Below are 261,833 nucleotides of genomic sequence, written 5' to 3'. Positions count from 1 at the left end.
CAGACTTTGATTTCATGTGAGACAGTCATGGCTTCCCTCAAAGAATCCTGGGAAGTGTAGTTTGTGAAGGGTGCTAAGAGACTCCTATTCCCCTGAGAGAATGGTTTAACAGCCACTCTGATTGAAGGTCTGTGGGGGGAACAGGGCGTCTCCTAGCAACTCTCAGCACCCTTCACTAACTACACTTCCCAGGATTCTTTGACAGAGGCCATGACTGTCCAAAGTGAAATAAAGGCGTGGTGTGGATGTGGCCAGGGAAAGCTTTGGTTTAAATTTGGGTGGGAGTCTGCATGTGTCTGCTGTAGAATAAAAAGGTGGGGGAAAGCTTGAAAAAGAATGATTCTGTTTACAATGTTTTCCTTTTGGAAAGGAAAGGGGCTTCCCTTCTGCCCACGCACCCAATCTCCTCCACTCCCACTCCCTGCCCCTTCCCTGGGTCAGTGTTGGACTACGACCTGGGAGACCAGGGTTCGAATCCCCACACAGCCATGAAGCTGACTGGGTGACCTTGGGCCAGTCACTGCCTCTTAGCCTCAGAGGAAGGCAATGATGACATCACCTCTGAATACCGTTTACCATGAAAACCCTATTCAAAGGGTCGCAATAGGTGGGGATTGACTTGAAGGCAGTCCATTTTCATTTTCAAACATGATTTCATAGAAATAAATCCTACTGAACTCAAAAAATATGCAAATGATCAAACCCACCCTCCCTTCTCTTTCCTCCTATCCCTTCCTCTTGCCCCTTCCCTTCCCCTTCCTTTGTCACTCACTCCCCATCCCCTTCCAATCCCCTCTTTCCCCTTCCCCCTCCTCCCCTTCCTCCTCCCCATGGTCAGTTTTACCTATCTTAAACATGATTGCACGGAAGTAAATACCATTGAACTCTACAAGCATGCAAATGATCAAACCTGCTCTCCCCTCCACCTTCCTTTGCCCCCCTCCAATACGCTCCTTCCCACTCCCCCTCCTCCTCCCCCATGGTCAGTGTTTCCTATCCTAACCAAGATTGCATAGGAGTAAATCCCATTGAAAATAAGCATGCAAATGATCAGACTTGCTTTTCCCCTCTCCTCTCCCTTCCTCCTCCCCTGCCCACTCCAGCCCTCCCTCCCTCCCTCCCCCGGTCAGTTTTACCTATCCTAAGCATGATTGCACGGGAGTAAATCGCACTGAATTTAATAAACATGCAAATGATCAAACCTGTCCTCCTCCTCCCCTCCCCATCCTGCCTGCTCCCCTCCCAGTCCTCCCCTCTGCATTTCCTCCCCTCCCTCCTCCTCCCCTCCCCATCCTCTGTGGTCAGTTTCACCTATCCTAAGCATGATTGCAGGGGAGTAAATCCCATTGAACTCAATAAGCATGCAAATGATCCATCCATTCTCAGCAAACTTGGACAGGATCCCATTTCTTACGTTCCGGATTAAAAAGCAGGGAAATTCATTAATAGGCAAAAAAACCTTGCGGTTTAAGAATGTACCTATAGCCCACAGATATTTCTACCAAACTTTAAAAAGCAGGGAAATTGGGCAGCTATAGTGAATGCACCAAGGGAGCAGGAGACCTGAACTCCTCTCTGAGATATTGTACTGCCCTACAAAGTTGTCAAAATGCAAACACAATTTGGGTTGGTCTTTCACAGTCCAATCCACTTGCTGTGTAGCTTGAAAGAATTTGGTAACGTGCCTCTGAGCATATGGTGAGTGGTGGCAACACCTGCAATCAGCCCAAATAATAGAAAGAAGACATGTGCTGTGCTGATCTTGTTTTAGCAGGGAGGAAGCAACATTATTAAGACAGTTGATATAGTTCAGATGGTCACTTTGAATCTGTCTGATTTACTTTGCAATTTTAGTGAAGTTTCCTATAGGAAATCATTTTCTTCTGTTTCTATTTCTGTGAATATGTGAAGTACAGCAACTCTTTGCAAAATTTATACTAAAAAAACTCCAAACATAATTGTGGAATAATGGCACTGACATCTGCAGAATAGTCTCCAGTGGACCTCAGGAGTGTCTCAATTTGCACAAGATAAAACAGTGGGAGGTGAAATATATTCTAGCAAAATGCTAGGTGTGCTCTATGTTTTTAATTGACTGTGCCCACCTTGCCTTAAATGAAGTGGTTTAAACATAGCAGGCTGAAAATATGCATCCTCTTTTTTCCAACAGCTAGAGTCATTGCTGAAGTAGCAACATATTGGAATCAGTCTGATTTTTCATCAAACTGCAGGTCCAAATTCCACTGTTAATGCACCCAAAATAGAAATAGAACATAACCTCCAATTTGAAGCACAAAAGGCTGTCTTCACCATCATATGACACTGACCAATAAAAAGGCTTTGAAATTAATAAAAATAAATTTGACACAGATTTCTGGGATGAATAATGAGGGAAATAAAATTTTCTAGTGTAGATTCTCTGTAGAAACATTAATAACACAGGAAAGAAGCAAAGTAAGAAGAACACCAGCAAACATACAAAAATATAATTATCTTTGGAGATGGCAAGTGTTGCCACCACTCACCATATGCTCAGAGGCACATGTTACCAAATTCTTCCAAGCTACACAGCAAGTGGATTGGACTGTGAAAGACCAACCGAAATGGTGTTTGCATTTTGACCAATTTGTAGGGCAGTACAATATCTCAGAGAGGAGGTCAGGTCTCCTGCTCCCCTGGTGCATTCACTACAGCTGCCCAATTTCCCTGCTTTTTAAAGTTTTATAGAATAGCTGTGGGCTATAGGTATGTTCTTAAACCGCAAGGTTTTTTGCCTATTAGTGAATAAAGTCATATAGAAGTGCTGCTAAATTGCATGCCTGCTTTGTTTTGTTCTTTAGTTGAAGAGAAGATTAAAAAGTTATCAATACAAATCAATTTATCAAAGATTTCTAAATATAAAATTGTCTGTCTACAAAACTGTATGATTGGTTTCAGGTAAAAATAAAACAATACTTGACTGCAGTGTCATTGATCATGAATAAATATGATGCATTTTGATACACAAAATCATGCTTTGTAGATCCCACAAATATTCATCAATAAATGCCCAAATCCTTGCTTCTGGTTCTGTTAGTCACCCTGATCTATCTGAGCAGATTCATGTGTATCCATATATCACCAGCTCGATTGGGTGTCTTAAACTGCACCACCACCACATTCTCACACAGGTGCAGTAAAATCCTATATCCAGATGCAAGCTCCGTTGGGTTTACTGTGGTTTACTACCAGGTAAGTGAGGGTGGGAATCTGTTAATCACATTGTTTACACAAGCATGCAAGCTATTAAGATAAATTATTCTCCAGGTTTGAATTCCTACTTTTGGATGTATTATATTAAACTTCATCTTACTGCCTTGAAATTTTAATTATGTTCAAATTTATAGAAGTGTTCAGACATTTGCCTGAGTGAGCAAATCCTCAAAAGTGTGGACGGAAACGGATGTGCAATTAATGTCTGCATATCATGCACATGCACACACCTCTCCATCCCCACCCATCCCTGTGTTGAACAGGAAAGAAATTCAGGGGCCTTTTACTGATGTTCACTTGAACGTAAGTAGAACACCTGCACAGTCGAGGACCTGGCTTTTGTCAGGCTCCCTGCAGGCCTTTTCTACTCAACATGGAAATAGCCAGGGATTGGCCATGTGGATCTTGAGGTGGGGCTTGTGTACATTCCTATTCGTCCCAGACCATGGATACAAAGTACACAATTTCAGGCAAATACCCATATGAATCTTATGGCGCATGGTTGAAGAAAATGTAAATGAAATTTTGCACATAAAAAATTGGATCAGGTCTATATCAGAATTATTAATCAGGTTTTACATTCCTTTCTAGCAATTATTTTAATGACATTTGAAATCACAACAGTGGTTGCCATTTTTCTATGGGATTTGTTTACTCCTTCCAAATTAAGCATTGCTTTTTAAAATATTTTTAAAATACTATATGGCTATTTAACTAGAAACAAACAGCCACACATTCTGCTTCTCAAGATAAAATACATTAGCAGGACAAGCTGTCTTGCATGAAAAGGTTGCTGTGTGTTTATTCAACACCTGTAATTTCAGCCACTGCTACTAGCTAATGGTGTTGTATGAGCAACATTTGACCATCTGCCCTCCCGTGCTCCCCCTCTACGATGCACACCTTAACAGGGGGTTTCAGAGTGTCAAAGAAGCTGAGAGCAATACCGTCAGGAGTCTAGACCAAGAGGCTAGACTAAGATGCATCCAGACTCAGAGGAAGGCAATGGTAAACCACCTCTGAATACCTTTTGCCATGAAAACCCTATGAATAGACTATCCAAAATGCAACACAAGATAGTGCTGGAAAATGAGAACCACCATCCCCCAGGTCAGATGGCACTCAGCGAGCTACTAGGGAAGAACAACGGACGAGTACGAATAGCTCTGGCTAATGATGCAACTGGGTCAAAGCTGAATGGAAGTCCAGAGATCAATGCGCACAGATGCGAAAGGAGAGTCTGGAGTTGTACGACATACACAATAGGAACATGGAATGTGAGAAGCGTGAACCAGAGAAAGTCAGAAATCAAGCAAGAAGTGGAATGTATCAACATTACAGTACTTGGCATGAGTGAATTAAAATGGATGGGAATGGGACATTTTCAATCAAGCAACTACAAAATATTTTATGCAGGAAATGAGAAATTAAGAAACAGGGTTGGTTTAATAGTGAAAAGGGATGTAGCAAAAGCAATTAGGAACTATAACGCAAGGTCTGAGTGAGTGATATCAATGAGATTTAATGGGAAACCTGTTAACATAACCAGCATCCAAGTATATGTTCCAATGGCAAACACAGAAGAAGTGGAATTGGAAAGATTTTATGCAGAAGTATAGGAAGAAATTGATCACACACCAAAACAAGATGTTCTGATAACCACAGGGGACTGGAATGCAAAAGTAGGGAACAGAGAAGAACTAGGAGTTGTGGGGAAATGGGGCTTAGGAGATAGAAATGGAGCAGGAGAAAGATTTATTGAATTCTGTGAAGCCAATTATTTGTTTCTTGCAAACACATTTTTTGAGCAACCAAAAAGACGACTGTACACGTGAACATCACCAAATGGTCAATACAGGAATCAAATTGATTATATAATTGGTAGCAGAAGATGGAGAAGCTCCATGCTATCTGCAAAAACAAGACCAGGATCAGACTGTGGTGCAGGTCATGAACAGGTAATATTGAACATCAGAGTAAAGCTAAAGAACAATAAAGCAATCATAATGCCAAAATACAATTTAAATAACATCCCAGAAGAATATAAAGATCAAATAAGGAACACATTTGAGGCTTTAAACTTAGTTGACAGAGAACCAGAAGAACTATGGAATGAAGTCAGACATCAGGGAAGAATGCAAAAAGACAATACCTCTTGTTAAAAAGAGAGAAAGACCTCAATGGATGACTGAAGAAACTCTTCAAATGGTTAAACAGAGAAGGAAACCAAAAGCACGAGAAGATAGAAACACAGAACCCTAAATGCAACAATACAGCGACTAGTACGTAGGGACAAAGAGAACTATTACAATAGTTATTGTATAGAAACAGAAGAGGACAACAAAAAGGTAGAACAAGAGCCCTATTCCAAAAGAATAGATAAATTAAAGGGAAATTTAAACCAAGAGTAGGGATGCTGAAAATCAACAGGGAAGCACATTGAATGACCGAGATAAAATAAAAGGAAGATGGAAGCAATACACTGAAGAACTCTATAAAAGAGATGCAAGGGTAAAAATTCATTCGTGGAGGAACTATGATGAAGAACCACAAATTTTAGAATGTGAGGTAGAAGCTGCTTACTTGGAAGAAATAAATCACCAGGAACAGATGGCATACCAGTAGAGCTGCTACAAGCTACTGAGACTGAATCTGTCCAAATTTTGAGGAAAATGTGTCAACAAATATGGAAAACTAAACAATGCCCCACAGACTGGAAGCATTCAATGTACATCCCAATTCCAAAGAAAGGGAATCAATAATTATTGCCTTAATATCCCATGCAAGTAAAGTAATGCTCAAGATTCTACAACAAAGGCTCTTGCCATATATGGAGCGAGAAATGCCTAATGTCCAAGCTGGATTTAGAAAGGGAAGAGGTACCAGATATCATATCGCAAGCATGCATTGAATAATGGAGCGGACCAAGGAATTTGAGAAGGAAATCACCCTGTATTTTATAGATTACAGCAAAACCTTGGATTGTGTAGATCATGAAAAACTATAAACTTTAAAAGAAAAGGGGGTGCCACAGCATCTGATTGTCCTGATGCGCACCCTGTACAGTAGCACCAAGAGGCTACTGTAAGGACAGAATATGGAGAAATTGATTGGTTCCTAATTGGAAAGGGTGTGAGACGGGGCTGTCTTCTATCACCCTATTTATTTAATCTATATGCAGAACATACCATACAGAAAGTGGGATTGGACCAAGATGAAGGAGGTGTGGAAACTGGAGAGAGAAATATCAATAAAGATATGCAGACAATACCATACTACTAGCAGAAACCAGTAATGATTTGAAAGAAACGCTATTGAAAGTTAAAGAGAAAAACACAAGAGCAGGACTATAGCTGAATGTCAAGAAGACTAAAATAATGACAACAGAAGAGTTATGTAACTTTAAAGTTGACAACGAAGACATTGAACTTGTCAAGGATTATCAATACCTTGGCACAGTCATTAACCAAAATGGAGACAACAGTCAAGAAATCAGAAGAAGGCTAGGACTGGGGAGGGAAGCTATGCAGGAAATAGGAAAGGTCCTCATAGGCAAAGATTTATCACTGAACACTAAAGTCAGGATCATTCAGACCATGGTATTCCCGATCTCTATGTATGGATGTGAAAGTTGGACAGTGAAAAAGGCAGATAAGAGAAAAATCAACTCATTTGAAATGTGGTGCTGGAGGACAGCTTTGCGCATACCATGGACTGCGAAAAAGACAAATAATTGGGTGTTAGAACAAATTAAAGCAGAACTATCACTAGAAGCTAAAATGATGGAGCTGAGGTTATCATACTTTGGACACATAATGAGAAGACATGATTCCCTAGAAAAGACAATAATGCTGGGGAAAACAGAAGGGAGGAGAAAAAGAGGAAGAGCAAACAAGAGATGGATTAATTCCATAAAGGAAGCCACAGACCTGAACTTATAAGATCTGAACATGGTGGTTTGGAACAGATGCTATTGGAGGTCGCTGATTCATAGGGTCGCCATAAGTCGTAATCGACTTGGAAGGCACATATCAAGAACAACCTCCCATGCTGGCACTTAACATTGTCTACAAAAGTTTGAGTTCAGAAAATATATTTCCAGGATCATTGCATGTCTTCTGGCAAACACAAGACGTAATCCACATCATCTTCCACTTAAAGGAGCCTTCCTTGGGACAGTCAAACTGCACTGTAATCATTATAGATTTGTTGGGTATGCAACATCTCTTGTCCAGGCAGATTCCACAAAAGGTAGGTTTGTATTTTTGTCTACTTGTGCATCCAGAAAATACTAGTTTCTCTGCTTTGGCAAGCTGGAATGTAGGCTGACATGTTCTTCCTTTAGGGATCTTGAAATATAAACAAAGTCTTGATGTTATGTTCGAAGTGAAGTTTATTATATACCTATTTAAATAGCAGTGGTTAAGCCACGTTTATTAGATACAGGTTCAGTATTGTATGCTTTTCTGTCCTGCTGGTAACATAAGTCTACATATTTTAAGCCCTGCAGATTCACTATCCTGCCACTTTCAAGACACCTGTGACACCGTCTGAGTGGGAAATTTGATCAGTGGCCTCAGATTTATTCCAGCACTTTACCTATGTCACCTGACTTTCTTGACACCTAGTTTAGGCATATATAAGGATGTGGCAGCTGGGGAATACAGTTAGTGGGCACCACATCTAATAGGCACCAACTAAAATAATGTCTCCCTTGACTGTTGGTAGTGCGAAGATTCCTGTCTCCCAGGAATGCTATTTCCACACTCAGAGTAAAATAATCTACTCTCGCTTCCACAACTGAATGGTAAGACTACGACTTCTCTTCCCCCACTGCCATGCACATAATAGTTCTTTTTAACTCATAGATATGTAAGCTAATATTTTCTGCCTAAATAGGAAATTGCATTCTGAATTACAATTTACCTTTACGGACTTTGGAAATGTTGCTTGGCATGGTTGAATGTAGCACAGTCTCTTTTCCTTTCTTATTTCACATTTATTGTTTTCATTGGTCACTCTATCAGATATGCCCATGTCACAGGTTCGGGAACAAGGTGTCCAAGGAGTTGCCTGAACCAGGCATTTCTTCTTCAAAACAAGCGGTACACTTCTGAAAACTAGAAGACAGAAATATGTTACATCTTCTGGTAAATTTTAAAATGCAATTTAATTCAAAACAGGGCTCCACTAAGCCAATTAAAATAACACAAGAATTAAGTGTGTCAGGTTCTTCTTTTGGATTTCACTTAAATTCCAAAAATTAGGTTTAGATTTCAATAACTGGTTAATGAATTTGTATTGTCTCAAGTTTGATTATCTGTGATAGGAATTTGGCACCTCATTCTCCAGAGATTTAGCACATTTTATATCTTGCTTATGGTACTTGCTACTTGTTGGGGGGTTTTATGTCATGACTCCTAATGTTGCCCTAGAAAGCAAGACGTTTTCTTGAAAGAGTTCTTACAAAAATAGCCTGGCTATGTAAGGTATCTGTATTAAAGTGGATTAGGGTCATTGAGGCTTGCCCTTATCAAAATATATATGCTGAACATTCTGTATAAAATTGGTTTTCTTTTAAAGGATTGGGGTTGAGGGCTTTCCCCCCACATTCCACTTCCAAAGATTCCGAGCATTAATAGCTATGTATATTAAACCTTCCTTTTATAATATCCATGAAGGAAATCCTGATAGAGTTCTAGAGGATGACTGACCAGGTTTGAAATGTGCGCAGTTTAAGAGGACAGAGCAGAAATACGAGGGTACCTGGGAAGTAAGCAGCAGCTTAAAAATCTCAGTGCAGGAAGCAAGTTTAAAAGACTGGCACAGATCTGAAATAAATAAAGCACGGTTACAAAGCTGTGGATTTTTATGTATATTTATTGTACATAAAATAATTTCATTGCTTTTACAATAGGGATTTGTTAACTAGGACAGTGCATGAGGAAAGAAGGAAAGATAGTAAAATATTAAAATTAAGCTTGTTTGGCAAGATATTAAAAACCCTTAGTTTTCATAATTAATTACAACACTTCATGCAAACCATGCATTAACAGTGTATAAATCATAAGCTGCTTGGATTATTCTAGAGGTTCTCAGCATTTTCATAAAAGCAAGACTACTTTACAACTGTTTGTTTCATCTAATCCATCTTTTTCCATTTTCACTAGTTCAGGTGTGAGGATCCTTTGCTCCTCCAGATGTTGCTGAACTGTAATTCCTATCATCTTTGGCAATGGCTGTGCTTGCTGGGGTTGATGAAAGTAGTTTTTCAGCAACATCTGAAGAGCCAAGGATTCCCCACACCTGTGCTAGTTGTTGCCTATTCGTGTTCAGAATGTATAAAGGTGCCTTGCAATCTAACATCAAAACTCATGTTATATGTCAAAAAGTTTTACTACTTTGTGAAAAATTTGTTTTGGACCCCTAGGATGGTTGGTGGTCTTCTGACTAAATAGACAATATAGCAGAAAAAATCTGGAAGGCCCATAATAATTTAAAACCAGGGAAAATTCCATCCTCCTAACGCAAGGATGGGGAATCTTCAGCCTGAGCGTTGCATATGGTCCTCACTATTATTTCATGCGTATGGGGAGACTGGTGGGAGGGGGAAGAACAGGGAAAGCCAAAACAGATGGATCAATGGCAGGAAGAATGGGGAGAAGTCCTCTGCAAACAATCACTCAGAGTGAGCTGTCCCTTTCTGGCAGTCCACTGGGCAGGGGAGGGGAAGTGTCAGGAAGAGAGAAGGGAGTGGCAGAAAGAAAGGTGTGGCCCTGACCACATTTGGTTCTGACATGCAGCCCTGAACAAGTTACCCCCAAGGAAACTTGGTTCTTGACACAAATAAGGTTCTCCACTCTTGTCTTAGAGCCAAACCATGGCTTATAAGAACAGATAAGCACTCATTCGGCTACCAATGATATATTTATCAATTCTCTCTTAAAGGTCTGGATGATAATATACCTGCAAAAATATCACTTTGCAATACAGAAACATGCATTTCAACAAATGGTGAACTGATGGGGGTGTAAATGCAAATATGTTAGAGAGACATTGTTCATTCAACAGTTACCTATTCGTAATAGGTAAAGGAGGAAAATCTTCAATCTGAAAACAGGAAAGAGATTCCAAACCCTCTGTGTACTTGGCATTGTGTGAAATAGATATACGCTTTATGAACTGCTTGTCCATAGGGTGTATTTCTGGTCAGATAAGCATATAGTTGTCTCACATTAAGGATACCCCAAAGATACATTCAGTGTACATGCTAATTTCTGTGTCTGAAACAACTCCACATACAATATATCTACATGTGCTGAAATTGGCAAGTGAATAGAGTTGGTTGTCTTGAAGTTAAAATCTGTCCAAGTTAAATTAAGCTGCCCCACAAGCACCAGAAATGTCTGTTACTTATTGATAAAAAGAAAATGCCAATTACTCTCTTCCCCTCAAATAATAAGGAAGTGCTTCTTTAAAAAAAATCAGTCATGAAGAAGATACATTATCAGTCTAGCCTTGCATACCTGACATTAATCTGTAACCTGTCGATTGCAGCTCCTTCTGCTGTCCTGAAGCACATTTGGGTTGTTCAGATTCCTTTCTACTGTTCAGTGTGGCACATTCAGTAAGTGCTGACTTTGAGATGAATACAGGTGTACATCCAATTGCGCCATTCACACACAAACATTTATAAAGAGGAGTGGGCTGGAAGGCTTGGCCATTGATATAGTGCTCACCATTGAGCTCACAACCTACTGCTATCATATCTGGGAATAGTGAAGGAAAAAAGAGTAAAACTGTGCAGCTCCCTCTAAGAGGCCTGTTCCTAGAGAACTATAAAGTAAGATATTTCACAGGTAATAATAACAGTAGTGTCTAGCTCTTATGGTGCTTTAGAGTATTCTAAAGTATTCTGGGCTCCTGCTGGGAGGAAGAGCGGGATATAAATAAAATAAATAAATAAATAAAATATTCTTTGTAGATGGAAAGATCTGTCAATTTCAGTTCTCTCAGTTTCTAATTTTCCCAATCAGTTCTCCACATTTCTGCACTAATTCACGATTTTTTAAAAAAAAATCCTCATGAAAATTCTTCAACATTTTAATGTGAAATTTCTCCTAATAAACGAATGTTTGTAGGCAGTGTTGACTAATATACACATTTTTACAATTCCTTGTCATATAATGCATTATTATATTTATTTTCATTCACACAAGCATTTTTGTAAACATGGGTAGGTGGTGAATTGCATTGCAGAATTCAAATAAGTGTGAATTTCAAAGGATGGTTGTGTTTCAGTTCTCATTGTATCGGAAAGTGTGAATTTGATAGAGCCAGCTTGAAATACAAACTGAATTGAATTTCTTGCCCACCCCATGTATGTATGTATGTATATGTATGTATGTATATGCACACACTCAGTTTTTTAAGCTTTCTGGCAATTCTGTTATAGAACACGCTGTATCAAACATTAGATAGTACTTGTTTTTCTCTAACATATAAATTTTGTGATTATTAAAAATTCACAATCAAGACTGCTTAGGTTTTTGCACCTACTTCTTTAATATAACCGTTGAATATAACAGCAGGATACAATGTCCCAGTTATTAAAGTAATTACCTTATTTGCTCTTTCCCACAAAACGTTTATAAAAGGCCAACATCACAAGATTCCTTTCCTTATATTTATATTTAAACAAAATTAAATCAGGAAAGGCACCAGGACCAGATGGGTTATCTGCAATGTACTATAAATGTTTGGAGGAAGAACTCTTACTACCTTTACAGTATACAATGAATTCTATTTTGCAAGAGGGAAAGATACCGGATAGTTGGAAAAATGCTAACATAACATTAATACCTAAAGAGGAGCAAGATTTAACTAAAACAAAAAATTATCGGCCGATATCTCTATTGAATAATGACTATAAAATTTTTACAATGATCTTGGCAGAAAGAATGAAAATAATATTGCAACAATTTATCCAGGAAGATCAATCGGGGTTTTTACCTAAAAGACAATTACGTGACAACGTCAGGAATGTCTTGAATGTGTTGGAATATTTAGAACAACGAAATGATAAACAAGCAGCTTTGATTTTCTTAGATGCTGAGAAAGCATTTGATAATTTGAATTGGAAATTTATGTTTCAGGTTTTGGAGCAAATGGATTTTGGAGACAATTTTATAAAATGGATTAGATCGATTTATACATCTCAGAAGGCTCAGATAATTGTTAATGGAGATTTAACGGATTCATGTGAAATACAAAAGGGTACAAGACAGGGATGTCCATTATCTCCCCTTCTATTTATTCTGGTCTTAGAAGTGCTGCTTAGAGATATAAGGCAAGATAAAAGGATTTCGGGAGTAAAGATAAAAAGAGAAGAATATAAACTGAGAGCATTTGCTGATGATTTGATAATTGTATTAGAAAACCCTTTGGAAGGAATTAATGTATTGATGGACAAATTAAAAGAATTTGGACCATTAGCAGGATTTAAGATCAACAATCAAAAAACAAAGATGTTGGTGAAAAATTTAACTTTAAGGGAACAGAAAGAGTTAATGGACAAGACAGATTTTACAATAGAGAAAAAGTTGAAATACTTAGGTATCATTATGACAAATAAAAATTCAAAGTTGTTTCATAATAATTATGAAAAATTATGGACAGAGATTAAGAAAGATCTGCTAAAATGGGATAAACTACAATTGTCATTAATGGGTAGAATATCTGTGATAAAAATGAATGTATTGCCGAGAATGATGTTTTTGTTTCAAACAATACCGGTAATATCCTCTGATTTACCTTTTAAACAATGGCAAAAAGATATCTCTAAATTTGTATGGCAAGGAAAAAAACCAAGAGTTAAATTTAAATTACTACAAGACGCCAAAGAAAGAGGAGGACTGGGATTACCAAATCTGAGACTTTATTTTGCTGCCTGCTGTTTAGTCTGGATAAAGGAATGGATTTTATTGAGGAATAAAAGACTATTGGATTTGGAGGGCCATAATCTGAAGTGGGGATGGCATGGATATCTATGGTATGACAAAGTAAAAGTAAATGTAGACTTTAATAATCATTTTATAAGACGTCCTCTGTTGAAAATATGGAATAGATATAAACCAAGGTTCTATTCGAAAATACCATTATGTGTCTCAAGTCAAGAAGCGTTTTACAGAAGAGAAATGGCTGGAAAAGAGAAATGGTTAACTTATCAAGAACTATTAGAAAATGTACATGGAGAATATATAATGAAAGAGAGAGAACAACTGATAAAGGAAGGATATAGTTCTCAATGGTTTGCCTATTTACAATTGTTAGAAAGATATAAAATGGACAAGAAAATGTATGGGTTTGAAATAAGTAAATCTGATTTTGAAATATGTTTGTGTACAAATGATGAAAATACAATTGCGAAAATGTATAAACTCTTACTGAAAATGGATATGGAAGAAGAACAAGTAAAAGAGTGTATGGTAAAGTGGGCAAAAAATTTTGGTTATAACATACAAATGGATCAATGGGAAAATATGTGGAAAAAAGGCTTGAGATTTACATTATGCTATAATCTTAAAGAAAATTTCTATAAAATGATGTACCGTTGGTACATGACTCCAGAAAAGTTGTCAAAAATGTATAGTAATGTTTCTAATGTTTGTTGGAAATGTAAACAACAAGAAGGATCATTTTATCATATGTGGTGGCTGTGTAAAAAGGCAAAATCATTTTGGGCACAGATAGGTAGGATGATGCAAAAAATTCTAAAGATAAATATTCAGTCAAAACCAGAATTTTTTTTATTGGGTTTTATGGATAAACAAATAGAAAAGAAATATGGAAGAATAATATTATATATGATTACGGCAGCAAGATTATTATATGCACAAAAGTGGAAAATGGAATCAACACCAACAACGGAAGAATGGCTATTGAAATTAATGGACTTAGTAGAGATGGATAAATTGACATGTCTACTTAGAGAAAAATCGACAGACACATTTCTTAAGGAATGGAAGCCTCTCTTAGACTTTTTGTTGAAAGATCAAAATAAAATGATGATATTGGGATTTGACAATTAACTAAGATAGCCTATGGAGAAAAGTGATCCTGTATGTATATATTAAGGGACAGGTTTGATGTATATTATATACTTATAGCTGATCTGCGACAAATCGGAAGTCAACCATTTTATTTTTATTTTTTTTGTTGTATTGTTATGTTTTTTGACTTTGTTTTGTTTGTCTTTTGAAAAATTTGAATAAAAATTATTAAAAAAAAAAAAAAACAAGATTCCTTTCCAAACCTCTCTGTGAATGCTGGAGTTCCTAACAGTTAGTGGCTTCCAATTTAGAAATATACTTTAATCTCCAAAGAAACAAAAGCAAGAATAATTTTCAAAATAATTTTAAGTCCCACCAATATCAGGAAAATATGTCACTCTTCTATTTCAGATAGAGATCCAAATTATTATTTGGGGTTGTTTTACCTTGCTTCTAGTTTGGAAGAAAATGAGTGTGAAACTCAAGAAAATAATGCAACTCATAGTGTTTACATAAGTTAGATCCTTCTTTCCCTCTGCCTACATGACAAGTTTGATAGAAAATACAAAGAAGTAAAGACTTACATGCACACAGTCCTCTTTCATACCTAGGGTTATCTGCAGAGTAGTCGCAATATAGCCCCTTGTGAGGGTCACAGACCTCTGCTTCATTACAGATTTCCCCTGACTGCTTGGCACACATCTTGCAGCATCCACAGCCGTCCTTCACCAGGCTCACCCCAGGGCTGCAGGTTGGCACATGTGGGCATCTGCAGGGCCAATGGCATAACTCTTTGCATTGATGAGTCTCACTGCTTTCTGCAGATTTTTCTCCAGAATTTCCTTGCTTCTGCCTGTTGGTTTGCACCCTGGAAGAAAGCTTTCATATAGGTGGACTAATCTGAGAGCTGGAAAACTTCCAACAAAAATGGCAAAGGTGTTGTTTATTCCATTTACATCCCACCCTTCCTCCCAGGCTGGCAAACACTTCTGTGATAAAAAAATACAATTAAAAATAAAACAAAAATATATTTAAAATATTTAAAAACTATTACAAGCATCTAAAAACAATAAAAATACCTAAAACAAATTTTAGATAGATAGATAGATAGATAGATAGATAGATAGATAGATAGATAGATAGATAGATAGATAGATAGATAGATAGATAGATAGATAGATAGATAGATAGATAGATAGATAGATAGATAGATAGATAGATAGAACATGCATCACATAACCTTGCTCTGGATCCATTTTGGTTAATCACTAACCAAAACTAATATATACTATCCTGTGATTAATAAAACAGATTTTCTTTTCTTTCAGTTTCTGCCTTTGTCGGCTGCTCCAATAAAAATGAAAGGATGCTTTTGCCAAGGTGGCAGTTATAGAGCTTTGAGAATGAAATGTTCATTTGTTGAAGCTATGTGATGTTGGTACTATCCTCCAGGTTGAGGCCATGTGGTGATAACGTATCCAATGTGTACATTCAGAAGTTAACCTTGTAGGACCAGTTGGCATTTCTACTGGAGCTATTGGTAAGTCTGATAGGCTTTGGTTCTCAGAACTGAAATTTTTAGCCACTGGTTGCTCCACTTTTTTTGGTCAATAAGTGTAGTAGAGACGCCAACTGATGCTACAAGGTTAGCAAAGAGGGAGAACTTCTGGATGTACACACTGGATTCGTGAATAGCCAGCTTCCTTCTTCAACTGCTGAGGGTAGTTTAGGTCCAACTAAACATGACATCATTCACACAATTAGCAATTTTGAATCACATCTTAAAAGTAAATGACAAACATGGGAGGCCCCTTTCGATCAGGACCCTGGCATGGGGGTAGTGGACTTTCTCTCTTTGTTTCCACCCATTCACACTGTAGTTCTGATCCACACCACAGGCCCTGTGCCTGCTATTTGCATTACAGAAGGAGGGACTGGAAATGGCATTGTTTAGACCCTTTCAAACATTCATAGGTGCAGCATCATGCCACTGACTTAACTGATACTGGCTGTGTACTTTACATTACTCAGGAGGTTGAACAGCTTACTCGGGAGATGCTAATCTAGAGGCACAAGGGAGTATCTATGGAGTATCTTGCAGTTCAATGCAAGAACTTAGTGCATACCACACACAAGCCAAATATTTGAGAACTGGGCAGTCAGCCCATAGCTGGAAGAGCCTCAATAATATCCAATGAGAGGAAAGAAGATTAAGGCCTGGAAGCAAAGGATTTCTTTTAAAACAGCATTTGCATTTTCAGCAGATTGGCATTCCTATAAAACAATCTGTACAGAAACATGTTATTTTCACTGGAATATTAGTTTTTCTAACTCTAATCTCCAAATGCAAACTTCTGTTCTCTTGAGAAAGAGGAAACTGATTCTGTTCTCTCTAAGCTATACATTAACTGTGCTAGAAAAGAGCCCACAGTGGCTAATATTTAACATTCTGCTGTCCACATTTCATTGATTGTTTATTGCCTTCTTTTCCTTCCCAAGGGAAGGCCAAAGCAACTAACAAAACATACAAGCAATGAATACAAAATATAACTGATAAAACAGTACATCAAAATACAAAGCAAGTAAAAAAAAACAAATTCCTATCAAAACAGTCTCAACACTACAATAAATCTGTTAAAATATATTGGAATTAATTCACTACCTGGGAAGAATCAGGATTGCACCTGATAACCTGTCTCTGACCTCCATATCTTCAAGATCCTGTTTGAGTATGGGCTTTCTAAATACCCCCAAATGTGCATTGGCATGAACATAGGTATGGATCATATGTAAGAAGCCTACATATGTTCATGCATAAAGACACGGAACACTGGTAGGGCCAGTGGATACACACACCCTTCACATGTTCATTTGTTCGCTAAGATTTCAACCCTATACATGAAATAATGAAGCAAGGCCTATTACACTCAATGGAGGGCATTCCTCTCCTCCTGTATTACCCCATGTGCCCCAAAATCACAAAGGGATTTTGTCTCTGTTACTCCTCAGGATCAGAAGGATTTAATGGCTACTAGTCACAATGGCTATGTTATACCTCCACTCACAGTTGGGGAGAGCGCTTGTCCTACTTGTGGGTTTTCCATAGGCATTTGGTTGGTCCCTGCAAGAACCAAATGCAGGACTAGATGGGCCTTTGGCCTTATCCAGAAGATCTTCTTATATTCTTATTCCAGTTTTCTGTACATTTTGGAGCCATTTTACCCTTCCCCTTGGACCCATGCACAGATCTGCATAACTGACAAACTGGTCTGTGCAGGAGTCTGTACTGTACTTATGAGGCACTCCAAGAGCTGCCTCTTTCTTTAACATTTTACAGCTGCTTAAAGTTCTTAATATGTCCTCCAAGGCCATGTGGTAAAAAAAATCTGGCTTATTATACAAGTAGGGCTAAGTCCCTCATTCCATTAGTGCAAGGATTTACACTTGTGCAACATTCCCCCCTCTTCTCCCCCCATGCACCCCCTAAATTTGTTCTAGGGGTCCCCCCAACCCTCCAGAGCAGATTTACAGAGAGAACAGAGGGCAAGAATTTCCATTGCGCAAGCATCAATCCTTGCACTAACAGAGTGAGGCACTGGATACCACCCACTGTTATAAAATACTCCCAGAAAGTGACTGTAGTGTGCAGTCCCTTTCTGGGGAATTGTACCTATGGGGGCAGCCATCTTTTTCTCTGTCTAATTCCCCAAGAAAGGAGTGCACACTTTGGTATACATCTAGTAGTGAATCTATTTGTGATTTGATTTGTAACCATTATTCCCCAAAAGGCCAGACTTTTTACAATAAGGAAAGTGATGGGGAAATGCATTATGAAGTGTGGAATAACACTTGCCTTGATGCAACATCCCCTAGTATCCCCACAAACAAATCAGAGTGGATGCTCATTAAATAGCTAACCATCTAATCTCCCTACAAACAAAGCAGGATGAATGCTCAATAAACATCATCTGGAAGCTCCTAAGCATTTCTTAATAATTAAGGCATAAATAACTGGTATTAAGTGATTCCAGGTATACATTGTTGCTGAAGAACGTAAAGGATACTTTGCTGAATCAGATCACTGCTGAATCAGATCAGTGTCCATCTAATCCACTATTCCTTGCAAGAATTCCACTAACAGGAGTTATGTGGTGCATGGCAGCTTTGTAGTGTATTTTTTGCCCATCCTGCTTGTATACTATAGATTGAATCTAGGCTAGTTTAGTTGCACTTTACTCCCACTGAAATCAATGTGGAAAGTGAGTAATGACTTATGTACCGTGATTTCAATGGGACCTAAGTTCAGCTTAATTAACCCACATCCACCCATTATGACTCAAATCATATACTGTATTTATTAAAGTTACCCATATTATCATATGGTATACAATATATACTAACTCAGTTATACCAAGGACTTTGAACAGGTAATATCAATATACAAACAACATTTAAAAAACAACTACAACATGAAGCCGGACAGAGAATTGGGTTCTGAAGATTATAGCAAGAAGCAAACTATATGAAAGTATCCCTTAATAACATAAATATGCAACCAGTTTGCCTTGGAACATGACACTGGCATATCTAAAGATTTAGTCAAGACACAACAAAAATTGATCAAATCTGTTCAGTTTCTATTGTACCAGAATTTTTAAACTGTATATTAAAAACAGGATCTATAATTTTTTAAAATGTTCAGGTCCACCATTTCATGAATGGAAATATTAAATGTTACAATTACAACCTAAATATGTCATGGTTTTCTTCTTCCCTGTTTTTTTTAACTCTGTCGACATTGCACAGACCTTCCACACTTTTTTTTTTACTCCAGTGTGCAGAATTAAAAACAGAAAATAGTATAGCAATCTCTTGGGTAAAAGGCAATGTTAAACAAAATCAATAGTAACATATTATTTTTACTGGGATGCAAATGGTCAATTCATCCTGAAAAAGCTTTATGGACAGGAAGGAAGATAAAACTATGGAAATGAACTTGATACTGAACAATGGGGTGGGGCAGGGAGAACTGCTTGTGTTTTCTATAAATCCTATTTCCATGTCATTGGAATTATTTTTATTGGCCAGTGAAAGTTGGGTAGGCTTATGCAAAATTAAAGCAATTTGCTAACAGCTAATTTCTTTGTAACACACGTAGACTGCACTATGAAACAGAAGAGGGACCTAAAGACGGTGAAGATGTTTATGTTATACATAGTAGCAGAAAATAATTTATAAAGATTCCCAAGACTCCTATTCCAAAAAATGGTCTCTTAAGACTTTTATAAAAGCCTACATTTCATAACAGCTGAATCAAGAGGATTATGTCAGAATGTGGGGGGGGGGGGAACCACCTCACAAGTAGGAACAACTCAATATTATTCATGAACTATTTATTCCCTTACATTAATTTCACTTGCTTATGGAGCAAAACAAAAACGTCAGCCTTTGTTCTGCAAGGATTTTTTTTCCCCTAGAAAACTTACCTGTTGAGCATAAGGGATTATAAGGATGGCGGCAATGAGGAGCCGCTGCATGTTCCTGTGGAGCCAGAAGTGAAAAATGAAGAGTGAGTGAACAGGCTGAGCTGTGTCAGAGCCAACACAGTGCACAAAGTCTCCTCTGTCTATCTGCAAACCTACTCTCCTCGGCACACTCACAAAGACACCCGTATTCACATTTGGAATCCTTCACAGAGAGGCAGCTTCATTCTGAGTCTTTCAAGCAACTTTTTCTCTTGAGGCTTATTCTCCGGGGTCAGATTGTTGTGTCTGCTCATTACTTCTTGCAATATCTTCTATTGTAATGTCTTCCTCCTTCTTTCAGAGCATTTTTCGAAAAACAAAAACACTGGAATGTCCCTTACTTTTATTTATTTATTTTCAAATTTCAATCTAGCAACCTGTGAGGCACTACTCAGGGGCAGGCGGTGCCTCTGGGGCACAACTGGCTCCATCTGAAAAAGGAAGATATGTGGGAGCATCATTACTGGTGTATGGCAGCTCCAAGTTAGGCCATCTCTTCAGGACTAAAGTTAGGGTAGAAGCAGACTAGCGGGAAGGAGATTGCCTAAAAACCAGCAGAGATAACAATGCTCTAAGAAACCCTAGAACACAGCAGTTTGAGAGACTTTGTTCCTACTTCGCCCCAAGCTTGTCTTATCTAATGTGCTGCAACCAAGACTCCATCCCAGTGAGTTATAGTTACAGTATTATGGAGTAACCTCTCTCCAGGACTGGTTCAAGACATTTTGCTGCGTTGAGCATTTTGCATGAGGTGAAAAACAAGATGGCACACACCCCATGTCACATATATAACCTAACCAAACTGACAGTTGAATCTTATTTCAGCACTGTCATTGGGACAACATCTTCCACCATACCTGAGGGCGGTTCCGGTTCCAGCAGTGGTCCAGCTGGGGCACTGGCCGAGGGCCCAGGCGTGCAGAGGGGTCCCTCAGTGGCCACTGTTGCTTGTCACCTACTCTATGCTATTCCAAAGGACAGGAAGTAGTTTTTTCCTGCTAGCTTCTCTTTTTATTTGATTCATGAGGGAAATTGAGGGGTTAATACTATAGAGATGAAAAGCTGAGCCCAAAGGGTCTCCTCCTCAACTTGGCCACTGTCTCACTTAATGCCTGTGTTGAGAAGATTGTCTAAGCTCTAGGCTTTTCTGTTGTTATGGGCCTTCGAGTCGATTACGACTTATGGCGACCCTATGAATCAGTGACCTTCAATAGCATGTGTCATGAACCACCCTGTTCAGATCATAAGTTCAGGTCTGTGGCTTCCTTTATGGAATCAATCCATCTCTTGTTTGGCCTTCCTCTTTTTCTACTCCCGTTTTTCCCAGCATTATGGTCTTTTCTAGTGAATCATGTCTTCTCATTATGTGTCCAAAGTATGATAACCTCAGTTTCATCATTTTAGATTCTAGTGATAGTTCTGATTTAATTTGTTCTAACACCCAATTATTTGTCTTTTTCACAGTCCATGGTATGTGCAAAGCTCTCCTCCTATACCACATTTCAAATGAGTTGATTTTTCTCTTATCTGCCTTTTTCACTGTCCAACTTTCACATCCATACAGAGAGATTGGGAATACCATGGTCTGAATGATCCTGACTTTAGTGTTCAGTGAACATATTTGCATTTGAGGACCTTTTCTAGTTCTTTCATAGCTACCCTCCCCAGTCCTAGCTTTCTTCTGATTTCTTGACTATTGTCTCCATTTTGGTTAATGACTGTGCCAAGGTATTAATAATCCTTGACAAGTTCAATGTCCTCATTGTCAGCTTTAAAGTTACATAAATCTTCTGTTGTCATTACTTTAGTTTTCTTGACGTTCAGCTGTAGTCCTGCTTTTGTGCTTTCCTCTTTAACTTTCATCAGCATTCATTTCAAATGATTACTGGTTTCTGCTAGTAGTATGGTATCATCTGCATATCTTAAAATATTGATCCCTCAGATTTTCACACCTCCTTCATCTTATCTAGGCCAGTTGCTTCCTAATCTCTGTGGTATTAACCCCTTAAATGTCAAAGGGCCGAAGGAAAGTGCAATGGCAGCAGTTTCGAGCCAGGCTGGATCATGAAGAAGCAAAGGAGGAAAAGGAGGCTTCCTTGCATGGCATGCTCTGCTGCAGGGCAAGCAGCAGGGGCTTGGTGGCAGCAAGTGGGGGCTCCAGAGCCATAACAGGAATGCCCCCAATGCATTTACAGTCAAAGGTTTGGAATTCCTTCTCTCTCTGTCTCTCCTGTATGAGTCCTCTGTCACCCCAGTCTTTCTGTTCAGGTTTTGTTTTGCTTTAAAAGGGTGAGGCCAAGAGAGAGGAGGAGTGTGGTTTGAGGAGGAAAGGAAGAGGGCAAGGGACCCCCTGATTGCCTTTGCCCATGGGCCCCCAGAAATCTGGAGCTGGCCCTGCCTGAAGGTAACAGGCTAGCTTAGAAGATGCAGAGCAGTCTATCTTAGGGGACTCGGGGTGGGGGGACTGCTGTGGGACTGATATCACCCCCTGGCATCCAGCTCCTGACACAGATTCCTCATTATGCCTAACGGTAGAGCCAACCCTGCTTTTGCTTAGGATAATCATGATGTTATATATACCATGCCAGATTTAGCAAACTAGATGCAACTTGTTCACTCCCTCTGCAGTCCCACAGGTCTCTATTCCACTGAGGGACAATTCCCACACTACACTACTGTAACACTAACATGCTCCCCAAAGCCACACATTTTCTTAAAACAACAAAAACCACTACGCCAGGTTAGAAGAATTAATATGGACGCTGCTTGACTATCAGTATTTTCTAGGAATTATTTAATTGTATACCAAAGTTCTAGGCTTACACGTCAAAGTGGATTAAAGTACTCTGTTGCCTTGGAGCAATAAATCCACTTAAAAAAAAAGTCCTTTTTGCAATTTGGAAAGGGACCAGGAAATGCATTGAAAAGTGTGGGATGAACAAATTACTAATGAGAAGACATGTAAACCCCTCAAGCAAATCAGGATAAATGCATGACAAAGACTCATTGGCATATAACCGTCCCATAAACAAATTAGAATGAATGCTCAATAAAGACCAGGCATAGTCTAATCTTTGTCTAAGCTTTGCAGGAGCATAGCCAGATGACTGCTCAGTAAATAGGTCATCTGTTAACTTTCTCTGGAGAAAATAGATACTCCCAAATTGTTCCTCAATCCCTTGAAAAACCACAGCTTTCTCACGAAACGTAATATTACTGCCTCCTAAAAAGATGCAGGTTTGCAAAAATTCTAGCTTTAGGAATGTTGGTTCTAAGTGGAAAAGAATAAAATAGCACCAAATCATAAGGCAGCCCTTGGCTATGGTAGCTCCTCCTGACCCCTGTGTGAGAGAAGTTCCTGGTTCCAGGGAAAAGTAGGGTGGAGTTTGGATGAAGAGTGAGAAAGAGCTCAGAATATACTATATACTATAGCCCTACAGAGTTGGTCATAGGTCATCATATCGGAACAATTCTACCAATGTCCCCACATTTGCTTCTTTCCCAGAAAGTAGATATGAAGGAACTGAATACATGGGAAAACCATAGGACGGTGACAGAAGAATTATGGCCATCATGGAGCGCAGTTCTGTGAGACTCAGGATCTGGAGACATTGTCTCAGATCATGCTAAAAGAACATAAGGGACCATAAGTGAAAAGGCACACACCTCATTCTGGTTACTCCAAATGGAAAACTTAGGGATTTTTATTTCCATTTGGCACAAACACAGAGAAAAGAATGAGGGAATCCTTGACAGACAGACTATTAGGGGAAGATGAAAACCAGCAGCAGCAGGAGGAATTGCAGCCATTATGAAAACAAGAATCTCTTCCTTCACCCTACAGAGCAAAGAGTGGAAGAGGAATTCATCCATTGCACAAGATGGATTTGTAGGGTTTTATTGAAATTGTTCTCATTTATATGAAAATACTGAAGAAGAACTTTTGGGAAGAGAGAGATATAGGGGGGAGTTTATATTTTAGGGGGCAGGGGGATAGAGCTTGGAAAAAGATTGAGAAAGAGGCCAGACCATAAATAAAGAATTATTTGCCCTGATATGTTTTGATCAGGGACTCTGTGACTAAACTGAACAATTACTGAATTGTAAACGACAGAAGACCAGCTGCTTAAGAGAAGCTTGTGAAAGATGTTTCAGACAAACATATTTTAAAGGTGTCAGCACAGCAAAATGTTTGTCAACAAATGTCAGAAAAAGCAAAGCACTTTCATATATTCCCTCTCACTCCTCAATGTAACCCTCCAAGCAATTTCTGCCCTTCAAAACAGAGCTAAGAGTTTCCTCAGGCTAATCTCTTTCCCAAGAGCATCAAGCTGAAGTGTACCATAAAGTGCCCTGTGGGCTTCTACTTCCAGTGTTCTCAACTGCAGCAAAGTAGCCTTACGGCTGTAGCTGAAATAAGCTGCTGATGGTTACGTTTAAGATGTCAAAATTATCTTGAGCTGGCCTGATGATGGAGAAGTTCCACTTTAACAAAGAGTGGCAGTTGACTATTCGGGAGAGCAAAATTCTCTTCACAGCTATATTATTAAGGGCTCATCCATATGGGAACTTAATGTGTATTTGAAGCTGCTTGTGCCTCAATTTTTGGAGCATCAGCCACATGACCTCCTCATCTAACTGGCAGTGTACACTTTCTCCCCATTTAATTCAGATTTCCTCAATCTAGGGATAATCCAATAAGGGAAATAAATCCAATTTAAATTGCATGTTTCCTAATGGTGAATGCTCCAAAGTTCATTTTGTGGGCAGGCTTTTTACATGTGCAGTGATGTTTAGCTAGGTGCTGTCTATTGCTTCTACTCCCATTTTTTTTCCATTAGCAAAAAGGAAAAGATGTAGCATTCATAGTATTTTTTAAAAAATTAAAAGTTTTTTTTCCCAGAACTTGTCTAGCACAAAAGAGCTGTATTAAAAAATAAAAAGCAACTTTACTTTGTGCAGCCGAATGAGCAAGAGCAGCACAGGCCATCTTCTTGGTGATTATTTTACATTTTACAGGTATGTGACCAATGTTCAGTTACTCAGTCTGCAAGATTCCAAGACAAAGCAGTTTTTGCCCTTGCAAGGCTCTCCATCATTGGCTGCTGGTAGGGCCAGATTCCACGCACGCTATCTATCTATCTGAAATATCCTGCTCTTTTCCACAAATCTTGTAGATAAAAAAGAAACTTGTATTTCAACAAAATAAATTAAAAGGATGGTACTTGGCTTTAAGTTGAAAGGATGTCAGAGGCAAGTCAGCCTGTTCAGAATTTGATGGTGCTCTTCAGAGTGGTTTGCGCAGACTTGGGAGGATTGGCTGTTCTGAGGTTTGTGGGTAAAGGACAGAGCTTGGAAAAGTTACTTTTTTAAACTACAACTCCCATCAGCCCCAGCCAGCATGGCCACTGGATTGGGCTGATGGGAGTTGTAGTTCAAAAAGTAACTTTTCCAAGCTCTGGTAAAGGAAATGGCTGACCATATTCTGTGGGTTTGTTTGCAGTATATGGAAGAGAGAGAAGCCTTCCTTTATTGGTTTAGTGATTTGGGTCTTGCCCAAATTTGTCTTTGGGAGCTGCCCTTTGAGACAAGAATCTCTGGGGCTTGATATTCAAATCAAATCAAACCTTTATTTACGGTCAAAGACCCGTCCTGATACAGGCATACAATATAATACAAATAAGATAAAAGTGGGTAATAAAATATAAAATCACAAAACCAAAAATAAAATAAGAATTTTAAATGATGAGATATGAATTCACAGAGACCACACCTATTGATTCTAATTCAGTTATTACATTCATAAAATGAACAATTTAACTATATGAAATTCCAAATCGTAACAATTGCGCAGCATATATAAAACTCGCAACCCTCATCGTGATTGTTTTATTGGATCCTGTTATTAGATAACGCATCATGGAATCAGGAGCTAACTGTGTGATACTTTCCATTATGCCAGATAGAAATTTACAGCATATAGATTTATATATGGGGCAACTGAACATAACATGAATGAGTGTTTCAATGTTGCCCTCCCCACACGGACATACACGTTGTTCGTAGGGAATTCCTTGGTACCTTCCAGTCAATAACGCAGAATGAAGGGAGTTAAATCTAGCCTTAGTAAAAGCTAGACGAAGTTTTGGGATCGTAAGTATATCCAGATAGGCAGCATGGTTAGAGGGCATAAAGTTTAGTTTGAAATAAATAGGAGAGCATATTTTTGTGGCTCTAATAGTGTCGATTTGAAAATCTATATCCTTTAATCGAGTCCAGATATCAGATTTAGCCGAAGTAGAGGTTTGTACGGATAGATGTTCAAATGAAAAGCCTATAGAGGAGAATTTACTCCTAAATTTTTCATTCCAGCTGAATGTAGAGATATCATTCCAAAGGTATGTTAAATAGCCCGGGGGATGTTCATATGCAGGGGCTTCATATTGAAGATTTTATGGAGGTTTGTGAGAGATATAAGGCTTTATGAGTGAAGTGTGATAATACTGTTACCGGCAGGTGGCAGGAACAGGGCCTTTCCTTGGCCTTTGTTGTTATCTGCAAGTTGATTATGACTTATGGCGACCCTATGAATCAGCGACCTCCAATAGCATCTGTCGTGAACCACCCTTTTCAGATCTTGTAAGTTCAGGTCTGTGGCTTCCTTTATGGAATCAATCCATCTCTTGTTTTGCCATTAAACCCAAGGAGGAGATTATTAGCAGTTTGGGCCATTTCAAAACATGCTTGAAACATTGGCTTGGGTGGAAGTTTGTTTATGGTGGGTGGAAAAGTACTAACTGAGGAGAGGGGACAATGACACACTGCACAAATACTTCTAAGGAAATACCGCCCACTAATGTGGATGGGAAATAGATAGATTTCAGAGACATAAAACTGAAAGTGCTCATGTGTGGATGACAAACCACAAACACACACATGGAAAAATTGACTCAAGTGCGCAGTAACGTGGACACAGTCTAAGAAAGCTGAGACAGGTCTCACTTGTTTAAGAGCTTTGTTAGAATTAACCTACTGCCAAACAAAGCTGTCCCTTCCTGATGACATCATCTGGCTGGACAGAAGTTAATGTTTTCTACTACAGCAGTCAAAACACGGAGAAGATATTTGAACCACTTAACCCTTTCCTTTAGAAGGTGACAGGAGTTCTGTCTTTACTCCTATGAAAAGCATTGAAAACACAAAATCTTAACAGGAAAAGGAAAATAAATAGTTATACCATGTTCAGTAGCACACCTGTGACCAGGGTTGGAAGTATCTGTCAATTTCTGTTTTCTCTGTTTCTCATTTTTCCAATTTTAAATTCATTTCTCTACATTTTTGCAACAATTTGTAATTTAAAAAAATCCTCATGGAAATTCTTCAGCATTTCAGTGCAAATTTCTTTTATTATGTAGTTTTGGCTAATGTACACATTTTGCAAACTATTTCTCCTTATATGATGCACTGTTGTATGTTATTTTCACTAATATATTCATTTTATGCAGATGTTCCCCAATATATGCATTTTTGTAAATATTGGTTGGAGAATTGCATCACAATATTTGAAAAAGTGTGAATTTTGAAGGATGGCTGTGTCTCAGTTCTTATATTGGTTCAGAAAGTGCAAATTCAGTATTGAAAACTGGACTGAATTTCTTTCTCATCCCTACCTGTATGCATCACACTTAATAGAAAATGGAGCAAGTTCCACTCTCTCAAACAAAATAGGGAGCAGCAGCCTTGTGCTGGTCATTATAATCAGGGCTACATAAAATGATTCATAATTATTGTTTATTTGCAAAGATAAAATCTTTGCATTCCATAGTTGCAAACTCTAGGTCCATTTTTTAATGAAAGAGCACCTCATCAGTTGCTACACTGGGGTGCACACACACATATCCACTCCTTTTCAAATATCCACATCCTTCATTTTTGTCAAACTGGTATAAGGGTTTGAATACTACTGTTATATGAGGTGTGTGCTCTATTAAAGTCTACATAAAAGAGATATGATTCTTCTTTTGCTTCAGTTTTCCAAAGATGTACATCTGTTTACTACTATGATGGGAATACTATTCATTTGCACTCATGTGGGTGAATGGATAATCAAGTTCTCTGTTTCCATGGAATTGCCAGCTGGAAGCTGAGTATAAAAGCATTCCCTTAGTTTCAGCTGTTGAAAAGGGGGACAGGGGGGAGGTAGTCTTAAGGATTCATATTTGGCATAGGATTGCTGCCTGTGGGTTATCCTTTGAAAAAATCCATAGATGTAGAAAGCTGTTGAAGTTATTTAGACAAAATCCTAAATCTGCAGCAGCTATTGCCCAAGTTAAAATGGCTTACGAGATTATGAATGAATTTGAGGTATTTATTTATTTAGGGTATTTTTGCCCTGACTTTTGACTTTAAAAGCCGTCAAGGTGGTTTACAAAACAAACAAAACCTGGATCTGTGCTCTCTCTCCTTCAACTGACAGGAAGAGGAGAATGCAAATGTCGGTTGGTAACAAGCAGGTCAATGGAGGAGGCCTTACTCCCTTGCCTCTTCCTCTGATGCCAGTGTTGGGGACTGGCAGTTCTCCCTCTAATGAAGTCATGGCTGTACATGGACACTGTCATTGGAAGAGAGAAGCCAAACGGCCATTGTTCACAACCAACCAATGGAGGAGGTCCTGCTTTCTTAACTCTCCCTATGATCATTCCCTCTGAGATTCCAGTAAGGCTCCGTCTTGTACTTTCTTTCTGTTCAGTATGTTTTAGCAGCTACAAGTTTCTTCACATTCTTTATTTTATTTATTTATTTATTATTTTATTTATATCCCACCCTTCCTCCCAGCAGGAGCCCAGGGCAGCAAACAAAAGCACTAAAACACTTTAAAACATCATAAAAACAGACTTTAAAATACATTAGAACAAAACATCTTTTAAAACATTTTTAAAATGTTTTCAAGACATCATAAACAACAGGTTAAAAACATTGTTTTTTTAAAAAGATTTAAAAACATTATAAAGCAATTCCAACAGAGGCATTCTTCTAGCATCCATCTTCTTTGTGGGAAGATGCTCTACCTGGGAAGGGTCAATATAGCACTTATCTGTTCATAACTTAAAAGTAATAGTGTGGAATATTATATGACTTAATAGCTATGCCAGATATAAAAGAAGGGGTCCTTTTTGTTTGCTTCACAACAGGGGAAAAGACAGAGTTCTATGCATTATACAGACTGTATCACAACAGATTACAGCTGAGGTGTATTTTTAATTGCTCCTGCATGTAAAAAGCTTCTTCTACATGATAAATGAAGGGCAAACTACATGTTACATCAGTAGTATGTTTAAATACCTTACGATTGGCCAGGCCTCTTTCTTAACAAAAAGGGGACTGATCCAGATTGGGATTGTAGCACTTGCTTTTTCCCCCAGCAAAAATCCCTCTGCCCTAGAAGATGTTATTTACCTCCAAAGAATAAGATATATAAAGGTTCAGTATCACCCCTCCCTAATGTTTACTAAACACAGGGAACTGTTTAAGTTGGCACCATTACAAAATATGGCCTCCCAGTGGCACTCTGAAGTGATACACTCTTGAACAGTAACATCTCAGTATACGATCTGATTCTCAGTAATAAATAAAACAGCTCAGAGAACGGTACTGTGGCATTTTGTATTTACTGATGGGAATACTGTTAGAGCTATACCGTGTCCAATACATAGATTGCCAGTGGTATCACACATGCTGAGAAACTGCTACAACAGTAACTGCTAACTGACTACAACATCCCTAATGTGTGCACCACTAATGTAAATATAATATGGTTGGCACTTGATTATTTCAGGATATGCCTGACCAGTCATTTATTTTGTTTGTTGTTATGTATTTATTTAAAGTATTGACCACCTATTGGGACACAACCCTCACTAGGTGACATACACAATTGAATGAAAGGAGAAGCGGTAAAATACATTAAAAGGATTAAATTATATACTATTGTGAGGCACCTTCAAGTCTCAAGGACACAAAAACCACTGTTATGGAACAGCAGCCTGGAACAGGTTCTTTTTTAAGGCCTGTTTGAAAGCCTGCACTGTAAGGGCCATCCATAGCTCAGTAGAAAGAGAGCTCCAAAACCATGAGCCCACCACCCAGAAGACCTTACTTCTCATGCCCTCCAACTTTATTGAACTTACTAATGGACATACAAGCAGGGCCTCCTGATTATGTGACCAGAATATGAGTAAAGCTGATCATTTCAATAACATGGCCCCAAACCATTTAAGGCTTTAAAGGTCAACGCAAGCACTTTGAACTGGGCTGGGAAATATACTAGTGCAAAATATGTTTTCCCAATTCAGATTCATCATGAAACATGTCAAAAATCAAACAGAATCAATAAGATTATGCTTAAATAAAAACAAAAAAGAGGAACACAAACTGTGGGAATGCTGTGAGCCTGTGAATTTTAAAAAACCCAGTGTATGCATTCAGCATGTCACTGTCACTGTCATGCACCAAGGCAAGAACTGGCCTGTAAAAAGGAATAATATTCAAGGAAGTCATTCCATGTTAGTGCTACCCTGTTGGGGGCCTCAGCAAGAACACTATTTATTTTGGAAACACAGTAATTCAAGGGAGACAAACAACAAAAGGAGGAAAAGTTTGCAGGGAAAAAATGAAAAATATATGAAAATCTCAGGAAAATCAGAAACGCTGTAATCAAACACATTCTCTCTGAAGTTATAAAAGAGCTTTGAGATTACACAGATGATACAGATTTATACAGGAGCTCTGCAAAGACCGAAGCATTCATCAAGAACAGAGCAACATGTAAGTAGATAAAATGGCTGCAAAAAAAGATATAAAAATGCAGGGCGGGGGTCATGCAATTATTAGAAAGTCCTAAGCATGACTGATTCTTCCATGAAGCAACAGATCTGAGTTGCCATTAAATGGAAATAAATTATATATTTGTTTATATTTTAACTTACACTCAATAGCACATATTCGGTAGGTGGCTCATAAAAAATAAAATATTCAAAAACAAGAGCAAAACACTTTAATATAAAAAGAGGGGAAGCCGTTTATTAGCACAAGTAACAATAGATTGCATATCAGATATTAAGAATCCAGATGTGAAGATCACAAATTCTTCAAAAGGTCTGAGTGAATAAAAAGACCACAAAGACTGCTTCAAGTGAGCCTCTCTGTGGAGAATTTTCCACAATCAGGATGGTACATCCAATAATAGTCTCCCCCTTATAGTCACCTACCTCACTTCACTTGGCAATGGCACTTGGAGTAGGGCCTCCAAAGAGGATCTTAAGATTCAGGTAGGTAAACTTTCAAGTAACCTGATCCCAAGCCATTTGGGGCTTTGGAAGTTAAGTCTAGTACCTTGAATCAGTCCAGGAAACAGACTGGCAGCAAGTGCAGCTGACAAAGCATTGGCGTAATGCGATCAAAACAGCACATCCCAGTTCATAATCTTGTACCGCTTGGACAAACTATAATTTCTGGATTGTCTTCAAAGGCACCCCTGGGCACAATACATTGCAGTGGTCCAAACAGTAGGCTACAACAGCATGGGTAATTGTGACCAGCTATCTTATTTATTTTATTTATCTTCATACATGTATGGTCACAGCTGGGGTAAAAGGCGCTTCAAGTCACAGAGACCGCCTAAACCTCTAATGACAATGATGGATCAATAAGCATTCCCAGACTATGAATTTGATTCTTTTGGGATGAGTGCAACCCCTTCCAGAATGAGTTGAACACCACTCATCCAGGTGGATGGACCACCTACCAACAGTACCGCTGTCTTGTCTGGATGGAGTCTCAGTTTATTAACCTTGTCCATTCCATTACCAGGTCCATTCACAGCATCCATTATTTCATATATTAGGCTGCAAGGCTAACTCCACTTACGTGGGAATAAGTTCCAGTGAATTCATCAGGACTTGCTTCTGAGTAGACAGGTTAGGATTGTGCTCTTACACAGAGACAGACAGCACAAGGAAGAGGATTATTTGTATTTTCCACCTTGCATGCCAAAATGTCTTGGGACAGCCCTGCTACAAAGTCTAATCTGCTGCCTTACATTGTAGGAAGGCAGCAGCTTCTGTTCCAACCTGTCTTCATCACAATCACTGTTTCCATTCCACTGCAATTTGGTTGCCACCAAATGCTACATCGTCAGTTTACATCTTGTTTGAAGACTGAAAACAACAACAGCAAATACAAATATCATTAGTGTTCCCTGGACTGATTTCCATCCTGGACATTGACAGCTATCTGTTTCTGTTTCTGTCTGAATTCTCCACCATCCCTACCCACATGTCACAGTGGGCTTTAGCAAATATGGGTTTCGCACAGCCCCTCTGGCAGGCCTTGTCTTGGAGAGGAGACTAGCAGGCAACTGAGTTTGAAGAGGGTTTGGGGAATCTATAGGCATATGTTTTCCACTTATCGTACAAACCAACAGAAATTCTCCTGTTGGACTCTTTGATGGTCATAAATTGCACTCTGGAAAGACATTATTGATAATTACATACCAATCAAACACTTATACAGCTCTTTTTGTCTTTCTTACCTTTTGTCTCTACTTCAGTTTCTTAATGGTAAACAGGACTGCTATTTGGGGGGGAGGGGTTAAAATGTCACTGTTGTTATTTTCTATATTTTAAAAAACAAGAGAAAATACTAAACAAAAACATTTAAAAAGAAAAAGAATTCTAAGGTTCTGCAGAGTTGCGACTTTCATTAAATGAAGCTGTATAAGTATTGTCTGGAGGCTTTTGAAAGACATCTTGGTGTAAACTGGTGAGTAGCAGTTTCAAAGCCTTTCTGGCCATAAACTAAACTGCTGTTTTGGGGATGTGATAAAATTTGCATCATAATGTCAGAATGAAATTATGCAAAAGAAGAGTGGTGTGGCTGCCAAAAACATAATAATATATTATTAAGTGGGATGGGGATTTACAAAAGACAGTTAAGAGTGAAAAATAGCTGAAGTAATTCAAAAGTCATCATGCTTGGTCTTGGAGTTCATATAAAGATCCTCTTATCAACAGATAATCAAAAGGGCTAAGAGCAAAATGTTTCAATAGATATTTCTAGTTCAAAAAGGTCTCATTCCTAGCATATCAATTCCCATTTGTTTTGCAGCAAGGGAGGCTATATCCTGTGAATATAGACATGACATCATGAGTGTCTCCATGGTGACAAATCACTGGCAAAAACACTATGTTTTATGATTTCACAGTTGGATTACAGGGGGAAAGGGGGAAATTAGTGTAGAGCCCAAGGAAGGCTTTTACTTCAACACCGCTTTAGGGAATACAGAACATTGCAAAGAGAGAAAATTGCTTCCCATTTAAATGTTCTTTTCAGGTTTGCCCTAGTGTGAAAGACCATTTTTAAGATATATAATTTGGGTAATGATGCCTATCCATTTTGAATATGCAGAATAATAATGATGAAGCTAATCTATCTTTGGAACTTTTTTACAGCATTAATACTAGATGTTTACCAGCAAGAAGTGGTTTGTACAAAATAGGCAGGTTAATCCTTCCAGGTCCCTTCCAGCTCTGTGATTCTAATCTTACAATATTGCTGTGTTTGTGTAAGATGTGGGATGAGAGAGCCAGCCAGAAATGGAGTCCAGAGGCAGAGCAAGACCTGGAAGGAAAACCCAAGGCCTGGGGAAAGAGGCTGTGGTCCACAGGCCAGTGAGGAAGGTAAGAAAGTGTTGAAAGCTGAATATGAGTTTGAAGGCAGGTAGAGGCAGTGGATACAGCAGGAAAGGGAAAGAAAAGAGGAAGAATGTTTTAGAAGGAACATAGGAAGCTGACACTGGGGCTGTGAACACACCAGTCACCTACAGCAAAGCCTTTTCACTGGCCACACCTGGAGGGAAAATAGGTTGATCTGCCAATCAGTTACGAAACCTGTTTGAAGCTGAATTTTTTAAAAAATGCACTCGAGCTGATCCCACCACGTTTTACAGTAAAAAGGGGCAGGGTTTGACTAGCGCCTTGTGCCCCCGTTTTCAGAAAAGAGAGGTGGAGACACACTGGAACCGGCAGAACAGTGTATCTCTACCCTAAGTGGACAGAAGCTGTATACACTCACCATAGATTTAAAGTACATTTAAAGCACATCCCTGACCCCAAGTATCCTGGGAACTGTAGTTTATCCCTCATAGAGCTACAGTTCCCAGCATCCTTACCAAATGACAGTTCCCAAGATTCTTGGGTTTGGGGGATGCTTTAAGTGTGCTTTAAATTTATATTGTGTATGCAGCCTCAGTCTGCATCCTGACTGGGCAAAGCAGTATAGAGACAATGAAGAGACAGGTGGCAACAAATGGCAACATATCTCTGGGGAAGGTGCAACTTAAGAGCCTTGAAGGGCTGAAAGTGGGGCTGGGAAAGGGTGGACGGAGTTAAGCTGGCCAGTCTTACATATGTTTCTCTTTATCTGAAGAAACTTGTACATTGTTGTGTTACACCCATCTTCCTACATCCATTATTTGGGGACTTGGAGGATATGGAATCCTATGATGTCGAACTGCCTGCCCCTATCCCCCTGCAGACACTGTGACAGCTACATGAGGTCTAACACCAGTTGTTATTTTGTTGGGACCCTATATTTCCCAGTATCAAAGTCAAATGAGCAAGAATAGCAATAGAAACAAAAATGAATGCAAACACTTCTACAGACCCACTAAATGTAATATTCCTCACTGATTACCCCCCATATTAGACATGCACCGGGCGGGGGGGGCAACAGTCAATGTAATGCCACCATAACAGATATGCATGCAAGGCACCAGTCAACAAGCACCAACACTGCCATATCATCCTTGCATGGAAGACACAAATCAGCATGCAGTAACCCTGCACATTAATCATGCATGCAATGGCAGGAGTCTTGAGAGAACATCCTGGAACCATCTCAGATCCTCTACAGCAGAGATGGGGAATATGTGGCCTCTGTGGCATCTGTTGCTGAACTACAAGTCCCATCATCCCTGAGCAGTGGTCACACTGGCTGGGGCTGATGGGAGCTGGAGTCCAACAACATCGGAAGGGCCACAGGTTTCTCATCCCTGCTCCATAGCATTTCCCCTTAGGATAGGCTTCAGTAAATTAGAAGGCTTTTAATGACGAACATTTTAAGAAAAAGATATCCCCCTAGGGCTTCTCACCAAAAACAATAATCAAACAGTATTACTATATTGGTGTCTCTGACTGGAACAAGCATTTTGCAAGTGAGAGAAATTAGAGCTGGGAGGATCCTGTGGCAAAACAAATGGGCACAATAGCAACAAAGTCACAGAGGACAACACTACAATAAAAAACATATGTGTTCAAGTTCCACTCCTGGAATATGTGGATATCCTTTTGTTTATTGTATTGGTTGCTTTTTTCCCTTAGAAAAGTGGGGTTCAAGCAAACTTGCAAAAACAAACATTAAAAACAAGGATAAAACAATCCAAAATAAATAAGTAATATATAATATAAAATAACAGATCCAACTCAACCTTTCCTCACTAAAAGATAAACAGAAAATTAAGATTCAAAGGCCTGGGTGAATAAGAATGCTTTTCCTTGGTGCCTAAAAAGAGATAGTGATGGTACCAGGTGTGCTTCCCTGGGGAGAGCATTCTAAAAACAGGGAGCCACCACTGAGAAGGCCTATTCTCATGTCACCACCCTCCACACCTCCCTCAAAGGGGGCACATGGAGCAGGGCCTTAGGTGAATAATGTAGGGTTTGGGTTGGTTCATATGGAGAGAGGAGGCCCTTGAGGTATTGGGGTAAAGGGCGCTTGTTAAGCCAGCCCATTTTTTTCCCGGTCAGGGGAAGAAGGATGGGGCATACTTTGCAGCAATGGGTATTTGATTGCTCTACCTTACAGCAGGATTTTCTAATAGCCTAGCCTTTTTCCCCAGGGGCAAGTTTGCTATATAGATAACCAGACCATTTCCCAAGGAGTTGAATGAACATCCAGGAGTGTAAGCATCTTGCTGGAATTCTTCCCTAGCAGGTGGGTCAGGAAAGAGTACTAAAAAGCTTTATTCTGATTGGCTGTGGTGCTTTATAACACATATTCTCTAGGTGGCTCACAAGAAATATTCTCTTTCTGGTTTACTAGGGCAAGGGAGTACAAGCTGTAGTTGCTTTATCAACAAGAAGTAGCATAACCTTACATTTTTTCAACAGAGGAGAAGGCCTTCTACCATAGCCATTTACTGAAGGTGCATCATCAGAGGCAGCTCCAGAAGATGGCTGGCAAAGGTGGGGATTTTCCACATCCCAAAGACCAGCAAGGGGCCCACCTCACAAAGAGAATTCTCGGTCTGCGTGTCATGCCTTTTCCAGGCTGGGAGGGCCCAATGAAGGTGTCATGCCCAAGCCCCCAAAATCCTGGACTCCACACTGTGTTTCTTGGTTGAGTCCTGACTGTTTAACATTGTTACATAGTCTGTCTTGGCCCTTCAGTGGATTCTCTTGGATCACTAGGCTTTGGATTCTCTTGACTTTATTTTCAATTCCATGTGTAACACAAGGAAGGAAGAAATGGCTAAAGACATGCATCTTTGCTATGTCAGATCAAAGAGGAAAGAAGCTCCATGAGTTGCATATAAGATTACCATTGGCTGCCTTTCAAGATGACGGAGGCAGTAAAATCTTAAGAAAACTGTAAGGAAACAGCTAATTCTCAGGTCATAGCATGGGAATTTCTGGTGGATTCTATTCTAAACTCTTGTTCTTTTTGAGGGGCGCGTTGCTAGGTGTTTTTTGTTTCAGATTTTTTGTTTTGGTTTCTGTTAAATCCAGAATGCACAGTTAAGCCACTCTCAGGACCTTCAACGTCCCTATGAAACATCAAAATTCCCTATCATTTTAGAATGTCATAGCATATGCATGGCAAACTACACACTAGAGGTCACTATTATGATAAAATAAAAATCTAGATGTTCAAGGAAGCTGAAAGTCATTCATTGTCTCATAATGGTGACAGTAGAGTAAACAGAACACCTGGACAGAGATTAATTACAAATAAAATGATTTTTTATTCATCCACTTAATAAAATGTAGCAATGGCACCCTGGGTTATTGCATGTCTAACTTCTTTTCTAAATGTGCATTTTTAATTTGCAGAAACAAACCCACACAGTCCAAGGAAATTTCTTCTCTAGCATTTGCAAAATATGTCTCTGCTTTAGCATTCTGGGCTGCAACCTGATATTTTAAATGCTAGGGAGCTGTTCAAACAGTTAGCCTACAGAAAACAGAATTAGCCATAGCCATAGAAATGTTAAGTGACTCCATAGTCCTTTGTGTATCCACTGTATCACCTTATCTGTGGATCAGTGACATGCATATAAAAGCACCCATGGTCTGACTCGGTATAAGGCAGCTTGCTCTGTCTAAAATTGTTTGTTTTTAAAGTGCACTTCCATAATTCACAAAACTGAATTCCTGAGCAAGGACTTCTGTGGCCAATTGTTGGTTGGCTGGCCTTATATAAGGACCCCGTGACTTGTCAGTCTTTAATTGATGTTATTATTTATTGTATTTTAAAAGATGTATAAGTTGCCCACATTATAAAATATCAGAGCAGTGTACAAAAAAAACAAAAATAAATATAAAATATACCCTGAGAATAATACAGCTTAAATAAGTGTCCAACACCAAAAGATGATCAGCAGACAATAATTAAATATATTGGACAGAAAAAGCTTGGTAAATAAAAAGGAATTAAGCATGAGTCTGAAAAAATAGATTGTTGGAGCACACTTTATCTCAGATGGTAATAAATTCCATATTAAAGGGGCCACACAACTGAAAGCCCTACTACTGGCGGACACCGTGAATTGTAGGCGCTCTCAGTATCACCAGGAAATCCTCTGCCATAGAACTTAATAGCCAGACAGGGCTGTAATGTGAGAGACGATCTTTCAAGTAGTTGTTTAGGGCTTTGCAACAACACCTTGAACTTGGTTTGGTAACATATAGACAGCCAGTGCAGCTGCTTCAACAAAGGTGTCATATGTTGACATGATTAGCTCCAGACAGAAACCTCACAGTGGCATTTTGCACTAACTGCATCTTCCAGATGTGACATTTCGCACTAACTGTATCTTTCAGATGAGGTTCATCTGGAAGATGTAGTTAGTGCAAAATGCCACTGCGAGGTTGCTGTCTGGAGCTAACCATTGTCAAAATCAGCCCTCACATAGAGTGCATCAATTCTTAAGGTTACCAATAGATGGATCACTGTGGCCAGGTTATCCTGGTCCAGGAACAACCCTGTTGAGGACTGGCTTAATTTGCCAATGCCTTGATTAGAACTTTGTGTCTTATCACCACGATTTGACTCAATTCCTCAGACTCTCCTCCCAAGAAAATTAGTTCAGGCACAGGGATCTGACCTATATTCTTTATTATTTATTTATTAAACAATTTGATATGCTACCTTTCATTTCGAGAAGAAGTACTGGGTGGTTCACAAACAAAAGCCAACAACAAAATACAGCCAACTTAATACAACAAAGTAAAAAAAAAAAGCAATCAGAATAAAACAACACTGAAATACAAGTCACAGTAATAACCTGTGTAATAAGAATGGTGGGAAGCCGTATTAACGGTTGGGAAAATGCCTGGGGAAACAGGCACATTTTCAGCTGTTGGCAAAATCAACCTACAGTGCGTGCCTGACTGTTCTCTACAGGTAAATCAGTCCACAAGTAAGGCAACAACACAGAGAAGGGCTTCTTCCGCACCACTGTAAGATGCATGCCTGCAGGCTGTGGTACAGTTAATGGGACCTTCTCCACAGAGTGTAGTAATTAATGAGCCTCTTCCCCAGGCACACAGCCTTCTCACTCCTCCGCCTGCAGCATAAGCAAACCAGGAAGCCTCCAAATAATTATGGTTTCCCCGTTTCATCCAAACCACTGTGAAAATAGACACAGAGAATTCATTCAGCTTCTCTGCAATATCCTTTTCCTTCTTTAGCCCACCTTTGTTGTTCAAAGGTCCAATCACCTCCCTAGCTGGTCTACTGCTACTAATTTAAATTTAAAGATTTTTTTATTGGTAGTGTTTATCTTTTAAGCAATATATACATCAATAGTAATATCATATAATGCAGCAGACAAAAAGGATACCAACATTCATTTGATTTAAGAATGCCAGCATTCAGATGAAGACTGGATGACTGGCAACCTGGTCATTCAAAAATACATTCCTTATGGTGCCACAAACCTTGGCTTCTGATGAGCAACTACAGCAAGATTTCCTGGATGTGAATTTTCTAATATTCTCTATTCTCTAGCTCCAAACACCCAACTGATAGACAGGTAGAGAAACGTGCCTACTAATTCAGGACAACTGAGAGGGTAAGTGGTTAGTATATATAATGAGGATATATTGCTTTCTCCTTGTGATGTGACATTTATCTATAACAATCTACAGCAGAAAGAATCCCCCGGCTCCAATGCCACCACAAAAGTGAATTTGTGCATGTTTCACAGGCACAATAAGGCTTTTACACATGGTGGAGCATCAGTGAATAGATAAATCGTGGAGGGGAGTTGCCATTGGGAGCAGTTTTCAGTAGCATTCACATGACTGCTTGTTCTGACTATAAGAATAAACTTATATTGGGGCAACTGGAAAGAGAAAACGTCCTCTCTGCATGGATGGTGGTGGTGAAAATATGCAGCAAATGCTGACTGAGGGTAAGGGTTTCAGGGCAAGCAGGGCAGACCTCAGTTTGCATGTCAGCTAGTAAAAGTGAAAATTGAATTGATCCATAGGATCCAGGCCGTATACTAGTGTAAAGACTATGCATGGAAGTCTTTAGAATCCTTTGGGCCAAGGGCTCCCAGGACTACTCCTCTGTACTATAGAAAGCATCATAGTATATTCACAGAGTATATGAAAAGCCCTACCAATGCCACTCTGTTCCCACAGCTTTTCCTTCACTTGCTTACCTGAAGAAGAGTGGAAAGGCAAGAGTGTCAGCATGAATTTCCGATGGTCCATCTTAGGCAAGATTTTGTCACAATGATAATGTTCACATTTAACATTCCACCCTGAACAGATTGCTCCTTTCTTTCCCGATTCAGCAGTGTAACCTGTCTAGGGCCTGCTGTCTCGTTATCTGGGACATGCTTCCTGTTTTGTTTCCTCTAAAGCTTTGTGGTTCCTGACGTTTTTGCACATCTTCGTGTGGCACATCCTGCCCAAGGATTTCTTATCAGCTGTGTTGACAGTGTGTTTTGTCAGCTGTGCCTCTTCACTCTATCTCCAGCTAAGAACTGTTTTTTTGCATGGTTGTTAAGTGACATCACTTTATTCTCATCTGTGAAATAGACTTTGTCATTCGATTTGGTCTTTTACCATGTTAAGTGACAGAGTGAAGCTGGAGCTGGAAAGTGTGTGTCCCAACACGGACTGTAAGATAGCTACACAACAAGAGCATACATATCAGATTGGTAGGTTTCTTCCCCAAGGAAACAACCGTATTCCAAGAATGCTATGCTGGAATCATTGGTTCTTCTGAGCAGTCTGCCCTAAGAGCTAAGCTACACGTTACACCAGGGGTAGGTAACATGATGCCTTCCAGATGTTTTGGATTACTATTCCCATATTTCCTAACCATTGCCCATATTGGCTAGGTCTGATGAGAGTTGTAATCACAACATCTGGATAGCATCTCATTGGCTGCTCCTGCATTACCCTCATCAGGTCTGTGTTGGACAGGACATGCCTGTATTGTTTTTCCTGTTCATGCCATAACATCTAAGATAGGGATGGGAAACCTGCAACCCTCCAGATGTTATTGGACTACAACTTACATCATCCCTGACCACTGGCTATGATGGGAGTGGGAATCCAAGACAGTTCTGCTTCCCTGACCTAAGAGGACTCATTGTGTATCAGCATCATGATGTGAGTTTCTCTACTCTCACCAACTGTAGTAAATGGCATGGAGTAGGACTGAGGAAACTCATAACATGATGATACTGTGTCACATGATGAGTGCTCCTGGATATTATGGCATGGAAATGAGAATTCACAGTGAGAATGTTCTGTTCAATAAAAGCCCCATAACAGTCAAGCATATTATGTGTCCCAGCTTTTCATACATTATTTTTGTCCTTTCCATTTATTTTGTTGGTTTATTTATTAAGTCTACATTCTTCAGCTTACTTACCTGGGAACAAGTCCTGTTGAACTTAAAGGGGCTTACTTCTGAGTAGGCATGTACGGAATTGTCCTGTAAATGTAGAAGCCATTCCACAGCATAAGCTTTCTGAAGGGTTTACAATAAATGCCAAGAACATTTTAAAAAACAGAGCAGTGACAATGTGTAAAATTCCATAATTAAAATACCAGGGGTGGAGAGGGAAAGCAACATTTCTGTAACCTATGGTATACTCTCTTTAGTTAAAGGGCAGCTTCAGACATTTGTCTTGTATCCAAAGAACCAAGAATCAAGTGGCATTCACACAACAGGGTCAGGAGGCACTCTGAAATGCTGTATGATGTCCCTTGGAAGGGTTGCAGAGATCAGAGATTCCCCAGTTTTGCAAGCAGAAGGACCTTCTGTTCATGCAAAAACGTGTAAATGCCACATGTAGTTGAGTACTGGTAATGATGATAAAGGTCTCTCTTTGTGTTATTTGTGCAGTATGTGGATCAGACATTGATTTCTCTCCTATTGCCTTCTCTTTAGGAATTCTGTAATGTGTGAAGTATCTCTCAGCAACTGCACATCTGCTAGTGCAGAATATGATGACTTGTCAAGATGGGATGAAATGAGAGAGAACCATGAATGAATGGAGCTTGCTTGTACATTGAAGGAATGTTCCCAGCGGAAGCCCTGCCTTCAAGATGTTCTTATGGGTGTCTATCTACATGAATGTATATGTCAAACATGATGACCGTTTTTCCATGTGGTCTGTTCATATTTATTTTCCTGCTCTTAAAACCTATTAGTTTTAAGTGGAATACATATTCAGGAGAATGGGGACCCAGTTCTGAACTATTCCTGGCAATATGCCTCTTGACTGATGTTGAAGGTAATATCAGGAAACACACATTTTATATAGGTGATGCTAGCAGCGGTCAGTGGGGCACAAAGGCAGGGCGGCCTTCTGCACCTGGCTTTCAGACACTGAGCATTGCTGCCACTAACCAAGAGGGGGAGGGTGGGCCCCAGAAGCTCAGTGCAGTGGAAGTGGGACAACAGGAGCTTTGGTGCCGCCACCATACCCACACCATGCTGAGCTTGCAGCATCTCACTCCTCTTGGTTAAGCAGCAGCAATGCTCAGGATCCAGAAGCCAAGTGCATAACACTGCCCAGCTGTCACTGCCCCACTGCTGGATGATGCAGTGCAGTGGCATTGCATGTGAGCTGCATGCTGGAAATTGTCTGTTTCATATCTTAGCCATTAATTCACTAAGTGACTATCCGCCATCCACTTGTCTTTTTGCTTCATGTTACTATGCTGGCTATTTTTTTCAGGATGTCGTAAGTAATTATAGGGTGATCATGATCATGAAAAATCTTCCCTCAGACAGGGTGGCTCTTCCAAACGAGGCTTTTGTTGTGCACTTGTCCTGCCTTATTTACTGAATTTTTCAGAAGGTCCTGTTCTTAAATTGTTCCTGTTTTTAAAACAAGCTATCATTCTTTAAATGGAGGTTGTCATTGTCCGTCATGTCGCAAAATTAAAAAGAAGACGATTTCCCAAAAAGTCCGGGGGGGGGGGCAAAGCACAGCACAGCACTATACCCTACCCTGGCTACAGGCCTGCACCATTAAAAGAGAGAAAGGATGTGACACTTGCACAAGAAGCAACCCTAGATTAATCAACTGAAATGATACCACACATTAAATTATTTCTGGTGCTTATGTAAAAAAATCCAGAAGATGCAGTTTTAAAGCTGTCAGAATTCTTTAAGGCCAGTCAGTGGGGAAAGGTGTGAAACAGAAGAAGCAGAAATACTTTCAACACATCATCAAACCACATCCCCAATCACCACACGCCATAAATGCAGGAAATTGCACAATGTGCATTCCATACCACAACAATCTTGTGAAATCATTCCAGACCACTCACTAATGACAGATTTTTTGCAAAAGAATTAAAAACAGTGTGATGACTGAAACACTTCTGGAAGGGTGATATATAACAACATCGTGTGAAGCACAAAGAAAAAGCTGGGAGGAAACAGCAACTATAGCACTAAAAATAGTATGTCTGGAAAGGCCCTGTATTAAAATAAATAAATTCTTTACTATATTTTTGACCCACCCTTCCTCCAGGGAGTTTAAGGAGGCATACATGTTTCTCCTTTTCATTTTGTCCTCACAAAAACCTTCCACAGTCACTTTGGGATGAGAAATAATTATGTGCCCAAGGTCACACGTACTTCATGGCTGAGGGAGAATTTGAATATGGGATTCTGGTCCTAGTCTGACACTCTAACCACTGAACCACACTGACTGTCATTATCATATTTTCCATGTTTATATTTGGAAACTATTGATGCTGTGTTCCATTTATGTATTTGTTTGTTAGTTTGCTTGTTAATGACCAACAGCCCAGTGTTTTCCTATATGTTTGCTATGGATAGCCACATCTGCCAGACAAGCCAGTTAATGTGATATATACAGTAATAGTTTGTGATACTATTTATATCATCAGTCTCTTATGTTGGAAAAATGAGTTTAGACCAGCCTTCCCCAACCTAGTACCCTCCAAATATTTTGGACTACAATTCCAAAAACCTCTTGGCATGCTGCCTTGGGCTGATGGGAGTTGCAGTCTGAAACATCGCAAGGGAACCAGGTTGTAGAAAGCTCACATAGACCAATTTATCTAGGAAGTAAAGGGAGACAGTCTGATAAATTGATCGGACCTGTCAGAAAGTACAAGAAAGGAAGGATGCTTCAATCAAGACATCGCCATTCCTTGCGATCGTAGTCAAAAATCTGGAAGTGAAGCAAGGCAAGAAGATACAGTACATACTATATCTGTCAAACTAAAAGTTTCACCCCCTCTTAGGATCACTTTTTCCTTTAGGATGCCCCTCCCCCACCCTTAGGATTCCCCTCCGGATAGCTTTCTGTGCTGTATGATGCCCCTCCCCCACCCTTAGGATTCCCCTCCGGATAGCTTTCTGTGCTGTATGATGCCCCTCCCCCTTAGGATACCATATAGAATGGTGTGGTTATTTCCTGTGAATTGTCAGACATTTTGTGTGGTGCCTTAAAGATTGTTTTTGAGGTGTTGTGTAACCTCTGTACAACCCTATCTATCACCCAATCCTAAGGAAATTATTTTCAGTCCCCCTACCCTCTGTTTACCCTCTGGATGCTCAGTTGTCTTGTCAGGGGGCCTAAGAATCTAAGGGTTGTTTTAAGGTGTCATGTAACCTGTCTATGATCCTTTCCCATCACCTTCAGTCCTAAGGGAAAGGTTTTAAGTCCACCCTTCATGTGGCTTTGAAGGTCCAATTTTGGTGTGAGGGATCAAAGAATCTAATAAAATCAGGAAGAAAGAGCACTCTAATAAGGTGTGACTTCAATAACTTTTGATCTACAGTATCTCTGAAGTCCATCTCAGTCCAAATCCAAGAATCTGCACTAAAAACAATATTTAGGTGGTACTATATTTCAGTCCAGCTCACTTATATAAACCCCCGTTTTTCTCCACAGCTGACATTGTAAAGGAATTAAAGGCACATATTTCTGCCTTTTGTGAGAATGTCATATAGTGGCAGGATTTGGGGAAATGGTATTTCAAGAAATTAATTTAATCACTAGACTAATGAGGGGGCTGAAACTGGAAGCCACCAAAGAGACAGACTCAGCCACTGCACCTCCTGACTCCACCTGTCCTGAGCCACCTCCAGCACAGCCTCAGGGAGGGGAGCAGTCTGAGGCACGACTGGAGGAGGAGACTGGAGAAGAACTGGCTGAGCTGTCTCCACCTCCATTGCCATGGACACACAGGCATGAAGAGACTGAGCCTGTTAGCTTGCCCAGCCCTGATCCGGAAGACAGATCCCATGTTAGTAGAGAGCCTGCCGCAAGCCTACTTTAATTGTCTTAGGAGGCATGTCAGGTTTCTCCTACAACATTTTTACTTGAGTAGCCATGCCTAGCCATGCCTTGTAGAGTCATAGAGACCTTTGTTGTCTGTAAACTGATGTATGAAATATTCTGAGCTTAATTTTCACATTAAACATAATGAAGAAACATACCTATGAGTCTGAGTCTGGATCTAATGGGGTAGACCAGGACACCAGCAAAATGTGGTATCTGGAACACCTTACAATCTCTCTCTCTCTCTCTCTCTCTCTCCTTATAATGAAGTTTTTCCTACCTCTATATTTTGTTGTTATGTGCCTTCAGGTCGATTTCAACTTATGGTGACCCTATGAATCAGTGACCTCCAATAGCATCTGTTATAAACCATTCTGTTCAAATCATAAATTCAGGTCTCTGGCTTCCTTTATGGAATTAATCCATCTCTTGTTTGCTCTTCCTATTTTTCTGCTCCCTTCTGTTTTTCTCAGCATTACTGTCTTTTCTAGTGAATCATGTCTTCTCATTATGTGTCCAAAGTATGATAACCTCAGTTTCATCATTTTAGCTTCTAGTGACAGTTCTGCTTTAATTTGTTCTAACACCCAATTATTTGTCTTTTTTGCAGTCCATGGTATGCGCAAAGCTCTCCTCCAACACCACATTTCAAATGAGTTTATTTTTCTCTTACCCGCTTTTTTCACTGTCCAACTTTCACATCCATACAGAAATCGGGAATACCATGGACTGAATGATCCTGACTTTAGTGTTCAGTGATACCTCTTTGCATTTGAGGACCTTTTCTAGTTCTGTCATAGCTGCCCTCCCCAGTCCTAGCCTTCTTCTGATTTCTGGACTATTGTCTCCATTTTGGTTAATGACTGTGCTGAGGTTTTGATAATCCTTGACAAGTTCAATGTCCTCATTGTCAACTTAAAGTTACATAACTCTTCTGTTGTCATTACTTTAGTCTTCTTGATGTCCAGCTGTAGTCCTGCTTTTGTGCTTTCCTCTTTAACTTTCATCAGCATTTGTTTCAAATCATTACTGGTTTCTGCTAGTAGTATGATAACCTCAGTTTCATCATTTTAGCTTCTAAATATAGTTCTGGTTTAATTTGTTTTAACACCAAATTATTTGTCTTTTTCGTGGTCCATGGTATGTGTAAAGCTCTCCTCCAGTTATATATTAAAAAGAGGAATAGTAATATGCTTTTTGTTAATATATGTGCTTTCCTCAAACCATCTGTGGGTGCTTCTTTATTTAAGTTTGTATTATTTTGTATTTCTTATACATATAACATGTTTTTTAGGAATGTAGATTGACAAATTTATGGAAAACTAGATATTTATATGCTGGAGGACAAATAAGATAATGCCCTTTCTTTCCTTTCTTGTGTTATAACTTATGGTTTTTTTAAAAAATCTTTTTTCTTTAAAAAAATTTTAAACACTCTCACATAGATAGGGTAAATGCATGGATGGATGAAAGACATAGTCTGGATCTGCTTTGGGACCAAGATCTGGTTAACATGTTCATAAATTATCCAGTGTTTGGGTGACATGTGCAGTGAGATGGCCAAGTTTGTTCACAACAGCAATGTAGTCAGGGTGGTGAAAACAAAAGCAGACTATGAGAAGCTCAGAAAGATCTCTCCATCTGGTCAAAAGGAGCTACAGAATGACACATGTGGTAAGTTAAGTACATGCAAATGATGCACATTGTGGCAAAAAAAATAAAAATAAATCCTAGCTGCACTGAAGTACAACAGGAATATTTCTTTTTAAAAACTGTAAAAAAAAAAAAATCTCATGGAGGCATGCTTCTTCAGATAAGTTTTCCTCCACCCTCTCTTATGCTTTTCTCTTTATCGGATGTCCACAGGAGATAGCTGCAAAGAGAAACAGCTGGAGGGATATAAAAGCATCCAAAGAAAAACTCACCAGTGTTAGCTTCCCACAATGGTCATGCAAATACTGGCTAATAGGAAAAATCCCAAAGAGGACTCTGGGGATTAAAAAAAAATGCTTGGAGGATTTTTTAAAGTCCCTTTACATGAAGTCCCCATGAAGACTGAAGAACAATTTCTTCTAGCAGGTGTGGGGATGTTTCTGCTAGTTACCAACAAATTACACATAGTCAAGAGAGTCTGTTACAATGTATGAAGCCCCTCAAAAAAAAAAACCTTAAAGAAGTAATGTCAAATATTTTCCTGCTAAAAATATGTGGAATGAGGGGTGGTTTATTTTTCTTTTAAAAAGGTATGTGTGTGTGTGTATGTGATATTATTTCTTTTAATTGAAAAGTGCTGTTTCTTAACAAGTTTAATGTTTCTAGAGGAGTGTGTGTCTGTGTACACGCATGTGCATTCAGCCAAAAAGTTTCCAGCCATGTGGAATGTTTGCTATGCTTATAGAGATGCCTGTGTTTTAATTGAAAAATGTATGCAGTTTCTTAACAAGTGTAAAGGTTTACAGAAGGAAGGTGACCATATGTGCATGTATGCACAAATGTTATAGGGTTCCATCTATGTAGAATGTTTCCTACACTTATGGGATGAATGCCTTCTTTCTCCCCACATGCTACCTGTCAGAAAAGGGGGGAAATTACATTTGCATGAACATAGTGCCTATGTTCTGTAACATGTGCCTGGTAAAACTGTTCATGTTTCATTCCTTTTTGCCTCTTGAGGAGATTTCAGGATAAATTTTAGAACAGCTTCAGAGGAGCAGTGATGTCATCTGTCGTAGTGCTAACAATCTAAACTAGCAGTTTAAATGGCAACGCTTCTCAGCGAATTAAATGACTGTCATAGAAGATATGTTTATAGAATAAACTCAGCTTGTAAAATATACTGCATTTTAACACAAGTTGTTCACCCAACTGAAATACAGCATTTAGCTTTTAATTAGAAATGCAAACAATCTTGCAAGTTGCTCCATTTTATCCCCATACCAACCCTACACAGTAGGTTTGCTTCCAGACAATCTGTTTATTGATCATCCATCCTGATTTGTTTGCCCAAAATTTGCACAGAGGTTATATAGTGTCAGCTGTTTATTGAACATTCATTCTGATTTGTAATGTTGTACAACATCACATCAAACAACTGTTATCCCACACTTCTCAGTGCATTTCCCCATCACTTTCCATACAGCAAAAAGCCTTATTTGTTTGGAAGCAGGTTTGTGCAACCTGAATTTGCTGGTATGCAAACTGAATCCCATCTACAAAATAGTGACAGTCTGGATTGAAGGTGGGGAACCTGAGGCCCTGCGGTCGAATGCAGCCCCCCAGGCCTCTCCATCTGGCCCTTGGGATCCTTCCCAGGTTACACACCCTCTCCAACCACACCCTCTCTTCCCAGGCTGCCTTCCCCATTGGCCTTGTTTTATGTCCTCCTGGAGTGTTCTTGTCTGATTGGAATATGTCCCTGAATGCTAGTTTGCCTGGATGGAGGAGAGAGAGGGGTGTGTGAATATGGATAGAAACTAGCCTACTGTAAAAAAGTTGAAATGTATATCCACTGCCCCATCTGCTATTGCCTTGGCCCTGCCCACCATTGGCATGTGATCCCCTCTGAAAGATTACCCAGAAGGGAATACAGCCTTGATAAAGATAGTGACTGGTCCAAGGCTGTTAACACACTAGTCACCAGATCAAAGTGTTTCCCTTAGCCACACCTGGAGGGCAAGTGGGTTGATCCGCCAATCAGTTGCAAAATCTCTTTGAAGCTGATTTTTTTAAAAAACGCACTCAAGCTTTTCCCACCAGGTTTTACAGAAAAAAGGGGGCAGTGTTTGACTAGTGTTGTGTGTCCCCATTTTCAGAAGAGAGAGATAGAAATGCACTGGAACTAGCAAAACAGTGAGTGTGGTTCTACCCCAAGGTTACCCAGTGAGCTTCATGGAGGGGAGAAGATTTGAATGAAGATCTTCCCAGTCCAAGTCTGACACTTTATCCATTATGCCATGCCATGTCTCAAATACAATGTACATTGTCCTTTCATGGAATCTAGACAGTTCAGTTTTATCCTATTGTCTATTGAATTCTCTTCCTCGTTCATATTAATTCTTTGACAAAGACTTTTAATTTTATTTTCATTTGCCACTTTCTTTGTCTTTTAAAAATGTGTATTATAGAATCAGATTGTAATAGCTGCACTTTTGTTTTAAATTGATTATAACACGTTGAATCTCTAAAAAGCAAAACATAAAAAATAAAGTAACTAAAAATGACTAGCCAGAAGTTTTCATGGGTCCAGGAAAGCTACATTGTTGCCATTGTAGCTGTTGATCGCTAACAGTATCCATGGGAGCCAGTGAACTGTCCTGAGACGGCTACATTTTTTTAAAAAATACATTATTTAAAAGCTGAAGCATACAGGGAGAATAAATAAAAGATGAATGCAAGTTTCTTTACCCATACAGGCTATTTAAAATACATTTTAATGGAAAATAATTAATACAGTACATTATAATGTAAAGTCATAAATATGTGTGTGAATGAAATGTCTCCTTAATTCTGGATTATGTAGTGATGTAGCTTAATATTTTCAGCCATTGGGGCTGAAATCCTGTGTGAAAGTTGCTTTGCACCTCTATTGAACTCAACCTAACTGTACAAAATTGCTGCTTTATAGTCTCATTTCCAAAGTTAAGGATTATCATATGTCTTACTGAGCCTAGAATTAATCATGACCAATGTATGTCTTCCTAAGCATTATTAATAAACATTCTTCTTTACCTTATGGAATTTATTCATATCACTTTTTTAAAAAAATTGTGCTCTTGCAACATCCTTGTTCTCACAGCAAGGAGCAGGATATTTTGCAGGGCTACAAAAATATTTAATAATAAATATGTGCACTGATCTCTGCTGAATCAGGTCAAAGGTCCATCTAGTATACCAGCATCCTATTTCTAATAGGGCTTAGCCAGATACTTCCAGAAAGTTCACAAGCTGGGCATGGAGGCAATAATCCTCTCATATGGTTTACCCCTCAGCAATTGATATTCAGAGGCATAATGCTTCTGAACATGAAGGTACCACATAGCATGTGAAACCATTTTTGACAGGACTGCAGCAGGTGAGGAATAGGATAAAATTCACCCTCCTCATCATATGCCATGAAAATCAGGGCCTCCCATATCTGCCATTAGCGAGCGAGCGAGAGAGAGAGAGACTGCATTCAGACAGCACTTCATTCTGTTTTCCTGATGTTTATATTTATTTATTTATTTATTTATTATCATTATTTTTAACTCGCCCTTTTTCCAAAACTGGAACTCACGTGGCTTCCAGATAAAAGAACACATATAATTAAAAACATACAAAAGTCTAGATTAAAATATAATTAAACTATTTACAGTATTAAAACCATTCATACATACAGTTAAAATAATTCAGACTCAGTTTAAAATAATACAATTAGACAATAGCAATGCAGCACCCTTCAAGCCCTGTCCTTAACAGCCTTCAGTTCCAAAGGCTTGTTGGAATAAAAAAGTCTTTGCTTGCCCACAGAAGGACTGCAAGGAGGGGGCCATTCTTGCCTCCCTAGTAAGGGAATTCCAAAGCCTCGGGGCAGCCACGGAAAAGGCCCTATCTCGCGTCCCCAGTAGTCGTGCTTGTGAGGACGTGGGTATTGAGAGAAGGGCCTCTCCTGAGGATCTCAGGGGCTGGGCAGGCTCATACAGGGAGATACAGGCTGACAGATAGCCTGGACCTAAGCCGTATATGGCTTTATAGGTCAGCACCAGCACTTTGAATTGTGTCCAGAAACAGAGTGGCAACCAGTGGAGCTGTTGCAGCAGGGGAGTTGTATGGTCCCTGTAACCAGCCCCAGTTAACATTCTGGCTGCAGCACGTTGCACCAACTGAAGTTTCCAAACAGTCTTCAGAGGCAGCCCCACGTTACAGTAATCTAAACGGGATGTAACTAAGGCATGTGTCACGTTTCATTACCTGTTAATTTTGCATTTTATGTGATATTTCACATGACTTAAAAGCTACTTCTGAAAATCTAGCAGAATCAAGTAGAAGATTAGCACTCATTTTTGTGTTAAAAACAATCTGTTTGCAACCCAGTTAACCCAGAAAATCATGGGAGTTTGGCATTTTATTTTTCCTACAGTTTTCTTGGTATTTTGCAACTGCAACTCACATAACAAAATTTGGGGTGGTATTCCATCATATAGAAGCACATGCTCATAAAAGGGGGTGACATTTCTGATGATGTCCACTGTTGTGTCACACCACTCCCACTGGTGTGAATGAAATTTAGTATGACATGATGGTATATTGATGAAAAAACACAGTTCCATAATGCAACAGGTGCTGTATTCTAAAAGGAGCATTAGACATCATGACAGAAGTGTTAGGATTATAGTCAGGTAAACTAACACAATAAACCCCATATCTGAATGCAGCCAAAGAGAGAGAACAACAAGTGACTTGGGTGTGGGTATCTGTCCAAAATTGTCTGCAGTAAACATCTAGGCAAACAATTCATTTAGCTTGCATGCAGTCTTCCAGTCCTGATTCATGGAAAACCCTTTCTCTACTTTGTCCTCTAAAACAGAAGTGAGGAACCTTTGTCAGTCTGTGAGCCACATTCCCTTCTGGGCAACCTTCACGGGGGGGGGGGGCACATGCCACTGGCGGACAGGGCTGGAGGCAAAAGTGGGAAGAGTAATGAATGTAAAAGTTACTTTTGTACTGTAGGCTAGTTTCGACATGTGCCCCTCTGTATCCTCCATCCAGCCAAGCAACAGGAATTACAGTATCAGAATTCAAGGACGCATTCCAGCCAGGCAAAAACATTCAAGGAGGATGCAAAGCACAGTTAGTAAAGGGGGTGGACTGGGAGGGGGTGTAGCCTAAGAAGAGTCCCAAGGGCCACATAGACTTGAAGGACCACATTACACTCTCAAGCCTGAGATTCCCCAGTCCTTCTCTAGCAGTCCAACTGCTTCCCTAACTGGTTTCATTTTTCTAATCTTTTAAAAAATTGCCTTAGACTCATAAAAAAAATCCTTGCTTTCCTTATTGTTAACTTACATTTGCTCCAAATTGTTCTCATAATTTGGGCAAGATTACCACTTTCTGAAGGAAGTCTTCTTGCTCTTTGTAACTTCCTTGCTTCTCTTCATTAATCATGCTGGCATCCTCTTAGACTATTTTTTTCTGAGCTTCTAGTGTAGTCACTAAATCCTGTTGAGATTTTATTTTCCTGATACTTCTGATTTCAACTTCCTATCTTTTTGTTTTAATTCATCTTCTTTAAAATATGACCACGGTAGACTTTCTGGGCAGCCTTCACAATATATAGCATTTGATGACATTGTGGCATGGTCACTGTTCCCAAGTAGTTCCAATTGGATTATGTGATAGTCTAAGTTACAGATGGGGAACTTCTGGCTCTCCAGATGTTGTTGGATTCCAACATCTATCAGCCCCTGCCAGTATGGCCAATTGTCAGGGATGATAGGAGCTGAAGCCTAGAAACATCTGGAGGACCACAGGTTTTCTATCCCTGGTCTAAGCCCAATGCATGTGTTAGCTACCCATCTCTAATAATCTTGTTGGATCATAGACATATTCTTGGGCCCTTCTTCTGGAATCAAGCACTGAACAAAGCATGCAAGAACTGCTGAACTACAAGTCAGAAGACCACTAAACCTTCCTAAGCAAGAGCTGCCTTTCTCCTCCATATGTAGGTCAGTGTGACAGGTTGTTGCGCACTGCTTGCGTCCCATATGTATTGTACACTTGTGATGCTGAATGGAGCATTGGAAGGGCAAGTGCAGACAGTTGCAATTCCCTCTCTCTCCTCTAGTGCCAAGCTCATCCCTTCAATATTCTCCTTATTCCCTCAACCATCACCGTTTAGAAAATACTAACTTAAATCAAACAAAGACAGTCAAACAGACTTATATTCCTGATATGAAAGCAAAGAAAAATATTGTTTCTCTAATCAAACCTAACGTGTTTTATTATATAATAGTGTCTTAACTAGGGATGGAAGGATATGTCAGTTTCGGTTTCCTGTTTCTAATTTTTTCCAATCTTAAATTCAGTTCTCCACATTTTTGGCAATTTGCATTTTTTTAAAGTCATTCAGCATTTTAGTGTGAATTTCTCCTCCTAAACACATTTGTGTATGCTGTTTTGACTAATGTACACATTTTTTGCAAGCAATTTCTCCTGTTATTTTTCACTAATATCTTCATTTTTATGCACACTTTTACCTAATATATGGAATTTGTAAATACTGTTTATCTGGAGAACTACATTGCAAAATTCAAATCAGTGCGAATTTTGAAGGATGGCTGTGTTTCAATTCTCATCTTGTTTCAGAAAGTGCAAATTTGATAGATTCACCTTTAAATGTGAATTGAATTGAATTTCTCCCCCATCCTTGCTCTTAATTCATTGTTGTATTTGTTTAGAGATAAAGGAACTTTAGAGATTACTGGGAAAGGATGAAAGCCAATTTAACCACAACATCTTTCTCAAAGTTTTTCATTTTTAGAATGTATACTTGCTTCTAGAAGCTTGTTTTTCTCATCATGCAGATCAACAAGAAGGTAATGAGACAGCTTTCCCCACACACACAGCTAAGAGAAATAATGTTCAAAGAAATGTAAACCCTTTCACTGAGCAATCATGTATAACCTGTGGCTGCAATGAGAATATCTGTCATGTCCTATTTTTAGATTAACATCTTCCAAGAATCACTGCTGAAAATGTGATTTGTAAGACTTCTTCAGATGTTCACTTGTATTTGAAAGATGCATTTTGTTGTAACTGAAAACACATTACAAAGTGATGAACAAATTACAATTTTAAAAATGTTTTCATTTAAATTTCCAAATATATTTTACCAGTGGAACAGAAGAAATTACAATACTAAGAATCCTCCCCTTTCCTCCTCCCCTCCATATTCATGAGACTGAGATACAAGATTAAACCAAGTGCAGTGTGCCATAGCTGTCTGTGTGAAATTGACAGCTATAGACTGCGTGTATTAAGGTGATAAGTTCCTTATGTAACAGATCTTTCTATTATTACAAGTAGTTTTGAGTGTGTAATCATCCAGCTGTTTGCCAGATATCATTTACATTTTATTGCTTTACAAATTTTCCGAATAGGATAAGATCTGTCACGGGCTCACCCATTATTATTATTGTTGTTATTGTTATCCATCTTTCCTTCCAAAGGACAGAAAAGGGCCTGAGATGTTGACCTCAGGGTCCAGGTAAGTTTGTATGAGGAAAGGTGGTCCCTGTGGTATTGGGGTCCTCAGCCATGCAAGGCTTTATAAGTCAAAATCAGCACTTTGAACTCAGTTCAGAAGACAAATTGGCAGTCAGTGCAAGAGAGCCAGAATTTGAGTTATATGTTCAGACTGCTGAGTCCTCGTCAATAATATGGACACCACATTCAGCACTAACTACAGTTTCCAAACAATCTTCAGTGGCAACCCAACATACAATGTACTGCAGTAATCTATCTGACTTAAAGAGGCACTGAAGTCATTTAAATACAATTATATATAAGACTGAAGGCTCAGAACCCAGACTGAAGAGGACTATTGTCAAACAATACTCACATTCTTAATGTGATATGCTGTCAGGATGTAGACTGGAAAAATAGTCAAGAAATACAAATATTAAAATTATGATCTAAGTCTAGCTGGATAGTGAAGTGGGTAGAAAAATAGCAAATCTTGCAAGGGCACCATTTGCTACTTAAAGAGAAAAATGTTCTAAATTGCATTGGGCTTTGGATCTCAGCTAACTGGTTAGACTGCTAGGTTCCCATTACACACTTGTTTGTTTGTTTGTTTGTTTGTTTGTTTGGCCGAAGCTCTCTGGGCGGTTTACAACAATTAAGAACATTAAAAACAAATATACAAATTTAAACCATTAAAACCCATAAAAACTGATAAGCAAGTTAAAAACACATGTTATTCAAATGCTGTTAAAATGCCTGGGAGAAGAGGAAAGTTTTGACCTGGCACCAAAAAGATAACAGGGTTGGTTTAGTGCTTAGCTTAGTGCTGTATGATGAAGACCACAAACTCATGATTGTAACTGAAATGTATTACATTGTTTATTGATAGGCCAGGCTCAATACAAGAATATCAGAGAAACAGGAAAAATAATATGAACTCAAATGACTATATAATCAATGCACTACAATGTGACCAAAGGGATAATAATAATAATTGCATAAGGAAATTGACAACAAAACCTAGTAATTACAACTGCATAAGGAAATTGACAAAGCAATTAATTACAAAACAGTAATTTTGTTAGTATCGATATTGTCAAGCCTATGCTGCATCTCTCTGCTAAAACACCTTCCAGCCATTAGTTTCCTAGCCATTCTACACTGCTCTGTATAACATATACTTTAGCATCAGCTTCATACTTATTAGGTGCTAATCTAGTGCATTCGGTCAGCAAGTCTAAGGCTCCTTCCATCTTCGCTAGTGAAAAACAGAAGAACAGAGAAGGAGAAGGGAAATCAAACCAATGGGAGAGCTAGGAAGACGGACACTTATAAGGATCAAAAAGTAAAAGGGAAGGAAAGTAAATTGTCCAGAGACTATCTGAACATCCCTTGTTATATTAAATAGAGATGGAACCGGACCTTTTATGTCATTCCGAAGCTGGGCCCCGAGGGGGACATTAGGAATTTTTTACCCTTTATATTTGCCCAAAGAAAAGCATCTCCAGTACTTCTGCAATGCTTTGAATCACAAGCAGCTGCTCTGCCTTCCTCGAACTTCCAAGATTTCACAGAAGCTGGGTTTTCCCACTGATATCATCCATTTGGTCCATCATCGCTGCTCTAGAATTCACAGACTCCATTGGCTCCCTGGGTCTGGCAAGGCCAGATTAACAAGCCTAGTAAAGATGAAGTTAAAAAAGTAAAAGTAGCAAGAATGCTTCATAACCAGAGACAGAAATAACTTTCCCTCCCCTTCTCTGGAAGGATCCAAAGTTTAGCCAGAGGTGTCCCACCACTTTACCTTTTGTGACAGCCATCATATCTAATGTTTTAGAAGGCTACAGGAGACATGGTTTGGTTAAAAACTGAGGACATCAGAGGGTGGGACTGATGGTTTCAGGCCTCCTGCTTTTCCTCTCCTGTAATTCAAGCCATGCTTTAGCATCCAAATAAGCCCTACATTTGTGCAAGCTTCTACCATCTAAGAGTCACATTAAGAAATATGGTTTTTAAAAAGCCAAACATTCACAATAAAATGTAATAGCATACTTTTAAGCTGAGCTGCTAGGGAATGTTTTATGTTGTTGTTTTTATTGAGTTTTATTTAACTATTATATTTTAAAATTGTTGTTGTTGTTATGAACTGCCTAGAGAATTTCACTGATGGGTGGCCATATAAACTGAACAAACAAAACAGTAAAATATGTATGTTGGCACTTATGCGCCTGTACCCTCGATGAGAAGACATCCCTGGTCAAATTATTTTCCATTACATGATAGCGCCTCATTAGGGCACAGCATATATAAAAGAGAAGCAACAGGATGCTGCTTTTAACATTTAAACTTTTGTTCATTGTCATATGTTGATAAATCATTTCTGTGGCAAAACACTCCTACACACATCTAAATATGGGAAGGATTTTTCTCACTTAGAATCCTGTTGTGCTCCTCAGCATACCCATTTAGACTTACAATTAGAGACAGGCATAAGTTCTTTCCACATTATGTTTTTCAATTGAAGGATGTGGTTCTACAATCACTGTGAGATGAGACGCATCATGCATCATGTATGGCACTGGTCCAATCCAACATTCACCATTCTAGAGAGATCATGAAGGGGGCTTAGCAGATTTTCCTTCTGCATTGGGTCACCGATAGTTTCACACAACTAGGTATTTTGTTTTGTGCTCTCCTTCCCCACTCACTTGTTTATGTTGCTCAGCAAGTTTTCATTCTCGAAAATGAGAGGGGAAAATGAGGATGAGCTTACCCACTAGAAGGAAATCTGACCTTTAACATGGCAAGCATTACCAAGGTTTTGTTTTATGTAATCTGATGTGGCATTTCACTCATAAAAATTATCATAGTAATAATTTGCATTGTTATTTTTATGTAGGAGAAGAATGGATGACAAAGTCTGGAGGTTGTACTAGATTTCCATAGTTAGCTCTGAACTTTTACCTCCTTTCAAGATATTTATATTTTGAGTGAATATAAAATCCAATTGAATATAAATCTCCCACAGCAAAGTTCTGCAGGGCACAAATATAGTATTTTATAATCCCAGGTATTCTTGCTCCATTAGAAGTAAGAGTGTCTCCACTTCTTGAATTTTAAGACAGTTATGGATAGTTTTAAATAATATCCAAAGTCTTGAGATTCACTAGATTATGTGATGTAGTAGTTTAAGGCTGCAATCCTATGGTTTTTGCCCAGAGACTCTGGATTTTTGGGGACCTCTCCGGGTCTCTGGGTGAGTCACCGCAATCTCTGGACTCTCAGTTTTCATATAAAAAAATTACATTTCTAGGTGGTCTGGTTCAAGAGATATACACCAAAACATCAGCTCCCCCAACTTCTGTTAAATGAGCTTGCAGGTGGCTGCTCTAATCCCATACTTCCACATTTGTAGCCAATAAGTGAAGTCAGAGTTGTGATTGTCAAGGGATTTGTTCATCTTCAGGCAATAGCTAGAACCCATTGCAAGGCCAGAAAACGTTTGTCTTTTCCTCCTTGTCTAAAAATCTCATAAACTGAGTAAATTCATAGATTTCAGCAGTAGTTAAAGTTCCTTTCTCTGTGTGTTCAGGAGATATAGAACAAAAAATAGCAGCAGGATCTTGGTAGGCAATTGTTTACTATAAACAATTTCAGTTATTATTATAATAAAAGCGTACATGCAGGGCACACTTTTGGAAAAATAGTATATTATACAGTTTATGTTTCAAACAATTTTTGAACAGAAATTTAAAAGAAGAGTTCATGCAGCTTATGATGCCATTACAATGTGTTATAGTTTTCTAATTATGAGGAGTCACACAAGTTTAAATTTTCCTCAGCAGTTGAAGAGAGCAGTTTGTCTAATTCATAGCCTGTTTTGAAACCCTTCCCAATATACTCACTTTTCTGGGAGTAAAGCTGCAATACTAATCCCACATACCCAGAATAAAGCCCATTGAATTCAATAGGACTTATGTTTGAGTAGACATGGTTAGGATTGTACTGTAAATCAATCGGACTTTTGAGTAAACATAGCAAAGGATTGTGTTTTTGTTGTAAATCTTTCTCTCCCCCACCAATCCAATTTTTCAAGCAATTAGGCAGGGCTTATTGGTTTTATTTGGTAGGAAACTAATACTGATTTTTTAAAACAATGTTCTGCAGTGACCAACTGGTTTTGACAGTAAACTGTTATATGGGATGTAAGTATTTTTACATCTCCATTTACATTTTAAAAAATTAATTAAAATGATTTATATGAGGCAAAGTTTATGAAGCAGATGCACACAATACATTTAAAGCACGTGGAACTTGCATTTAAAGTACATGACTTCCACCAAAGAATCCTGGAAAGTGTAGTTTCCCCCTCACAGTTATAGTTCCCACCACCCTTAACAAACTACAGTTTCCATGATTCTGCAGTGGGATTCATGTGCTTCAAATGTGTGTTGGATGTGCTTTAAATGAATGGTGTGGATCTGCCCTAGACATGCTGTGCATTTATTAGTGAATTGAAAAGAACAATTTTAAAAGATACTTTTCCAAACAGGGGAAGGGCTGTGGCTCAGAAGTAGGGCACATGCTTTATATGCAAAGGTCCAAAATTCAATCTCTGAAAAAGACTATTGCCTGGAATCCTGGAGAGCCAGTGCTAGTCCATGTCATTAGTACTGAGCTAGATGGTATCAAATGGCCTGAGTCGGTATAAGGCAGATTCCTTTGTTCCTAAAAGTGGAAAGTGACCCAAGGGCCACAATGACTCTAAAATTTATTTATATATTTTATTTACAATATTTATATACTGCTTTCTGGTAAAAAAAACTCAAAAGAGTTTTATAGAAGGAATGAAAACAATAAAATTATGGGCAAAAACAGTTAAAGACATGTATTTAAAAACATTCAAAATAATAAAACAAACAATGAGTTAAAAACAGACAAAAAACATAATAGCTTCTACATGCCTGGGTAGCTTGCCTAAACAAAAATGTTTTTAGCAGGTGCCAAAAATACAATGAAGACGCCTGCCTAATGTCAATAAGCAGGGAGTTCCAAAGCATAGGTGCCACCATACTAAAGGATTAAAAGAGCAGAACAAGTGCTATGTGGCACTCATAACATGGAAAGCACACCTTGAACTTGGCCTGGTAGCAAACTGGCAACCAGTACAGATTTCAGAGAAGAGATGTTATGTGCTAATAGGGTCTCACTCATGTCAGCAATCGTGCCACAGCATTCTGCACTAACTACAGTCCCCGGGTTAGACTGTGCTACACGGGGATTTATGTGACCTTGGCTGACAGGATTTTTTTAGTTTTTGTTAGGAACCCTGACTGGTTGTGGTATGCTGACTTTTTTGCCTTACTCATTATAATCTTGTTGTGGTTGGTACGGTATTACATTTAGGAAATCATCACTATCTTTTCTTTTTCTCTTTGCATTTCATTTACTTGTGACCTCACTTCCTTACATCCATAAAAGCAACAACAGTGGTTCCATGTGCTCAACTCAACCCCCTTAAACCCACTGATGATGCACCTTGTTTGCATGATGGTTTGCTTCTTGCCCAATAATGGTAAAAGAGAGTTCACATACTGGGAAGTGTGGCTTCAACTGCTGTTGTTCCCATGCTACCTGTGAAGGTAGATCAAACCATGTTTTTTTTTCTCTGTGTCATTTATCACTGGAATTGGATTGGCTGTCAAAGTGAGTTTATAGCAGCCCACAGGGTAGGCAGGGAAGAGCAGAGAATCATCTTAACTCTTACTTATTTCTCAGATCTCTCTCTGCAGTGGTCAAGTCTGTAATGAAGTTTGGAGCAGCCATAATACAAGGTAGGGGCAGGGCAATGCAAGCAGGGGGTTCCCAACCCTGTTTTCACATCAATATCTTTTCAGAGGATCCCTAGTCAAGGCTTACCAACAGCACAATGCTAACCATATCTACTCAGAAGTAAATCCTATTGAGTTCTATGGAGCTTTAGGACCTTAGTAAATGTGTTTAGAATTGCAGTCTTCAAGGGCATTCATCTTTACTCCCGAGTGCCTGTCTAACATCTCCACAGCACTAGGCTCCCTTCTTCCTATAATGGCTTTCTGGTGACTGGCCTGGCCTGCGGGCACTTAAACCCTTCTTGCCAGAAGCAAATACGCTAGATTAAATGTTCCCTACCCAGTCTCCCTAAACAGGTGGGAAGGAATGATCCTTCCGCTTCAGCTGGACCTGGGAACACCCTCATTAAGCTAAGATTTCTATCTTAATTTCCCATCTGAGAATTTTTTTTGTTTGAGTGGCATGCTCCAAGCAACTGCGGTTGATGCTTAATGTATCATGCTTAATGGCATCACTAAAGCCAGCCCTGTGACATCACTAGAGCTGGCACCTGAAATCTCAGGGTTTTTCAATCAAATGCCTCTCTAGCATGTACAAGCCCTGACATTTAGATCAAGGCAAAAGTGGTTCACACCAAGATAGTGTGTGTGTGTGTGTGTGTGTGTGTGTGTGTGTGTGTGTGTGAATACAGCCTTGCACATATATCTACACAAGTTACTAGCTTAGCAAAATTCTTAGTAGCCTGCCCACCCACCCATAAATATATTAATTAAAAAGCAAATTAAAATTAAATACTGCTACTTACGATCTACTCCCTGCTGTAGCAGAATTCTTATGAAAAACCAACAAAGATTCAGAGAACCAAAGCTCACAGCTGCCCTGTAGCCAGCCTTCCTTGTTAGATGAGGCAGCCACATTTCTAGGTGGGCCATTTGGGAAGAAGAGGTGCATAGCACTGGCCTACCTCCCTACCCCCCACCCGATGGAGAGGTTGTGAGGCCCAGGCCAGAGGAAAGGAAAGGCAGTGACCTTCCCCCCCACTCCTCCTCCACTGAGAGAGTGTGTTCACTTACATGAATGATGTTTAATCTGATTTTCCTTCCTGTTGGGCAGTCAAGGGAAACCTTTTAACTGGCTGCTATATAAAGGACTAACTAAGCAACTAATTGTGGAAAGCAGTTGGAATTATTTACTGTTTGCTGGGATGATTTTTCTGTCCAGAAACCTTGAGAAGGCCTCATGCTGAGAAGCATATAGTGGGTAAATCAGAAATTAGGCCTGAGTTACAGCCTATGTGAACACAGCAATATTTCTATTCCTTTAGGACTGTTTTCGTCCTTTGCCATCAAGTACTCAAGAAAAAGAAGAAAAAATAGCCACTATGATTGTGAGTGTAATGAGTTTTTTAAAAGAGTAAAGGGTAGCCATTTTTTCAGACCACTTTAAGTTATCTCCTTATTTCACACTTTAGCAATAAGCACCCAATTCTGCTTTACTCATTATAATAACTGCAAAATAAACAAACTCTTACTTCTTACTACCAGCAAACAAACATGCTTCTTTATTATTGGCTGAGTAGACAGCACAACTGAAAATGAAAATAAAAAACAGAGCAAAGGAAAGTTCAAGGTGTGCAATCTAACTCTAGTCCATAATACAAAGAGCAGTCCCTGAAATGATGTGCTTTATTATGGCGAAGCACAATCCTATACATATCTACTTAAAATTAAATGGGCAAGTGTATAAGATTGCAGATTCATTTTTGCCTCTGACAGGAATGTGCTGTCAGACATAGAACTTAAGAAGCATATACTTTTCTGGACATGTTGAAACAATAGAGAGGGTCAGGGAGTTATGTCTTTATCTAATCTGACAGTCTTTAAGGTTCTTCTTTGCAGCAACACATAGAAATAATACTATGTTTTTAATTGTAGGAGAGGGTGGTTTACTTTTGAAATGTGCATTTTCTGTTTACATTTATGTTATAGATTTCTGACTCAGAATCAGAGCTTGGAAAAGTTACTTTTTTGAACTACAACTCCCATCAGACCTAGGCAACATGGCCACTGGATTAGGCTGATGGGAGCTGTAGTTCAAAAAAGTAACTTTTCCAAGCTCTGCTATACTCAGAAGGAAGCCTCAATGGGTTCAATGGGATTTACTCCCAAGTAAATGTGCATAGGATAGCAGATTAAGTTACCTCTAAATTATGCTGTTGACAAAAAAGTTTTAAAACTTATTTGTACAACTGCAGATATTACAAGGAAAGAGGATGGGGAGAAAACTATACATCTTTGGCCCTGCCTAGACAATCTCTTTGGCCTCCAAATAGCATCACCAGGTCCAGGGATCAGCAGCTACCACTGCTTTGGGAACCACTGTTTAGGGCCAAACAGTGGTACAGAAATGCTGTTATACATAAATTATCGTATTAAAAATCTAAGACGATGAGGATGTGGGAGAGAGAGAGTCTATGTGTGTGTTTATGAATATTTGTATATTCTTCCAAATACACACACGGACTGCAGTCAGCTTTATTTATTTATTTTAAAATATTTCTATCCCGCCCTTCTACCCTACAATAGGGTACTCAGGGCAGCTTACAATAAAATCATACACATACATAATAAAGTTATACACAATAAAAACACAAGACATTGCAGTAAATTAAAATACATAAAGTACAATTAAAAATACATAAAATACAATGTGTGTGTTTGTGTGTGTGTGTGTGTGTGTGTGTGTGTACACACACACACACATAGATAGAGTTAGGAGTAATTTTTTCCCCTTTGTAATACAAAAAAAGAATGAAGACAATTAAGGCCACACTAACTGCAAAAAAACTTGTGTTATCATCAGAGCACATGTATTATTGCAAAATTCATGGATGACTGATCTGAGGATTTCATAATTCTGTGGCCACTACAGAGTGCAACACTTTAATGAATTCTGATTTACTGAAGAATAGGAAACAGATGTTTTTACGCCAGGGAAGTTACAGCCAGGAGAAAGCATAATAAGGGCAAGCCCTGATTTTTTTAAAAAAAGTTATGTGATTACCACTGCCCACTTGCTGGTATTTTACAGTTCAGAAAGCCAACAATTCCACCCAATTAAAACAAGTAAGAAAGAAAAACCCAAATCCTAAAATAGGGGGAATGACTCTTGAAATACCACTGAGAAGAACTGAGGACAAAGCAAACTCGACTGAATGTTGCTGAATTAATAAGCCAGGACTAGAAATTCACAGCTAAGGAACTAGCTAGTTCATTCAAATCAATATGTACAATGTTCCTGCAAGGTGTGTGCAATGTTTGTTTTCTTGCCTGAGAACAACCTGGCGTACATGTGCATCAAGTGCAAGCTGTTGGTGCTGTTGGAAGAAAAAGCGAGAAGCCAGGAATGGCGTGGGGCCGCACTGAATAATATAGGAGAAGACAAAGAGGTCTTAGATAGAATGCTGGATTGACAACAACAAAGTAAGGGAGGTGGAAGAACAGCATGTTGAAGCAGAAGAGGAGACTGTTGTGGGGAGCAGCAATGAAGTGGAGGAAACGTCATGGAAAAGGTTGACAGGAGCAGAAGAGCTAGAAGACACCGGTGGAACTATGGAACTGTTTTCAGTCACTTGAGGATAAGACTGGAGGACAGCCTTCGGGGAAGAATTACAGGAGACCCCTACACAACAGCGAGTAAGAGGCTGAAGCTCAGTGAAGCAGAGGCAATGAAACCACGCCCAAGACAAGAAGAAAAGAGTAGTAGGAGTGGGAGACTCCCTACTGTGTAGGAATAAAACCCAAGTATGCCGAGAAGATCCATGGACTCACTAGATATGCTGCCTCCCTGGAGGATGGATTAGAGATGTGACGGAAGGGTTGCCATCATTCATAAAGCTTACTGACAGATATCCCTTTCTTCTCATCCATGTGGGAATGAATTATACTGCCAAGCAGAGCTATAAAGACTTTGAAGCTCTGGGAAGGAAACTCAAGGTCTTTGAGGTCCAGATAGTTTTCTCATCCATCTTGCTGGTACTTAGAAGAGGAGTAGAAAGGGAAAGAAAAATACTCTGGGTGAATGGCCACAGCATGGAAAAATTCATCCGGAGAGCTTTAAACTGAATCCTAAGGGGGAGGGAGACATAAACTTGGTGGTAATGACTAACAAAGGCTTGTGCACAGTAGGAGGAACTGAGAGAACGGCTCTAATGCGGCCCAGTAATAGTCTTCATAAAAATGTAGGAAGAAAGCCAGGCTACAAATCACATGGTATTCGATGTCTGTATACTAATGCCCAGAGTATGGGAAACAAACAGGATGAACTTGACCTCTTAATACAGGAGATTAAATACAACTTGATAGGTATAACTGAAACTTGGTGGGATGACTCCCATGACTGGAATACAGCAACTGAAGGATATAACTTGTTCAAAAAGAACAGAAGGAATAGAAAGGGAGGCGGAGTCAAGCTATATTTTAAATATATATATTCCTGCACAGAAATACAGGAGAACAAGCTCCACTGAGAGTATCTGGATTAAAATTAATGGGCCAAGGAATAAAGGGAACATGGTGGTTGGAATCTACTACCGACCACCCAATCGAGGAGAAGACGAAGATGAAACGTTTGTAAAGCAAATTGCCAATGTTTCGAGGAGGCATGATGCAGTAGTAATGTGGGACTTCAATTACCCCAAAATCTGTTGGGAGACAAATTCTGCCAAACACGGCCCCTCCAGTAAATTCCTGACTTGTGCTGGAGATAACTTTCTCCTACAGAAAGTAGAGGAAGTAACTAGATGATAGGCTATCCTTGACTTGATTCTAACTAATAGCGATGACTTGGTGGTTGAAGTGGCACTTACAGGAACTCTGGGGGAAAGTGACCATACTATACTTGAGTTCTTGATTTTAAAGGAAGCAAAAGCTGAGAGTAGCCATATGAGTACCCTGGACTTCAGGAAAGCCAATTTTAATAAACTCAGAACAATGGTAAGTAAAGTTCCATGGCAAGAAACCCCAATGAGAAAGGGAGTCCAAGATGGGTGGGAGTGTCCAAAAAAGGAAATTCTAAAGGCATCATGGCATACAATTCCACCAAGGAAAAAAGGGCGAGGACAGCAGAAGAAGCCAGTGTGGTACATCCATAGAAAAGAAATGGTGGTACAGGATGGCAGAATGATAACAGATGAGAAAGAAAAGGCATAAGTGCTCAATTCCTACTTTGGTTCAGTTTTCTCCCAAAAGAGGGTCTATGACCCTCCTGGGAAAAGTGAAGCTGAAGGGGCAGGGCTGCAGCTTAAAATTAATAAACAAATGGTCAAGGAATACCTAATCACTTTGAATGAGTTCAGATCTCCAGGGCCTGATGAACTGCATCCTAGAGTAGTGAAGGAACTGGCTGAAGAACTCTCAGAACCACTGTCTATTACCTTTGTGAACCATGGAGGATGAGTGAAGTGCCAGATGACTGGAGGAGGGTTAATGTTTTCCCTATCTTCAAAAAGGGCAAAAGGGAGGAAACTCGGAACTACAGACCAGCCAACCTGACATCAATTCCTGGGAAAATTCTGGAGCAGATTATAAGGTGGTCAGTCTGTAAGCATCTTGAAAACAATGCAATGATTACTAGAAGCCAACATGGATTTATGAAGAACAAATCCTGCCAGACTAATCTTACCTCATTTTTTGATCAGGTAACCTCCCTAGTAGACAGTGGGAATGATGTACACATAATATAGCTCGACTTCAGCAAACCTTTGACGAAGTGCCCAATGATATTCTGATTAGCATGCTAGCTAAATGTGGAGTGAATGGAACAACTATCAGGTGTATCCACAGTTGGCTACAGAATCATACTCATATAGTGCTTATCAATGGTTCCTTCTCAACCTGGAGGGAGGTAACAAGTGGGGTACTGCAGGGCTCGGTCTTGGGCCCAGTGCTCTTCAACATTTTTATTAATGACTTGAATGAGGAAGTGCAGGGAATGCTTATCAGATTTGCAGATGATACAAAATTAGGAGGGATAGTGAATACCCTGGAAGACAGCAACAAAATTCAAAGGGATCTTGATAGGCTGGTGCATTCCGGCACTGGTTAGGCCTCATCTTGAGTACCATGTCCAGTTCTGGACACTGCACATTAAGAAGGATGCAGACAAACAGGAACAGGTTCAGAGGAGGGCAACAAGGATGGTCAGGGGACTGGAAACAAACCCCTTTGAGAAGAAACGGAAAGAACTGGGCATATTTAGCCTTGAGAAGAGAAGACTGAGGGGAGATATGGTAGCACTCTTCAAATACTTGAAAGGTTGCTACATGGAGGAGGGCCAGGATCTTTTCTCAATTGTTCCAAAGTTCAGGACACGGAATGCTGGGCTCAAGCTGAAGGAAGCCAAATCTCGACTGAACATCAGGAAAAACTTCTTAACTGTTAGAGTGGTAAGACAATGGAACCAGGGCCGGCTCCAGGCATGTGGGGGCCCTTGGGCATCAGCTTGCCCTGGCCCCCCAGTGGGTGGGTGGGTGTGCGTGTGTGCACCTGCATCTGCGCACGCGGCTCCCCCATGCGCCCCCTACCTGTCTAGTCTTTACCATTGCCCTTAATGAAGATGGTGGCCGTGGTTTCCCTAAGGGGAATGAAGCCTCCGCTGCCATCTTTGTTGATGGCACACATGTGCGTGCTACGCGCGCACATCTCTGCCATCAACTAAGATGGCGGCAGCAGCTTCAGTACCTTAGGGAAGCTGCGGCCACCATCTTCATTAAGGGCAATGCTAAAAAGCCGGCTGACAGGTAAGTGGGGGGCATGGGGGGCGGATTGTGGAAGGGGAGCGGAGGGCCCCTCAGGGGGCCCTCATGGGCTCCTGTAGCTCTGGGGCCCTCAGGCCAGTGCCCAACCTGGCCGCCCTTTAGAACCGGCCCTGAATGGAACCAATGACCTAGAGAGGTGGTGGGTTCTCCAACACTGGAGGCATTCAAGAGGAAGTTGAACAGCTGCTTGTTGAGGATGCTTTAATTTGGATTCCTGCACTGAACAGGGGGTTGAACATGATGGCCTTATAGGTCCCTTCCAACTCTACAATGTTATGATTCTGTGATTCTAACTTCCAATGCAAGTGCAATGTACCCACAACCTACTCTACTCCTTGGTTCTTGCTGCCTTTATGGAGCTATAAAATCAACAATGCTACAGTAAATGCAGAAATTATAACTGATAATTTATAATTAATGTCTTAAAATTATTGGAGCTCTGTCCCAGTCTAATCTCTACACAGAGCTATGCTATGCCTATGGCCCTCTAGTTCTATGCTCTAAAGTTTCCCACCTTGTAAAGCTTCCTTGACTGTCCACCTCTTTTCTTCCTTTTGTTCAATAATGCATATAGCATGGTGTAGTGGTTAGAGCAGCGTTTCCCTACCTTTGGTTTCCCAGATGTTGCTGGACTACATTTCCCATCATTCCTGACCATTGGCCATGCTGGCTGGGGCTGATGGGAGTTGTAGTCTAATAACATCTGTGGACCCAAAGGTTGGGAAAGGCTGGGTTAGAGTGTCAGACTGGAACCTGGGAGACCAGAGTTCAAATCCCTGCTTGGCCATGAAGCTCACTGGGTGACCTTGGGACAGTCATTGTCACTTACCCTAACCTACCTCACAAGGTTGTGGTGAGTATAACATCATGTTTGTATGCCACCCTGTGCTCTTTTGAGGAAAGGTGGGATATAAATGTAATAAATAAATACATTATAACCCCTATGTAGGGTTTCACTCAGTCTTATTTCTCCTCTGCTTCTTCAGTTAATTCCATGTCAATAGAAACTGACCATTCTTTCCTCAGAGCCCTATTTTTCTGCTCATTGCCTATTTTGTCCCACTTCCTTTAGCTATTTGATCTGTCTCCAGGTAACATCCTAATGTCCCTGTCTCTTGCTCTCTCCCCCACCCCAACACATCCCATAGCCTACAGCACCTTCTAACCTTAAGCCTCTCTTAACTTTATGCACTATATCTGACAATTTTCCATTCCAACATAGAAACTAGACTGCAAACATTCTCTTCCCTAAGGAAATGGGAATGTTTACTTACAAATTAAGTTGCATTGAGTTTGATGGGACTTTCCTTCCTAGTAAGCAAGCTTAGGAGTGTAACCTAAAAAAAAAGGTAGTTGAGCATTCAGAGTGAAGTGAGCAAGACTCAAAACCACAAGTATTTTATATACTCAGTACCGTCAGATGTACACTTGATTTCCAAGGTAGAAAGTAGCCTTTCCATTTAAGAAGTGAGATGCTAAGGTTTGTGCAAAGGTGTTCCTCCCTCCCTTGAAAGGTCAAGAAACTTTGGCATGTCAGTTATCTTTTGGAGTGAAGAGCACTGGAGAGTGACAGTGTCTGTAAATTTATATGTGTTCATTTACAGCATGAAAAAGAATGAACAGAGGTGCAGGGCAGGTGGCACCAGACTTTGGTGACCACAAACTGAAATTTTGAATGACACATGGTAACTTCCTCTCTCTAGCATTTTGCCCACTTCAAACCCTGCCTACTAGGTCTGTGTCTAATTTCTGTAAACTACTACATCTCTCTGGCTGGGCAAACAATGTGAAACGCTCAAGCCCTTCTGATCAAACAAGCATCCGATCTCTAGCCGTGTTCACTTGGATTGCACAGCATAGATTAATTCACAGAGATGATGCCGCCGCGGAGGAGAGTCGGTTGGATTAGATGACACGTTGGTTTTTCCAACTCTGTGACTCACTCTCATTAACATTCTTACAAAGCAAAGCCGAGACATAAAAAGGAAGAATCTCCTCCTCTGTTACTGTTTCCTGGCTGGCTGGCTGGAAGCAAGAACCCTTTCCCAAGAAAGCGCTATGTCAGCTGGAAGAACACACCCCATCCCACAGAGTGACCCGTTGCTGTGGCTGATGCGATGTGCAAAACGAACCCGATTGCGCCCGCCTCCCCGTGTAGAGCGCGTGCCAATAAGGACCGGAGTCCCCCCATCCACCCCAGAGGCGCTTCGCCATAGGCCGGCGAGGACTGTCAGTCTTCAGCCGCACCCCCTCCTATTCCCCAGTTTTGTGAACTGACGCAGGGGTGAGGAGGCGAGGGACACCACGGCAAAGCAAAGCACAAGAGTCCAAGCTCCATCCGCGCGAGCCGGCCAGGAGGAGCGCCAAAGCAGCGATGCTGCGGTTGCGCCATCTGTCAGGAGCCTGGGTGGCGGCGGCGGGAGGAGGGGAGGAGACGGACTGAGGCGGCTTTTGCCTGAGTCGTGGGCACACACACACACACACACACACACACACACACACACACACACACACACACAAACAAGGGGGGGGAGGAAACGGAGCCGCGCAGCGCGAGCCCATCTTCTCCCGGACAAGCAGCCCACGCGCCAGACAAAGCTGCCGCCCCCTCCCTCGGCTATTTGACGCCCCTAAGCCGCCGAGGCAGGGACTTTGACGTCCACCTATTCCTCCCTGCCGTTGTTATTTCGGTTCTTGCGTGAATAACAACAAGCTCTGGGTTGGAAGCAGGCTGACGACGAGCGAGGGAGCGCAACAACCTGGAGAGGGGACTCCTTATTGGCACCAACGCCGCCCTCAGGACCCTGCAGAGAGAGCGAGGGGGAGGGGGAGTTGGCGTGAAGGTGGTTCTGAAGACCAAGTGCTGATGCGCTTTCTCAGGTAAGGACCAGACCGCACCTCCTCGACTTCCCACCGCAGCCCCTGCCTCATGGAAGGGGAATGAGGCATGCGCCGGCTTTTGTATGACCGTACTGGTCGTCCCCCCCTTTGTGTGCGTGCGTGTGCGCGCGCTTCGCCTTCTGAAGTGGCTGTGATGGCAATTGTCTTGCTGGATGGCCTTTCTCATTCAGAGCTTCCACTTCTCGCGTCCTGCGTGTGTCTAATAAATGCCAGACCCAAAGAGGAGATGGGACCTAGAAAGGGTATGATGGTAGAAGAAACATGGGTGCCTTTACGATTGGAGAGGCGAGGGGGGGAGAGGCGGGGCCCAAATAACATTTGGAAACAGGGAGAGCACAAGCCATTTTCACCAACAAAATGTTGCTCTCATTCTCAGTGCAATAACGGTGACGTTGAACATGTTAGGGAGGTGGAAATGGGAAGCCAGAATAATGTCAGCGCCAAGGAATGATATCTCTTAAATGCAAATATGTCCAAAATATTTATTAGCTATCTAAAGACATCTAGTAGCCCGCTGTTTCCATATGCCATTTGTGTATAGGTGTGGGTTGAATAGAACTCTTGTTGGCTAAGGGTGGCCTGTATTTAGCCTCTGAGGATATCACTTTGGAATTAGAAGTTTTTCATTTCTTAGATTTATAGGATGTTGTGTGTGCCATAACATGCCTTTGCAGAAATGCCATCAAAGCAGAGAACTGATGATTGCTGTCTGCTCTGTGGATTGGCCCTTGTTGTGACCCTGCTAGTGACGGTGTTGCCATATGACAGGATTTTCAAAACGGGCACGTTGAAGATGATGCCTCTTATCTATAGAGTAGAGCTGGGGTTTTCTGAAACAAGGGCTGTTGCCTTTTAGGTTCTATGCAGCTGAGATGTCGAATACAAAATGTTCCTTTAAAAAAAAGGAATGCCATTTTATTCAAAGGAACATTTGATAACCCCTGATGGAAATGCATTGTGTTTGTGAGAAGATCAATTAGATAATGTTTTGTACCATGTTGTGGGAGAGGGTGATAATGACTACAATGATGTAATCCTTTAATAATTGATAGTCCTCCTATACACATGTGTTTTACACATACACATGCTGCTTTTCCCTTCCTTGGGGGTCCTTGGCAAAATTTTTGAAATTTGTCTAGGTCTCCACCCCCTTAACTCACAGACTGATGATTTTACTAGTTTAGAGGGGAGAGAGAGGGAGCCACTGAGATTCATCCCAAGCTTCATGTGCTGCAACTTAACTGCAAAAAGGGGGAGTGGGAGAAATAGTAAATAAAATGACTCCTCCCTCTCTTGCAAATAAATCTTGCAGGATGTGTGTGACAAAGAAGGCTTTCAGGGATGAAAAGAGATTCACAGAATGCTCAAGGGTAGTGAGGTTTGAAAAAGACCCCTTTTTTCTTCCCTTCCTCCTTTCATTCTCCCCCCCCCTTTCCCTGGGGGTTTCTTCTTTCTCTCTTGCTCAGAAGAGGCCACTGAACTGTCCTCAGTCTCTTTCTAGGCACATATAGGCTAGTGAAGGATTCCTAACACCACACATGTATTGCCAGCATTTTGCTGTTCCTGCAGAATGGCAGTGTATGCATTTAAGCTAACACTTCTGTTTAAACGAGCAAATCTGGTTTTAATGTATCTACTTTTAAAACTCGGAGTGATCATTCAGGAGAGATGGTGAATAAGGGGAGATCAGGAGAGCATCAGGAGCACAATCCTAGGCATGTCAGCTCAGAAGTAAGTCACATCAAGCTCAATGGGACTTATTCTTGGGTAAGTGTGTGTAAGATTGTAGCGTAAAAGACATAGTGTTGGCAAAATGCAAGGATACATACAGCTGTGTCTCTTTTTCTCCCTTTGCCCTTCAATTACTGTGATGCATTAATTTCTAATCCTCAGATGTGGGGTCAGGGTGGATTAGCAAAACACGCACAGAAACTGAAAATTTTCCCAGGAGACTTTCCTGCTCATATGTATCCGATTTGTACCATCTGAACAACTGTGTAAAAACTGAGAGTTCTTTTAAACAAACTATTCTCTTGAGAGCTCTGTCAGCTTTAAAACAATTGTTGGGTTCTTTTGCTTGTGTTTGCAGAGGATACCGTTTGTTGTGATTTAGTCTCAATGGTAAATTTGAAGGGTCTGGCTTATTTTATTTTATTTTGTTCTTCAGTGAAAAAGGAGGATAGTTTATTATTCAGGTCCTTGCCATTTTATAGTCATTTACATTTTTTTGACAAAATATAAATTAAGTACTCTAAAACAGCTTTTCCCAACCTTTGGGTCCCCAGATGTTGCTAGACTACAGTTCCCATCAGCCTCAGTCAGCATGGCCAATGGTCAGGAATTATAGGAACATCTGGGAACCCAGCAACATCTGGGAACCCAAAGGTTGGGAAAGGCTGTGAATAATCACTGATTATAGGATACAAAGTTAAGCACATGCTAACTTTTAAATTAAGAATATATTCACTTTCTTACATTGAAATTGAAGACACTAAGGCCCAAATTATATATGACAGTGACAGACCCCCTTCCACAAACACAGATATACTTTAGACATATGGTTGAAGTAGGTCAGGTGTTAAAGAATGGACACAGTCTATCCAAGATCGACCTTCTGAAGCACAAGCAAACATCATGCTTCAGAATGCCTACTTTGGATGGATTATGTCCATTCTTTTTATAATTAAATTGGTATAACAAACAGTTGGTACTAAAATGTGAGGTTGTAAAATATAATTCAATAATTTGTAAGATTTAAGGACACAGAGCAAGTGAAACAGCAACTTTAATTGAATTGCATAGTCCTTACAATGCTAGATGAAAGCTTTTCAGTCATACATGATTGTTTCTCAGACCTTATGTTCAAGAACCATCAAGCAAAGAAAGAAAAGCTGTAGCTGTGCCAGGCAATTTGTCAGATATACTGTAGTCTTTTCAGTATCGTGCTAGAGGAAATGCTATCATCATCTGGCCTGTGCAACAGTACCACAGTATTTTGTGTGAGACAGTTGGGGCAAAGAGTTGCATGGCTTTGGTAAGCTTGTTATTTCAAATATGTTTCTGGCACTTGCAAGGTGGTACTCATGTTGGTGCTACTTAGAAAGAGTTGCAGGGAGCTGCATATAATTCTCATAATCTTACCACTGAAAAAAATGCATCATTTCAGGAAAGAGTGATGCCCATTGCCTTAAAAAAGGGGGTTATGTGGTCCCTCCTGAAGAGACCCTCCCTGGATTCTGAGGTATTAGTTAACTACTGCCCAGTTGCAAATATTAACTTCCTGGGCAAGGTGATGTCCCTGGATGACATATAAACCCATTTCAGTTTGAATTCAGTGAAACAACGTTGGTCACACTGATTCTTTATCAGGAAGGAAACAGGGAGAGTTCTGCCCTCTTGATTCTCCTAGACCTCTTGGCAGTGTTCAATACCATTGACCATGGTATCATCTTGGAGCAGCTGTGTGAGTTTGGACTTTGGAACACTCATGATAGTAGCATTAAGAAACTTCTTCTCACCCCCATTGCACTTGTGCTATGGTGTCCTGCAGGAATCTGACTTGTCCTCCGTGCTGTTGAAACTACTGGAAGGCATCATTTGGGGAATTGGTGTCACCTATATGCTAAGGATACTCTGATCTAGTTCTCCATTCCATCTGAATCACAAGAGTCTTTGCAAGTGCTGGACCGGTGTTTGGAGACAGTGATGGATTGGATGAGTGCTAATAAACAGAGAATGAATCCTGACAAGATGGAGGAGCTATACGTAGGTGGTTCTCAGGTCCAGGAATTAGAGCAATGGCCTGTTCTGAAGAGGATTGCATTCTCCCTGAAGGAACAGATATGTAGTCTGGAAGTACTCCTTGATTCAAAGCTGTTGCTAAAAGCCCAGGTGATATCAGTGACAAGGAGTACCTACATCCAGCTATGGCTGGTACATCAATTATGGCCATTCCTGGACTGGAAAAGCCTGGCTTAAGTAATCCATGTTCTAATAACTGCACAATTGGGCTATTGCAGTGAATCCTTGTGTGGGACATATCCAGAAGCTGTAGCTGGTACAGAATGCAGCTGCAAGGTTGTTTAGTGGGGCAGCAAGATAGGATCAGATGTCACTAATCCTTTAAAGAACTGCCTGTGAGCTGCTTGGCCCAATTCAAGGTGCTGGTACTGGTGTACATAGCTGTGTACACCATAGACCCAAGGACTTAAAGGAGTGCTTTTTCCAATACCTGCTGCCTCATGCTTTGAGATCAGAGATGGAGGGACTGTTTGTAATTCCTCCAATGGGTAAGGCCTGTGGTGTGGTGATACAAGACAGTCTTCAGTTGCAGAATTCTCTTTGTGTTCTGGAGTCCATTAGTTTTAGTACTGGTGTTTGTACCACTATGTTTGTTGATTTTAGATATGCATTTTTAGATGTTTTAATTATTCCTTTGTGTTAGTTGCCTATTATTAAGCTGCAAACTGCCCTGAGCTCCTGAGGGTGATATAAAAATACATTTAACAGTATTAATGGTAAAGGCTGGCTTCCAGCGCTGTAGCAAGTGATCTACTTGTACAGGTTTAGAAACCTTGAATGCAAATCTATGCCCTCTTGTCTCTACACAACAAGACATTAAGTTCTTAATAAGTTCAGAATAAATGTTCTTGACTGTAGTTCATATGTATGCTTTTTGAAAGAATTCAGCTGTTGAATACAGTCATTAACTATGCCCAGACTGTATTATAGTAATGAGCACTCTTTTCCTATAAGTAACATGGCCGATAATTGATCATTGTTGCCTTACTGAGCAAATTCCATTTTTGACTCTGTCAAGCATGTACTCTTTGTCAAATTTGCAAGTATCAGTATTTGAGCTCACATTGAATAGTAGCAATTTGTGGTGTAGTGGTTAAGGTGTTGGACTAGGGTTCAAATCCCCACATAGCCATGAAGCTCACTGGGTGACCTTGGGCCAGTCACTGCCTCTCAGCCTCAAAGGAATGGAATGGTAAACCACCTCTGAATATGACCGCTCACCATGAAAACCCTATTCATAGGGTCACCATAAGTCAGAATCGACTTGAAGGCACTACATTTTACAACAATTTCCTGCAAGCCATCAGTTTCTGACACCATTATACAGCTCCAGTTCTGGGCACACAACTCATAGTTGCATCAATCTGTGTTACCACTTGATAGAGATGGCATGTTATTTTACATAATTAAAAATCCTTAATTGGAAGCAGTTATCACATGGATAAACAGTGGACTTTTGAAGTAAGTGATGTCTGCTAAATTTTTCAGAGGCTACAAATGCAAGGCGTAGCATGGGTCAATTTTTGTGGATTTTGCCGCAAAGACCACTCCTAAAACAGATGCTTGTGCTGTATAAAGTAGTGGATGGTCTAATAAAAATGTGATTGGACATGTTAAAACTGTCCAGTATCTCCAGGAATATGCCTTACATTACAGTACATTACAGTATTTTTAGTCACTGCAGTTAGACTAAAACTGTATAGGCTCCAGTAGATTGAAAGGTTGTAACTTCTTCTCCACCCTCTCCCCTTAACATGCAGCTTGTCCCTTTAAAAACTATAGGAATAATTTTGGTTCTTTGCTATGAATATAGGACACTAAAGATATTTATAGTCCAAATGGCTCTGCCAAGTAGGGGACTATTTTTGAGAGTTATACATATAACAGATCAGCAGTTTAACTAGGAACCAAATATTTCAGACATGAAGAGTATAATCCTCAATTACTATCAGTGGAGCTGCAGGCCTAAAAATTGTTTTCCTCCAGAGTTTTGTTTTTTAGGAGTATATCAGACTAAACATAAAAAGAGCTCTCCTGAATCAGGTCAGCATTTGCTATAAACTAGCATCCTTTTTCCTACAGTGGCCAGCTAGCTGCTAACAGGAAGAACACAAAGAGGGCATGAAAGCAATAACCTTTTGTTGTTTATCCCCAGAATGTAGTATTCAGAAGGATACAGGAGGTTCCCTGTCATATTTTTGTGTATAGAGTTATTATCCATGAATTCTTCTAATCCTTATTAAAAGACATCTGAAAGCTCTTACATACATAGTTACTATCCCGTCCTTGCAGGGCAAATATATGTGGTGTCACATTTTGAATGCACAAGTGTCTATTCAACTGTGTGTACACACAGTGTGCTTCATGTATTAATGTGATAAAATTACATTGAGTTGTGTGTCCTGAGAGTGGAAACTGGATAGGAGGGATTTTAAAGGAAAATCAAATGACTAGTGGAATCCTTTAAGACTAGTGAGAAAGCTGGAAGACAAGTTCACCATAGTGTTATATCCAACAACTTTTAGTATTATTTCACTAAACTTTTGATAGACTGCTTTGGGAGTCAACCTAGGAAGCTACTAATTTTACAGTCTAGGAAGCTTAAGGAAGTCTCGGTGACAGATGTTGGAATTTTCTTTGTAGATTATCTGCACTATTGGTTTGTTTTAGACCAAAGTAATAAGGTTTGCTTTATTTAAGATACAAAATGGAAACATACTAATTAGAAGATGAATGATTGTTACATCTCCATTTAAAATATTGTTTTACAGCTATATTGCAGTGGTTCTGTTGGTAGTACAACCACAAAAAGAAATAAGAGCTAAGAATAATACAAGCAAAATTAATAAGGTACAATTTTGTTTAAAAATATATATCTATGAAGTTAACTGAATGAAGATGAGCTGGAATGGTGCAGTAGAGTTTACATTTGGAAAATCCATGCATTAATTCTTGATTTGTGAAGGACTGCTTGTACAAAAACTTTCTGGAAACTTGCTCCTCACTGTTCAGGAAAAGGTAGTGACCTAGGGGGAAAGCCAGTGCAGCCAAATATTTGAGATGTAGCACACTTAATCAAAAGAAACTTTCAAAAACAGTCTTCTGACTTTCTTTAAGATATTTGAAATAAGTTTTTATTAAGAGCTTCCCCCCTTTATATATAGAATAAAATCAGTTACAACCCAGTCAGTTTTTTATATTGTTCTTTTGTGTACTTCTATGGGCTTAGGTCACAATTTTTGGTTGTTCCTTTATCAATGAAACTGAGTTTGTATTAAGTTTATTTGTTCACTTAACTTACTATTGTCCACTCTGGCAGCAGCTCTCTCACACAGCCTTCAACAACCTGGTGAAAATGCTTTGAACTACAAGTCCCAACAGCTCCAGCCATAAGGTTTCAGGTCTCTGTTTTTTGCCTGGAGACTCCAGATTTTGGGGGTCCTCTTTGGGTCTCCAGCTGAGACACCTTAATCTCTGGACTTTCAGCTTTCATGTAAGAAAAAATTACATTTCTAGGTGGTCTGGTTCAAGAGATATACACCAAAACGTCAGCTGCCCGCCAACTTCTGTTAAATCAGCTTGTAGCTGACTGCTATACCACCACCCTTTCAGATTTGTAGCCAATAACTGAAGTCTGGTTGTGATTTGTTGACCTCCAGGCAGTACCTAGACCCCATTGCAATGGTTGTTTCTTCCTGCTTATCTGAAAATCTCATAAACTGAGTAAGTATATAGCTTTGAGTTTTTTTCTCTCTTGTGTGCAGGAGTCAAACAAGTTTAAATTTTCCTGGGCTGTTGAAAAGGGCAGCGTTTTGAAAACCTTCCCAATCTGAAGCTTCAATACTTGTTTTTCTGGGAGTAAAGCTGCAATGCTAATCCCACATACCAGGAGCAAACCCCATTGAATTCAATAGAACTTACTTTTGAGTAGACATGGTTAGGATTGTGCTGTAAATTAATGGGACTTTTGAGTGAACATAGCAAAGAATTCTGTGTTGTAAATCTTTCTCTCCCCTTCCAATCCTATATTTTAAAGCAATTAAGCAGAGTTTACTTAGGTATCACAGCTTTTATTATCTGGGAAACAAATACTGAATTTGTTTTAAGTGTTCTGCAATGACCAACTGGTTTTGACAATAAACTATTATATGGGGTGCTTGTATTTTTACATCTCCAGTGTGTGTGTGTGTGTATATGGAGTCTTTCCAACAACCCTGTTAGGTAGGGTTGCCGACTGGAAACCAAGGCAGCTCACAATAAGAAATAAAGCCCTTTAAAATCCAATAACAATAAAAATGAGTATAAACAGTTGCAAAACAGTTTAAGGTGGCATGATTCTGAATTTTGGGTTGGGTGAATGAAGTTACTTATTATTTGGAGGTTGTAGTTCTGTACACGCTTCCCTGTTTGAGTAAGCCCCATTGAATACATTGGGACTTGCTTCTGAGTAAACAAACAGGATTGCACTATAAATATCTTTACAGTTTGTGTAATTAATACACAGTCATGCTTATATAAATATTTCTGCATACTATGTTCCAATAAGTATTTGATTTCACACAATGGTTGTAGATTATTATTTCCTCTACATTTTAAGCGTGCCCTTCTTCCTTGGGATGGTCATGGTTCCCTCTGTTGTTTTCATCCTGAGGGGCAGATAGGCTGAGAGATGGGTCACCCAGTAAACTTTGTAGCTCACTTCCATTTTGAAAAATTAATTTGAATTAATTTGAAAAATTAATTTAAAAGAATTTACATGCAGGCAAAGTTTATTAAGTTGATCCACACAATACATTTGAAGCACATCCAACTCGCATTTAAATCGCATGACTTTCCCTAAAGAATCCTGGAAACTGTAGTTTCCCCGTTGCAGTTATAGTTTCCACCACCCTTAACAAACTACAGTTCCCATGATTCTGTGGTGGGATTCATGTGCTTCAGTCTGTTGAATGTGCTTTAAATGAATGATGTGGATGTGCTCTAGGTATGCTGTGCATTCATTAGAGAATTGAAAATAACAATTTTAAAAGATACTTTTTTAAACAAGGGGAGGGTTGTAGCTCAGTGGCAGAGCATATGCTTTGTATTCAAAGGTCCAAAATTCAATATCTGGCAAAGACGATTGCCTGGAATCCTGGAGAGCCAATGCTAGTCCATGTCATCAGTACTGAGCTAAATGGTATCAAATGGCCTGAGTCGGTATAAGGCAGATTCCTTTGTTCCTAAAAGTGGAAAGTGACCCAAGGGCCGCAGTGACTCTAAAATCTATTTACATATATTTTTTACAACATTTATATACCGCTTTATTGTAAAAAATCTCAAAGCTGTTAAGAGAAGGAATTAAAACAATAAAATTATTGGCAAAAACAGTTAAAGACTTTTAAAAACATTCAAAATAATAAAACTAACAATGAGTTAAAAACAGACAAAAACACTTTAGCTCCTACATGCCTGGGTAGGCTTGCCTAAACAAAAATGATTTTAGCAGGTGCTGAAAAGAGTACAATGAAGGTGTCTGCCTAATGTCAATAGGTAGGGAGTTTCAAAGCATAGGTACTGCCACACTAACGGACTGATTTCTTACAAGAGCAGAACAAGTACTATGTGAAACCCATAGCATGGAAAGCACACCTTGAACTTGGCCTGGTAGCAAATCGGCAACCAGTGCAGATTTCACAGCAGAGGTATTATGTGCGGATGAGATCTCACTCATGTCAGCAATTGTGCCGCAGCATTCTGTACTAACTGCAGCCCTGGGTCAGGATGTGCTGCATGGGGATTTATGTTACCTTGGCTGACAGGATTTTTTTTACTTTTGGTTTTTGGTTGGGAATCTTGACTGGTTGTGGGATGCTGCATTTTCCTTCTAACTCATATTAATCTTGTTGTGATTGGTATGGTATTGCATTTAGGAAATCATCACTGTCTTTTCTTTTCCTTTTCTGTTTGCATTTCATTTACCTTTAACCTCACTCCCTTACATCCATAGAAGCAACAGCAGTGGCTGAATGTGCTCAGCTCAGGGCCCTTAAACCCACTGCTGATGCACCTTGTTGGTTGCATGATGGTTTGTTTCTTGCCCAATAGTGGTAAAAGAGAACTCACATACTGGGAAGTTGGCTGCAATTGTTGTTCCCAAGCTGCTGCCTGTGAAGGTAGACCAACCATGTGTTTTCACTTTTTCGGTTATTACTCACTGGAATTGGGATGGCTGTCAAAGTGAGTTTATAGCAGCCCACAGAGTAAGCAGGAAAGAGTAGAGAATCATCTTAACTTTTATTCATTTCTCAAACCTCCTTCTGAAGTAAAGGGTCAAATCTGTAAAGAAGTTTGGAGCAGCCATGTTAAAGGGTGGGGGCAGGGCATTCCAGGCAGAGGGTTGCCAACCCTGCTTGGATATGGATATCTTTGTAGAGCATTCCTAGTCAATCTTTACCAACAGCACAATCCAAACTATATCTACTCAGAAGTAAGTCCTATTGAGTTCCATGGAGTAAATGTGTTTAGAATTGCAGTCTTCAGGGGCATCCGTTTTTACTCCTGAGTGTTCCCATCTAACATCTCCACAACACTAGGCTCCCTTCTTCCTACAATGGCCTTCCGGTGACTGGCCTGGTCTGAGGGCACTTAAGCCCTTCTTGTCAGAAGCAAGTAGGCTAGATTAAATGTTCCCTACCCAGGCTCTATCTTTTAGCAAATATTTCTATCTTAATTTCCAATAAGAGAAATGTTTTTGTTTGAACTGTGTGCTCCAAGCAACTGTGGTTGATGCTTAATGTATCATGCTTAATGACATCACTTGGGCCCATCCCTGTGACATCACTCAGGCTGCCCCTGAAATCTCAGGGTTTGGGATGCTTCTTACCTGGCAAGCTTACCCAGCCAGCATGTCTAAGGATCAGGGATGATGGGAGTTGTAATCCAAAACATTTGGAGGGCACCAAGTTAGGAAACCTGCTGTAAGATATGACCAGGTGTTTTCAGCACTGTTACCTGGAGATTATCTTTTTTGTACTCATTTTCTGTCTTTAAACAAGTACTGTAAAATATCTTGAATTTAGGGAAAGGATATAATTAAGCATACTCAGCATGCTTGCTTGCAGTCAGAATCTTCCTAGATGGAGAGCTGACTTGGTGACTTCATTTGTCAGCAATGCAGTTTCTTCAGAATGATTCTATTTTACAACATGAGCATTTGTTCTTAGGAAATTCTGCTTTGTTTCACATAACTCAAAATATTTACATCAAATATTATAATCTGTCTGTGCCTAAGATACTAAAACTCTTGAGATTCTCTTCCTACTCCACCCAGTAAGTTTAGGGACTGAACACTCCTAGCAGGGCCAGTTCCAAAGGGTGGCCAGGTTGGGCACTGGCCCAAGGGCCCTGCAGCTACAGGAGCCCCAGGGGAGCCCCTGACGGGCCCTCCACTCCCCTTCCGCGATCTGTGGCATGAGCCGCGCCGCGGATAGCAAGACAAGAGCTTCCGAGCCACCCACCACCACCCGCCACCATCCCCCCACTTCACCTACCTTTCTCTGCTGTTCTTTGTGGCTGCGCGCACTGCGTGCGCAGGGTTGCCATTAATCAAGATGGCGGCTGAGGTTTCCGTAAGGGACTGAAGCCTCGGCCACCATCTTGATTGATGGCAACCCTGCCCGCGCAGTGTGCGCAGCCGCAAAGAACAGCAGAGAAAGGTAGGTGAAGTGGGGGGATGGTGGTGGGGGATGGTGGCGGGCAGCGGCGGCTTGGAAGCTCTTGTCTTGCGATCCGCAGCGCAGCTCATGCCACGGATCGTGGAAGGGGAGCGGAGGGGCCCGGGGCAGGCTGATGCCCAAGGGCCCCGGCATTCCTGGAGCCGGCCCTGGCTCCTAGTTAGTTTTTCTCAAATCTCTTCATTGTCATGGGGGAGAGGGAGCTGCTAGTATTAATATGGAGCCTCTATGTTTAATGAATGCAACTCAAGAGTCAGCCATTTTTCTTTTAGAGCTTACACATGTATTGTGCTTTGGACGCACTTACTTGGTGGAAAGGACTTGTATTCTTGTAGATCAGGCTACAAACACTCTGGTGAAGAGACATAGGAAAATAAGAGGAAAGTCAGGCTAACGAAAGGAAAATAAGCTTGTGTTGTGTTTTCAAAAATGTAGAGAACATAAGAACATAGCTACTTTATTCTGAGTCAGACCATTGGTCCATCTAGCTAAGTACACTGACTGGCACTGGCTCTCCAGGGTTTCAGGCAGGAATCTCTCCCAGCTCTACCTGGAGATGCCAGGAGGGATTGAACTTGGGACATTCTGCATGCAAAGCAGATGCTCTACCATCTCTTCCTTTAGCTTCATATGTTCTCTGCAGAGGAGGGATTTGGGATTTTTTTTTCTAGTCTGCATCTTAAATAGGAAAACTACATAAACTTTCCTGCCTTGCTCTTAAAAACTGCTGTCTGACAATCAGTTGCAGACTAAGGCTGTAGTCCTATACAGAATACACACTTAACTGGGACTAAATTTCCTTGAACTAATAGGGCATACTTCTGTGTAGACTTACACAGGATTGCACTCTACTGTTGCCTTGTTTAGAGATGACTATTGCATTCAGATTCAGGACTACTTCTTGCTTATATTTTCTACCTGGGTATGCAATTCTTGGTCTAATACACAGAGATCTTGTTAATGCAGTTAGAATGGTGCATGTTTCTATTAAAACTCCGCTTTTTATTATTAACCATGAAGAGACAGCATTAGAAAAGAATTAACCTGCAGTTCAATGTATTTCACTGAAAAAAGTGACAATTTAAACATGTGTGAGCCATTCTTATTTCAGAGAACCTACAGGATACCAGCAGATTGCAGTGTCTTTCCTAGAATTTTAGTGACTTCAGCTTTTCTCCCAAACCAAGCCAGAAGCTAACCAAAGGATACTTGATATCTTTTTACTCTTCCCAGTGAGCACTTTTACCTCTAGAAATGTTTTTTTTTCTCCCTTTCTTTCTGCGTCTAGGGTAATTACTTTAGAGAGCCTTGGGTGTATTAATATGGCTCCAAGATGGAAATCATCATTCTGTTCAGCAGCCATTATTCTGATAAATGATGTCACACTCTCACTCCTCACCCCCACCCCTCAGAATAAGCAACACAAAACATTACTTTCAGGGGAAATCTGAACTTTGCCTCGAGGCACTTAGCCCATGTTACATTCCAACTATATAAAATCACTCACTTCTTTATGAGCTTGCACATCTTCCATACATGAAATACATATAGTTGTGGCTTCTGAGTCTGTGATATTGATGTGTCTCCTGTTGCAAAATCAGTGTATGTCTTTTCCCTATAGCCTTAATTTTGCACAGGTAGCCATGTTTATTCATTTATTTAAGATATTTAACTTGCTTTTCAGTTTGAAAGCAAATTCCAAAACAACTGACTTTTTTTTTAAAAGCAAGTAACTAAAAACAAGAAAATAAAACCAGCAGATTTTTTAAAAGCTAGAAATTTATAGCACTGAATCAAGATAATAAACTGCTCATAAAAGCAGTGAAATAATATCAATTAATATAAAAATAGGTTCTGCCCATAAAAAATGCCTGGTGATCTCTTGACTTGGTATCTGAAACTTAGGAATGAAGGTGGCATGTGAGTCTACCAAGGAAAGGCATTCCATAAGTGGCCCACCACCACCACCAAAAAGGCCCTGCCTCATTTCTGAATGCAGCAGTGACTGCAGAAGGGCCTCTGATGACAGACAAAAGAAGGCACTTCATACACCATATAGTTAAACTATACAACTTGGTCCCATGCTACCCAGAATTGTGTCTACAATCAAATAAGTCAGCCAGCAGAGCTGTTTCTGGTGGTTAGTACCATTCAGTCATCTAGTTATATCAGGGCTGTGGAGTCGGTACGCCAAACCTTCAACTCCTCCTCCTCCTCTTTTTTTCTACTGTCTGACTCCTACTCCACCCCAAATTGCTTCCAATTCTACAGCCCTGGAAAGGGCTGTAAATGTCTTTTTAAATTGGAAGCTCTCATAGGAGCATTTTTATTGCTGCCTCAATATGCGCTGGTCATGGCATCGCAGCATTTGTCTTCATCTGGGTCCTGTATCATACACTGACACACAAAATGTTTTCCATCCTGAGTTATGGTGAAATGCTCAACTACAGCTGACTTCATGGGAAGCTTCTTTGACATTTTGAATTTATATTTTTAAAAATTTGTCAATCAAAATTTATTTTGAAGTTGGAGTCGGTACATTTCTACCGACTCCGACTCCACCCAAAATTGCTTCCGACTCTGACTCTGACTCCACAGCCCTGGTTATTACAATCTGCACCAATTGAAGTTTCCAAGGCAGTATCATTTAATTAAACTATGGAATTTGCTTTCACAAGATGTGGAGATAGCCACCAATTCAGTTAGCTTCAAAATGGGGTTGGACAAATCGATGGGGGATATAGTTATCAATGGCTACTAGTTGGTTAAATGCTGTCTCCAGGATGAGTACCAGTTGCTGGGGAGCAAGAACAGGCTATTGCTTTCATGTCCTGCTTGCCAGAGGCATATGGTTGGTCACAGGAGGAAACAGAATGCTGAACTATATAGGTACTGTTTTGCTAATGTTCATCTAAAATTAAATGTAATGTTGTTTCTAGTAGACATAGTCAGCTGTGGATTTTAAGCCTTTTAAGTAGATACCTTTATCCCAGTCTGCATCTGTTTTGGAATTAAGATGTTTATTGTTTTATCACTTGTTGTTTGCCACCCTGGTCTCCTTTTGTGAAAAAGCTGAATATAAATTTAATAAATAAATACTGTTTTACAAATGTGTATTTTCAGAAGGCAAAGGCATGTTATATGTGCTGAGAAGCACTTTGTGGTTTGCTTCATTAAACACACACACACACACACAGACCCCGAAAGATGGCAACCATGTTACTGAACATTTTGTTTTCTATATTGCAATCTACCCCCCAGTGTTAGCCATCATTTACATTCTGCATTAAAATATATTCTCCTATTATGTACCTACTCACAATTTAATATATTTTATAAAATTGTGATCAGGCATGCCCCCTTGCTTTTGCTATCAGTGGGAGAACCTTACTTGCCCATGTGGGCCTGCATCTCAGGTTCACAGCTATTGCTCTTTTTAATACATTTGTGAAAGTGGATGAAAAATCTTTTTGTTTAAAGAATAGTTTTTAATTTGGAGTGCTGGGGATTTATTTAAGGATAAGTGTGAGGGAGCTGAGATGGAGATGAAGGTAATTTAGCAGAACTGTTTTGTTGTATATTGGAGTGAGAAGAGACAGCCTCTAAGGTGCACCAAATTATATCTGTTCAGCTCACTTCATTTTGATAGCTGTTTTTATTAGTGGAAATGTAAGACAAAGAGTGTTGCTTCATTTTACAGTGACACCGATGAAGATTATAAACTGAAACACATTAGGCTGAATAATTGATAACTCAACATGCTGTAGATCAGGGTCGGGAACCTGTGATCTCCAGATTAGCCCCAACCAGCATGGCAAATAGTCACAGATGTTGGGAGTTGTAGTCCAGCAACATCTAGAACACCACAGGTTTCCCACCCCTGCCTTAGAGGTTCTCTCCTCTTGTTTTGTCTGGTGCCTTCCTTTTTCTCCATTGCTGTATACTAAAAGTGAGGGTGGGCAATCCATGCAGAATTTTTTTCATTGTCTATATATTGCTGGTGAGGGATGTGTACATCTGTGCAACTGCAAGGGCAGGGAAGTAAAATCTGCTTCTTATATAAGTTGATGACAGATGTTAATGAGATTAAAATTTGATTTACTGTTTAAGAACAGCAGTGAGTAAATGGTACCAAGGCAGACTCGGGTATTAAAAGCTCTTGAATTTCCATGCATTATCCATGTGGCTGTAGCAAATTAGTAATTGTACACTTCTGAAAATCTTTTTATTCCTAATTGCAAAAATAAAATAAAAACTATGGTTTTTTATTTGTTCATACTGGTGGTGAACCTGCAAATCCAACTATGTCCACACTACACTGCACCTCTGCTAATATTATTATGTATTATATGGATGCAGATTATGTGGAGTTGTTCCATGGACAGCATCCAAGTAGAAAGTGGGTTGAAACTCCTATAGTTGTTTCCCATAGGGAAGACCAAGGAATCAACATATGTCAACAACTTGTATATGCCACCACGATAACGTGGATAATTTTAAACTAATAAACCTGAAGGATCTTGATCTTATGTATCTTGGAGTCCCGTGATCTCCTATTCCTTTGCATGTTACACACTTCTAACAGCATTGCACATGCTAAGAAAATATCAGGCTGTAAAATCCCACCAGTACCTTTAAGAGTTTCACCTAAATCTTGGCAGCAGGAAGAAACTTAATGAAGCTAGACAGCTGCACTCTTGGCCCTAATGATGTTGCCAAATATTGCAGATTCTGCAAATAATATATTGTATTGCCTGTATATGTTGTAATATAGTTGTGGCATTTATGTAGCTGCTACATAAGAACATTTAAAATATAACATATTTGGTTCCAGTGATTCCAAAAGTTTTTTTGGGCCTAGTGCATTGTAATATTATTCATTTTATGACTACATATCTATTTTGTGTGAAAATGTAATGGTTTTTTTAGTATAATTGACTGACATACTGTGGGGCTAGAGAACAATACTTACCAATATCAAGAGTGTCATCAGATTCCTAGTTTTATAGGCTGCTGCGATCTCTTCATAATATTAAAAATAAAGGCAAAAGGCCTTGTGTTTTGGTTGTGAGTACTAAGGTTATGTTTAGAAGAAAAGAGAGCTAGATGCAAAAAGAATCCTTTTTGAAAGAAGTCTTAGGAGAAGGAAGAGGAGTTTTTCCTTTGATTTGCACTTCAGTGAATAGAACAAGTATTCGCTGGTTTCCAACATTGTTCACTGACGCAATAGTTACTGGCAAGCTAAAAACTGGAGTGATTTCTTTTCCTAACATATAAGCACGAATGTCAAATGAACAAAATAAATTATATAAGCTAAGAGAATTTAGGGAAAAATATGCTTTATCATCATACTTTAAAATTCAGAGCTTGGAAAAGTTATTTTTTTGACATACAACTCCCATGAGCCCAATCCAGTGGCCATGCTGGCTGGGGCTGATGGGAGTTGTAGTTTAAAAAAGTAACTTTTCCAAGCTCTGCTTTAAATCATCACATGCTGAGTAGTAAAAACAGCAGTTAATAAGCATCTGTTGCTGAGTGGTTTGTTTTTTGAATGGCTGCTGTGATATTTAAATATGGAATAGAATTTGTAGCAAAGGATTTCTAGTTTTGCCTGCAAGTGGCATATGATCACTGTGGAATATTTTAAAGTTAGCTCCTGTTCTGAGAAAAAATAACAAAATCCTCTTGGCTTGGCTTTGACATAAAATTTGTCTGCAGGACAAGCAAGGTTAGCATGAGAGCCAGTGCTCATCCGGGACATTTTGCTGCTGGAAACAAAGGACAAATTAGTGCCCCTTTCCATGTACAAAAGTGGACCAACAGCAAATTTTACTTCAACACTGGTAATGGGACTGTATCCTCCAGTGTTCCTCAGGAAAGCAGGCTACCTTAGGGCATGCTGGGTAGGCTATGTGATATACACATCCCTTTTTTTCAACATCTTACTGTCTCTGCCCATTCCCCAGCATCTGCTGCCTAAAGCAGCTGTTTCACCCTGTATAGTGGTAGGGCTGGCCCTGGCTAGAGGTACTGCTGTATGATTTCATGGAAAATGCAGGTATGTATGCCATGTTCTTCATGAAATTGTGAAACCTTATAAAATACGTTGTTATACCGTGACCCTCTAAAAACACTATCTGGCTTGCTTAATTCACTGGAATCATCAGAGAGATCCCTCAAATTGAACTGGTTGAAGAATACAAGCTAATCAATGAAAATGGAAAGGTTTTGCATTTGTGATTTTTAGTTGTTTTATTTCTCTTCTTATCAAGCCTCCTCCAAATTTAAGAAATGTAGCAAGAAAGTGACAAAAAATGTCACAAATGTTAATCTTCTTTAACATTTAAATCTTCTTTAAGATTTTTTAAAGAAATTACACCCCCAAAAGCAGAGTGAGGTGGCTGCCTCATGTAGCAGATGTTGGGGGCCAGGGAGTGGCAGTAAAGTGCTGAAAGTCAGAGCTAGGTGTGCCACATGCAGTCTGCCCTGTATCTCCTAAGCTTGTTTGCTTGCTTCCCATGGACATGGGGGCGGGCGATGTTGTCCCATTTAGATTTAACTGCAAGTTCAGCTGGCTTATGTATGTGGATTGGGGGAGGGCATCTTGTTCACTTGAGGCAGAAAAATGTCTTGGGACCATCCTGATTGCTGGCATTTATCTAAACCAGATTATTTTGCTGCTCCCATAGTAATTTATCTACGGCTAAGTAATCTATTCTAGCTCTTTCAATGGCTAAAGAGTTACCTAATAAGATAAGTTAGAAACTTCAACAACAAAAACCGGGAAGAGTGTTTGGGAGAAGAATGTTTGAAGGACAGCATAACAATGCATCCACAGATACCAAAGCCCCTGATAAAGTTTTGGGAGACTGCCCAGCAATAACCTTTGAATGGAAGAGGCAAAGGAAGATTCCCAGCTTACATCATGCCACTAGCTTTCTGTCAGAATCCTAACATAGCCTCTGGAGCAGCAGAAAAGTAGTATAAAGGAGCTGCTGGATTCTGATCAGTTGACTGGTGGAACTTCTTTCCATCTTCTTATGGTTCTGGAGTTTAAGTGTGTCACCTCTTCATATCTCTGTGCTCATAATCCTAAATGACTTGAAGGGTACCACCTTTCCCACATTAACATACCTTGGTGCTGAGTTCAGCCTTGGAGAGTTTGTTCTGGTCCTTCACCTTTTGGAGTAAGATTGGTAGTGAGACAGGATCTTTTGAGTTGTGGCATCCTGTCCACTGCAATACCTTCACCAGGAAGCTTCACCTGTAGCCTTCCTTGGTTTTCAGCTGGCACCAAAAAGAAAGCTTTTTTATTTTCTTTTTTGCCGAGTCCGTTAAGGTATTCTAATATGTAGGTGGTACTTCTTAATTGGCATTTTCTGAGTGGCATCAAATACCTCAGTTTTCTGAGCCTGACTAGGGTAGTTTGTCCCATCACTATAATTTAGATTGGAAGCATCATCATCCTTAAATGTGTACAAATACTTCTCTAAGGGTACTTACATCTATGGGAATGGCTAGTCTCAACACATTTTGCTTCTAATCAAATTAAAAATAGTAATGTCTTGTCATTACTGTTTATAGACGTTTCTTTCTTATGTCTAAGGCAGCCATAAGATGCCATCTATATTTGATAGGTTCACCAAACCTATGCATAATGCTGCATGTTGTCCTTGCAGTGATTATTTGACTAGTATTTATCCCCAAATGGTGCAATTGAATTCATCGTTTGCATATTACAGTAATCATTTTACTATTTTTTAAAAAATGCTTTCCTAGTTTGGGATAAAAAGTACTTATACCATTGACTGGCAAGAGAGAGATATGTTAGGTGTGATTATGGGTGCTGGGTTTTTCTGTGCTTGTCTTTCTAAAAATATGCTGTGTCTTCAGTCTTTACATGTGCTAATACATGGCATAGCATTCAATGTCATAAATTTGCGGCTGTTTGGATGAATTATCTTGAGATATCTGGTGCCATTTTTATATTCTGTATTTTACTGCTGGCTGTTTTAACTGTGATAGGCATTACATAGTTTTAACATCTGTATTTATATTTTAATACTTTTTACTGCAAGCTGTCTTGAAGGCTCTCATGGACTGTAAGATGCAATATAAATTTAATAATAAATAAATGTTTGCTGCTATATTAAATAATGCTTAAAGAAGATTATAATTTTTTGGAATATTTTTTCTTGAATAATTAAACAGTAACAAAACACGTACTGTACAGTGTCACATCTACTGTAAAGTACATTACCAAACATTGGTATATTATGCAAACAACTAGATCCCCTTCACAACACATCTTCTCAACAAGCACTAGGATCGACATTAAATGAATCACACAAAAAGAGAACTGAGCCACTGGCGGGCAGAAAGTCTTGTCTATACTTGTGTTAACATACTTTATAAATTGAAACTATAGAGCAGGAAACGTATCATTTTTAATTGCTATCCTAGCCTTCTTGCATTCTTGTATCAGCTTCTCGTTTAGCACCAGCTGCCAGAATCTCACATACCAATCGGCAACTGACAGTGAACTTAGATCCTTCCAGTGCATGGCAATTTCAAGTCTGGCATTGAGCCTCAGTTTATTAGCCCTCATCCAGTCCATTGTCGCAGCCAGACACTGGTTCAGCACATTGACAGCCTCACCTGATGAAGATGAAAAGGAGAAATAGAGCTGTGTGTCATCAGCATACTAATGGCAGCGCACTCCAAAGCTCCGGATGACCGCACCCAACAGTTTCATGTGGATGTTGAACAGCATGGGGGACAGAACTGACCCTGTGGAACCCCATACTGGAGAGTACAGGGTGCCGAGCAATGCTCCCCAAGCACCACCTTCTGGAGCTGACCCGCCAAGTAGGAGTGGAACCACCTCCATTCAGTACCTCCCACTCCCAACTCAGCCACTCGTCCCAGAAGGATACCATGGTCGATGGTATTGAAAGCCACTGAAAGATCAAGGAGAATCAACACTCCCCTGTCTCTTTCCCAACAGAGGTCATCATAAAGGGTGACCAAGGCTGTTTCCGTGCCAAAACCAGGCCTGAAACCCGACTGAAACGGATCCAGATAATCAGTCTCATCCAAGAGTGTCTGGAGCTGGCCTATTCCATTCTGAATCAGTGAACTTTGTATTTAAGTTGTGTTTCCACTGAGCTCTTGTATCTCCCTTCTCTGGGTATTTTACATCAACCTTGAGATCACTCTCTTCATGTCGGTTTCACTTTCTTTACATAACCTTTTAAAGACAGTGAGGGATCTCAATGCGTAAAGGAGTTCTGTGGGTAGGGATCAGGGCTGGCACCAGGAGGCAGCCAGGTCAGGCTGTGATCGAGGGCCCCTGTGGCCCAGAGGGGCCCCTCCTTAGTATGGGAGGGTAGGACAGATGCATTAAGAGCCTACATGCTGCTGAAGAGGAGAATGAGGGCTAACCGGGGGATTTTGTATAAAAATCTTCTAAGAAACCATTAATTTAACAATAGTTTGTTTTTGTTTCTAGTGCATGTTTATTTGTTTGTTTGTTTGTTTGTTTTGTATCCCGCCCTTCCTCCCAGCAGGAGCCCAGGGCAGCAAACAAAGCACTAAAATGCTTTAAAACATAAAAACAGATCTTAAAATACATTAAAACAAAACAGCATTAAAAACATTTAAAAAACAACTTTAAAAAAGGGTTAAAAACATTATTAAAAACATATTAAACAATTCTGACACAGGTGCAGACTGGGATAGGTCTCAACTTAAAAGGCTTGTTGAAAGAGGAAAGTCTTCAAAAGGCGCCAAAAAGATAACAGAGATGGTGCCTGCCTAATATTCAAAGGGTGGGAATTCCACAGGGTAGGTGCTGCCACACGAAAGGTCCGTCTCCTATATTGTGCAGAATGAACCTCCTGATAAGATGGTATCTGCAGTGATCGACTGGGTATATAAGGGGTAAGACGGTCTTTCAGGTATTCTGGTCCCAAGCTGTATAGGGCTTTGTATGCCAAAACTAGAACCTTGAACTTGGCCCGGTAGCAAATAGGCAGCCAGTGCAATTCTTTCAGCAGCGGGGTGACATGTTGGCGATACTCTGCTCCAATGAGCAGTCTTGCCGCCCATTTTGCACCAGCTGCAGCTTCCGGACCAACCTCAAGGGCAGCCCCACATAGAGTGCATTACAGTAATCCAGCCTAGAGGTTACCAGTGCATGGACAACAGTGGTCAGGCTATCCCGGTCCAGAAACAGCCACAGCTGTCTCACCAGCCGGAGCTGGTAAAAGGCACTCCTAGCCACTGAGGTCACCTGGGCCTCTAGCGACAAAGATGGATCCAGGAGCACCCCCAGGCTACAGACCTGCTCTTTCAGAGGAAGTATGACCCCGTCCAAAGCAGGCAACTGACCAATTATCCGAACTCGGGAACCACCAACCCACAGTGCCTCCGTCTTGCTAGGATTCAGACTCAGTTTATTGCTCCTCATCCAGCCTACCACCGAATCCAGGCAGTGGTCCAGGGCTTGCACGGCCTCTCCTGATTCAGATGTTACGGAGAAATAGAGCTGGGTATCATCAGCATACTGCTGATATCTTGCCCCAAAGCTCCTGATGACTGCTCCCAAGGGCTTCATATAGATGTTAAACAGCATGGGGACAAGATGGTACCCTGCAGCACCCCACAGCACAACTGCCAGGGGGCCAAAAGACAGTCACCCAGTGCTATTCTCTGAGAATGACCCTGGAGATAGGATTGGAACCACTGTAAAACAGTGCCTCCAATACCCATCTCACCAAGTTGGCCCGGAAGGATACCATGGTCAATGGTATCAAAAGCCGCTGAGAGATCAAGTAAAAACAACAGGGTCGCACTCTCCCTGACTTTCTCCCAATAAAGGTCATCCATCAGGGTGACCAAGGCTGATTCATTGTGGAAGTTAGCAATGTAACAGAGGGATAGCCAACACAGTGTCCTCAAATGTTGTGGACTACACCTGCAGATGAGCTGGATAGCCTTAACCAGGAATAGATGGCATACCAATAAAGTTGCTACAAGCTACTGAGACTGAATCTGTCCACATTTTGACAAAAATTTGTCAAGAAATATGGAAAACAAAACAATGGCCCACAAACTGGAAGCGTTCAGTATATATCCCACTTCCAAAGAAAGGGAATCCCAGAGAATGCAGTAATTACCGAACTATTGCCTTAATATCCCATGCAAGTAAAGTAATGCTCAAGATTCTACAACAAAGGGTCTTACCATATATGGAGCGAGAAATGCCAGACGTCCAAGCTGGATTTAGAAAGGGAAGAGGCACCAGAGATCATATCTAGAAAGGGAAGAGGCACCAGAGATCATATCGCAAACATATGTTGGATAATGGAACACAGCAAGGAATTTCAGAAGAAAATCATCCTGTGCTTTATAGACTACAGCAAAGCCTTTGACTGTGTAGATCATGAAAAACTATGGGATGCTTTAAAAGAAATGGGGGTGCCACAGCATCTGATTGTACTGATGCGCAACCTATACTCTGGACAAGAGACTACTGTAAGGACAGAATATGGAGAAACCGATTGGTTCCCCATTGGAAAGGGTGTGAGACAGGGGTATATTTTATCACCCTATTTGTTTAATCTGTACGCAGAACGTATCATACAGAAAGCGGGATTGGACCAAGATGAAGGAGGTGTGAAAATTGGAGGGAGGAACATCAATAATTTAAGATATGCAGACGATACCATACTACTAGCAGAAACCAGTAATGATTTGAAACGAATGCTGATGAAAGTTAAAGAGGAAAGCACAAAAGCAGGACTACAGCTGAATGAAATCAGAAGAAGGCTAGGACTGGGTAGGGCAGCTGTGAGAGAACTAGAAAAGGTCCTTAAATGCAAAGATGTATCACTGAACACCAAAGTCAGGATCATTCAGACCATGGTATTCCCGATCTCTATGTATGGATGTGAAAGTTGGACAGTGAAAAAGGTGGATAAGAGAATAATCCACTCATTTGAAATGTGGTGCTGGAGGGGAGCTTTACGCATACCATGGACTGCGAAAAAGACAAATAATTGGGTGTTAGAACAAATTAAAGCAGAACTATCACTAGAAGCTAAAATGATGAAACTGAGGTTATCATACTTTGGACACATCATGAGAAGACATGATTCACTAGAAAAGACAATAATGCTGGGAAAAACAGCAGGGAGTAGAAAAAGAGGAAGGCCAAACAAGAGATGGATTGATTCCATAAAGGAAGCCACAGACCTGAACTTACAAGATCTGAACAGGGTGGTTCATGACAGATGCTATTGGAGGTCGCTGATTCATAGGGTCGCCATAAATTGTAATCGACTTGAAGGCACATAACAACAACAAACCCAGCTGTGTCTGTCTGGCTACTCAATGCAGCATCAGTCTACATTAGAGGAGTGGCGTGGTCTTTGTCTATTTTTGTGGATATAAAAATCCATCTCCCTTGCCAGGAGACTGATCCACACTGTCTGGGTTCAAGGGACTGTGATGTTGAACCAGACAGACAGAATGGGGATGTTGTTTGTGTACCACCCACCCCTTATGGGGCTGCTCAGGGGGGTAGGGGTTGGGGGCACCATCCTTAGTGGTTTTGATCTTACCTGCAGGGACGTTTCCAGAAAGTAGTTATGGGAGGCTTCTGTTCAACACATGGAAGCTTTCCTGTGGTGTCCTGCAGGGTTCCATCTTGTCCCCCATGCTATTTAACATCTGTATAAAGCCACTGGTCCACCGGGAGCAAGTCATCAAGAGTTTTGGAGGGAAGTGTCACCGATATGTAGATGATACTCAGCTATATCTCTCTGTTCCATCTGAACTGAGACATGCAGTTGAGGTGCTAGGCAGATGTCTGGAGGCAGTGATGGGCTGGATGTGGCCCAACAAACTGAAACTGAATCCTGAAATGACAAAGGTGTTATGTGCTCCAAGTTTTTCAGTCCAGGAGAGGGGAAGACAGTCTGTTCTGAATGGGGTTGCACCCTCCTGGAAGGAGCAGGCTTGGGAGTATTCTTGGATCCATCACTGTCACTGGAGGCCAAGGTGGCCTCAGTGGCTAGGTATGCCTATTTCCAGCTCTAGCTGGTTTGCCAGCTTTGGCCTCTTATGGACAGAGATGACTTGGCAACAATACTCCATGGTCTGATAACTTCCAGATTGGATTGTTGCAATATGCTGTACGGGGGGCTGCCCTTGAAGATTACTCAGAAACTTCAACTGGTCCAAAATTCAGTGGTCAGATTACTGGCTGGGGTTGCCTTTAGAACTCATATAGCCCCTGTTGCATTAGTTGTCAGTTTATTTCCAGAGGCAAGTCAAGGTGCTCATGTTAGAAGTTCGGGGGATTGTGGCCTGGAAGAGGGCTTTCTCTGTGGCAGCCGCCAAGTTGTAGAATTCCTTCCGTACTGGGGTGCATCTGGTACTTTCGCTGTAAAGTTTCTGGTGAATGCTAAAGACACACCACTTTACCCTGGCCTTTGGCACTTGAGATGTATGGTTTTGGCACCCACCCTAATCCTGTGAATGTAATTTGTTTTAATTGTTTTTAATATTGTATTTTAAATTTCTGTAACCCGCCTGGGACCTACTGGTGAAGGACAGGCAATAAATATACTACTACTAATAATCCCTGACCATAGACCATGATAGCTGGGGATGATGGGAGTTGTAGTCTAAACCATCTGGAGGCCACAACATTGGTTACCCCTGATCTCACATAAGACAATGAAGTGAATAAAGAAAAGGTACTTCTGCTACTGTTGATATCCAGAGGTGTAGTTGTGCGTGGCCTCAGGGTGTCTTAGACCCTTTACTTTTTTGGGAGCAGGGTTAGGGTTGCCATATTCCAGTTCCACAAATCCTGGCAAGCTAATTTGCATATTATGAAAATATTTGCATATTATTTGCATATTCTGCAAATATTTGCATATTAATATTTGGATTGTCCAGTTGTTTTGTTTTTGTGCCTAGGAATTACCACCAAAAACTGAGGAAAGATGTGAGAAATCTTTTTTAAAAAAAACTTAACATTTTCAGCCTTAAATGCCTAGACTCTAGTTTCCAACACTATGGACTGTTGATTGATTGATTAAGAGGATTTATATCCTGCCCTTCTGCTGTTAAAAACAGAGCTCAGCACAGCTTACAAATATAATAAAAACAATAAAAATACACAATCAATATAAAAACATAATAAAAACACAAAATAGCAACAAACATAAAGTAAGTCAGGGCAGCAGTATGGTTAACCATTACATATACGATATATTTCAGAGATGTGGTGGGTGGAGAAAAACAAGAAGCCAAAATGTTAGGAAAAGGAGTCTTTCACACTACATGCTCAGTTGCAAATACTGTTGCAGCAAGTTTTACAAGTTCCTCCAGTATTCCACTGGTGCAGGCACTCAGACATTCAAAGTATCTGTATGTTTCTTAGGTTTTATAAAAGCAGAGCTTTGCTTAACTCAAAATTTCTTCTCCCTTTGATCAACCACATCTGCACAGGTTCCACCTCCATACTCAAAATGAAACTGGGCCTAGAAGTGTGCAACAACCCCACACGTACCTTGCTAATTAGATTACCAATGCCAGGATGTCTGTCTTATCGACTACTCTCCTGTTCCCCCACACACACACCGGGCATCATGAAAGATCCAGTCCTGGGCTCAGAAAGAAAATAAATATCTGGTCCTCTTCAAAGTACTGATAAGCCTCTTGTTTTAATTAAAATAATAATTATAAGTTCTTGCTCTTATCACTAATGGGAGTTAATTATCTTGCATATGCTGCTGTTGCTTCTATGGCTGTAACGGCGTGAGGTTAAAGATAAGTGAAATGCAAATAGGAAAAAAAAACACAGAAGGCACTTTCCTAAATGTAATACCATACCAACCACAACAAGATTCCTATGAGTAAGGCAGAAAACTAAGCATCTCACAACCAGTCAGGATTCCTAACCAAAAACCAAAAATATGATAAATGAAGAAATATTTATATAAGCATGACTATCAAATATATTTATTATTTACACAAACTGTAAAGATATTTATAGTGCAATCCTAGGTTTATTTATTCAGAAGCAAGTCCCAGTGTATTCAGTGGAACTTACTCAAACAGGGACAGAACTGTAACCTCAAGTGATAAGCAACTTCATTCACACAACCCAAAATTCTGAATCCTGCCACTTCATGCTGTTTTGCAACTGTTTATACTTGTTTTTATGGTTATTGGATTTTAAATGGCTTTATTTCTTGTTGTGAGCTGCCTTGGTTTCCAACCCTACCTCACAGGGTTGTTGGAAAGACTACACACACACACACACTGCAGATGTATAAATACATACAGCCCATATAATAGTTTATTGTCAAACCAGTTGGTCATTGCAGAAAAATCAGTATTAGTTTTTAAAAAATCAGTATTAGTTTCCTACAGAATAAAAACTGTAATACCTAAGTAAGCCCTGCCTACTTGCTTTAAAATAGGACTGGGGGGGGGGCAGAAAGAGAACACAAACACAATTCTTTTTACATTCACTCCAAAGTCCCATTGATTTTCAGCACATTCATAACCATGTCTACTCAAAAGTAAATCCTATTGAATTCAATGGGATTTACTCTGGACATATGGGATTAGCAATGCTTTTACCTCCACAAAAGCAAGTATTGGGAAGGTTTTGAAAACACTGCCCAGGATCTGACTCCTACACACAAGAGGGGAAAAAACTGAAATGTATATACTTAACCAATTTATGAGTTTCAGATAAACGGGGGGAAACCACCATATTCTGGTCTTGCAATGAGATTTACTAGACACTGCCACAGGTCAACCAAACACTTCACTGATTGGCTGCAATCCTGAACGGGCGGGGTTAAAGCTACGAAGTGCTATACAGTAGTTTTAAAAAAGATTTAACGGGGAGGCTGACGTTTTTATGTATATCTCAAGAACCGGACCACCTAGAAACTTAATTCTTTTTTTAAATTAAAGCTGAGAATCCGGGCCAGCTAAGGGTCTAAACGGGCGCCAGGTGGCATGCAAAGAATCCGGGTAAAACCCGGCTAACCGGGCAATATGGCAACCCTAAGCAGGGTCCCTATGTCTCTAGCATCCTACAAACCACTTAGCATGAAAAGGGAGTGTGTGAGCCACTGAGAAGACTCTTTTCAGTTGTTAACCCTTTCACTTTTCATGCTTATTGGCTCCTAGGATGACTATTGTTGTGGAAGAAGGCATTAACAAGGATCTCATTCTCAACCCAGCAGCAAAAAAAGGGGGGGGTAGGGTGTGTGTCTGACCATCAAGAAGGGACCCTTTACTTCTGAATTTGCCACTATGCTACTGTTGATATCAGCATGGCATTTGCTTTTTCATAAACAACAGGTAAATGAGTTTAGGGGACTTTGTTGCAGGTCTCCTCATCTTTCTTTGCTTATGTCCTGCCTAATAGGAGATCAGTAGTGTCAGTTGTTAAGCTGTGACTTAACAGATCACATGACAGATGATTGAGAACAGCACTGCACTCTGAAGGCTCCAGTACTGTGAAATCTTTAGAATACAAGAACACTGTATATGTGCCCTCTGGATAGGGATGGGTGAATATTTTGATTCAGTTCTCATTTCAAGCAGAATTTATCAAATTCGCACTTTCCGAAACAATATGAGAACTGAAACACAGGAATCCTTCAAAATTTGCATTTATTAGGATTTTGGGATGTAGTTCGCCAGCAATATTTACAAAAATGCATGTATTAGGGGAAAGTGTGCATAAAAATGAATATATGAATGAAAATAAAAATGAATATATGAATGTAAAAAGGCATGATGTGATGAGAAATGGCTTGCAAAAATGTGTACCTTTGTCAAAACGGCCTACAAAAATGTTTATTTGGAGAAATTCACATTAAAATGGTTGAGAATTTTCATAAGGATTTTTTTAAAAAAAATATTGCAGATTGCTGCAGAAATGTGAGGACTGAATGTAACATTACAAAAGTGAGAAACAGAGAGAACCAAAATCAACAGATCTTTCCATCCCTACCCCTGGATGCAGGTAGATTCCACCCACTTGGGCCTGTTAGATTCACGTTAGAGAGGATGTGCGAGCATGGGGGTTGACTTCTCTGGATCATGGTATATATGACTTTTCCACTAGTAATTAATCAAAACCTCTTAATGATTACTACTGACAAAAACAACACTGAATTATTTCCAGATGGGTCTTAATGCATTTGGAGTTTTAAATTGGGGCTTTGTCTAATCATGTTTGATACAATGATAGGTTTCTTCCCATCTACCCACCACATTGTTTTCCATTCCTAGTCTCTTTTAGGATATGACATTTGGTTAATGATGACATGTGTAACTCTGAATGATTTTTGAGTTTCATAAATGTTATGGTCATTGGGATCCTTGAGTTCAAAACCTGAGGGGTAGGGGAGGGATATATAAGTGAATGCTAATTTTGAAAAGCATAATTTGTAGTCTTCCTGATTTTAGAAAGGAGAGATCTTTCTCTTGTGAATTGCTTGCCTAGAGGTTAAAAGGATCCTGCGGAGATCAGTGCTGCATCTAGAAAGTTCTCCGGACATCATACTAGATGGAGTCCACTTTTAATAGATTCATAGCCAAAATGTAGGGGCAAGTTTGTATTTCTCTGTGTGGCTGAAAGAACACAAATAAATGCAAACTTGCCACCCACCCTTTGGAAATGCAGCCATTAAGAGTGGACTCCAAAGAGGGCTGGTGTGATGTCTAGAGGTACGAGGGTGGGGGTTGTCTTAGGAACTGCTAATTTGGAAACACCCTAGTACTACTCAGTCATTGCTGTTTCACTGTAAGGTACATGCAGAATTGGGTTTGACTTTCCACACCACTTTAGGAAGTAAAGTGCTTTTTATGAGTGCGTATTTTCTGTTCTGTTCTGTTCTGTCCATGCTGGTGAGTATGACATAGCTGTGTGGGCTGGAAAAAGACAACTCTGAATATGTTTTTAATCATTTTTTTAAAAAAATATTTAGTTTGTGCTAAAACACTTTTGTTCAATTTAAGTGCTACTGCATCATTACTTTCATATATCTTTAAAAGGTAAGACACAAACTTTGAAATACAGCCCCCCAAAAGAAAACAAACCTACCATGGTGCCAAATGGAAAAGCAGCATGGTTTTGTGGTTCTTAAAAATCATTTTTAAAATTTGTGCTAAAAATGCTCTTTCATTTAAGCATTATTACAAAACACTTCAAAAAATATTTTTGAAAAATTAGAGAAAATGGTATTTAGCACAAATTATAACACAAACTTTAAAAAAGGAAACAAAAGAAAAAAGTAATAGCATTTTGCCAAACTATTTGTTGTTGTTGTTATTTATTAAATTTATGTCCCACTCTTCTTCCCAAAAGGAGCCCAGAGTTGCAAATTATATGACAAACTAGATGCATTGCAATAGTTTTCCCACCCAACACATCCCTGAACATGTCAAAACCATGTTTGTGGAAGATTTGCACTAAGGCAATCTACACTTGTACACATTAAACCTACTGTTCCATTCTTACTAAAAAGTCTGATTTTCTGCATTTTGAAAAGAGAAGAACTCCACGAAAAACATAGGAGAACAATGTTATGATGACAGTGTCATGTAGATGTCTTGTAAAAAGTTAGCGACTAAAGTGTTACTATTCCCAGAGTGAACACCTTAGGTTGGGACACACAATCTAGTTGTGGGTTCTGAACCCCACTTTTAAATTAATGTCTTAGGGTATCCAAATATATAGTGTTACACATCTTAATTCTTCTCTTTTTGTGTGTGTGTACCTTAAAATAAGTATGTGCAGGTTTTATTTTTTGTTTTATAAATAGATGATTAAGTCTTTTTAAAATATTTATTTGGGACAGCATGATCTCCCTGATGACAAAGTTCCTGCGGGCTTGCACTGTGGTTTTTTTTAGGATATGGAAACATACTTATTTTGTTACTTGTTTGAAAAAAATTCCCAAGGGAAAAGATAAAAATATGTGGGGTTCTTCCCATGGGGTTCATTGATGCCTTGTACTATTAAACAAACAAGATCTCACGCTACATATCTTACATGTGGTGAAGTCATTAAGTTGCCTATTTGCAATACTTACAAATAATAAAAAGAGACCTTTGTTAAACAAGAATTAACATGTATGGTGTGGCCTTTTCTATGCACTTCAGAAAATTACCAGTTCCGCTTATGACATTGTAAATCTGTTGGTCTGATTAGAAATGTTAAAGAAAGAAATTAAGAGCAAAACCATCTGCCCTATAACTTACTGAACTGCCTGTTTGGTGTTTTCTCCAACCACATTTTCTACTTGTAAACTGCTTTCTAAATTAAACTCGTCTATTTGGCAGGGAAGGGAGCAAAAAGGTGAAAAGCTTTAATGTATTTTCTGAGTGGGAAAGTGTTAGTCTCTGTTGGCTGCACTGAAATAATATATGGTGCTGTAAAACAATTAGCCAGCAGCTGCCTACGCAGGGGCTTGGTTGTAAAGCAGGTAAAAAAAGGACAGAGTCACGGGGTCTCAGTGAACATACCAGGTCATCTTCCAAAAGACAAAGTCAGTGAACAAAGCAAGGTCAGATATTCTAACGAATATTCTGGATTTCAAGGCACGGCTGACGAGGGTCTGACACTAATATCTTGATTATGCTTCCAGCAAAGGGCAAATGGTGTCTCACTGCCTTTTAAGCTCCCCTCCCTAGTTCACGTGCTAGCAATCACCCCACCCCCAGGAGCTTGTAGCCTTAAAAGGCCAGAATGTCTGCATTGCTCTGCTGCTTGCAGGTGTCTATGCTCTGCAGGGAGTGGAGGGACATCCTGTTCACTCCCTGAGTCTGACTGAGGGGCCCCAGCTCCAGGGCCAGCCCCAGACATGCTGGGGCCCTTGGGCACCAGCTTGCCCTGGGCCCTGGAATGCATGTGCGCATGCACACATACGCGCATGCGCGCGCCCAGGGCCACCTCCTGACACTCTAGAGCCCTTGGGCAAAAGCCTGCCCCAGGCCCCAGCGCTCCCCTTCCGCGATTCAGGAGCCCCTGGGGGTGCCTTCTGCTCCCCTTCCATGATTCAGAATTCCGTGATCGCAGGGCGAGAGCTTTGGGGCTCCGCCATTCCCTTCCTTAACTTACCTTGTTCTACGGTTGCGCACACAGCGGTGCCCTTAAGAAAGATGGCGGCTGAGGTTTCCCTAAGGAGCTGAAGCCTCTGCCGCCATCTTGGTTCATGGCAGGGATGCGAGCGCACAGCACGCATGTGTGCCATCAGCTAAGATGGTGGCAGAGGCTTCAGCCCCTTAGGAAAACCTCAGCAGCTATCTTTGTTAAGGGCACCGCTGCGTGCGCAACCTCAGAACAAGGTAAGTTAAGGAAGGGAATGACGGAGCCCCAAAGCTCTCGCCCTGCGATCACGGAATTCTGAATCATGGAAGGGGAGCAGAAGCCACCCCCAGGGGCTCCTGTAGCCTCAGCGGCCCTCGGGCCAGTGCCCCACGTGGCCGCCCCTTGGAACCGGCCCTGCCCAGCTCTATCCTGAACATCTTCCAGTGGTGGGGGATCTGCAGCTGCTTCTGTCGTGGGTCTGCTTTTTCCCTCTCCTGGGTCTGCTGTGCCAATCCCTTGCTCCTCATCTGATGGAGAAAGTGTGTAGCTTTTGTGTCTGTCAGTACTGGAAGTCTTCTCTGGAATTTAGTTTTGCTCAATGTTTTATTGGAGTACAGATATTTATTGGCTTAATAATGTCAGATGTGTTCTTAGGATGCCTGTTCTATCCTCCAAGTTTATAAATAGCGTTAGAATTGAAAAACCTCTTGAGGTTCACATGCTATACATTGAAGAGAAGGAAAGCATGTCCATGGTTACCAACATTTTTATCTAATGAAGGGAAACTCCTGTGTGCTTTCAAGAATCCCTCTTCATATGGGCATTAACAAGTTTGCATTTTGTCATGGCAGTTTTCCTTGTGAAGAGCTTCAGTTTGCTTATTGATATTAGATCAATCTCATCAATTTCTTATCTTAAAGCCTGTCAGTGAGACAGAATCCTAGTTCCAAAAATAGAGGAGCAACCGTGTTATTAGGAATGACAACTTCTTGGTTTGGAGATTGGCCCTATTGGGGAGGCAATAACTTTTAGGGTGCTTCCAGATGGGAGTTGCTTGTGGAACCAGTGTTCCTCATGCATTCAAGCATTTTGTAGCATCCACAAACACCAGTATCAAAATGCCAGCTCATATTTTTCCCATTTAATCCAGATTTACCCTTTCTGGGGAAAATCCAATAAGAAAAAAAAATTGTTGCCAACAAACAAACCTGTTTGCAAATTAAGCCCCTGACTGTAAGCAGCCTCCTATGCTATAATTTAATCTAAATTAACTACTGATTCCCCATTCCTTGACACATATCAGGGTTAATATCACACACTTTGGTTACATGATGCTCCTAGAAATGTGTAAAAAAACCTTTTATCATTTTGGTTGGGCGTTTTTGTGTGAATACATAATATACATATAATACCTGTCTCTTTAGGGGGACTGTTGCTTGTATGTTGTGTGAGGAAGCACAATCACATGGGTAGAAATCTTCACACGTTCCCACAGACAATATCAAATGAATTTCAAAGGCAGAGGCAGCTATGTTGCCCCAGCTATATGTAAAGTAGCTATTCTTCTAGAGATGTTTGCTAGTCCATGAGCAATTATAAATCTGTGTATACTAAATTAATTAAAACAGAAATGAAGAAACTGTAGCCATCTAAATATTGGACTCTTATCAGTGTCAGCCTGCATGGGCAATAAGGATAATGGGAGTCCAAAAATATCTGGAGGGTCTCACAGGTTCCCCATCCCTGAATGAAAAAGAAACACATTATTTAATTTATTTCTTCCCTTTCAGTACATTCTTAATCTCCTTCCATGCATATTTTCTTACAGGCGAGAAAAGCAAACAGAACATATCGGCAATATACAGGAATTCTGTTATTTGGTACATACATATATTATAACATTGACCTGATTCTCATGATGTGGTAAGCCAGACTATAGTTTAACAAAGCTGCATGAATGTGTGGGCTACCAGACGGGAGCTCACAGTCACTTTGCCAAGATTACAGCTTGAGAAACTTACCCATGCATCCCGGTTTGTATGACACACTAAGCTAAACCTTGACTTAGCTCAGTGGGGTGTAACAGTAAAATGGACCAGGGAGGAGCAAAGCAGCTGTGAACCCTTCTCCAAGAGGCCACACATTTGCATTGTCTCACTAAACCAGCCTTTCCCAACCAGTGTGCCTCCAGATGTTGTTGGACCACAACTCCCATCAGCCTCAGCCAGCATTGCCAATGGTCAGGAAAGATGGGAATTGTGGTTCAACAACATCTGGAGGCACACTGGTTGGGAAAGGCTGCACTAAACCATAGTTTGGCTTACTATTTAATCTGAATCAGTCCATGATATTTTGGTGCAACTGATGTTAAGGAAGATGGCACTTCCAACCTAATTTGTAATGATGAACTCTCCTGTTCAAGCTCAGAAGCCAAGATATTTTATTCCACTTAAAGACAGTTTGGTTTATTCTGACCATATTCTGAACCACACTGGATTCTGTGATATTAATAGTCTATGTCATTGGGAGCACAAAAGTGTTTGTTTCCTGACCCAGCACCTTTCCAACAATTTCGGGGGGAAGGGCAATTCTAGGATCAGCAGTGGAATGAATGGAGGGAGGTCTCTCTCCACCACTTCCCTTCTTCCCTCTGATACATGACATGCTGCTACAGTCATGCTGAAAATGTATTTTTCCTGGTGCTACTAGCATCTGTCAGGGTGGAAGACAGCACTTAATTTTTTTTACTGACTTGGATTTTAATCCAATCCAGAAAGGTTTCAGGGCTGTGATGTTTACCCCTTGAGATGATGATTACAAGCCACCAAAATTTGTCTCAGAGCCAGGAAATATGCAGTTTGGCAACATTGCTCATTTGAATCTGTCTCCATGTTCAGCTTTTGCTCTTAGTCTCAAACCCTCTGATAAAATGGGGAGGAATGCTAATTTTAATCTGTCATTGAAACGTAAATTAAGCTATCAATTAAATCAATTGAAAATTGTAACCCTAGAAAAAAGTAATTCAAAAGTTTATTATTACTAGAGGGCAAAAGGCCAAAGCAGAATATTTGTGCTGACTTATATTCTTCAAACTACAGTTGCCTATTGTGTACTTTTGTACAAAAAATCTGTAACAATAACAAATAATGTTAAAAAAACATTTTAAAAGATTGTTCCTTAGATCAGAAAATATTTTATATAGGTTTATAACTATTTGTGAATAAAATCCTCAATAGCAAACACATTTAAAATTCAAAGGTGACGCATATGAGGTCACTGCATAGGTTCATATAAGCCAGGTATGGGGAACCTTTGGCCCTCCAGATGTTGCTGAAATACAACTCCCATCAGCCCTGACCATTGACCATAGTTGCCAAGGGTGATGGGAATTGTAGTTCAGCCACATCTGGAGGGCCAAAGAGTTCCCATCCTAGATGTAAGCTATCAGATTTAAGATGAGACCTCTACTCTCTTAAAAAAACACAACTATAGCTACATTTTGGTAATTATAATGCTGGTCTTATTTGTAGACATGCCGTGTCCATCCATATTTGTGGGACAAGTTGGTGTCCCATGTACTGACATGACTGACAATAAAATGGACCCAGGGAGAGGGTTGGAGTATATTTTTATGTACCAGGGCATATTCCTTGCTCCTGAGGTATGCAGGAATATCTCAGCCTCTCTCCCAAGAACAAACACACACCAACATAACAAGTGAGGCAGGCAGAATGTGCACATTGCCCTTATGCTGCCTCAAAATGTGCATGCATCCTGTGACCCCAATCTCCCTTCTTAATCCTTTAGACTGAGAGGCAGAATGTTGCCCTTTAGTTCAAAGGACCAGAGAGAAGGGGAAACTGTTGATCATTGTGGAAAATATTCATTATCCCTGCACATTCCACAAGACCAATTTTTTAACACCCACACAAGACCGTTAAACCTGGAATGGCTAACTTTTTTTTTTTTACCTGAGGGCCTCATTCACTTTTGACCAACCCTCTGGGGGCCACCCCACACTCTTGTGTGCACACCCACAGGCAGACACACACACACAGAGGCCTGCCTCCTCAGCTGATCCATTCAGATCAATTGAGGAAGGGTTATCACCCCATCTCTGCTCATCAAATGATTGATCTAACTGAGTAATTTGTATCTCCATCAGGATGCTAGACTCAGCTGACATTAGAACTTTGTCTATTTTTTCTTTTTGCCACCACCAATAAAAATGGGGGGACCCCCACAAACATTGTTTGGGGGACTAGTTCAGGCCCCTTAAATGGGAGTTAGCCACCTTTGCTTTTAAAACGTAAAGAAGAATTAGCTTCATAGGTGTTATCTGAACCATTTGAATCCCCCCCTTTAGCCTAGCACAGGCCTTTGATGACAGACGGCTTCAGTGGGAGAGAAAACAAGCTCTTTTGCCTACCCTTCCTCCCTGCCCCCACACTGGGCCAATGCCATTTCAAGGACTTGAAGAGGTAAACATGCCTTTCTGTATTCATTCATAAAGCCAAAGACAAGCAGAAGCACAGTAATGCTGGTAGCTCTCTTCAATGTCAGTTCCTTGGAGTTCCTCTTCTTGAGCCAGGCACTTCTCAGCTGGAGCAGGATTAGCTATCTCCAGAACTGGCTTCATGGAGCCACGCTCAGGGCGATGTACCACAGTCCCTGTGCTCAGGCTGGGTGCTTCCCTGTTCAGCGGAGAGACTGCAGTGGTTTTCTCAGCTTGGTTAAGAGGCTCCACACAGAGAAGCATGTTTCTTAGTATGGATTTTCCTTTGCTTAATTTGGTATGCATCATTGATAGAGTGCAGATCAGCTATTTACAGTGTATTGTTTTCACTGGATTGAACATTTGGATCTCATCCAGATGTGCGTTCACATAGTCATTCCACTGAAAAATCTGATGAATGGATGGCCTCTAGTACAAGGGGCAGAACAAGGCATAATGAAGCAAGTCATTTTCAAGTCATCTTCTAATATAGGTATTGGGAGTAGCTGAAAATATTGTACTGTAAGTATCCTAATGACCCTTTTATAGCATAGTCGCCAGGTAACTCTACAATTCACAGTCCAGCTTAATGTCTTTGCCTTGGAAACATGTATAGCTGAGAGCCATTGCCGGCCCAAGTTAGTCTCAAGTTAATTTTCTAAAACTGGAATTAGAATTGAGCTTCCAGTAGTGAAACATATTGTTGGACTTCTTTAATATATCACAGTGAATAACAATGCCTTTACAAACGTGGATTACATAAACATTCTTTTTTTGCATATTCTAGATAGCCTTTGGACAACATCATCAAAAATTTTATAATTTAATTACTTTAATTTGTATTTTTAGCAGGGGCTTTAAGAACATAAGAACATAAGAAGAGCCTGCTGGATCAGGCCAGTGGCCCATCTAGTCCAGCATCCTGTTCTCACAGTGGCCAACCAGGTGCCTGGGGGAAGCCCGCAAGCAGGACCCGAGTGCAAGAACACTCTCCCCTCCTGAGGCTTCCGGCAACTGGTTTTCAGAAGCATGCTGCCTCTGACTAGGGTGGCAGAGCACAACCATCATGGCTAGTAGCCATTGATAGCCCTGTCCTCCATGAATTTGTCTAATCTTCTTTTAAAGCCGTCCAAGCTGGTGGCCATTACTGCATCTTGTGGGAGCAAATTCCATAGTTTAACTATGTGCTGAGTAAAGAAGTACTTCCTTTTGTCTGTCCTGAATCTTCCAACATTCAGCTTCTTTGAATGTCCACGAGTTCTAGTATTATGAGAGAGGCAGAAGAACTTTTCTGTATCCACTTTCTCAATGCCATGCATAATTTTATACACTTCTGTCATGTCTCCTCTGACCCGCCTTTTCTCTAAACTAAAAAGCCCCAAATGCTGCAACCTTTCCTCGTAAGGGAGTCGCTCCATCCCCTTGATCATTCTGGTTGCCCTCTTCTGAACCTTTTCCAACTCTATAATATCCTTTTTGAGATGAGGCGACCAGAACTGTAGACAGTATTCCAAATGCGGCCGCACCATAGATTTATACAATGGCATTATGATATCGGCTGTTTTATTTTCAATACCTTTCCTAATTATTGCTAGCATGGAATTTGCCTTTTTCACAGCTGCCGCACACTGGGTCGACATTTTCATCGTGCTGTCCACTACAACCCCGAGGTCTCTCTCCTGGTCGGTCACCGCCAGTTCAGACCCCATGAGCGTATATGTGAAATTCAGATTTTTTGCTCCAATATGCATAATTTTACACTTGTTTATATTGAATTGCATTTGCCATTTTTCCGCCCATTCACTCAGTTTGGAGAGGTCTTTTTGGAGCTCTTCGCAATCCCTTTTTGTTTTAACAACCCTGAACAATTTAGTGTCATCAGCAAACTTGGCCACTTCACTGCTCACTCCTAATTCTAGGTCATTAATGAACAAGTTCAAAAGTACAGGTCCCAATACCGATCCTTGAGGGACTCCACTTTCTACAGCCCTCCATTGGGAGAACTGTCCGTTTATTCCTACTCTCTGCTTTCTGCTTCTTAACCAATTTCTTATCCACAAGAGGACCTCTCCTCTTATTCCATGACTGCTAAGCTTCCTCAGAAGCCTTTGGTGAGGTACCTTGTCAAACGCTTTTTGAAAGTCTAAGTACACTATGTCCACTGGATCACCTCTATCTATATGCTTGTTGACACTCTCAAAGAATTCTAATAGGTTACTGAGACGGGACTTTCCCTTGCAGAAGCCATGCTGGCGTTACATTTGCCACTTTCCAGTCCTCAGGCACGGAGGAGGACCCGAGGGACAAGTTACATATTTTAGTTAGCAGATCAGCAATTTCACCTTTGAGTTCTTTGAGAACTCTCGGGTGGATGCCATCCGGGCCCGGTGATTTGTCAGTTTTTATATTGTCTATTAAGCTTAGAACTTCCTCTCTCGTTACCACTATTTGTCTCAGTTCCTCAGAATCCCTTCCTGCAAATGTTAGTTCAGGTTCAGGGATCTGCCCTATATCTTCCACTGTGAAGACAGATGCAAAGAATTCATTTAGCTTCTCTGCAATCTCCTTATCGTTCTTTAGTACAGCTTTGACTCCCTTATCATCCAAGGGTCCAATTGTCTCCCTAGATGATCTCCTGCTTTGAATGTATTTATAGAATTTTTTGTTGTTGGTTTTTATGTTCTTAGCAATGTGCTCCTCAAATTCTTTTTTAGCATCCCTTATTGTCTTCTTGCATTTCTTTTGCCAGAGTTTGTGTTCTTTTTTATTTTCTTCATTTGGACAAGACTTCCATTTTTTGAAGGAAGACTTTTTGCCTCTAAGAGCTTCCTTGACTTTGCTCGTTAACCATGCTGGCATCTTCTTGGCCCTGGCGGTACCTTTTCTGATCTGCGGTATGCACTCCAGTTGAGCTTCTAATATAGTGTTTTTAAACAACTTCCAAGCATTTTCGAGTGATGTGACCCTCTGGACTTTGTTTTTCAGCTTTCTTTTTACCAATCCCCTCATTTTTGTGAAGTTTCCTCTTTTGAAGTCAAAGGTGACCGTGTTGGATTTTCTTGGCAATTGGCCAGTTACATGTATGTTTAATTTAATAGCACTGTGGTCACTGCTCCCAATCGGTTCAACAACACTTACATCTCGCACCAGGTCCCGGTCCCCACTGACGATTAAGTCCAGGGTTGCCGTCCCTCTGGTCGGTTCCATGATCAACTGGTCTAGGGAATAGTCATTTAGAATATCTAGAAACTTGGCTTCTTTGTCATGACTAGAACACATATGCAGCCAGTCTATGTCCGGGTAGTTGAAGTCACCCATTACTACCACATTTCCTAGTTTGGATGCTTCCTCAATTTCATATCTCATCTCAAGGTCTCCCTGAGCATTTTGATCAGGGGGACGATAGATCGTTCCCAGTATTAAGTCCCTCCTGGGGCATGGTATCACCACCCACAATGATTCTGTGGAGGAGTCTGCCTCTTTTGGGGTTTCGAGCTTGCTGGATTCAATGCCTTCTTTCACGTATAGAGCGACTCCGCCACCAATACGTCCTTCCCTGTCCTTCCGATATAGTTTATATCCAGGGATAACCGTATCCCACTGGTTTTCTCCATTCCACCAGGTCTCCGTTATGCTCACTATATCAATGCTCTCCTCTAAGACCAAGCACTCCAGTTCTCCCATCTTGGTTCGCAGGCTCCTAGCATTAGCGTACAGGCACTTGTAAGCAGTGTCTCTCTTCAAGTGTCTTTGGCACTTGTGGTTAGGCCTGTGGTAATTTTGCTCTTCTGAATTTTGCTCTTCTGAATTTATATCCTGTGCCCCTGCTCTCACAATGCCTACTTCTAGGCCTACCCCTTTTAAAATTTCATCATTTCTTTGGTTTTTATCTTCATCTCTTGTAAGCTAAAGGGTTTCTTGGTCAACCAGAAGGTAGCCAGAGAAAATTATTTGTAAGAGCAGTTGCTTCTTCTACACACCGGAGTTTAGCTCCGTAAAAACTGGCCTTGTACTTTAACCATATGTGAATGCAGGGTAAATAAAACCAAATCTTTGGCTGGAGTTTGTATAAAGCATAATAATGCCCTTGCTATATCTATCTATCTATCTATCTATCTATCTATCTATCTATCTATCTATCTATCTATCTATCTATCTATCTATCTATCTATCTATCTATCTATCTATCTATCTATCTATCTATCTATCTATCTATCTATCTATCTATCTATCTATCTAAATGCATCCATTAATTACCCTCCATTGATTTAACATCTCACTGTTCTGCTTTATCAATATGGTCTTCGCTTTATACTAAAGCCCCTTTGACCTCCTTTAGCAGGTCACCACACTCTTCCCTCTCTCTGTTCCCTTTCCATTTCTCATCTTGGATTGGATGTACAGTGACAGAGTCCCCATAGAGGACATTTAGCTGAGGTTAAGACTGAACGCGGAGCTCCCACCCCCTACCAGTCGCAGTAGTGGGCAGAGCAGGCTTCTGCTGAAGAGAGCCACCCAGCTATATACACTCTCCCTCCTCGCCAATCGTGGCAGCGGGCAGAGTCACCTTCCAGAGGACAACCTTTCAACTACTACCCGGCTCCACATTCACCCCCCTTGCCAATCGCAGCAGCGGGCAGAGCAGCTCCTCATACTCAACCTACATGGCCTCTAATCAGGACAACCCCAATCAGCCCTGCTCCTCGGCTGGGCAGGCCCCTCAGTTCAACGCAAACCAGACCCTTCCTTCTGCCAGGCAGGGCACCCCTCAGTCTTCACCTTTCAACCAGATTCGGTCGGAACCATCCAAGGTCAAGAAGACCAGGAAGATGCGTCAGAAGGGGCCTCTTAATCAGCCATCCAGCAGGGCCAAATACATGGACTATGTGGAGCAGGCATAGGGACCCATGCCAGAGACAGAACAGTCCCTCAAGGAGCTGGGTCCACCGAGGCAGAATACAGGCAATATAGCCATCTCAGAGGCCTCAGACGATGAGTCCAGTGGGATGTCACACCAAACAGCCTGATCAACATAGTCATCGAGCCGCTCCACTTCGAGCCAAGGTCCTCCATTGGAGTTTTTGGACCAGCTGATAGGAAGACTCAAGGAGGTCTTGTTTAGCTCACTAGCTGGCTGCACCAGCTCTGCAGAAGTGACGGAAGCCTCCCGCCCCTCTGATTCTTGCACCACTAGAGGGCGGAAAGCCAAATGCAAGCCTAATCATACTGTGGAGCTCCCATACTCCTCAGAGGAGGAGGGGGAATTATCTCCAAGTCCCTTCGACATGTCGAGAGGCAGACCACGAGGGGAGCCCCTCCTAGAGCCCTACCCCTTGTCAGATCAGGAGTTTTCAGAGACAGAGTGGAGCACAGACTCAGAGGCGGAGAGACTGGGGCCCCCTCCACAGCAACTTTTTCAGTCCTTGGATTACCTTCCCCTACTGTAAAGAGTTCGGGTCGTCCTAGGAGCAGAGAAACCAGGGTCCGATAAGGACAATCACAAAGTAGGAATGGCCACCATCCATCCTTACTGCACCTATGCCAGGCCTGATTCGCATGAGCACCTTGGCGGAATGGAACGCCTCCCCTACACACTCGTACTAGAAGGGCACTGGCCAACAGGCTCTACTCCATAGAGTCAGACTTCATGGAGCTCCTTCAAGTCCCACCGATGGACAGTCTGATCCTTGTCCTCTTGTCAAGGTCCATCCTTCCCAAGGAGGGTGAAACACACCTCAAGGACCCCATGGAGCATCAGATGGATTATGCCCGAGAAGGTCCCACGAAGCTAATGCCATCTCCTTCAGGGCCTCCAACACCACCTCAGCCTTCGCCAAGGCCGCCCTGGTCTGGCTGGATGAGCTATTGGACAATCCTGACCAAGACCCAGAGCGCACCAGAAAGACACTAATAATGCTTCACAGGACAGCATCCTTTATCGCAGATGACACCCTGGACGCATCTCAATTCACAGCGAGATCCATGGCAGCCAACATCGTGGCACACCGCACTATCTTGCTAAAACATTGGGATGCAGACAATATGGTGAAGGCCAACCTCGCCACCAAGCCATTTGCTGGAGGCAAGCTCTTTGATGACGAAACGTGCTCATAGACCCCAAGGAAAAGAGGAAGCCCTACCTGGCGACCATAAAATGGGAGGACAAACAGGGCCAAAAGAGATACACCCCCTACCGGTCCTACCAGCCCTTTCGGTTGAGAAGGCAAGCAGCAAGAGGTAGGGACTCCAGATCTTCTTCCTGCTACTCATGGAATAAGCCCCAACCCAGAACACAACCCAATCAAGGGGGCAGGCCCAGCTACCAGCCTATCACTCCCAAGTGGGGCGGCAGGCACTAATATCAATGACGCCATGGTCATAGGGGGGTGACTCTTGCAGTTCGTCCCCGCCTGGAAGGCCATCAAGGCGGATGCCTGGGTCTTCAATGCAGTAACCAGGGACTACTCAATAGAATTTTCCAGCCCACCACACCCCAGATTCATCCCATCAAAGGTGCCTAAGGATCTGACAAGAAGGCTCATCACATCAGCTGCAGTCCAACACCTAATGGACATCTATGCCATAGAGGAGATCGATCAGTCATAGTGTGGCTCAGGCGTCTACTCAGTCTTGTTTACAAGATCCCTCCTGGAGAGCAATCTTAGACCTCAAACACCTGAACAGATCCGTGAAGTACCGCAGGTGCAAAATGGAATCCCTATCCTCCATCAGGGAAGCGCTGCAGGTGGGTGACTACCTGGCCTCCATCGACCTGAAGGAGCCTAGCTCCACATCCCAATTTTGCTCTCTCACAGGAGATTCCTAAGGTTCTCGTTCAGGCAACACCACTTCCAGTACAGGCCCCTCCCCTTCAGCTTGAGGGTATTCACAAAGATCATGGCAGCCGTGGTGGCACACCTCTGTGTAAAGGGGATTCACATCCGTATCTGGACAACCTTCTAGTGCAGGCAGACAGCCTACAGCGCGCTCGGGAACATGTCAGCCTAACCCTGAGGCTCCTCAACCACTTCAGTTTCCTGGTCAACTACAAAAAGAATCATCTAGCCCCCTCCCAGCAACTTCAGCACCTGGGGGCCCTGCTGGACACAAAGCGAGGCCTGATATGTCTCTCCCCAGAGATAGTAAGCTCTATCAGAAAGACAGTAGTTGCACTCTACCGAAGCAAAGCAGCGGATATCATGAGCCTCGCCAGGGCTCTAGGTCTCTTCATCTCTACCATACAGATATTACCTTGGGCACGTCACTACACCAGACCGCTGCAGTGGGCCCTGCTTCCCCATCAGGCAGACATTGCAAGGTCTCGGCACAGATGAACCCCCTTGTCCAAGGACCTCCAATTCTTATTCCTATGGTGGACAAGGAGGGACAATCTTCTAGAAGGCACCCACTTCAGGGACCCTCCAAGAACCATAATTACCACAGATGCCAGCCTGAGGGAATGGGGAGCTCACTGCAACACAAGCTACACCCAGGGCACTTGGTCAAGGGAGGAATAAAGTCACAGCATCAACTGGCTAGAGCTACGGGTGGTCCGCCTCGCTCTCCTTCACTTCAACCAGCGGTTCCAGCTCAGCCACGTCCTGATTTACACCAACAACTCAACAACAAGGGCACACATCGTCAGGCAGGGGGGAACACACTCAAGGAGCCTACAGGCAGAGACCATGCTCCTCATGGAATGGGCAAAGTGCAACCGCTCATCATTGACAGTAGGGCACCTCAGCGGGGAGACTAATACCACAGCAGACTGGCTCAGTCATCAGCAGGTTCTCCCATGGGAATGAGCCTTACACCCACAAATCTTTACCAAGATACAGCAGAGATATGGCCGACTACAGATAGACCTCTTCGTGACAGAACAGAACCATCAGCTCTCTCAGTTCTTCACAAGACACTGATCACCGGGAGTGGAGGCCGTAGACACCCTCTCACAGCGCTGGCTGAAAGGCCTCCTTTATGCCTTCCCACCAATGCCCCTCTTAGGACACACCTTGCAGAAGGTAAGGGAGGAGAAGGCCCAACTGGTACTGATCACCCCCTGGTGGCCACAGAGGCCGTGGTTCTCGGAGCTCCTCATCCTCTCAGTGTTGGATCCATGGAGACTACCCCACAGGCCAGATCTGCTATCCCAGGGTCCTCCAGACCCAGAATGGTTGAACCTGACGGTGTAGCGCTTGAGCAGAGAACCCTGAGGCAGTCAGGCCTTTCCTCAGGAGTCATTGATGTCGTCCTGTCCACATGTAGACCTTCCATTACAAGGATCTACCAGGCTACCTGGAAGTCATTCGCTGGCTGGTGTCAATCCAGGGGAATCTGGCCCTCCAAGGCCAACGCTCCGCAGATCCTAGAGTTCCTACTCAGGGGTCTCCAACTAGGCCTGAAGGTCGCTACACTGCGGAGACAGGCATCGGCCATCTCGGCGTTCCTCCCAATCTCTTCCAGTCAGCCAATCAGCAGTAGCCAGCTGATCCGGCATTTCTTCAAGGGGCAGTGGCCTCACAGCCACCCATCACTCACTGTTTCCCATCTTGGGACCTACAGAAGGTTCTACAGGCCCTTCAGCAACCACCCTTCGAACCACTAGAGACCATCCCGCTTCACCTCTTGACCTACAAGGTCCTATTCCTCATTGCCATCACCTCGGCCAGGTGTATCTCAGAATTGGGCCCCTTTTGCATTGCACGCCAACTCTGCATCTTTCACAAGGACTTGGTAGTCCTTAGGATGGACCCCTCCTTCATCCCCAAGGGCAACATGAACTTCCATAGGGAGCAGGAACTGGTCTTACTGTCCTTCTGCCCTAGACCAGTACACCCGAAGGAAAAGGAGTTGCACTGCCTAGATGTCACTAGGGCACTCAGGACGTACATAAAGAGAACAAGGGACCTGAGAACCACGGAAGCAATGTTTATATGCATACATCCCAGGTCCCAGGGTAAAAAAGCCTCGACACTGACCTTAGCGTGTTGGCTAAGAGCCTGCATCCAAACGTCTTACGAGGCCAGCAGCCTCACACCACCACAGGGCATAACAGCTCACTCCACTAGAGCAGCCTCCACCTCGGCGGCCTTTGCAACCAACGCCTCCCTGGGAGATATCTGCAGAGCAGCAAATTGGTCATCTCCCTTGAAATTTATTAGACACTATAAAATAGACGGCTGAGGCTTCCTTTGGGAGAAGGGTAATGTAGCAGGCAGTTCCAACGACTTAATTGGCTCGCCCCGACCCACCCAGCTGGAACAGCTTTGGTATGTCCCACATGATGGACTGGCATTCAGGGAAAATGAACCGTTGGTTATCACCTGAAAGGTGATTTTACTGGATGCCTGTCCATCACGGCCCGCCCAATTTGGTTGTTGGGGCGTAGCCACTAATTCATCCTCAGGACACCGCTGCTCTCAGTTAAGTTATCCTATTTATAACGGTCATGTACATAATAGATACTTAGGACTAAGTTAGCACTGTAGTTTTTCTCATTGTGTTTGTTCACAACCACCCTCGCTTAACAATCAAGATCAGGAAGTAGTTTCGGGTAAAGTTAGGATGTCACTTGCTTGCGACATTGTTTTCTCCGTATCCGGCTCTTTTTTGTCTTTCCTCCCGGCAGGTCTGCATACAGGTTCTCCAGGGACACATCACAGAGGACTATGTGGGGAGTGCCGGGGCCCAAGGGCCTCGGCATGCCTGGGGCTGGCCCTGCTGACACTATCCCAATAAGGAATGCTACCAAAGGAGGCCAGCAGATCTCCCTCCATCATTCCTCAAGGTAGCATGGTATAACAGTGCATTGAAGGGAATGGCCAGAATGCAAATAGACATTTTAGCCTCCATGTCTCTTATACTCTGGGGAAAACCTCTTACATCAGAATTATGAGAAAGGAAGAATCATGATTTTCTGTACTGTTAGGGCACTGTGTCAAGAACAAGGAAGGGTTAATACAGGGGTGTAGCAATGGGGGTGGGGAGAAATGAGGGCATTGTCACCCAAATGACAATTCTGCTCCCCAATGAAATTTTCAGTCCCCAAATTTCTAGCATTGCAGTAATTTAAAACTTCAGTTGAGCTTTTAAAAATACGGTTTAGGCATCCAAAGAGACGGGCAGGGCAAAGTTACCAAGGGAAGGTTTAATCATTTTTGTTTTGTTTTGTTTTTTGTCTTTGAATGTTTTATGATTTTGTTTTCTATGTTTTATGAAAATTTGAATAAAAATTATTGTAAAAAAAATAAAAATACGGTTTAGGCATCCAAAGAGACGGGCAGGGCAAAGTTACCAAGGGAAGGCAAATGCAGCAAATATAAGAGTTAAGAATGTGAATGAGGTAAACACAAATCTTGATGGATGGGGGAGGGAGTTGGCAAACCTAAGGGTTTGCAATTAGAGGAAGGAAATGTGGGAAGGACAGTATTATTATGCACTGCAGAGCATCTCCTCCCTCCCCTGTAGTGCTCAGCCAGCCTCTGTAGATGGGGATGTTATTAGTGTATCTGGTGGGTGTGCCTAGGCTTTTTGGCCTAGACTATGTAGCAGCCTAGCCTAGTCCAGGGCAAGTCCTGAGAAGAATCAGAGAGGTTAGTGAGCGGGCTCTCCAAAGCCCAGGAAGCTTAATGATACCTAACTAATTAAGCCCAGGCAATGGGGAACTAGAATATTGTGTGCGTGTGTGTCTGGGGGTCATTTCCCCCCCAGTTTGTTACAAAAGTTGAAAAATATATCCTTTCAATCTGGTTCCATTTCAAATGGTTTTGAAGAGTATAATGTGGCTACAGCCTTAGTTGCAACAGTTTTAGACCTCTACCGAACTGTGCAAATAATCATTATAAATAATTTATCTTATTTAACTTTTCTCATGCAAACCTATGCGCTACCAAAATAGGGCATGTGAGATTTGCTGGTAGAGCCATCAGAACCAGTGTTGGCTGGCCCAGAGCCTTTCTGTAGAACAGAGATAGTGTGCTTGTACAGTTAATTCTAGCACCTGTAGTTCGGAGAGGCTTATAGTTCCTATGTGGCATGGTGTCAAGCATTTCCTTATGAAAAGTGATGTTTATAGGTATTTATTTAATTTTTAAAGTGAAACCTCTTAATTGCTTTCCTGGCATGGCAGAGTAGACCATGGTAGTTAGTTCCCAGAAGCAGCTGCCTCAGGAGAACTTAACTCACAGCTCACAAGCTTACTAAAACATTGTGCCTGTAGAAGGAAGCCTTTCCATGCGTGTACGCTTTGTGTGCTGCAGAACTCACCTTTGGTGCATCTACAGCTGTGTGTGAAAATTCATTCTAAACTTTGACACATGTGCTGACACCATACATTCCATGCTTCATCAGAGAAAAGCAAACTTAGTAATCTTGGCTTTTGAAAGTAACATATTTGAAGGAATTTCAAGTGAACAGTCAGAGAAATCATGACTTTGTTAACAGTCCAGATCATTATGGTAGGATGACTTGCACAATACATTACTTTCTAGTCACTGTTACGTAGTTTACACAACCATGTGGAAAATATTGTATTTTAAATTGATTTGCTTTATTGTAAACTTCAGAAGTCATAATTCCTAATTAAAATGCATAAATTGGGGTTTATTTTTGTCATTACCTATGAAAACTTCCCCCCCAAAACCTCTTTTATAGTGACCGATGATCCAGTCCTTCTGCCCCACCCCCATTTTTTTCTCTGCCCGCCCAACGAAAATTGTCTCATTACACTCCTGGGTTAATGGTACTTTGAAAATTGTAACAACATGGGGAATGTGGCTTCTGTAGAAACTAAGTAGGTACTAAGGATGACTTGGAAATGATGGACAACATAGCTGGTTCCAGGTTTTGAGTATTCCCTTAGATATGCTGTCTGTCCACCAATCTCTGTTCAGTGGCAATGTTGTTGCTCCTTAGGGGTCAGCACTAGACACTCTGAGGACACTGAGACATCAGTAGCTTCCCAATGGTACAGACTTCTGATGGGCAATATGCCGCTATGCAGGAGGTCAGCACTGGGATAGAGGGAAGCATAAAAAGGCCTTGAGCTACAGTCCTCACCTAAATTCATTAACCCCTGGCCCTCAGACATGAACCACCATAAACACAACATTAGCCCCTAGCTTGTTTTAAGATTTCAAAAGAAACAAGATTTGTGCACCTAATATTTTATTATTCCTGATAGACGCCAAAGAGAACTAGCTTTGAAGAATTAACTTCTTTGTTTATTGACTGAACAGTTGTGGTATAGGCAAGCTTCCCCCACACTGCTTAACTATGTGGCTTCTTTAGGAACTGGAAAAGAAAAGCTTATTCAGTTTCCATGACTATTCACCCTTTAGCATCTCAGCTGAGGGGGACAACAAGTGATCCTATTGATGTGAGCTCTGGCCATCACGTTTTTTATGAGCTGGAAGCCACAAGCCTCATTTAATACAGAACAATGAATATGCCAGCCACATTCTGAAAATGCCTATCTTAAAAATATGTCAGAATTGTTTGAGTTGTAAACAGATTTAGAAATACTGAGCAAATTTACCATGTATATATGTGTATATATTAAATGCACCCATACACATACAATCACCTATTACTCCACTATGAATGCAGGCTTTTTCAGTATTTTTTTTATTACAGCACTTGTCTTTTGAAATAAAAGAAAAAACGTTTGGATTTACTTGCATGCATCTTTTAATGCACTCAGAACACAGAGCTGAATAATGACCCAGCTCCACATTTTTCTTCTGTGTTACATATCCCAGCTCATTTTATTTTGTATAACCTATTGTTCACTATCATTTGTTGCCTAGTCTACTATATAACCTCCTTCTTTACTGGCCTCCACTCATGCTATATACCTTGAGGGTGGGTGTGCTAAAGCAATCTGACTGCCACTGCGATCATCACAATTCCCCCATTCCTTAAAATCTTTAAGACTCACTATCAATTTACAAACTGGCATGAACTTACTAGTATTTACTACTCCAGCTCTAATTATTGATACACAAACCCTATCTTCATTGATTACATTTCTTTTATTCTTCTCTCAGCTATGCATAGTTCCACGTGCCTCTGGCCAAAATCACACATGCATTTTAAGAACTTCCAACTGTTGTTCAGGAAATTCTCCCTTAACGCACATTACAAGTCTACTATTCACATCTTATAATCTTCTACTTTATATATTGGCACCTTTCCCCTCTAGATAGTGTAGATAGTGTGGAAGATGACACTTCCCTTGCTTGCCCATACTGCCCTGAAATGAGATGGAGATGCAATCCCATCAGAACATGGTTGGTGACTGTCCAGATAGTGTTGAATTTGCCTTTCTGTATTACTCCCTACTTCTCCCATTTAATTCTCTCTCCCTCACAGTCTCCATTGAAACTGACAAACCCCTGAAAAGCCCTGGTGAAATTGAAAGTGTCTCATCAAGTGTATAGTTTTTTTTAAGGAAAGATATTACTAGACACTTACACGCATACACTATCTAGTCTCACACATTTTGAGTAGCTGCCGCTAATGTAAAACTCCCATTTGGACATAAAAATATATTGCATTAACATCATACAGTTTCAATGATATCTTTGCCAGCATTTGGTTTGGGATTAATTGTCCTCTGTTAGGAAATGTCTTTGCCTAATTTCTGCTCACTTTCCATACATAACAGGTTTTCATTCCGAAACAGTTGATGATGATGTTTTTATATCTTTCTTTTCATATCAGTATTGTACAACTGATCCCCTTAGTGCTGCTGAACTGACCTCACCTCTCAGCACACATGTGAGATTGGCAACCTTCTGATTTTTTCTGTCTTATCAATCAGACTTATGATTTGGAATCATACAAATAGATATGACGTGAGGAAAGGAACTGATATATTGGCTAGTGATATTACTAATACACGGGCACGGAGTATCCAGTGAGTCATCTTGGGGTTTTCTCAACTGTAGTTTTTGGGCTAAGGCATTTGAGAGAACCATAACTAGCCTGTTAGTGTCCTCTTCTTCTGAGCTTTCTGATGGTACCTTCCTAGTCCAGGTCAGCGAAACGTTTAAGGAGGAAGTGGACAGACATGCATAAGTTCACTGCAACAAAAGAGTCTTGTGTCGTAAAAGAATCTTAAAGCAGATTTTTTTTTTTTTTGCTTAAAAAAATCATAATTTTACAGGCCGTAATGTTTGGATAAAAATAGTTCAGCCAGTGATGGAAACTCTAAATAGAAGAAGGGGGACACACAGCAGGCAGCAATTGGATCTAATAGTAGACTACAATGCTCTTGTGTCTAATGAGTGGGAGGAGGGAGGATATATAGAAAAAACAAAATATCTATCCTACTTTGCATTTGTTGTTTTCTATTTGGTATTTCTCACTAATTAGGACATTTGAATAAAGAAAAAACCTCCAAAGAAGCACTGAGAGGGGAGTAGAAGCCTCCAGAACTCTGTTTCATGTAGAATAACTTGAAATATTAAAAATAAAAATGAAAGTGAAACATTTTGAATTCCAGCAGCGCTAGCTGGAAAGGAAGTTAGGATAGTGCAAACTGGCAGAACAGTGGGGAGGGCTTTTGGACCCAGAGCAAAATTGAAATGGGGGTTGGTGGATGGTTCACAACAGCATTCTCCTAAAAGTGAATGAATCCACTGTTTGAAGTGAGCTGCCTAGAGTAGGGGTAGAGGTGGAAGGTCTGGGTCCTTGTCATTTCTTCTCTCCCTTCCTTGACCCCAGCCATCCTGAGACTTGGAGAGGGAGAGCATTAGAATTACCTTTTAGATGCCAAACTAAGGCAGAAATGCTGCAAAAGCTCAGAAAGAGATGCAATTTAAAAAGCTAAAGAAAGCCAAGCAACAAGAGATGATCAAGTCCTGTGCCCTCAGCTACTCCTCTGACATGAATATGTCAAATGCCATATTATTCAGAGATCATTTTGGTGAAGCAATGATTTACAATGTTCTTTTAAAATTTTGAAGGCATAAGGAAGAAGCACACAAAACTACATTTGGGGGCCTTATTTATACAGGCTACTTAGAATGATCTGATCTGTGTAAGATTGTCATGTGGCTGATGACATTTAAATGCAGTTACCATGTGTGCTGGCCCATTCATGTGTAATGTTAGCATGCTACCAACCCAGGCCATTGATCAGTGACATCATTTACATATGAATGGGCAGGCACACATGGTAGGTACATTTTCATGTGACTGAGCAAATCTAAGAATGTGTGTAAGGACTTTCCCCATGGCCTCCTGTACGTATCAGGCCTTAGAAAGTAACTCTGAAACATTAACTTTAAAACTCTAACTTTGTCTCAGTGTCCAATCAGTCCTAGGGTAACCAGATTCCTCTCATGTGCTTTGAGTACTTGAGGTTGTCTGTTTATAACCAGAATATAATTTTTTATTCAATGCTATCCCAACCCCACTCATCACCATGGCAGACACAGCATAACATGTTAAGGGATGACTGATATGTGAATGATTCTATTATTCCATCTTTCTAGATGAAAATAGCGAAGCAGGTGTAAAGTTCCATGCATCCAATTGCCGTTCAGCAGCCTCTGGATCGGCTGAATGCTGGCTCATCCAGGAGCTGTGTACAGGGACCGGAAAGTGAAAGCCTGCTCTCCCAAATACTTTTACCGGGGACTAAGCCCTGTTCATTGACTTCTATTGTATTAATTTTCTTAGACCGACTTTTTCCCTAGTGTAACTTTTGCCTGAATTGGGACCTGCAGGAGCACTCCAAGCATGAGTTGGATGTGGCCTAAGTCCTCTCACCCACACCCCTGGAATGCCCCCTTTTCAGGACTTAAACTGGCTTATGCTGGTCTTGGCTGAGCTCTGGCTGAAGGACTCAGCCAGTTCAACTGGAGATCTGCCACATCCAACTCCCCCCAGCCTGGTGTAAATGTGGGCTGGATTGCACCCTAAGACCCCTGGATACATTGCGATATGGTAGACTTAAACTCTTTACATCTCCTTACGGACTTGTGACTCCTTCACAGAAGCTTGGAGGCAATCTCTAATTAATGCTGCTCTGAAGTATTTGGTTGAATTTTGTAAATTGGTGGGGGTGGCAAAAACACCCTGTTAATTTTCAGAGGCAGACAAATTATAAGAATTTTCAGATGCAGTTTTACCTTTGAAGATTAGGTGGCAAAGGTTTTTATTATTCTTTATATTTTTTATGAAGCTACTTCTGCTTCAAGCAGAGGTTTGGGTATTCCCGGCCACATCAAGAGTTATGTTCAACTAAGTCCTACTCAGAGTAGACCTGTTGGAATTAATGAGCCTAATTAGCCATGTCGATTAACTTCAATGGGTCTACTCTGAGTAGGACCAGCATTGAATACCACCTCAGGTTCTTGTGACAAAATGCCTAAAGGGTATTCTTGGGAAGAGAGAATAACTTTTCCCCATTATCTGCTCACCCCAAAAGTCACCAAATATTCCTTCCCTTTTATGAGGGATGAATGGTCCTTGAAAGAGGATTATTTGGCATACATTTATCTCAAACATGCTTGCTAGGGAGTAAGCCCCATTGAACACAATAAGACTTACTTCTGAGTAAACATGCATAGGATTATGCCGTTAGAATCCCAAACAGTGAAATCTTTGAACTTTTGCCAAACTACAAAGTTACAAAATTCTTGGGAGAAAGCCATATTGATTAAAGTTTTTTTCCCCAACCAATAAAAAACTTTGTAGTATCTGTATGCCCTGGGTATGTTTTTCTGAACCCCTCCTGAATGAAGCAGCCTGCTTGAAGTTGTGTGATTGCTTCTTCATTTACTAGCAATTTAAACCTACCATGTAACCACAAATTGAGCCAGACATGATTAAAAGCAGACTGTGTTGTGCAGATTGTTTTGAGAGCTAATCACACAACATTTCACATGTTGGAAATGCATTTAACCTATATTATCAACCTACCAAAAAATTGGCCCTTACTGTAATTAGCATGATAACTAACAAATTCTCTGAGGATGCAGGGTATAAATTAAACGAATTAATAAATATTATACACTTATTGGATAGTTATGTTGGGTATCAAATACGCTTCTTGATTATATGGGAAGCCACTGAAGGCATTTCTAAAGTTATCGTTTAACCTAAAACTAGTTGTAAAATAAAGTATGCCATATGGCACTAGTATGTTGTTCAGAGCCTGGTTGCTACATCAATAAGCTGTGTTCTGCTCTTGCTGACTAGATCAGTGCACCTGCTTGTATATTTAAAGTGCTCTTGTCTTTTCTGCTCAGCATTTGTTCTGTGAAATAGATCTTGAAGTGCTTACAAATAGAAGTTAAACTTAAGAGCAAGCTAAATGACACAGTGTTTCTATAAATATAAAAAGTATATAAAAAGTATAGCTTTAAAATTGTAAGAACATCAAAGGGCTGACTTTTTCCTTTTTAGAAGTGACTATAGCCATGGATAAAATAGAAAGAAAGGATTCTATAGTTGTAATTTCATGGGTGGAGTTAAAAATATCCTTGGAGGTTAGAAAGTTGTTAACATGACAGCTGCATTTATGCTGCAAATCTGTCCCCAGAGCCTATAATCATACCAGAAGTTACTGTAGATTTATATGGCTTTACATTTTAGCATAAACTTCGAAAGCAAGATAAATTTGCACAAGTCCTGTATTTCCTCCTCATCAAATGTGGTGAATTAATTTTCAGTGGAGGAACCTCCAATTCAGTTCTGTAATGTATAGCTGTTGAAATTATCAGTTACTTGTTTGCTTTTTCTTCCAGGAGAAGATTAAGAAACCAGTTTTCCTTCTCTTCTTGGAAGGAAATGAATTGAGAATCATTTATCATTATCAGTTATATAGAGAGAATATTCTCTAGAAACATATTTGTACAATCAAAATTTTTTCTTGCTATAAAATTATTGTATTGTTGCAAGTGTTTAATAAGCCATACATAGCAGATATTAAAGCAGTAGTGTAAACTAAAAGCTATTCGCTAGTAAGCTTTTAAAGTACAGAAGGGCTGTTCAAAAACTGCTACAGAATGTTTAGATTTAAATGCTGTACACTTTAAACCTTTTGGTGCATCCACCCTCCCCTGCCCTTGCAGTAGGTTGGATTTTAGTCTCTTAACAAGGTAAGGGAAATCCTTGACACAACCCTTTATTTTCAGTCCCCTTTCTCCAAACCCCTTTTGATCTCCCTTGTTGTATGAGGGCATGGAAAGGGATAGGAAAGTGTTGTGTTTGGGCCTCTTTCAGGGAGCTTGCAGAGATTCATCCACTGCACCTCTCCAAATTCTTTCCAAAGATTTCCACTTGTTTTGGGATACTATGGGAGAGGTCAGATTTGTTTGCACTTCACCATCTGAGATTCAGGAAGAGTAATATGCATGGTTATAAATGGATTCTAAATTGGAGTTACAACACATCTGTATATGAATGCAGCTGAAAGTTGCAGTGTTAGGTAAGGTTTCACTAGGTAGGGTGGGTTTTGTTTTGTTTTTTGATTAGGGGGTTTGGGGCTTCCTAAACTGATTACCTTTTTTGCTTTTATAACTTTCACCTGCTCTGGGCAGCACTTTCTAAGTGTTACCTGCTACAGCTGAATGAATTAAAACAACATTCTTACAGAAGCACTAAGCTACGGCATTAGAGTTCCTTCTTGAAAACACTCACCTATATCACACAGTACTTCCAGGAAGAAAGGGCAATGCCTCTGCACTGTAATTATCTTACCCTTTAATGGGTTTTTTTGAAAACACCAAGAGGAAGAGAAGTCTTTTCTTACTGGAACTGTTTTCACTGAGATGAGGTGGAAAGCTTCATATCTTGTCATAAGTAATGAACACACATTAATCTAAGCAGCATCAACACAGTGGCCTGTTCATACATCACAGTAAGCCAAACTATGGCTTATCAGAATTGTGCAAACACGTTGGCTCCTAGAGATGAGCTTACACTTGCTTTGTTCCCTCCTGGTCCTTTTAGCTCAGCATGATACAGCAGCTGTGTCATCCAAATCCAGGATCATGATTAAGCTTTCTCCTCCTTAACCACAATCTGTAGCCAGTAACAAATCTTGTGTTCTTCCCTTCATTACCACTTCAGTGCTTCATTTCTAGCTTGTATTAAGCCAGAGATCCCTGTTACGTCTGAACCAGAAACTATGGCATAATGTCTGTTAATAAGCAAGAATATGACATTAAGCCAGAATTAGAAACTGACTTAATACAAGCCAGAAATGAAGTGCCAAAATGGTATGAAAGAGAAGCATTCATCCCCTACACTTGTTCTGGCTTCATAATAATGGTTTATGAAACCTGGAATGATCATCCAAACTAGGCCATTATATCTACATAGCTAAACAATGGTTTACAAATGTCCAAAAACCAGAATCAGAAACTATGATTTGAAATAAGTTTGTAAACTATTGTTTGGAAGTACATCTGACCTGATTAAACCATAGTTATAATTATTGCTCCAGATACTTCATTGTTAAAGAGATAGAAGTGTTATGCAGATAGAAACCAAAAGCAGCGATATAGCTCATACTGTTGGTTTCCTGAGCAGAATCTCTTTAGTACTCTGCTTACATTTGCAGATCATATCAATGTTTCAGCTTTTTGCTCCTCTCCTCCATTCAGAACAGAAGTAAGGGAGTGTATCCAGTCCTGGCATCCAGTGAAATGTAGGCATGTGTAAGTGGGCATGTCTTTGATGAGCCATCTCTCAAGATAGAAGAGACTGAACCAGTGCAACAAGGACTGAATAGGAAGAGCAAACAGTGTCTCTTGTATTGGCTGCCTGTGATCTGCAGAGCACTAGGTTGGTGAAAGTTGCCTTCTGTATACACAGTAACACCTAGTTAAAATACGTCCTTTGAAACCTTGGGGGCTGTGTGTGGGGTTGGGTATTGTGGCAAATTTATCCTGTTATGCTTTATAAGTGAAAAGCTTTATGCTTTATAAGAATGGCTATAGGACATAAGCAGCCAAACCATGGCTAGAAAAGACACAGTGGTGATGCATGCATTTTATTTGTGCAATTAATTTCTCTTATTTGCAACTGAATGTATGGTGTTTCCTATTCTTTGGCATGCTCTCAAAGAGAAATGGAAGAATGCCTGTGTCAGTGACATTCAACCCAAATGGAAGGGTTAATAAAAACTATATAATAAACCCTGAATTTAATTGGCATGCTTAGTGTACTAGGCGTACTTCATGTATTAATCCTGCTTCCCTCATTATTTTTGAAACTTTCTGTAACTAAAAAAATGATGCCTGTTTTCTTGTTGCTACATGTAGAAGCAGAATTAATAACAAAAGCTTGAACAGAATAATAGACACTGTAGTGCAGAATTCAAGTCTAGGATATTATTATTTTGTTATTGTTATTACTTGCCCTTCACCAGTAGGTCCCAGGGCGGGTCACAACATTGTTGAGAGGGAGGAAAGGGCTGAAGCTCATGGTAGAGCATCTGCCTTGCATGCAGAAGGTCCCAAGTTCAATCCCTGGCATTTCCAGGTAGGGCTGGGCGAGACTCCTGCCTGAAACCCTGGAGAGCTGCTGCCATTCGGTATAGACAGTACTGAGCTAAATGGTCTGACTCAGTATAGGGCAACTTCTTATGTTCCTATGACTACTTGTGTGAGCTCTATGGGTGATAGGAAGACCTTCCTCTTTCAACAAGCCTTTTAAGTCTGTGTCTATATTTTGAAATTGCTTTTTAAAATGTTTTTAATTTTTTTTAAAAAAGATGTTTTAAAATATTTTAAGATGTTTTGCTTTTTAGATGTCTTTAATGTTTTGTCTCTTGTTTGCCATACTGCGCTCCTTCTGGGAGGAAGGGCAAGATAGAAATTTAAATAATAACAGTAACAATTTATAGGGCTTATCCTTGTGAAATATCAGTATGGTTTACTGCAACATCTTCATGTGGTGCTTGTTTTGTTTGTGACAGTTATAGATATGACAATGAATAGAAGGGCAGGGAGCAGCAGGAAAAATACATGACTTTTCACATTTTTTATAAAGATGGTAAAATCACATAGCACAATAGCCCTCTGGGCCTATTTGATAGATTTTGTACCGAGGGACCCCACTCTCAAATCCCCAGTTTTCAAACTGATTGTCAAAAAAAACCGAGGGGAGGGAATGTGATTTCCATTTTCTCTGCAGAACAATAACATCTGCCCTTGAGATAGAACTACTGCATTGTTCTGAAACTGGCAGGTTTCATCCCCTCAGAAGAGATTGCCAGGCCTGCAGCTTGCATCCAATCCTTGCATAAAACAAAAAATAAATAAACTAGAGACTATTCCTTGTGTTGTTTTTGAATAAAATTTAGAAGTTCCATGCACGAAAATCCCTGGATAGATTTTCCTTAAATTTGGCCAGCTTAATCCACTTTGCAGTGGATTCTTTGCCTGCAAATCTCATCCACTTATGTGAAAAGGAAAAAGGTATAGCCATTTTTAGATTCCCTATTATAGTCAATGGGGGTAAAACAGAGCTTTAGATTTAACATATCAGATTTGGACCCCAATAATAATCAAATTGGAATACAGAGTGGATCCAAAACAGATTGGGATGCTTCCAAATGATACAAACCAAATCTTGTGGTTGCTGCTCACCTCTATTTAATACTTCCAAATTTGTTGGGGGGGGTACACATTTCAGAGTGCTCTCTTATGGACTCCTTGCTTAGGCAATTGTTTAGAATGTTTTGCCAGACTTCTAATGTCAAAGCAAAGTAGAACAAGGGTGACATTTAAAGCACATGGTGGCATTTTTCTCCTCCTGTGGTGTGATGCAGCTATCTTACTAGAATGGCTTTGTGTAAGAGATAAAAACAGCTCTGTGTTTAAAGATATGACTTCTTTTTTTTAAGTCCAATTGCTTTAAAAGGAAACATTAAATAAAATGCTTTTTTATAACTAATAATGTTTTAGGGAAGTCTTCTCTTTTAATCCAGGCTTGCACCTGCAACTTGTTTTTCAGCAACCTTTTCTGTTTCACTATGTCAGGGTGGGAAATCCTTTTCTCTCAACAGGAACTTTCCAAAGACTGCATGCCAATAGTGGATACAGTTAGAGGCAGAATTGGCTGGAGCAATGGAAGTGGCTTTTACCTTTGTACAATAGGTTTTATTCCAGCCATGCAAAAGCCGGGTGTCTTCACTCACTCTGTCTGTCTGTCTATCCGTCCATCCGTCTGTCTCTCTGTCTCCCCCTCCCCACTGAGGCATGCAGGAGGCAGACAAACAAAAGTACTTAAGGAGGGTGAGGGGTGTGTTCTTTGGGGAGGGGGTGTGGCCTTGTAAAGAGCTGTGGTCCTGAGGCCAGGTAGAAAGTTCTAAAAGGACTGCATTTGGCAACTGCGCTGAAGGTTCCCCACTGTTTATATCCAGGTACTGGGATTAGTTATCACTAATTCTGTGACAGATATCATTCTTATATCTATATCACCTAGCACTGGAACTGATACAGCTAACTTTATCACTCTCCCCTGTTTTATTCCTTATTTTGTCCTGAAACGTTTCTTGTTCAGCTTTGTATTTTATAACTTGCTTAGCAGCCATAGTCAGAAGGAATTCCATGAAGTCAGGTGAGTGGGCTCGCAAAGGAGGTGTGGATAGCTCTGTCCCTCCTTCATCGTCTCACTTGATAGAAATCAGCTATTACACCTACTAAGAGGTAAGGAGCCTGCACTTCCATGGTGGCCACAGGGAAGAGGTCTTCCTCTCCCCTGTGGCCACCATGGAAACAGGCTAGTAAAAAAAATGCAGGCTAGTAACTTTTGTAGGCTTATTTACAAAGTTGTGCTTGCTACTTCTTTACAAAGACTTCAGATTTGGCCATTTCTCATTCCAGGATGGAGTTCTGCCATTGTAATTGTGAGGTGTTACAAGAAACCATATTTGCTTCCTTTAAACAAACACTGTCAAAGCTGAAACCCTGCACAATTAGGCTGTTAAAGCCCATTGAAGCCATAGAATTTGCATTCTTGTGAGGGGTTAAGTTTCTGTCACAGCCTCAATAATGGCTAGTTAAGATGCAGCCTTAAATGAAGATGAAGCCTCTTTTGGGAACTGTACTGTAACTACATATTCTGCTAGATCTAAGTTTAACAAATATCATGTATGTAATTGTTAAGTTAGCTCAGATGAGAGTTTCATGAATCTGAATATCATTTTGAAAGATGGTATCTTTCCCTGTGTATAACTATCATATAGAAACCAAAACCTCTTGCTCTTACATTCTCACCTTTTCTTCTTCTCACTGGTTTTTAAATACAGTTAGAATTGAGCCCTCAATTAGTTTGGAGCCCAGGCTCATCCAGATAGATGGGAGCACAGGCTGACTAGGTAGCATTCTGTGGGGAGAAAGAATTTCTATCCTCTAGTTTTTAAGGCATTGTATGGCATTGCAAGGTGCATAACATGAATGGAATATGCAAGACTTTCTTACGGTATATCTGTGGTACTTTGTCTCTTTATTCCTTGTCATGAGATATCTTTAAGATGAGGACATCATGTGATGGAGAATAAGATATTAATTTATGGACACTTACAGCTGCCCATGAAGCCTGACAGGTGATAGAACAACAGCTGTGACTTTCCCTGATCTCTTCCCCTCAGATATGTCAACAAATTCCTTGCTGTTATACTTGCTGAATCTTCTCCAGAGGTATATGAGGTAGATAGTTTCCCCTCAATCTAAAGTGTAGTCATTGCCCTCTTGTGGCAATGGTACCTTGGCTCACATGTGTAGCTAGCCAGTAGCAAGCTGTATTCATGTGACATTATCAGCCCTTTCCCAGAAGAACAGTGGTGAGGACTCTGCAGCCTGCAGGACAGGCTTTATCTGCCAAGGGTTCAAATTTGGTCCACAAGGCCTTTCCTTCAAAAAAAAACACTCACCTGCCCCATGCCTGATGTTATATGTGATGTCAGGTGTGGGGCAGGTAGAGATACAGCTGGCAGTGCACAACTGGGAGCCTTAAAGTACGCTCCCAATTGTGTATTGACAAGGGAAAGTAGGCTTCAGCGGATGAGCAATAGAGCCAGAGTTTGCTGGGTAAGCTGCACATAGTGCTTTGAAGTCCCTACTTCAGGACTTCAAAGCTCCCAATCACCTAAATGTCATTTTGATGCCAGGTGATTGACAGATGGGCAACCCCGCCTACTTGTCAAATTTGGCCTATGGAGCTGAAAAGGTTCTCCACTCCTGCAACAGAAGGAGCACAGGATGAAAGTTGCCTTTAAGCCACTGCTCTCACTGGTAAACAAAATGAGCTTATCCCAGGGTGGTTACACAGCATTGCTATTAAGAAACACTGAGGGGCAGGTCATGGCAGCTGACACATCAAACAGGCTGGGGCAGGAGCAGCTAATTGGGTTTTCAAAAAAACCCTGAATATTGTATTCACAGTTTGCATCCATTTATTCCATGTAAAAAATTAAAGCAGGAGAAAAATTTCTGGAAAATTTTCTGTTTCTGGAAAAGCCAAGAGAGTGAGTAGGAATAGGTAGATTGTGTCACAGGAGAAGACAGAGACTTGTAGGAGACAAACAGATCCCAGATCTGGTGACTAAGCCAGCCTTTAGCCTCAGTGGGAGAGGAAACTTAACAGCAAAGTTTTCCTTCCCTCCCAGAGACTTTGTGTTTGTGCATTCCCCCTCTCCCCACACCACCTATTTTAGATATTATTCCTACTTCCCTTCCTCCTCCTTGTCTAAACCTTTACAGAGGCAGTACTCTGCAGTACCACAGAAAAGGTCATCACCACCTCCACACAGTGGGGCTCCATAGCTGTATGGTACAAATAAAAGAATCCAGGTGTTTTTTCCATGTGCGACTTGTCTTCTGTGAAGTGTCTCTCAAAAGCCTGGAATGTGCTATAACAAATGTACCAAAAGCCCAAATGCAACCCGAACTAATGCCTCATGTTGTTCATGGGTTCCTCTGTAACTGAAATAAACTCTAAGATTATTGAAACGTCTCGATAAAAAGACAGATGAAGTGCATACATATTGAAAGCAAAAATTTGTTTAAACATAGTAGAAATTCTGCAACTTTGTAAATATTGAAGAATACTACTGCTATGTAGTGCATGACCCTTTGACTTAATGGATTTTATATCACTATTATTGTTATTAAATTTATATCCTGCTCTTCCTCCCAGTAGGATCCTAGGGCAGCAAACAAAAACAAAAACAGACTTTAAAATATATTAGAACAAAACATTTTTAAAAACATTTTTTTAAAAAAAAGCTTTAAAAAAGCTTTAAAGAGCTTTGAAAAGCAATTCCAACACAGATGCAGATGAAGATAAGATCTCTACTTGAAAGGCTTGTTGAAACAGGAAGGTCTTCAGCAGGCACCAAAAAGATAACAGAGATGGTACTTGCTAATATTTAAGGGGACCTCGTCCTTATCTGACTCCTCTCCCTGATCTAACTCCCCTTGCGCCTGGGGCGCAACACCACCGAGTCCAGGCAGCGGTCCAGGGCTTGCACGGCCTCTCCCAATTCAGATGTCACAGAGAAATAGAACTGGGTATCGTCAGCATACTGCTGACACCTTGCCCCATATCTCCTGATGACTGCTCCCAAGGGCTTCATATAGATGTTAAACAGCATGGGGACAAGATAGTACCCTGCGGCACCCCACAGCACAACTGCCAGGAGGCCAAAAGACAATCACCCAATGCTATTCTCTGAAAATGACCCTGGAGATAGGATTGGAACCACTGTAAAACAGTTCCTCCAATATCCATCTCACCAAGTTGACCCGGAAGGATGCCATGGTTAATGGTATCAAAAGCCACCAACAGATCAAGTAAGAATAACAGGGTCGCACTCTCCCTATCCTTTTCCAGATAAAGGGCATCCATCAGGGTGACCAAGTCCAATTCAGTCCCATAACCAGGCCTGAACCCAGACTGGAATGGGTCAAGATAATCTGTTTCATCCAAGAGTACTTGCAATTGTTGCACCACAACCCTCTCAGTCAACTTCCCTAAGAAGAGGGTATTTGCGACCTGGCGGTAGTTGTCACATATCAATAGGTCCAGGGTCGGCTTTTTCAGGCGTGGTCAAATCACCGCCTCTTTGAGGGTGGCGGGAACCACTCCCTCCCACAATGGTGCGTTGACCATACCATGGATCCACTCAGTCAACCCCCCTCGGCAAGCTTTAATAAGCCAAGAAGCCAAGGGTTGAGAGGATACGTTGCTGTCCACATCGTCACAAGCACCGTGTCCATGTCATCGGACCGCATCAAATGAAACCAATCCAAAGAAGTTGCAGCAGACGTTGCACTGGACACCACAATGGGGACTACACTAGATGTGGATGGGGCATCAAGATTGCTATGAAGATGAGCAACTTTACCCTCAAAGTGCCTTCCAGACAATTCACAGTGGGCCTCCAAAGGGTCTAAAACGCCATTTCCTGGAGTTGATGTCCACGGACCCCTGACAGTATGGAAAAGCTCCACTGGACAGCTACTTGAGGATGCGATGGAGGCAGAGAAGTGAGCCTTTTTTGCTGCCCACACCACCACACAGTTCACACAGTTTTGTCATTTTACTTGTGTCCAATCAGCCTCAGAGCATGTCTTTCGCTACTTGTGCTCTAGCCATCGTCCAGCCTGTTTCATTGCCCTTAGTTCACTGGTGTACCAAGGTGCAGACTGGGCTCCACAGTGCTGGAGAGGGCGCTCAGTGGCAACCGGGTTAAGACCCCAATGCGCCTTGTTCCACAATGTGACAAGAGCTTTAACAGGGTCACCTGCTCTATCTGCTGGGAACTCTTCCAGGGCATTCAGGAATCCAGTGGATTCCATTAGTCTCCAGTCCCAGACCATCTTAATCTGTCCATCACCCCTGCAGGAGAGGATTGGAGCCATGAGTCTAAACTTTACCAGGAAGTGGTCTGACCACAACAATGGGTTAACATCCACCTCCCCATCTCCAGACCACCCTTTCCTTCATCTGGAGCAAAAACTGAGTTGAGGGTGTGTCCTGCTCTAAGTGTTGGACAGGTGACAACTTGAGACAGCCCCATGGTCATCATGGAGGCCATGAAGTCCCAAGTCAGAACACTAGAGGCAGCCTCAGCACAGACATTGAAATCATCCAGGACTATCATTCTGGGCTCCTCCAATACCACAGCCGAGATGGTCTCCGCCAGAGAAGCTGCTAGGTAGTAGGGTAGATGCTGTACCAGCAGCAATCCTACTTTACTGACTCCTTGGCTTGACACCAGGTGCAAGCCCTCACAGCCAGCTCCAAGACATTGTGGTATCCTGGTAATAGAGATGGAAGTTCTGTAGACCACAGCAACCCCTCCCACTCATCCCTGCAGCCTGTGCTGTATTGCACCGAGTAGCCAGGTAAGCAAAGATGGTGAGATCAACTCCTCCCAGCTCACCCACCCAAGTCTCTGTATCACACACCAAATTGGCATCCACATCCATGATCAAATCGTGGATGAGTGTGGTCTCTTTGTGTACTGATCTGGCATTAAACAACAGCGCACACATAGGCTAGTGGACACAGCAGATGAGTAACCAGAAACCCATCCATGAGAAGAGTGGGAGCGAGGCACAAGGCATAGATAGCCTTGCCCTCGTCTTCTATGATAGTTCATCACCTCCCCATGGCTATACCTCCCTCTACCCATGATCACTGAAATTGGGATTCCTTGTTACCAAGACTCCCCCTTAACACATGTTGTTGACACAACAAGAGCCCACCTACAAAACCTACTAGAACCAGTTATCCCAGTACGCCTCTGAGAGAGTTGAGAACAGCCAGACATGCTCAATATCTTTCACACAGGGCCTATCTACTCCCCCCCCGTCTCACAACCAGGGAGAGCCAGCCTTCTGCCAGTTGCAGACACGATCTGAAGGCATCTGGCGACTTCCTACTATCATTCAGTTTACTGCACAGGCTCTCATATTGTGCAGGAACTACACATGCACCTTATACCCTCCCCATTACCAATCTCCTCTAGATTGGTTAAAAAAAACAGGAGGAGATAGCGCCCTCACCCTCAAGATTCCCTAAGATGTTACGATACCCTTTGGTGTTTCCCCTTCGGTGGTGACCCCACCACCCAAGGACTGCCAGGCTTTTATGCCCCCTGACCCAGCCTGGAGCTGATGCAAGAGGCTGCAAGATTAACGACAGCCTCTCTCTGGATTCAGGGTCAGGTTGATGTTATGTGCCTTCAAGTCGATTATGACTTATGGCGACCCTATGAATCAGTGACCTCCAATAGCATCTGTCGTGAATCACCCTGTTCAGATCTTGTAAGTTCAGGTCTGTGGCTTCCTTTATGGAATCAATCCATCTCTTGTTTGGTCTTCCTCTTTTTCTACTCCCTTCTGTTTTTCCCAGCATTATTGTCTTTTCTAGTCAATCATGTCTTCTCATGATGTCTCCAAAGTATGATAACCTCAGTTTCATCATTTTAGCTTCTAATGGTAGTTCTGGTTTAATTTGTTCCAACACCCAATTATTTATCTTTTTCACAGTCCATGGTATGCGCAAGCTCTCCTCCAGCACCACATTTCAAATGAGTTGATTTTTCTCTTACCCACTTTTTTCACTGTCCAACTTTCACATCCATACATAGAGATCGGGAATACCATAGTCTGAATCAGAGCTTGGAAAAGTTATTTTTTTGACCTACAACTCCCATCAGGCCAATCCAGTGACCATGCTGTCTGGGGCTGATGGGAGTTGTAGTTCAAAAAAGTAACTTTTCCAAGCTCTGGTCTGAATGATCCTGACTTTAGTGTTCAGTGATACATCTCTGCATTTCAGGACCTTTTCTAGTTCTCTCATAGGTCCCAATCCTTACAGCACCTACCAGGAACCTCAGCTGTAACAAGAGACAGCAACCCAGGGTAGCAAGCAAGCAAGCACCCGGATGCTCAAGTGCTCATTCCCAGGGAGTTACAACACATGTGGTGGAGAACAATCGCAGATGATAAGAGGAAAACAGTGGAAGTAAGAGCTGTCTTCACAATGAATATCAGAAGTTCTAGATGAAGCCTGTCTTTCACAAAGACGCTACCAAACCACTACAAAACAAACAGAAGTCTACAAATGTTGTTATGCTGCTTTCACTGCAAGTTAACGTTTCCTGCATTCAGTATAGTTATCTGTTCTACCAGACTGTTGGTTGGAGTGGCACACATCATTATAAGAATTTCCTGCAGCTCCTGTGTTGCTCCTCTATAGTCATTACAGTCTAGACTTGTCTTTACTTAACTGGATCTGTGTCAGGATAGACTCTCACAACAATATTTTCTCTACTCCACAATCTTCATGGTTTTTGGCAGTCTCTTTATTCACTCCCCAAAAGTGTTTGTTTTGTACATGGTAGGGCAAAACAGGGAAGAAAGTGAAGAAAAGATTTTGCCACTTCATATGCCCCCCATCACACCCTTAGTTAATTATAGTTAACAATGGTTAAGGGTTACATTAACACTGAGTTTAGTCATTATTATTAATTCTAAACAGCATTAAGCTATGGCTAAGTTCTTTGCCAGTTTCTGATTCCTAGCTGACAAGTAAAACTTCTTCTATTATCTTGGGTAAAAGACTGATATTGGTATTTATCTTAGTCACTAGGTAGAGCAATCCTAACCCCTGCCAGGAAGCAGCAGGGTGGAGTAGAGTGCTCCATCAGCCACTGCATTGCAAGCCTTGCTGGCTCATACTGTCCAGGTTGGAAGGTGGTGGTAGTAGATGATTTTTATCTGTTTTTCTGTGCCAACCCTAGGCCTGAGAATAGCACCCCTGCTGATGAACTGCCCTAAAACACCTTGTTTCAAGGTTTTCCGATGGCTACTGCCAGGGGAAAGAACTACTGACAATAGCTTTTCTCCCAATGCTTGAGTTTGGCAGAGCATAGGATAAAATGCATAAACGTTATTAGTAATGCCAAGACCATATATATGATAGATAAAAAATAAATATTATTTTGTGCATATAAGCTAGTTTCCAACATTCTGTCAAATTTTCCCAGCACTCCTTCCCATTCTAGTGTGGCCAAGAAAGAAAGCCCAGCATGGGGCCACACTGGTTGGATCAGGCCTGGTTCTGAATGGCTGGGATTGCCCCCATTCCAAAGTTCCTATATAAAAAATCCTGCCATTAAGGAGAAAATAAAAGCACTTCCTAACTATTGAGAGAGTTTGGATGTGTGAGTTATATAGATGAATCACACTCAATATATATATATATATATCTGTATTTGATTTGAATGTGACCAGAAGCTTAAAGTGTTTCCACATACGTGATAGTTGGAAACCGTGGTGACATAACATACATTTAAAACTTATTATACTATTACTCTCACTAGTAACATGAATCAAATGAAAAACCCTCAGGAATAGTGCTGACCTCTGAAACATTTAAGTAAAATTATACTTCATGTTATTCACAAAAATTGGAAAGATAAGACTGTAATACTTAGTGTGTGTGTGTGTGCAAACCAAAGGCGGTTGAACCATCCTATGTCAAACTATTCATTTGTTGACAATATTTGGATTTTGAAACAAACACCCGTATTTGTCAAGATAGTAATTTGCCACTTGTGCCATTTAGAGTTATGAGGCAGAGGGAGTCATGATTAACATATTGTAGAGAAGAGTGGGAATATAATTTGTCACATAGAGGGTCTATAACAAAAACCTATTGAGCATGTTTTTAAAGTAATACAGTGTCAAGAAGTGCCAAAAGATATTTGGACACATGAAAATACATGTAGCTGCTTAGGAGAGAAAAAGACTCTGGTAGGATTGTATTTTCTCCATTAGGCATCTGTCAGCAAGTAAACGCTATGAAACCAATATTACTATGACATTAAAAAAAACCCCAATGAGTTTTACAGATTGGATTTACAAACTTTATTGCATTTTTGCAGCATGATCCTATACATGTCTAACTGGAAGTAAGCCCCGCTGAGTTTCCAAGTAACTGTGCTTAGTGTTGCAGCTATAGAAAAGTAATCTCTTTGAGGCAGTTTTTCTTTTCGTGCCACTGAGCTCTAGACCAAGAATAGGACTGCAGTGAAAAATGAACAGTTTGAACAGCTGGCACTCACAGTTGCTTGCTCTGACACTTTTTTTTCTTATGGAGGGAGTGTGTAGGAGATGAATCTGCAATCACCATGTTGGTGCTAGTTCCTATAGGGAATTTAGCTATTGAGAATCTGCTTTGTGGAACATTTGCTACATGTCAGCATTCTGAACTGCAGAGTAAGTATTTTAGCTCCCCAAGGTTTCACAATAATACCTCAGTTAACAAAGTATATGCATTCCTGGACATTACCGCCCAGAGAGCTTCGGCTATGGGGCGGTATACAAATTAAATAAATAAATAAATAAAAATAACAGAAACGTTGGTTCCACAGGTAGAAATAACATGGAAAGAATAGGGATAGGTTCCTACATCACAAGAAAGAAGAGCAGTTCAGCAAACTTTTTATTCAAAACTCCTGAACTTACAAGATCTGAACAGGGTGGTTCATGACAGATACTCTTGGAGGTTGCTGATTCATAGGGTCGCCGTAAGTCATAGTCCACTTGGAGGCACATAAGAACAACAATACCATGTCTGAAATGAAGCAATCAGGTCAGGTAAGCCTTGCATACAGGGATGCCTGCCTTGCCTTTTTTTCTTTTATCATGTAGCATCTTGCTATAGCACAGTTTTGATCACAGTTCTCCTCTCTGCACACTACGTATGCTCAGCAGGCAAGGGACAGCCACCGCCACCCCGCTCTGTCTCTCTCTGTACCATCCTCCCCCACACGAGGCTGCAGTAAAAATGCTTCCAGGGCCCCCAAAGCACTGTTTACTGTGGAGGTGCCTGTGCCACCTGGCAAGGAGAATCATTCCAGCCACATGTGAAAGCTGCCTGCAGCAGGCGTAATCCAGTAGACAAGGAGGCACATGCCCCTCCCACACCCCAAAAAGACTTTGTTAAAAGGAGCTTCTTTCCTGGAGGATTTATTAACTGAGGAATTACTCTACTTCCTCTGAAACAATGTCTGAAACAAAATTGCATTAAGACATTGAAACCATTTGTCTTCGTTACTTATAGCTGTATATCTAATGCATGCAAGGAAAATAAAAAGCCCTAAGATTTGTCCATCTGCACAGATGTTTTGAATGCTATTTCATGTGCACAAAAGCCTTTTCAGTGCTGCATTATAAATAAGCCCAATGTGGACTGGGCAGTGTCATGCTGAGGACTTCATGAAACATTATGTATTTTCTATATAGCTAGAACTTCAGTGAGGGAAAATTGTGAATCCCAAAGTGTGAGAATGTCATAGGTGACAATCACACGTCTGTTTCACAGTACACATGGTGTATAGGACCTGGTAAACTTCAAGCAGCTGTGTCTTTGCAGGCACAGCACATGTGCACAAGGTGTAATAGGCAAATATTCAATCATCACATCAGACTATGTGTGGGCTTTTACACTCCTTCCTACACTGAATTGCTTTTCAGACAGGAAATGTATAATGTTTGACAGGCCCTCAATCACACTGTGAGAGGGCACTCATGCAGTCTTGAATCTAGGCTGATGAAAACATAAGCTTAGCAAGACATAAGAAACCAGCTGCGGCACAGTATAATTTCTAATGCTGATTGTAAATGTAAGCAGATTACTGTTTGTTTTTGTATTTTAATTTTTAAATAATGGATAAATTTATGTTCTCTTTGAAAGTAACAGCAATTTTGAACTTACAACATAGACATTTTGCTGTTACATTTCTTAAGCACTCTTATACCTTAAGTAACTGGGGGGGGTAGTCAAATCTTGACCAAGGGTTCACTTGGTACTGTGGCTTAGTGGTAGAGCATCTGCCTTGCATGCAGAAGATCCCAGGTTCAATCCCCGGCATCTCCAGGAAGAGCTGGGAGAGACTCCCTGTCTGAAACCCTGGAGAGCTGCTGCCAGTCGGTATAAATAGTAGCAGCTAGATAGACCAATGGTCTGACTCATTACAAGGCAGCTTCCTATGCTCCTAACTATGTTCCTAACTAGCAAATGGGGTAACTCATGATCATACTGCTGCAAAGAAATTGAAATGCAATCCTTACATCTACCAGTTTAGCTTAAATTCCCTACTTGCTGACTTATGTTTTAGCCCAGATACCCTATGTGTGGAGGAGGGAAGATATAACTGTTGTGAAGCACAGCTTAGTAAATTGGCTTGCTTTAAAATATCTGAAAGGCCTTCTCTTTGAGCCAGGCTGCTTGCCTAATATGACAAGGGAAGGCAATGGAAGAATACACAACATGCCCCCAGAAGGCCCCAGGTTCAGTTCCCAACATCCAGCTAGAAGGACCACAGGTAACATCCTGGGAAAAACTTTTAGCTAAGACCTTGGAGAGGGTATACCAGTTAGAGCAAATAGTACAGGGCTGGCTGGCTGGAGCAATGGTCTAAGCTGGTATAAAATAACTTCATATTTCTGCAATGCAGTACATTTCATCTTGTTCATTTAAAATTTCTAGCCTGCTTTGTAACTGCACGAGGCTTACAGAACAATCATCAGAATAAAATCCCATTCAAATCACAGTAAAACCACAATACAATTTATGCAAACAATATGGTGAGTATTTTTTTTATTCAAGGCCAAACAACATATTAATCTGAAAAAAGCTAATTTAAAACACATGTCAGAAGAAGGTGGATCAGGTGGTTGTTTCTGTTATATATACCATAGCATGAGACCCTTGCCTGAAGGCAGGGGCACTCTTAATAGGGCCACTTCTGATGTTAAAGTGTGTGGAGAGAAGGTGGTTCTTTAGATAACCTGGTACCAAATGGTATAGACTTTAATAGTAAATAAATACTATCTTTTAAAAACTATTTGGTAACAAATACAGATCTTGAGAACAGATGTGATATGTTCTCAGTGGTCACTCAGTATTGTAGCATCAGAACACCTGACAATTAAAGTCACTATATCTTGGTCTGAGCCTAGCAATTAGGGTCTTTGTAACTGCAATCCAGTGGCTCCAGTGCATCTTCTAGAGCTCTACTTGTGTTGTTCCTTCTTATATAAAAGAGAAAGGCTCCTGCTGTTCTTTCCTACATGAAGGAAAAAGATTGGCTCTCTGTCTGCATACAGCACCTCTCTATACAAAAACAGAAATCTCTTTAAGTTAGATTAAGCCTGCCTTGATAGGTTCAAGGGTATGGAATGGCCTGCAAAATGCATTTAAAATTTTTGAATTAGTATGTGCAAATGAACCATGGTGTTCTTCTGCTCTAGCAAAGTGATTTGTACTGAGCACTTGATCTGTGGACCAAAAGAAATGTGTGACTGTAGTAGCAATTACAGTAGATATTGCAACAAAATGTTATTGCCTTGACTAGGACACAACAGTGAAAGTAATAAGCAATCAGCTCTGATACAAAAAATAATTGGTAATACTGTGCACATATAAGAATGCTGCTGTGTGTTCTAAACATCAGCACATTTGTGCTAGAAACACAGTGAGATTCTGTGTCTGGTGTATAATAGGTCGTAGAATATATGTAAAGGAACAAGAACTTGTAAGTTTTAAGTTGTTGGGATTCAAAAGAGTTTTCAAGTTATGAAATGTGATTCCTTAAAAAGGGCAGTCACCAAGTACAATTCATGTCTATGGAAATTGCTATATACAATTCACTGTATTAACATAAGTTCATTCATTCAAAGTATCCTATAAATAGGGGTTTTGTTCCAATCTGCAAAATGCTTGGGCACGTACTATATGCCTGATTCAATGTGAGCACTTGCCTCCTCCCTAGCAGCCCAGGATGGGGGTTGGTGGTTGTACTATATAATGACTCTAACATTGTTTGTAATGTAGTTAGCTTAGGTGTCTTGTAAGAAGTGATAATTTTGAGATTATGCTTTTACCTGAGGTGCACTATAGATTTAAACAAATGAATTAACATTCTTGAACAGTGTGCTTACATGATAGTTATTTTGATATAACATCGTTCCCTGCACTTGAATCAATTTCAATACTTGTTGTGGTTGGGAGGGTAGGGTTGCCAGGTGTCTGGATTTTGTCCAGAGACTTTAGATTTTTGGGATCTTCTCCGGGTCTCTGGGTAATTCCCCTTAATCTCCGGACTCTCAGCTTTCATTTAGAAAAAAATTAACTTTCTAGGTAGTCTGGTTCTCAAGACATGCACCAAAATGTTAGCTGTCCCCCGCAAGTCTGTTAAATGAGCTCGTAGCTGGCTGCTCTAACCCCGCCCTTTCAGGTTTGTAGCCAATAAGTGTTGATCTCCAGGCAGTACCAAGACCACATTGCAAGGCCTGAAAACTGTTGCTTGATAAATTGAGTAACTGTACAGTTTTCAGTCTTTTTCTCTCTTGTGTGCACAAGGCAAACAAGTTTAAATTTTCCTGGGCTGTTGAAGAGGGTAGGATTTTGAAAACCTTCCCAATATGAATTTTTAATCCAATACTTGCTTTTCTGGGAGTAAAGATGCAAAGCTAATCCCACATACCTAGAGTAAACCCCATTGTATTCAATAGGACTTGCTTTTGAGTAGACAGGGTTAGGATTGTGCTGTAGATTAATGGGACTTTTGAGTGAATATAGCAGAGAATTGTCTTTGTGTTGTAAATCTGCCTCCCCCCTTGCAATCCTATATTTAAAGCAATTAGGCAGAGCTTACATAGGTATCACTGCTTTTATTATGTAGGAATTTATACTGATTTTTATATTTAAATCGTTCTGCAATGACCAACTGGTTTTGATAATAAACTATTGTATGGGGTCTATGTATTTTTACATCTCCAGTTTGTGTGTTTATATGAAGTATTCCCAACAACGCTGTGAGGTAGGATTGGTGATTGGAAACCAAAGCACCTCACAACAAGAAATAAATCCCTTTAAAATCCAAAAACCATAAAAACAAGTATAAACAGTTGCAAAACAGCTTAAAGAAGTATGATACCGAATTTTGGGATGGGTGAGTGAAGTTTCTTATCACTTGAGATTGCAGTTCTATGCATGCCTCCCTGTTTGAGTAAGACCCATTGAATGCATTGGGACTTAACATAGGATTGTACTGCAAATATCTTTAAATATTGTTTAAATAATAAACATCTTTGACAGTCATGCGTATATAAATATTTACTCATTTAAAGCACATGACTTCCCCTAAAGAATCCTGGGAATTGTAGTTTCCCCCTCACAGTTAATAGTTCCCACCACCCTTAACAAACTACAGTTCCCATGATTCTGTGGTGTGATTCATGTGTTTCAAATGTGTGTTTAATGTGCTTTAAGTTAATGGTGTGTATCTGCCCTACGTATGATGTGCATTCATTAGTGAATTGAAAAGAACGATTTCAAAAGATACTTTTTTAATACGGGAAGGGCTGTAGCTCAGTGGAAGGGGAAAAGCTTTGCATGCAAAGGTCCAAAATTCAATTTCTGGAAAACGCTATTGCCTGGAATCCTGGAGAGCCTATGCTAGTCCATGTCATCAGTACTGAGCTAGATGGTACCAAATGGCCTGAGTCGGTACAAGGTAGATTCCTTTGTTCCTAAAAGTGGAAAGTGACCCAAGGGCCACAGTGACTCCAAAATTTATGTATGCATTTTATTTACAACACTTATATAATGCTCTATTGTAAAAAATCTCAAAGTGTTGTAAAAAATCTCAAAGGAATTAAAACAATTAGATATTGGCAAAAACAGTTAAGACAGGTATTTAAAAACATGCAGAATAATAAAACCAACGATGAGTTCACAACAGACTAAAAACACAATAGCTTCTACATGCCTGGGTAGACTTGCCTAAACAAAAATGTTTTTAGCAGGTACTGAAAAGAGTACAATGAAGGTGTCTGCCTAATGTCAATAGGCAAGGAGTTCCAAAGCATAGATGCTGCCACACTAAAGGACTGATTTTTTACAAGAGCAGAACAAGTACTGTGTGGCACCTGTAGCATGGAAAGTACACCTTGAACTTGGCCTGGTAGCAAATTGGCAACCAGTGCTGATTTCGGACCAGAGGTAATGTGCTGACAGGGTGTCAGTCATGTCAGCAATCATGCCACAGCATTCTGCACTAACTACAGCCCCCGGATCAGGTTGTGCTGCATGGGGTTTTCTGTGTCTTTGGCTGACAGGCTGATAGGATTTGTTTAGTTTTGGTTTTTGGTTATGAATCCTGACTGGTTGTGGGATGCTGAGTGTTTTGCCTCACTCATAGGAATTTTGTTGTGGTTTGTATGGTATTGCATTTAGAAAATCATCAGTGTCTTTTTCTTTTTCTATTTGCATTTCATTTGCTTTTAACCTCACTCCCTTACATGCATAGAAGCAACAACAGTGGTACCATGCACTCAGCTTGCATGATGGCTTGTTTCTTGCCCAATATTGGTAAAGAGAATTCACATACTGGGAAGTGTGTCTGCAATTGTTGTTGTTCCCAAGCTACTGTCTGTGAACGTAGACCAAACCATGTGCTTTTTCTCTCTGTCAGTTATTAGTCACTGGTATTTGGTTGCTGTCAAAGTGTTTATAGCAGCCCATAGGGTAGACAGAAAAGGGTAGAGAATCTTCTTACTCTTACTCATTTCTCAAACTTCTTTCTGAAGTGAAGGGTCAAATCTGTAAAGTTTGGAGCAGCCATGTTAAAAGGTAGGGGCAGGGCATTCCAGGCAGGGGTTGCCAACCTTGCTTGGATATGGATGTCTCTGCAGAGGATCCCTAGTCAAGCTTTACCAATAGCACAATCCAAACCATATCTACCCACAAGTAAGTCCTATCAAGTTCTATGGGGCTTAGTGTGTTTAGAATTGCAGCCTTCAGGGGCGTCTCTTTGATTGCTCCTGTCTAACACCTCCACGACACCGGGCTTCTTTCTCCCTACAATTGCCTTATGGTAAGCCCTTCTTGCCAGAAGGAAGAAGGCTAGATTAAATATTCCATACCCAGGCTCTCTAAGCAGGTGAGAAGGAATGTTCCCATAACTTCAGCTGGACCTGGAAACCTCCTCATTTTCAATCAGAGGAATTTTTTGTTTGAATGGTATGCTCCAAGCAACTGTGGCTGATGATTAATGTATCATGTTTAATTACATCACTAGGGCCTGCCCCTATTACATCACTAGGGCCCACTCCTGTGACATCACTGGGGCACACCCCATGACATCACTAGGGCCCACCCCGAAACCTCAGGATTTGGGATGCTTCTGACCTGGCAGCCTGGGGGGGGGGGATCAGCAGTTAAACTGATTTTAAAAAGAAGTGCAGCTCTTGACTACTGTTTCATTTGGTCTTAACAGATGATATCTAAATAACTATAGAGGCAAGTGGAACTTGCAACAAATTTGTTGCAGCATGGAGTGCTCCTGTTCAGTATGCCCCAACAGTTGATCAGCATTCTGTCATCACTGAGCATATTTATTCTTAATTGGGTTGTTCTGAGTTCCTTTCTTTAGGGTTTTTTTCCTTCTAAAGACCCCCAAAAAACATACTTGGGGCTTCCCCAAGCCTGTTAATCTGTAAAGTTTGGAGCAGCCATGTTAAAAGGTAGGGGCAGGGCATTCCAGGCAGGGGTTGCCAACCTTGCTTGGATATGGATGTCTCTGCAGAGGATCCCTAGTGGGTGATTCGATCATCCCTCTTGTGAGTGGATGGTGCTGATTTGGCTATATCTACAGTTGTAGAGTGAGTTTGCTATTGTTGTTATGTGCCTTCAAGTCGATTATGACTTATGGCGACCCTATGAATCAGTGACCTCCAAGAGCATCTGTCATGAACCACGCTGCTCAGATCTTGTAAGTTCAGGTTTGTGGCTTCCTTTATGGAATCAATCCATCTCTGGTTTGGTCTTCCTCTTTTTCTACTCCCTTCTGTTTTTCCCAGCATTATTGTCTTTTCTAGTGAATCATGTCTTCTCATGATGTGTCCAAAGTATGATAACCTCAGTTTCATCATTTTAGCTTCTAGTGACAGTTCTGTTTTAATTTGTTCTAACAGCCAATTATTTGTCTTTTTTGCAGTCCATGGTATGAGCAAAGCTCTCCTCCAATACCACATTTCAAATGTGTTGATTTTTCTCTTATCCCCTTTTTTCACTGTCCAACTTTCACATCCATACATAGAGATTGGGAATACCATGGTCTGAATGATCCTGACTTTAGTGTTCAGTGATACATCTTTGCATTTGAGGACCTTTGCTAGTTCTGTCATAGCTGCCCTCCCCAGTCCTAGCCGCCTTCTGATTTCTTGACTATTGTTTCCATTTTGGTTAATGGCTGTGCCGAGGTATTGATAATCCTTGATAAGTTCAGTGTCCTCATTGTCAACTTTAAATTTGAGTTTGCTATTAGTATATAGAAAAATATAACTGGTGGGCAGAGTTTACCATTCCAGCCTGCTCCACGAGCTAGAGGGAGCCCCAGCTGACGAAGCGTCAAGGCCCCAGCTGACAAAGCATCAAGGCGAGTTAAGCAGCAGAGCGAAAAGAGGGTAAGTAGCTCCCATTTATTCCATTATTTAATTGAAGTAAAACAGTTCAGAGCAATAAGTAATAAGGGCAGCCCAAGGTCACCCTGAGCTAGGAGCCAAATCCTGAAAGAACCTATATCTTAGGAGACAGATCCTAGGAGAAGGAAGCCCATAGAAAGCTAGTTTTCAACACCACCCTAGCAGGAAAGCTTCAGGGGACACTGTAAACAAGGCTAAATTCCAGTCGGAGAGAAGGGGGAAAAGGAAACTCCACCGACACATACAGGGAGAGAGTCAGCTCAGTCCTTGCTAAAAAGGGCAGCTTCAGCCTTCCTGAAACACAACCACAAGCTCTGTTTCCCTAGGTTAAAGAAAGGTCAGGCTGTTCTAGGTGGGAAAACAACAAACACAAAAGACTTGCCTGGAAGGCGCAGCCCCTTGATTAGATTAAAAGCAGCCAAAAGCTTAAACAGCCCCGCCCCTCGCTCAGGAAGGAAGCCTGCCTTCCTGCCTTCAAAGGCCCCAGCTGACAAAGCATCAAGGCGAGTTCGGCAGCAGGGCGAGTTCGGCAGCAGGGCGAGTTCGGCAGCAGGGCGAGTTCGGCAGCAGGGCGAGGAGGCCAGGGCGAGGAGGCCAGGGCCCCCCACTCTGCCCATCTGTTTCCTAACCTCAACTAAACTGCAGTCTCCAACCCATTGATGTAATAAACCTTAAACAAAACTATGCAGGTAAGAAGCCAGCAGGGGTGTGGGGGCTTTCCAGTGTTTTGCACCGCCTGCAGCATGTACGACTATCTGCCTGTTGGACAGAAGTCGTGGGTGTGCTCTCGGTGCAATGAGCTCCTGGCTCTCCGGGAACGACTTCATTTCCTGGAGGCCAAGGTGGCGGACCTGGAAAAGCTGAGAGAGGCGGAGAGGTGTGTGGAGGAGGCCTTCAGGGACGTTATAGCTGTGTCCCACTCCAACGATGATAGCTCTCCTGCTATCATGGACAACGATGGTCTCGGGGAAGGAGAGCATCCAGCTGAGGAAGAGGGAAACGATCCCTTAGAAGGGACCCATTCCTTGGGGGATGAGCAGCCATCCTCTCGTGCCGAGGATATATCTCCAGGGGGTGGAGGGATCCTTGTAGTGGGTGATTCGATCATTAGGAACATAGACAATGGGGTGTGTGATGGGTGTGTAGACCGCAAGGTGTTTTGCCTGCCTGGTGCGAAGGTTGCGGATATCGCCCGTCGTTTAGATAGTTTGGTAGACAGTGCTGGGAAGGAGTCAGTGGTCGTGGTGCACGTTGGCACCAACGACATGGGGAAATGCAGCCGTGAGGTCCTGGAAGCAAAATTTAGGTTGCTAGGTAGGATGCTGAAAGCCAGGACCTCCAAGGTGGCTTTCTCTGAAATGCTACCAGTTCCACGCGCAGGACCAGCCAGACAGGCCCAGCTTCGCAGTCTCAATGCGTGGATGAGAGGATGGTGTCGGGTGGAAGGGTTCGGATTTGTTAGGCACTGGGGAACATTTTGGGACAAGCCGGGCCTGTACAAAAGGGACGGGCTCCACTTGAACCAGAATGGAACCAGACTGCTGGCACTTAAAATTAAAAAGGTAGCAGAGCAGCTTTTAAACTGACTGAGGGGGGAAACCCGACAGGAGCTGAGAAAGGTCCGGTTCGGAATAAACCTCCCCCCTGGGATAAAAACCAAAGAAATGATGAAATTTTAAAAGGGGTAGGCCTAGAAGTAGGCATTGTGAGAGCAGGGGCACAGGATATAAATTCAGAAGAGCAAAATTACCACAGGCCTAACCACAAGTGCCAAAGACACTTGAAGAGAGACACTGCTTACAAGTGCCTGTACGCTAATGCTAGGAGCCTCCGAACCAAGATGGGAGAACTGGAGTGCTTGGTCTTAGAGAAGAGCATTGATATAGTGAGCATAACCGAGACCTGGTGGAATGGAGAAAACCAGTGGGATACGGTTATCCCTGGATATAAACTATATCGGAAGGACAGGAAAGGACGTATTGGTGGCGGAGTCGCTCTATACGTGAAAGAAGGCATTGAATCCAGCAAGCTCGAAACCCCAAAAGAGGCAGACTCCTCCACAGAATCGTTGTGGGTGGTGATACCATGCCCCAGGAGGGACTTAATACTGGGAACGATCTATCGTCCCCCTGATCAAAATGCTGAGGGAGACCTTGAGATGAGATATGAAATTGAGGAAGCATCCAAACTAGGAAATGTGGTAGTAATGGGTGACTTCAACTACCCGGACATAGACTGGCTGCATATGTGTTCCAGTCATGACAAAGAAGCAAAGTTTCTAGATATTCTAAATGACTATTCCCTAGATCAGTTGATCATGGAACCGACCAGAGGGACGGTAACCCTGGACTTAATCCTCAGTGGGGACCGGGACCTGGTGCGAGATGTAAGTGTTGTTGAACCGATTGGGAGCAGTGACCACAGTGCTATTAAATTAAACATACATGTAACTGGCCAATTGCCAAGAAAATCCAACACGGTCACATTTGACTTCAAAAGAGGAAACTTCACAAAAATGAGGGGATTGGTAAAAAGAAAGCTGAAAAACAAAGTCCAGAGGGTCACATCACTCGAAAATGCTTGGAAGTTGTTTAAAAACACTATATTAGAAGCTCAACTGGAGTGCATACCGCAGATCAGAAAAGGTACCGCCAGGGCCAAGAAGATGCCAGCATGGTTAACGAGCAAAGTCAAGGAAGCTCTTAGAGGCAAAAAGTCTTCCTTCAGAAAATGGAAGTCTTGTCCAAATGAAGAAAATAAAAAAGAACACAAACTCTGGCAAAAGAAATGCAAGAAGACAATAAGGGATGCTAAAAAAGAATTTGAGGAGCACATTGCTAAGAACATAAAAACCAACAACAAAAAATTCTATAAATACATTCAAAGCAGGAGACCATCTAGGGAGACAATTGGACCCTTGGATGATAAGGGAGTCAAAGGTGTACTAAAGAACGATAAGGAGATTGCAGAGAAGCTAAATGAATTCTTTGCATTTGTCTTCACAGTGGAAGATATAGGGCAGATCCCTGAACCTGAACTAACATTTGCAGGAAGGGATTCTGAGGAACTGAGACAAATAGTGGTAATGAGAGAGGAAGTTCTAAGCTTAATGGACAATATAAAAACAGACAAATCACCGGGCCCGGATGGCATCCACCCGAGAGTTCTCAAAGAACTCAAAGGTGAAATTGCTGATCTGCTAACTAAAATATGTAACTTGTCCCTCGGGTCCTCCTCCGTGCCTGAGGACTGGAAAGTGGCAAATGTAACGCCAATCTTCAAAAAGGGATCCAGAGGGGATCCCTGAAATTACAGGCCAGTTAGCTTAACTTCTGTCCCTGGAAAACTGGTAGAAAGTATTATTAAAGCTAGATTAACTAAGCACATAGAAGAACAAGCCTTGCTGAAGCAGAGCCAGCATGGCTTCTGCAAGGGAAAGTCCTGTCTCAGTAACCTATTAGAATTCTTTGAGAGTGTCAACAAGCATATAGATAGAGGTGATCCAGTGGACATAGTGTACTTAGACTTTCAAAAAGCGTTTGACAAGGTACCTCACCAAAGGCTTCTGAGGAAGCTTAGCAGTCATGGAATAAGAGGAGAGGTCCTCTTGTGGATAAGGAATTGGTTAAGAAGCAGAAAGCAGAGAGTAGGAATAAACGGACAGTTCTCCCAATGGAGGGCTGTAGAAAGTGGAGTCCCTCAAGGATCGGTATTGGGACCTGTACTTTTGAACTTGTTCATTAATGACCTGGAATTAGGAGTGAGCAGTGAAGTGGCCAAGTTTGCTGACGACACTAAATTGTTCAGGGTTGTTAAAACAAAAAGGGATTGCGAAGAGCTCCAAAAAGATCTCTCCAAACTGAGTGAATGGGCGGAAAAATGGCAAATGCAATTCAATATAAAGAAGTGTAAAATTATGCATATTGGAGCAAAAAATCTGAATTTCACATATACGCTCATGGGGTCTGAACTGGCAGTGACCGACCAGGAGAGAGACCTCGGGTTGTGGTGGACAGCACGATGAAAATGTCGACCTAGTTTGCGGCAGCTGTGAAAAAGGCAAATTCCATGCTAGCAATAATTAGAAAAGGTATTGAAAATAAAACAGCCAATATCATAATGCCATTGTATAAATCTATGGTGCGGCCGCATTTGGAATACTGTCTACAGTTCTGGTCGCCTCATCTCAGAAAGGATATTATAGAGTTGGAAAAGGTTCAGAAGAGGGCAACCAGAATGATCAAGGGGATGGAGCGACTCCCTTACGAGGAAAGGTTGCAGCATTTGGGGCTTTTTAGTTTAGAGAAAAGGCGGGTCAGAGGAGACATGATAGAAGTGTATAAAATTATGCATGGCATTGAGAAAGTGGATAGAGAAAAGTTCTTCTCCCTCTCTCAAAATACTAGAACTCGTGGACATTCAAAGAAGCTGAATGTTGGAAGATTCAGGACAGACAAAAGGAATTACTTCTTTACTCAGCGCATAGTTAAACTATGGAATTTGCTCCCACAAGATGCAGTAATGGCCACCAGCTTGGATGGCTTTAAAAGAAGATTAGACAAATTCATGGAGGACAGGGCTATCAATGGCTACTAGCCATGATGGCTGTGCTGTGCCACCCTAGTCAGAGGCAGCATGCTTCTGAAAACCAGTTGCCGTAAGCCTCAGGAGGGGAGAGTGTTCTTGCACTCGGGTCCTGCTTGCGGGCTTCCCCCAGGCACCTGGTTGGCCACTGTGAGAACAGGATGCTGGACTAGATGGGCCACTGGCCTGATCCAGCAGGCTCTTCTTATGTTCTTATGTTCTTATGTTCTTATCAACAGCGATGCACCTGGTTTGACAGCCACTTACTGGGTAGGAGAAGGGCGAGGCAGCAGGGAGATCAGTGCAGTGCAAAAGACGCATAGTATGAAGCAAATAAAACAATAGCCCACCAAAAGTTAGTGGTGTTTAAAAGCCTTGGAAAATTAAAGACTTGGCCTGATGTTAAACTGCTGGCAAAGCAGGCACTAAGCAAGCCTGGAGAGGGCATTCCAAAGGTGGGGTGCCACCACTAAAAAGGTGGTCTGTCTGGTTGCTTTCTGTAAGCCCCAATTATGCTTGATAAGGATTGTATGTACTGGACTTACATATTAGTTACATTTGGCTGGATTGTGTCCAGTACTAAAATGGATATCCTGCCATTTTCATACATGTGAAATGGATGTCCTGCCATTTTCATACATGCCTGAATACATATTTTAGAAACATTTCTTAATCACCTTTTTGAAAACTTGTTTTGTTTAGGAAACTTCCAACATTTATTTTAAAGTTCTATTTTTAGATTGAATATTTCACGTTGGTGTGCGCACTAACATATTAATAACAAAGCATGCTGACATGTGAAAGAGGCATTTTTCTCTGCTTTGAGGAAGAATTTCTTTTTATGATTGGTATAATATAATTTTATTAAATATTTTAGGACTTGAGCTTGAGTTTTGCCATATGCTTAAGGAGCATATTGTGAACTGCAATCTTCAGAGGTCCTGGAGGCACAAAATGTATAGCTTGGTAGTTGCCACCCCTAGACCTCACTTACCTGGTTCTGTTGCTAACATTTTTGGTACTCATTGATCTCTCATGGATGGTGCCCAGCCTTATACTCTGCAGTTGTTCTTTCTCCACTGTAATGTGCCACCATGCTCAGCATCAATACTGTGTTCTCACCCAATTGCTCTCTGTGATCTTTGCTCTTTTTCAGCCTTCTTCCCCCCCCCCAAAAAAGCAGATTTCCATTCTGTTTGTCATGGAAAGATGAAACAATCATATTATAGCACAAGGCCATTCCCCCCTTCTTCCTCTCAGTAAGGTGTTTCAGAAGACATGTCCTCACTGCTCTTGTAGTACACTCCATCTGTGTGGGGGTCTCCTAATAATATTAAATAATGCTTAGCATCTATACTTTTAAAATGTTCAAAGTACTTAACATATAATCTCTTTATATAGTCCTTACTTCAGTCTTGTGGTAGAATTGGTACACTCCGAGGGTCAGTAAATAATCTCCGAATTGTAGATATGAGAGAGGGAGTGGCTTGCCTACGACTATTAGTGAGCTTATGGCAGAAGTGAGACTTGAACTGGGGACTTCCTAATTCATAGTTAATTCTCTTAGTATGTATGCTACTTCAGTAGTTGTTATGGGCAACATTAATTCGTTGTTCAGAATCTGCAATTGTCTTGCCCGGTAATGTTTGGACTGCTATTATAACAAAACCTTATCTACTGAATATTTAACTTTTGCTGGACTGTTTACTTTTTAAATTTGATGTTACTCTGTGCACAGTATGTGGCAAGTATAGCAGGAAACTGTTTTCTTGGTAACATTGGTAGCTTCCCAGCAGCAGTAAGGAAATTTGGTATGAGGTTGTTTATTTTGTGATCTGTTTTGAAGACTGTGGACACTATTCAAGAAAGGTTTGTGACTTGATATCTTTTTCTGTATCATGCTTGAACTTAATGCTTTTGTACCCGAGAAATTATTAAAACTTTTGTTCACATGAATCATAAAACATTCTTTCAGACTGGAGGCAGAAAATAGTTTGAGAGTTCAAAGTAGTATGAAAGAAACATCATTTTTCATCATATACATACTCATTTAGTTTCACCTGCTGCCATCTTTGGTCAGACATGTTTTGCAAATTTGAAAAAAAAAACCCAAAAGAATTGTTGCCGGGGATTTGTCTACATGTCACAGGCATAATGCTATTCCCATACCTATTTCAATATTCTTAAGAGAGAACTCTGTCTGCAGTTTATGTTCCTTTTAATAATATGCAATTTAGAAAGCCTAAATTGTTCTAGTTTATCCCAAGTTTAAAGAAATACAAATGTTTTCTGCAGCCTAAGCATAGTCCCTGACTTGCATGTGTTGTTTTGCTTTCTTAATTTCTTTATCAGGCTACCATTTGATTTTTATGCATTAGAAAGTTTTTGGCAGAGGATGAATTGGTCACAATTGCCAGGCATAGATAGGAGTTAACAATGACAATTAGACTTGCTACTTAAGGCATGCCTAAGGGCTTGTGTGTCCAGCAGGACTCCAGAGTTTTCTTGGAAAAGCCACACATCATGCTGCATCATAAACTGATTCTGAAGCACTCTCAAACTTCAAACGGTGTCTGCTATGTAGGACTGATGTTTCAAGAAACGCAGATAGTGGTGGATGACAAATCTGATTCTGAATTGATCCCAAATATATATTAACAGTGAAATCCCAAACATGTCTACCCCAAAGTAAATCCTGCATTGTTCAATGGTGTTTATTCCCTTGCAAATGCAATTAAGATTGCAGCCTAACAGGTTGTCTGACAGAAGATAGGAATATGAAACTAACAACTATTAGGCTTAATTATTGCTTATATGCCATTCTTCCTCATATAGAGCCCAGAGCAGCTAACAACATTTATAAAACACAACAATAAAATACAACAAAACTGAATGATCACATAATTACCATAAACTGCAATTAAAAGCAGCATATAACAATCAGCAGGACAGTGGAAATAGGGCTACGCTCACTAGGCTCCAAACGCCTGTGAAAATACATGAGTGTTAAACTGTTGCTAGAATGTGTATAAATTGGGGGACAGTTGGATCTGCACAGGGAGGGAATTCCGAAAGTGGGGTGCTGTCACTGAGAAGGCTGTACTACATGCACTGGTCCACCCTGAATATGCTCAACAAAGGTTTCAAAGCTTGAGTCGGTTAATACTGTGGAATACATTCCTTCAACTGTTTGGGTCCTAAGCCATCCAAGGCTTTATGTATTAATACCAGCACTTTGAACTGGGCATAGCAGGTTACAGACAGCTAGTGCACGGCATTCTGGCAGGAGTGGTTGGCAGGGCAGTGCTAGCCGGGCAGCGTTGCTCACCTGCCTTCCTGACATGTGTCGCTTCCAGTTCCTGAGAAGGGGGAGGTACAGAGAGTTCAATGCAGCGTGGACACAGTGGCAGGACCACTGAATTGACTTCACAATAGCACCTACACTGCACTAAGCTCCCCATGCCTCACCCTTCTCTATCTCAGAAACTGACAAGGATGCTTATTAGGAAAGCAGGTGAGCAATACCGCCTTGCCTGTGCCCCACCGCTGACTGCTAGAGCCTTCAGGACTGGGATAATGCGATCATACCTCACTGCCCCAGAAAAGAAATGGACATTCCACATTGGGCACCAGCTGCAGATTCATCTGCAGTCTCTTCTTTCTTTCTTTCTTTCTTTCTTTCTTTCTTTCTTTCTTTCTTTCTTTCTTTCTTTCTTTCTTTCTTTCTTTCTTTCTTTCTTTCTTTCTTTCTTTTATATCCCACCCTTCCTCCCAGTAGGAGCCCAGCATATGTTTCATGCACTATATCACTTTCTGGACAACCCTGAAACTTTTGATTAAAACCCTTCCTCTGAACCAGTGGTTGATGGCCCTCCAGATGTTGGTGGATTACAATTCCCATAATCCATGGCTATTGCCTATGTTGGCTGAGGCTGATGGAGTCTAGCAACATCTGGAGGCAGATAGCGACATGTTCCTCACTTCAGCTCCTAACATTTTACTCCTACTTAGTAAAACGAAACAAAATAAAGACAACATAAGAAACTTCAAGCTGAGCACTGAATGAAACATAAATAAAAAATGCTTTCTTTAAACTGTTTTAGTTGCCAAAATAGCATAATTCAGTGGTACCATCAGAGTAGGACTTTATGGCAGAAGTCCAGGGCCCCACTCAGCAGAATGAGCAGGACGGCCTCCAAATGTGGCAGAACTTGCTTACCACATTTTGATGTAAACAAAGTAATACACATTACCATCTGAGGACAGGAGCCCCTATGAGACTATTACGTACAGAGTCTGACATGACTTATATTATTGTGCTGATTGATTACATTAAGTTGTTGTATCCTGCCCTGGAATTGCTTGTGATTAAGGGTGGGCTAAAAATATTTTAAATAAGCACTGGCATCATCTTTAGAATGGTTGCCAGGGAGTAGGGATGGAAGGATCTGTAAATTTTGGTTCTCTCTCATCTTAAATTCAGTTATCCAAGTTTCTGCAGCAATTCTGATTTTTTTAAAAAAATATCCTCCTGAAAATTCTTCAGCATTTTTGTGTGTATTTCTCCTAATAAACACAGTTTTGTCTTCAGTTTTGCCTAATATGCACATATTTGCAATCAATTTCTCCTAATATAGTTTTTTTAGTATATTGCTTTCACTAATATATTCATTTGTGTACACATTTCCCCCTATTATATGCATTTTTGTAAACACTGTTTTGTTGGAGAACTACATCACAAAATTCAGGTAAGTGTGCAGTTTGGAGGATGCTTGTATTTCGGTTCTCATATTTTTGAATGTGCTAATTTGATAAGTTTGGTTTTAACTGGAAAGTGAATCAAATTTCTCGCCCATCCTTACCAGGGAGAGAGAGATGATACCCACACACACCACAAATCATGTAAAGATTGACAGCTGGTTTTGCTGACTGGCTGATGTGGAGTAGAGCACAGGAGCAAATTGTCAGGTTCTCTTGCACTTCCTTGCTGACCCCAGCATACTTGCAGCTGTCCAAGGCTGAAACGCCCAGATAGGAGTGAGAGAGAGAAACTATAAAACACATGTCTGGTGATTTTGATATGTTTCTGGCAGTTTCTATGGTATTCTGAAACCACTTAAGAGAAACTTGGATAGACATTTTCTCTTTTCAAGGCCCTGACTGAGTGGTGCTTGTGGTCATCCATGGGACATATTTGGTCCATGAACTGCCAGCTCCCTACCACTGGATGATGTAACACAGTTGCTTTTGTGATCACTGGCATGATGTAAAAATGTAAATGTACTGCCTTCAAGTCTATTCCGACTTATGGCGACCCTATGAATAGAGTTTTCATGAGGCTGGCAGTGACTGGCCCAAGGTCACCCAGTGAGCTTCATGGCTATGTGGGGATTCAAACCCTGGACTCCCAGGTCATAGTCCAACATCTTAACCACTACACCACACCAGCTCTTGTTATAAAATGTTTAGCATTGCAATTACTACATGTTTTCAAGAGCGCAAACAATTTTTTTTGAATCTTTATTATATGAAAACTAAAAATCCTATACGATGGCATGGTACATATTCCTAACACAAGGAAAGTGGTTTGTCTTGCTATCTTGATTTCACTACTGTAACATTTTGCATTGTCAGGACAAAACTGACTTGTCAAGACTTGACATATACTATAATATTGTTGTGATGTTATGGTTTGCTGGTGCTTGGCTAAAGAGAGCTCTTTTCCCTCAGGAGATTCCTGCTGCTCCTACCTTTTGGGCTGGGCTTTTCTTCATATTGTAGAAGCTTAATTATTGTAATTATTGTTTTAGGGCAAGGATGGCAAACCTGCGACCTCCAGATGTTGCCAAGCTACAGCAACTGTTAGCCTTTGCCATTGGCTATGCTCAGTGAAGCTCATGGGAGTTGTAGTCCAGTAATATCTAGTAACGACAACAGGCTAGCCACCCTTGCTTTAAGATGTTGTAATTAATTTTTATTTTTATGCAAGTTGGGTTTTTGTATTGTTTTGCCATTCACCCTGGAATCCTTTGGGATTAAAGGCAGTTTAAAAGTTTAATAAATAATAATAGGTATTATCATTATCTAAAACCACAGAGGATATATTTTAAATAATAAAGGGCCCAAGCTTTCCTGATGGGAAGCTTCATAAGATCTATTAAGCAGCTCTCATGGTTATGATTAAATTTGTCTTTTTGGCAGTTGTTAAAAACTTTACTCTTTCAACAACCCTTCTAAGTAGAGATTTCTATCCAAGTCAACATCTATACTGGACCTGTAATTGGTTTTTATATATGCAATTTTTTAACATTTGTTTTTATTGTACTGTGAAATCACTTTGTAGGAAGCAATTCATAACTGAAATAAATAATAATCATATAGTGCCTTTTTATTTTGGGGAGCAAAGATCAGCCTCCATAAATACTACTGGGGGCACCAGTCACAAAATGGCTGCCATAGTGAAGTTTTTCCCAGAATTGTATTTCCAAATTAGAAAAAGCTTGACCTGTTGAATTTTTGCCTGCTATATAGCTGTTAAAGGTGCAAGAACCCTGTTTCTCCCCAGTGCCAACCCTAAACCAAAGCCTTACCTCAAAGTAAGCCCCGTTAAACACAGAGACTTATTTCGAATAGAGATCTATACCATTGTATTGTAAGTTAGCTATACAGTTAATTTTTAATGAGTCCTTGATCTTCAGTTCCTGCAAAGCAGAAAACATTTGTAAGCCTCTTTGCAAAGTTTTCATATTTGCCTTTTTTGGGGGAAGGGGACTCTTTAACGTTCACCCACACTTATTGTGTAGTAGTGTTTACAGAAAATAATTTCTAGACACTACCTGATCTCAGGTGAACTCAGCACAGGAAAGATGCATCCTGGTTGCCAGGGAAAAAAGAAGGGTTAAACAATGGAGATTCCAAGGACTAGAGGAAAAGATAGAAGCAGGAAAAGTGCACTAAAAGGGAGGACCAAACAGCAGCATCCCAGGGATTCCTATTGCTTGGTGTCCAAACGCTCACTTATCAATCACAGCTCTGACTTCACTCATTGATTAGCAGCACTGGCAGGCAGGAGCAGCCAAGCTGGCACATTTCACACAAATCACTTAGAAGGATACCTGCACACTTTGCTCCACAATGTTCTTTACAGGAAGGATAGAGACTTACTCTTTAAAATGAAAGCTCAGATTCTGGGCTTCCTGCTCGGGGTGCCACTGAAGGCACCATAAAATACACAAGAAATAGAAATAGTAAGAGGGAATGTTTCAACTTGCTTAAAAATCCAAATTGGCCCCCACAGTTTTATGGTTTGGGTGTACCATTCCAGACTTAATAAACCATAGTTTATGAAGCCACAAACAACTTTAATTATCCTGGTTAATTAACCAACATTAAACCAGAATTCCACATTTTGAGTGGAGGCATGCGGGTCTTGTGCTTGTTCCTAGTTCCTCTGTAGTCTTTTCAGTGCTTACTGAAGACTTTCCTCTTTCAGCAAGCCTTTTGATTAGACCTTACCCCAGCCTGCATGTGTTGGAATTGTTTTTTAAATATGTTTTGTCTTTAAGATGTTTTTAAAATGTTTTAACAGCAACAACAACAAACATCATTTATATTGCCTGAAGCATTACATGGGACCCAATATCTTTGGAGTTAGCACGGCCCACAATTGCAAACTTAAATATCTTGGTACCACTGTAAGGGTTGATCTTTTTCACTGCTACTATCTCATGGGATTTGAATATATCATATTGTAGTTGGCTTTTCTTCAAATTAGTTCCATCTAAAATTGTTTTTTTGTATGTGGTCTTCTTAACTGATTTTAATGGCAATTATGGCAAGCATTTTTTATTTTTGCCTAGCATCTGCAGAGGGACCCAAAGATGAGCCTCCAAGGAGGATCTTAATAGCAGGTTCATCTGGGATGTAATCATACCTTATTTTAGGAAATACATATTTCTTAATCATTAAAATGTAGATTATGGAACTGTTTTTAAATATGCAATTCAAAATGCATTCTGATTAGCAGAAAGACTAGGAAATGCTTCATTTTATTTAGTTGTGTACTTATCATTTTACATTTGTATCCTGCCTTTTCTTTTATCATGGAATCTAAGGTGGGATACATGTGATTCCCTGGCAATCTCTCATCCAGGCACTGGCCAGACTAAGACTGGATTAGCAGGTGGTGGCCTCTTGCCTTCAGACGATATCCTGGGACCAGTATATTTAGATGCCAATATAACCCTTGCCTTCCCAACCTCTTCCCTTGGTAGGTGCAGCTCCTCTCACATTCTAGACTGTGTCATGAATGTTCACTTCAAGGAGAGGCTCTTTTGCGATGACTGCCTTATGACTTCTATGGTAGCACCCACACTTTTCCTGAGAAGTCATCCAGTGATGTTTGATCTATTAAGCTGATTTACGATGAATCTTGTATTTTACAATGTAATTTTATTGTTGATCTTATGCCATTTACTGCCATAATATTTTTCTTAATATTGGCAATATAGAAAATATTGCTAAACAAATACATAAATAAGACACTCTGTGGAGGAACAGTGTTGCATGTAGGGCCTTAAGAAGAACACAGTTTCTGAACTGATTCAAATTGCAGCTCAAGAGGGTAAAATTTGGGCTATTGTAGAGCATAGATGGAGCATAATTGCAGCTTGGCACTAAGTTGGCATGGGTGAGAGAAGGGCATTACTGGCTTCTAATGGACCTGGATCTCTAATTGCGCCTGGTCCACATGTCACATTAAACTATAGTTTAAAAGAAAATGTAGTTTAATGTAACCAAGAAACACGTTGGTCTACACTGCTGAAAAGTTCCTCTGGTGCTCCTCCCCTGCTGCTTCTGCGCCATAGAGAAAACAAGCGAGAGTGTGGCTTGTATTATCCAAATCTGGGCTTGTGGATTGCTTCTCTCTCAACAAATCAGAAGTGGTAACCAAGCTTTGTTCTTGACTTATGGTTCATGATTTATTTGGGAGAAACAAACACGAATCCAGCTTCAAATGACATGACAAGCCACACTCTGGCTTGTTTTGTCTGTGTTGCAGCAGCAGTGGAGGAGGAAGAGCACCCCTGGAATAAGCACACTGCTCCTTGACATTAAACAATAGTTGATTTAAAACTATGTTTCTTGTGACGTGAACTGGGCCTGCGTGCAAGTTGAGTAGGGTTATGCTTGCAGTCTTTGATCACATGTAATAACTTTGTAATTTCTCAATGAAGAACATTTTTGCCACTATCTTGTTGCTGAGGAAATAGTCTTGAATGAACTCTAGAGAAGATATTGAACGCCTTTTCTTTTCCTTGATCTGCAGGCCTTAACTGGCATTGTACCTCTTCCCCTAAGCCCTCCAAAATCTTGCTTGTTGTGTTTCCTAGACACAGGCTCTTCTTTTTCTCACCGATTTGTAACAGAAAAAGTGATAGTCCAGCTTGTCTACACTCCAAGCTATTCTGTCTATGTATATAGCCTTGAGGGAAGCACTGGAGTAGCTGTTATGAGAAATTTAGTTAGCCTTGGTGAAATAGTGGCATTTGTCCATTTTACCCTTCTCATAGTGCCTAAGAAGCCATATCTGTCTGTCTGTGTAGCTGACAGTAACTGGTAAATTGTTTCTAGCTATGAGCACAGAATTATTGTATTGCTTATTTGTGATTCTGTAAAATGGTGAAGAAAAGCCTGAGAAAAGTATAGATTTACCAAAAGACAATTAAAGCACTAATAATTTATTTAGTGTGGGAGAGGAATTTGCAGAATTCCTTTCTTTTGATTGTATATGATTGACTTAGTATCCTTGCTATGTGTGACATCAACATGCCAACAGCTGAGCAATCTGAAGGTATTAACTGTAATTATTGTAACATGTTTGCTTGCTGGATGGAGCCCTTTAACAATCTGTGAACGTTTAAATAATATTGCCATTGTAATTTTGATGGGTAGATTATTTATAATTTCATTATGGACCATTTGTTTTGCTAATAGAGCTTGGAGTAATCTCCAGGTATACCTTTTACAGAGAGGAAAAAATAATATTGTGAAAGAAAGGTTGGACAATGTCTCCCTTCATTGGTACTGCTGTCTTGCCCCTTGGTAACTTTATACTGGCATTTTAAAAATTGAAGAACAGGTCAACATCATGTGTTAGTGTTAAGCTCCAGTCCCACCATTGGTATACAGGCTGATCCAAGGATTGTTATAAAAGGAAAGCTGTCAAAAACACTGAAGTAGTATGGTACTGTGTGGTAGATCATGATAACTAAGCAATTCCTCTTTTGTTCCAGGACCAGTCTTACAGAAGCTCTTGAAAAAAATGTGGTGAATAAAAACTTGCTGTATTTACAGGGGGGAAATTCTGGTAAGCAACCCTACTTCTTATGCTTTTGTAGCTGTGCCCATTAAGTTGTTTCAACTGTTCTACTTTAATTTCTACTTAGATAGGAAACCTATAATTTTACAAAGTTGGTTATTGGCATGAGCATATTTTCTTCTTTTTGTATTTTATTTTCTTTTAGTTTTGCATGAAGACTTTTGGGTTATAATGAGAAGCCTTGAAAGAAATCAAGCTAAGCCTTGAGGCAAGGAATGCACTAGTCAGTTTAATTTCTCAGACAGCTTCTACTTATTGTGCTGTGGCTTTTATAAAGTATTCAAAAGCCTTGGAATTGAAATCTGAAGAAGGCATATAATAAAGGTTTGCCTAAAAAAAGAAAAATGGAATCTATTATAGCATCATGAAAACTGGTACTGCAGTTCATTTTATTATTTATTTATTAAATTTATTAGTCGCCCATCTGGCTGGCTGTCCAGCCACTCTGGGCGACGTACAAAATAAAAACATACAAATACATTAAAACATTAAAAATCTCAACAACAATAATAAAATCTAACCCACCCCAAAAGCCTGTCTGAAGAGCCAAGTCTTCAAGGCCTGGTGGAAGCTCATCATAGAGGGGGCATGGCGGAGATCATTTGGGAGGGAATTCCACAAAGTGGGGGCCACAATTGAAAAAGCCCTCTCCCTAGTTCTCACAAGTCTAGCTGTTTTAACTGGTGGGATAGAGACGCCTTTTGAGGCTAATCTTGTTGAGTGGCTTCCCTGATGATGTTGGAGGCGCTCCTTCAGATAGACTGGGCCGAAACCGTATAGGGTTTTTAAAGGTCAGGACCAACACCTTGAATTGGGCCCGGAAAACAACCAGTAACCAGTGCAACTCCTTCAGCACTGGAGTGATGTGATCTCGCCGGCGGCTGCCTTTAATCAGGTGAGTTCAGATAGAAAGAGTGACACTTCTGTATTAAAAAAAAGTAGATAGAAATGATTTTGTAACAGTGTGGGAACTGACATACCACATCTGTTTCTTATCTCTCATATCAACGCTTTTTAATTTGGACTGATTCTTGTATAATATTACATATAGTAATAGTATGGCATATAAAATTCGCTGGAGATGATCCAGGTAGATTCTTCCTTGGAGGATATGACTTTCCATATAATTTTCATTTTTTGTTCATCAGTTTTCTTGCATGCTGACTAGTGAAATTAGTAACTCTTGTTTCAGATTAGAGGCTTGAAAAGACTCATCCACCTAGGATAACATTTATTTGAAAGACCTGTTTCATTTGAAATCAGTGCAGGCTGCAGGGCATTACTTCTTTTTGAAGTGTATTTATTTATCCTAATCCAGTGAACTGTGTATGCAGAATACTATCAGGTATGGAAACCAATGAGCCATGAGTGCACGCTGCATAATAGGCAACAATGACAGCTCTCTAGCCATTCCCAAGGTGTTTCACTTTTGACTCTCAATTTAGTGTTAATTTATCAGTGAAAGGGTTTTTCATCATTAGGGATCCTACTGCTAAAGCACAACATATTCTTTTGTCTTTTTCCACTGTTCTGCCTTGCTCCAAATCTAAGATGAGAGTAGGCTCTGAAAGCTGCCCTTTGGCGTCCTTCCCCACCACCACTACACACACACTTAGTTACTCCCCATTGAGCTCATTCGTTTTGTTTCCAAACTTTGGAGAGGCATACTTATGGCAAACTTAAAGACCTATGCGTTGGATATTTCAGGTTTCCATGACGACATGATTTTATAAGGTATATTTCTGAACAGAATCCTTTTTATGTATATAAAAGTCTGTGTTAAAAGATATTTTAGAGTGTTTTTGGTGTTTTTGTTTGACGCTCTGGGCTCCTACTGGGAGGAAGGGCAGGATATAAATTTAATAAATAATAATTATATTTGTGTATGATATATGAAATATACAATTTATAATTTTATTATTCAGATGATAAAATAACTTTATGTTGTCACAGAGTACAAAAATCTATTGTTAATTTGTTTGTTTTTATTTTCTAATATATTATTTTATGCAAATATTTTGCTCTCTGCTATACAGTTAATATAAATAACATGTTACACTATTTTTGGGGCTGTTTTACAATACAGTTTAAAGTAGCTGAAATAAAGAAATGAAAGATGCAGTTCTATGGTTCTTTGGAGGGTGTCTCTTTAGGATCTCCCTCTCTGTGGGTATAGAGAGGGGTCCACCCTTGGATATGGAAATCAGCCCCCCATAATGTCTTGTTGGCTTGTGTGCGTTGTTGTGTGAAACAGCATACATTACGTTGGAGTTAAGTTGAGCAAGAAACATCCTCAGAGCATGTTAAGAGTCTTTTTATTGAAAGACATTAAGGCCAGAGGCTTAAGAGTAAATACATGTAGAGATTCTTCAGTCACCCCCCTTCTGGTACATCTCTCTCCATAGATAAACACAAAAGACAGCCTCTCAGCTCAGAGGCATAATTCAGAAGAACAACTCACATAGACTCTGTTACAACTTTCCCAGCTGTTATCAGATGGCTACCATAGCAACGGCCCTGGCCGTCTGTTCCCAGACAGGACATAGACATAACTCCCCCTTAACCACAGTTACGTCTTCACACTTGCAGGCTTCATGGAAAACTACTAGAGACAGTAATGCCTACTGGTCACCAGCCCAACAGCTTCCCTTTTTTCCATTAAGACTGCAAAATACACATGAAATACATCTCCATAATACATAATCATACAGTCATACATTTCTACAATACCTCTTGCAATACATTTCAGTACATTGCATTTTCAGTTCAGTACAGTTCAAACTTACATCTCAATACATAGCAGTACATTTCAGAAACTCTCTGTACATTTAGCTAAAACGTTGTTCAATCAAACTTTGGTTCAACACATGTCAAATAAAGTGTCTCAGGATCCATGTCCACAACTTTATTCATGCCTGGACTTGTTATTAATCCCACAGTAAATCTGTCAGGCGGTTTGCCTAAATTTGCTCTTGTGGAGCGTCTTAAAGGAACCAGAGCCTCGGCTCTCTCTGCCCCCCCATTTGTGCTTGTGCTTGGCACAACCTGCACAGGAGCTTCCATTTCCTCTGCTTTTCGTTTCTTTGATCTGCGTTTTCCAGAAATGAGCTCATTCAAAGCATCTCTGAGAGGCATTTGCGCACCCTCCATTGTAATGTCAACATCTGGCCCAAACTGTGTTCGTGTTTGTGTGTCATTTGTTCCTGTAAGAAGGACCGTCTCCCCCTGAGCCCAAGGCTTTTCTGAGACTTTAATGCTTCTGCTCAGAATTAACTGCTGTGTTTCTGGACACCAAACTCTGAAATATGCATTCTCTTGTGCTCTAGGTGCACGTTTGCCACGTCTCTTACCCTGTGGCTTGTAAACTCGGCTGCGATGCACTCTTTCAGGCATCAGCCTGACTGCATTACATGAATACTGTGGCTGTGTGCTTTTAACAGCTGTCTTCTTACAGCTCTGGCGGTCATTCCCTTTCCGCCCCATTAAACTCAAGGCATCAGCACACTTCACACCCACGGTCATTTTAAACTGCCCTTGTGTCATGAAACCCTGACAGACAACATTTTCTCCTCTTTGCACCCAACATTTTCCTTTATCAAACCAGACTGAAAATTGACAACTCACCAGTTTGCCCACTGATAAAATATTATGAGCCAAGTCTGGAACGAACAAACAGTTTGTCATTAGTCCAAGCTTGTCAAACTTAATCAGACCTTTAGCTTTTACGGATTTCCGTGATCCATCAGCAAGTAAAACAAAGTCCTGCTCATCTGTAGACGTGTAAAACAGACCCCTGTCTTTAATTAATATATGGCTTGCTCCACTGTCGACAATAAAGTTAATTTGTTCCAAGTCTTTAGACTTCTGTTTACAAACAAAGTTCACACTTCCCTGCTTCAAGCCTCCGTCCCTGGAGTTTCGCTTGATTGCACAATCTTTACGGAGATGCCCACGAGCCCCACTGGCAAAACAAGACTTCAGCCGCTGCTGCTCCCGCTTGTTTCCCTGTCTGCTTTCGGCAGCCTGCTCCGGCACATTTCTCCGCCTTGCTTCTGACAGCCTCCACCGGCTGGGCTCTCTGCGCCTCCTGCCTCCGCTGCCATTCCTGGGACAAATCCTGCAACGCGTCCCAGATCTGTTTAGCCGACGGCTCATCTCTCACACACATCAGTTGAGAATCTGATAGAGCCAAGATTATAAACGCCTGCGCCCTCTGGTCTCGACGCTTCCAGGCCGCAGTCGGTACCGCCGGGGTTTTTTCCTCAATCACGTCCCATAAATCCTCTGTTATCAGCAAAGCCCGCATCCTCGGCTTCCAGCTGCCAAAATTCTTCTCATTAAGTCGTTCCATCGGCAAGCCTCCCCCAGACAGGTTTACAGCCATGTTGCTCACCTCCGTCTGGTTCAATCAATCAAGCTGCCCTCTCTGGAATTCCGTCTGCCGTTCAGACCAGCAACTTACTCCTGTGTAATGCGCTGTGGAGTGTAACCATCCTCTGCTACCACAGTTGGCTTGTGTGCGTTGTTGCGTGAAACAGCATACATTACGTTGGAGTTAAGTTGAGCAAGAAACATCCTCAGAGCATGTTAAGAGTCTTTTTATTGAAAGACATTAAGGCCAGAGGCTTAAGAGTAAATACATGTAGAGATTCTTCAGTCACCCCCCTTCTGGTACATCTCTCTCCATAGATAAACACAAAAGACAGCCTCTCAGCTCAGAGGCATAATTCAGAAGAACAACTCACATAGACTCTGTTACAACTTTCCCAGCTGTTATCAGATGGCTACCATAGCAACGGCCCTGGCCATCCATTCCCAGACAGGACATAGACATAACTCCCCCTTAACCACAGTTACGTCTTCACACTTGCAGGCTTCGTGGAAAACTACTAGAGACAGTAATGCCTACTGGTCACCAGCCCAACACGTCTCTCCCAAGTGCCATGAAAACTAGAGATGGGAGAGAAAGTTGATTCAGTTTGCATTTCAAACCAAATCTGTCAAATTTGCACTTTCTGAAACAACGTGAGAACCAAAACACAGCCATCCTTTGAAATTCTCACTTCTTCAAATTTTGCAATGCAGTCCACCAACCAAACAATGTTTACAAAAATGCAGATTATTAGGGGAAAGCGTGCATAACAATGCATATATGAGTGAAAATAGCATACAAAACTGCATTATATGATGAGAAGTGGCTTGCAAAAATGTGCACATTAGTCATAAGAACATAAGAACATAAGAAAAGCCTGCTGGATCAGGCCAGTGGCCCATCTAGTCCAGCATCCTGTTCTCACAGTGGCCAACCAGGTGCCTGGGGGAAGCCCGCAAGCACGACCCGGGTGCAAGAACACTCTCCCCTCCTGAGGCTTCCGGCAACTGGTTTTCAGAAGCATGCTGCCTCTGACTAGGGTGGCACAGCACAGCCATCATGGCTAGTAGCCATTGATAGCCCTGTCCTCCATGAATTTGTCTAATCTTCTTTTAAAGCCATCCAAGCTGGTGGCCATTACTGCATCTTGTGGGAGCAAATTCCATAGTTTAACTATGCGCTGAGTAAAGAAGTAATTCCTTTTGTCTGTCCTGAATCTTCCAACATTCAGCTTCTTTGAATGTCCACGAGTTCTAGTATTATGAGAGAGGGAGAAGAACTTTTCTCTATCCACTTTCTCAATGCCATGCATAATTTTATACACTTCTATCATGTCTCCTCTGACCCGCCTTTTCTCTAAACTAAAAAGCCCCAAATGCTGCAACCTTTCCTCGTAAGGGAGTCGCTCCATCCCCTTGATCATTCTGGTTGCCCTCTTCTGAACCTTTTCCAACTCTATAATATCCTTTTTGAGATGAGGCGACCAGAACTGTACACAGTATTCCAAATGCGGCCGCACCATAGATTTATACAACGGCATTATGATATCGGCTGTTTTATTTTCAATACCTTTCCTAATTATTGCTAGCATGGAATTTGCCTTTTTCACAGCTGCCGCACACTGGGTCGACATTTTCATCGTGCTGTCCACTACAACCCCGAGGTCTCTCTCCTGGTCGGTCACCGCCAGTTCAGACCCCATGAGCGTATATGTGAAATTCAGATTTTTTGCTCCAATATGCATAATTTTACACTTGTTTATATTGAATTGCATTTGCCATTTTTCCGCCCATTCACTCAGTTTGGAGAGGTCTTTTTGGAGCTCTTCGCAATCCCTTTTTGTTTTAACAACCCTGAACAATTTAGTGTCGTCAGCAAACTTGGCCACTTCACTGCTCACTCCTAATTCTAGGTCATTAATGAACAAGTTGAAAAGTACAGGTCCCAATACCGATCCTTGAGGGACTCCACTTTCTACAGCCCTCCATTGGGAGAACTGTCCGTTTATTCCTACTCTCTGCTTTCTGCTTCTTAACCAATTCCTTATCCACAAGAGGACCTCTCCTCTTATTCCATGTCTGCTAAGCTTCCTCAGAAGCCTTTGGTGAGGTACCTTGTCAAACGCTTTTTGAAAGTCTAACTACACTATGTCCACTGGATCACCTCTATCTATATGCTTGTTGACACTCTCAAAGAATTCTAATAGGTTACTGAGACAGGACTTTCCCTTGCAGAAGCCATGCTGGCTCTGCTTCAGCAAGGCTTGTTCTTCTATGTGCTTAGTTAATCTAGCTTTAATCATACTTTCTACCAGTTTTCCAGGGACAGAAGTTAAGCTAACTGGCCTGTAATTTCCGGGATCCCCTCTGGATCCCTTTTTGAAGATTGGCGTTACATTTGCCACTTTCCAGTCCTCAGGCACGGAGGAGGACCCGAGGGACAAGTTACATATTTTAGTTAGCAGATCAGCAATTTCACCTTTGAGTTCTTTGAGAACTCTCGGGTGGATGCCATCCGGGCCCGGTGATTTGTCAGTTTTTATATTGTCCATTAAGCTTAAAATGGTGTACAAAATGCTGGAGAATTTTCATGAGGTTTTTTTTAAAAAATTGCAAATTTGAAGAACTGCATTTAAGTCTGGAAAAATGAGAAGCCTAGAGAACCAAAACTGACATATCCCTAATGGAAACCTCCTTGGGTGTTGCCATACCGTACTGTCAGTAGAGGCAAAGGTCATGCCAGGGGCATGTCGGGGGGGGCATGGATCCAAAGGATCCTTACTTCCCAGTCCCAACACACTCCTGAAACTGAAGGAAATTTATGCCAGTTCCCTTGATTTGCGCCTGGCATGATCCTTTTTGGCTGATGAATTCACAACTGTTTTTTTAAAAAAAAATAGTTGAAGGGGGGGGGAGAAGCACAAGCACCACTCTGCTCTTTCTCTCTTCCTACCCTGCTGCTGCAGAGCTGTGGATATCTTGGACCTTCTGCCATCAATTTTCTCCCTACCCCAGTAGGGTTGCTCTGTAAAACAACACACATGCATTTCAGCCTTGAAGGCACAGATCTCTGAACAAAAGAGGTTATTACAAGAAATTATGGTTGAACAACACGACAACAAGAAGTATTTACAATAAAAACAACAATTAGAACTATTAAACATAGAACAATTAGACAATGAACTGAGGAAAAGTAATATCAAATTAAGAGGGCTTTTTTTTTTTTTTTTTTTTTTTTAATAATTTTTATTCAAATTTTTCCAAAAACAAACAAAACAAAGTCAAAAAGACATAACAATACATCAACAAAAAAATGAAAATAAAATAGTTGACTTCCGATTTGTCGCAGATCAGCTATAAGTATATAATATACATCAAACCTGTCCCTTAATGTATACATACAGAGTCCCTTTTCTCCATAGGCTGTCTTAATTAATCGTCAAATCCCAGTATCATCATTTTATTTTGATCTTTCAACAAAAAGTCTAAGAGAGGTTTCCATTCCTTAAGAAATGTATCTGTCGATTTTTCTCTAAGTAAACATGTCAATTTATCCATTTCTACTAAGTCTATTAATTTCAATAACCATTCTTCCATTGTTGGTGTTGATTCCATTTTCCACTTTTGTGCATATAATAATCTTGCTGCCGTAATCATATATAATATTATTCTTCCATATTTCTTTTCTATTTGTTTATCCATAAAACCCAATAAGAAAAATTCTGGTTTTGACCGAATATTTATCTTTAGAATTTTTTGCATCTTCCTACCTATCTGTGCCCAAAATAATTTCGCCTTTTTACATGACCACCACATATGATAAAAAGATCCTTCTTGTTGTTTACATTTCCAACAAACATTAGAGACATTACTATACATTTTTGACAGCTTTTCTGGAGTCATGTACCAACGGTACATCATTTTATAAAAATTTTCTTTAAGATTATAACATAATGTAAATTTCAAGCCTTTTTTCCACATATTTTCCCATTGATCCATTTGTATGTTATGACCAAAATTTTTTGCCCACTTTACCATGCACTCTTTTACTTGTTCTTCCTCCATATCCATTTTCAATAAAAGTTTATACATTTTTGCAATTATGTTTTCATCATTTGTACACAAACCTATTTCAAAATCAGATTTATTTATTTCAAACCCATACATTTTCTTGTCCATTTTATATCTTTCTAACAATTGTAAATAGGCAAACCAATGAAAACTATATCCTTCCTTTATCAATTGTTCTCTCTCTTTCATTATGTATTCTCCATGTACATTTTCTAATAGTTCTTGATAAGTTAACCATTTCTCTTTTCCAGACATTTCTCTTCTATAAAAAGCTTCTTGACTTGAGACACATAATGGTATTTTCGAATAAAACCTTGGTTTGTATCTATTCCATATTTTCAACAGAGGACGTCTTATAAAATGATTATTAAAGTCTACATTTACTTTTACTTTGTCATACCATAGATATCCATGCCATCCCCACTTCAGATTGTGGCCCTCCAAATCCAATAGTCTTTTATTCCTCAATAAGATCCATTCCTTTATCCAGACTAAACAGCAGGCAGCAAAATAAAGTCTCAAATTTGGTAATCCCAGTCCTCCTCTTTCTTTAGCGTCTTGAAGTAATTTAAATTTAACTCTTGGTTTTTTTCCTTGCCATACAAATTTAGAAATATCTTTTTGCCATTGTTTAAAAGGTAAATCAGAGGATATTACAGGTATTGTTTGAAACAAAAACATCATTCTCGGTAATACATTCATTTTTATCACAGATATTCTACCCATTAATGACAGTTGTAGTTTATCCCATCTTAGCAAGTCTTTCTTAATCTCTGTCCATAATTTTTCGTAATTATTGTGAAACAACTTTGAATTTTTATTTGTCATGATGATGCCTAGATATTTCAACTTTTTTTCTATTGTAAAATCTGTCTTGTCCATTAACTCTTTCTGTTCCCTTAAAGTTAAATTTTTCACCAACATCTTTGTTTTTTGATTGTTGATCTTAAATCCTGCTAAAGGTCCAAATTCTTTTAATTTGTCCATCAGTATATGAATTCCTTCCAAAGGGTTTTCTAGTACAATTATCAAATCATCAGCAAATGCTCTCAATTTATATTCTTCTTTTTTTATTTTTAATCCCGAAATCCTTTTATCTTGCCTTATATCTCTAAGCAACACTTCTAAAACCAAAATAAATAAAAGGGGAGATAATGGACATCCCTGTCTTGTACCCTTTTGTATTTCACATGAGTCCGTTAAGTCTCCATTAACAATTATCTGGGCCTTCTGTGATGTATAAATCGATCTAATCCATTTTATAAAGTTGTCTCCAAAGTCCATTTGCTCCAAAACCTGGAACATAAATTTCCAATTCAAATTATCAAATGCTTTTTCAGCATCTAAAAAAATCAGAGCTGCTTGTTTATCATTTCGTTGTTCTAAATATTCCAACACATTCAAAACATTCCTGACGTTGTCACGTAATTGTCTTTTAGGTAAAAACCCTGATTGATCTTCCTGAATAAATTGTTGCAATATTATTTTCAATCTTTCAGCCAAAATCATTGTAAAAATTTTATAGTCATTGTTCAGTAGAGATATTGGCCGATAATTTTTTGTTTTAGTTAAATCTTGGTCCTCTTTAGGTATTAATGTTATATTAGCATTTTTCCAACTATCCGGTATCTTTCCCTCTTGCAAAATAGAATTCATTGTAGACTGTAAAGGTAGCAGGAGTTCTTCCTCCAAACATTTATAATACATTGCAGATAGCCCATCTGGTCCTGGTGCCTTTCCTAATTTAATTTTATTTATAGCTTCAGATATCTCTCTTGACGTAATAGGGCCATTAATAACTTGTCTCTGAAAATCTGTAATTTTAGGCAAATTCTGTTTAAATAAATACTCTTCTATTTTTTCAGATGGAATTTCTTGACACTTATACAATGTTGAGTAATATTGATGAAAAATCTTTTTAATTTTTACATTGTCTGTCAGCGTCTCATCTCCTTCTTGTATCTTTAAAATAATATTTTTTTGACGTTCTTTTCTTAATTTATATGCTAACCATTTCCCAGGTTTATTTGCAAATTCAAAAGTCCTTTGTTTAGCAAAATTTAATTTCCTTTCAATTTCTCTAACTGTCAACATTGATACTTGCTTCTGTAACATTTTAATTTGATTTACAATAGAAACTTTAGCTGGATTCTTTTTCAATTCTTCCTCTTTTTGTTTTATTTCTTCCAAAATTAATTGCATTTTCTGTTGTTTCTTTTTTTTTAATTCAGAATTACATTTAATAAAGTATCCCCTCATAAATGCCTTACTTGTATCCCAAACAATATTTTCACTTGTTCCTTTATGTAAATTATATTCAAAGAACTCCTTTAATTTCTTCTTACATTCTTGTACTACTTTATCATTCTGTAATAAAGATTCATTTAGTCTCCATCTAAATCCAAGATTTTTTTTTTTTAAAGTTAATATCACAGGATTATGGTCCGAAAAAGTTTTTGGTAATATATCCATTTTAAAAATATCCTTCGCTAAAATTTTTGACATCCAAATCATATCAATCCTCGAAAATGTTTTATGTCTTTCTGAAAAATAAGTAAATTCCTTTGCATTATCATTTATATATCTCCAGGTATCCACCAATTCTAGATGTTCCATGAGTTCAAAACAAATCTTCGGTAATTTACCTTGTGTCTCTTTGATATTTTTTTCAGAAAGCCTATCAATTTTTGGTGAGATTACCCCATTCCAGTCACCCATGACACACCAATGCTCATATGAAAACTCTGACAATTTTTCCATAAGTCCTGTATAAAACCTTTTTTTATCTTCATTGGGGGCATAAATACCCACTATCAAAATGTTTGTACCTTGTAAAGTAATTTCAACCCCCACAAATCTACCACTATCGTCCAATAATACCAATTTAGGAAGCAATTGTGGGTTAATATAGAGAACAACTCCATTTTTTTTTTTTGGTCCAGCTGAAATAAATTCTTCACCCAAATTTTTACAAATCAAATATTTAGAATCTTTCTTCTGAATATGAGTTTCTTGTAGACAAATTATATCCAATTTTAATTTTTTCAAATAATGAAACACTTTCTTTCTCTTCTGCGCCGTGTTGGCTCCATTTATATTCCAAGTTAGGTATTTGTAATCCATCGTTAAGCGTGTATTTTAAAATTTGCCTGATGCTCCTTTTGATCCATCATCTTCCTTCCCCTCCTCTGCGTATCCTTGTTGACTTTGTTTCCCAGGAACTGTATCCATATCTTTGAGTTTATCTTCTTCCATATCTTTTGAAGCTTTTCTCAAGAAGTCCCTTGCTTTTTGAACAGTATTCAATCTATATTTCTGTTGTCTGAATGTAAAAATCACTCCTTCTGGAACGTCCCACCTAAATTGAATTTTGCATTGCTTAAGTTTTTCTGTAAGGAAAGCATATTCTTTTCTCTTACGTAAAAGTCTAATAGGAATTTCCTTCATCACCAGTATTTCCTTACCATCAATTTTAAAGGTATATTTAAAGTGTTGCTGTAAAACCATATCTCTGGTCGTTTTCTTTACGAAGTGAACAAGCACATCTCTTGGAATTTTTTTCATTGTTGCATATCTGGAGTTAATTCTATAAACTTTGTCTATTTCAAATTCCATCCTATCTTCATTCAAGTCCAGAAATTTTACTAAAGCATTAACAATTTTGTCTCTAATGTCTTCACCTGTTTCCTCAGGGATTGCACGGAATCTCAAACAATGCTCTTTATTTCTCATTTCAGTCATAGCTAAATAGTCCAAATTTTTTTCTAGTTCCAGATTTAGTATATCTGTTCTATTCTCCAAGGTTTGTACCTTTTCTTTAGTATTTTTTGCATCCTCCTTTATTTGCCCAATTGTCCCTTTAATCTCATCCACTTGTGTTTTAATATAGTCTTTTATATCTGTCAATTCAATTTTCATTTCCTGTTTAATTTCCTGTTTTATAGCATTAATCCCTTCCATTATTTTTTGAAACATTTCTGGGGGTATATCCTCTTCCTGTGTATCAATAGAACCTCTTCGCCCCTGGGCCTTAGTTGTTTTTTTAGTTGTCATTTTCAAAAAGAGGCCTTTAATTTCTAAAATTAATCACTGTTTCAGAACCTAAGGGCAGTCTATTTCTTCTTTTTTTCCCTCCACCAAAAAGAAGAGTTAATATTCCAAGCCTGTAATTGGAATCCAGCCAGCACAACACAGTCCTTATCTGCATCCAAGAATGCAAAACAATTCTGGTTGCCAAGACTAAACAATTAGTAGCATATACGAGCAGCGGATTCATCCAACAAGAAATAGTCCAAAGAGAAAAATAGTCCAAAATATAATAATTACCTCTCATCCGTTTTTAAACTTTAAAAGTCCAAATTCAAGCCAGCTTTTTGTCGTAGAAAAGTAAATAAGTTGTTTATATTTTCTTTCTTCCTTAATTATATTTAAAAGAGAAAAAGTATGACTCACCCAGGTTTCTCAATTGCTGATTCATAAACAAATCCCTTTTATTGCAGTAATTTAAGCCAAATGATAAGGTTTAGGCAGAAGTGGGCTCGCTGGTTAAGAACGTTTTTTTTTAAGAAAAGAAAAAACGCTTCGCTTCATTCCAGTCCAGCTTGCGTGAAAATCCTGACTCCGTCTTCAGCCGATCGGCTTGCCTTCTTATCTCAGGAATTTCCTGATCAATTCCAGCCGCCGACAGCTCAACGAAGTCTTGTGGAAGATCTGATCGGTTCTCCTGTACCTTGGAGAACATTTAAGCCAGTCCAAGATTCCTCTTGGCTGACTTTTAACCTGAAAAAAGCTTCCTCTGAGGCAGAGCTCCCTCAGAGACAACCACCAGCCAGCACCACTTCCCGGAAGTCCCCAAATTAAGAGGGCTTAAAGAAGGAATTGAAGGGAAGGATCTTACGGGTTTTCTGAAGAAACACTTGAGAATTTTTTTTTTAATTAGAACAAGACTGTTCTGTGGGAATAGAAACTGCATATAGGATTAATTCTACATATGCCTTACTAAAAATTGCCACAAGACATATTTGTAAAGTTCTCAGGGTCAAAGAGGCAATACAAAAAAACATCTGGATGGGTAATGCTCTCAAGACAGAAGAAATTGAGTTCCAACTTCTGTCTGATTTTCACCCAGATATTCTAAGAAAAAGGAAAGACCTTAAATTTTTGACAGTTTACTTACAAGAAAAAGACATTAAATATTGTTAGGGAATACCTTTTAAATTAAAAGTCTGGAGGGGAGAGAATGAGTAGTTGTTCAATCTGTGGAAGGACCAAAACATCTTTTAGAGTTAATTAGGAATCCAGTACCAACAGCTGTAAATCCAACAAGGTTAGAAAACTCAGTCTCCCCTGTAACCACCTCTCCTGCAACACCTGTCACCACTTAAAGTTAACTAGTTATTAATTTAAGAGTGGTTTTTTCTCATTATTAACTTTATTTTTTTAAGAAAGATTTTTTTCTTTTCTTTTTTTCCACTTAAGAATTCTTAGTACAGTAAAAGTAGTTTTTAATTTGGGTTTTTTTCTTTCTTTTTTCCCTTTTTTCTTCTTTATTTTCTATTTCTTTCAAAACTCCTTTTCTCTATTTTTTCTCTTCTCTTTCTTCCTTTACTTTTTTATTTTCTTAATTTCTATAGAGTAAGTTAGTCAGGGATAGTTTAGGGCAAGAGATAGGGCAAGAGATAGGGCAAGATTAGTGAAAGTTAGGAATAGTTTAAGGACAGTGTTAAGGACTGGGTTTAGGTTAGATCTAGGGACAGGATAGGGTCAGAGTAAGGAATCATTTTGTAGAGGTATAGAGATAGATTAGAAATAGATCTAGGGTCAGAACAAGGATTGTAGATTTTATTATTATTTTCTATATTATTATTAGTTTTTTGTTCTTCTTGCTTTTTATCATATTTTTTCTCTTTCCCCCCCTTATTCTTCCCCCATTTTTCTGTTGTTCTTCTTCTCATTTTGTGGTGGTTGTTTTTTTAACTAAATTGGGTTATTTCTGTTTGTAAATTTGTTACTGTTTTGTTGCTTTGTTTTCTTTTTTTATTCCCCCCTTTTTTGTAGAATTTAAATCATCTGTATAATAGCAAAATATTTTAAGATCATTTCATTGAATGTAAAAGGATTAAATTCCCTTTTTAAAAGGAAAAGTATGCACATACGTTAGAAAAAGAAGAATCTGAGCTTATATTGCTTCAAGAGACTCATATTTAAAAAAGGGGTGAACAGTATTTGAAAGGTATGAAACTAGGAGAAATCTTTGTCATGTTACAACAGCAAGAAGACTATAATAACTACAGATGAACATAAGAAACAACTTACTGATTGGATTATTGACCCAGACAGTAGGTATTTGCTTGGTATAACTCAAATATGGAATAAACTTTATTTAATCGTCTCTGTCTATGCTCCCAGTACTAATCAAAACACCTTCTTTGAAAATATCCAAGAAATAGATAAGGAAATATTAATTGGGGGAGATTTCAATGGAGTTATTGATGCTAGGATTGACAGATGAAGTCCAAGAATAGTTACTGAACAGTGCCCAAGACCTTTTTAAAATTTCTTCATTCACAGCAACTTATAGATGTATGGAGGTATATGCACCCCCTAGAGAAAGATTATACTTTCTTCTCTATTCCAAACAATTCATACTCAAGAATCAACTTTTTTCTTACCTGTCCTCAATTAGCCAAACAAATGTCCCAATGAAATAGGATTACGAAGCAGCACTTTAGAACAGAAAGAATGATGACTTGATAATTTGCTGTTATTGAATCAAGATGTTAGACAAGATATATTTAATAAACTTCAAGAGTATTTTCAAATAAATAATTCTTCTGACTTAAGTAAAACTATTATATGGGAGGCTTCAAAGGATGTTATTACAGGGGAACTGATAAAGAAATCAACTTATGTAAGAAAACAAAAAAACATGAAAATGAACTTAAATTAAAAATACAGCAACTGGGGAAAACACATAAAGAAGCTGGCTGTAGGGACATGTATAAAAATTTAGAAAGTGCAAGGAAACAATTGGATCTGTTAATTTGTGACCAAATATAAAGGAAATTAAGATTTCTTTATTTTGAGAAAGGTAATAAAACTGACAAACTATTAACTCATATGCTGAAAAAATATAATCATGGAAATCAATAAAGTTGATAATATATATAGTTAACCAATTTAAAGATTTTTATTAAAAACAGATACAAGATTATCTTGGGAAGATTAACCTTCTTATCAGAACTTTGGATGTTGACTTCTTGCAAGCTCCAGTTACACTAACTGAATTGCATAATATAATCAAGACATTAAAGAATAATAAAACACCAGGTCCAGACAGCTTTACTGCAGAATATTGTAAGATATTTTCAGATCAAATTGAACAACCTTTATTAGCAGTATTCAGTGAAACCACACAATCTTATACTGTCCCAAAGAATTGGAAAGAGGCCAGGATAGTTGGCATTCCAAAAAAGGGCAAAGACTTAACCAAAGTAGAATCTTATAGGCCTAGAGCCTTATTAAACCAAGACTTTAAAATGTCTAATAGACTAAATACAATAATACTGAGTTACATAGTAGAGGACCAAACAGGCTTTATTAAGAATCATCAGTCATCTATGAATATAAGGAAGCTTTTGAATATAATACATAATATTAACAAATTTAAACTCCCATATGCCTTTATATTCCTAGATGCTGAAAAAGCTTTTGATCATGTAGAGTGGGGTTTTCTGTTTCAAACTTTAGAGAGAATGGGATTTGGTAACCAATTTTTGCAGAGAATTAAAATGATTTACACAAACCCTAATGCTTGAATAGCAGCTAATGGTATAGAATTGTGCTATAAAAAGTTGCACCAAGCAAGAATGCCCTTTTTCTCCCTTGTCATTTGCCCTGTCAATTGAACAACTAGCTGAAGCTATCAGATTAAATAATTTTATAAACGGCATTCAAGCAGGTAGGGAACACTTTAAGATTAATTTATATGCAGATGATGTTGCAATTTTACTGCATGACTCTGTGAACACTCTTACCACCTTGATAGACCTTGTATGGCAATATAGTAAATTGTGAGGGTATGAAATCAATATTACTAAATCTGAGCGGCTGGGATTTAATATGGATGTCGCTGTTTAAAATGATATTGCAAAGAATTATAATGTTCTCTGGAAAGATGGACTGGTAAAATATATGGCTTACACCAAACTTAGATATCTTAGCTGAGTATAATCATAGCAACTTAAAGGAGAAAGTGAAATCTGCTCTGGGCAAGTGGAAGCGACAAAACATTTCTTGGATGGGATGGATTTACCCTGAAAATGATGGTTTTGCTCAAAATTCTCTTTCTTTTTTTAAAAAAAATCCTCTAAAACTACCATTACTGGTAATCAGAGGTTGGTAAGATATTTTTATGAACCTTGTCTGGGAGAGAAAAAAAACAAGGGTGTCACAAAAAAACTTTAACAAGACCTACCACACTTGGTGGGATGTCATTTCCTTGCATTAAAACATGTTACGAAGCAGCAGTGCTTATGCACTTGAAGACCTGATTTCACCCAGACAAAGCTATAATTTTAGAACAAATTAACATCTCCACAGAATTAAATTTGGCGTCACAATAATTTTGATAAGAATTTACTTAAAGCCAACCCATCTGTATGTAACTTGTTTAACATTTGGACTAAATTTAAGAGGAAACTGTGCCCAGAATTCTCACCTTTAACCACTGTTACCTGTAATGCGGAGTTTGAGGATGAATCACTATTAGGAGACCTTTTACTTTGGAAAAGGTACCATCTGATAGAACTTTACAGACTATTTATGCTCAGAGGCACATGTTACCAAATTCTTCCAAGCTACCTAGGAAGTGGATTGGACGGTGAAAGACCAACCGAAATGGTGTTTGCTTTTTGACAAATTTGTAGGGCAGTACAATATCTCAGAGAGAAGGTCAAGTCTCTTGCTCCCCCAGTGCACTCACTATAGCTGTCCCATTTCCCTGCTTTTTAAAGTTGGATAGAAATATCTGTTGGCTATAGGTATGTTCTTAAACCGCAAGGTTTTTTGCCTATTAGTGAATTTCTCTGCTTTTTAATCCAGGCGGTAAGAAATGGGATCCTGTGCAAGTTTGCTGAGAATGGATTGATCATTTGCATGCTTATTGAGTTCAGTGGGATTTACTTCCCTGCAATCATGCTTAGGATAGGTGAAACTGACCACAGGATGGGCGGAGGAGGGAGGGCAGAGGGGAGAAGGGGGATGGGAGCAGGCAGAAGGGGGAGGGGAGGAGAAGGACAGGTTTGATCATTTGCATGTTTATTGAGTTCAGTGGGATTTACTCCTATGCAATCATGCTTAGGATAGGTAAAACTGACCAGGGGCAAGGGAGAGCTGGAGTGGGCAGGGAAGAAAGAAGAGGGGTGGGGAGGAGGAAGGGAGAGGAAAGGGGAAAGGCAGGAGGGGAGGAGAAGGGCAGGTTTGACCATTTGCATGCTTATTGAGTTAAATGGGATTTATTCCTATGCAATTATGGTTAGGATAGGTAAAACTGACCATGGGGGTGGAGAAGGGAAGAGGAGAGGGAAGGAGAAAGGGAGGGGAGCAGAAGGAGGGGGAGGGGTAAGGAGGGGGTTGGAGGGGGGGAAAGGGAGGGGGAGGGGAGGGCAGGTTTGATCATATGCATGCTTATTGAGTTCAGTGGTATTTACTTCCGTGCAATCATGCTTAAGATAGGCAAAACTGACCATGGGGAGGAAGAAAGGGAGGGGAGGAGATTGGATGGGTGGGCACTGGGCAGAGGGGAAGCCCCTTTCCTTTCCCAAAGGAAAACACTGTGAACAGTATCATTGCTTTTCAGCATTTCCCCCGTCTCTTTATTCTACACAGGTACATGTAGCCTCCCACCCAAATTTAAACCAAAGCTGTCCCTGGCCACATCCACACCAGAGTGTTATTTCACTTTAGGCAGTCATGGCTCCTCCCAAAGAATCCTGGGAAGTGTAGTTAGTGAAAGGTGCTGAGAGTTGCTAGGAGATGCCCTGTTCTCACAGAGCTTCAGTCAGAGTGGCTGACTGTTAAACCACTCTGGCCACTGGAGTTCTGTCAGTGGAATAGGAGTCTCCTCTCAGCACCCTTCACAAACTACACTTCCCAGGATTCTCTGAGGGAAGCCATGAGTGTCTCACATGAAATCAAAGTCTGGTGTGGGTGTGGCCCCCTGATTAGGCAAGCCCAGCAGCTGTGAGTCTGGCTTTTAGAACATTTGACAGTTGGTTCTTACTGAGCATGCCTGACATAATCATTGAGTTCAATGCAAGATTTCTTAAATTAATTAAAAATCAGCCAGACATTTTTTAATGTTTAAACTGCAGAAGATGAAGGTCAGAGTATGGGGCAAGGTCAGTATCAGGATTACAGGTACTCTGTGAACATGGCTGATATTTAATGAATTTCAACAGATTATGAGAACTTTGACAAAAAAGTTCAAAAGGGATCTGTTCCCCCCCCTTTTTAGACTTTGAACTCTCAGTTCTCTGACTGTTTTGTGTATCGCCATCAAAATTGAGAGGGTTGTTAAGCAAGCGTTTCTGAGTTCAGGACTATCAGTTTTGTAAGGTTTTGTTTTCAAATGAGCTTATGGGAAGGGCTTATTTTCAATTTAACATTGCGGAATGTGAAAAACCCACGTTGGCTACAGTATACACCACTTTTGTGGCTGTATAATAAGGAATAAGATGGTCTTTCAGGTATCCTGGTCACAAGCTGTATAGGGCTTTGTACACTAAGACTAGAACCTTGAACTTGGCCCAGTAGCAAATAGGCAACCAGTGCAATTCTTTCAGCAGTGGGGTGACATGTTGGCAATACCCTGCCCCAGTGAGCAGTCTCGCCGCTGCATTTTGCATCAGCTGCAGCTTCCAGACCAACCTCAAGGGCAGCCCAACATAGAGCGCATTACAGTAATCAAGCCTAGAGGTTACCAGTGCATGGATAACAGTGATCAGGCTGTCCTGGTCCAGATATTTATTATTTATTTATTAGATTTATATCCCGCCCTTCCTCCCAGTAGGAAAATTACCCACAGTAGGAGTAATTCTGTAATTTATTGGATAACATCACATCTATTGTGGTCCTGAGTTCGTTGTTAAAGTGAAATTTCAACCAGCAAATTGCATTCCTTTTGCCGTTCAGATGTTATTGGACTCCATCAGCCCCAGTCAGCATGGCTAACAGCCAGTGATGATGGGAATTGGAGTTGAACAATTTCTGGAGGGCCACAGGTTAGCTACCCCTGGTCTAGGTCTTCATGTTAGCTCCAATTATAATTGTCTAGAATGTGTAAAGTTAACTAATTTCATTGGCATCCTTTTGAACATATACACATGAGGAAATAGGGAAAAAAGTATATGCAGTATAAATAAATGGATCAATTCAATATGACTCTTAAAATGGTTAATGTAGATTTTCTCTGTAGAATTTAGGGTATATTTGAATTCACTTCAGATTTGCAGTGATACATGTACCTGATTGAATCTTGGAACACATTTTGTGTGTGTTAGCTATTGGTATGTCTCTCAACTATAGGACATTAAACTTGTATTTCATTAATCTATTGGTTCAGTGAAGGCAGAACAGCTAATTTCTTAACAACTTTAATTTCTGCAATCACCTGTATTCTAAAAGTATTTTTAAATTATTTCAGGTTTACAGTAAAGCATGCAGATGACCTTTTACAGAGCTGGCACGGTTTTCCTCTGTGCACAAGAATGTGAAATACCTTCAGAAACAAGGTATTTTTCACAAAAGTGTCAATGTTTGCTCTGTTTCCATAAGAAATTTATTTCTTACATAGGTATTGAATCATCAGCTGTATGTAAATAACAGTAATGCTCCCTTGTCTGTTGATGTGACAGCTGCAGACATGGTTTCACTGTTCAAGACAACTGTACGATAGAGGCTCTGTATTTAAATATCACAACACAGGCTGCCTGTACACAGACACATGTGCCATGTGGTTTTTTCATCAGTACTTTGATTGCTTTAAACCCCATGGGTAATTAGCATGATTGTTACTCAGAATATGCAGATAATTGGTTAAAAGAAATGCCACTGGCATTGGAAAAAGGTCAAACCAGGTTTTGCTAATCTTTTAATAATCCAAATGGATTTGAGAAAATAGTTTGTGTCTGTGTGTGTGTGTGATGCAATTCATGATAGAATATTTAGTTTCACTGCCTTGATAAGATTTTATCACTTCCTTTTACAAACGCAAGTTCTGTTACTTACCGAAATGGTTGCAAACATTTTGAAAGCTACATTATTTTGATGAGAAAAGGCATGACAGCAAGGGCTATGCTGAAGGTTCTTTAGTAAGAACTTTTCACCTGAAATGAGGGGGTGGGGAGGTGAAACTTTTGGGGCTTGAATCAGGGGGCGATTTTGGAGTACTGAAAAAAAATGACAGCTTATCGTTTGGGAGGGGGTTATCACCGGTGGCAGCAGCAGTTTAGTTTTTTTCCCTTTCCTTTTACAAAACAATTTTAGCATGGCAACAGAGTCTCTCTCAGTGGCTCCTGGCTGGCAGCTGCTATTCCCCCGCCCCCTCTCCCCAAATCTGCTGAATCTGTTGGCTGAAGTAAAGATTATTAAGATATATACAAAGAATGAGAGAGAGTGGTTTAAGCTAAACTGGGACGTACAAACATTTCCAGCAGGTACAGACATTTCTAGATTTGCTGATCTTATTGATGACTTAATGTTAATTTAAAATATATAAGATTATAGGAGTTTTACTATACATTACTTGTCATGATTGGCTAGAAGGATAAAATGCGCTTTGCAAATCAACCTTTTACATTTGCTAGTAGTTATACATGTGGTTTGTTCCTTATGTGTTTGTATATGTATTCATTGTCTCTGGAATGTGGAAGATGAAGGATACTTGTTTTAACCCAAATTATGTGAGATGCAATGAACAGACATTATAATATTGTAAAGTATTAAATTCAAGAGGTAAGGTCATTGTGCATGCCATCAATGAGTATGTGATTAAACTGCAATTAATGTACTAATTGCATAGATTAGTTCTTATTCTAAAGGTTATGGGAAAAATCATTATTCATGATTATGAATCCTTGAATAATCTGGAAACTGTAGACTGCACTACAGATGGGGCAATGACCACGGATAGTAATGAAGAAAGATAAGGCGCTTATGAATATCTCATGAAACACAGCAGGAAATAGTATCTCACAAGCAAGTATGCTGGGATTGAGTATAGACTATTAAAAGGAATGAGTGTCTGTCTAGAGTTCTCAGAGGAGATGGGCACTTGCTGGTAGAAATATGATGAAACTGTATAAACATTATTCTTTAGATGCACTAATACCTTGTTTATCTTTTGCTACCTCTGCTCAACTCCTACTACTGATCTTGCTTGAGCTCCACTGCTCTTCATTGGTGGTACTCTGTTTTCTCATTGGTCACTTCTTAACTACCCAGTTTTCCCAAGTCGTCTTGGCCTTTGCACTAAAACAGGCTTTGAATGGAGGCCTGATAATTTCTCCTGAACCCGTAGGCACATATCCCTCCTCCATTTGTGCCACCACCTGTACATGACAGCTACACCACTGTTAAATCACCTGTACTTTATCCACATCAGCCTGTGGGAGAGTTCAGCATTTAATGAGAGCCATGTTCAATTGACACAAGGCAACTGGGCTACAATGTTGTGTGATACAACCTGACCCTTATCGCAAACATGGGACGAGACAAGGTTTAGCTCCCCCAAAATTAGATGACTTAATTGATCCATTTAATTCCTATAAAAGTGAATGGCTTTGGCAATAACTGCCACCTCACCCATGATTCTGTGTCACTCAACTTCACTGATAGTGACCTTTGAAGCCAAAAGTCAATCCTAGTCCAGCATCTTGCTTCCCACAATGGAAACTAAAGTCCACAAACAGCCCACAAGCCACAAACACACACACACACACAATCTTCCCCTCTCTCCAAGCAACCTTGCCACTTGCATTTAACAGAAGCCTTACGAATTCTCTCTTCTCCCCATCCAACAAAGCAATGCACATGCATGCATGCGCACACATGCACGCGCACACACATACATACACATAAATACATCTACTCTCCACCCCTCACTTTATAGCCCGCAGACCTCAAGAAAGAGCCCAAAAGGAAGCCAGTGCTCAAGCAAGCATCCCCTCCCTCACATTCTCGTAAATGGAGTACTAGCCACCACCACCCCACACAATAAAAACAAAGGGCTTATCTCCTCCTCCAAGGAAACCTATAGCTGATTTGTCTCAGTCAGTTCTCTCCATTTTCATGCACACAAATTCAGTAATATCAATGGCTGCTGCTATACCCAATATTTTTAGCTCAGCTGCAAGTGTTCTAAAACGCAGGGAAGGGAATGACTGGCAAGGTGCAGACTCAGAAACAGCAGCCAACACCAACAGTAAGAATGATTGGCTGGGGAAGGGTGGACGCAAGCCCTCCCTCCCCTCTGTTTATTTTCTGATTCTTTTGGTATGTCCATTAGCTATTTAGAGAAAAGAAGTGTGTGGGGGGGGGGGAATGGTCAGCCCATTTTGTCTTCCGCCCTGCTTAACAAAGCTGTCTCTAATCATGCTTGGTTTTTTTTTACAATTTCCCTCCCAGGAGACAGAGGGTAGAAGGATCTACTTCTACTAGGAAGCCTCTTAGTCATTGGAAAAGTATTAATATTACTGTGGGTGTCAATTAAACACTGTCCTATGGCTTTGGAAGTTTTGGGAGGTACAGAATCTTGCGAGAATTATGCCCTACTTTGCCCTTCACAGCAGCCTTCCCTGGGAGGCCCAAAGGTCAGGAAAACCACTGATTGCTTGCAGTTTCTCTCTTGGTCCAATCCAGAGATAGGCATACGTCATACGTTCTCTAAAATCAATGTGTTTGGCATACTTAACTAAATTTTGAATAAGCGGTCTTGATCTTTGTTTCACTTCCAATGGCTTTGATTCCCTTTCCTTTTTCTTTCTGTTTGTTTTCATTTGTTCTGCATGCAGACGTGTGTGTGTGTGTGTGTGTGTGTGTGTGTGTGAGAGAGAGAGAGAGAGAGAGAGAGAGAGACAGAGACAGAGAGAGAGAGAGAGACAGAGAGAGACTGTTTACCATTGCCCTCACTCTGACCTTTCTAGTCCCGTTAGTAAATCCAATGCATCAACATATCCCTTCCTTATTCCCATTTTCTTAAATAATTGTCAAAGTTAAATTGGCTTATAAATCATAAGCTTAGCATTTTATTAAGATGTTTTAGAAAAATATGCAAGCAGGCATAGAGATAATTAAGGGGTTCCTGCCTAAAGAAGGATTTGAAGGGATATAATTTTAAATTAAGACTTAATTATCAAGATATATGTCTTAACTGTTTTTTCACATGATTAATTTTTTTCTAACTTGGTGGACAAACAGAATGCATTTTTTGGTCAAATATGCAACTATTCTCCTCTAACTCAGTTCTTCTACACGCTATAAGTTTTCAGCCATCACGTTTTACACTTTGAAGCTTTGGTGTTATCTGGGAAATTATATGGTTTTTTAAAAACTAAAATGAACTTTATTCTGCTGAGCTTTTAGCATATCATGCTTATATTGTTCCTCTGCTAACCGAAAATGTAATGAGTTAGTAATGTTGAAGCGTTGTCAGTATTTAGGATAAAAATTTGTGACTGAAACCTGCACTATATTTAGAAAATGGAAGGAAAGCGGTTGTGATAATTTAGGAGGAATACTGGCCTTGACATTTGGTTGATTTATTGGGTTCATCAACTGTGTCTGATATAAAATTAATCTTCACCAGCTAAATTAAATGTTATTTTCATTTTTTAAAAACAAGTTCTTCTTACATTACCAGCCCCAAACGAATGCTATACTATTATCCAGCATTTCAGAGTTCACTTAGCATTACATAATATACAGTATTTATCACCTTCACAAAGTCTGGAAATTATATGGTACCCAGGAATTCCTAGTGCAGTTATCTTCAAATCCATTTCTCAAGTAGTTGGCCTGGTTTGCCCATCACCCTAAGCCAAATCATGGCTTAGCATGAATCTGAAAGTATGTAGGCTCCGAGAGAGGAGATAGCAGCCACTTTGCTCCTCCCTGCTTGTTCCGTTGCTGTGCTGGTGTGCTCTGCACTGCATTAAGCCATCACTTGGCTTGGCTTAGCATGTCTTCTGAACCTAGGCATACGGCTGCAACTGCAGCTCCACAGTGGGGTCATTGCTTTTGCATGTATAAGGTTCATGTTCAGTTCTGACCATTTCTGGTAGCAGGACTCAGTGTGATCTCTGCCCAAGGCCATGGAACAAACCTGCCAGTTAATATTTACAATAATGGATATTATGGATCATTTGCCTGACTTTGTGGAATTCAGTTAGTATGTGTTTTATCATCTTGCATTTCATCTAGCTGTGACCCTCTCCCAACCTCATTTTGCCTCCTGCAGAGATACAAAACCAGGGTTGAAGTAAAACCACCTGGGTTCACAGTGAACCAAGATGAAATGCCATTCTGTATCAAAGCAGAGATGCAGACATAGAAAAACAGCACAAAGTCTTGACAACAAGGAAATTCAGGCACAGGTTTTAATGGGGCCACATTGGAAAAGTGCGCTCTAGCTAAGGTTGGGACCCAGAGATTGCATCCAGGCATTTACCTTTGCATGCCATAGTTTCCACCTTTATTCCCCAAATGGCTGCTTCTTACTCTGCATTGTTAGTAGTTTCTGCAGCTGAAGTGTTTCAAATGTACTTGTAAAGTGGTTCGTGATACTGCCAATTAAGAAAGAACTTGTATATGCCAGGAATTTATCAAGCAGCCTGACACTCGTGCCCTAGTAATTGGAGTTATTTGTAGATTTCCAGTAGAATCCTGTGTATGCTCATTTGAATGTTTGCTCCATTATTTCAGTAAGGCTTACTCCCTAGAAGAGATGTGAAGGCCTGGAGGAAATAACCCATGAAAATTCAGTTCCCTGTTTTCCCTGTTTTTTCCCTTTTTGAGGTGGTGGGGGACCGAAAAATGATTTTTTAAAAAACAAAAACCATAGATATAAAGATTTGTATTCCTTAGTAACAATTGTCTGAACCCTTTTAAACACCTATACATCAAATACTAACAAAACTGACAGCAATGTTTTCCTTCAATAGGGCACCACTGCCAATCCTAGTTTTCTAATTAATGTACCTATGTGATGCATATGTGTTCAAATGCCTCTTTGTCACATACTCACTCTACGTTTTTAAGGATGCATTTTGAAGCATCCCTATTTGCCTTTCAGGTGCGCAATTGCACCTTTTGCTGAATTAAAATATAGGGTTTAAACACAGACACTCCCATCATGCAATTCTTTGTGGGTGCAGGAGCTTTAGTGCACATGCAAAAGTCCCCTTCCTCTTGTTTGTTTCAGAGGAAGGGGCATGTTCACACTTGGAAAAGAGCTGCATGCATGGACCTTTCTTCTCTACCAAAGCGAATGAAATACCCACTCACGCAGGGTCTCTTTGTACATATCCAAATCTATGGAGCTGTTTCAACAGCACTGCATTTAAAGAATTTTAACCCTGACAATTTTGTGCATTTTTAGACTTGTTCAATGCATGTAAAAATTATCTACGTGTTTTATAGTCAGATGAAAAGTAGTTGACTTTCTTTGTTGCATAATTATTACCCCTTTGTTCTTATTCTTCCCTGTGTCTCTGAGCAACTATTCGTAACACTTTACCTTGAAAAAACCTCACAGGTTAAAATCAGTTTGAGCGGGAAAGCAAAATGAAGTTTGGCAAAGCTGTTAACCTACATAGAATGGTGTGGTGCACTTCCTTCCGCTTTCTCACGCTTAAATGTAACATAAGTATTACTTTGTAGCACCCAATGTAAGGCTAATTTGCCTCATTTGAATCTAAAAAGAAGCCACATCCTTCCTGTGGCCTTCAAAGTATTCTGAAAGGCTCTACAGAGAAAACAGATGTACGACTATGTATCGCTTACAATTAGGGATGACATGATTAGGTTCTATGCTGAACAAACTAAAGGACAAAAGTACCCATGCAGAAAATAGGCTACTGAGAAGAAGAGGAGAGCTGGACACTCTTCTGTTTACTTTTTCTTGTTGCAGTGACCAATACCCTTTTTAAAAGAATAACTACAAACAAAGCCAGAGTATTCATTGTTATGCTTCAAGAAAACCATTCTGAAGATGAGAAAACTTTTACGGAGATAGTAACAAGGGTGTGGATGATGCTAAACTCCCCACTCTGCAAAGAGGTACCTATTTCTCCAACATGTCTAACATAACATGCCACTGGTAAAAATTTTATCAGTTTGGTTGTTCTTGTGCACTTGTGCTCCACAGAAGTGACCTTTCAAAAGCACATCATCCTGTCCATACTATCATAATGTATATACAGTAAGCAATTTATCCTGATTTTGTTGGGGATCACCTTAAAGCTGTTCACACCACCACTCTTCTTTGAAAAGCTACTAATTGTTGGTAAATTTCCAGATTACAGTTCAGAAATTTATTTTACCTGAGGTTTGTCACCCTTTCAGAGCCACCCCTTGCGCAGCAAGTCTTGGGCTGCCATACCAACTACCCTCCTACATGGTGCTGCTGGTGGTAAATGTCAGCCCAGCCCACAACAAAACAACTCTCATTCATGACATGAGCAGGTGCGTCACAGAAACCTGTGCAAGCATGCTGGATGTGACTCATCTTTTCCTGCCAGGGTACTTATGCCAGCACGAGCATCAATCAGTGAGGCAGAGGTTGCAGTAATCCACCAAAAATCCATCTTTCACTAGGAAACCAATTCATTTGGGAATCAGATGTGACAGACTGTACCTTGTGTTGGACCAGAGAAATTTACCAGAGATCTTGTTGATGTACTGTCCACCCTACTGCCAACAACCTCCCTCTCTGAGCTGGTGAAGGCTGTTTTGGTGTTGGAGGGCCTCAGAACAGTAGTCCTGAGAGACTTTAACATTCATTGTGAGCCCACCTCATCTGGTCTGGCTCAGAACTTCATGGCTGCCATGACAATCAAGAGGCTGTCTCAATACATCTGTGGCCCAACACACTTTGCAGGTCATACTCTCAGTCTGGTTTTTGCCACAGAGCAGATTGGGAAAGATCTGGTAATCGGGGTGACTGTTAACACCATTGTCATGCAGGGCCCACTCCCTGGCGAGGTTTGAATTGGCTGCGACTGTGACTGCAGGAGTGAAGAACCATTATAATGCATTCTTGGAGGATTTTTTGGTTGGCATGGCTTGGTGCTCCTGTCAACTGGATTATGTGGACATGATCCTTGCAGGTGTTAGGTGGGCCACATGCTATATTGACCCTTTCCCTTCATGGATTATACAAGGACCAACTGCAAGGGATGGACTGGGTAGATCCAGAGGGTGGTTAATGTCTCATTGCAGGAGGGTATGATGCCTGCTGCCTTGAAAAAAGTCAGAAGTACAGCCCCTCATAAATAGTCTTTATTGCCTTGATTGGTGACCTTTATCAGGAGAGAGACAAAGGGAGTTCTGCCATGTTGATCTCCTTGGCCCCCTGGCAACTTTTGATACCACTGACCATGGTGTCATGCTGGAGCAGCTTCATGGATTGGGAGTTGGGGGCATCACATTATGGTCATTTCATTTCTGTCTCCAGGCCTGCTACCAGAAAAAAGCATTAAGTAACTTCTCGACCCTCTGGTACTTCTTTTGTGAGGTCCCACAGGGCTCCATCCTGTCCCCCATGCTATTTAACATCTATATGAAGCCACTGGATGGTGTTGTCTGTTGGTTTGGAGCACAGTATGCTGTTGATACTTGATCTCTCTCAATTCTATCTGAATCAGGAACTGTGCAGGAACTGAACTGGTGTCTGGAGGCAATGATGAGTTATGTGAGGACGAATAAGCTGAAATTGAATCCTGTAAGGCAGAGGTGCTGTGGTTAGGCTGTTCTCAGGTCTAGCAATTAGAGTGACAGCCTGTTCTGAATGGGATTGCACTCCCAGCGAAGGATTATGTACGTAGCTTCGGGGCATTCCTTGATCATAGGCTGTTGTTGGATGCCCATTTGTCAGCAGTGGCAAGCTACAGCTTTACCAGCTATGGCTGTTCTTGATTGAGGATTGCCTAATTTCAGTAATCCATGCTCTGGTAACTTCATGACTATGTTATTGCAATGCACTCTGTCTGGGGTTGCCTTCGGAGATGGTCTGGATGCTGCAGCTACTGCAGAATGTGGCTGCCTAGTTTTTAGATGGGGTGGCAAAAGGGATTATGTAACACTAATTGTGAAAGCACTGCACTGGCTACCTGTGAATTATTGGGCCTAATTCAGCTTGCTGGTGTTAGCATTTAAAGCCCTGGATGGCTTGGGGTCCAGATACTTGCAGAGTCACCTTCTATAATACTGCCAGCTTCCACCCTAAGAACTGCGATGGAAGCCCAGCTCATGGTCCCATCAGTGGGCACGACCCATTTGACAGTGACAGGAGATAGTGCATTCTCCATGGCAGCATCCCTACACCACAACCCTTCGCCAGTAGAGCTGCATTTGGTCCCCACGCTAACATCATGCCACTGACATATGAAAGACCCACTTGTTGATCAAGCCTTTGGAAGTAGAGTGAATGTAGTTGATGATCTGTTATTTCTTTTGTTGTACTGTGAATTCTGTATTTAAAATAGTTTTATTGATATTATTGCGTAAGATTTGTTAAGGTCTTGATTTGTTAGTTTATGTTTTTAAAGTTTTGATTTGTTTATCTGTATGCAGCTCTAAGCTACTAATAATGTAATTATTAATTATAATATTCCCTCTCAACCTACTCCTCTCTCCCTTGCCCTTTGATGTTCCTTGAGTTATGCATATCCAACTTCAGTATAAAGGTATCACCTTAAAAACCACACACACAAGTAGCATCCACCACATGTCGTTGTGCTTATTTATATATAAATGAACTAGCACAGCTGGGCTGAAACTTAATAACTTGAATCACATCAAATATTTTTCAAGATGGGCAAAGATAGAAAGCCATTTGACCCAATTCATGGGCATTTTGAGAGTTCATATATATGGGTAAAGAGTCCAGTGGCTATTTAGGTAATATTTTGTACCTGTAACATTTTGAATATCGGCTGCCAATATTCACTGTGGGTGTTAGCATTCTCATACCAACGATTATGTAAGAAGCAGCTGTAAGGAAAAAGGAAGTGGGAAGGCAGACTCTGTGAATAAAGTTTTTGCAACATGCAGTGGAAAAAACTGAGACCAAAACCACTGATGATTTCTGATAAGTATTTGCATTTGCAGTTCTAAAGGAGCTTTACAGCAGAGACGTACTGCACTGCTTAGTCATTTGAACTTTGTTTAGACATGTTATGATATTCTATCATTCATGTATCTTTTAAAACAATTTAACAGGTGTAAGGAGATGTTAGAAGTTGTGTTCTAGCATCTTAACTCCTGCCATTTGTAGTTTTGCTTTTGTGTACAACCTTGAATAATTCATTGTTTTATACATTTGAACTGAATATGTGATTAAAATTTAGATTGCTATAGTAAGGTGCTACATGATAAAAGAGAAAAGAAGGCAAGGCAGGCATTCCTGGATACATTTTGGGAGAAGCCTTCAACTAGTCTGTGTGCAACGCTTGCCTGACCTGGTTGTTTCATTTTGGACATGCTTATTGTTAGTTTTGATTAAAATGTTTGCTGAAATATGTTGAAATTATGTTTTGTAGTGTAGGAACCTATTCCTATTCTTTCCATGTTATTCCTACCTCTGGAACCAAAGTTTCTGTTAAAGAAGTAATATCCAGGAACGCATGTACTTTGTTAACTGAGGCATTATATTGGCATCCAATCGTGCCTGCTTGCATAAAAAACTCAGGTTAATTAGGTAATTGGAATAGCAATAAATATTGGGTGAGAGGGGAAAAACTTGACATTCCAAGTTATATTTTCATGGAGGTTCAGTCCTTCCATATAGAAAATGCCTTTAGCAAATAAAGCTGTAAGTAATTTGCATTAAAATATGTTATACTTAGTTTAACTCTGGTAGCTAAAACATGGGATTTAATTTCTAGATAAAGTATATTTCCACTTACTTAGTTTGTTTTATTGACAGAATTTATAGTTGCTGCTCCTTCCATTGTGCTGCCTGGGATTTTTTCCAGGAATCAAAGTGAGCTAAAGGCAGCAGCTGCCATGGGCCAAACAACTCCCCTCCTCTCCAGCTCAGCCACTGCCTACCCATACTCATTGATAGGACTAAAGTCCTTGGCTGTGGTCCCACATAAAGGAGCACAAAAGCTTGCACTGTCTCCTTGAAGCTCACCAAATGTACATACTGGCAGATGGAATACCAGAGAGGGTGACTTCTCTTTCAAAACTCTTCCTTCAAGAGTTCTTCAGGTTTATGATTTCCAGCCCACCTGGTAAAAATCAACCCTGCCCTTAAGTCCAACCCTGCCAAAAGCTTTAACTTTACGTTCTTCACAAGTTATAGCAAAAACAATATGTTTTAGTCCAGTAAAACCATGACCTCTCCACCTGGAGAACTAAATTTAAGATCCATTGAAATCTCTTACGTTTCTAGGGACAACCCAACAAAACAAACTCGCATTTATGCCAGGCTGAGGGGAGTTGGATGCAGCGGTTCACCAGCTGGATTCCACCTCAGCCAGGCTATGCTTGCGTAAGTCCCTCAGACCCGCTCAGCTGGGATCCAGCTGGTTCAGCTGAGACTGGCGCAAGTGGAGCCAGCATAAGCCAGCTAATGGCCTCAAAAAAGGGGGTGTTGGGGCATGTTGGGGGAGGGGACTTAGGCCACATCCATCTCATTTTTGGAGCGCTCCTGCAGCTTCCAATCCAGGTAAAATTTACACTGGGGAAAAGGTCAGTCTAAGGAAATAATTGCAATAGAAGTCATTGGAGAGGTCTTACTCCCTGCTAGGGGTATTTAGGAAGACAGGCGTTTACTTTCTGGTCTCTGTGCAGCTCCTGGCTGAGCTAGCATTCAGCCAACCTAGAGGCTCGTGAATGGCAATTGGATGCAGTGGACTTTACACCGGCTTCTCTTGCTCCAGCACAACTTACACCATTTTCCCCTGAGTTGGATTGCTCTGTTATGCTGCCACCAGCATGTAAATATTTCCTCTCATTTAACATTCTACTTATGGATCCTTAAGTGCCCTTGAGCTGCTCCCCTGGTATTTCTTTCCCAGTGTTACTTTTTGCAAAGAGTCCACTTTCTTGGGAGTTGTAGGAGGCTAAAATTACACATATGCAAAAAATCAATGAACATTTTATCTTTTCTCTCTTGCTTCTTTTTGTAGTGTAGCCTCAATAGTTGCAAAGACTAAAAACCATAAAGGGTGGATTTTAAAAGATCTTTAAAAGGATAGTTTTTACATATTCTGTCAAAATCTTATGTCAAAATTATGTCACTCTGGGCTCCTGCTGGGAGGAAGGGTGAGATATAAATCAAATAATAAATAATAAATGGAATTTAAAATCTTATTTTTACACGCTCTAAGCAAAAATTCAAACTAAAGATGGTTAAACAGTTTTTCTTTTCCTAAGCTTACTTTCTCCCTAGAGCTTAATATTAAGCAAGCCTCTTGTTAGAAGTAATTTTCTTCTTTAGTTCATATCCATGGACTGAATTCTAGGAGAATTACCTGTGGGCTGAAGTACATTTTAACACATGCTCATACCTATCCCAATAGGCCATTGGAGCTTTAGTATTCCGTTATTATAATGGTGCATGAAGGGGGCATAGCTGGGGAAAGCCTTTAGAAGCAATACACTATAAAATGTTTACAGGATGCTTTCATCAAGCCAGTGGAAGAAGTCTCTTAGTCATATTGTGTCTGCTTGTAGAGGACAAGTTCCATAAGCAATAAATATTCTTAGGTCTTTCTTTTACTGTCAGTTATCCTGAGATAACCCCACCTTGATAAATTCACTTAAATCTCAGTGTCTAAAGCAGGTGTGGAGGAACTTTAGCCTTCCAGATGTTGCTGAACTACAACTCCCATCAGTCCCTGCAAGCATGGCCAATGGCCAGGGGTGATGGGAGTTGTAGTTCAGCCACATCTGGAAGGCCGAAGTTCCCCCACACCTGGCCTAAGGTTCAAGACACAGAAGGTGCAATAACAAATCTGGCAAAATACAGTCCTCTCCTTGGTCACTGGGGAAGATCGTCATGAGTTCAGTAGGGTGAAGTTGAGTGCAGAATTGGGTTGGTACCCATAATGCTACCTAGGTGCTAAAGGTTTAACAATTAGGAGTGTCAGCCACAGTATTGGATACTCCACACATGTACACCTCTCCTGTCATTTGCAAATTTGCTCCTGCCTCCCTTAACGCTGATTTGGCATTATGTCTGGCCATTTGTAACTATAATTAAGAGTTAAAATGAATTCTAAATCTGGGATCTGAATTGGGTTGAGGAATGCCCTTAGGCATAGTTAGCATTTTTAATATAACCTCATACTAGAGATGAGAGGGATGAGTAGCAAGTGTGTGATCCTATGGCCCACTCCCGATCTGCAAACATTGGTTAGTGTTTGGGTACCAGTACTTGTGTACCAACCCACTGGAAAGTGAAGTCAGAAAAAGAGAGTTTAGTGGACTTAGAAACATTTCAAAACATTAGTGCAGATCATGAAAATATTTCCTTTGATTAATGTAATTATACAGTGTGTTTGCTTAATTAATCACATTTTAGTTGAAATAATAGATGAGACAAGTTTGAACATTTGAGAACCAAAGCCTCAAAATCCTGAACGAAAATAAAAAATGAGGTTTTACATTTAAATTGCTGCATACCAGTTTCATAACTGAGAGCTGACTAGCATTATTTGACTATTTGGAGTGTTGTATTATCATATATTTCACATTATAAGATGGCTGGAGGGGAAAATACAGAAACTGGTGGCTTGCAGCATTCAAATCAATGTTCAGTAAGCTGTGTTAAAGCTTACTGTCTCTCATAAAAGGAAGCTGGCCAGAGAGAGAGAGAGACATACAAAAGAAATCAAGAACAGTGATGTAAAATTCCAGAATTGCCTGGGTGGAAAGAAAATTCTGGAGTTGGCTGCAAAACCCTTGATCAGAACAGCACTCTACTGGATTGGGCTACTGGGACTTTGAAATAAAATATATAAATAAATACAATAGGTCTTCTGTATCTTTAAAAGTTGTGCAGGGGGAAGGGAGAATTCCACCTTGTGCTTTTTTCCCATTACAGAGTTGCAAGAACACCTGCACTTGGCTGACCTTCTCTTCTCCTAAAGATACAGGATCAGTCTCAGGCCATGGACCTGGCAACCCTAGCTGAGAAGGAGGCTCAGCCCTTTCCTCCTTGCCATTTTTCCAATGAAAATTCTGTCCCAAAGCTGCCATTTGCCACTGACCTTTTAGAATGGTAGTTGGTCTTTCTGTTTTTGCCAGGCATTATTTTATTGATTGATTGCTTGATCGATTGTATTTGTATACTGCCCATATCCGAAGCTCTCTGGGCGGTTTACAGTAACTAAAAACATTAAAACAAATATACAAATTTAAAACACATCTTTTAAAAACAATTTAAAACACAATTAAAAAATTTAAAACAATTTAAAAACACATGCCTGGGAGAAGAGGAAAGTATTGACCTGGCGCCAAAAAGATAACAGTGATGGTGCCAGGTGCACCTCGTCAGGGAGATCATTCCATAATTTGGGGGCCGCCACTGAGAAGGCCCTCTCCCTTGGAGTAGGCACCCAGAGGAGGGCCTTAGATGTTGAGCATAGTGTACAGGTGGGTTCGTATCGGGAGAGGCGTTCCCTCAGGTATTGTGTTCCCAAGCCGTGTAAGGCTTTATAAGTTAAAACCAGCACCTTGAATCGAGCTCAGAAACATACAGGCAGCCAATGCAAGCAGGCCACAATTGATTTTATAGGTTCAGACCGTCTGGTCCCTGTTACCAATCTGGCCTCTACATTTTGCACAAGCTGCAGTTTCCGAACTGTCTTCAAAGGCAGTCCCACATAGAGTGCATTGCAGTAATCTAACTTGGAGATTACCAGAGCATGGACAACTGAAGCCAGGTTATCTCTGTCCAGATAGGGGCGTAGCTGGGCCACCAACTGAAGTTGGTAGAAGGCCGTGCCACCGAGGCTACCTGAGCCTCAAGTGACAGATGGTTCTAGGAGAACCCCCAAGCTACGAACCTGCTCCTTCAGGGGGAGTGCAACCCCATCCAGGACAGGTTGGACATCCACCATCTGGTTAGAAGAACCACCCACTAGTAGCATCTCAGTCTTGTCTGGATTGAGCCTCAGTTTATTAGCCCTCATCCAGTCCATTGTCGCAGCCAGGCACTGGTTCAGCACATTGACAGCCTCACCTGAAGAAGATGAAAAGGAGAAATAGAGGCATTTGCATTTTTTAATCTTTTTTTGTCCTTTTTTTTACTTTGAGATCTAAACATTATACAGAATGGTGAATAATTAAGAATTAGTAGCAAGGAAACATGAATTATTTATTTATTTATTTAATTACATTTCTAGACCGCCCTATAGCAGAAAGCTCTCAGGGCGGTGTACAACAAATAAAATCACAATTAAAATATGAGCAAGTGTGGAAAAAATATATATATATAGTACAATTATAAAACATTAATAAAATTGCCATTGAGATTTAAATTAAGATCATATTAAGTTTAAAATGTTAAATTAAAATATTTAAAAATTTACAAAATTTAAAAAGCCTGGGCGAAAAGGTAAGTTTTTACCTGGCGCCGAAAAGATAACAGAGAAGGCGCCAGGCGTATCTCGTCTGGGAGGGCATTCCATAGTTCGGGGGCCACCACCGAGAAGGCCCTAGATCTAGTTGTTGATCTCCGGGCCTCTTTATGGGTTGGGACCCGGAGAAGGGCCTTCGACGTCGAGCGTAGTGAACGGGTAGGTACATAGCGAGAGAGGCGCTCCATCAGGTATTGCGGTCCGATGCCGTTTAGGGCTTTATAGGTAAGAACCAACACTTTGAATCTGGCCCGGAAACATATCGGTAGCCAGTGCAGCTGCGCCAGGACAGGTGTTATATGGTCAAATTTCTTTGTCCCAGTGAGAACTCTGGCCGCAGCATTTTGCACTAGCTGAAGTTTCCGAACCGTCTTCATAGGTAGCCCCACGTAGAGTGCATTACAGTAGTCCAATCTAGAGGTTACCATAGCATGGATAACTGAGGCAAGATGCTCCTTGCTCAAATAGGGTCGTAGTTGGGCTACCAGCCGGAGCTGGTAGAATGCATTCCGTGCCACCGAGGCTACCTGAGCCTCAAGTGACAGAAGCGGATCTAATAAGACCCCCAAACTACGTATTGTTTCAGGGAGAAGTAATGAGACTGCAAAGAAGTGGCCTTTCTCCCTCATTCTTGGTATCTTCCTGAAAACAACTTGTAAAAGAAAAGTGACCAAGAAAATGTCCTCCTTCTAAAGAGAACAATAGGCTTTAAACTTCCTTTGTAAAACCAGCTGCAAGTACAAATTTGAGATCTTCCCTGAAACTTCCCTTGTAACGCACCATCAACATGCAGAAGCTCAAGCAAATCCAAGTGAGTTTCTAAAACTGACATAATTTCATAATAGTATGTATCTGAAAAGGAAAATGCTACATCCTTACAATCTGTATGCATCTACTTCAGAGAAGATGGGTGTGCCTTCATATCAGTGTTCCCTTTAAAAATAAAGAGAACCAACTAATGCTGTATGATATAAAGGTTGTAGAAGCTCTTACTTGCAGATATAAATAAATTGTTGGGAAAATAATGGGATGTGCCTAACTTGCAGGTGTCTCAAACCATGGTTTTCAGTGGTATTCATTTAAATAAAAATAAAAGATAGACATAATAGTCTGTGTTTGCAGAAATTACTCTCTTTCCAATTGGACAGTGCTCTTTTCCTCGACTGAAACTGGTACAAGCAAAGAGAATGAAAAACAATTAACTATTAACAAAACAAAACAAAAAAGGAGGCCCTAACACTCATAGAATTATCTGGCAATGAAACCCTGTTCAAAATGGGAAGAGTTGGCAAAGTGGCCTTTTGTCAGGAGCTTGGAGGTGAGCCTCCTCCTCTTTCATTTCCTGCATTGGAGAGTTTTTGATTACACTTGCTCAAACAGCCACTTTGTGCTAATGTGTTTTCTTGTGGATTTGCCAGGTGACCCCCTGACTCACGGGCACCCAGCCAGTTCCACCACAGCAACTATTCCTTAAACAAGCACAGCAAGTGAAGTCAGTTTTTGCTACTGCTGTCCAGATGGAACACTGACTTTCCTGTTTCTTTTCAGCTAGTGGTGAATACATCCTAAGGTGTTTTTTTTTAACCAAAAAGGACCTTAGTAGATATCAGAATGCCAAAACCAAGAAGACAGGTTTTAATGAGGATCTGCAAGATATTTCATCCCGTGATTGATGTACCACCTATTATACTAGTGGATTTTATTATATGAAATGCTCTAGCAGGAAAAAAAACATTTGTTACTTCATTTTTCTTCCAATAGCTTATTTCTGTGAGTTTTTCTTTACATGTAAAATGTAGGATAGTTTCATAAGTTACAACATTTGATCTGAAGTAGGCCAGTTTTGTTGACACACCAACAGGAAGTGAGTTATCATTTTGGGTTCATTCCTGATGTGCGTTTCTCCCCACTCCACCCCTCCCACAGCCTAAATTTCAACTTGTAAAGTTTAAAAACGGGAGTAACACGGTCATTTCATTTCATTTTAATTTTATTAAATTTATATACCGCGCATAGCCGAAGCTCCCTGGGCGGTTCACAACAATCAGCATAAAATACAATGAAACACATATTTAAAACAGTTTTTTAAAAGCTTAAAATATAAACTTAAAAACATAAACATTTTACACATACTAAAATGCCTGGGAAAAGAGGAAAGTTTTAACCTGGCGCCGAAAAGATAGTAATGTCGGCGCCAGGCGTACCTCATCAGGAAGTCTATCCCATAATTCGGGGGCCGCCACTGAGAAGGCCCTCTTTCTTGTCGCCACCCTCCGAGCCTCCCTCTGAGTAGGCACCCGGAGGAAGGCCTTCGATGCTGAGCGTAGCATATGGGTAGGTTCATATCGGGAGAGGCGTTCCATCAGATATCGTGGTCCCGCGCCGTATGGTCACACTCTCCCCATGAAAAATAATCAAAAGGTTTCCCCAAATATGCCTCCTGTGGGCTTATTTTCTCTTACGCTTAGATTTTGTAATACCTCCAAACCTCTCTAAACACAAAGACTTGATCTCCCATATGTCCTATGCAAGGCAATCATATCAGCCCCTCTGGTCTCTGTCCAGGATTGAATTGTGTCCTAGGAGCATTTTCACATGAAACTTGGGGATGAATGTTGTTCTCATGTGCTCCCACCTCCCTCAAGCAGTCAATTAGGCTGCTTTCACATATGGGGCTGATTGCATTAGTTTAACAGATTAAAAAGGTAGCACTTCTGTCCTGATTTCTAAAATCCCTTTCACATTGCAGTACCTGTTGTGTTAAGGAACAGCAGCTTTTTCAGCCAATATACCAGCATTTCGCTCAACGGTCTTTCACACGGCTTGTTTTCATCCCTCACCCATGCACACTGTTCCTCACTGTGTAGGAGGTCTAAGATCTCGTCCCATTGCCATGAAAGCCCTCTCCCTTTAGGATCTGACTTTTTAAATTGTTTTAGTTGTATCAAGACAGGGCTATGTGTGGGAAATGCTGCTGCTATCTGCACCGATGCCAGAATACCGGTACAACATTCATCAGGCAAAAAAACACAAACCTGCGCAACTAAAGGGCCAGAACGCACTGCATGCTGGGATGCCTGTCACATGAGCGGCTGCAGCTAGCAATGAACTCCTGTAATCTTCTGGGTTCCCAGCCTTGCTAATGGATTATTTCTGGTATCATTTAGCACGGAAATTAGCACTAAACTTCCACTACATTCCACTAGAATTCTGGAGCTAGCTTGTTAAAGATCATGTGAAAGATCAAATATAATGAGCAAATTACCAAGTAAGAAATCAAAATAACAGAATAAAGTGCAGTGTGAAAGCAGCCTTAGTTACTTCTTTTGTGGAAATCTTTGTTTTCTTTTACAAATGGTCAAACTATGGTCTGCACTTGCCCTGCAAACCAGCTGCAAGTGTTATTTACAATTCTGGTCTGGAGAAGGTAGTACATAGTTTTCCAGGACGTCACAGCATATTATGGCTTATTTTAAAACAGAAGAAATTTAAGTGGAGCATGTGAAGAGGAAAGACTGTGCAAATACAAGGCTCAGTCCCATAGTGCCACACGATGCTATCACATCAGAATCATAGGCAATTCCAGTTAATTCTTGGTGGTTTGGAGTTGGTTGTTCTTGAATGCTCTACCGTAGGTTCAACTTGCTTAAGCAAGTTGTCTGACTTTCTGTTACCATCTCTAAAATGGGTAAATGGTATTCCTTGAGCATATAATAAAAGTGTGACTTGACCTGTAGCTGATATTTTTGCTCACTTTTGCTGTTTAGTTCCTTAATATGGTTTGTGTTGCAGTCAGATATGACTTGATGTGTAGTTTGCAGCTGGACTCGATCTTTTGAGTTTTTTGCTCTGTATGCTATTAGTTCTAGTTTTGTGTTTCTAACTGTGTTAGGTGGTCTGTGTTAGAGGTTGTCCTGTGTGGATTCAATTGCTCAGTAGCAGGGGAGTTACATGTGTATGGAACAGCTGACGAGAGTGTTATGTGGGATCTTCTTTATGTGGACTGCTTTCACAATATTGCCAGCCTACAGGAACTTGGGTGTGTAACTGGAAAGATTTTAGAATTCCCTCCTTTGGAGGACACCAGTACCCTATTAAAATAGCACATTTTTTTGAATCTGCTCAGTGTTTTGCATTGCAGCAAGGATCCTGCTTAAGTTGGACTCTACTTATTCGGAAGCTCTTATCTCTTCTGTGCAGTACTGATTAACACCGTGAGTTGGAGGAAAGCAAGTGCAAGAGTTTATACAAATGTAACAGATTCTAATCTAGTGAATATACTAATTTGAGTTTACAGAATATGTTGATATTGCTTTTAGTAACAGATATGCTGGCAACAAAATCAGATAGGCTAAAAGGGGGCATTAGAATCAAAGATATGGGCTGCCTATTTGCTCATGCTTTTTTTTTAAAGTGGCTTCTGCATTGTTAACCAGTCTCTTTGTCTTTATGCATTTAAATTTTTATTGCAGAACTTTCCCACAATTTATAATGTTGAAACTTGGGGCACCCTAGGTGTATATCTTGTTAATCCAACACCTAAATCTCCTATGACCTTGATGACCATCTGTCACTCACAGGTCGACACCAGCCTGCTGCAGACCCCGCCTCTCCCCGTATGTGTGGGTGTTCGCACATGCACTTAAAACTGCCTGGACGTGCCATCTCTCATGTTAGTGCATGCCTACCATCACCCAACATGGCAGTGGGACATGTTGATGTCCCTGGCACCACCACGGGTAATGGCAGGCATGTGCACTGACGCACAAGTTGAAGTAACCAGGCATAATTAAGCACCTGCCAGCTGCACACACATATGGTGGTGCTGTTGGCTGGGAGAGCAGAGCTCCTGCTCTGGTTGCAGCCCAAGAGCTGATGCTGGCAGGGGTCGCAGAGCAAGAGTGCCACCCTTCTAGTTGCAGGGGCCCTTAGCCAGTGCCCAGCCTGGCCACCCATAAGTTGTGAAGACTGAATTTTTTTGTACTGCTAAATTTAAAATATAATTTGTCTTCTGATTGTTATATTTTTCCCTCAATATAGTGGCAGTGGAGACAAAGTAACTCAAGCGCTATATATTTTCCTATACCAATTAACCTCTCCATAACTATGGGTGAAAATGAGACAAAACAGACCAGAATACTAAGTTTAAGTTAAAAACAAGACAATGTAAGTTTACTGAAACTTTTTCTTAATATTAAAAGACTGTTAAAGCTTGTTTAAATGAATACTCATAAGGCTTGTGGTTTCACTTAGCTACTGTTACTTTATATAGCACTGCATAAGCAATAGCATTACTGTCCCTTTAAGAAAGTGGCTATATGAATTTACAGTTCAACCCCCTAGGGTAACTTGAGCCCTTACAGGTTACCATATCACTATCCTTCCCCTTAACACACAATTCACTACACCCATAGGACTTTACATGCAGTCTTTAACTTGCTGCTTATTCTAGAGCCCTTCCGGCTCAGGATTGCAGCTATGGCCTTCAACCTGGACCAGCATCAACTTTTATCTCAGGTTCACAAGAATCAGTTGTACGTTACCTCAGTTAACAAAGTGGATGCGTTCCTGGTACTTTGGTACCAGAGGTAGGAACAACATGGAAAAAATAGTTATAGGTTCCTACACCCACTCATAAATGGTGGGGGCAGCTTCAGTGGGGACTTTGAGTGTCCCCCTCCAAATCATGTTGGATCCTTCTTCCCTCCCCATCCCTGGGAGAAAGCAAGAGATCTCTTTAATGCAAAGCAAACACACATACTTGTCAGTTTCACTCTAGCAAAGGGAAGGCCCAGGCTTGAAAGTTTGTGCATTAAAGCAAAGGGACAGGCTTGAACGTTTATCCACAGCAAAGCAAAGGTAGTCAGTTTTACCTTTAAAAAAACCTTCCTTACAAAGAGGTTTGTTCATGGAGCATTCAGGTTAACTGAAGTATTACTGTAGTACTTTCTTGTTAGCAGACCTCCTTCAGCTCTTTGCCCTAATAATATAATAATATCAACTCTTGCGTTGAATCTTCAGTATCCTGGCCTATCTTGGTTTGGTAGCAGTCAAATATCAGTAAGGATGAATAGAGCTAAAGACCTTTGCTCTAACGACTAGGAAGCTAGATGTAAGTGCTAATATAGCCTGCCCTCCCAGACCACACCAAATCCCAGCTTCTGGTGTTTAAGGGTATTCTGAGAGCTCTTCCTCTTGAAAGGGGTATCTTTGCTCATATTGATTTATTTACTCCTGGAGTCATTTAGCAATTCTGGGATTTGGGGTGTGTACTCTGTTGTGGGCCTGTAGCCTAGGATTGAATCTTTAGGAGTCCACACTGTTGATGGCTGAGTGGGGGTGGCTCAGCTTCTCCTTCAGGCTCCACCAGCAGCTCATCCATTGGCACTTGGACTGGGACTCACCCAGAGGGTTCCTTAGAAGGATCCTCTGGCAGCAGCCCTGGGAAGGCTTTCCCAGGCTCTCAGATCTTCAGTGCTTGTGACAGGGGATCCTGCCTGCCTCCCAAAATATTCAGTCAATGGGAGGTCCAGTTCATCCTCCAAGGAGTCAATGTGCAGCTCAGGGCTGGGCATGGCACATCAGTTCAGTTGTCTGCCTCTGGTTCTGCCTTCCTCAAGACTTTTCCTAAGTCACATCCCACCCCTCCTTGAGCTCCACCAGCGACTCTATCTGACTAGTACAAAACCTGGCCTTTTATTTACACCAGCTGAGCTCCTCCACACAAATACTGCCATTTGGCTGAAATTCCACACTCTTAATGGTCTATAATAATTATGAGAAAATAAGAAGAGGTGGAATGCCCACAAACTGACATTTAATACTGACCACCCTTTTGATGGCTTTGATTCTGAATATAAAGCCAGAAACCTCCCCAAACATAGCCATTCAGTTGTTGACACTAGGCCTAAGTGATAGTTTTAACTGACACTTTGCTACCTGCTCCTATACCTTCAATACAATGTATCATTCTAGCTTCCAGAAGGAACACAAGTTAGTTTAGTCACAATTAACCCTTTACATGATAATCTGGTTTCAAACTATATAATGCTTATATGGTAAAGTTTATTATAAGTACAATACAAAACATCTTACCTACCCATACCCTCCACAGAAGATTACTGTATATTCTTGCACAAGGACACAAATATGCAGTGTAATTCTATGCTTACCTCTGGGATTCAGTCTTACAGTGTCTTGTATACATGAAAACTCAGAAGTAAGCCCCACTGAGTTCATTGGAGCCCAGGTTATGCAGAGCCACTGGTTCCCCACTCCTGGTGTATGGTGTAACAAGTTGGTGAGCATGGAACTATTGATTCCATAAAATGATCAAGATTTGGAATGGTAGATTTTACGGTGTCACTTGAAGTTTCATTATTCCTATAAAATTTGCTTTATTTAGAAAGTACCAGATTTTTCCTTTGGTGAAATGGATCAAGACTGTTAAATTTCTTGTAACACTAATGACAAATTTGGAAACTGTCATATGATCCAGCCATCTAAACATTAGAGGAAGAAATGCAACATTTTTTAAACCATATTAAAATATTGTTCACTGCTTATGGTGCTGAACATAAATCTCCAAGGGTCTGGCATAAATGGTTTCCAGATTTTGTTGAATGATATCATCACTGCTTGTCCTGAGTATGCATGTTTTTGGCTCTACAAAACCAGGAATGCCTGCATTCAGCACAGTGAAGTTTGGATTTGAGATGCTTTGTAATAATAGCAGAAAATAGATCCTTGCCCTCTGCTTGTTTTGAGTTCTGCTGCTACTACTGAATGGATAATGTACAGTACTTAAAATTATATACAAAACCCCCAGAATCATTTTGAATCAAGTCCAGCAATGTACTTGTACATCCTCTTGAAACTTAACAAGGCAACCACCGATATCATGCATAGCTAGTGTCTTCAAGAAGGAGTGGACAACTTTTCAAAGTCTTGGCTTGAAAAGAAACATGTAGGTTACACCCTCTGTCGCATCTTACACTGTCCTGCGATCAAGCAGTCTTTATACATGCACTGCCAGGCACTGGAGCAAAGTTGAAAAGGAAAATAGAGAGGGAAATATCCTCTTCATCAAACTTTTCCACCCACTTCTCTCTACCTCTCTCACAGAAAATACATGCCAGGAGCAACAGCAAAAGGAGAAAAAGAGGGGGGGGAAACAGACTAAAATATATTCATTGAAGCTCTGTTGTACTGATGTCACTATTACCTGTTTTGTTTTGGGTTTTTTTTACAGTTTGGAAGACTAGTGTACATCCTCATTGTTAGTTTTGTTTTCTTTTACTTGTTTAGTTGGCTTACATTTCTTGAATAGCTTCTTAATTTTTCTTTTCTTTTTGGCACCTTGAAGTTGATAATTCATTTATTTGTTGGCTCAGCATGTGAATAATACATTTATCCCCCCTTCCTCTGTAATAAAGCATATCCTTGCTAAATTCAGATTGTGAAAGGTTCTCAAATAACTGTAAAGCACTATTAAATAGACATGGCGCCAAACCTAGTGGAAAAGAACTTCCACACATGTATACATATGCCCAAATGAGGATATAGGGGTTGGGGGGGTGTTAAAATTTGGAATTGTTTGAATATGGAATTCCAAACCATTTTCTGCCTGTTCCAAGGGAATACACAAGATCTGCAATTTGAAACCGCAATGTGCCGCTCCTCTCTAATCCTATGTAGAGGCCTCTAGGAGCATGTGTGATTCCGTGATATAATTGGCCTTTGGAAGTGCCTAGAGACCCTGCAAAAACTGTATTTGGCATGTATTTTGTCACCCAATCATCTGGTGGAGTTGGGGTAGATTGGAGGGTTAAACCCACACCACACTAATAAAAGGCTTTATAAATTTTCTATAAAGTTCTTGCATATGAGTGGTACATTCCAAATCATGTTGTGTATGGAAAATGAAGTAGTGTGACTCTGAATGCAGCATGTATATGTAGGAGCTGTATATACAATAAACCAGCAGCTGTATCTGCAGTAGCAACTACAGGAATAAAAGCACAATCATGATCTCAAAAATGGCTGCCAGCTCCCTGGCTATATTGAGGATGAGTTAGATCAGCCACTATTGCCATCCTAAAGTGTGGTACAGAATAGGTGACAGGTTGGTGTGGAAGAGGAGGACCATAGGAGAAGCCAAGGGGTCCATCCCTCATGAAAGAATCTAACCTTGGCCTGACACCTAGTGTGTGCTTAGGGTTTGCCTGTGTCAGGCAGAATAAATCTCTGTTGAAGCAAACATAGCAGACTAAAGAGCTTGGTGGCTTTTTCTGCTTGCAATTTGCTCAATGTTGGGGATTTTTTTTTGTAATAGAGTAGAAGAAGTTAACACTATAGAATCAGCTATTACAGGCTCAGTGTTTTATGAACAATATTTTCCATGGTGCTAGTAAGGTGACTTCAGAAAGTCAAGTTCACCGTAAAGGCACTTTAATGTCAAAACTTTAAAATGAACTACAGCAGGAAACTACAGGGGAATCTGAGACAGGTGGAGAGAGACTAAAATAACTGAGTACAAATGTGGTTTCACATCTAATGAATTGTCGGAATCTTTACCCTGTCCTGGTCCATAGTCTCTCCTTCTGCTGTTCACGTTACAGCAAAGGACTGGCGTAGGCCATGTTGAATTCACACTTTGGAAACATAAAAAAGGGGGAGTTGCCTGTTTAAGGAATCTTCTTTACTGCCCTCCCATGAAAAGTTCAAAAAGTTGCTTTCTGGATATGCCCTAGCATATTATGATCTTTTGCCTTTAACTACTTGATGCTGATCTGTTCCCAAAATAATTCTGTAATTGCTGACTGGTAGAACTAACCATTTATGTGTGGTAAGAATTAGGTAAGATATACACTGATCAATGGATCAATGTTACAAAAACGATTTTGAAGCTTTGGCAGACTAAGAAGCTCTTAGCATTAAAGAGGCCCAGAATCAGGAAAATGTATATGTACAGAGCAGTCTTTAGTGGCAGTTGGGAGTACCCAATCTTAAGCTTTATTTGGAAGCTAACCAATTAAGACAGATTATCCCATTTTTTAAAAAATAAAAAGCTATCTTGAAACCATGGCTTCAGACTGAAAATACTTCCTTTCAAGGTACAGTAGGGCCCCACTCATACAGCAGGTTACTCTCTGGACCCCCGCTGAAAAGCAAAAACCGCTGAAAAGCGGAACTCATTGAATAGAATGGCGCGCGATGCCTGAAAACCGCCGTATGAGTGGGTCTAATTGCGTCTAATTGAGACTGCTGCATTAGCGAAGTGCTGTAAAGAGAAGCGCTGTAAAGTGGGGCCCTATTGTATACCATCAGATGCAGTGCATTTTCTGGACATGTGTCTTAAAATCCTACACTGAGCAGTTAGCCCCTTCTTTAAAACAACTAAGAATTTTGAAAGATTGGAAAAAAATCTTTGGCTCCTGCACCATCCCCTCTCAGTTCCATAGTTTATAGTCCTAAATTTTATAGTCAAAATAGGCTGTGATACATCAAGGGCTGGAAGGAGAGGGGGTTATATAGACTCCATGATTTCTATATGAATCATGTGGCTAAAGGGGAAAGGGCTGTTCAAGATTCTTTAGAACCTCTAAGTTGTGATTAGATTAACAAATTGCATCTTTCACCACTAGACAGAATATAAAGCTAGAGGCCACTAGAACCATGACTGAGTTTGAACTTATGGTATTGTCAAGAGAGAATTGATGTTAAGGTGTGACTGGAAGAGTATATTGTCAATTAATTTCATTGGACATGGGCACCCTACAGTGGGTAAATGAATGTTGGGAGCAGGATATTGCAACTTGAGGGTAATGTCTGGTTAAAAATTTGGGAGACTAAGCCATTGTGTTCAATTTCAGCTTTGGCTAAAGGAACAACTCTTACAACAGTCTTTCAAAATGTCATTTGACACCTATTAAATTATCAGATAAATACAAGTGCTCCTGGAGGTGTGGGTTCCTAAGGGCTACATATTTCCACCTATAGTGGGGCTGCTCTTCAATGGAGGCATTCTGGTGCTAGATTTTTGAGGAGATTCAGCAGATTACGCATCAAACTATTGTTCCTGTTCTATCTTTGGCAATTTTAAATGTGTGTAATGGGCCAAATGTTGATTATAAAAATAAAGTTAATTAGTTTCTTCTTATTGGAGACTAGATTATCTTTTGGAAGCATTTGGGAAGTGCTTTCCTTGAGTATTAATATAGTAAGATCTGGTTTTTAGTCTTATCAGAAAAACTGACCCCAAAGGTTCAAGGTTTGTTTAAAAAAATGTTTTATTTAACTTGGCTTGATTGTATTAAATTTATTAATGAAGAATCAGAAGCTCCAGCTACACTTGTGAGATATGCAAATATGTGGAATAATACATAGCTGACCCAAATCCCTAGCACTCCTGGAATTACCAGCCATTTTCAACTAATTTTGTGAACAACAACAATTAGAATGGACTCTGTAATTGGTGCATGTTTGTTTTCTGGGGTTTTGTTTTTTTCCCTTCTTTTTCTTCTTAGTTTCTCCTATGTTTGATTATTCTAGATGCTTTTAAGAATATTGTGCTATTGTTCCTTTGTAATTTTAATGATTTCTTGCATATACAGTAAAATCAGTGAAAAGGTTTTTTTAAAGAAATAGATAAGATATACTAGACATAAACAGAGAAACAGAAATATATTTTCCCTTTTTTGTTTACTGCAGGAATTTAGATAATGGGCTGTGTGCAATGTAAGGATAAAGAAGCAACAAAACTGACAGACGAGAGGGATGGCAGTTTAAACCAGAGTTCAAGTTATCGCTATGGGACAGATCCCACTCCTCAGCATTACCCAAGCTTTGGTGTGACTTCAATTCCAAACTACAACAACTTTCCCACAGCTGGAGGGCAGGGACTGACTGTCTTTGGTGGTGTCAATTCCTCGTCACATACTGGCACACTGCGTACAAGAGGAGGGACAGGTATATAATTTATAAAACATTACTTTTTACAGCATGTTGCAAAGTTTCTTCAGTACAAAATAAAAAGGTATGACTTTGTTCTACTGAGGATCATCTACATTCTTATATTGCCCATCTCTAATTTGAACCATGAAATGGGTCTTGTTCATAAGGGATTAAATTCACAATACAGCAGAGCACACAAGTGGAAACCTACATTAATCAGATATGGCTTTTCTGTAATTGCTTCACAGAGTTAAGAGCGTCATTATCTTTTCTGTATCCATTCCTCCTTCACCCTGTCACACAGTGTGTGCAGAGCCCCATTCACATTGCTCATCCTCAGCACTCATATACACACAATGCTTGCAACATACATACTTGCAGTCTAACAGGTGACCTTGTGATTAATGCTGCCTACTGCTGTTTGTGCTGACCACCTTCGTACACAGTATACTGAAAGCAGAGCTCTTACAACCAATAGCTAGAAAAAAATCAGTTTCTAATGTATCTTTACCTCATTTTTTTAAATTGTTGAGTGCATAAGAGATCCTGTTTAGCTTAATGGCTAAGAAATTGAGCTATGAATCAAAACGTCCCTAGTACAAGTATCACCTGTATCACCCATGAACAAAATAGGTGGCTTTTGGCATGCCACTATTCTCTCATACTGACTCTCCCCTCCCCATCTGAAATACAGGAGTAATAATAGCCCTCCAGCTTATACTATATTTACATATATATGTGAAGCAATTAGAATAATTTTTAACCAAATTCTGTTTTAAAAACAACAACAAAAAAGAATATGATGGCAGAATCTACAGGTCATCTTCCACTGCCTCCCCCCTTTATAGGGTAGCAAATTTGTAGAAAGTAATAAAATGGTAGTCTGCTAATGTTGTATTCACATTTGTGTCTCTTAGGTGTAACTCTTTTTGTAGCTCTGTATGATTATGAAGCAAGAACAGAAGATGATTTAAGTTTTCATAAAGGAGAAAAATTTCAAATACTTAACAGCTCGTAAGTTTTATGTTACTGCATGACATTCTTCTTAATGTTTGTTAAGTGATTTGTACCATCAACTATTCACATCCTTTGTTTCTGTTGTTGTTTTGAATGGCATAGATGCTAGAAACAAGTACATTAGACTAGGATCATGTGTTTTCACTTCTTGTTTTAGGGAGGAGACCAGAATTATTGTATGAAATGTAGGTTTACTTGAAGTGAAATTAATTTTTGAGTTTCTAGATGTGGAAGTTATTTTTACAAAAAACTAAAAAGTTCCACACCAAATGGCCACAATTTGCAAAAGCTACACAGAGATTTTTATTATTTTCAGATTTATGTCCATTCCTTCGTTGCAAGACCCAAAATAAAAATAGTTTTGAAATCATTATATACCTGACACAGTGTCTCAACAATCTGTTACATTTTAAAAAATGGCCAACACACTAAGTTAAAAAGCTTGTACAAAGGGAGAGATTTTCAGTTGACTCCTAAAACTATACCATGTTGGCGCCAGCCTAACCTTCAGAGGGTGTGTGTTCCACAGCCAAGGTGATATAGCTGAGAAAGCCTTCTGTCAGGTAACTGTCCTCAGATATCACTCAGTGGAGGAACAAGTCATCCTCCCCCGACAGCAAACACCAAGTCATGGGTTGGATAGCATGGCAAGAAATGTTCCTGCAGGTTGGTGAGTACCTAACTGTTTAAAGCTTTAAATGTCAAAACCAAAACAATGAATTGGACTCAGTGGCAAATAGATGCCAAATAAGATGTAATTAGCACAAGTAATTAAAAACTGTAAAAGTACATTTTAAATCAAGATGTGATCCCTACATGTCTCTTGGCTTAGATGTGTTCTCCACCGCAGTTCACTTGTAAAAATCTCTGAATTTTGAAGAGCAGGAAACAGTTATGTATGCTAACAGAAATAAAGATACTGTAATTTTGTTGTCATTAAAAACAATCCCATAGATATAAGCTGCAACATTGCAAGTCTTATTACCACTAATGACTGGTCCCTAAGTAATTTTTTAAAAAGGTTTAAGGCCAAGGGAGTTTTAAGTAAGAGAGCAGCATAATGCACAGTTGCATTGACTCCAGACATGGAAGACTGGAAGCTGGGGTGTGGGGTGAAGATGGGAACGGATGGGGAAGAAACGAGTAGGCCAGACTGATGTATTTCCCCTATAGTCTTACTTGATATCTCCTCCCTCTTGCCATCCATCTGCCATCCTACTGGTGCACTCCTCCTCGGGTAACATTCAAAGACGGAGAGAGATCCCAGTCAGGATCTTTCCAAGCTGTGTGAATGGGTACTAAAACAACAAATGCATTTCAGTGTAAGCAAGTGTAAAGTGATGCACATTGTCAGAGGAGGGGATGCTAACTTCCCATATATATTTATGGGGTATGAACTGATGGTGACTGAAGAAGAAAGAGACTTTGGACTCATGGTGGATAACTCAGTGAAGCTTTTTGAGGTGTGGCAACTGTGGAAAAAAGTGAATTCCATGTTAGGGATCATTAGAAAAGGTGATGAAATAAAACTGCCAATATCAAAATATACTTTACAACTCTATGGTTTGACTGCACATGGAATACGGTATACATTTTTGGTCACCACACCTCAAAAAGATTCAGAAAAAGGGCAACCAAAATGATCAAGGACCTTGAGCAACTCTCCTGCGAGGAAAGATTCAAAATTTGGGGCTTTGTAGCTTAGAAAAAAGGTGAGTAAATGGGGACATGGATGTGTATAAATTCTGCATAGTATAAAGAAAGTGGATAGAGAGACATTCTTCTCCCTCTCTCATAATATTAGTATCCAGGGCCATTCAATGAAGCTCAACATTGGAAGATTCAGTATGGACAAAAGAAAGTACTTCTTCACACAGTACATAATTAAACTGTGTAATTCATTCCCACAAGATGTACTGGTGGCCATCCACCTGGATGGCTTTAAAAGAGATTTGGATAAATTTATGGAGGATAAGGCTATCAATGGCTAGTAGTCATGATGGCTGTGTACTACCTCCAGTATCAGAAGCAGTATGCCTCTGAATACCAGCCACTGGGCATCACAGATGGGGAGGGTGCTCTTGCCCTTATGTCCTGCTTATGAGCTTCCCACAGACATCTAGTTTGCCTCTGAGAGAACAGGATATAGGACTAGAGAGGCCTTTGGTCTGGTTCAGCAGGGCTCTTACGTGAGCAACTTCTACTCCTGCAATTAGCTGTGCATTTGAACATGGAGAGTGCTATAAGGTGAGCACCTGGAGGAAAGGGAGCAGGAAGAATAACCCAGAGAGTCTTTTCTTCTCGCTTGTCACCTTGGCTTACTGGCGTTCACTCTGTCGTGCAAGGATCCACTGTGCCCTGCCTTTCATGATCACAACTAAATACTGAATTGTATTTTTGTCCTTGAATATGAAAGACATAATAAATTAATTAGCAATGGAAATATGGTCTTTTAGAAGTCAGTGCTTATATTGATGCAGTTTATTATTATTATTTATTAAAGTTATAATAAATTAAATTTAGATTCTTCCCAGTAGGAGCCCAGGGTGGCAAACAAAAACACTAACATCTTAAAAAACAGACTTTAAAATATATTAAAACAAAACATCTTTAGAAACATATTAAAAACATCTTTTAAAAATCCTTTTTAACAAACCTTAAAAACATCTTAAAAAGCAATTCCAACAAAGACGCAGATTGGGATAAGGTCTCTGCTTAAAAGGCATGTTGCAAGAGGCAGGTCTTCAGTAGGTGCTGAAAAGATAACAGAGATGGCGCCTGTCTAATATTTAAGGGGAGGGAATTCCAAAGGGTAGGTGTCACAAGACTAAAAGTCTGCTTCCTGTTATGCAGAATGGACCTCCTGAGAAGATGGTATCTGCAGGAGGCCCTCACCTGCAGAGTGCAGTGATTGATTGGGTATATAAGGGGTAAGATGATCTTTCAGGTATCCTGGTCCCAAGCTGTATAGGGCTTTGTGTACCAAAACCAGAACCTTGAACTTGGTCCAGTAGCTAATCGGCAACCAGTGCAATTCTTTCAGCAGCAGGGTGACATGTTGGCGATATCCTGGCACAGTGAGCAGTCATGCTGCCACATTTTGCACCAGCTGCAGCTTCTGGGCCAACCTCAAGGGCAGCCCCACATAGAGCACATTACAATAATCCAGCCTGGAGGTTACCAGTGCATGGATAACAGTGGTCAGACTGTCCCAGTCCAGTGTCCTGCCCAGAGCCCGAGACATGAGATGGAGGCAAGGCTTGGTTCAATTCACTTTTTATTAGGGTGATGGTTACATCCAAAGCAGTGCGCTTCATAAACCTGTCTATTCTAGCTCACTACTTTCCCTAGTTAAGCTACCTAAACAGTCTCTGCAGCGTATGGGGAGAGTTGACTCAGCACTAGAGCCTGGGTGGGCACCTGCTTAAGTAGGGAAGGTCTTTTCCCGTAAACGACGGCTCCTCCGAAGTTCCACCCTCTCAAGGTCCCTTTTCTTGTGCCGTCTTGCGCAGGGTAATGGGGGCGAGCCTCCGATGGCCCGTCTGACAGTGGGGCTTTGCTGGTGACGGTTCAGCTTCAGGGAGCAGGAAGCTGGTTGGCAGGGAAGTGTTTGAAGTGCCAGGCGGGAATTCCTATGGGGGTGTGGTTGGCACACACGAGGGGTAGCTTCCCAACAGCTCAGGTGAGGGGCTCACAGACGGAACGGGAACTACCTTGATGGGGAGACTGGCCAATGGAGTCTGCGGACTGACTGTGCTCCCCCTTCCTTCAATGCTCCCAGGGACCTCGTCCTCATCTGACTCCTCTCCCTGAGGTAACTGGCACAACATCCAGAAAAGGTTGCAGCTGTCTTACCAGCCAAAGCTGATAAAAGGGACTCCTAGCCACTGAGGTCACCTGGGCCTCTAGTGACAAAGATGGATCCAGGAGCATCCCCAGACTATGAATCTGCTCTTTCAGAGGGGTATGACCCCATCTAAAGGAGGCAACTGACCAATTATCTGAACCATCAACCCACAACGCCTCTGTCTTGCTAGGATTCAGACTTAGTTTATTGGCCCTCATCCAGCCCACCACCGAGTCCAGGCAGCGGTCTAGGGCTTGCACGGCCTTTCCAGATTCAGATGTTACAGAGAAATAGAGCTGGGTATCATCAGCGTACTGCTGACACCTTGCCCCAGATCTCCTGATAACCACTCCCAAGGGCTTCATATAGATGTTAAACAGCGTCTGGAACAAAATGGAACCCTGCAGCACTCCACAGGACAACTGCCAGGGGACCGAAAGACAGTCACCCAATGCAGTTTGCAGAATACTTATACCAAACCATGCTGGTGGCATGTTGCTCTGATTTGGAAAAGTTTTAATAACAACAGTTTTTAGAATAGAAACAATTTACTTAAGAGCATTATGATGTTGTGACCATCTTCATGGATTTTTGTAAAGATAGATCCAAGTGAATTAGTGCAGTAACTGCAAAAACTATAGCCAAATATCTTTGGTTTGCATCTTATGATAATCACAATAGGAAATACCATGAAGAGCAAAGTGCTAGTGTACGCCACTCAGTTGCTCCCGCTTTGCTCCACTTTGCCTGGAGCCAGGAAAAATATACCATGTTACGTGTGAACCAGTGCTTATGGTTTGTTTCCATTCAAACCATGAGCAGTTAGCCAGTAACGTATTTTGTTTGGAGAGAAACAAACCACAAATGCTGATTCACATGTAATGCTAAGTAATGCATAATGGTTTGTTTCTCCTATGTCCAGGCAGGGGAGAACAGAGTGCACCAGCAAAAGGCTCCTTCATGAAAAATCATGTTTATTTCTTACAGTGGTTTACCATGATGGTTTACAAACCATAATATATTTAGTTATAGTTCATGCAGTTACTGGAAAAAATCATTGTGATGTCTGGCAGAGTGAAGATTGAAGTAAAAATGGGAGATAATATTGAGGAACAGCTTTGAGGCACATAAAAGCACAGTTACTTGAGCTATGGCTTGTAAATGAAAATCATCCTTTTCTTTTGAACTGGCTGTTGAAGAAAACCAACAAAATATTTACATTATACACTTTCCTTTATGCTTCAAAATACGCCTGCTGTGAATCTAACAAAGCAATACTTCAATAATAAACAAATCCATTACAGATTCTTAACTGCAATGAGAAAAGGTATCAGAGGGTGTGTTTCAGGTACCCAGCTGCCAAGAGACTTGGTGTACAGGGGGAAAAAAATGAAAACTCCAACTCACACAAGAATATTTTGATTTATATGCATGCTGGTACTCAAATTGCTAGGAATTTTTTAAAAGGCATGCCAGCTGCACATACAGGATTTGCATCTGGCCTGCAGTCAAGGCTGGCAACAATAGCCACCAGAACAAAGTGTTTCCATTAGCCACACCTGGAGGGGGAACAGGTTGATCTGTCAATCAGCTGCAAAATCTCTTTGAAGCTTACATTTTTTTAAAAATGCACTCAAGCTGCTTCCACCAGGTTTTACAGTAAAAAGGGGCAGGGCATGACTAGCATCATGTGCCCCCCTTTTTGGAAGAGATAGATGCACTGGAACCAGCAGAACAGTGAGTGTGTTTCTACCCCAAGTTCAAGCACCTTAAGGCAGCCTTTCCCAACCAGTGTGCCTCCAGATGTTGTTGGACCACAATTCCCATCTTTCCTGACCATTGGCAATGCTGGCTGTGGCTGATGGGAGTTGTGGTCCAACAACATCTGGAGGCACACTGGTTGGGAAAGGCTGCCTTAAGGGCTCAAAATGTATTCAGGCACTGAGCAATATTGTAAGACCATCAGCCATCTAAGGCTTCACAGGGATCTTTGGAGAAAGAAACAGAAGAGCTCCCCCATTATGTGGGAAAGAAATTCAGGACTGCAGAATCTGTGTTACACTATCTGGTACACAATTTATGTTATACTATATAGAATATAGAATAGTTATAGAGCACACAATTTATACTATTTTTTATTATAGACCACCTTAGAAGGCTTTTCAAAGTTCCCCCTTTGATAGCAGTGGCATAAAAGGAGTGTTCAGGCATTCTGCTCGAATGGTAAATGCTACACGCAAGCAGGACGAGGGCGGATGTGCTTGCTAACCTGTGCCGCCACTCCCACATCACTCTCCCCATTACCCACCACAAGTTGGAGGGAGAAGTCTGAAGCAGGAATCTACCTCCTACCTGTGGAGACTCCCCCTCTTCAGACAGCATTTTACAACTTGTGGAGAGCGACAGGGTTAGCAACACAGGAGCAAAGCTTAGTATGCTTGTCCCTGCTCACTTGGCTCTCATGGAATACCAACCAGTACGCTGAATGCATCACTGCTCTCATAATCACACTGGGACAATTGCCAAAATACCATGTCTATGAGCTTGCTTTCATACAACAGAACTTCTTACGTTTCAGCTGTAGAGTTCTGTCCATCTACATGCCTGTAAAGCAGGAGTGGGAATTTGTACCCCTTGCTGGATAACATATCCCATCATCCCTAACCATTCATTGGCCATGCTAGCTGGGGCTGATGGGAGTCCAACAAAATCTGGAGGGCCACAAACCTGCTCTAGAGTCTCTTACAATATACTTGAGGGCCCAAGGGCTGCAGTCAGGGAAAGTCCCTTGTGTATATGTGTGCACTTTAGAGCTACTGAAACTACTCAAACTACTGTACATATTGTAGCCATACAAATTAAAGTTCCCTTTCTCTATTTTATTTGGAAAAGCTTATCCCTTATTAAATGACACTGGGCACAGGGTTTATGCATGTTATAAAATATCTCCATCTAGTGGAATTTGTAGGCACTAGTAGCTAAATAAAAACCAATGAATGGGTTCAACACACATTTGTTTATCATATTGCCATCAAATTGCACCAAATTTCTATCCTCTTCCTTTAATGATAACCCCTCCACTCTTTTCATACATAATGAACTATGTAATGAAAGGTGCAAGTTAAATCTATAATAGTTTATGGCAAGTAACTTTAAATTCAGAGTGGGGATTCACATAATGATTTTTCCCTCTTGTTTTGTAGGGAAGGAGACTGGTGGGAAGCACGTTCCTTGACTACAGGAGAAACTGGATACATTCCCAGTAATTATGTGGCTCCAGTCGACTCCATCCAAGCAGAGGAGTATGCTTTTTTAATGTTATGGAAACTATTTAATGCTGGGCTTAAAGGAAATGCATTGTTTGTGTGATTGATTGTGTTGATTTTCAAGAAGTCTATTATCACATTGGTTTCCTTTTTCAACTGCTGATAGTGGAAGAGAGGAAAAACTAAGTCCACTCTCATTAAGTCACAGTAGGAACACCTAGAATTTCCTGACCTGAGTATCCTTCACATTGTAGCTGGTATGTTAGTATAGAAGACAAATAGCATAAAGTTTGCCCAACCTAATTTACCAGAGCTAAGTACATAATAACTGCAAGCTGAGCAACTCTCATATTTTGATATAATGACTACAGTTTTTAAATGTGAATGCTAAGGAGAATTTTGCTACATTTTCAATACAGTAATCAGTGTAAGCTCCATTAAAATTGAAATACTAAATCTTAAATATGCATATTTATTCAGTGGTTTGTAGGCCTCTCATTGTAAGCTGTTCAGTTTGGAAGCTAATCTGATTGCAGGTTAAACAGCTGCATACCTCTGTTCTGCCTTCTGCTTTTCAAATATATCTCAGGACTCCATTTCTAGCAATTGCCAACACAGACAGCAGCTTGTTATTCATATTGGCCTGATTTGCATATCATGCAAAGCCAAACCAAGGCTTAGCAAACTCACAAGCATACAGGATCCCAGAAAGGAGATTGTAGTCACTTTGCTTCTCCCTGGTTGTTCTGCTGCTGCGCTGTCTGAACTAAGCCATGGCTTGGCTTAGTGTGTTGTCCAACCTGGCTTGTGGTTCATCTCTCCTGGAAAAACCATAAGCCATAGGACAAACTTTGGTTACAACTTGCCGTTAGTCTGAATAGAGCTAAACTATGAGCCTAGGTCCAGACCCAGGCTAAGCGAAGCCATGGCTTTGTGCAGCACAGCAGCAGAATGATCAGAGGGGAACAAAGCAGCTAGAGCCCACTCCTCTCTCAGAGTCCATTTCACTCTAGACCGTGATTTGACTTAGCTTGACATGTGAACCAGGCTTTTGACTGTTGCTATGCTTGCCCTTTTACATCTTCTATTACCAGAAAAAGCCTGTATCATTTACTTTCCATAACAGGTTGTTAGGCTGTATTTTCATGGCATGAGATCCTCACAATTATCCTTAAATAATCTCCTGTTTTAAAAGCCTGTATAATACTATTCAGTTCTATTTAAAATGTATTTTTTTCCTGGTGTTTTTGATAGATGGTACTTTGGCAAACTTGGACGAAAGGATGCTGAGAGGCAGCTGCTAACATTTGGAAATCCACGAGGAACTTTCTTGATTCGTGAGAGTGAAACCACCAAAGGTAGTATGGCCACTATTTAAATGGCTAAGCACAGGAAAAAATTGAACCTTACAAAGTGATGACTCAATAACAGATAGCACTTAATCTGTCATACACACACTGATTTTTGTGTGTGTAACTTTCTGAATGCCAGTGTTTTCACTAATATTCTGTATTGAATAATCATCATATCCGATCCATGTAGTGCCATTCCTAAATTCTCTTACTGCGTGGAGAAAAGTGACTAAAGAGTTATGTGTTGACTTGTCCAAATTGTGCTGCATGCTTGTGGAATTCTGCAAAGCTCAAGAAAAGAGAGAATTTGAGTTAATTAATCTATGTTTGTTATGATCAATAACAGATCACAATTAAGTATCACTCTTTGAAATTGGATATGATTTTTTTATTTATTGTATATCAAGTGTATCAGTAAAATGTATATAAAAATGAGGGTGGTTGCTGATTAAAATGAAATGATCCTGTTGACATAGATAGCATTTATAGTATGATTAGTTTTAGTTTTGCTTCAGTGGTGAGGAAGCTTTTCTTGGGCAGTTAGCTCAAGGCTGATTTTATGCAGTGTTTCCCTAGATGGTGGTATAACTGATCTTAAAATACTGAAAATTGCATCAGTAAATTCTTACATCAAGCAATGTCCCCTTTTACAATTTCGAAGGAGCATAATCCTATAAGCTTTGAAACAATCTTTTTCATGCCTTAATGGTGCCTTTTTAATTACATTGGACAGTTCTGTTTTACATTGGACAATAAAATGTTATCAAAAAAACTTAAATTACTTTCAGTTAGAATAAGACTGTTTCCTAAAAGAAAAAAAGAATAAGACTATTTCCTTATTTCTGACTACATGTAGTTTTTATTTAACTTATAGGTGCCTATTCATTGTCTATTCGTGACTGGGATGATATGAAAGGAGATCATGTCAAACATTATAAAATTCGCAAACTCGACAATGGAGGGTATTACATAACAACCAGGGCACAATTTGAAACTCTTCAACAGCTTGTTCAGCATTATTCAGGTAATTTTGCCGATGGTAAATATTCCCAGCTCCTATAAGATATTAATAGTGTCTATAGAACTTTTTTTTCTGTAGAATACATTAAAGAACTTAGTCTTAGTTTTCTATTGATCTTGATACAGACTAGTTAGGGAAGAAAAAAGGTCTGTGAAACTCTCATATTTATTGTTATTTATTAAATAATCTTAATATTATTTACCATAATGCCCCAGAGAGTGCTTCAAAAATAGAATATACAGTAAAAAAACTAAATAAAATGATTATAATTATAAAACATATAAAATGTTCCAAATGGAACAGAAAAATATATGAGAGCAAAGGAAAAAATCCACTATTTTAAAAAAATCATTATAAAAACCACAAAGCATCTTTGCACTACATAAGCTATGTTCCTCATAAATTACACCACTACAATGCAAAACCATGAAATGACATTGGGAATGTCATTGACTGGACAATTTTTGCTAGTTATGTAACATATCAGTATATTTTTTTTCTTAGAGAGTGCAATCCCATGTTCAAGCAGACTTCTGCTCATGCAACAGGACTTCACTTTCCATTCTCCGCCCTGCACATCCCCAAAATCAGTTCAGGAGGGTCACCCTGCTTCTGCTAAGAGCCCACACCCCAGTAGGGGGGCATTTGACAAGAGTTTGTGTACCTGCTTTAGGAAGAAACTAGATGCAGGGGAGGGGGAAGGGAGCTCTCCAAAGCCTGGAGCTAACCCTGCATGCAACTGATCTTTTGCCTGCCTTCCTCCCCCTTGCAGCCTCCTATATCTGCAAAAAACCTTCTCCAGGAAGGGTCAGGAGGCTGTCCTGAACTGTGGGGTGGTGTCATAAGAAGCCATAGCGTGAAGGGAGAATCTTAGAGTGTGGGCAAGTATATATGGGAGGAGATTATTCTTCAGATAACCTAGCCTGCAGCCATTTAAGGCTTTAAAGGATAATCCAGGACTTTGAACTAGATCTCAAAATACACCAATGCAGACGACCAAACCCTGGAATAATATGATTGTATTTGCCAGTCCTAAGAAACAACCTTGCCGTCCTTTTTTGGACTGCATGAAGTTTCTGAACCATTTTCAAAGGCAGCCCCATACAACACATTGCAGTAATCCAAACAAGAGGTTACAAGAACATGGATAACTGTAGCAAGGCTATCTCTGCCCAGATAGTATTCCAGTTGATACAGTAGCCTAGGCTGTGGCCTCCTGTGCCTCCAGTGAGAATGCTCAATCGAAGAGCACCCCCAAACTAGAGGGAGTGCAAAACAGACTGAACACAATTCACCTAGGAAAACAAACCACTTACTAACAAGCAGGGCTAGCGCCAGGCATGCCAAAGCCCTTGGGCCCCAGCCTTCCCTGGGCCCCAGCACCCGCACGCATACCCACAGCCAGGCATGACTGGGCCCTTGGGCACCAGCCTGTGCCAGGTGTGTGGCTCCTGCCTGTTCCACCTACCTCTCTCCTGTGTCCTGCTGCTGCATGAGCTGCGCGTGCAGGGCTACCATCAACCAAGATAGCAGCAGAGGCTTCTCTAAGGGGCTGATACCCCCACCGCCATCTTGGTTGATGGCTCTCATGCACGGTACACTACGCGCATGCACGCACACGTGCCTGCCATCCACCCAGATGGTGGTAGGTGCATGAGCATCTTAAAGAAGCCTCCACCACCATTTTGGTTGATGGTAGCCCTGTGTGTGCAGCAGCAGCAGATAGGAGAGAGGTAGGTGGAGTGAGTGAACAGGTGGGTGGACTGGAAGCTCCCTCCCTGCAATCCGCGGCAGGGGAGCACTACTCCCCCACCTTAATGAGGGGCCCCTGAAGGGCCTCTGTGGGCCGCAGGGCCCTCAGCCAGGGCCTGACCTGGCTGCCCTTTGGCACCGGACCTGCTAACAAGTCTGCGTCTGTGTTCAAATTGCTTTTTAATATGTTTTTAAACCTTTTTTTAAAAATAGATGTTTTTTAAACCTTTTTTTAAAGATGTTTTTAAAGCTTTTAAAGATGTTTTGTTTTAATATATTTTAAAGTCTGCTTTTATGATGTTTTAAAATGTTTTTAGTGCTTTTGTTTGCTGCCCTGAGCACTACTATATGCCTTGGTTCATACTTATTGCCTGCTGCAGCCAACCTCTGATCAAAGAAAACTGTTAATGTTTTAAAACATTTTCACTTGAGTATCCTAAATGATCATACATAGGACCTGTGGAGCTCCCTATAATACATAATTTATCATATAAAAGCCTTTGCTAGTTTATGTTTTTATGTGAACAGTAACAGTCATGACTACACATATATAACTTTTCTCCGCATTAACAGGTATTGGCATTAAATACATGCAAAAGTATTAGTGGTACAGACACTATCCTTGTTGATTTTTAGAAATACCTAAATGTGAGAGTTGTAGATTTTGATTGTTATGAAATATTAATTAAATTTCATATTTTATATTGATTTTCTATTCAAATATATATTGGCTGTTTAGCCATTCATAAAATTAAATGGTTTATTTTTTATTAATCTAGTGATGGTTTTTTTTAGTGGATTTCAGGTTTTTTTCCTGTATATTAGGTCAAGACTTTCCTCTTTTCCCAGGCATTTTAGCATGTGTTTTAAATTGTTTTAAATTTTTTAATTGTGATTTAAATTGTTTTTAAAAGATGTGTTTTTAAATTTGTATATTTGTTTTAATGTTTTTAGTTACTGTAAACTGCCCAGATATCTTTGGCGGTATATAAGTACAATAAATAAATTAATAAATAAAATTATAGTTAGTATGCATTTTTATTACATTAATTTTCATATATATTTAGTGATTGGCCATGCTTTGCATTCTTTCAATTATGAAATAATTAAAAATGCATGTCTGTATAATTTGCTTTTTTAAAAATAAAAAATAGCTTCCTCACATTTTAGACTGTGTGTGTGTATATCATCTGCATGCACACAAATTTCTATAAAAAATTTCTGTAAAGTTCTTACCTTCAAGATGCTTCTTATTTTTATTTTTAAGGAAATTATAAATATATGTTAAAAAGCTTATTCTAGTCTATAATATCATAACTGAAATGGTGTCTAAGATTGTTCAACCTTTAAAATGTTTCATAAACTGTAGAGAGAGAAAGAAATCTGTTTGGGATTATTCCTGTATCATTTTATTTCTGTTTGTAATATTATTCAGTGTTGTTCATAAAAAAATTCTGGCCTTCTCTTTCTTCCTGGACCAAGATTATACTAACTAGAGGAGTACTTACAATTTATGCATGCCTCAGCTATTTTAAAATATTAATTAATACTACATATATCTCTTAGGCATTGTCTCTTTGTATTGTATTGTACCAAAGCCCTCGATTTTGCTTCTAAGGTCTATTTATTCTGTCTCTATCCACATTCAGACTTTCATATGCTAATAATTTGTTGTTTCTTGTATTGGCTCTTGTATTGGTGTAGCACTGGAAATGTTATCTTTGACAGATTTTTGCAACTGGTTGGGAAGTATGTTACTGCAAAGCAGTTGAGTTCAGTTTAGAGATTTGGCTGGTTGTTTTACATCAAGATGTGAACATGATGGCTGGTGAGAAAGAATAGAAAGCAGTAAATCACCACCCCTGAACAGCAACTGAGAGGGTGGGAAGTCTAGTGGTCAGGTTAGAAAAAGAGGAAAGGGCTCTTACACCTTTTAATAGTGTAGCAGAGAGAGAATTTCAGCAGGTATAGCTGGCCATGCAAGCTACGCCTACTGAAATTCTCTGTTCTACCCTAGAGAACTCCCTTAAACTTAAAGGTGGGTCTGTTTGAGGGCATTTGAGGCAGGAGGAAGCTTGCACTGTGCTGTGCAGGTGTGCTGCTGGTAAATGGCCAGCATCTTCCTGCTTGCTGGAGCAGTGTATCTGCATGATGGTGCATAAGCTACTGCCTTCAACCGATGCCCACAAAGAAGGAAGCAGGCATTTCCTCCCTGTCTGATTAGTCAGCAGCAGTCATTTACTGCTTTCCACCCTACCTCACCAGCCACTGCAAGACATGGCCTTCAGCTTTCCTCCTCTTTACAGCTCCTAGCTATGTATTCCTTCCTGTTTTGGACTCCTCTACGTGACCTTCTCCTGTAAAAGAAAAAAAGCCTGCCTCAAGCTATTATTTTGTTTCCATGGGGCGGGGGGGATGGCCAAGTTGCAAATTCTGATAGTGAATAAAAGCATTGTTAGGAAAGTAGTTTTACACATTCTTACTGAACATGTCTAGATTTGAGCATGCTCAGAAACAAGTTGCAAGATCAACCATGCACATTCTGGCTCTACATCAGCCTGAATTGTCTGTGCATTAATTGGTATGCCTGTCACCCTGTCCAACATGCTTTCCTCAGAGACCTTTCTCCAGATTCCCCTACCAGGAGAGAGGGACTGGTTCTGGAATTATTAATATTTATTAATATTTATTTCATTTGTTTGCTGCCTCATACCCAACCATCTCTAGGAGACTTACAACAGATTTTAAAAACATACAGTATAAAAACTTAAAACCCAAACAAACAAAAAACAACTAAGATAGTACACATCTTAAGGCCAAAGGAATGTTCCCCTTAAGGAGGCTTGTCTGGCCCAGACTATGAATTCTTCTTTTGTACTAGGTGAAAACCTTTTCATATGCTTGGCCTTTTAGATCTTGGCTTTCAATGCAGATGTTTTTCCTGCTTTGTTTTTATTCTCTTATTAATGGTTGTTGTTTTTACTGATTCTATGAGTTTTTATGTAAACCACTCTGGCAAGATAAAACGTGTAAAACGAATTTCTTAGCACCAGTCCAAGGGTTTGCTTTTTTCTTTTTCTTTTGCCTCTGTAGGCCAGCCTACCTGCCTTCCTCCCTCATGGCCTCAGGTAGCTGAAAAAAACTTTCCTGCCACCCCACTAATTCCTGGTAACTCCTCACACACAGAATACAGCCCAATAGTTTGAACTGGCACACTGAAACCATGAGAATCAAACACACCTCAGGGAGGGCTAGCTTGTGTGTAAGGGCTCACAGTTCTGTATTCCTGAGTGCATAGGAAGCCCTTAGCTTGCTACAATAGGAAAGGAGTATCTTCACACATTCACAGTATCCAGGCCCTTGATCAGTGCTTTCGGTGCATGTGCAAAGCCTCCACTGCTTGTCTTCAGGGCACACTAGGCAGGAGCTGGATCATCACACCCAAGATTTTCAGGGCAGTTGCATAGTTTTGCTGCATTTGTCCCATTTTAAGTTCAAAATGCCCCATATGAAAAACTTGCAAACTCTATCTCAGGCTATTATATGTTTATTATCGTGCTGAAATATGCACTTGTCAGATGTGGTTTAATAGTTTTTTTCAAGAGAACAAACTGGTGATATTAATATAATAGCTGTTAATTGGTATTTTCTGATACCAGTATATTTCTGCAGCCATAGGTAAAAAGAAAACAGTTTACTTACTTGCTTACTTATTCGAAGTATTTATTATCTGTCCTTCACCCAGGTCCCATGGCAGACATATACAAATCTAATTAAACAATAAAACTGGAACAACGTAAAACAAAATAGAGATTTCAGTTACAAGTAGAACCACCACCAGCAACAGAAATTCACACTCACCCTTCCCCAAAAGTCTGGGCAAAGAGGTGCATCTTCACCTGCTGCCAAAATGTCATAAGCAATATAGTGAGACACACCTCAGACGGGAGGTCATTCCAAAGGTGAAGGGCAGCTACAGAGAAAGCCCACTCATAATCTCCCACCCCATGAATCTCATTAGGTGTGGGGACCACCAGCAGGGCTTCCCTTACAGATCTTAAGACTGTGGCAGGTTGGTATGGGAGGCGGCATTCGTACAGATATTTGGGACTTAAGTCATTTTGGACCTTAAATGTCAGTTAACATTAACACCTTAAATTGGTACCAGTTTTTTTTAAAGAAAAAAACAATAATAATCAGGCACTGTAGACTTGCTTCTGGACATTTGTTTGAAATGGAAATGGACTGCCTTCAAGTCGATCCAAACTTAGGCAACCCTATGAATAGGGATTTCATGGTAAGTGGTATTCAGAAGGGGTTTACCATTGCCTCCCTCCAAGGCTACTCCTCCCTAGCTGGCTAGGGCCTGTTCAACTTGCCACAGCTGCACAAGCCAGCCCCTTCCTTGTCCACAACTGCCAGCTGGGGGGCAACTGGGTTCCTTGGGACTATGCAGCTTGCCCATAGCTACACAGGTGGCAGGGCACGTAACCCCTGAGCCACTCACTGTGGGGGTGATCTTTAGCTGGCCCTTGACACCCAGGAGACGCGAGTGGGGATTTGAACTCACAGACTCTGGACTCCCAGCTAGGCTCTCGCCCCACCTGTGCTATACATTTGTTTAACATGTCCCTTATTATCAAAGCACCAATAAAGCCAAGCAGATCATATATGTAACTCTTAAATAAAACAATCCAGGAGATGCTACAGCCCACCAAATAGTTGTTCTTTTAACAATCCTATGTTTTTTTTTAATTGGCTCTTTCTGCCTATTAGTATGCTGAAATCTCCCCCAAACTGTGTTCATGTGACCAAAGGAAAACAGCAGTACTTGTGCAAGGGGGCATGAACATAAGAAGAGCCCTGCTAGATTAGACCACAGCACCTTTTAGTCCACCATTCTTTTTTTACAGCAGCCAACCAGATGCTAATGGGAAGCCCATAAGGAGGGCCTGAGCTCAATAGTACTCTTCCTACTTGAGATCCCTCCAACTATTCAGAATCATACCGACACTAGATGTAGTAATGGGTAGTAACAATTAATAGCATTGATTATTTAATTGCTGTTGCTCACATAGGATTTATCCTGATGCTTCAGTAGATGATGTGAACATCACTTTAATGTTTGGATCTCTATATTATCTGGCTGTTATATAACAGTAGAGACAGATCTGAGAACTGCTGACGTGATCCCAATAGGGAGGTCAAGGGCTTTCTGGTCAAGGGCTTTCTGGTCAAGGGCTTTCCAGACAACATAAGAAGAGCCTGATGGATCATACCAAAGGCTCATCTAGTCCAGCATCATGTTCTCACAGTGTCCAGCTGGATGCCTATGGGAATTCCACAAGAAGGACATAAGCACAACTGCACTCTCCCCACTTGTGCTCTGCAGCAACTGGTATTCAGAGGCAAAAGTGCCTTCACAACTGGATGTAGTGCCTAGCCATCATGGGTAGTAGCCATTGATAGCCTTATTCTCCATGAACCTGGAGAGGAACTCCCAGCTATTTTGCTCCTGCACTAAGCTGAGCCAAGATTTAGAACCAGAAAGGAGCAAAGTGGCAGTAAGCTCCCTTTCAGAGTCCACACATTCATGTGATTTTGCTAAGCCAAAATTATTTCTCCAGCACCACCTGCCCCAGATACTTCCTTGTAGCTGAGAGAATGTCCCAAACTTTTGTTGTGCCTATTCCCAAAGAGTCTAAAAAACAATAAATTAAGAACCTGAAAATACAAGAAGATACAACATATGTGGCATCCATTTATGACCAGTAGTTATTGGGGGCTAGGGAAGAAAATGAAAATCTTATCAGCTTGCACTCCTTTTTTTAATGCAAACCATGATCTGTAACTTAAAACACTTCTTTTTGAAATTAAGATTCTCATAAAGGTAATAAAGTTAAATTGGGGCGTTAGGATTTTTTATTTTATGTGTTTAAACTTGTTAAATAATTTAACAAGCAATTTAACAAATAACTAATTTAACAACTTGGATATTTTAAATTAATATTTTGAACTGTGTCTGCCCATGAGTGCAGAATGTTGTAAAAAGAAGAAACTGAGAGATTATTTATTCATTCATTATGCCAAACAAAGAATGCTGTCAATAAATGCCCTTGATATGGAAGTCTCATTATTTTCAAAAGTGAATGTTTTAAGTGTGCAGTTTATCTTCCAGCTTTTTGGGGAGAATGCTACTAACAGATTATGTAACTTGTTTACTAGCTTTGTTTTTCTTGCTTCCTGTGTTTGTTTCATGTTTGTTACTCTGTTCTTTTCCCTCTGCTTCACTTCTGCTTCATCAGAGAGAGCTGCAGGTCTTTGCTGCCGCTTAGTAGTCCCTTGTCATAAAGGAATGCCAAGGCTTACTGATCTGTCTGTCAAAACCAAAGATGTCTGGGAAATTCCACGAGAATCACTACAGTTGATCAAGAGACTGGGAAATGGGCAGTTTGGGGAAGTATGGATGGGTATGCAGATAAAATGTTTTTTTTATAGTCTCCCAACTTTTGAGGGCAAGTATGGAAGATGGAATGTGGAAACAAAATGAGCCATGACCATGAATATCAAAGAGCAGATGTCTTTGATTACTTAGGATAACATGTTTGTGACTTTAAAAAACTTTCATTCTAACCACTGAGTAATTTATAGAAGTAGAACAGATGATATCATATGCTCTCCTGGCTCTAGTTGTCAGCTTTGACAAACTACCTTCAGTTTAAGAGTCAGGCTTCACACATCCTAATCTGTTAATTATGTAAAGGTTGCCATGAGCCTGCTATCTGGAAATTCAGTGAGCACAGGCACTGAAGGACAAACCACCTTCCATCTTTCTCTGTGCATGCAATAACTATGTGGATTACAAGTATTTCTTTTATTAATTTCCTTTCCTGTAGAGAAAGCTGATGGTTTATGTTTTAACTTAACTGTGATTGCATCGAATTGCACTCCACAAACTGTCGGATTGGCTAAGGATGCATGGGAAGTTGCACGAGATTCATTGTTTCTGGAAAAGAAGCTGGGTCAGGGCTGTTTTGCTGAAGTGTGGAGTGGTAAGGCAGCGAAAACTGTTCTGTTTGGGATAGATAACTTAAAGTCGTCATTGCAGAAATCAATTTCAAAATCAGAAAGCTGTAATTAAACCAAGTGAAATAATGTTGCCACCTAAATTTACATATTTATATGGTCCATCGATGGTGAGGCCTAGTCTGTAGACTTGCTTTGAACAGATCATATTAGGTGCTGCCTTTGTGCAGTATCGCAAACTGCAACACTGATGTTGCAAGAACATTATTCTAGCGTCATTGTCTTTGGGTGAAGACAATCCTATATGCCAGTTCCTAAATTTCATCATTCTTTAGCTAGTCCCAGAAATGAAATCCAGGCTGGGGCTATGCAAATATGTGTTTGCTCATTTGTCAATAGTTTCTATTGAGTTCTATAGAACAAAGTAAATGGGCTGTAATTTGGAACACATTTGGAGAGGACAAAACCTGCTCCAAATTCCAGATTAACCAGGGACAGGTAGCACTGAGCAGATATAAACCAATCCAAGGGTTGTCCCTAAATTCACCCCTTTTTCTCATATAAGTGAATTAAACCAGAACTATCACTAGAAGCTAAAATGATGAAACTGAGGTTATCATACTTTGGACGTATAATGAGAAGCCATAATTCACTAGAAAAGACAATGATGCTGGGAAAAACAGAAGGGAGTAGAAAAGGAGGAAGGCCAAACAAGAGATGGATTGATTCCATAAAGGAAGCCACAGACCTGAACTTACAAGATCTGAACAGGGTGGTTCATGACAGATGCTCTTGGAGGTCGCTGATTCATAGGGTCGCCATAAGTCGTAATCGACTTGAAGACACATAACTGCAAAAGGAGACTTTATTGTAGTGAGGAAAAGTCTGCCCTTTGTCCAGTAGCACTTGGCGGGAAGAGGCATCATTGCTTATCTGAACTCCCATCATCAGCGTTGCTGCAGCTTGGCTAGAGGGAGAGGGGCAAAATGGCAGTGAGGCCAGTGTGGTGTAAACACACCGGCAGGAATTCCAGATTTGCTTATGCATTCACACTGCATCAACGTCACTGCTGCCTCACCAGTAAGCTGCAGTGATGCCCATGACAGGAGGTCAGGTAGTCGATGCCCTGACAACTGCTGCTGCCTCTGTCCCTGACAGTAGGTGGTCTGGTACGACATACAGGCCTTCCCTCCAAACACAGACGCACAATTACAACAGCGCTTTTACTGGTTACAAATCAGTAGCTAAGCAACCTGAAGGGGGGGGGTGTATGAAGACTGCCAGTTTTAAAGAATATTGTATGTGAGAACAAATTACCTGTGTGCTTTAACATCTATAGACATTACCAACATTTATGATCCAGTTTACTTTTTTTCTTCACCCCCAAAATAGCTGCTTTACATTTTTTTTAAAAAAAAGTCCATGGATAGTGAATAGATTAAACAGCCTTTGTGCTGTATAGAGGAAATATCATTAAAAATATTGAGCTAATGAATGAATTCCTGCTTTACCACACTCACCATTATTGGTTCAATGAAGAACTAATTTGTACTTAAATGACAATGAATTCTTTAGCTCTGTGTTTTAAAAAAAGAACACTATTTGATGTGCTGTTCTGCCCAAAGCTATATATAGCTTTGTATATGCACACATATACACATACTCTTCTTCCATTAGGAAGCCTTTTTCAAATGTATTTCCTCAAATAAATGGAACTAATTTTAGCACTGAAATATTAATCAGCACTATTTAGTCAAATAAATTAGACTTCTGCTGATTTGTGTAAGGAGCTCAGATGTTGGGCCCTCTTTTAATAACAGAGGCAGATAAATTTCTCCCAAAGAACTCCGGGTTGTGCCTTAGCTATGCAATAACACTAGAAGTAGATTGGACTAAGAGAAGTGTTTTGTCCTTGGTCACTCAGTTTATAACAGAGGATTTAAAACTGGCTTAACATATATGTATTCATCCCTTTGGCTACTACGGTGCATGGATCTAGATTAAAATAACTGGGTAACCAAAAAAACTGCAGGCAGTGTCCACTGCTTCTTATATGTCTCACTTATTGACCTTTACCACTCCTGGTCTTTGTTTACCTACCATAAGTAGTGTTCTATGAGTGCTCCAGGCACTGAATGTTTCCATTGACAGTATTTGTGGGGGGGGGTTTGTAGGTACATGGAATGGAAATACAAAAGTGGCAATAAAAACGCTGAAGACTGGCACAATGTCCCCAGAATCATTCCTGGAGGAGGCACAGATCATGAAGAAGCTGAAACATGACAAACTGGTCCAGCTTTATGCTGTGGTGTCTGAAGAACCTATCTATATTGTCACAGAATATATGAGTAAAGGTAGGTTAAGAATTGCTCCTTATAGAGGTGGATGGGGAAGTACTCTCTAGATCAGCCTTTCCCAACCAGTGTGCCTCCAGATGTTGTTGGACCACAACTCCTGTCAGCCTCAGCCAGCATTGCCAATGGTCAGGAAAGATGGGAATTGTAGTCCAACAACATCTGGAGGCACACTGGTTGGGAAAGGCTGCTCTAGATTGATTAATGTAAATTAGCTTTACCTTTAACCATTTCTTTAATCCATTTTTTTAAACCTTGGTTAAATAGGCGGATGTTCCCATGCTTCCATAACGCATTTTAAGGAACTTGTTTAACATTATTTATGGTAGATGACTTTTATTTACTTACTGTATTTCAGGTATTCATATACTGCTTAATATTCAGAATTTCTAAGTCTTTCAAACCAGAATCCTGACTTTCCAAGGCAAATTATTACTCACACAGTTTAATTAAATGAAAGAGTAATGTTGATGTACATTTATATATTCTTTAAATGTTTGTTGACATAGGGAATGGTGTCTCTAGATCCATTTTACTGATTGTGAGTTTACAACAAGGCTAAACTCAATACTGGTGATTTTTGAGAAAATTTGTTCATTAATCCTTTTGTGCCTTCATATTTCTGTGTTGAGTTATCTACTACTGGAACAGGTTGTTTTTACATTGCTTCCCCTCTATCTGAAGATCTCGATACATGCTTTAACATATCCTTGACTCATTTATCCTCAAAACTACCCATTTGAAGTAATTGATTATTATTTTTAATCAAAGGAGTTGAAGTTGATGTACATAGTTGATAATAGAAGGTGATCTATATGACTGGGTGTGTCCAGGGTGTGGTGAACATGTCATTGCATGAGGGGGTGGTGCCTGGTGCCTTGAAGGAGATGGTAGTGCAATCACTCCTGAAAAAAACCACCCTTGACCTGATGGTATATTTAACAATTACCACTCAGTCACAAATACACTATTTTTAGGCAGGGTACTTGAGAGGTACTATACTGGTGCAGGCATGCAACTGATTATCTATTCCCATTCCAATGAAGGGTTCAGACCTAGATTCAGGACTGAATCAGCCTTAGTCTCCCTGATGCATAACCTTTATCATGAGAAGGACAAAGGGAGTGTGACCCTGCTGTTCTTGCTTGATCTCTCTTTGCTTTTGATACCATGAACCATGATGTCCTCCTGGACCATCTATGGGAGATGAGTATTTGGGACACTGTTCAGCCGTCTCCAGGGACAGTTCCAGAAGATAGCATTGGATGACTTCCTGGCTCTTGAGCTATGAGATGCCACAGAGCACTATGTTATCTCCAATGCTATTTATCATCTATATGAAGCCACTGGGAGCAGTTATTAGGAGGTTGGGAGTGGGGTGTCATCCATATAGTGATGATACTCTATTCTCTTTCACTGTAACATCTGAATCAGGAATGGCTGAGCAGGCCCTGGACCAGTGTCTAGATGCAGTGGTAGGCTAGATGAGGGTGAATAATGTGAATTCTGGCAAGACAGAATCTCTGTGGGTTGGTGTTTCTCAGGTTTGGGAAGTCAGTAAGTTGCCTGCTCTGGATGTGGTCACATTCTCCCTGAAAGAGCAGGTGTGTAGTCTAGGATGCTCCTATTTATTTATTAATTAAATGTATTAGTCGCCCATCTGGCTGGCTGTCCAGCCACTCTGGGCGACGTACAAAATAAAAACATACAAATACATTAAAACATTAAAAATCTCAACAATAATAATAAAACCTAACCCACCCCAAAAGCCTGCCTGAAGAGCCAGGTCTTCAAGGCCCAGCGGAAGCTCATCATAGAGGGGGCATGGCGGAGATCATTTGGGAGGGAATTCCACAAAGTGGGGGCCACAATTGAAAAAGCCTCACTAGTTCTCAGCAGTCTAGCTGTTTTAACTGGCGGGATAGAGAGAAGGTCTTTTGAGGCTGATCTTGTTGAGCGGCATCCCTGATGATGTTGGAGGCGCTCCTTCAGATAGACTGGGCCGAAACCGTATAGGGTTTTAAAGGTCAGAACCAACACCTTGAATTGGGCCCGGAAAACAACCGGTAACCAGTGCAACTCCTTCAGCACTGGAGTGATGTGATCTCGCCGGCAGCTGCCTTTAATCAGGTGAGCCGCCGCATTCTGTACCAGTTGCAGCTTCCGGACCGTTTTCAAGGGTAACCTCATGTAGAGCGCATTACAGTAGTCTAGGCGAGAGGAGACCAGGGCATGTACCACAGATGGGAGCAGATGGTTGGGAAGGTAGGGGCGCAGCCTCCGTATCAGATGGAGTTGATACAGCACCGCCCGGCTTACAGCCGAGACCTGAGCCTCCATGGACAGCTGGGAGTCAAGAATGACCCCCAGGCTGCGGACCTGGTCTTTCAAGGGCAATTGTACCCCATTGAGCACCAGCTCTGTCACTGTAGGCATCTTCAGCTGGTAAGACAGCTATGGCCATTCCAATGAAACCTTGACTACGGTTGTCCATGCATTGGTAACCTCAAGGTTGATTTCTGCAATGTGCTCTACCACCAGCATATAAACACATTGTTTGTGGGATTTGCACTGGCTGCCAATCTGCTACTGGACTAAGTATCAAGGTTTTGGTACTAACATATAAGGTCCTTATATAAGGCAAATCCAATGTAGGCATCCAGAGCACTGGAACCATATGTACTGGATCAGTTTTAATTATTGCAGCCTGAGGATGTGGACAAGCTTCTGGAAGAAGTGCAGCAAACCACCTGCCCCCTTGACCCTTGCCATTCTTAGGTTCTTAGCTGTAGGAGATTGACTGGGTGGGTCCAGGGAATAATTAATGTTTCACTGGTGGAGGGGGAGGTACCATTTACTTTGAAGGAGGCAACTGATTCTTGGATCCATTCCAGTCTGGCTTTAGGCTTATCACTGAAACTGCTTGGTTACCCTGGTTCATGACATCTTTTGGGAGAGAGATAGGGGCAGTGTGACCCTGCTCATTCTCCTTGATCTCTCAGCAGCTTTTGATACTGTGGACCATGATATCCTTCTAGACATCTCAGGGAGGTGGAGGTTAGGGGCACTGTGCTGCAGTGGTTCCACTCATACATCCAGGGCCACTTCCAAAAAGTAGTTATGGGAGATTGCTTTCAGCACCATGGGAGCTGTCCTGTGGTGTTCCCACAGGGTTCCATCTAGTCCCCCATACTATTTAACATCTATACGAAGCTGCTGGGAGCTGTCATAAGGAGATTTGGAGTGAGGTGTCATCAGCATGCAGATAACACCCAACTGTATCTCACTGTTTCATCTGAATCAGGAGAGGCTGTTGAGGTGCTGGACCGGTGCTTGGAGGCTGTGATGGGCTGGATGTGGGCCAATAAACTGAGGCTGAATCCTGAAAAAGCACAGGTGTTATGTGTCCAGAATTCTCATGTCCAGGAGGATGGAGACATCCTTTTCTGGATGGGGTTCCACCCCGCTGAAGGAGCAGGTTCACAGCTTGGGTGTGAACCTGGATCCAACATAGTTATTGGAGGCTCAAGTGGCCCCAGTGGCTAGGAGTGCCTTTTTCCAGCTCCGGCTGGTTCACCAGCTTCGGCCCCTTTTGTACAGAGATGACTTGGCAACAGTACTCTACGCTGTGGTAACCTCCAGATCGGATTATTGCAGTGTTCTATGTGTGGGGGTGCCCTTGAAGATGACTCAAAAACTTCAACTCATCCAAAATGCAGCAGCCAGGTTACTAGCTGGGGTTTCCTTTGGATCTCATATAGCCCCATGCTTTAGAACAGCTGCATTGGTTGCCAGTTCATGTCCGGGCCGAACTCAAGGTGCTCATGCTAGTGTTTAAAGCCCTAAACAACTTAGGTCCCAACTATCTGAAAGACCACCTCCTTCCTCACAGACCCTCTCAGGTGTTGAGATCAGCACCTTTTGGTAGTTCTGCCACCCTCGGAAGCTCAGGTGTTGGTGGTCTGGGAGAAGGATTCTCTGTGGTGTCCCCTAAGTTGTGGAACTCACTCCCCACCAAGATGCATCTGGCAACTTCACTGTATAGTTTTAGGTGAATGCTGAAGATACAACTCTTTTTTTTTTAATTAATTTTTATTCCAATTTTCAGAACCAAAACAATACAAAAAGAAAACAACACAAATCAATAACTAGTACAATACAAAAAGAATATATATATATATATATATAAAAGAAAGAATATTGACTTCCGATTTGTCATAGTTCAGCTATAAATCTATAATATATAACAAACCTATCTCTTAATAGATTATAAAATCACCTTCCTCCAGAGGTTATCTTAGTTGGTTTCAAATCTCATTAACATCCTATCATTTTAATCTTCCACAAAAAGTCAAAGTTTCCAATCCTTGAGATATATATCAATCAATTTTTTTACTAAATAAACATATCAATTAATCCAACTCATCAAATCTACTAAGTCCAGTAATTTTAAATCACTCTTCTGTCATTATCCATATTGGGTCCATCTTCCATCTTTACGCACCCAAAAATCTTGCTGTCATAGTCATATAATAAAAGTCTGATAGGAATTTCCTCCATCACAGATATTTTCTTGCCATCAAATCCAAACGTATCACTGAAGTATTGTTGCAAAGCCGCATCTCTGTTCCTCTTTTCCACGTGATACACTAGTACATCTCTTGAAGGTTTTTCCATTGACACAAAACAGGGATTAATTCTGTTAACTTTCTCCATTTCAAGTTCCATCAAATCCTTCCAGTCCAGGAATTTTTTTGAACCGATAATATCTTTATCTCCAATCTCTTCAATTCCTTCAGGGACAGCGCTGAATTCCAAACTGTAATATTTGTCTCCAGGATCCATCACAGCCAGGAAATCCAAATCTTTTTTCATGTCCATAATTAAGCCAATCTCCATAGTTTGAACCTTGCCTTTAATTTCTCTTTCATCCTTTTTTTGTTTTCCAGATCTATCTTTATTCTCCTTTCTCATAGAATCCTGAGTTTCTTTCAGCTCCTGTCTCATTTCATGAAATTCAATTCTCCACGCTTGTCTATTATTTCTCAGTTCTTGTTTTATTGAGTTAATCCCATTCATTATTTTCTGAAACATGTCTAGAGATAAAGTCCCTTCTTGTACATCCATGATCTGCTTAATTGTCATTCTTAAAGCCAAAGGAACAAAACTTCAATTTTCAATGTCCCAAACAAAGAGCAGCTTATTTCTTTATCCAGTTACAAAGGAGTTAATCTTTCCAACCAACTAACGTCACACGCTAGACAGCCCTTATCTCTTATCTGCCCTGAAGTGTAAGAACGGCTTTAGTTCACAGCGTCCAAATAACTAGTAGCAGAGAGAATGAGCAGATTCGTCAAAAAAAAAGTAGATCAGGAAAAATAGTCCCAGCCATATATTACACAAAAGTCTTATAAATCAAAAAGATTTCTTATCTCTCCCAATCAGAAATCTCTCGTCCGTTGTAATCTTTAAAATGCTATTTTCCATGTCAGCTTTTTGCAATAAAAAAAAGATAAGCTATTTATATTTTCTTCCCCCTTAGTTCCGTGAATAAAAAAAGGAAAGTCTTACCTCACCTAGGTTATCTCTATTGCTGTTACTTTGACAAATCTCTTTAGCTGTATAGATAAGAAAATGATGAATGTAGACAGGAGGATGTTTGCCTGTTAATCCGTATAAAAAAAACGGGTCACTTATCCAGCTGAGCTAGCATAAAAATCCTCGCTCTGGCTGAGCTGCTGGAAGACAGACAATTCTGACGAATTTCAGACTCCAACAATCAAAGCAAAGCTGTGTGGGAAATCTCACGTTTCTTCCTTATCCGGAAGAAATTATTCCCAGTCAGAAAAGAGCCTTCTGACTGAATTTAAACTGGATAAGTTTCATCCAAGACGGAGCTCGTCTCAGAGGCTGCACAGGCGTAGGGATCCTCCTGGGAAGTCCTGAAGATACAACTCTTTACCCTGGCCTTTGACACCTGGGACATGTATTTTTAGGACCCACCGTATTTGGGGATTTTAGGTTATTTTAAAATAGGTTTTAATGCAATTTTTAAAAATTGTTGTAACCCACTCTGGGACTTTTGGGTGAAGGTCAGGTAATAGATGGTGTAAAGTCCCAAAAAATATTGAAAGCTCACCTAACAGTAACTTGAAGCAGGACTTTCAGTGTGGCTGCTCCTGTCTTGTGAAACAGCATTCCTTTTGAGATATGACATGCATCCATTTTCAGTCCTTTCTGGAACCATTTGAAGATATTTTTGTTTTGAAAAGATTTTGCAGATGGATGAATAGGTCTGTGCCATAGGTGTTCATTTTGTATTGTTTTTAAACCTATCTTTAGCTGGTGCTTTTGTACAGTTTTTAAAACTATTTTTAGCTGTTTTTATGATATGTTTGTAAATCATCTTGACACTTGAGTCTAAGAGTTTCCATTTACTTCATGTCAGAATTAGATATTTATGGGATGCCAGAGTGAGTGGGGATTAGAGCTGCCTGATAGCGGTCAATTAGCGTTGGCCAGAACATGCTGGGATTACCTGCATAGGTGAATGAGAGTTGTTGATTCATCTTAAAAATCTTGAATTCTCTTCATATAAACATGAACCCTTAATGAGCAACATATTAAAATTAATTTAATCGGGTTTAATTAAATCACATATTTTTTACCCAAGGCACTGAAAAAGTAATATTCCCTACAAGATAATAAATAGCATAAAAGAAATTATGTAAGTATATATAGGACAAATTCGCATGAAAGGACAATTGTTTCAAAAATGGTAATATTTTCTTGGACAGAATGTGTTGCTTCAGTAAAGTCTTTCTGGCACCAGAGCATTAAAATTGCCTCTACCTTCATGTTCCTGTTATTTCTGCTACTCAATCTCTTTGCATAGTAATGTCCAAGTATGGCCATAACCCCACATATATAATTATTTGTATATATATTTTTCTACACCCATATTTTTGTGGGTGACAATCTAGCAAAGAATGAATATGCTTAAAGTTACTATTTTTAAATGTTGGATAGGAAATGTGCTTTTGTTATGTATTTTTATTGTTTTTTCACATTGTTAGATTATTTTCTGTGTCTCTTCTCAAATTGCTCAGAGCATTTCCTAGCAACCATGTTATAATGCATATGAACAACTGTTTTTTGTTTAAGACAGAACCCATTTTTAAGAAATAGTTTCAGAAATCTAGCATTCTATAACACTTGTTTTTGAAGACATGGATGATTCTATAAGTTATGGTTCAGAACATAAAGGATTATTACGTAACAAAAACGTAGAGAATGGCTGAGGTTTTGTGTTGTACTCAGACTGTACATCGTCTGTCCCCATCATCATAATTTACTGAAGATATATCAGGGATGAAGCCAATCATCTTCCTTTTCTTCCTCAATTGAATACACAACTTCTGCAGATGGTGTGATCTCCATTATTCATCCAAATTCATAAATATACATGTTCAAGCTCAAGAACTCACATTATCTCAGTGCATGTGGAATCATAGAGCTGGGAGGGACCCAGACTCTGTCATCAAATCCAGCCCTAAGACAGAACATCCTATAAGTAAACCATCTCTGGCAAACAAGTTTGTTCTTCTTTCCTTTAAACTCGTCATGTAAAGAAGCATCTAGGACTAGTTGTTTCATTGCTATGTTGCTCACATAGTTAGGATATTTTCCTGATGCTTCAGTAGATGGTGTGAACATTATTTTGATGTTTTGAATGTGTCTGTCTATATTATCTGGCAATGGAGACAGATCTGGAGACTGTTGACCTGATCCTAATAGAGAAGACAAGGGCTTTACAGACAACATAAGTCCAGTATCCTGGTCTCGCAATGGCCAACCAGATGCCTATGGGAAACTTGCAAGAAGAACATGAGCACAACTCCTCACCCCAGTATAACTATTATTCAGAGGCATGCCACCACTGACACTAGAGGTAGTACATAGCCATTATGGCTCATAGCCTTATCCTACATGAATTTGCCTAGAATTTTAAAGCCATCCAAGTGGCAGCAAATGCCAGAGTATAACAACTGTCGCATAATACCCAGACATCCTCCCAACTTCTGTTTCAGAGAGTGTATTTTCCCAGTATTCAAATTTCACTACCTTGCTAACAGGCCTATTGCCTTTTGGAATGCTATGTGGAGTATGGGCCATATCACTGGCACCAAGTGTATAATGTACATGATGTCATAGATGAGACATGACACAACTTTCCACATCCATAACGTGTAACCTTAGTATTCTCATGCAGTTTAGAAAAAAGGGCTTGTGCAGCAGCTGAAATCAAATCCTCTTGTCTGATTTACCCAATTATCCAGGAGCCTAGAGATTTTACCTTGAACGTTCAGTAGGATTTACTACCAAGGTGAAATGCACAATAAGTTTCTCCACACTTTGTTACACTCTTTCAAGACTTTCTTAGAGTTCCTCTTTGAAGGCTGGGTACATACACTAGAGCATGTATCATCATCCAGCTCTTTAAAAAGGGGGGAAATGCAATGTCGCCACCTTGCAGCAAAGCTGTCACCCAAAAGATTATGTGAGGTCTTGTGCTACTATTTTAAAATCAGGACTTATAAATACTATGCTGTAAAGACTAAAATGTAGTGGGGCCACATCTTGAACTAATAAGAGGAATAATACTTGTCACCCACATTGAGACCCGATCAAAGGCTGTGTCAGAATGTCAATCCCTGTATTAGGAAATTGCCAATCATATTTTGTTGGGTTTTAGCTTTTAAAATTATTTTTGTATCATCCTTTTGTATGATCCATTAATCCTTGCCTCTAAGCTACATTCTTCTTGTATAATAACGAAGAATGGTAATCTCTTCCCCATCTTCCTGTTTCTAGCCACTCTGCAATCCATACCAGGCTCTTTTCCCTTAATACTGTATCTTTAAATTTTTATATATTACTGCATCTTATGCTCTCTTAAATGGAAAGGGTTATTGATTTCCACTTCCTAAGGCAATTGGATTGTGGCTCCATAGATTTGCTGAGCTCAGGCATTTTCATGTGATCTAGCACTTTGTCCAGCAGGGAATGCTTAACTAAGCATTATGAACTAACCTTTTAAACATGTTATCTGCACAGAAGGTCACAGCAAAATATTGTTAGGGTAGTGAAAATTCCTTTCATAGGTTAGCCGTGATCGGGCACTGCCATCTTTTACCTTTTTTTAAATATTCATGCAAAGTAATTTGGGGAAGGGCTGCACAGTAGTAGAGAATATGCCTTGTATGCAGAAGGTCCCAGGTTCTGTCTCCAGCATCTCATGAATATCTGCCCATAAGCACTTAAGATGGAGGGTACTGGCAACTACACCAGCACAAGTTTGCAAGACGGTCTTATGCTGGTGTGCCTCAATAGTAATATATACTAGCAGATGTTTTAGGTTGAAATATTTAGGTATTAGAAAATCGGGTGATAGGTTTTGAAGTATGAAAGTAGGATTGTACTTCACTTTAATTAATCTGCCATTTCTGATTCTGTAACTCTATAAAATCCACTAGGTTATATTTTGTAGTTAAGTGGTATACTGAACTTGCATGAAGTTCAGTATACCGTGCATGAAGTTGCATGAAGGCTGATATTTATCATGACCTGCACTTTATTTTAAAAAAAGTATATTTCAATCAAAAACATTGCTGTCCTAAATGTTGTCTAGCAGTGAGAAGCGGAAATTCTTTAAATTCTTTTTTTGTGTTGCATTTCAGGAAGCTTGCTAGATTTCTTAAAAGATGGAGAAGGCAGAGCTCTGAAATTGCCAAACTTAGTGGATATGGCAGCACAGGTAAATTTTGACTATGTACTTAGAACAGTGTATTCATGTCAAGGTTCTGTGTTCTTCATTAAGTAGAGTGTATTGTAAATCTAACAGGTCGCTGCAGGAATGGCTTACATTGAGAGAATGAATTACATACACAGAGACCTGCGTTCTGCAAACATCCTGGTGGGAAATGGTCTTATATGCAAGATTGCTGATTTTGGATTAGCAAGATTAATTGAAGACAATGAATACACAGCCAGACAAGGTAGGATCATCACCCAATATACCCTTGACTGTAGCTTCGAAAAGGGTTGACAGACATGCCAAAATCTTGATGGTTTCTCCATTCCTAGTCATCTAGTGTAAAGTGAATGTGAATCAGTATTTTATTTATAAGTACAAATAGGGAATTATAAAGCTGTTTATCAGTTCTAATACACAGGATATTTCAGCGTCTTTGTATAATTGATGATCTCTCTGACCAATTTGACCAGCAGTTCTTAGGAAGAATTTCTGAAACGTGCTTGCACTGGTTCCAGAAGGACTTCACAGTGAATGGGGAATGCAGAAGCAAGTGGACTGTTTACTTCTATGTTAACAGTGGAGGCATTTTCCGTGTCTGGAAAGAGAGAGGACATAGCCATTGGAAGCAGAGAGGGGGCATAGCTGTACGCTTCTCAATGTGTAAGGAAGTTACATAATAATGAAGATAACGAGGGCCATAATTAAAGGTGATTATTTTGCTGTAAGGAAAAGCAAAACAAACACTAAACAAATCCGGAGTTCAGTTCCATATAATAGCTTTAACTAGGGAACACCAACCCAGCAACTGCGGGCCCCATGGAGCCCAGACAGGATTCATTAGTGCCCCCCAGCTAGGAGCCTCAGACTCTGAGCTTTCATTTTTTTAAAAAGTAAATCTCTAGCCCTCCTAGAAATAAGCAAAATGTGCAAGTACCCTGGCTGCTCCCACCTGTCAGTGTTTTAGCCAATGAGTGAAGTCGGACATGTGATTGATGAGTTGTTTGGACACCAGGCAGTAGCAATCCTAAAAAGCTGCTGTTTTCCCTTCCCCTTTCATATAGTGCACTTTTCCTGCTTCTGTCTTATTTTCCAGTAGTCCTGGGAATCTCTGTAGTTTGCCCTTCCTTTTTACCTAGCAACCAGGATGCATCCTTCCTGTGGTGGGTTCATCTGATATCAGGTACTTCTGAGAAGTTATGTTCTGGAAATATTACTACACCATAAGTTTGGGTGGATGTTAAAAAATCCCCAACCTCAAAATGCCAAATGCAAACTGTGAAAGCTTTGCAAAGAGGCTTAGGCAGTCTCATACTGTGTAGGAGCTGATGACCAGGCACTTATTAAGAATTCACTGTAAAGTTAACTTACAGTACAATGGTATATATATCTACTTCAAGAATAAGTCTCTTTGTGTTTAATGGGACTTACTGTCAGGTAATTTGGTACGGGATGGCAGCCTCGTTTAGGATCCGCAATGAGGAAAACAGGATTCTTGTGCCTTTAACAGCTGTATCTCTACAATCAGGAACAGCAGGACATAGCTGACTCCCCATAGTAAGCATGAGATTGTCCAGAGGGGCAGGGAGACAGAAGCAGCAACAATGAATGTACTGTCACTGACTATGAATTATGCGAAGCCCCCATGGAAGCCATTTCGTGTTGGTACCCCCAGCATGCTCTCAAAATTGGAAATGTGCCCCCTTGTCCAGAAAGGTTAACTATCCTTGTAAACTATGACTTGTATGCAATCACTGCTCGAGTGGATGGCAGCTTGTGTAACTGATATTTCTCTTCTCTTCCTCCCCATGCAGCTCCCTATACCCCCAAAACCTTCTCAAGTGGGTTGGGGGGGCATGAACCATGGGGGCAGTTTTGTACAAGGCTCAAGTACAAAGGGGCATTTCCTAAATTCAGATGAATTCAGCAATTCCTCCCTTGCACTGCAGGCCCATAAGGAATCGCTGGTACTGTTCTGGACCCTTTTGACACTATGGAGAGAAAATATGGGGGGCAGGGAAAGGAGGGGAAGTAAACCCAAGCAACCATGTTGAAGGAATAATAGCTGTAACTGCTATGCAAAAATAGATTATTTCCTTGATGTTTATTTATTATTTATTATTTGATTTATATCCTGCCCTTCCTCCCAGCACGAGCCCGGGGCGGCAAACAAAAGTGCTAAAAACACATCAAAACATCAGAAAAACATACCTTAAAATACATTACAGCAAAACAACTTTAAGAACGTTTTTTTAAAAAGCTTTAAAAACATCTTTAAAAAAGGGTTAAAAAACATCTTTAAAAAGGGTTAAAAAACATTGTTTAAAATAATAATAAAAAATATTAAAAGCAATTCCAACACAGACGCAGACTGGGTAGGTCTCAACTTAAAAGGCTTGTTGAAAGAGGAAAGTCTTCAAAAGGCGCCAAAAAGATAACAGAGCTGTTAAGTAGTTAAGTTCAGTACAAGATGATAAGGTGGTTAATCTGTACTAGTGTTACCAGGCCTCTGGCTTTTGGGAGTGCTCTGCAACTCTCCGGCCAAATCACCCCCCTGTCCCTGGATTTCTGGCATGGGTTCTGGTCTTCCAGCCACATTGGGAGTGGAGGCCCAGCACGGAGGGAGGAAGGGGAGGGCTGGCGAGGAGAAAACGGAGGAAGCGCTGCTGTTTCTGTTTCTTCTTCGGCTCTTCCTTCCTTCCTCCACTGCTGCCACTGCCCGAACTCCTCATTACGTTACCAGCGGCTGGCCTGACATTATAAATAACTTCATGGGCATCCTTCTCCTCAGAGCACAAGCCGCGTCCATTGCAAAGGCATGATGAAGCCTCTCCTTCCAGAGCAGGGTGACTGTCTGGCGCCTAGGGTTGTCGCGGAGAGAGGCTTCACCACGGCAGCCCTTCTGTGCATGCACTGAATGCCAACACTTCCCCCTCCCCCCATTTTTTCCATTGTAAGCGCCCAACGAAGGGCACTGACAAAAGAAGGTGGTGAGTTGGGGGTAGGTAGGAAGGAAAGTGCCTGGGGGAGTGAGTGCCTGGGTAGGTGAAAAGTGAGTGGGGTGGGTAGGAAGGTGCCAGGGAGAGTGACATCACTGCGGCCCACTCCGTGACATCACTAGGGCCTGCCCCTGAAATCTCAGGGTTTGGGATGCTTGTCACCTGGCAACCCTAAACTGTACAATTTTTCTTCTTAGATTACTATTGCGAGCATTTATCATCCCAAGAATAACCAAGCATAAAGGTTAAACAATCTGGTTGTAGCATGATCATTTTAATTTTCATATATTAAAAGTGAATTGTGCAAACCAATCTTCCATGTTACTTCCTTGTCCTTTTTCAAATATTGTATTGGTTGAAGTGTATTTTGTGTTGGAATATGTGACATGGTGTGATCCAGGGAACCTGTAATTCATAAGACTCTTAAACTGTATTACTTTGACTTCAGTGAGACTGAGATCAGCTTTTTGTTTCATTTCAATCTATATATACATAAAAATGTAAGCCATTACCCTGTAATGCTATAGCTGTGGTTTGCTTTGCCACAGACAGGTGGACTTTGAACTGCAGCATGACCCAGCTGCACTGGGCCCAAGGGGGGGGGAAGAGAAGCAGACAGTGAGAGAGTGCACAGGCAGCAGCGGCCTGGCCAACCCACTGGTCTGCTTCATGGGAGCCCTCAGCATCCCTACCACGAGGCCTCACTTTGCTCCCAGCTGTGGGGGTGGGAGGGAGACTGGTAAGCAGCCTAGGTGTCCAGTGCAGCAATGGCAGCCTAGCCGGGAAGCCAGGAAGCAGGCTAGGCATGCTTCGTGGTAGTGGCATTTGTCGAGTGGGGCAGCAGTGCAGAGGCAGCGATGCAGGAACAAAAGAGGAGTGTGAGGGAGCCCATGGCGGCTGGTGCACTCCAATGCCTGGAGGCACTGGGGGTATTACAAGTGGAGGTTAGCGAGTGGGTGGTCTGGGGGGTGGTTTGGGAGTGCCTGAGGAAGTGCTGGGGATGATTTGGGGCTGCCGGGGAGAGGGGTTGGCAGACAAAGCGCACAAGGGCAAAGCCCCTCATGTTTTATATATTTGCATACTGTTCATCAGCAGAATAATTGCCAGTGTGTACACAATAAAATACTAACAATAATAAAATCAATACAGTAAAGCAAAACAATAAAAATGAAATCACAGTAGAATCCAGCAAATTAAATGGAGCAATTAAAACAATTTAAAAAAGAAAAAACGAAAAAGCCCAAGGGAACAAAAAGTCTTCACTGAGCACCAAAAACATAACAAAGTGGCTGCCAAGCAAACTTACCTGGTGAGCGATTTCCATAAACAGGCCTTCATCACTGAACAAAGCAGTGAGAATAGGATCTAGATGAACTTTTGGCCTAATCCAGTAGGGTGTTTCTTATGTTCTTGAAAGGCCCTGTCCCCAAAGGAGAGCCTCTGTCAGTTATTTGTTTTGTGAAAAAGGAATCACCTTAAATATCATTGTCTGGGTGCATAGGAAATAATATAATGGCTTTTACTCCATACAAAAATGCAAAATTTAAAACGTTATTGCTTGTAATACAGAGAATTCATTAATATGTTTGCAATAAATCTAGATTCTTTTGCATATAAATTCTACAAGAGTAAATTCTTTAATCAGCCAGTTATATGCACTAATGTAGACCTATTGGCAATAGTTCTTCTATATACATTCTAGAGAATGAAATTCAGAATTAGGACAAAGTTCATAGTTGTTTTTTCCCTTATATTTAAAATAATTTTGAAGCAGCCCTTTAAACGTTTTTTAACAGGAGTCTTGCATAGGTTTCCGCTTCCTCGGTGTTTCTTAACTCCAGAGGGGGCCGGTGATGGCATAGTAACACTCTAAAGCAATAGCTGTTTTTGCGTGTTTTTCCCCCTGACCCTCTTGTATAGATTTTCCATAGGGATGCAGCTGGAGGATTGTCATGTTTATCTAGCCAGCTACTGTTCCTGTGGTGCCTCTGGCACACAGGAGCAGAAGACTGGCTGGGAAAGTGTGATACAAATTGGCAGTTGCCTTTGGAGACAGGAAGTGCTCACCCCTGTTAAGAGTTGAAAGTTGCACGTCAAAGACACTTGGCTTTCATTTTTCCTTGCCACCTGATAGTTTGTGTACTTGACATTAATAGAACTGACTTCCTCCCTTCTCCACTGTCTAAAAAGCTCTCCCATGAATCCCTGAATAAATTGCTAAAGGAAGCAGATGGTGTTGATACCCATCTCCAGTGGTTTTATAAAATATGGTATTATGTGTTCAGTCTGTGTTTTCAGTGTTTTTCTAACATTTACACTGGCTATACGAACAAAATAGGGCTATAAACTTTATTTCCTATCAGTCATATGCAAGCAACAGTGAGGCTTGCAATGACAACTTGGAGCGTCCATGGCATGCAGCAAAAGCTGTTTGTGCATCTTCACTCTGCCAGTATGCCCTATCCCTGCCCAAGCTGCCTTGAACTTAGCATTGTGCCTTGCTCACTGTGAATGAGTGGCCAAGCCATGACTAGGGATGGTTATGGAATGCAACTTTGTTGTATTCTTATTGAACTGACCTGATCCACTCCTCCTGGACTAATGTGTGTATCAGAAAATAGTTATCCTTTGGATTGTGTGCTTCACCAAAAATTTTTAAAAATGCATGTTTAAGGATATTTAGAAATATATGTCATAAAATATAATTCCAATACCAATTTCCATACAGATTTTTTTTAGAAATATCACAGATTATAGCAGAATGAACATATGTGAAATTGACATGGATTGGAAATCTATCCATCCAGCTATCCCTGGTCATAACAACAACAAAATGATCATGGATGGCCCCCTGAATGGCTGATTCACATGTAAGGATGGGGATGAATGCTGTGTTTGTTTTGTGAGGAAATAGTAATGTGGAGTTGTGAATGAATAGTGAGGGAAAAACCAGAAAGTTTCTAGCTGTTAACTTAAACTGATGAGAGAGCACACAAGTTGCTATTAGGGGATTTACTACATGTTTTAAGAGTCTGTCTGTTGCCACTGTGCTGTTTGTATATATTTGTAGGTAAAGCAAATACTATAAATAGACCATAAATCTTCAGTGTGTTATCATCCAAATGAAATTAAACCGTTTAGCACTGCCCTTGCAACTTCCCACCCTTTCATGGGTAGTGCATTGCAACATAAATCCTGTCTGTACATTTGCTGTATTTTCTTCTGTTTTAGGCTGCATGCAGAATAATATGAGCAGTTTCCCCCTTAGTGCTACCATGGATCTAGCCCTAGTGCAGCTGTAGTAACTTATCTGTACAAACATAATCAGGAAAGGGAGAAAAAGCCACTTTGCCCTGTGTATGTTGGGGAAAACTAGTAAGGGGATATTTCATAAGAGGAGAAGGTAGTACATAGGAGATGCATACTAAGCTTTGTATAAATCTCTGTGTTCTTTCTATCCTTTATCTTCTGGTGAAGTGAAAAGCACTAACTGTTGATGGTATAACTGAAATTCCCATAGATGAAAGCAAAGGAACTAGCTTGACACTTATTCTTTTAACTTTTATTGCATTTTGCTCTCTGAATGTTCCTTCCATACCCGGATGCTTTCACTATTGGCAGTTCTCTTTGCTTCATCCAGCACACTGAGATTAGGGAAATGCCAACCAGGACTGCAGTGGAAGTTTGCAGGAGTAAGGAATGGAGATCCAAAGGAGCTTAAGAATTATTTATTTCTTACATTTATAGCCCAAGTTTCCTCCAATGTACACAAGGTAGCATACATGATCCTACCCCTCCTTATTTATTTATTTATTTATTTTAATTTATATACCACCCTAAGCCCGGAGGCTCTCTGGGTGGTGTACAAAAAGATAAAAACCAGCCTCACAACAATCCTGTGCGGTAGGTTAGGCTGAGAGACAGTGACTGGCCCAAGGTCATTAGGTGGGTTTCATGGCTAAATGTTAATATGTCCTCTGGTTGTGCTTTGCTGGCAAGAGGAGTGCTTGGGTACTTATTTTCCCTATGAGTCCGGCCATCACAACGGGTTTTAGCTCCACCTATCGTGCGAAGGCAAGAATGTCTTTGAAGTCAAGACTAGGGGCGTCAGGCCCCTCCCACTCTCCAGTTCATTCTTGCCTTCGTACGAACAAGATTGGAATTATAGCATAGCATTGAGCTAAGTCTCTCATATTGTTTGTGTATTTGTCTTCAAATCCTTCCTTTTTTCTTTTTTGTGTGTAGCTCACTGAGGGTCCCCACAGAGACCGCGGCTGCGGCTCTCTCCGCTATTTTCCCAACCCTGAGCTATTCATTTCATTTTACTTTCCTTACTTGACTGGGGGCTCCCTCTGAGACCGCGGCTGCGGTTCTCTTGTTTTTTGCCCGTTTTTGAGATCCCCCCCCCGGCTCTGTTGCATCCATTGTCTGGGGGATCCCTCAGAGACCGCGGCTGCGGTTCTCTTGGTTTTTGATCGTTGTTGAGCTTCCCCCCCCCCCGGCTCTGTTGCCGCGGCTGCGGCTCTTCCGATCTCAGCGGGAGCTTGCGGCTGCAGCTCTTGCCGTTCCCCCGTCACTCGATTTAGCCTGCCCGGGTCCGTCTTCTCCCCCTGTAACCTGTGGCTGCAGCTACTCCATTAGTTTCGTTACCGGAGTTTTACCTTTTACCTCACCCTCGCTACGTGGCTTTAAATTCCCACTGCAAAGGGCTTTGCAGACGGCGACGGCGGCTCTCTCTGTGGCAGCTGCCGCTTTTCCCTTACTGCACTGTTCCCTCCTGGGGGTTTTTTAGAGCCGCTAGTGCGGTTTTCGGCCCCGCGGTTCCTCCTGCGAGACTGCGCTGGGCAGCCCTTCCCCCAGTTCGCTTCCAGACAGCCGCCATTGCTTCTTCTCTCTCCGTCATTTTTTCCCGCTCTTTTTTTCCGGGCGCCATTTTTTGAATTCAAATTTCCCGCCTTTTTTGTTACCTTTATTAACCATCGGATACCTCCCTTGCAGGTTATCTATCCGTATGTGTGTTGTATACGTGCTGCAGACAGACTTACACAGGGCTGATTTTCACACAATTTTACTGTGGCTGTAATCCTAGTGGCTGGATTATATTATCAAGGCTGGAACTCCAATCCTAGTGGGCTGGATTATTTTATCAAGGCTGGAGCTTTAATCCTAGTAGCTGGATTGTATTATCAAGGCTGGAGCTTTAATCCTAGTGGCTGGATTGTATTATCAAGGCTGGAGATTTATTCTTAGTGGCTGATTTGTACTAAATCTGATTTATATTGGTCCTGCCCCCTCTGAGGTCATGAACCAAACCTGAAACCCAGCCTCCAGCACCAATCTGAGTGTATCAACTCTAAAACAGCCTATATTACATTAACGCTGATACCTCAGTGCATTCTGCCCCCTCTGTGGCAGTGCACTTCGCCATCTGCCAGTGTATCCTACCCCCTCCGTGGTAGTACGCTGTGCCAGTTCGGGTCTTTACATTCTGCCCTCTCCGTGGCAGTGTACTGCACCCAAGTTAATATAAGATGGCAGAACAGCCAGGCATGTCGCCATCAACCCATATGGTGCCAGATCAGCCAGGCATGCCACAATCAGCCAAGCCACAACATCCTAACACTACTAAGACCAGACATACCAAAGCACTGGCTAAGACAAAACATCTTTCCAGCCATAGTAAACCAAAGCGCCCACGTTATGTCTCTGTGCCAACCACCACCACAGCACAGGCACACATAAGCGATATTCTCCATTCCCCTGCTGCTGCCTCTGACGAGGAAGAATTTGTTGGCTTCCCCCGTGTTCGCCTAACGAACCTCCCTCCGTTTTACCGCCCCAAACATCTGTTCCAATAGTTCCTCAGGCACATACATCTGCCACATCTGGTCTGCAGCTGTCTCCTGATTTCCTCTCCCAACTTCAAGCCATGCTGGCATTTTTCACCCAAACGCAGTCACTACCACAAGTTCCTGCCATACCTCCACTTAACATGGTCCAACGTGCGTGCCATGAAGCTCATTCTTCCGGTTCACCAGAGCCCTTTGATGTAGCCAGAGGCAGATGTACGGATGAAGTCTCGTATGCGGAGGAGTCAACCTTCACTGACCATGTTGAAGGAGATGACTGGAGCGACTATTCAGATCATGAGGAGGATACATCGTATCGCTTGTTTAATGCCTCAGACTATCAGCCGCTAGCACGCAGGGTAGTTAATACCCTTGGTCTCCAGACTGCGCCTTCAACTTCGCCCGCCCCAGCTATCAAAGGGGCCAAGGTCCTCAAATCCCCTGCACCTACTGAACACTACATCCCGGTGCCGGACCTAATTACCAAATTAGCCTCTGAAGAATGGGCCCATCCACTCAAAGCTCGACGCTTCAAGAACCTGGCTGACAGACTTTACGCCCTAGCCCCGGACTTTGCCACCAAGTTAGATGTCCCTGGCATAGATGAACCAATCGCTCGCCTCGTTTCACGATCGCTTTTGCCCAGGGAAGGGGAATCCCACCTAAAAGACACTACTGAGCGACAAATAGACTTCGCCCTCTGCAAGAATCACGAGGCCACTGCCCTAGCCATGCGTGCCTCCGCTTCAGCCTCCATCTTCTCCAGAGCATCTATGATGTGGCTGGATGACCTTCTAGAGGATGCTAACCCTGATCCTATCACCTTCAGACGAGCTCTATTGAAATTGCGTAAGACAGCAGCTTTTGTGGCTGATGCCACTTTGGATGCCACTCAATTAGGGTCACGAGCCATGACGGCTCAAATAGTCGCTCGTCGCACCCTCTGGCTTCGCCACTGGCAAGCTGATTCAGCGACCAGATTGAATCTGTCCAGGGCTCCTTACTCCGGATCTCTACTCTTCGGCGAGGAAGCTCTAAAGGCAGTGCTGGTAGATCCAAAAGACGCCCACAAACCGGTTCTGGCCACAGCCAAGAACAGTGACCACAGGCCTTTCAGGCGATTCCCTTCCTTCCGTTCTAACCAGCCCTTTCGAGGAACGCGGCCAGGAGGACGAGGCCGCGACTTCAGACCCTATGACCCCAACGCATTCAGAGGCTCCTGGAACCGACGCTTCCAGGGCAGAGGTCAGTACCAAGGGCGCAGGGGCAACTCATCGTCCTCATATAAGGGAGGCCCCCGCCTACGCAAGTAGTCTTAACGCCCTCCCCATAGGTGGCAGATTACTTAATTTTGGAGGTCAATGGCTGCGCCTTACTAAGGTCTCCTGGATCAGGGACCTTTTCAGTTATGGTTATACCATAGAGTTCTGGGCAACCCCATCAGACAGATTCCACCCGTCTCCTTGCCCAAGGGCACCAGCCAGGCACAACATTATGCAGACAGCTATACACCACCTCTTGGACATAGCGGCGATAGAGCCAGTTCCCACAACTGAGAGGTCGGAAGGGGTGTACTCCCTCCTATTTGCTGTGCCAAAACGAGATTTATCATGGAGGGCGGTATTGGACCTCAAGTTTGTCAACCGTTTTGTAACATATCACAGGTTCAAAATGGAATCACTCCACTCCATTACGGAGAGTCTGCATGAAGGAGACTTCCTGGCTTCTATCGACCATAAGGAAGCGTATCTCCATGTGCCCATTTGCATAGCCCACAGAAAGTTTCTTCGGTTTGCTTTTGGCCACCAGCACTTTCAATATAGAGCGATGCCATTCGGCCTCTCCTCTGCTCCAAGAGTGTTTACCAAAGTGCTACTCATCCTAGTGGCTTACCTCCGGACCCAAGCGATTCATATCTACCCATATCTGGATGATCTGTTAATACGGGCCAAGTCGGAGGAACTGGCTCATCATCATTTAATGATCACCCTCAATCTTTTGCAGGCCTACGGCTGGCTTGTCAACTTCGACAAAAGCCATCTCCAACCAACCCAACGCCTACTACATCTTGGGGCAATGTTGGACACCCTGCAGGCAATGGTCTTCTTGGCTCCAGATCGCATCACTGCCATCACAAGCATTGCAAGGTCCCTGATGCAACAAACATCCGCAGACGTCATGCTGCTAGCCAGAGCGCTCGGGATGTTTATATCTGCAATCCACATTGTGCCCTGGGCTCAAGCCCACACTCGGCCCCTTCAATGGATTCTGTTGCCTTTTCAAAAAGACATTGCCAGCTCCAACTATCGCAAAGTTCGCTTGAGCCCCGCACTGCGCCTCTCCTTCCGCTGGTGGACCAAGGTGCAACACCTCTCCAAGGGCACGTCGTTCAGAGAACCCCGCAGAACCGTTGTAACCACAGATGCCAGCCTCATAGGTTGGGGAGCCCACTGCAACTCCCAGTACGTTCAGGGGGTTTGGTCCAACACAGAGCAATCACAAAGCATCAACTGGCTGGAACTAAAGGCTGTCCACTTAGCTCTATGTCATTTTCAGTCTCTGTTCCCTTTGCATCATGTGCTCATTCGAACAGACAACACGTGTGTAAAATCACATTTGAACAGACAGGGGGGCACCAGGTCTCATCCTCTGCAGGACTTAGCCTCCCTCATCTTTGTCTGGGCAGAACAACATCTACAATCCCTGAAAGCAGAGCACCTCAGAGGGATTTGGAATGTGACAGCAGACTGGCTCAGCAGACAACAGGTCTTTCCGGGAGAATGGAAACTTCATCCAGCCATTTTCCATCGTCTCCAGTGTCGGTTCGGCGCCCTATCAGTAGACCTGTTTGCCTCCAGTCGCAATTGCCAGCTTCCCAGGTACTTTGCCCGATACCTGGACTCAACAGCAGAAGCAGTGGATGCTCTGACAACACCGTGGCCAGACGGTCTATTGTACGCCTTTCCTCCCATACCATTGCTAGCCAAAACCTTGAAGAAGGCACGAACCGAAAGGGCACAGCTGGTTCTGATAGCACCATTCTGGCCACGCCGACCGTGGTTTTCAGATCTCCTGGCAATGTCAATGATGGATCCTTGGACACTTCCAGTAACACCAGACCTCCTATCCCAGGGTCCAGTACTGCACCAGGATCCTACTTGGTTCAATCTAACAGCGTGGCGTTTGAACGGGGACATTTGAGGTCAGCTGGACTGTGACGCTGTGATTGATATTATTTTGGCCTCGAGAAGACCATCTACCACCCGTATTTATCAACATACCTGGGTGGCTTTCTCCAAGTGGTGTCAGTCCCACCACCATGATCCATCTCAGGCCACTGTGCATCAGGTGCTCCAGTTTCTCCATAGTGGCTTTATGATGGGACTTCGACCCAACACTCTACGTCGACATGCGTCCACTCTGTCGTCCATTCTCTCAGTGTCCTCTCCTGGAGATCATATTTCCTCACATCCGTTCATCAAACGTTTTTTGAGGGGAGTCGCCCTACGTTCTCCGGCTGTTGTCCATCGGTTTCCCTCATGGAGTTTGCCGAAGGTTCTGCAGGCTTTGCAACGCCCTCCGTTTGAACCCATCAGGACTGTGCCTCTTCGTATACTGTCCTTCAAGGTCTTGTTCCTGATCGCAATCACATCTGCTAGACGAGTTTCGGAGTTGGGCGCATTGTCTTCCGCTCGCCATCTCTGCGTCTTCCATAAGGATTCTGTTGTACTGAAAACTGATCCTTCCTTCCGTCCCAAGGTTGATTCAGTGTTCCATTGCAACCAGGACATTGTTTTGCCTTCCTTTTGCCCGAATCCTACCCATCCTCTCGAGAAGGCTTGGCATTCGTTGGATGTCCGGAGGGCTCTCAAGACCTACCTGTCTAGGACCCAGGATATACGACGAACTGAGTCTCTGTTTGTATCCTTTCATCCAAGGTCTATGGGGCATAAAGTTTCCAATCCTACCTTATCCCGTTGGTTAAGGGCATGTATTACTTTAGCATATGAGTCTCTGAAGCTGTCAGTTCCAGCTAGTATAACGGCTCATTCTACCAGGTCAGCTGCCACTTCAGCTGCTTTTGCCTCTAATGCTCCTGTTGCCGATATTTGTAGGGCTGCAATCTGGTCTACCCCACACTCGTTTATAAGGCATTATAAAATTGATCGCTGTGCCTCTGCTGACGCTTCTTTTGGCAGACGAGTGTTGCAACAGGTTCTTAATGACGATTAATACGTGGGTGGTCCCTCCCTGTTTGGGCTGCTGGGGTACATCCCGTTGTGATGGCCGGACTCATAGGGAAAATGGACCATTGGTCTCACCTGAAGGGTGATTTTCCTATGAGGACGGACATCACGACCCTCCCAGTTGGAGGATGACTATATATTTTCTAATGTGTCGTATATTACTGTTATGCTATTATATTTAAATTTAAAAGTGAAGTCAAGACTTCTAGTTCTGTTATACCGCTATGTTGGAGTCATGTTACTATGCATGGTACTATTGTGTTATTTTCCTGCTGCCAGGCCTGTTGGCCTTGTTCTTGTATTTTAGATATCTCTCCTTAGACTCGCTGCGAATGAACTGGACAGTGGGAGGGGCCTGACGCCCCTAGTCTTGACTTCAAAGACATTCTTGCCTTCGCACGATAGGTGGAGCTAAAACCCGTTGTGATGTCCGTCCTCATAGGAAAATCACCCTTCAGGTGAGACCAATGGTCCAATTTCTAAAGAATGACAAGCTGGGCCTTACCTGAATGGGAGATATGGAGGAGACTAGACTGTATTTGCTCTATGTCTGGCCATGTCACACATTATACTAAGCTAAACCATTGCTTAGCTCAAATGTGCTGGTTCCTGAGTTGGAGATCACAGCCACTTTCCTCCTCTATAAGCTTTTCAGCTCAGTGAAGCAGCTAAGCCAAGGTGTGGCTTAATGTGTTGTCCAAACCCGGGATCATGGTTAAGGTCTGTCTTTCTTAACCATGACCTGTGACTATATTATTTATTTATTTATTATTTGATTTATATCCTGCCCTTCCTCACAGCAGGAGCCCAGGGCAGCAAACCTATATGACTAACCTTGGCTACAGATCATGGTTAAGGAGGAGAGACCTTAACAGTGATCCTGGGTTTGGACAACTTGCTAAGCCAAACCTGTTGTGCCAGTGTTAATCCTTGCATTATCACAACTATTGCGTTGAATACTGCTCACAGTATTAGGTAGAGTATACAAATTGCACCCATCGTTGGTGAAGCAGATGAACTCTTAATACTGTTATTTGTATTTCAGCCGAAGCAGCCTAAATTACAGTATTATTAAAATATCATTGTGGCAAATGTTTTTTAACTATTAGCTATGTATGAAACGTTATTTGGATAGGACACTCATTTGGGGAAAAAAACCCTGAGAAGTTATTACACAAGTTTTGCTGCTGATACACATTTTGATATGTTGCTGTTTTTTCCTCCAGCAGAGCCAACCTATTTTGTTTAGTTGCAGTTATTACACTATACTGATAGCACTATTCCAGGACTAATGAAACAACAAATTCTTTTCCAAACTGTTCAGGACTATTTTTGTAGTTATGTGATATATAAAACTATTTTATGCTTTTTAACCTTCCCGTGTGCCTTTCTCTTCTATAGAAACATTAGACATTATGATAACAAATGAAGTTGGAACCAAAGCCAGCAACCTCGTGTTTAGCTCTCCCACTCTCCAGTAACGTCAAGTAGAACTTACTTTGTTCCAAATTCCTACCCCACCAATGGCAGTCTACAATATGGAGTGGGATGAAGAAATGCAAAGCACTGTTCTGTTAATAATGAAAATTTCAGCTTTCATTTCTTTGAAAATATACTTATAAGCCTTGTGTTGTAAAGATAAAGAAATAAATTTTAAAAATGGCGAGGTCTAACGACTCAGAATTAAGTAGAAATAAGCTTTGAATTATTTGTCAATTCAAATGTTGCCATTTCTTCAACATTTGGAATTAAATTATAGTTTTTCCTTATTTTATTTTCACTGAATGAAGTGATCTCATATTAGCCATTGATGCCTCAATGGTAATTGCTTTCTTTTCTCCTAGGTGCAAAGTTCCCAATAAAATGGACTGCCCCAGAAGCTGCATTGTATGGAAGGTTTACAATAAAATCAGATGTCTGGTCCTTTGGAATATTGCTGACAGAGTTAGTAACAAAAGGAAGAGTGCCATATCCAGGTAAGAAAATAAGAAAACATATTCTTTTCAGACAATTATATGAGCAAGGTAAAATATATGGCTTTAATGCCTGGATCCAAATAAATAATATGTGTCCATGACAGAGCACCAAAAAAGACAGAACTTTATTTCAGGCTGAAAAAACAATGGGAAAATCTATCTGCCCAACATAGAGCTCTCCCTCACAGATGCGCTTCACTTCTTTAAATCCTTGCCATGGTCAAGAGGACATATTTCTTAATTGCACTGTGGCAGTAGTCCTATTCGGACATTATTTGAACTCTGTTCAAATTATGTAGGGGATGTTGGCACTTGGCCCCACTCCCAGCACCCCTGGTCTTCTCCACCCTGACTTTCCCATGTTGAGCGGTAAGATCTGAAGGGGGATTTTTAGGGGTGTCTGTCTGAGCACATTTAGAACCCTTTTCACAGTCGGGGACCCTACACAATCCCAGTCATGGGGAAGCTTCTGAGTGTGTTCTGCCAGTCACACTGAAGAATACTCCTTCAGACCTCTTTGCTCAACACACAAGGAGATGGGAACGGGTTGGGATGTGAGGCTCTGCTGCCCTCTTCACATCTTCATAGCAAACACCTGAAGTCCTCTTTCCTGAACCACAATTTTGATGTACATATAATTGTCAAAACTAGAATCAAAATACAAATATAAGCATTGCTGGTTCTGAAGCTACTTCTAGATAGTCAAAGTACCTTCTGAATCTGCTATTTTAAAAAGTTGGCTCAAAAGAGCTACATTCCACAGCAGGAGTTGGGAACCCTTTTGGCTCCATAGCCAGATCAGCCTTGCAGGCCAAATTTGACAGGTGGACAGGACCTGTCAAAATCCCTTATGTGGGGTTCTAAAGCATCTGATAGCTGGCTGGCTGGCAGGTGTTTGGGAACCACAGCACAAGGGGCATTGCTAGCCCTGTGGGGGGGTGGGGAAGGCAGGGAGAGAAAGAAGCCTGCATTTAAAATACTCTCTTTGACTGTGCACATGCAACCAATGTGAGCAAACTGAGCACAGTTTAACTCCCACTTGCCAGCTGACAAATGGTGATTAAACCCTGCTGCATTAGCTGCAGGTGCTTGTTCCCAGCAGAGATACCACCTGTAGTATTTCACTCTACATATCCTTGCCTTGGGCCTTCTAGGCAAGCTACTGTAGAGTCCTGCTGCTCTATGTTCAGTAGGTAGTGGCAGCTAATAACCTAGTGGGTTATTCTATTGTGGGCTTAATCCTAGTGATAAAGGTGGGGCACTTAGATGTCCAGCTATTTTGATCTTTCTAGTAACCCCCAGGGGGTCCCACAGTACAGAGATGGGATAGAACTCTCTTAAGGACCACAATATACTTGACAGGAATATTTGCCCCAAACATTGTAACCTTTCCTTGTAGAGGAGTTGCCCCAGCTCCTTGTCATTTTGTTTGCCCTTTTCTGCACCTTTCCCCACTCTAATATCCTTTTTGAGGTCCAATGAACACAGTATTCTAAGTATGGTCACACCATAGATTTGTATAAGATATTGGAAGAATGATCCCTAAAATGGAATTCACCTTTTTCACAGCTTAGACCCAGTAAGCCTTTGCCCCAATATGCATCTCTTTGCATTTAGTCACATTGAACTCCATTTGCCTTTTTAATGCCATTCACCCAGTTTAGAGAGGCCTTTCCAGAGCTCCTTGCAATCCCTTTTAATTTTTAGCAACCTGAACAGTTTGGTGTCATGTGCAACCTTGGGCACCTCACTGCTCACCTCTAACTCCAGATAATTTACGAACAAAAAGCACAGGCCCCAATACCACTCCACTCTGTTTTTTTATTCATGTAATTCCTACAAAGTGCTTTAAAAAGTAATGAAAATCTGAGTCCTTAAAAAGCACTTTTTTCTAGAACTGAAAATCTTATTTCATGGTCTTTTTTCTTGAAGCTCAAAAAGTATCTTCCATATTGGCAATTTTCAGCACTCATTGTGAATGCATTCTCTCCCTCCCCCTTTTTTATGTTACTCTTCAAAGTGTCCTTTCCTTTCTTCTTCTTTGCCTTCACAGACCTTGCTTTCATTTGGCCACACTGCCACTTAATCCTATTAGCTTTCTTAACCCACATGATTTTGTAGATGACATCACAATGCTACATCTGATGTGATGTTCAGACAGACAATCATAAACCAAATTCCATGGGTTGTCACTGCCAATCAGATCAAATATCAATGTTGTCAAGTGAGAACTATTAAAATTAATCAGAGAAGAAGTACAATACCACCAAAGTTCAGGAGGTGAAGATTTTATGAATAATTCTGTTGTGTTAATTCCAAAGCAAATGTTGAAATAAGATAATATTTTGTTCAGCCCCACTGTTTCATTTTTTAAAAATCAGTTTTAGGGATTCTAGCTATTTCAAAAAGTCTAAGGGGCTTCTAGACAGGACCTTGATATTGTAAAGGGCCATTCAGATACCACAAATGGATTGTTGTTAATTAAATTTATATTCCACCCTACCTCCCAAAGGCAACATGGTACTGAGGTTGTTGTTTTACCTTATTGGATTTTTCCCAGAAAAGGTAAATCCTCATTAAAGCGGAGGGAGGGACTCGCTGAGAAGTTGATGCCAATTATGTCATGTGGACACTGCAAAAAACCCCGCATGAATAAAGAGCACCCATCCCACAATAAACATCCATCCTGAATCATACTAAACGGGGATATAAATTCATTTAAAATTTATCCATTTGGGGCTGGAGTGCTGGCAGTACGGTGGTGGTTGTTAGGAGAAATATGTTCAGCACTATATTTTTTTCAAACAAAATTATCTTTTCATTACATTTCTCTATTGCTGTTTATCTTTTGTAGGTATGAATAATCGTGAAGTCTTGGAGCAGGTAGAACGGGGCTATAGGATGCCATGCCCTCAGGACTGCCCCATCTCCCTACATGAGCTTATGATCCACTGCTGGAAGAAAGACCCAGAAGAGCGCCCAACTTTTGAGTACTTGCAGGGTTTCCTTGAAGACTACTTTACTGCAACTGAACCCCAGTACCAGCCAGGTGATAACCTGTAATTTTTCTGGTCTGTGCAGACTACAGTTATCAGGTGTTCCAATCACAGCTAACAAAGGCTGATTGGCTCTTTCCAAAGGCTGCATCTTAGAGCACCAAAAAGCACTGGAGCCAGAAGTTGAGAATTCCCAGACTGAACCTGCCATAAAGATCTGAATGTCTTCTATGAACAGAAAAGTGAACACTTGATTTTGTTCTTAATCAGAGACTCTGAAACTGCATTGTTTTGATGTTATGTAAACTGCAAAATCTTTGTTCAGTGTAAATAGTAATTCAGTGCCAATAACTTATCCTAGTGCTTTCCTTTTTTAGAAAAAAAAGAATAATGCAAAGTTATATGATTTTAACTAGTCTTCTCCTGATTCAACTAAAGTATTATTTTCCAAAAGTGGCCTCTTTCTGTCTACATTTTTTCATGTTCTAACAAAATAAAATCAGGACCAGTATTTGGGGATTTTGGTTTGTGTTTCTTTTATTTCTTTTTCTTTTTTGCTTTTATATATAAAAATATGTAAAATATATACATACTTGTATATATAGTCGTGGGTGCTATTGCAGAGCAAAATCATTTCAGAAACAGATTAGCCATAATGCTGAAGCACCCAGAAAAAGACTAATTTCATTGTAGACATGAAACTCTGGTGAAGATTCTGAAAGCCAGTGACAGAATTTTTGGCTTTTGCCAAGCATGACTTTTTTAATTGGATTGCACTTTTTGGTTTGACTATGTACCTGTAGGTTGTTGTAACTTTTGATCTTTCAGAAATCATGTGCAGAATTTCCTGCAACCTTTGCCAACTGCGTGGTTTGAATTTGTGATCAAAATTTAATAACAAACTTATTAAAGCAAGAAAATGCACCATTATCTGTTCAAACTGGAAGGCTGAAACTGCAAGTACTTTCCTGTATCAAAATATGTATACTGAACATTTTCTGATTTTTTTAAAAATTTAATAAACATTGCAACCACATGCAAATAGTCTCAACCTCATATCATTTTAGTCATGTCCCCATGCTTAACCATTCATCAGGCATCAGCTAGAATATTTTTTTGTATGCCATTACCCATCGTAAAAAGGTGTTTTAAATGTCCTGTACTACTAATGAAATTACTTCCAATATGTCTGCAAGTGTTTCAGTGAAATTACTATGCACTTCTTTTATGGGAAATGGGGAGGGCGGGGAAAGAGGGATACACATAAGTATTACTTTTTCACTTGTCTGTACCAGCCTTGAATACCTTCTTTCCTTACTGTTAACCAAAAACAAACAAAAAAACCCCACATCCTTTCTATGTCTCTTTACATTTTTAAAAATAATTTTACAGTCTTACATTTTGTTGTTTTTATTTGCAAGTTTACATTTTTTTAAATGTTTAACTGTCTTAATTTAGTAATTAAAGGAGCATTTTACATTTGGATTTTTGTTCTTTCATTTAAATCATAGCTAGATGTGGATTGTAGCAGAGGAGGAATGTCCTTGGCTATTTAGCTCTAAAGCATCATTGTTTTATGAAGTTGATGTGAAACAACTGGGATTCAGCCTAAGAGGATGGCTGGAAGTTAAGATTTTTGTGCTCTTGTAATTATTCTAGAATTACTTTCCTTAGCATGAGTTTTTGTGCACTGTTGTCAGAAAGAAGGAAGAACTTTTCTACGTACAAATATGTTTTTCGGAGTGCTTGCACTATTCCAAATGAGTTGAACCAAAGCAAAGATAAGTCGTATCAATATCAAGAAGTATTCTAAGGGATATATGTACAAAGTGATTTTTAAAGCATAACAACAAACAGTAGGGGAAGTTTGCCTGCTAGAGTATCAGCAGCAGCAGATGTCTTAGTGGGGCTGTCTCACTCACCTGATCTCCATCCATCTGAATCACAGCAGCAAACGGTGATAGTGGGAGGAGTGATGGCAGCAAGGTCAACTCAGTGTACAACATGCTGGCATGAGTACGGGATTGACTCCACCAACATGTTTGCACTGCACCAACCTCATCGCCACCACGTTGTCAGGCCCAACGATTGTAGTTAATTCGTGTTTTATTAGGGTAATGTCCAAACAAAGACTGCGTTTTCTCATGAATCAATACAGGGATACAGGTCCTGCGGCATTGGGAGAAAGTTGGCAGAGCAAGGGACTTCTTCCCGCCTGTTCTTTAAGAAGGGGCCAAACGGGCGCGCAATCTTTCGCTCCTCCTTAACTGCCCCTCAGGTACTGCCCGCCTTCCCCCCCTTCTCTCCTGTCTTTTCACCTGTCTGCGTGTGCGCGGTGAGGGGGGAAGCATCACCCCCTCCTCTTCTGAAGTTTCCGATTCCAGGATGGGGGATAGGGGAGGGGCTGATGGTAAACTGCCTCCCCGCTTTTCGGCTGTGAGCAGCCCTCCCTCTTCCCCCTCTTGCTCTGAGCCTGAAAGAGGGGGAGGCGTGAGAATGTCCAGGGAGGGCTCAGGCTCCCCGTTGCTAAGCGACCTTATCACTGGCAGTTCCTCTGTTTCGTCTTCGCTCCAAAGGGGGGAAGTTCCTCCCCCTTCCCTCTGCCATCCATCCGAATACTCTTCTCCCAACTCTCCGGGATCCAGCTCCCCGGGATTGGGACCCCAGCTCTGCCTTCCGACACACGTCCCTCTCCATCCTAGAATGCTGCAGCAACTCAGCCAGGCAGTGGTCAGGCGTATGGCACAACCCCACCATGCCATCTGCTGCTGAGTAGGAGGGCTCACTAGAACATCAAAATTAGAAGAATTCCTCCATTGAACAACACTGCAGTGCAACAGTCTTTACAAAGCCCTGTTCTACAACTGTGCCTATCAGTTCCAAGGAGGAGTGGGGACTATATTATATTCCTGAACAGTTGATTATCTAATACAGGGGTAGCTAGCCTACGGACCTCCAGATATTGTTGGACTCCAACTCCTATCAGCCCCAGTGGTCAGCAAAAATGGGAGTTGTAGTTCAGCAATATCTGGAGGGCCAAAGATGTAATAGATTATACAGTCACGGGAGCGGCTGTATACTATAGCCAGTGTGGATTTTTCACATTCCGCAATGTTAAATTGAAAATACCCCCATACCATTCTGATGCTTTCCATAAGCTCATTTCAAAAACAAAACCTTACAAAACATATAGTCTTGAACTCAAAAACACTTGCTCAACAACCCTCGAAATGTTCATGGCAATACACAAAACAGAGAGAATTGAGAGTTCAAAGTCTAAAAAGAGAGAAAAAAGACAACCCCAGAGCCCTTTTGGACTTTTTTCTGTCACAGTTCTCATAATCTGTTGAAATTCATTAAAAATCAGCCATGGTCACAGAGTACCTGTAATCCTATTACTGACCTTGCCCCATACTCTGACCTTCATCTTCTGCAGTTTAAAAGTTAAAAAAAATGCCTGGCTGATTTTTAATTAAAGAAATTTTGCATTGAACTGAATGATAGTGTCGGGCATGCTCAGTAAGAACCAACTGTCAGTGTTCTAAAAGCCAGACTCACAGCTGCTGGGCTTGCCTAATTGGGGCCATACCCACACCAGAATTTGATTTCACTTTAGACAGTCATGGCTTCCCCCAAAGAATCCTGGGAAGTGTAGTTTGTGAAGGGTGCTGAGAGGAGACTCCTATTCCACTGACAGAGTTCCAGTGGCCAGACTGGTTTAACAGTCAGCCGCTCTGATTGAAGCTCTGTGAGGGGAATAGGGTGTCTCCTAGCAACTCTCAGCACCCTTCACTAACTACACTTCCCAGGATTCTGTGAGAGAAGCCATGACTGTCCAAAGTGAAATAAAGGCCTGGTGTGGATGTGGCCAGGAACAGCTTTGGTTTAAATTTGTGTGAGAGGTTACATGTGCCTGCTGTAGAATAAAAAGGTGGGGGAAACGCTGAAAAGGAATGATACTGTTCACAATGTTTTCCTTTTGGAAAGGAAAGGGGCTTCCCCTCTGTCCAGTGCGCACCCACCCAATCTCCTCCTCTCCTCCTCCCCTCCCTGCCCCTCTCCCGGGTCAGTGTTGGACTACGACCTGGGAGACCAAGGTTTGAATCCCCACACAACCATGAAGCTCACTGAGTGACCTTGAGCCAGTCACTGCCTCTCAGCCTCAGAGGAAGGCAATGGTAAAACCACTCCTGAATACCATTTACCATGAAAACCCTATTAATACAGTCAACATAAGTCGGGGTTGAGTTGAAGGCAGTCCATTTCCATTTTCAAACATGATCGCACAGAAATAAATCCCACTGAACTCAACAATTATGCAAATGATCAAACCCACCCTCCCTTCTCCTCTCTCCTATCCCCTCCCTCTTGCCCCTTCCCTCTCCCTTCCTTTGCCCCTCCCTCCCCCTCTCTCCCCCCTTCCAATCCCCTCCTCCCCCTCCCTCCTCCCTATGGTCAGTTTTACCTATCTTAAGCATGATTGCACGGGAGTAAATACCATTGAACTCTGTAAGCATGCAAATGATCAAACCTGCCCTCCCGTTCCCCTTCCTTTGCCCCCTCCACTCCTTCCCCCTCCCCCTCCTCCTCCCCCATGGTCAGTTTTACGTATCCTAACCATGATTGCATAGGAGGAAATCCCATTGAACTCAAG

At 40.8% G+C, this 261,833-nt stretch overlaps 2 protein-coding genes across 12 annotated transcripts; one reads left to right on the top strand and one right to left on the bottom strand.

Moving 5' to 3' along the window:
* Positions 1-6,800: 6,800 nt before the first annotated feature.
* On the bottom strand, positions 6,801-31,785 carry CCN6 (cellular communication network factor 6). Its single transcript, XM_061626290.1, has 5 exons — positions 31,754-31,785; positions 14,888-15,171; positions 10,779-11,021; positions 8,179-8,372; positions 6,801-7,601 (listed from the first exon to the last, which is right to left on the bottom strand). Exons 1-5 carry the CDS (start codon positions 31,777-31,779, stop codon positions 7,320-7,322), a joined length of 1,029 nt encoding a protein of 342 aa, XP_061482274.1. The 5' UTR covers positions 31,780-31,785; the 3' UTR covers positions 6,801-7,319.
* Positions 31,786-69,121: 37,336 nt separating this feature from the next.
* Positions 69,122-258,410, top strand: FYN (FYN proto-oncogene, Src family tyrosine kinase). 11 transcript variants are annotated; one of them, XM_061623638.1, is made up of 15 exons: positions 69,122-69,717; positions 125,515-125,695; positions 160,311-160,384; positions 180,543-180,630; positions 207,421-207,678; positions 208,581-208,677; positions 215,731-215,829; positions 217,048-217,151; positions 218,020-218,169; positions 226,224-226,388; positions 229,119-229,298; positions 239,039-239,115; positions 239,203-239,356; positions 254,052-254,183; positions 257,038-258,409. In XM_061623638.1, the coding sequence occupies exons 5-15, from the start codon at positions 207,432-207,434 to the stop codon at positions 257,244-257,246; spliced, it is 1,614 nt and encodes a 537-aa protein (XP_061479622.1). In that variant the 5' UTR covers positions 69,122-69,717; positions 125,515-125,695; positions 160,311-160,384; positions 180,543-180,630; positions 207,421-207,431; the 3' UTR covers positions 257,247-258,409. The 11 variants fall into 11 exon arrangements, with proteins under 11 accessions (XP_061479622.1, XP_061479624.1, XP_061479630.1 ...); XM_061623639.1 differs by lacking the exon at positions 69,122-69,717 and adding an exon at positions 124,315-124,334; XM_061623640.1 differs by lacking the exons at positions 125,515-125,695; positions 180,543-180,630 and adding an exon at positions 200,749-200,874 and having other exon boundaries at positions 257,038-258,410.
* Positions 258,411-261,833: the final 3,423 nt, after the last annotated feature.

Source organism: Rhineura floridana, chromosome 4 (assembly GCF_030035675.1).
Source record: "Rhineura floridana isolate rRhiFlo1 chromosome 4, rRhiFlo1.hap2, whole genome shotgun sequence".
NCBI lineage: Eukaryota > Metazoa > Chordata > Lepidosauria > Squamata > Rhineuridae > Rhineura > Rhineura floridana.
This window is presented reverse-complemented; position numbering and strand designations above follow the sequence as displayed.

What these genes read in the sequence shown, in the direction of transcription:
- CCN6 (XM_061626290.1), bottom strand. Translation starts at nt 31,779, where the DNA reads ATGAATTCACTGGAACTTATTCCCAC. An exon ending in TGAAAGAGGACTGTGTGCAT is followed by an intron (nt 11,022 to 14,887) that starts GTAAGTCTTTAC and finishes CACTATTCCCAG; the next exon opens with ATATGATAGCAGTAGGTTGT. An exon ending in AGGTTACAGATTAATGTCAG is followed by an intron (nt 8,373 to 10,778) that starts GTATGCAAGGCT and finishes TCTGTCTTCTAG; the next exon opens with TTTTCAGAAGTGTACCGCTT.
- FYN (XM_061623645.1), top strand. Translation starts at nt 207,432, where the DNA reads ATGGGCTGTGTGCAATGTAAGGATAAAGAAGCAACAAAACTGACAGAC. An exon ending in TTTCAAATACTTAACAGCTC is followed by an intron (nt 208,678 to 215,730) that starts GTAAGTTTTATG and finishes CTTGTTTTGTAG; the next exon opens with GGAAGGAGACTGGTGGGAAG. An exon ending in CACAGAATATATGAGTAAAG is followed by an intron (nt 229,299 to 239,038) that starts GTAGGTTAAGAA and finishes GTTGCATTTCAG; the next exon opens with GAAGCTTGCTAGATTTCTTA.